General features: G+C 37.4%; 4 protein-coding genes across 8 annotated transcripts; 1 reads left to right on the top strand and 3 right to left on the bottom strand.

The window, feature by feature from the left end:
- Positions 1 to 31,743: 31,743 nt before the first annotated feature.
- On the bottom strand, positions 31,744 to 124,107 carry cep43 (centrosomal protein 43). Of its 4 annotated transcripts, XM_039747683.1 has the most exons (18): positions 123,802 to 124,107; positions 113,825 to 113,878; positions 112,878 to 112,932; positions 102,968 to 103,056; positions 90,612 to 90,746; positions 87,857 to 87,883; positions 79,666 to 79,722; positions 69,158 to 69,228; positions 64,120 to 64,181; positions 49,681 to 49,742; positions 47,959 to 48,054; positions 44,394 to 44,405; positions 40,914 to 41,143; positions 40,053 to 40,168; positions 38,672 to 38,725; positions 36,578 to 36,611; positions 36,300 to 36,402; positions 31,744 to 32,674 (listed from the first exon to the last, which is right to left on the bottom strand). In XM_039747683.1, exons 1-18 carry the CDS (start codon positions 123,883 to 123,885, stop codon positions 32,600 to 32,602), a joined length of 1,416 nt encoding a protein of 471 aa, XP_039603617.1. In that variant the 5' UTR covers positions 123,886 to 124,107; the 3' UTR covers positions 31,744 to 32,599. The 4 variants fall into 4 exon arrangements, with proteins under 4 accessions (XP_039603617.1, XP_039603619.1, XP_039603618.1 ...); XM_039747685.1 differs by lacking the exon at positions 87,857 to 87,883; XM_039747684.1 differs by lacking the exon at positions 44,394 to 44,405 and having other exon boundaries at positions 123,802 to 124,105.
- Positions 124,108 to 129,350: 5,243 nt separating this feature from the next.
- On the bottom strand, positions 129,351 to 167,428 carry LOC120525420 (dihydroxyacetone phosphate acyltransferase-like). Its single transcript, XM_039747679.1, has 16 exons — positions 167,258 to 167,428; positions 161,156 to 161,347; positions 160,235 to 160,411; positions 159,819 to 159,945; positions 157,267 to 157,272; positions 153,958 to 154,085; positions 153,052 to 153,127; positions 148,484 to 148,635; positions 147,862 to 147,992; positions 145,282 to 145,505; positions 142,841 to 143,086; positions 140,897 to 140,976; positions 139,332 to 139,472; positions 133,133 to 133,232; positions 132,927 to 133,020; positions 129,351 to 130,243 (listed from the first exon to the last, which is right to left on the bottom strand). The coding sequence occupies exons 1-16, from the start codon at positions 167,279 to 167,281 to the stop codon at positions 130,138 to 130,140; spliced, it is 2,004 nt and encodes a 667-aa protein (XP_039603613.1). The 5' UTR covers positions 167,282 to 167,428; the 3' UTR covers positions 129,351 to 130,137.
- A 1,994-nt stretch (positions 167,429 to 169,422) lies between these two features.
- Positions 169,423 to 240,146, bottom strand: gnpat (glyceronephosphate O-acyltransferase). 2 transcript variants are annotated; one of them, XM_039747681.1, is made up of 16 exons: positions 239,970 to 240,146; positions 225,569 to 225,760; positions 221,105 to 221,281; positions 207,609 to 207,738; positions 200,814 to 200,941; positions 195,423 to 195,498; positions 193,425 to 193,576; positions 191,956 to 192,086; positions 186,244 to 186,467; positions 179,656 to 179,901; positions 178,772 to 178,848; positions 174,919 to 175,059; positions 173,787 to 173,886; positions 173,601 to 173,694; positions 171,954 to 172,015; positions 169,423 to 170,337 (listed from the first exon to the last, which is right to left on the bottom strand). In XM_039747681.1, exons 1-16 carry the CDS (start codon positions 239,991 to 239,993, stop codon positions 170,294 to 170,296), a joined length of 1,998 nt encoding a protein of 665 aa, XP_039603615.1. In that variant the 5' UTR covers positions 239,994 to 240,146; the 3' UTR covers positions 169,423 to 170,293. The 2 variants fall into 2 exon arrangements, with proteins under 2 accessions (XP_039603615.1, XP_039603614.1); XM_039747680.1 differs by having other exon boundaries at positions 178,772 to 178,851; positions 239,970 to 240,145.
- Positions 240,147 to 240,190: 44 nt separating this feature from the next.
- c3h1orf131 (chromosome 3 C1orf131 homolog) lies at positions 240,191 to 274,502 on the top strand. Its single transcript, XM_039747678.1, has 7 exons — positions 240,191 to 240,398; positions 254,789 to 255,090; positions 258,027 to 258,080; positions 259,737 to 259,832; positions 265,080 to 265,166; positions 268,506 to 268,564; positions 273,649 to 274,502. Exons 1-7 carry the CDS (start codon positions 240,326 to 240,328, stop codon positions 273,770 to 273,772), a joined length of 795 nt encoding a protein of 264 aa, XP_039603612.1. The 5' UTR covers positions 240,191 to 240,325; the 3' UTR covers positions 273,773 to 274,502.
- The last annotated feature ends 13,856 nt before the right edge of the window (positions 274,503 to 288,358 follow it).

Below are 288,358 nucleotides of genomic sequence, written 5' to 3'. Positions count from 1 at the left end.
TGCTAAATGCAATCAGAAATAAAACATGCAAGAGGAATTTTAGTGTTCCTCATTTAAGTTGGTGTACTTAGCCCCTTGTTGGCGTAGTGAGCTGGCATGTACCTGACAATCACATAACCAAATGCAGCACAAGCAACAGCAAAGAAATAAACAGCTGTAGTGGCAGCAGTCGTGGTAGCTGCGGGATTGTCATATATGAAGAGTACAGTGAAGTATGTGCTTGCATATCCAACCAACATGCAGTATGTCACTTGGCCTTTGATGTTACGTTCAGTACATGTTGGGCTGGATGTGCAGTCCACTCAAACAGGATTTTATTTACAACATGGCAAAGGAGAGGAAAGCTTCTCCTAACAGATTTTTTTTTCTCCACAAAATCGTCAGGAACAGGAAAGGGTTGGATACCCAGAGTGCTGTAAGGTCTTTCACCAAAACCAAACTGCTAACCAGAATTGAAAGTCAAAACAAAGCAGGAAATTCAAAACCAAAACATTCTCACCTAGAGGTTTTTGTTTTCTTTCTTTTGTGTAATTAGGTCTCCTGCATATTGTCTCTATTAAATGGTCTTAAAGTTCTGACACTTCTGTGAGCAAGCAGCCCTCTTTTTGAAGTGCAATGCCATGATGTCATGTGCTGAGAGGCATCTGAAACATGGCAATGAATGCGGTTGCTTTAAACATTACAGCAGTGCCCATGGATACTTAAAATGGTGATAAAATGTTTTAAGAATACAATAAAAATTAATATTGAGTATAAAACAAAATGGATCAGACATTCCTAACAAGTGAATATGCTTGCTTGAAATTCTTTATTATTCCCGCATTTTGTAAGGTTTGCATGCTGGACCGGTAGGTTGGTAGATGAGTTGGCACTATAACTACAGCTTGTGCTCCTGCCTCATGGCTCCAAGTTCTCCAGTTTCACACCATCTCTGTCGAGTTCTGTCTTTTTGTTTTGTGGTCCCACATCCCAAAAATGTGAAGATTAGGTCGAATGATCCTTATACATCAGTGTTGTGTGGGGTCTTCAGTGTTCCTTGTAAATGGATTGGCACTGCATTCAGGTCCATAATTGGCTCCTGTATTGTGCCCAGTGCCTCAGGTATATGTTGTCATCCCTAAAAATGACTTCAGAAAATGGAAGGGTAAATCTGAGCGCGATCAAGTGAGGGTTAAATTTATTCTAAAGTAACCAAAAATACCCAGCGTTGGTTGGATGTATTCATATAGCAGTTCAAGGAAAGAAGAAAGATATGTAATTTGTTTTTTAAATGTTTAAATTAGTTTTTTTGTCATTACTGGTTGACATGCAAGTGTCCCATCTGTCATCAACAGCACTTTTCTAATAACTATTGTGGTGGATGGTTGGGGATCCTGTCTAGCCAGGAAGCCTGGAAGGACCAGGAGAGGGACAATACCTCCCTCTGGACCATGAGAGGGCAGCCACCCTGGTCTGCATTGGTGCCACTGCCAGTGGGCACCTGGAGTATTGTGGAGCCCTGGATTGCACACCAGGAAGTGCCGCCAGAAAATCATCGAGAAACACCTGGAACACATCCGGTGCGTTATAAAAGTGGCCGCTTCACTCCATTAGTCGAGTCGGACTCGGCTGTAAAGGACAGAGCTTGTGAGAGGAGGAGATGAGGCAGAAGACTTGGCGGCTGATTGGAGCATTGTGAGGTGCTGTATATTACAGTGAATATAATTAAATGTGTGTGTCTTTGGACAATTGGTGTTTGTCTGTCTGTGTATGGGGGCTGAGTTTCCATACTATCAACTATCTCTGCTTTCACAAGGTTAAGAATTTGTTCTTTTGTGGATGATTGGATTCCATAACTGTGGAAACCCCTTTCTGGTTTGGGACCATGAACGCTACTTCATTTTGGTTCCTCGTTTGTGTAGTTTCATGAAGAGATGCTCAATCCTACTTTTCGAAACTGGATTGGTTGTTAAATAGTTTAATCTATTGACAATTATGGTGTTGTATGGAGTGTAAAGGGTCCATGGCAGGTCAAAGTAGGCTGAAAAAAATAGTGCAGCTCAGATGTTGTGAGTGTAGGTATGCGAGGGAAAAGCCCAGCAATTGTGGAGAACTTGATGGGTCAACTGGCTAACTGCACGTTATGTGCACAAATGCAGTCAGTTTGTTCATCACGCATTAAATCGTTAAGTGCACTTGCATTCACTGGTTATAAAAAAGAGTTGGAGTATTATGGAAGAAAGAACATGGGAGATAAAACCTAGGAAAAAGGAGAGAACAGGATGAGGCTGAAGGTAGTGCAGAGGATAGATGGAAAGGTAGTCAGGGTGCCCCACAGCGGAGAAGGGAACAGCACTCCAGGACGAATCACACTTGCTGAGATGAAAAGCATGAACGATCAGGGCTCGTGAAGACCTGCGGACACTGAAGGGTGGCGGCAGGAAGGTCCCAGCAGGTACTGGCTGAGGTAGCTGAGACGACAGAGAGCCAGGTGGTTGACCGCATTTACTGGCATCTCAGCCCTGCTGTGAGACTCGGAAGGTATGCCAGGGAGAGACGAGTGAGAGTGGAAGCACTGAGGGAAGCAAAAGGGAGAAGATGATCCTGTCTGGGTTTTAACTGTTCAGTGGATCTTTTTATTGACTGGTTTTTATCTTCCCCAAATTATTTTATGGATTATTTATTGGACCTTTGAACTCCACCAAATTTTTGCACGCTGTTTCGATTGTGGTTAATAAACACACAATACACTTTCAAACCAAAACTTTGCACTCGTCCATCTTTAGTTCATGTCTATCAATATCCCGAAAAATGGAAGAAGCCAAGGCTGTTGGCACCCGAGGCATCACATGGCATGTCAGGGGAATCAAGGCTCATAAACATCGATGCAGGTCTTTTTAAAATTATAGGAGTGCGCACCAGTGCCGGTATTTGATTATGTTATAAAGATGATCTAAAATCGATTCAGTGTTGATTTAAAATGGCTACAAATCACGACGCTGTATTGACATCAAGGCCAAAAATTAAAAGACTCATCATAAAATGGACTTGTAGAAGTGTCTACCATCAAAAAACAGTAAAGGTTACTAACAGTCCTCAGCAACTTGGCATATGCTAAAAAATCATTCTGTTTCATTGTCGCTCATCTCCATTTGCACTTAGTAACAACAGCAACTTGACATGTGCAGAAAATAATCACGTTTCATTCTGCTTTATCGTAGCTCATCTTATTCGAACTTAGTAACCATATGCCAGTGTACATTTGTATTGGCTTTTTCAAAAACGTTAGGTTTTGCTTTAATAAAAACATAGTGCCCTCAGTAAATTTCACAAGTACAGTACAGTAAACCCTGGTTTATTGCAGTTAATCCGTTCCAGACTCTACCGCGATAAATGAATTTCCGCAAAGTAGGATTCTTTATTTATAAATCAAATATTTTCGCAGTTAGAACATAGAAAACCTGTATACGACCTTCTAGATAAGTTTTTTAACATTATTAGAGCCCTCTAGACATGAAATAACACCCTTTAGTCAAAAGTTTAAACTGTGCTCCCTGACAAGACAGAGATGATGACAGTTCCGTCTCACAATTAAAAAAATGCAAACATATCTTAGTCTTCAAAGAAGTGCACGTCAGGAGCAGATAATGTCAGAGAGAGAGAGACAGAGAGAGAGAAAAGCAAACAATCAAAAATCAATAGGGCTGTTCGGGCTTTTAAGTATGCGAAGCACCGCCGGACAAAGCAGCTGCAAGGAAGGGAGCAATGTGAAGGTAGTCTTTCAGCATTTTTTAGAGGAGCGTCCGTATCTTCTAAGCAAACAGCCACTGTGCAAACAGCCCCTCTGCTCACACCCCCTCCGTCAGGAGCAGAGAATGTCAGAGAGAGCGAGAGAGACAAAGAAAAGCAAACAATCAAAAATCAATACGTGCTGTTCAGGCTTTCAAGTATGCGAAGCACCGTGCGGGAAGCATATCGTATATCATGGAGGAGTTTTATTTAACGTAATACATGCTCTGATTGGGTAGCTTCTCAGCCATCTGCCAATAGCGTCCCTTGCATGAAATCAACTGGGCAAACCAACTGAGTAATCATGTACCATAAGACCCATTGAAATCTGCGAACCAGCAAAAAATCTGTGATATATATTTATATATGCTTACATTTAAAATCCACGATGGAGTGAAGCCGCGAAAGTCGAAGCGCAATATAGCGAGGGATCACTGTACACAATGCGGTGAAATTGCAATCTTCATGTCTGACCAACAATGACCAGGCTGCCACTGTCCTAATCCGGTGACACGAATCTCACACTACTGATTGTGTATAATATAACATCACAAACTAATAGGTAAGTTGCAAACTGCCAAGCTTCCTTTTGCTAACAGTTTTGTGAAATTGATGCTAAACTTCATTTCATATGTAATTTCACCATCAAGAAATAAACATTGCAGCTTAAAGGTTTGGCAATACCATAGACCATTTTTACACCTGTACATTTCACAGAAAAGGGCGCAGATGAAAATAAACAGGCAAAACCTTTTGGAAATTCAACAAACCTAAACACAATCCACAATGAGAAAAAAATGACAGATGAAAGCTGTAATTCAGTAAGGCAATGAAAAGAAGAAAATGCTGTACCTGCAGTCTTAGATGAGATCCCACATTAGCTGGTACAAAACTTTGTGTGAACTGGTAATGGTATCCTTCCCATCAGCACGAGTGAACTCTTGCTGCCTGATGGGAATTGTAGTCCCCACATCAGCGCTGGCTTTTTTTGTTGCCCCTCTGTTCACCTGAAACATAGCCTAGATTTTACATTGGATCAGCTACAACAGTTCAGTTTCTTTTGTGCAATCGGCAAACAAATAACCAGAAAGTTAATGATTTTATTGATTGAGATTAGCAACGAAAACATTCATTGAAACATACATAATCTCTTCTTATTAAATAATTCTATAGTTAAAATATTTCCTTTTGCTGTGTTTTTATCAGGAAGGCCTTGTTCATTGCTCACTGTTTAAGGCTGATTTCTATGCATCTGTGTCAAGTTTGCTTGCACCAAAAAAAAAATCAGCAAATTGCTCCGATGAACAAAGTGAAAAAAAATCAATCTGCCATTGCATAACGATTCAGTGCAGTGCGACAACAGAAGTGGTCTGCGTTTTTTCACACTTGTCAATACTCACTTCTGAACTGGTGCTCTTGTGGTGTTTGTGGCTTCTCGTCGTCTCGGTAAGCTGCATTCCTCTTTCTGTTTAATATTCTGTATGCAGAACAAATGGGAGCAGTGAACGCGTATTCAACTTACTGCTCGCTGCTGCTGCTTATGTTGTGTGCAAAGTGGCATGTTTAAGAGTAAAAAAAAGAGTATTTAATATATAATATACAGACAATGTGTCTGTATAGAGCACATAAGAGAGTGTACAATATTACGAAGAGATTACAAGATGACCAGATCAGAACAGAGTGTATTAGAAAACTTACAGCACATCAACACAAGACAGTTCAAATGGCTATTGTGAAAGATTTTTATGTTCACTCTTGAATGAGCACTTGCTGCCTAAGGTGGAGTCTTGAAACATCTCATAGCTTTAAAAGCACTGATCCAGTTCCCAGTCCAGCTCGCTGGGTGACCCTGAGCAGATCACTTAACTTGTTGGCACACAGCGCACTGCACAGACAAAAACAGCAGCAAAGCCAAAGAGGTCCACTTTAGCTCACCTCAGGCTTACACAGTGAAAGTATGCTGAAAGTGAAGAGCAGGGGTCTAAAATGCCTCAGATGGTCGGAAGACTTTCAGCTTCCATTTTATTGTAGAAAATTGCTGATCAAATTTTAACAATCGTGGTATGTTCCCAGTATACAGTTACTGGAATTTTAGCACACTGTTAACCTTTTCTGCTAGAAAAGTATTGTAACAATGAGTGGCAAAGTTGCTTCTCACAGATCCTTTGTCCATAATTTGAATTCTATACCCTGTTGCCATCTGTACGTTTGTATGAGCTTTTCTGCTGGTACTCTGTTTTTCTTCTCATTTCCCAAAGATGTGCATTTAAGATTCACTAATCATTCTATACTGACTCAATGTAAGCGTGAATGTGGGGCTGCAATCATCCAGCATTAGGTCCTGCTTTCAGTGGGATGCTGCCAGGATAGGCACCAGCCTCCTGTAGAAATGAATCGGATGTTATGTTATTCTCACTTCGGTGCAGTGGTTAGCAACTCTCAACTCCAGGAGACTGAATATGAGTCTGGCTTGTCTGCCCAGCTTGTCTTTACATTAGCTGGTAATGCAAATTGGCCCAAAATGATTGAGTGTGGTGGGCTCACTGACCACTATAAACCGAGTGTGGTGGGCTAACTGTCAACTCGTATAAACTGACGGTGGGTTCACTGGCCACTATAAACTGACTTCGATGGGCTAACTGTCATCTATAAACCGAGTGTGGTGGGCTAACTGGCAACTATAAACTGAGTGTGATGGGCTCACTGATCACTATAAACTGACGGTGGTGGGTTCACTGGCCACTATAAACTGACTTTAATGGGCTAACTGGCCACTATAAACTGAGCATGTGCCCCACAGTGGACTGGCTCCCCATCCAAGGTGGTCTCTGCCTTGTAGTCACTGATGCTGGAATTTTTTTCTGCATCCCTAGAAGGGATAATAAGTACAGAAAATGGATGAATTGTGTTCTCATGTTGCCTAATGTTATTTCAGTAATTGTGTGAATATTAAAACAAATACAAACTTACCTTTAAAACTTAATTAGTACTGTAACTCACTTGACATCTGATCAACTCCCTTTGACCCTGACAGGAATTAAGTGATTTTGTGCAATGAATGGATATATGCTGACAAGAAGGAAATCAAAGATCTCTTTGTTATGTGTCAAGCTGGGTTTATATGCATTTCTGTTTCATTGTTGTTTTTAATATACATTATATATTCTGTTATGATTTAGCATTTTTGCATTGTCTCTTTAAATGTTCTTATGTTTTGCATTTACTTATCTGGCTGAGTCAACACATATACGTTGTTCCATTTCTTTTGTTTTTTTCCATTTGGTTCACAGGCAGGTGAAATGATTTGCTCAGGTAACACAGTGGCAGTATCAGGATTTGAACCCAAAACCTCAGAGTTTGAAGTCCAAAGTCTTAACCACTATGCCATACTGTCACTGGAGAGTGGTTGGAACCCCAGGAGGCGGGGCCACCCTGACATCACTGCTGCTGGGACCTTCCTCTGGCTATGCATCGAGTCAGAGCAGATCATTGAGTTAGTTAGGTGTCTTTCTGGTAGTATTGTTTGTGGTTCATGAAGTTTTTGTTTCTGTTATTGGGTTTTGCCTGTTTATGGTGTTCTGGGACTTGACTGGTATGGATTGCCATTTTAGGCTAATTCATTTTTTGCTTATTTTTCCACTTTTGACCATTTTGGTATAGTTTTCTATCTATAGACCAGAGCTTTTATGGGTTCTCTCCCTTGTTATGAATTTTTATTAAGTTTGGGACTTTAGGACATATTTTCAACTTCTAAAGCCTGCTTCCCATTTTAGGCCTGTGTGGGCCACAGCCCAAAGGTAGCAGTAGGGAGCTGGCAGACTTCGGATGATCGTATTTGAGGTAAGCCAGTGAGGTTCTAGTGCTCTGTGGGACCTACTCACTCTTTACATGTTACAACACTACCAATAGAGAGCATCTGATTAGGCAGCACACAAGGGATAGTCATGTTACTACATATGCCATTACATTTTACGATAGGCCCTTTGGCCTTAATCTGCAGAACATCAAATGCCTGAGCTACTGAAGACCATGGATCTTCACAGGTTTATTTTCTCCAAGATTTGGGTTCCTGGAGTTTTTGTTTTCCCTTCCTCTCTTATCATTTGGCCATAGCTAGTGTTAAAAAATAAACTAAACCTTATTTCTTACATAATAAATAGGTAATGGTTTTAAGAACTTCTTACATAATGTTATTATTATTACAGTTTCATGAAATTATTATGCTATGGTCAGGGTTTCATCATCCCTTGCTCAAGTGTCTATTCCTTTTATTTCATCTTTTTGTTGTCTCTTAAATATTATTTTGAAACATTTGTTAATGGATATGTATTTGCTTCCTTTCTTTATTGTATAATTTATTTATTTAATGCTATCTTGTATGTAAGCATTTCATATTTTCTTTTACTTTTGTTGTTATTGCTTTTGTGATGCTCCTTGTATTCTGTATATTGGATTTTGGCCACGTCCTCCTTTTTGGGCAGAATTAATAATCTTGAGGATGATGATATGTATTATTTTACGATAAAAAAGACCATTGGCATTTTGTTTACATAACAGTTCAGTTAATTAATTGCCAACTGCTGGGGTAGAACCTTGACCTTAGTTTTAATTGAAAGCTTATGGTGTGATACAAGCTGGTGATGCACAAAATATGGCTAGCAGCAACCTCTGCAAAGTTGTCAGGATTTGTGCCTTTCTTACACTTAACTGCATTGGCAAATTGATTGTGAAGGTTATGTGGTAGAAAGATAAAGAAGAGCACCAACATCTACAAAGAGTGAAGCAAAAAGCCAAATATGTGAAAGAAACAAGAAGAATGATAGCTTCAGCATCCATTGCTCATCAAGCACATATGGCATGGCAACCTACTGGTACTCACAAACTGCTGGGAATGGCAACTTGATTTTAGGAGGACCAGAGATCTACATGTTTTCTAGTGATTTTATTTATATTATCTAGTAATAAATAATGCTAACCAAAGCAAAGATCAAACAATTGCACGCAAGACTCCAATTAAGTCTCCGTTTCTCACACTCAAGACTCCAATGTTTCTTTCTGCCTCCTTTGAACTTATGCAACGTCTCATCTGTTCAACCTCAACAGTCTGCTCATTGAGAGGACATGTCTTCCTGTAAGCACAGTCAACCATTAATTGACTTGTGTCCCCACTGCCGTCCCTCGGTATCCAGGGGAACACTATGAGTTCTACTCTCTTCTCTCCCTGCTATCTCTCAGCATTCCGTGAGATCTCCTAGAGCTTTTGGGTCTCACCTGCTCCATGGCACTCAACAGGAACAACCCTACACAATGAGCTCGGTCAAACTGCCTTACCTTAACCTTTCTTGTTTCTATTTGTCTGTTTTATTTCATTCTGTCTGTTATTAGACGCAACTGAGAAGGCAAATTTCATGTTTTCTTGTGTAAACATCTATATATATAATTCACTAAGGCAAGACGACCATGGAAAGCACGCCGGAAGGGGCGTGGATTCACTAAGCCGCCGACAAGTGAGACACCTATGGCGCACGCAGGAAGGAGCCACGCCCACCAACTCCAAGACCATTGGATACGATGACAACTCGCAGAGCCACGCCCACCAACTCAGACACGATGACACAGAAAAAATGGCGTCATTTATAATTCGTCTGTCGTAGAGGTCACATGCAGCACCGACCCACTCTGACTGTTCATAGAGGCATGTTTCTCGCGGAGGTGAATCACCATATGCAGTGTGTAAAACGGTTTGCGAGGGGTATCCCATGGGATCCTTAAAACATTCCTTTATAACTGAGGTTAGAACACAATGAAGTAAGCAGTCTTTAAAAAACGAGTTTTCGGTTATGACACACGACCGCGTGACCATAGCAAACTGTTTTACACGCTACATACAGCAATTCGCATCCGCAACAAACATGCGTCTTCTTAGATACTCCTGCACTTTGTGCACACCCCCCTCCCACCGTGGTCGGGTGTCTTGGTGGATTATATATAGAAAGGCAGCCAAAACCGCACAGAGCAATGAAAAGTCTACGTGAGTCACAGGTGCATCTGAACTGTACAAAGACGACACATGAGCAGGCAGTGTATACTGAACGAGAAATCAGCAGACTAGCATGACGGAGGGAGCGGAGTGGATGTCCTTCTCCTCTCCTCCCGTTCCACCCTGAGCGCCGCACTGACGATTGTGTGTTGGTTCGTACCGTGCATTGGTTAAAACCCATGAAGGAAGCAGTCTTTAAAAACCAATAAGCCCTGTGCCTCTGTTTCATTACCGTCTCACCTGCTTCACCAATGCAGGCCCCGCAACAGGGCAGCCAACTGGGTAACCAAAGTCTTTGGGTTCAGGGGGAGTATGGTTACAAAGCTGAAACTTAAAGGAATTGACGGAAGGGCACCACCAGGTGTGAAGCCTTTCGCTTCATTTGACTCAACGCAGGAAACCTCACCCGGCCTGGACACGGAGAGGATTGACAGATTGATAGCTCTTTCTCGATTCTGTGGGTGGTGGTGCATGGCAGTTCTTAGTTGGTGGAGCGATTTGGCTGGTTATTTCCGAAAACGAACGAGACTCCCACCTGCCAAATAGTTACACGACTCAACAGCGGTCGGCGTCCAAATTCTTAGATTGACAAGTGGCTTTCAGCCACGTGAGACTGAGCATTAACAGGTCTGTGATGCACTTGTATGTCGGGTACTGCACGCGCGCTACACTGAATGGAGCCGTGCGTAAGCCGTTGAACCCCATTCATGATGGAGACCGTGGCTTGCAATTGTTCCCCATGAACGAGAAATTCCCAGTACGTGCGGGTCATACGCTCGCACTGATTACGTCCCTACCCTTTGTAAACACCCCCAAGGTCGGGTGACTTGGTGGTTTATATATAAAAAAGCAGCCGGAACCGCAACGAACAATGAAAAGTCTACGTGGAAACCGACTGAGGCGGTGTTTGGAAAATTAACAGTCAACGTGACTCACAGGTGCGTGTGGACTGTACACAGATGAAAGCGACTCAGGTAGGGAGTTGGGGGCGGGCACATAAGCAGGCAGTGCGTACTGAACGAGCGCACTTCGCTTTGGAAGGAGAAAGTGCGATGGCGCTCCTCCGGTTTTCAGTCACAGACAATTGTATGTTGGTTCGTAGCGTGCATTGTTGCAATGTTACTTTTCTTGGTGGTTTATTAAATTACGGATCTTTCAAATGTTTATTTTTTCCTCTGTGCTTAAAAATCATTTAAAAAGCGGCCTGATTGTGCGGCGTAGCACGGGTTGGCTAGTGACTAAATAAAGCAACCTTGAACCTTGAACCCCAGACATCATCCCAAACTGCCTGTCTCTTCTGTACAGCATCCGCTCTACCATGAAACAGACTCATCATTTCTCTCCCTTTCCTTTTTCCATCTTTCTCTCTCTTTGTCCGTTCTACTCAAGCTCTTTAGATCCTCTGTAGATGCAGGTGAGCTCCGCTTAATGACCCAAGGAATTTCAATGAGGTTCACCCACTAACCCTGAACCCTCATTTAAAATTCTGGGGCCACTTGGCTTCTCTCCCTCATTTACCTACACCCACCAAAACCGAGCTCACTGTTTTTATTTTAAAAAAATCTGCATACTGCCACGGACCCCCAACATGCATCACCACAGTCTTCCCCAACGGGAAGTGATTTCCTCATCTTGTTTTCCCTAACAGAAAATCATCTTCTCACCTGTGCTATGCTGTGGGACCACATCTGCATATCATTTTAGCAAATCATCAGGATCAGAGTGGGGACGCTGGCCTTTGTTCACGTTTGTTAAGCTCATTGTTGGTTTTCAACTTCTGTATGTGCCCTTGCTTTAATTCAATTTGTTTTTTGAGCTTTTTTACTGTCATTTTTGACTTCAGATATTTGAAATGTGGACTGACTTAGTTAGCTTTTGGTCTGCCTCTTGTAGGCAAACAATTTTCTAGCTATATTTGTTCTTGGTTTGTGTCATAGAAGACATATGTTGACTGGCATACCAGCCACGAAGCCATTATAAAAGTAGGATATGGATGGACTGGGTTGGTTAGTAGTACCTTTCCCAGATAGGAAGGCCATTATGAAGGTAGGACAGAAGGTGACTGCCTCCCAAGGCTTTGTGTTCCCCCAGTATGGCTCCAGTTTGGACATCCGCAGAGCTGCGTGAGAGGACCTGTTAGGGTGCTGCTAGGGGAAGCTTCTGGGAGTAGACTTCCCTATTACGGAGCAGTTCCATCGGACCTGGAAGTGCTTGAAGGTGGCAATCCTGTTGCACCAGAAGTACGTCAGGGTTCATGTTTAAAAGTCAGTGTCCGGAGGAAGACTTGCTTGGAGGAGAGTGGAGCTGGAAAGGAAAGGAACAGAACAGAATTATGACCGATTTATCAGGTGCTAAAAACCTGTAGAAGGTATTTTGTTTGAATAAAAAATCCATTCTTGAACCAATGACTGTATGGTTTGATTGTGTTTGGGTGTCACATTTGTTTATTTTTGAATATTTTGTTAATACATTCTTCAAATATAGTAAGAAACTTTTTGGATTTTTATGGATCAGTCTTGTCCATTGTAGCCCGTGTAGGCCACCAACCCTTCCTCTTGAGCAAGGTTGATTGTTTTTTTTGTTTTTTTTTAGTGACTTTTATGGGATGGTCAGTTCATAACAGAAATGTGTTATATAAATAAATGTATTGTTATTATTGAATTAATGTCTTGCCAACAGCTGGTTCTGGACTTGCATGGAATGCTCTTGAACTAACCTTCTGCTCCATCAATGTAACAAGTGAAAAACAAATTCTGTAGCCCTTTTTGTTCATTAAAGCACAGTTGACTTATTATTGACTTATTGCACACAGATGCAGGCAACATTTGTTCAGGTTGGGCAAGAGAAAGTTATATGACTTGTTCACTTTCTCACAGTGACACGGTGGTTTGTGACTGACCACATAACCTTTAACTCTTTAGCCACTTGACCACATTGCCTGACAGCTTCAAGCTTTGGTTCCACAGTCAGATTTCACTGCCCTTTACAGAACTTTTTTCCTTCTTGAGTTCATTTTGTAGCAGTTACACCTGGCTCCCACACATTTGAATGACTAGATATATTTTGTTGCACTATATCTGCCAACTGATTGTCCCAAGTGAAAACACAGTAGCTTTTGTTGCATGTAATGGTGAGGCAGGCTTAGTACACCTCTTGATTCATAGCAATTTGTTTTTTAGCTTTGTCGTCAGTTTCACTTTTAAGTTTTGTGACAGTATGTCTCTTGATCAACACCTTTCTGTTCACAACTGAGTTTCGTTGTCACTCCTAGCTGCGTTTTCATGAGCAAACAGGCATTTTCTGGACCAGCCACCCGCCATCTTTTCCACTTCTCAGCAGGCATTTCAGAGGGGTTGCATTGGAACTAAAAAAAGTAGGTGGGCTCTACCTGTACTGTGGTCCCAGTAGATTACCCTGGCACATGATGATACTGTGTAGTCCTGAAATCAAAGTTTAGTGTCACTAACGTAACATTTTTTATGTTTTCAGATGCATTCGTGTTAGTGTGGGCTAAGCTTCAGTAGAATTCCTTCAGGTGATGGCAGCATGATAAACAATTGCACCTAAAGGCTCCTGTCTCCTGACTGCCCCAAAATGGAGAAGTCATTAAATTCCATCGGGAGTTTATTGCCATAAATATTCATGTTTTGTTTGGCTCTTTTAAAAGCTACTTGTCAACTTCTAGTCATGTTTGCTTTACATGTGACAAGGTTACTACTACTTCAGACACAGGGGGTGACTCCACAGAATATCATGACCATCAAGCCATTGTGACATCTGTTGTCCTCTGTTGTCCTCCTGAGCCCTGACCTGCCCACCCAGCACACCCATGGCAGCTTCAGAGCAAGTGTATTTGATCCCTTCTGTGCCGTACAAGACTCTCTGGATCAAGACTGTGTGACATTATTAACTGTTCATGGGGTTCTCTCTAACTGTGTTTGCTTTCGAAAACTTTATCTGATGTGACTGGCCAGCACTTGCTTCCCCTAACTGTTATGAAGAAGTACTTTTCCAACAAGCTTTCTCTTTTTGGCTCTCCATGTTTCCCAATTGCATCTTCCTTTGCTATCATTGTGGAAGCTGAGCAACCTCTTACATATCTTTGACAAGTTTTTATAATCCAAAAGAAAGCTTGCCCATATTCTTGTTTGGATAATTTAAGATCTTTAATTTATGGGCAGACTGTGTTACCTGAAATGAGTCATCCTGCTTATGGGTGAGAGTGACATAAGTGACATTGACGGGTAATGTAGGCATAGAGTATTAATAAGAGGAAACAGGTGTTAGGCTTGTAAAGTGAGATCACATGTGCTGAACAGCAAATTATGGACAAGAAATCCATTAGAAGGAAGATGAGTAGGGCTTGTGATAGATAGGGGGCGCTGTCAGACACCAGATAAAAGTCCAAATAATGGATTTATTATAATAATACAGTGCACAAAGCACCCTCCACTCCACAATGCTCATAAACAATCACTAATCAATACAATAATCAATAATCCTCCACACCTCCCAGCAGCTCAGTCACCCTTCGTCACAAATCGGCTCTCTGCTGGGATCTCCCACAGTCCTTTTAAAGTCCATGACCCGGAAGTGCTTCTAATCCCCCCAGTCCATATGATTCTTAGCACTTCCGGGTCAGATCAAAACTCCTCTTTTCTTCAGCCCGGAAGTACTGCATATCATCTCTTCCGTTCCTGTGATTGTGAATTACTTCTGGGCTACATGGAAAGTAAAAGCCCCTGGGCCTCCCTGCAGCATCTCCTGGAGGCTCCCACAGTATCCAGCAGGGCTGTGAAGAAAAACTCCAAGGTCCATGATGCCCTGCTGGAATTCGGGGCACCTCCATGTTGCCGGAAGGGCTCCATCTGGCGGCGTGGGGGTATTAGTCGGGGTGAATGGCCGGCCATATACCACAGGCTAAAAAGACTGAGTTGTTCGAGTACAAAATGGCACAATAGGAATAAGATGAGCTGTTTAGACTTGTTATGACATTGTGCAAGTTTTTAAGATCCTGTGCAGATGAATTTGAGTAATGTGAATTGTAGAAGACTGATACACTGGAGAACATTAAAAGTTAAAGTAGCCATGCTTCCCTTGTAGTTTTACCATTTAGCTTCAGTAGACACCAGTGGTATGTAATGTATAAATGCAAGTATTACTGTATATGTATGTATTCTGTATTAATGTCTTAGATGTTGTAGTGAATGGACAGGTGTTCTGACTGGGCCATAATGGATGAAGTGCAGCCTGGCTGGGATGATTCCCAGTTTTAATTTGGGAGAGGCCATAATAGAAGGATTTGGGGATTGTGTATATCAGGAACAATTTCTCTCCTAACATGAGAGGTGGGAGTGTTCTACCAGTTTGGATACCCACAACACCGTGCGGGTCTTGTAATTAGGAAAATCAGTCCTGTCCAGGAAAAGACCTTGCTGTTTTATGGGACTGCTTGACCTGGACGTACTTCTGTCATCCAACCCAATACTGCTGGAAGTACTCCCAGGTTCTCCATAAAAGAAGCCTCTCCGCCTCGGAAAGGCAGTCAGAGTCGGGAGCTGGTGGACGAAGCTTGCCAGGAGGGGAGTGGAGGAAGGATTGTAACTGGGCTGCTGATTGTAAAGTTCAAGATGAAGCCTGTACAAGGCATTCTGTTTAATTGAAGGTCTTTTGGACCGGGGACTTATGTCTACGTTGTTTGTGTCTGGAGATTGGGGTTCTATCACACTCCCTGATGGACACAATATTTACAATATTGGTACTTTATATGTTTCCGAGGTCAAAGAATGAAAATGTATAAAAGTTAAGACTGCTTCCTGCCTTGAACCTGCTTTAAAATATTGTGAGACTCTTCTGAATTTTCCTTTAGGAAAAGTTATAGCACTGAATTTCACTGCACAAATTCTAAAAAGCTGATTGTTAATATTTGAGAAGTTACCAGTGTATCTTTTTAGCCTTTGTTCATAAGAAAAAAGAGAGCAATTGCTTCTAGATGAGAGTTAATGTGTAGTAGTAAGGAAACACCCGTGTATTAATCACCAACTCCAAGCCATGTTTTGTATGTGGCATTTCTTTGTATCTATGCATGATATTGACCGTTGCTGTCGGCGTCTATTTTTTGGTGTAACCAAACTTCTAAATACTGTATTTTATGGGATTAACACAGTTTTAGTAAAATTGATTTCATCATCAACATTATTACTTTCTCACTTGAGCCTGTTAATCCATTAGAGGCAGCATTTATGAAAGACCTTCCCCACATCGTCAAAGTCTAGTAATACTGTGTGTGCACCATTTATGAAAGCCAAGGGAGTACGCTCCATAAATTCTGTAGTACGTACACAGAGTTGGACATCAACGGGGACCCTTGGTTGTAGAAGACTAATTACTAACTAACTGTTCTGTGCCACATCAGGAGGAGATGTGAAAGCCACGTTGTCCGAGTTTTTGATTTGTTCATCATTAATCGTTGTCTCTTGTGTTTGTTCGAATCATTGTTAAGGTTTTGGGTTGTGGCTGCTGGTGTGCGTTCTGTCACCAAACAGTTAAGCTTAAAAGAGGCAGGTTTCTAAAGACGAGTGTCAGCTTTTATGAGTTGAGACAGTGTTCCGAAGCCATTAAGAAGGCTAACAGAATGTTAGGTTACATAGCGCCTTGATGTGTAAAGTACAAGTCCAAGGAGGTTATGGTCAAGCTTTATAATGCACTGGTGAGGCCTCATCTGGAGTAGTGTGTGCATTTTTGGTCTTCGGGCTACAAAAATGACATAGCAGCACCAGAAAAGGTCCAGAGAAAAGTGACTAGGCTGATTCCAGGGCTACAAGAGATGAATTGTGAGGAAAGATTAAAAGAGCTGAGACTTTTTAGGTTAAGCAAAAGAAAATTAAGAGGAAACATGACAGAAGTGTTTAAATTATGAAGGGAGTTAAATGTACAGTGGATCAAGACTGTTGCTTTAAAATGAGTTCATCAAGAACATGGGGATACAGTTAAAAACTTAAGAGTAAATTTCTCACAAACATTAGGATGTTTTTCTTTACACAGAGAACTATAGACACATGGAAGAAGTTATCAGGTAGTGTGGTAGACAGTAAAACTTTAGGAACCTTCAAAGCTCGACTTGACATTAAGTGGATAAGACTGGTGAGCTCCGTTGGACTGAATGGCCTGTTCTGATCTATATCATTGTTTTTCAACCAGTGTTTTAAAGCCTAGCAGTGCATCAAGAGAGCTACCCAGGTATGCAGTGAAAATAACAGTATAGCACACTTGGGTCTTAACCTGAGAGGGACAGGCTCTGCAGATGGTTGAGACCTGTCTAAGGAGGACAGGACTACCTGGAGAAGCTGGCACAAAAGCAGCTCTGCGATTGCTATGTTAGAGCACTTTGGACACATCTCCTGGCTGCTGGAGTCCACCAGCCTGGGTGTGTGAACCTCAAAGGGCTAGTGATGAGTGGGCATATGAGCTGCTTTTGAGGCAGAGAAGGGCAGGCAAAGAGACTAAGCAGCTGAGAGATGCCACTAAAGTGCTCACTAAATGCTGTGTCTGCCATAAATGTCGAGGTGCTCTGATCTCGGAGCTGCTTTTTTACTGTCTTCTCTGGTAGTCTTACTCCCTTCTGACAGTTCAGTATGTGTATGAGATACAATAATGTGTTTGTAGGTAGTAAAATAATGGTGTGCCTTGGGATGTTTTTGATTACAAAAAGTATGTACTACAGAAAAATAGGTTAGGAAACACTGGTCAAGATTGTTCTAATAGTCTAATGAGGTACTGCTCAGGACTTCATTCATTCTGAAAAGGATACACACTCTGTACTGAAATGAATACACTGTGCACAAATATAAAATGATACACTCATACAGAAAATGCATACATTTAATAGTGGACCTTACACTGGGTGTAACAAACTTGAAATTTGCTTAGAATGACTTCATTCACCTGGAACTGGCGTATAAATATGAGCTAAAAATTCAAACAAGTGAATGTGTTTGTACTGAGCTAGAGGTTTATCCAGAAGAACATCTCCATATAGAATGTACAGTATGCATTTATTTATGTCCTCTTATGATTTTTCCTGATCTTTTTGTGGAACTGCTTGGTGAATGTTAATTGTTCAAATCCGTTTGGAACTACGTTATTTTGCTGTTTGTTTATTCTTCATATCTGATCAAATCAACACCAACTCAGATGTTAAAATTAGTTTTTAGTTGTAGCTGTCTGGTGCTACTAAGATTCACACCGTTGAAGTGATGGTGAGTTACTTATTTTTTTGGTGGAGATTCCAGGGATGCACCCAGCCTTCACCTGACCCACACTCACAAGAAGAGGCAAAGAACAACCAAAAAGAAACAAAAAAATTAAAGAATATATTAAACACTAATAAAGAAAATATAACTACAAGCTAAATAATCCCACCTCAGTCCCTTTACGGCGATGTACAGTACAATAAACACAAACAACCCACAACAATAAACACTCAAGACAATGTCCTTATACCGTCCAATACAGCAAGAGAAGGTGAAATGATATGGCGTGAAGATGAGAATCCCAAGAACATCTTCCGTAAAAAATGAATGAAACAGTCCTACCGGTAGTCCTGTGCGGTGAGGGGTGAGATTTCCAGGAGTGCTCCTTTTGAAGACACACGACAATTAATCCACCACTATAACACGACAGGAAGGCATAAGACAGTCCATTCATCTAACGTGAAACGATCCAGGGCACAATTGACTTTTCAGACAACACGTTGGACAGGATACACAAAACACAGATCTCCTTTTGTTCCGTCAGGCCTTCCACTGGCCTCTTTCGTCCCCAGCAGCCCCTGCTTCTGTTCTCATCATCCTATGTGGGTAATACCCTTGGGCTGCTGGGAAGTGAAGTTCTCCCCACGGTAGCAGTGCTATATTGTTCACATGCTCTGACACTGTGTCACACCCACGTTCTTTGTCAATATCACCAAAGTTCATTTTAAAACCCACCTTTGACATTCAAAGGTATCTCAAGAGCCAGCATCTATCCCAGCTTCATCAGGAACAAGCGGCAATGAGATGCCAATCCAACACAGTCAAATTCAGCTGCTTCTGTTACAGCAAACTAAATCGCCAGTGTCACACATGCACACTGGAGGATCTCCTCAGGGGTCTGAGCGAGGTATGTGATAACCCGCCTGGGGTGAGAGGGGGCACTGTCTCTGACATTCTCCTCTCCTTTGCTCCCTGCAGCACCAAGAAACTACCCAATGAGGGGACTTTAGCCCCGCCCCCTGCATTATAAGAAACTCAGCTGCCTGGAAGAAGGTGTCATTTCCACTAAGTGCATCCCGACAGACGGAGCTCCAGTGAACGACCCTTAATTTGACGGCCAAGAGCCTGTTACTTTGCTATTGTGCCCGAGAGGTGTGATTTTGTTTTGGAGGTGCAGTTATTAAAAAGGATGACTCAGTTGCTGTTCCAACTATTCCTTTGCACTGCAACCTGCAATTTTTGCATATGGCCACATCAGTTATTTTTTCTTAGAAGCATTAAAAGTGTATCTTTTATTTGAAAGACTGCACTGGCATCCCAACTATGTGGAGCTCTTGCTGTAATCGTAAGTTGCCTTGTGCAGCACTGGTGTCCTATGAAGGGCCATTTCTAGCTTTGTACCCACTGCCGACTAAAATGGCTGAAGATTCTCATGCTTTTCTTTGCTTTTCTCCCACATTGTAAGAATGTGTGTTGGTTTAAATGTCCTCTCTAAACTGGATCTTTATACTCCGCTATTCACTGTTGGCTCTGGCTAGTTGATAGAGAAAATGGATGAATGTGTTCAGTTTAAATTTAATTGTAGATTAGGAAAGGCCAACATTATGTGTTGTCTGCAGAAAAAAATGGAAAACTGATAGTCCAGTATTTGAGCGCATCTAGCCTTGACTTTCAAGCAGTAAACTGGCACCTTGATCAATACCCGGTTCCTGCTTTACCTCACGGCGTCGATCAAGATGTGACGAGCTTGTAAGTGGATGACAGAAAAACAAAAAGCCCTCTTAAACGGATCAAACATTTTCACTCTCATTTCCTTTCTTTTCTTATCGTACTCCTAGGGTGGGGAAAGCCCCAGTGTGCTTGAATGTCCTCGAGAGTCCTTTGAAAGTCATAAGGAGTGTGCTATTACTGTAAACCTGGTATATTTTACACCTACTTCTTTTTGTGGTTGATTTGCAGTCTAGATTTTTGCTTTTCCATGCTTAGCTTTTTATTCCTACAGTACACCTGAGAGGGTAGACTACGGATCGTGTGCTTCTGTCACGTGGCAAGGTTTTTACAAAATGGAAGTGTCTATAATAGCGCAAATGATTAAATAATTATAAGATGCTCAAAAATGATTTTTTTTAAGAATGCAGTGAAACGTTTTCCAGCAGAAGGTGTCCTCCCTTGTCTGCAGCATCCTCATTTGTCCTTAATGGCAGAATTAAAAACAATAAATAAATAAATTCATTTCATGTTGTGTTAATACATCCAGCTCTGTTCTGAATATCCAAGTATGATCAAAGTTCAGTCCTGTGTGCATCTGGGGGAGAGATGGCAGCAAGATACATTATGGGAAGAAAACAAACTCGTGGAGGCAGTGTGACACTTGGGGAAGTGTTCGGATGGGAAACTATGGTTCTTGGCATTCATTCATGTGGATGTTACTTCGACACATCCCACCTACCTAAAGATTCGGAGTTGCAGAGCACATACACCCCTTCATGGCAACAGTATTCCCCAATGCCAGCTAACTCTTTTAGCAGGATAATGCATCCTGTGCTCTGCAAAAATTGTTCAAGAATGGTTTGAGGAAAGACTCATCACTAAGAGTTCAAGGTGCTGAGATGTCCTCCAAATTCCCCAGATCTCAATTCAATCGAGCATCTGTGGGATGTGCTGATAAAACAAGTCCATTATATGGAGGTCCAGCCTCGCAACTTACAGGACTTGTAGAATCTGCTACCGATGTTTCATGTATAAAGGAGGAGGAGGAGGTTAGGAGCATGACAAACCTTGCTTAAATTCCATATTATAATTTTTCTTACACTTGAAAGGAAAAAAAGACATTTTGATTTTGGCTTGCTTAACCTGGTTGTAAGTACATTGCTAGTACCTGGGTAGCATCTTAAATATATAATCATATACAGATGATATGACGCAACTCAGGGTTGACTGTGAGATTCCTGACTGCACAGCCATTTCACGCTGAAAATTCCACTTGCCAAATACCCAACGCTTGTTATAAACCTGTGATAGAACAGGGATTGCTTCATTTCTGTGTGATGGTCTCCGTAAGGTGGGCACCAATGCAGAATACAACTCTAAGAGGGCAGACTTAGGAAGTCTAAATTTGCTTTTGCACTAATCATCATAATGAGCGAAAAAATCATTGCAATCCCAGAAAACTTGTTTTAGCTTGTCATTGGTGATATCCTCTAAAATAGATAACACTGCCATTGCAAGTTATGGTGTGACAGTAAGCATATGCATTAGACAGTATTACAGAGAACATGTTGATAAACTGGAAAATAATTTGTTTAAAAACATCAGACTGTGACTGACGTGTCATTGAAACATGCAATGAAAGGAGATTTTCTGTTCACTTAATTGTCCATCTGCCTGGTGTCTCTAAAATGCCAGCACTAGAAAGGTCTGCATTGAACTTGTACATGGTTGAAACTTTCTATAAATTTAAGCCAATTTCCAAGCCAAGTTTGTCTTTTAAAAATGCTGACTTTGGGTAACAAATAGTTTATGCATATTTCCAAGTACAATCAAGTTTTTTTACATGCAGCCCCTGGAACTTACTGGCTAGTTTAAAGAAAGGCCTTACCCCAGGCAGCCTAGCCCCGAACACCACAGACAGGCATTGAACTGCAGAAATGTGTAAATATTAAGAAATATCAATGCAATCATGAAACTTCATGGAAGATTAAGGAAGCATTTGTGCAAATGAAAGAAGGTATTCATATATATTATAATATATATATAATTATAATATAGAAAATCTCAGAAACCACAAGAAATCAAACAATATTTACATTAGAACTCTGCACTTGACAACACTCCATGATGCTCTGAGGAAATCCATTTCATCCACCTGAATCAAAAGGCAGAGGGTGGTCCCCCAGAAGTGATGTCATGGTGACTCCACCTCTCACAGAACCATAGCCAGGAGACAAATACACTCAATACAATATTACTAAATTGTATTCAAATAAAATCATATTAAAACTACATAAAACACTTGAAAGAAAAAGTTTATAAAGTAATAAAATTGAAAATAAATGAAAACTCATCGAGTACAAACCCTGGCTGTTACGTGACATAATTATTACCTCATTCATCTTCTAAGCTAGCTATTAACATTTCAAAGTTACAGAGGCCCAGAAACTATCCTGGTTGCACTGGGATAAAAGCAGGGTCCTCCTCATCCTCTGGACAGGATGCCACACTAATTTGGAATCCCTGAGGTGTGAGAGGTAACAGGTGTGCCTGGAGAAAACAAAGCAAGAACAAGCAAACTACTGGCAGTGTGCTGGTCAAGCACTGAACTCTGGTCTGTGGATTTGTAAGATAACAGCAACAACCGCTGAGCCACCACAATCATTCACAGTTTGCATATTTAACCTCTCAGTTTCCCCTTAATGCCTTGTATGTCAGTGTTACAAAAGTTGTGCTGCACAATCACCTTCCATCTTTACAGAACAACTGTAAGAGGAGTTTGGTAGCACAACAATTAGACCTTTTCAATACCTCTGCCATGATTATTACTCTTATCAGGTCGCTTTATAGCCTACTCTGCAGGAAGAAGTCTGAGTGTCTCTAGAAAAACATGAACATGGTGGGTAGGGCACGTGCTTGAGAGACTGGTAACCATTCAGACTTTAACCATTTTACCTATTATTTACAATAGTTATAATCAATATTGATAATTCAGTATTAATATAAATAATTAAAAAAAATATAAGCAATGTGGCGATGCATAAATATAAGGACAGCTATGGCAGTGGAAAACAACAGCAGAAAAAAAAATAAACCTCTGGGGTTCAAAGCCATTAGAAAGAGGAAGGTCAAAAGCCCAAGGGTCTAATTGGCCAGCGTTCTGAGAGGACATAATATGGATGGCTCTTTACCCGTCCAGGATGCCCTTATAATGGAAGGTCTGGCATTGATGGGCTGTCTGACTGGGTTGGAAAGACAAAGAGAGCCTGTCTTATGCTGACAGAGAAAACCCCAACACACAGGTTGGCAGTATTCCACTGATGGTGCTCCCAGTAGTATACCCACAAGCAACCTGGGAGATGTAATCCTCGTGCAGAACTCTTCTGAAGTACATGGGGACCACCAGGTGGAGTCGTCTCCAATTTAAGGAGGTCATGCAAGATCTAGGTGAGACATTTGAGCATCTCAAGAACCACTGGTCTGACTTCAAAGGAGACACATTTCCTGAGGGAGACTGGATTCAGGAGGATGCAGACAAGGTTTATGGAAAGTGCCAAGGAGAAGGGAGAATAGAAGCACTTTATTGTCATTGGGTGAACTGTGTAAAGAAGCCTGTTAAGAAGCACATAATTATAAAGAAACCATTACTTGAATCCAGAACTTGATTCTGTGCAGATGTGTCAGGGGTTTGGGGTGCTGTTACATGCCCTACACGTCACACCGGCCATTTTGTCTATGCTAATGCTGCTAATGCAGGCTAGTGTTTAATTCAGTCTATCACTTCTGAAGGCATTTTTGGAGGTGGGTGCCAAGTAGAGGTGTGAGCAAAGAACTGTACTGTAGCCTACAAGGATGCTAATTCTACTCCCACCTTTGACCTACTGTATGACTCTGAGCAAACCCCTTAACTTGCTTGTGCATCAGATGTTCTATTATTACTTATAAAATATCTTGGGATCGTACTCACTATAGTAAGATGCAATGTGAAAAAATAAAGGTTGTTTTATAGTAGTGCAGCTTCCTCACAACTCCAGTAATCCAATTTCAGTGTCCATGTATGAAGTGGTCTAAATACTAGCTTACCTTTGTACCACTGCAGAGAAATGTATTTGATGCTAGAAGAGGCAATGACAACATGTAACGGTGTAAACCATGTCTTAACAAGGAAACTGCTGTCTGCCACTGAAACTTCCTTTCCAGTGTGCACTGCCAGTCGCCTCAGGGTTGTTTACAACTGTTCTGTGAAAAAGACTTTGCTTGGCTACCTATGAGGCTTCTACCTCATCCGTTTGAGCAGACCAAACATTTTGGAGGCACTTCCTTAGCTGGAGCTGCGATGAGATCAGCAGTTTCTTCCTCATAATTGTTTGTTTAACAAGACCAACTTGTCTGCTTTATAATATCAGGCCATTGTTGACTAGTTAATCACAGGGAAGTCACCGGGGACAAGCAGCATCACTACAAGCAAATACAGAGAAATAAAGCATTTCAAACTAAATGTGGGCCTAAGTAAAAAGGTTCTTGGAGACCCAAAGAATGGCGACTCGTTTAATGTAAGAGATATGAAAACTGTTTATGATATGTAAGAAAATGTTGAGGGATCTTCGTTTCATATGAGAAGAATTGATGATAATGTCATGTAATTTTCTAACCCACTTAATCCAGACGAGGATCGCAGCAAGGGGCTGGAGTTAATCAATCAGTTAATTATTATTCGGCAATGCCAGTAATAAACAATTTGGTGTGACTCCTACTTTAATTTCCTTATATTTCTCTGTAGGAGTGTGTCTGTTAAACTTATACCACGGTAACTGAAGCACACGTTTTTTAAGAAATAGAATAATACGAGTTATTGATAAACACAATTATAGAAACATAATAACTGCATATATATCTACTCTCTATATACCTGTATAAAATCCTAAGTCTAAAAATGTAACGATTTTATGTGACCTTTTTTGTCACGCTTTAAATCAGGCTTATTTTAAAACCTACAAAAATGTGTTTGGTATCATTCTTTTCAGAATTTATCGAACTTTAATGTGATGTTGTTAGATTTTCAGATTCTATTCCGTTTATAAAATATAAACTAAAAAATATCAAGACCTGACATCCTGTGAGACAAGACTTTTGTGCCAAGATATTTAACTACACCCGGGGCCAAAAATAAAAGACAAAGAGTAGGACAGCTGCTGTACAAGCACCGTGTGAGATGCAGATCAAGCAGCACGGCAGCAGCAGCAACCCAGCAGCTGATCGAGCAAAGAGGAGGTTAAAAAAAAAACTATTTGTTTCCAATTGTATTACCGTTTAAGAGGGGGTTTCAGAGGAGCATCTCCTTTGGGCGCATTCAGCCCCCTTCTTCACAATGCGAGCGGAAGACACGTGAAGTGGCTGGCGTGTAATGCAGGCTGCTGGGGCTGGCAAGCGAAGCAAGCAGGGTGAGAACCCCCTAGTTAACATACAAGACAAGACAAACATATATAAGACAAGACAAACATATAACAGACAGACTAGCTGTTTACTGGCTATTTAGAGTTCTAATTTATTTTAGCACAGATTTTACGATACCAAGTCTTCAATGTTATGTGAAGTTGCGTCTTGTTTCTCCCGGGTTCAAGGGGGGATTCTTCTTGTGGTGGAATGCTCATTGGTTTTTATTGCATGGTTCGTTGTCCATGGTATGGTATGGTATGGTGTGATTTAATGCGATGGGATGTTGTCTTCCTCAGCTTGATGTTAGGCACACCTAGGCTGTGCCTTCTTCAACTTCCTAGGGAAGAGCGTTACTCTTTCTGTGACAATAATGTAGGCACTGAAATTCCCTTCTTGATGTACTGCCTGATTCTCCTTCTTCTAAGACTGGGCTCAGTCACTGGCACATAGTCTGGCTTGACAGATTGGATCTTAGATCTCGTTCAGGGCATCCAACTTCAAAGGTCCAAAGAGAGCAACTTCCAGTGAAAAGAAAGTTTTTCCTCTGCAGAGAGTTCTGTTTTTTTTCTTCTTACCACAAAGATAGCAGATCCCCTGATTTCAGGTCCCCAAAAACAAGCAAGATCATCAGATTTCAGCTCTGCAAAAAAAGAAAGGAATGTGGCTAGTTTTGAAAGAAGGTGCAATCTTTGGTATTCCAGTTACAGGTCCAATGCCTGCTTATAGGTGCCTTATTTTGTCCATCACATCCATCCAGAGTTCAGTTTAGGATTACAAGCCTTAGATAAACCATCATCTGTATGTCTTTTTGTCTGAAAGAGTCTCTGCAGATGTGTCAGCTCAACTCCAATTGACACCTTAGTTATCACATGAAGTACAGAGCCTACCAAAGGGTTAGTTTGAGCTGCAAAATAAAGCACTTACAATAATTAATAATCCAAAGGATGAGATGAACAACAGAAACTTTGAAATAATACCACAGTAGCAAGCTTATAGCCTTAAATCTCTTAAGTGGTCCCACAATTACAATGTTGCCTTAGTTCCACTTCAATATTTATATTCAACCTATATAAACTTCAAGTTTTTAAGTGTTTTTTGAAGGCATGTTACTTATGTATTTGCACATCAAAAAGGTGTTCTAAAGTTTGGAGTGATCTATAAATGTAAAAATAATGTTTTATAATGGAAGTCATGGGGCACGATGCCTAACCAGAGAACAAAAGCCTAAAAACTAACCAAATGCATCCGTTTTTTAATTCCAAAAAAGTTATCAAGCATTGATCTGTCTCTTGAGATTACATGTATGATGCAAAACAGATTATGCATGTCATTTTCAAACAAACAAAAAATAACACCAATATTATGATATACAGCTATTTTAAAAGAAGACTGGCTGTGTGCTCTACCTCAGTGCTTGTCTGCTTCTGCAACAACAGCCTTTCACCCCAGAGGCCTGGTTTCCTTTCAAAACACAAAGTCACACTAAACTTTTCCTGCCACGTGTTTGGCTTTATGTTGATTTACTTTCATGAAGGCCACTGCTATCACACAATTGAACAGTAAATGAACTCTTACCCTAGCAGTACCGGGAATATGAATTAAAATTATTTCCAGATCCCTTTTGTTGTCACAAACATGTGTCTGAAACACAGAAGGCATGTTTGCTTATATTGAAACTTTTGCCAGCTCCAAATGGAGATATTTGGTAATTTTCTAGGCTTTTGTTGTCTAGTCAGGCCTTGTGCCGCATGACTCCCAGACTGGACAACGATCATAATCATATTGGTTTTATTTTTTGTTTGTTTGACAATGACATGCATAAGGTATTTTACAACATTCATGTAATCTCAAGAAACAGATCAATGTTCAATAACGCCCTTGGATCCAAAAATGGATGTGTTTAGTTAGTTTTTAGGGTTTTTTTCCACTGGTTGGGCCTCGTGCCCCATACAGTGCATCCAGAAAGTATTCACAGCGCATCACTTTTTCCACATTTTGTTATGTTACAGCCTTATTCCCAAATGGATTAAATTCATTTTTTTTCTCAGAATTCTACACACAACACCCCATAATGACGTGAAAAAAGTTTACTTGAGATTTTTGCAAATTTATTAAAAATAAAAAAATTGAGAAAGCACATGTACGTAAGTATTCACAGCCTTTGCCATGAAGCTCAAAATTGAGCTCAGGTGCATCCTGTTTCCCCTGATCATCCTTGAGATGTTTCTGCAGCTTAATTGCAGTCCACCTGTGGTAAATTCAGTTGATTGGACATGATTTGGAAAGGCATACACCTGTCTATATAAGGTCCCACAGTTGATAGTTCATGTCACAAACCAAGCATGAAGTCAAAGGAATTGTCTGTAGACCTCCGAGACAGGATTGTCTCGAGGTACAAATCTGGAGAAGGTTACAGAAAAATTTCTGCTGCTTTAAAGGTCCCAATGAGCACAGTGGCCTCCATCATCCGTAAGTGGAAGAAGTTCGAAACCACCAGGACTCTTCCTAGAGCTGGCCGGCCATCTAAACTGAGCGATTGGGGGAGAAGGGCCTTAGTCAGAGAGGTGACCAAGAACCCGATGGTCACTCTGTCAGAGCTCCAGAAGTCCTCTGTGGAGAGAGGAGAACCTTCCAGAAGGACAACCATCTCTGCAGCAATCCACCAATCAGGCCTGTATGGTAGAGTGGCCAGGACGGAAGCCACTCCTTAGTAAAAGGCACATGGCAGCCCGCCTGGAGTTTGCCAAAAGGCACCTGAAGGACTCTCAGACCATAAGAAACAAAATTCTTTGATCTGATGAGACAAAGATTGAACTCTTTGGTGTGAATGCCAGGCGTCACATTTGAAGGAAACCAGGCACTGCTCATCACCAGGCCAATACCATCCCTACAGTGAAGCATGGCGGTGGCAGCATCATGCCGTGGGGAAGTTTTTCAGCGGCAGGAACTGGGAGACTAATCAGGATAAAGGGAAAGATGACTGCAGCAATGTACAGAGACATCCTGGATGAAAACCTGCTCCAGAGCACTCTTGACCTCAGACTGGGGCGACAGTTCATCTTTCAGCAGGACAACGACCCTAAGCACACAGCCAAGATATCAAAGGAGTGGCTTTAGGACAACTCTGTGAATGTCCTTGAGTGGCCCAGCCAGAGCCCAGACTTGAATCCGATTGAACATCTCTGGAGAGATCTTAAAATGGCTGTGCACCGACACTTCCCATCCAATCTGATGGAGCTTGAGAGGTTCTGCAAAGAGGAATGGGCAAAACTGGCTAAGGATAGGTGTGCCAAGCTTGTGGCATCACATTCAAAAAGACTTGAAGCAGTAATTGCTGCCAAAGGTGCATTGACAAAGTATTGAGCAAAGGCTGTGAATACTTATGTACATGTGATTTCTCAGTTTTATTTTTAATAAATTTGCAAAAACCTCAAACTTTTTTTCACATTGTCATTATGGGGTGTTGTGTTTAGAATTCTGAGGAAAAAAATGAATTTAATCCATTTTGGAATAAGGCTGTAACATAACAAAATGTGGAGAAAGTGATGCGCTGTGAATACTTTCCGGATGCATTGTACCCTATCTTTCTTGTACTCTCCAGCTGTTAATGCTGTAACCCTTCCAATTCTGTGGGCACCACCTGTTAATGCTACCTTCCTACTGATTTTGAACACACCACCTATTAATGCTGTATTCCCTTGTATTTTGCATACATCATCTTGTATTTTACATGTGGTACTTGTTCTAGTTTTCTAATTACAACTTGCAATTAGGGGCCACCGTAATTTACATAAAGGAATATGTCAAATGTTGAAAGTTGTATGACTACAAATAAAGTTTGCTGGCAACCTTTTTCTTACTAATTATTTTCAAATACGTTTTTTAAGACTTTATAAATAGGTACACTTGCTTAAAAGAATGGATCTTGGCTGAGATTAAGAAATAACAGACAACAGTTAGTTTTAAGGCCGGGAGACTTCTTTGTAAACAAAGAACATTCATGATCCATTTAGAAAGGATTTAAAAAAAGGTAAGCTTTCAAAAACAATACTCATACTTGCTGAAGTTTTGACTAAAGTTTTTCTTAACAAAAGAAGGCCAATCTTCACAAAAGTTTAAGTTCTTTTAAAATCAGTCAGTGCCTCCAGATGTACCATGTTTTATAACATGAAAATGATGTCACCATGTTTGACATTTGTTTTCCTCTAGGGAGGGCTAGCTCCCTGGTTGGAATAAGTTCTTTTTTAATCGTGGCATCTCAAGTAACCCGAAACTATATAGATATAATATTAAAAGGCGATACCCCTCCCATAGTGATACGGCGGTAAGAAATCACATTAGAGAAAATAACTTAGCCTTCTTTAATGACAATTTACGTGGTATAACAGATGAGGAAGCCATAGCAAGACTATTATAGAAGTGGGATCTCGATGTATACAGTTTATCATTTTTGTTGCTGCACTGGAAGGATTTTCAGGAACGAATGATGCTATCTCCCATCCGTCCATCAGCTTCAAAGGTATGCCAGGCAATGTTTCAAAGCTTTATACTCTTTCTCCATGTGTATGCCCCCTACTTAAGTAAAAGCATGCCATTCCAAACAAGGTAAAGAAAAGATCCAATATCATGCTGACTCTGTCACACATAAATAGTGCATGTTGCCCGTTTGTCTTTGTCTATCCTATCCTATGCTTGGCCTAGCAGTTCTAAATGCTGAGCCACTTTGTACTAAATCTGGCTCAGCTGTGCATGTAGAAAGAAAAAAAAATGGATTTAAAATATTTGTACAGAGCACAGTGACATATTAAACAAACTTATTACATGATTGTGATGTCACACGTGTCATATTATAGCAATACAAAATGTCAGAAAACATAATGGTGATAACCAGTTAATAAAATGGTGGGTGCAAACTGCTGTTGTATGTAATGTGGTATTGGGTGTCAGAAGTTTGATACAGATGATTCTGATCATTTAGTTTGGTTTATCATGGCACCAATGATGATTCAGAAGAATTTTAAAGAGCCCTGTGATGAATGCTAAAAAGTGTCAATACACTGACAATAATGACGAAAAATCTCTTGGACTATATTAATAGCAACTTCAATTTTGAGATGTCATGCAACTTGATAGAGAAGCAGCTGCATGAGCAGAAGTGCTGGTTGCTCTAACATTATTTTTTCTTTTGGAGAAGGGGCAGGTGAGTGAAGAGCTAATACCCTACTGATAGCTGATCAATGTTTTATTTTTATAAACTTCAGTTCTTTAATAATACTGCAAGCCATTCTATGGTATATACTGTATGCTCTGAAAAGAAGGGAGCTACAAGTATTTTCTATTTATTTTTTTTAATTCGGAGCCATGGAAGCTTTCCAAACTATTAAGACATTTTCAAGAGTTTCTCACAAATATCTTTTGATCAGGTCATAATGTATATTCAGAACATATTCAGAACCTGTGTGTTGACACTTTCACCAAAGCAGACTTACACCATACATAATTGGTCTAAACAAGGCCTGAGTGCTAACCAATCAGCTGGTCACACCACCCTTTTAATTAGACTAATTCACAGTCAGACAATAACCCTTAAAGACGGGGATGTTCCGTTAACTTAAACATCAAACAAATCCAAGAAATGACAAACTTTGGTGTCATTTTCTTCTTTCAGAACACTGTATATAATTAAAATATATGAACTTTACATTCTGATAAAAGTCGAAATACCTGGCTGATTTTAAATGTGGAACTATTTTGTGTTACTAGCTCTCAATTCAGTCAACTAAGAGTTGTGCTTTGTATAATCTTTCAACAGATGTGACTATGCACTTATTGTACTAAGGTAAAACCTGAAAACACAGCTTCTTCTGAGATAATTTACCTTGACTTATGTTAAAATTTTAAATACCCACACTCCAGAAAAAAGAAATTCCCATCAGGCACTTTCTGGTGGTAAGGTACTAGATTAGTATATGCCTGCCATTTTGATGGTAATTCAGACAGAACACACTTTGAAGAAGTAAGACAGTGAGAACAATACAGACGACACGTCACAGACACATTATCTACCAGATCAGTATGACGACATACTGGGTAAGCCCCTGTCCAGTTTGATAGTCACAGACAGCAAGTTATTACTTTCAGGGTTTTAACCTATCTTAAAATACTATTTAACCTACATTAAAAAATTTACTGTAGACTTCTTAATGATAGAATGGAGGGGTCACTTAGCACATTTTGGAGTGGAGCTTGATGCAGAAAAATAGCTGAAGTAGAAATTCACACAATTAAAGTAGAATGAGGCTTTGAAAGACAGGATAGGTACTTCAGTATGGCGGGTGTAAATATAATGCTAGAAATGCTCAGGTCAATCACATGAGGCTTTTCAGGACAATATGAGTGTTTTGTAATTTGTGTGAATAGGGTATAAGTGTCAACCACCTACCATAGAGCCAGGAGGTACAAATGATGTTAAGGTCAGCCCTAGTCAAAAAGAACTTCATATCCTCTGTAATCAACAGTCAAACTTCAGTGAAGTGTATTGAGAAAGCAAAAATATTTTTATTTAAATTGTTTTCAGAAAACATATAAATAAAAAAATACCACAGCCAAAACAAAAGAATAGATTAAATCAAAACTGCAATAAAGATAAAAATGGTGACATTTGTAAAAAAATGTGATCTGGAGTATTATCCAAAATGCGGTAACTGTGGCCTAATTGTTTAAAGTTAAATTTACAAGTTTGCATGATGAAACTCAAATATCCCTTATTGTGACACCAACTAAAATGAATTAGCTTGCCTAATGCAAGACTGTGTACTCCTGCAAAATGTAGTACCGTACTGCGCTGCACATGTAAAGTGCTGCCCAGAAGTGTTTACATCACATAAAGACCATTTATAATACTACAGAAGAATGAGGTCACTCAAACTTGTACCAAACCCTTCTCATCTCCCTGGATGGCTACTAGATAATGAGAATTTGTTGGCTGATTTAGAGGGGGAGATATCTAAACTTTTTCCAAATACTTCTGTCTCCTAACATGCCATTTATCAAGGACATATATAGAATCAAGCATTTTAATCACAATTTTAATAAAACCTTTACTTATCCAATGCCTTTCTACAACATTAAAGACACCCAGACAGCTTAACATTTAAACATATCTGTATACTGTATGTCTTAGATTTTTTTCTAGCATTTATCATCTATGCAGTCATGTGCATTTAATGCCTCAAGGACATATTTTCAAGTTTCAGTTCAGTATGTGTTTTTGTAACAAAAGGCACAGGCAGAGGCAGAGTTGCCAACTTCCAGTTCACTGTACAAATAGAAGGATCGTCCTAAAACTGTTTTTACAGGAGCATCCTGTGACTGAATGGATCTGCAACCTGGGCTAAGCAACCTCCTCCATGTAGTCTGCTGCTTCACTCAGCTGAGAAATGCTGCAGTCCACTGTTATGTCATCAAACTAAAAGAAATGCAGAAACTCAAGTCATTTTGGTTAATTCAAACAATACATTTACAAAGTATTTAATTTACAAAATTTTAATAATGATTTAAAATTAAAAAATACAGTTTACATTGTAAATGCATAACATACATTATTCACAACTTCATACATAGTCAGATATCTAAAAGAATAAGATACCTGTGCATCATTCATAGTTGAAAAAAGGAAAATAAGAAATTTATATCTTTACCCATGATACTGACAAACAGATAAATATGTTCAGTGAGATTGATCTGTATACTGAAAATATGAGATTAGTTTTCTCTTGTACACTGTAGCTAAACAACAAAATTTTTATAACTACTTTTGTAATGACTTCTTTTATGAGTGCATTATGTTACTTGGTAGATAGATAGATGGGTGAGGCACCAAGCCAACAGGATGGATGGAGAACACCCAGAACAGCAGCAGATGTCTTGTTTAACAACAACATTTTTATACTTTATGTTCTCCTTGTGTCCTTTATTTATTACAAATAAGTTTTTGGTTGATGATTCTGGTTACCTAATAAAATTCATTGCCCTGAGAGATATTACATCATCTACTTCTGTTACACTGTTAATTTAAATAGATGTATATGCTTATGTATGCTAAAGCTGCATATTTTTTTTTTGTACTACTGCTTTGCACCTACAAATCTGCATAAGCAGTCAGAGCCCAAAACTAAAAACATTCACAGACTTCACAGCTAGCTAGGCCAATTAAAATTTTAGATGTAATGGAATGAATGGTACCTGTTTGTAAAACCCTTTTATTATTACGTATGTTCCATATTTTGAATGGAAGATACTACACTGAAGAAACCACATACATAAACATACAAGGCCAATTTAGAGTTGCCAGTTAACCTAATAGGAGCCTGGAACTGTGAGACAGCAGAGCTAATCACTGTACCACCAGACAACACTTGCTTTTCAATAATCACAATTTTATAAGTATATTCTGCGATGGAGGTGTACAGCAAAAACAAACTCATCAAATGAGATTTTTATTGGCAAGATGAAAGCATATCCACAATACCAATGTTCCTATAGTTTTTTTCTTTTTATAATAGTTTTTATCTTCACCTTATTACTTGGAAATTCAGTTTAGTTTAGTTCTCCTTCTTGAAGTATTTTTAGTTTAGTTTTTATATCACAAAGTGACAGTTCTATTTTTTTATATATAATTAGTTTCAGCTTTAGTTTTAGTAATTATGGTATGGTAAAGGGATATTACGGAATTTAATTTCATGTCACAATCTGAAAGAACTTAACACTCAATGTAATGATATTAGGCAGATCCCACAGTGTGCCCTGATCATAAGAGTTGTGAAAGGTGCATCAGACATGCACAGGGTCGGTGCTGTGTCCTCTACTTTTGTTAATGTAACCACCTCACTGGACACCATCTTCCAATCTCAAGGTTTCTTTTATCAGTGCTGTGCAGATGATATACAGCTATACCTGCCGTTCCCTCCAGAGGAAAATATAGTATCTGCTAGAGTCTCTGCATGTTTTACTGATATCTCAACCTGCATGAAGGACCACTATCAGCAGCTCAACCTGGCAAAAACCGAGCTTCCTGATCCCAGCCAGCCAGTCTGTTCAACTCCTCATCTCTGTACAGCTTGGCTCACTGTCGCTAACACCTGCTAAGTCAGTACGCAACCTCTGGGTGGTGACTGATGAGCAGCTTTATTTTTCTGACCACATTTTTACTTTTTCTCATTTATGCAGGTTCATGCTGTACAACATCTGCAAGATCAGACCTTATCTGACAGAGTATGCAGCAAAACTTCTGTTCCAGGCTTTGGTCTTGTTGCATCTGGACTACTGCAGCACACTTCTGGCAGGAGTACCCGCTGTGTGCTATCAAGCTGATGCAGATGGTCCAGAATGCAGTGGCCCATCTTGTATTTAACCCGTCAAGACGGGCACATGTCACTCATCTCTTTAGGTTTCTACATTGGATCCCTGTAGCAGCACACATTAAGATTAAATCCCTGATACTTGCCTACAGAGTAGTCAATGGGTCAGCACCTGAGTATATGGAGACACTGGTGCAGATCTATACTTATTCTCGCCCAGTCAGTACATTACATAGCCTTGTAGACATGCTAGTTTCAAAGAAAAAAATTAACTTTAGCTTTTTCAGGCTATTTGTGTTTGACTAAGTATGCGCTCAGGCTGCTGCCCTTGCCAAACATGAAATTAATGTATAACAATTTGCATCTTCCATTCATTGGTCAAGAGTCCTGTCTTCAATTCAAAAACACAGTATCGTGGGAATGCCTTTCTTGATTATGTTGTATGTGGATTTTTCTGGAAGAAGCTATTAAAAATAATTTAGGAAAAAAATGCAAGTGGTTTACACATTTTAAGCATGAGGCATGAGAAGTTTGTTTCGCATGGGCATTTTTTACATTGTTTGACATTGTACAGCATTGCACACAACAGGGTTGTTTTTTTACCATACCATTTATCTCTCATTCTGCATGAAAACATGAAATTTGATTTTTTTCTAAATCATCACTTCAAACCACATGGAGTAAGTAACATTAAAAAAAATGTATAATTTTTCGGCGGAAAATTCCTTTAGTTGATGGTCATGGTCACACTCGTAATTGTCCATCTGCTAGAGGATGATAAATTATTTGGCAGCCTTAGGAACCAAAATCATCCAGGCATCTACTGACTGTGTTTAACACTGTAAACTAGACAACACATAATGATTTTGATTCTACCAAATTGTTGTGTTTTCAAACAGATAAACTGAGTTGGCACTTCTCAAATTTAGATATTTATATTCAATTACTACTGATATGCTTTACGTTTCATTACCATTAAAACGCATACAATATTTGTAGCTAGTTTATTTTTCCATAAATATTCCATTCACTCTACTTAAAATTTCAAACAATTCCAGGCCATTAATGATTGAACTAAGAAATGAAAGATGATCAATACATTGGCAGTGTGAAAATCTCACTTAAAGCAAACAAATAATTCTAATTGCAGTTTTGTATGCCTTTACATTGATGGAAACAAATGGAAATTTTAGTTATTAAATGCAAATACTTCAAGTAGTGTAATCTTTTGTAATAGGTAAGAGTAAGGTTTTGAAAACAATAAAAAGTGTCTTGTGGTTTTCCTCCCAATTCTGACATAAAACCAAAGAATTTTCAGATTTCACCCTGTCTTTTCTCTTTGTCAATGGGCAGAAACAGGGCTGCAATTTTAGCCACACCGATTGATTGGATACGAGACTCAACTATCAAAAGCCAGAGCGAACTGGAAGTGTATTCATAATGTTTGCTGTAGAACCAATATCAGTAGTAGTAGTAGTAGTATTGAACTAATATTAAAATGCTAAAATCAATATTTATTAATATTTCCATACTACTGACCCTTTTTGAGCACAGCATCACCTTCAGATTCATGTAAGAGAACTTTTCAAATTGTTAAGTGGAATGACAAAGCCAACAATTGCATATATAGCCTAAAAATCCCTTATCACTTAAATAAGCGATAAAATCAGTTAAACTGCATTGAATACATTTTATACCTTATTTATCTTTAGCAATGCAGACTATAAAACATACCTTGTCACTTCCTATGAAATCACCACCATCAGGAAAAATATCCTCTTCAATCTCTTCTAAAATACTCCCCTCTGCCTCACTTTTACTTTTTTCTGATCGATGGCTGGCAATAAAAAAAAAAAAAAAAAAAAAATTTTCTTTGGAAAAACAGTTGAAATGGTTAAGATTTATATAAAAAAAATTATATATAAAGCATCTATCAGCAACTAACAAAGTGAGGTTTTATTTATTTATTAACATTATCTACTTTTCAATTTTCAAAATCAAACAAAAATTACCTGTGAAAATCTTCATCATCATAATCTTCATCTCCTATACATAAACAAAATTATAATTTTACAAAATACAGGTAGTCCTTTTCAAAATTAAAACAAAATTTTCTCCTTACCATATTTTAAAGACCACTACAAACCCTATTATACACAAGATTAAAAAAATGTCAGACACCGAGACTATTATAGCTTTCTATGATAGCATCAATACATCACAATTTTTTCAACAATAAGACAGATCTTTATTGTACTTTTGGGCTTTATTAAAAGCAACTGTATTTGCCTTCACAAGTAACAAAGTGCTACAAGAAGTACACATTAAAAACAATACAATTCCAAGGCCGAGTGAAGCATACTGTAAACATGTAGAATATTTGGCACTCAGTCCATTACTTCCAGAACTCCATTTTAGTGTAACAGGGAACCAGGGCCTAGCTGGCAGCACTGCACATAAGCAAACACTAACCTTGTCACTGGATTATCTACGGTCCTTAAAAATGGGAGAATATATATATATATGTATGTATATACAGTGCATCTGGAAAGTATTCACAGAGCATCACTTTTTCCACATTTTGTTATGTTACAGCCTTATTCCAAAATGGATTAAATTATTTCCTCAGAATTCTACACACAACACCCCATAATGACAACGTGAAAAAAGTTTACTTCAGGTTTTTGCAAATTTATTAAAAATAAAAAAATACTGAGAAGTCACATGTACATAAGTATTCACAGCCTTTGCTCAATACTTTGTCGATGCACCTTTGGCAGCAATTACAGCCTCAAGTCTTTTTGAATATGATGCCACAAGCTTGGCACACTATCCTTGGCCAGTTTCGCCCATTCCTCTTTGCAGCACCTCTCAAGCTCCATCAGGTTGGATGGGAAGTGTTGGTGCACAGCCATTTTAAGATCTCTCCAGAGATGTTCAATCGGATTCAAGTCTAGGCTCTGGCTGGGCCACTCAAGGACTTTCCCTTTATCCTGACTAGTCTCCCAGTTCTTGCCGCTGAAAAACATCCCCACAGCATGATGCTGCCGTCACCATGCTTCACTGTAGGGATGGTATTGGCCTGGTGATGAACGGTGCCTGGTTTCCTCCAAACATGACGCCTGGCATTACACCAAAGAGTTCAATCTTTGTCTCATCAGAGCAGAGAATTTCATTTCTCATGGTCTGAGAGTCCTTCAGGTGCCTTTTGGCAAACTCCAGGTGGGCAGCCATGTGCTTTTTACTAAGGAGTGGCTTTCGTCTGGCCACTCTACCATACAGGCCTGATTGGTGGATTGCTGCAGAGATGGTTGTCCCTCTGGAAGGTTCTCCACTCTCCACAGAGGACCTCTGGAGCTCTGACAGAGTGACCATTGGGTTCTTGGTCACCTCCCTGACTAAGGCCCTTCTCCCCTAAACGCTCAGTTTAGATGGCCGGCCAGCTCTAGGTAGAGTTCTGGAGGTTTCAAACTTCTTCCACTTACGGATGATGGAGGCTACTATGCTCATTGGGACCTTCAAAGCAGCAGAAATGTTTTGTAACCTTCCCCAGATTTGTGCCTCGAGACAATCCTGTCTCGGAGGTCTACAGACAATTCCTTTGACTTCATGCTTGGTTTGTGCTATGACATGAACTGTCAACTGTGGGACCTTATATAGACATGTTGGTGCCTTTCCAAATCATGTCCAATCAACTGAATTTACCACAAGTGGACTCCAATTAAGTTGTAGAAACATGTCAAGGATGATCAGGGGAAACATGATGCACCTGAGCTCAATTCTGAGCTTCATGGCAAAGGCTGTGAATACTTATGTACATGTGTGGTCTCAATTTATTTTATTTTTAATAAATTTGCAAAAATCTCAAGTAAACTTTTTTCCCGTCATTATGGGGGATTGTGTGTAGAATTCTGAGGAAAAAAATGAATTTAATCCATTTTGGAATAAGGCTGTAACATAACAAAATGTAGAAAAAGTGATGCGCTGTGAATACTTTCCGGATGCACTGTATATGTATGTCTATGATGAGTTTCAATTATATAAATGTTTTACATAAAAAAAAGAAAAAAGCACATTAGCGTGCATACATTTCAAATAAGACATACCTAATTCAAGGGAGGTTATTGTTTCACTCATCTTGAACTCATTTATATTACCACCTGCACAGACATAACATATTTGGTAAACATAACATGAAATCAAAGAAAAAAAAAAAGATATTGTACATATTAACTACAAACTATTCTACTGGCTCAAGTAAGACTACATTATGTTAATCTTTTTTTTGAACCTGCTGTTTACATAAGTGCGCCATGGCAATATATTAACCATTTACAGCATTTGTTGGGAAAAAATACTTTAAAGAGAAGAAAACTAAACTTCAATCAAAATGAGCAGATTCTTAAAGATGATCTTAATAAGAGAAGAAAGAATTCTTTAAGGATCATCTATAATGTCATTAACATTCCCATTGCCTTAAGAATGTATCCAGCCCAAACACTTAAATTCTGAATTGAAATCTCTCTATGTCAAACAAATAGAAAAGTACAAACAACCTGCAACAATAAACACAGTTTTTGAAATTAAAATATGACAAATATTGGGGAGCATTTGAGGGTTTCTGCATAATATCAATGTTCCCAAGACCTTGGCAATGGCTGTTGACAAGATAAGGAATTTAGCAGGAGGCCACTAGAATAAAGTTAGTGCTACTCAGGATAAGATCATCATAAAAACCTAAACTAACACACAGAAAATAATGGTTATAAATTCAATATGATGTACAAAGTTAAAAAAAATCTGCTATGAATTATAGTAGTAGGTCAAATTACACTTATCCATCACTTAAAAACAGACACTAATATATTTACATTTGGAGAAGCAAAAAATAAAGGCTATTAGAAGGGGAGCTGATCACTGAAGAACAACTCAGCCTTTCTTAATTCAAAAGAAATTAGAGGGGCCAAGAATGAAAATCTGAGGTGTGACCAAAACTGTTACAGGTTACACTGTTCTCTAACAAAGTACTGGCCTGAAATGTGGGATGGGAGGGTGAAAATTAAACACAATAAAAACCAGAATGTTTCAAAGGGGCTCTGGAAATAACATGACTCACAAATGAAACAAAATGTTTCCAGTCAAATCAAGGTTTTTGGTTTGAATATTCAGAGGGTATGAAAGTATTGACAACACCTACATGAGATTTGCCTCCCTGGAATAATGCCCCATTAAAAGAGTAAAGCAAATTATTGTGTAGTTTCAGTGCCTAAGTGTTACGTTTCTCTTTGGTAGTACTTTAAATCAAAAAAGAAATATGCCATACACTAGACAAATTCTGAGTATACTGATTTTTTTTAAATTGCTGGATGGACAATTACACAAAAAACACTACCTTTGTTCTGAAGCACTGAAATATCAACTCCATATTGGAATCTCATAATTCTAAATACAATCTGACATTTATTTATGAAATTTTTAAATTCTTACTTTTAGAAAACTTATTTACAGGAAGAACTCCAGTCAATGTTCCATTATCTAAATTAAAACAGGATGCATCAGAAAGTGATGTTAGGTTTCCCAAATGCCTGACTGAATCTGCCCTCCTAAGAAAAATAAAAAAAAAAAAAGGTCAAAATTAGGAATGATGGGAACAAAAGAAAAAAAGTTTAACTTGTTTTCCTTGATGAGGTCACCCATGTGCAATAATAAATAAGATTTTAATAAATAATATTAAAATAACATGTAAATCAAGGGTGTTTCATGTCTGATTGGAGACAGTGGAGAGGCTGATTGAAGGCAAAGAAATGCTGATGTGCTGATGTCATTCTTATGAGTTGAATTGTGCCGAGTGTAATGTGCTACTGCTATGTGAGAATTAATTAAAATAAAAATTTTGCTCCTAAAAACTTTGTTTTTTGGTTGCACTAAGGAGCTAAGCAGGAATTTTTAAAGCTTTATTCCCCCTTTAAAGTTTTTTTTTGCCTGAACAGGAGCGAACATTACCAAGCGTGTGGGGAGGTGTTAAGAAAGTTACTCATTACTTGTACTTGTTCTTGTTACTTATATTCAAAATTAGGGGCAGAAAGGCAAAGCAGGCCAGAAAGCGGTAACTGAAACCAGCAAGTTTATTTATTTCTTCGTTGGAAAATGTTTCAGATAACAGTATTTTATATTTAGAGATATTTACTTAGCTAATCTCAGAGTCCAATGTTCTTGTTCTTAGTTAGGAAAGATGACTATTAGTTAATTTGTGTACAAACTGCAAACACAAACATATCACACACACAAATATGCACATACTTAACACCTAATTGTGTATTTAAATAAATAAATAATTTAACGACATACCGTCCATATATTTTTTCAGGCTTAGGAGAAGGATCATCAAAGAAGGAATCTCTCAAATCACCTTTATCTTCATCATCATCATTATCATCATCATCATCATCATCATGGTTCTTGATTCCAGATTTAAACAGTGGAATTCTGCTGATAGTGCTTTGTTTTATGTCTAGTTTTGGATCATCACTTCCTAGGTCTATATTGTTTAGGCTCTCGATATCCCTTGCTTCAAAAACCTTTAAAACACCCAATAATAAAAGCTAAAATTTAAAATTAATTCATAATCCACACTAAATATTTGTACATCAAGATAATTATAGGAAACTGCATAAACAGAGTTCATAGAATTGAATATTTTGATTGTATTTGCATTTTCCCTACAAAAGCTCCCTTATCCAATGTAATAAACTAGGTGCAAAAATAAAAGGGAAGTTTAATCGCCACACCTTAGCTTCAATGACTGTATCCACTTATAAAAATATGTGTAACGACAGGTAAAAACAGCCAACATTGGAACACTTTGGGACTCTTCTGGATACCAAATTCAATGTCTCTTGAATTGTAATTTAAATCTTCGCCTAAGTAATGATAAGCAGTCAGTTTAAAAAAATTCTATGCACAAAACTGTAAAGTGAACATATTTAAGGTCAAGGACAAAAAGTAATTTTGTAACCTTTTAAGAAAAATAGGAAATGGAATCCAGTGTTCCCATTAAAGGATATGTTTGGTATTTTTCAATCTGAAATAGATTTCTACACAATCATGGTGAATATTATTTTGCCTAATGAAACTACATTTTAAAGTAGAAACATTTTATAAATCCATAAAAATTACCAACCTGCTCTTGCATTTTATAATGAAACTTGTGATCACTGAGATCGCTGAGAGAACTAGGAATTTTTAGTTTTATCAGGTGGTTTTATAGGAGCACACCATTTAATATGAATCTCAAAATAAATAAATAAATAAAATATGGGTCATATCTGAGCCACAATTGAGACCTTATGTCCCACTGACATTCTGTGGCATTATCTGAAAAAGAAATGAAATAGTTCTGAAAAATCCTTTAACTTAAATTTGTTGAGTAAATACATGATAAGGTACAATTTTGAGCATTTGTATCGAGCATTTGCTTAATTAGACTACCTGTTATGACTTAGATGAACTGGTTTTGGGAGGTATTTGCACAAAAATCCAGGAAATTTCAAAAGGACTGTGTACAATAAGCACATTTACATTATTTTCATCGTTGAAACTGTACACTCAAATATATACATAATGCGTGACATACTGTTCCTGTTGATGCCTTAAGGCAGGGGTGCCCACACTTTTTCGGCTTGCGAGTTACTTTTAAAATGACCAAGTCGAAATGATCTACCTATATTTAAAATGCTACATATACATACATACATACATACATACATACATACACACACACACATACATACATACATACATAGCATTTGAAGTCTAAATCACAATCTGATTGTATGGGTGGTTACCTCCCAGGTAACGCATGTGGGTTGGTCTGCAAGTTGGCAAACATCCACCACTGTGCTCTCTCAGTTGGGAGAAGCAGATTATAGAATGTTACATAGTTAAATGTCAAATAATGCGAAGAGTATGCAACACGTGTTTCGCCCTGTTTTGGGCTCATCAGGTGTACACGCTCACTGCGCCCCTCATCGGGGATCGAACCTCGGACGTCCTCTTCCAAGTCCACATTGAGCCCATACTGTGCCCCCCAAATTTTTTTTTTTTTTTTTTAAATCCCTTCTTTAGTCGATATATAAATTGGAAGGCTAACTAGATCACAGCCAGAGTTTTGCATTAGCTCGTGCTTTTGATCATGCATGTGGGATGACCAGTGTGTTAGAAGAAGATCTCAGACTGGCCGCCCTGTATGTCAATCAAGTGGCAAATGCCATAGGAAGGATATATGATAGACTAACATTCAAAAAAATATTTTTTGAATGCAACGCGATCTACCAGCACTACCTTTGCAATCTACCGGTCGATCGCGATCGACGCATTGGGCACCCCTGTGCCTTAAAGATACTATAACAAGATCATTTTCTCTACAACCAGAATAACGACAACTCTCAGAAATGTGAACATATACTTTGGAAGGCATAGTCATGCGAACCATAAATAAAAAAAATAACACCATCTAATCATCCATCTTCCAACACCCTACTTTGGTTCAGTGTACCAGAAAGCTGACACCTTATTGGGCAAGACTGACTGCAAAGTGGAAACCAAAGCGAAATGGGTCACCAGTTTATTGTAAAGCACACTAACTTCACCTCACACCAGGCCAATTTACGACTGCCATTGAGCCTACCTTTGTGATGAGGCAGGGAAACAATAAGAGACAACAAAAAGTAACAAAAGAAATTATCAAAAAACACCTTAGCTGTCCCCTGGACCTTCTTATCACTGGGTTCAATGGTTGGAAATCTAGGGTCACTTACCCACCATCCAAATCCAAAGCAATACCTAGCATAATCTCATTGTTGCACCACTGGTTAATCTTCCTCCCATCACTGAGCCTAGACCCAAACTATCTTCTCAAATCAAAGATCATGGTTTTTAATTTAGCTTCTGGGATACCAGGTTAGTTTTTTTAGTCACTTTCTGGCATTCCTTCAACCTTAAACCTTTCAAACTATAGCACTGAAATGGAAACTAGGTTTTTGCCTAACAAATAATTTCATTTAACAGCAAATAAAAATGAATTTGCCTTTTCAGAATCATATTCACCCTTAAACACTTTCAATTTAGGACAGAAAACAACTCTATATAAAAACAAACTTAAAAAGAGACAGAATTCTTTCGTGTGCTTCACAAAAATATGATTTGTTCAGGAAAACTGTTTTCAAGTTTTTAACTCAAGCGTGTAATCTTATCTGCTTCTTAGAATAGACAAGGTCTCTTTACTGGTGCTACTCAATACCTACCACAGAAAACATGGAAAACCCTTTAGAAGATATGTCATTCTTCTAATAAAGTGTATGTTTATCCATAAATAGAAATTGTATTAAATGTACTATACAGTAAAAAATTTCCACCCCATTATTCAGTACAACAACCTCAAAAGGACATAAAAATTGAAAAAAAGGGGAAAAAAAAAAAAGGTAGCACATCCTGGTTTTTCAAAATACCTCTAAAGCCCCTGTAAGCAGAAATGTTTAATTTCATAACCTTATTTCCAATAATGGACAAAAAATGTAATTAGTAAATCAGTATTTGGTTATCATATATAATATATTTTGTAATTATTATTTAGTATTATTATATAAAAATAATTTGATAAGAATGAAAATAAGGTGTTTAACGAAATGACCTTATTTAATACACACTAACAAATCTCAATACAAAACAAGTTAAAGCACTTTGGTTGTTGATTAGGTTACTTTAGGTTTTAAAATGGCCTTAAAGAAAATTACTTTTTTTGAACAACCAGGGAAATATTTGAATACTAACCTCTTCGTCCTTCTGAGTAAGGCAATAAAAGAAATAAAAAGTTGTCAGTACAATGGAACAATTTTGAGGCGATCAAACTACAAAATTCCACAAGTGCCCAATTTTACCAGCACTGGTTTTAAGGTAGGAACCAACCTTGGATGAGAAGCCACTGCAACAGAGTACATCCACACACACACACACACTTACACCAAGCCAATTAACCTAACATGAACATGTTGAAGGAACCAGAGAGAGTACCTATAGAAAATCTGCACAGTGACTGGGATAATAGGTAAACTCAACAGAAACAATGACCATGATGAAAACTGAACCAAGACACTTTAAACTGTGAAACAGGAACATGAACCAATGAAGCACCATTCTGCCTTCATTTTGTGAAAATGAGTACCACTTATATTTCTAGAAATAAGGGACATCATCACAACATCTAGAAAGTCTAAAAAGCTCCTCATTTAGACACTGCTCTTCGATGCCATACTCATTAGTTCATCACTAGGAAAAAAAACACCTCTACATCTTTATATTTTCATATGTAAATTCTTTCTGCCACCTACCAAAGATGTAAAATCATACAATTAAATTATAAATCTGTTAGAATATAAATGACACAATATAAAAACTGTACTTTGTAGTATTACCTTTCAGAGACTGTTAGTTTTGAGTTTTAGATTGTTAGTTTTGAGGTTTAAATATTCAAGTTGATTTTGCAAAAGATGGGGCATTCTGCTGTGCTGGTAACATGCTGAAAGAAGATGGAGGTGCAGGTTAGGCAGTAGTATTAGATTGAGATATAAAAGTAATCATGTGTAGGAGAGAAAAGATTAAGTGTCTGAGGAATAATATAGAGTGAGATGCAGCTCAGCTGTGCAGAACATGAAACAAAGGTGAGATAGGATTGAAATGAGACTCAGGTGAATATGCAGAAATTCACTGAAAGATAAGACACTAAGTGCAGAACTGTCAGAAAAGATTTACTGGGAAACGGTAAGTTGTGCAGTGTGGTGAGGAGAAACAGGATGAAGTAGTTTAAGGAAGTAAACCCAAATGAACAGTATGACTAAGTGAACAGGTTCAATGAATTTGAGGTGGCATGGTTGATAGCAAAAAGTCTGAAGATTTTAGTGACATCATGCTTTCTTTCATATAGAGACAAGATTTCTCTCCAATTACAAACAGATTCTAGCAATGAGAATTTTTGTGTCTTTTCTTCTGTGAGCCACCTTTAGAAATGCAATAAGTTTGCTCTTGTGCTGGAGCCCAGTGGCAGCTGGTATCTTCATTCAAATGTGTGGGTCTGATGCTATGCTGAACAGGAGCTCATGGAAAAGCAATTGTTTTCTCTAGATGAAATCTTAAGACACACTTGGCACATAAACGTAAATGCTTTTAGAATGTTAATCAGACATCCTAGGCAATTATAACATTGAAAGGTATTGTAGGAGACAATTTTGAAGATGCAAGCTGAATTGAGTACATTCCCCCTAATATTGGCAAAGTATTTGGAAAATCCTGCTTTTATTTACTGCTTTATTAATGCATGCTCAATGCAATGAAAAATATAGATTGCAGATAGATATTGTCCGCTCAACAAAGCTGACTTTTAATGATTGTAGTTAATAAAAAAAACAAAAACTAGCAAAACTACTCCATGGCAAATTCAAATTTACCAATGTTAGCTGGCGAGGGTAAAGTGGAGAAAATGTTGCAACCTTTTCTGAGAGCCATCTAAAAGTAAATTAAGCCTAAGGAAAATAACAGATTAATGTGAGTGATGTTTAAATATACTATTGCCTTTGCAAAGAAAGGCATGTAAAACTTATGAATCATCTGTCAGTAGCAGATAAGGAGGCACTTTACTCAATAGGGGCTATTACAGTATGACCCATAACATTCTGTTAGATTGAATAAGGTATTTAATATGCACAAGAAAACTAAAAGAGCAAAAGAAAACTTTGTGAAAGTATATATATATATATATATATATATATATATATATATATATATATATATATATATATATATATACTAAGCTCATTAAGTAAAACTTTATCTTGAAACAGAAAGTAGTTGTTGTTTAACCAAAATTGCCGACATAATACTGTCAGTAAAGCAACAACATATACAGAGAATCATGAAGAATCATTATAAATTACAACATATCATTGTTCGCATTTTCATTTCATCTGAGTGCTGCTGCCTTGTTACTGCAGACTAGGCAAGTAGAGATATTTGACTTCCTACATCTTTAAGAAAGCTGAAGATACTCCAGCAATGTCTGAAGAGCAAGTAGGCAAGAGAGACAAGCAATATATGCAAAGTACTGTATTTCCTGGTTGCAGATAAAAGGAAGAAGTTTGAGATGCTCGAATAATACATTTTAGTACAAAGACAGGAAAATTGAATGGCCTTGGGCAGTGGCTACAAAATTCAGATCTGGAGGATACCTGTGGCTGAAGGTTTTTATTCTGAACAATTTCACAATCAGTGTTTCATTCTTACTTTTTGAATTCTTAGTGAAAAGTGCTTTTTATTTTCATAGTCTGAGAAATTCTAAAATATTTATACTTTTTCCAAAATGTCAACTGCCCTTCTTTTGCAATCTTTTTAATTCAAACTTTCCCACTTTTAATTGTTTCCAAATGCTGGCAAAGCTTAAAGCTTAATGGATACAGTTCCTTCACTCCAATATTCACTTGCCTGCTCATCTGTAACAGACATTTCTTGATTAGAAGAAAAATTAAAATGTCAGTGGGATAATTCACTGCCATTAACTGTTGTATGTTCCTCTGACTGCACTGCTCATTGTTAATCATCAGCATTTAGATTCAATTAATGGAGCAAACTATACAGAAAAATGTAAATTAGTAAGAAAATGGTAAAAGAAATATAAGCTTTAAAGTACATCAAACACCACAAAATACAACAGCAGTATTTGTAAGGGAGATAACTGAACAATAAGATCAATTAAAAGTATGAATAATGCAGTGATTATGATATTGTTTGGAATAAAAAAACTGCATCCATGGGTTTACCCAAAGAACTGAACTTGAAATGCACTGCACAAAGGGTGTAGGAGGAGGAAACAGGATCATGTTACACAAGTCGTACAAAATGCTCTTCACATCCAAGAGCTGAAAAATACAGTTAGATTTGGCAGAGGCAATTTAAACCTGAATTACTTGCCTTGTTAAAGTGAAAAGTTCAGCACAGTGGATAGAACAGCTACCTCATGGATCCAGAGTCCTGGGTTTGAATCCCATGTTGGTCTGCTGCCCATATGAACATTGCACATTTCTCCCCTGCCTGTAAAGGCCTTTTTCCAGATATTCCATTTTTCAAATAACAAACTAAATATGTACATGTTAGGTTGATTAGTGATTAGATGAGAGTGTGCATGAACCAGGCAGTGGGCTGGCACCCTTTCCAGGTTTGGTTCAAATCAGGATAGATTCTTAAGGTTTCACAACCCCAATTTGGATTAAGTAAGCTTAAGAATATGATGTTACTTAATATCATTCTTTTTCATTTACACCAAGTAAAATATTAAAGGATGAAGCTGTACCTTAGAGTTTGCCTTGCTTGTTGACAATAAAATATTTGGCTTCTCTTCAAGAAATGTATTAGAACTTTGAATTATTTCAGAGATATCTTCTGCAACCTAACAAAAACACATGATTTATAAACTTCTAGTCTTTTACACCTTCAGGTAGGTATTTACAGTTATTTTATTAACAAGCAGTACATTCTAGAAATATATCCTAAACCGATAAAATTAAAAAAATACAACTATTGTACTGTGGTACACATGCAGTAGTACGTCAGAATATAACATTTTAGCTTGGATTAATCAGCCTGCACAATATGTTTTCTTAATGAAACATCCACTCATGACAGCAATGCTACAATTGTATTTATTTTATATATAGTTAAAGCTTTCTTTATAAAACTAAGAAAAACACAACTGCTAGAATATTTCTACAGTTCAAGTACTGGAAGGTAACTCTTTGAGGGTTACAAATATTTTTAAGTTCACAATAATATCCTTGGAGTACCTTTCATATTTAAGAATAACACAAACAAATATACACACATCACAAATTAGTTTAAGGATCTTAAAAGTGGTAATACAAGAAAACAATGACAATATAAAGCAAATAAAGATAAAGAATTTCACAACATACCATTACTATACAGTGATCCCTCGCTATATCGCGCTTCGACTTTCGCGCTTCACTCCATTGTGGATTTTAAATGTAAGCATATCTAAATATATATCACAAATTTTTCGCCGGTTTGCGGATTTCTGTGGACAATGGGTCTTTTAATTTATGGTACATGCTTCCTCAGTTGGTTTGTCCAGTTGATTTCATGCAAGGGGCGCTATTGGCGGATGGCTGAGAAGCTACCCAATCAGAGCACATATTACGTATTAAATAAAACTCCTCAATGATATACGATATGTTTCCCGGGCGGTGCTTCGCATACTTAAAAGCTCTAACAGCACGTATTGATTTTTGATTGTTCGCTTTTCTTTGTCTCTCTCACTCTCTCTGACATTCTCTGCTCCTGACGGAGGGGGTGTGAGCAGAGGGGCTGTTTGCCTAGAGGATACGGACACTCCTCTAAAAAATACTGAAAGACTACCTTCACATTGCTCCCTTCCTTCCGGCTGCTTTATCACGGTGCTTCGCATACTTAAAAGCCCAAAAGCACATGTTGATTTTTGATTGTTTGCTTTTCTCTCTCTCTCTCTGTCCCTCTCTCCCTCGGACATTCTCTGCTCCTGACGTGCACTCCTTTGAAGAGGAAGACATGTTTGCATCCTTTTAATTGTGAGAAAGAACTGTCATCTCAGTCTTGTCATGGAGCACAGTTTAAACTTTTGACTAAAGGGTGTTATTTCATGTCTAGAGGGCTCTAATAATGTTAAAAAACATATTTAGAAGGTCATAAACAGGTTTTCTATGCTCTATCTGCGAAAATATTAGATTTATAAATAAAGAATCCTACTTCACGGAAATTCATTTATCGCGGTAGAGTCTGGAACGGATTAACCCCAATAAACGAGGGTTTACTGTATTCACTTTTTGAATATTTGGTAGCCATTTATCTTGGTCAGTTTCTATTTATATTTTCTATTTATTATTACAATCTACAGTACATTGCATTAGGTGTCTAATGATAGATATTGCACTTTTTTATTAAACCTTTTTAAACATTGAAATAAATTGCAAAAAAACTAACTTTTATTCAAAACACATGAAAATAACTGATATTTACATACCACACTTCGACACTGGATGAAAAATCGTTTATACATTCCAAGAAACTCAATGAAGTCAATTGCTGTATGGAAAACATTAAATAAATGATTTTTAGTAATGCATCTAAAGAGAAAAAAAAGCTCTCTGACATCTTCAAATTTGTTCTTATTTCACCAAATCTAGGAACATTACATTATTATAATTAATATAGAAAGTAGTCAGTAAATAATGTATCAATAGTAACTTATCAGGCACAAGCTATGTTTTATAAAGTAAACAGAAAAAGCCAACATATTCAAATGAAAACAAGCACTTTGGGAATGATTAGGTATTAAATGTTAATAGTACAAGCAGTTGTGAGAGCACTGATTACCTTATCACATGAAAAAAAAAATACAACTAGAAATGTGTGACCATAAAGATTATATATAAAAAAAAAAAAAACCAAAAACACTGCCATAAATCAATGACTGATTTATAATTTATTTTTCACCTTTGACTGCAAAGCCCCATTTTTTAGCTGCCATTACTTCAGTGTCCTCATAGCGAACTCTCTTAGCTCACTCATCCTTACCTAATCTTGTTTTAAGGTTATTAATGAAACTTTGTGTTAGTGCAGCTCAAACCTATTCTCTTTAATAAAGAAAGTAATTTGTCTGTCTTTGAGTTGCAAGATAATATTATTCCTAAAGTTTATTTCAGGCCTCAAAAATTGTCAAAACTGAACAACATTCTCAGAAACACATTAGTCTATTGTTGTTTTGCAAAATGAAGGTTTTGCCAAGCAATAGATTGCCAAGAAGTTAAAGTTTAAATTCAAAGATGTTCAATACACTTTTCACAGAAAACAGCAAACTTGGATCTAATTAGGAGTAAAATAAATGGAAGGCTTAGATGCACAACTGAACAAAATAAGTGTACCAGAGTAGTTTGGTTATTGGGTGCTGCCAGTTAAACACACAACAAATACGAATATATTTGCATGTATGTATGGATATACAGTATAAAGTTCTAAATGTAAGCATACGATTTGTATAGTATACCAGTACTAAAAAAAAAAAAAGTACAGAAAATCTCAAAGTTTCAAACTGTATGGTATTAGCATTTCGGTATTTTCATTATCAGAATTAAAATAGTAGTTTTCAAACATCTTGTGCCCAACTCTTTGTTCTTCTGCTCTTCAATGTGGAGAATTCAAAGATGAAGCTTTGGTTTGTGTGTGAAAATTAGGGATGCACCGAAATTTCGGCCGGCGAAAATTTTCGGCCGAAATAGCATTATCGGTTTCGGCCGAAACGTAAGAAAGCGCCGAAAATAAAAGCCGAAATTGTCGCCACGCCTCTCCCATCCTCCCGTCTCGTTCGCTGTCATTACGCATCAAACACGGAGTATGTCGGCGGTTTGGAAGCACTTCAAAGTTTCAGATGAGGACAGCAAAGTTGCAATATGCAACATTTGCTCTGCAAAAGTTTCAAGAGGGGGTTCAACAGCAAAGACATTTTCGACTACAGGTTTAATACACCACCTTAAGTCAAGACACGCAATTGAATTTGAGGAATACCGTCAAACAACGTTGGTTAAAACTAAGCCAACTAGCACATCAACACCCTCGGTTGCCACATTTTTCAAAAAAATTAAGAAATTTGCAAATGACAGTGCTAAAGCACGTGACATAACAGAGAAAGTAATGGAATTCATTGCTTTAGATGACGAGCCGTTTTCAGTCGTGGAGGACATCGGATTTCGTAGGCTAATACACCACATTGAGCCGCGTTACACACTGCCAAGCAGACAGTATTTTGCAGAGACCTCTCTACCTGAAATGTATGACCGTGTTGCAAAACATGTTCATGAGCTCATGACCACAGATATCTCTGCTCTAAGTTTTACCACAGACATATGGAGCTCTGACGTTAGTCCAACTAGCATGCTCAGTTTGACAGCGCAGTGGATAAACGCGAGTTTAAATTGCAAAACATTCTGCTTCATGCACAGGAGTTTGTCGGCTCACACACTGCAGCAGCAATATCCGATGCTTTGGCTAACATGTTTGAAACTTGGAACATAGACAAGTCTAAAGTGCATGTGATTGTGAGAGATAATGCACGGAACATGATAAAGGCTATGGATGACAGTGGATTAAAGAGCATACCTTGCATGGCACACACGCTGCAGTTGGCTGTGAATGAGGGAGTGCTTAGTCAGCGGAGCATATCAGAAATCACAGCAACTGGGAGAAAAATTGTGGGACATTTTAAGCATTCTCCGCTTGCTTATTCCAGACTACAAGATTTGCAAAAACAGTTTGGGATGCCAACAAACGACTACAGCAAGATGTGGCCACTCGATGGAACAGTACATACTATATGTTGCAAGGATTACTTGAACAGAAGCAGGTTTTAGCTGCATACATGACAGATCACGACCTGCCAGCAACTTTGAGTGCACATCAGTGGATGTTGGTGGAAAACATTGTCTCTCTCTCGCCCGTTCGAACAGTTAACCAAGGAAATAAGCTCAGCTCAAGCGCCTGTTGCTGAAGTTATTCCACTGATCGCAGCACTGAAGCGCCTGCTTGGAAAAGAGGCGGAAACAGATCATGGCGTAAAACAGCTAAAAACTCTACTGGAGGCTGTTAACAAACGCTTCCAAGACATTGAGTCCAACCCTCTTTACGGCATTGCAACAATATTAGATCCACGCTTTAAAGACCATTACTTTGACGATGAGAAAAGGCAGGATGTACGCGAAATGGTGCAAACAGAGCTTACGGCTCTTGAAACCTCTGGTGAAGCACAAGCGCGACGGGAGAACAGAGCAAACTGTGCCTGAGAAACGGTCACGCATACAAGTGATGAGCGCACATTCCTTCGCTTTCTGATATGTTTGAGGAAATTTTACAGGAAAGCGTCCCAACCCACAGCGTGTAAGAGCAAGCGCAGCCTCACAAGAAGTAGCAACCTATCTAGCTGAACTACCCATTGGCAGAAGTGACAATCCACTTGACTACTGGCGCGAACAAAGATCGCTTTCCTTTGCTTGCATGGACTGCGCGCAAGTACTTATCTGCCCCAAGCACCAGCACAGACAGTGAGAGATTATTCAGTGCAGCATCTCATGTTCTTGATGAGAACAGAAATCGTCTCTCCAGCCAGAAAGCTGAACAACTTTTGTTCATAAAGAGAAATCTGCCACTTTTGCTAAAATAAAGGGCAGCCTAATTTGATGTTGTTTACAGTTAAAGGTTTGATTTATTTATTCTGTTATTGCAATGTTGTTTTGCACAGTAATTTAAAATTGAAGTAAAACGTTTAATGCAGGTAATATTTTGCACAATTCGTAAAGGCACTAAAAGCTAACACAGACTGAGTGATTTTATTCAGTGCAGTATGTTCTTCATGAGAAGAGGAACTGTGTCTTCAGCCAGAAAACTGAAAAACTTTTGTTCATAAAGATAAACCTGCTTCTTTTGCTTAAATTAAAAGCAGACCAATTTAGTGTGTATAGTTATGTTGTTTACAGTAAGAGGTTAGATTTATTTATTTTTCTTCTGTTTGTGCACTGTTGTTTGGTACAGTAATTTAAAATTGAAGTAAAAAAGCAGCTAGCATTTTTTTTGCACAATTTTGTTACAGAAAGAAATTTTATCTAGTTTTGTTATTGTTAAACAGCCTTATTACTGTTATTTATTATCAATAAAAGTTTGATTGCTTAATTAATTTGTAGTTTTTTTAATACAAACAAAAAGAAAATATTTTAAACATGTTTTTTAATGAAGCCATTTTCGGTATCAGTTTTCGGCCAAGTGCATCCAAAAATTTCGGTTTCGTTTTCGGCCCAGAATTTTCATTTCGGTGCATCCCTAGTGAAAATATACTTATAGCCCTTTTTGGAGCAATTACAAATGAAACTTCACTCTAAGAACAAAGTATTTCTATATGTGGCACTCCTTTATCAACAACATCTTTTACTAGAACTCATTAAATTAATTGTTGAATCCCTACTACTTTTCTATTAAATCTGTAGGTGCTTCAATAATCTTCTACTATCCAGTAAGTGTACAGTATGTCATCTTTTTCCTTTTAATTTTTGATTATCTTCACTTTCTGAAACCTTTCTGGATGGTCTAGGGAACGTGAGAGGTACAGTAGGTTCTAGGCAGATAATATAGTATTTTACCTACAATAGTTAACATGGAAAGTAATTCTAGCATATCTATCACACTATTATTCTAAAATTAATGCATTTCAGAAAATAGTTTGATTTTGGAGGATATTGCTCTACATGAAATATTAAGTAAAAAGTGTAGCACATTTAACTGCCATTATGAACCCACATACACACACACTCTGCTACATAATCCTAGTACAGCAATGGGTGTCTCCAAAAGATTATTAGTTTGGTGGCCAAAAAAGTGCAGTGAACATTATGTAGTGGAAGCCTACAGCACAGCCAAATTATTATTACAATGTACATCAATTATGAATGAAACAGTAACATTATGCAATAACAATGTTATATTAAAGAAAGCAGAAATCAGATAATTCATTGGCCTATTAAATACTAATTTGCCAAATTCCAGTTTGAATTAACCACTTGTAGTAGCCTACTGCTGATGAATATTGTACTTAATAATTATAAACTGATAAAGATAAGCATGTAACGGCCTGGTGTAACTAAAAGGCACCACAAACCAGATTTAATTATCAATTTATTCCACAGTAAACTAAGCACAGTAAAAACATATAAAACTTTAACAACACAGGAGTAACTGGGTTATACTAATAAATAGACTTGTTTTCACTCTGACAAGATGCCTTGCTACGTGCTTCTCAGGTACAGTAGATAACTCCCTGAAAAAAAAAACCAACAAAAAAAGAAAACAAAAAAAACCAGGAGCTTGCTAACATAGTGGGCATAGAAATGGGTACAGTGCAACCATACTTTAATAAACACATATCTGTTATCTGAAATATCTCTCTGTCGATCAAGTAGACAACCCTTTACACACTCGCACTTTCACTATCTCACTCACTCACACACAGTCACACAGACTCCATGATAGTAAATGGGCTCAAAATAGCTTCACTATGTTACTGTGACTTCTTTCAAATAATTATGTCTAAAAAAAGAGGTTGAATATATAATTAACATTAGATATAGCTGCAGACAGCACAAAATATACGTAATGTAACTAAACTTAGCTTGCCAGTTACACTAACGTATTTAATCTTTATCTTTTTTAGCTGTTGATAGTGTCATAAATAGCCACCACTCAAACAAAATCAATTCAGCACAACCATTTCCCCACAGACCCACCATGCTGCACTTTCGGTAGTAGTTCTCATAGCACTGTCAGATGACTATTCAGAGTTATGCTAAGGGTGGTGGCGAGGGCAAAGTAATGTGCTGCTGAAATGTAACCTATAGAAATTTATAACACATATTACTTTGCAATAATTATTGCATTGTTCTGCAAAAATATTGTATTATTATGCAATAATTACTGTGTTGTTATTGTGTACTGTTGAGTAAGTTTAGTGCAGATGTTTTAACACAGGCAGAATAGCCTCATAGTGCCAGGATCTGCTCAGGGTTTATTCCGGACTGACTGGTATTACTTTCACTGAATGTGTTTAACTGCTTAAGATTGACGGTTTTAAAACTGAATGTTGAAAACATGTAACACTCTTTGGTAACTGCACACGTGTGCCTTGGTCATCTAGTGACAGACATTCGGGGAGAGATTAAGTATGTATGTAGCATGCAATCAAGTGAAAGGAATTGAATCATACAGGGAGAGATTAAGTATGTTATATAGCATGCAATCAAGTGACAAGAATTGAATCACACTGTAGGTAGTGTATACATTTATTCATTTTTGTGCTGAGGGAAAATGCTGATCCACCCACACAAGAATACAGTAATTATCATGGCAACAATGGGTGTACAGCAGGAAGCAAACATGGCGGATAGTACAGCAATCCTTTGCATAACAGAATCACATAGCCACTCAGAAAAGAATGTGCTGTGTGCAATCCAGTAAATTATTCTATTTAATCCATTTATTTGCAAATAGATATTATGAAACAGTGTGATCTGGTGCAGAGTAGCTAGTGTTCATACCTCAAATTCTGAGGGCCTTTGGCTGGGGATGGAAAAATGGGATGGGTGTTATTTGCTTCACAGCACATAGACTAAATACAATTTCTTAATTGAGTAGTACTACTGACAAATTTCCAGTATTCAGTGTTATAACAGGTAACAAGTATTAGCAAATTCACCAATACCCATTCTAAAATTCATGGGGCAAACTTGCAAAACCAATGCAGACTCTGGCTCATTGATGCACAAATGATAGATCAGTGCTATCACTCTTCCAGTGTAAACACATCTGTACCAAACTTTAATGTGATTAAAACTAAAAGTATGCCTACAACATTTGTTCAGTTCTTGCCACTTGATTGCAAGCTACATGAGTGCTTAATCCCTCCATCAACAGCTGTAATTAGATGACTGAAACATACACAATAACTGCAGCACCAAAGATGGTTGTGAAATAATGCAATAGTTATTAAGTAATAACACAATAACACAATAACAGAATCACTTTTTATTTTTTTCCCCCAGTGGTAGGAATAAGTTTCCACATTAACAGGTAATACTAGGACCAATGCCTCAAAAGCTACACCTTCATCAGTATACCTGACTACTTAAAGGGTGGAAACTGTGGTGTCCAGTGGGGTGGGGTGCCCTGTATTTTTGTATGGTATCAAGACCACCATCTACCACCCATTGAAGGCACCATAGAGTACAGCATTAAAGTTGTTAACCTGAACAACAGGAGCTTATTTTAAACCAATGGGGAATAATAAATATTGACAAATACTAGTAACAAAATCAAAGCTGTGGAATTTCTCTTTAAAGTAAAATATAGTTTAAAAAAACTTCACTTTATTAAAGGGAGAAAAAAAACTATGCCTAAAGGTAACAAACACACAGGTAAATAAAATCAAATGCTGCAAAATCTACAGTCATATTTTGGTTACATCCAGTACAACATATTTATTAGGAACACTTTTTTTTATCTGCTCCAATACTTTTCTTCCAACACGCTACATGAAATTGTGATAGACTTGCAATGCTGTGTTAATGAACTACTTAAGGTAAAGCAAAACACTTTTCACAGCATAGCATGGCAATATTTTAAATTTGGCAATTTATGATCAAAAGCTATAAATCTGTTTGTGGCATTTCCTGGAGTATACAGATATAACCTCTTAATTTGAACAAAACCTGTGTGAGCCTTTTCCATATTAGCTGCATTACTGTTAAATGTGAAGAACTCTGCTTTTTGTGAACCTGGATACACTCAGTCATTCATGCTGATGTTTGAAATAAAGGAAATGTATTACTGTATGAACATCATTTTAAGAATATTTATTTCTTTTACAGACTTTAACACCAGTCATTTATACCTTCATGTACAAAGGTTTAGACCAGGGATGCCCAATACGACGATCATGATCGACCGGTAGATCAGAAAGGTAGTGCAGGTAGATCGCGTTGCATTCAAAAAAAATTTTTCAAAACCTTAGTCTATATATCCTCTGCATGGCATTTGCCACTTGATTGACATACAGGGCGGCTAGTCTGAGATCTCTTTTCTTCTAACATACTGGTCATCCTGCATGCACGATCAAACGCGAGAGCTACTGCAAAACTCCGGCTGTGATCTAGTTAGCCTTCCAATTTATATCGACTAAAGAAGGGATTTTTTAAAAAAAAATTGTTTGGGGAGGGTATGGGCTGGATGTGGAGTTGGAAGAGGATTTTTTTTTCTCACAATGTCACAGTCGAAATGCGTTTGTCTGATCTGTCAATCTATCATTGCTATTCCAAAGAAGGAAAATGTGGAAAGGCACTTTTGAACTGTTCATAAAAACTACAAAACTGACTTTTTTCTGAAAAACTATCTCAGAAAGAGAAAGGAGAGGGAACTAAAATTGCAGTTATTCAGACAGCCGTCATTTTTCACTCAGCTGAATTCAAAAGTAAAGGCAGACACACCAAAACATCGTTCCAGGTGAGTCACTCTATCATTAAGCATAAGGAGTCCTTCCAAGATGGAGAGATGATAAAAGATGCCTTTGTTGAGACAGACGGCTAGGGAGAAATTCCTGCTGAGATTTCAAGACCCCTGGCCGGAGAAAAAGGAGTTTCTCCTTGTCATTACAAAAGCAGAATACAAGCAACTTAATAACGATCAATGGGCGCTAGACTTGGCATTTTTCTTCCGATCTGACCAACATATTGAATGAGCCTAATTTACAGCTGCAAGGAAAAGAGAACTCCATGCTCAATATGATTAGCTCAGTTAATGCTTTCAAACAAAAAATGCAACATCTGTCCTCAAAGCTGCAGTGCCTTGATTTGGGGAACATCCAAAACCTTGCATAAGAGCTGGAGACGCAATGGAAGGCATGTGCGCAACTTGACAGCATCCACTACACACAACAGATTGAAAATTGCCTGTCAGACTTTGACAGACGGTTTCAAGACTCAGCTTTACTTGAGGCAATCACTACATTTAAGTGCTATCCATTTGGGGAAGATGTTGAGGGTGATTCACCCGCATCAAAAATTGCAACACTGTTTCACCCAAAACTCCTCTACAGTGGAGGATGAGATTTTAACACTACAGGATGACATTCAGCTGAAGTCTGGGGCTCTTGGACAGTTTTGGAACTTACTCACAGAGGAAAATAATACAGCCATGAGTCTTTTTGGGAAAGATGCAACAAGTTTTTCAAACCAGGATTTGGGGATCCTCTGCCATTCCTCCTTGCAGATACTCTCCAGTTCTGTCAGGTTGGATGGTAAACATTGGTGGACAGCCATTTTTAGGTCTCTCAAGAGCTGCTCAATTGGGATTAAGTCAGGGCTCTGGCTGGACCATTCAAGAACAGTCACAGAGTTGTTGTGAAGCCACTCCTTCGCTATTTTAGCTGTGTGCTTAGGGTCATTGTCTTGTTGGAAGGTAAACCTTTGGCCCAGTCTGAGGTCCTTAGCACTCTGGAGAAGGTTTTTGTCCAGGATATCCCTGTACTTGGCCGCATTCATCTTTCCCTCGATTGCAACCAGTCGTCCTGTCCCTGCAGCTGAAAAACACCCCCACATCATGCATGCTTCACTGTGGGGACTGTATTGGACAAGTGATGAGCAGTGCTTGGTTGTCTCCACACACTGAGGAGAGGCAAGACACGACAGCCCGCATGGAGTTTGCAAAAAGACACCTGAAGGACTCCGAGATGGTGAGAAATAAGATTCTCTGGTCTGATGAGACCAAGATAGAACTTTTTGGCCTTAATTCTAAGCGGTATGTGTGGAGACAACCAGGCACTGCTCATCATTTGTCCAATGCAGTCCCCACAGTGAAGCATGCCGGTGGCATGTTCAATTTCTCATTAATGCAATTATCTAATCAACCAATCACATGGCAGTTGCTTCAATGCATTTAGGGGTGTGATCCTGGTCAAGACAATCTCCTGAACTCCAAACTGAATGTCAGAATGGGAAAGAAAGGTGATTTAAGCAATTTTGAGCGTGGCATGGTTGTGCCAGACGGGCCGGTCTGAGTATTTCACAATCTGCTCAGTTACTGGGATTTTCACACACAACCATTTCTAGGGTTTACAAAGAATGGTGTGAAAAGGGATAAACATCCAGTATGCGGCAGTCCTGTGGGCAAAAATGCCTTGTTGATGCTAGAGGTCAGAGGAGAATGGGCCGACTGATTCAAGCTGACAGAAGAGCAACTTTGACTGAAATAACCACTCGTTACAACCGAGGTATGCAGCAAAGCATTTGTGAAGCACACTTTAGGCCCCTTAGTGCCAATTGGGCATCGTTTAAATGCCACGGGCTATCTGAGCACTGTTTCTGACCATGTCCATCCCTTCATGACCACCATGTACCCATTCTCTGATGGCTACTTCCAGCAGGATAATGCACCATGTCACAAAGCTCGAACCATTTCAAATTGGTTTCTTGAACATGACAATGAGTTCACTGTACTAAAATGGCCCCCACAGTCACCAGATCTCAACCCAATAGAGCATCTTTGGGATGTGGTGGAACGGGAGCTTCGTGCCATCCTATCAATATGGGCCAACATTTCTAAAGAATGCTTTCAGCACCTAGTTGAATCAATGCCACGTAGAATTAAGGCAGTTCTGAAGGCGAAAGGGGGTCAAACACCGTATTAGTATGGTGTTCCTAATAATCCTTATATACTGTATATATACTGTATATATACAGGATATATATATATATATATATATATATATATATACACACACACACTAATAAAAGGCAAAGCCCTCACTGACTGACTGACTGACTCACTCACTCACTGACTCATCACTAATTCTCCAACTTCCCATGAAGGTAGAAAGCTGAAATTTGGCAGGCTTATTCCTTACAGCTTACTTACAAAATATAAGCAGGTTTCATTTCGAAATTCTACACGTGATGGTCATAACGGTCGATAACAGTCGACAACGTCCGCCATGTTGAACTTTCTTATTTATGGCCCCATCTTCATGAAATTTGTTAGGCGGCTTCCCTGCGCTAACCGAAACCGATGTACATACTTATTTCCGTGGTATGACGCTACTGTTGGCCGCCATATTGAACTTTCCAATGTCGCTAATTCTCCAACTTCCTGTGTAGGTAGAAGGCTAAAATATGGCAGGCTCATTCCTTACAGCTTACTTACAAAAGTTAAGCAGGTTTCATTTAGAAATTCTACGCGTAACGGTCATAACGGTTGACAACGTTCGCAATGATGAACTTACTTATTTATGGCCCCATCTTCTTGAAATTTAGTAGGCGGCTTCCCTGCGCTAACCGAAACCAATGTACATACTTATTTCGGTGGTATGATGCCACTGTCAGCCGCCATATGGAACTTTTCAACAGTCTTTGTTACTCATGGGCCCATTTTCCAGAAATTTGGTACGCAGGTTCCCAACGCTAACTGAATCCTACTTACGTACATATATATAGGGTGGCCCACGAAAAAGTGGCCTGCCTCCAATAGATCCCATGACGTTGCAAAGAGTGTGCATGAACATGCTGAAACGGGGACACAGAGATGTATTGACGCATAAGGAGATCACTTTCAGCATCTTCTGTAAATGTTAATACCACATCTGATCATTTTTCTCTTCACCACATAATGCAGCCATCTCGGTTGAGGCGGGCCACTTTTCATGGGCCACCCTGTACATCCATAGCCTGCAGCTCGGTCACCGTGTGAGGCGGCATTGGGTCCCCCATCCCAACGCTTCCCACGTTGTTGGCTGCCTGCCTATATAAGGCTGTCCGTCGCTCTGGTCTCTACATTCCCTTCCTTGCTTCGCCATGGGATTCACGTCTCCCTGCTGATAACTACAGCATTTTCATTTAATCTACGGCTTCTCCGCTGTTTTATTGTTCGTTTATTACGATTATAGTTATTGTGTGGGTATTTTAGACTTACTTTACATTGTTCAGGTACCCATTTCCTTTATCATTCCAACCGCATTCCCCATTAACATGTCTATCGAGGTGATCACCATCGATCAAAGAACTGTCACTTACCGAGTGGTTTCCATGCCCGGAGATGGCACCTACCTTTTCTATTCTCTTTGTTACATATTGCACGGCCATATCAGGCTCACTCTTGATATCCGGAGGAACATTGTGTCTTATGTATTGAATGACTGGGACAGGTTCAAGGTGTGGACTGATGACGGTACAAGAGATAATTATACTACACAGGAGCACTATAAGAGTGAAATGCTTAAGCCCTTCACCTATGGTTCTGCATGTGAGTTGATGGCTTCCGCTGAATTGTTCGGATGTCATTTTCAAGTGTACCGAAATGGCCAAATATTTTACACCTTTCGACAACCGGCAATGCCTCTTAAACATCTTAAGTTCACAGGTGACGATTTGAGTAATGGACACTTTGATGTTTATGAATGTTTAAACTCTCAAAAGCTGGATGTGAAGTTATCGATGAAACCGGTTGTATGCTTACAACGCTTGACAGTTGCCGAATGTCACTTCAACACAAGTCCTGCAAATACTGTCGTAATTGAAGCAAACCATGAAACTCAAACCGATTATGACAGCAGCAATCCAAGCTGTGAGATTTGAAATAAGATTACTGTTCACATGGCCAACTGTATGTTACATGCTCAAGAGTAAGCTCAGTGCAAAGCTTAGTCATATTACAACCGGAAGGCCGAACTCACAATGTGGTATACAAAGAGATAAAATAATAAAATAATTATTGGCATATTTTCCCTCAGTTTAAAAAGGTTTTCTTCTTAATAAAAATTTTAAGGCAGTACTTCGCCGCTGCTAAGCGCGGGTATTTTGCTAGTATATATATATATATATATACACACACACACACACACACACACACACACAGCATTTTTAATGTAGGTAAATCCTTTCGACCTGGTCATTTTAAAAGTAGCTCGCAAGCGAAAAAGTGTGGGCACCCCTGGTTTAGACAAACATCAAATTCTAAGCAAAAGAGAAATTATTTGAACTTGCGGCGGACAGAACTTTGAAAGCAACATGGGACATTTCTGGCACAGTGTGCGTCAAGAATATGAAGACTTGAGTAATGTAGCGTTGTCAGCATTGTTGCCTTTTCCATAGACATATTTACTGTATGTGAAAGTGCTTTCTTGGCTTTAACTGCAATAAAACTAAAGAACGAAACTGGCTCCAGCCTGAAGATGATGTTATACTAGCCGTCAGTAGCATCCATCCTCACATAAAATCTTTGATGGCAAAAAAAACAAGCCCAAGTATTGCTTTAGAAAGGTAAGCACACGCCATTATGAAAATAAGTACTTTAATGCACAAACCTACACGTGAGGGGTACCCGTGGACAAACTTTCACACCATTTGGGGGTACAATCGCAAAAAAAGTTGAGAACCAAGGGCTTACATGGTTGCATATTTCTCAAATTGCAATCTGAGACAAGGTACAGCATATATATACTGCTCAAAAAAAGTAAAGGAACACTTTGAAAACATATCAGATCTCAATGGGGGGAAAAAATCGTGCTGGATATCTATACTGATATGGACTGGGTAATGTGTTAGGAATGAAAGGATGCCACATCGTTTGATGGAAATGACAATGATCAACCTACAGAGGGCTGAATTCAAAAACACCCCGAAAATCAAAGTGAAAAAATGACGAAGCAGAGTAGTCCGTTTTGCCGAAATTTCATTGCAGCAACTCAAAATCGTACTTAGTAGTTTGTATGGCCGATGTTGGGGCATGCCCCTAATGAGAAAAAGGAAGGTGTCCTGGTGGATCTCACAGATGAGGCCGGGCATTGTCGTGCACCAGGAGGAACCCAGGACCTACTGCACCAGCATAGGGTCCGACAATGGGTCTAAAGATTTCATCCCGATACCGAATGGCAGTCAAGGTACCGTTGTCTAGCCTGTAGAGGTCTGTGCAAACTCCATGGATATGCCTACCCAGACCATCACTGACCTGCCACCAAACTGGTCATGCTGAACGATGTTACAGGCAGCATAACATTTTCCATGGCTTCCCCACACCCTTTCATGTCTGTCACATGTGCTTAGGGTGAACCTGCACTCATCTGTGAAAACCACAGGGCACCAGTGGTGGACCTGGCAATTCTGGTATTCTATGGCAAATACCAATCGAGCTCCATGGTGCCGGGCATTAAGCACAGGGTCCACTAGAGGACGTCGGGCCACCATCATGAAGTCCGTTTCAGATTGTTTGGTCAGAGACTTTCACACCAGTGGCCTGCTGGAGGTCATTTTGTAGAGCCCTGGCAGTGCTCATCCAGTTCTTCCTTGCCCAAAGAAGCAAACACTGGTCCCGCTGATGGGTTAAGGACCTTCTATGGCCCTGTCCAGCTATCCAAGAGTAACTGCCTGTCTCCTGGGATCTCCTCTATGCCTTTGAGACTGTGCTGGGAGACACAGCAAATCTTGTGGCAATGGCACGTATTGATGTGCCATCCTGAAGAACCCAAATGCAAAATTAGTGAAAAACAGTCAGAAAAGATGAGGAGGGAAAAATGTCAGTGGCCTCCACCTGTTAAATCATTCCTGTTTTACGGGTTGTTTCATTGTTGCCCCTCTAGTGCACCTGTTAATTTCATTAACACCAAAGCAGCTGAAACTGATTAACAACCCCCTCTGCTACTTAACAGAGCAGATCAATAACGCAAAAGTTTCACTGACTTGATGCTATACTTATTAAAAAGTATGTATATATATATATATATATATATATATATATATATATATATATATATATATATATATATATATATATATATATACATACATACACACACACACACAGTATACAGTGAATCAATTAGAATACTTACAGTTACTAAAGTCTTTGTCAACAGCTCGAAATTCATCTGTAACATACCTCTCCAGCATATTCCTTGAAAACCAACAATACAGACACATTTATACTTTTTAATAACAAAACTACAAATTTGATTTAAAAATATATTAATTTTGTGAATTACTTACTGATATCCTTTCATTTTTATATTTGTTATTATTGCTTTTAAGTAAGAGGTATTTTAATAATGAATGTACTCTAGTTACCCTAATTTTGGAATCCACTTTAATAAAAGGATAAGTAAGTGTGTATCAGTCTGTGCATCTGCTTGCTCAATGCTCTCTGAAAGCTGAAACCTTTTTTTGGGGGGGAAAGCTGTTCTGCACTGGGTCTACTTCAGTAATTCAATCAGTCAGAAGCTAGTTTACAGTCCAGACAAGAGTATAATCTTAATTTTCTGAGCATGAATTAAGCAAAGCCATGCCACAGTTACTGCATTAAACAAGCACATTCTTAGCTGCACCAATCACAGGCCATCTTTCAGCTTCATTGCCTATATTAATGTACTTCAAGGACCATATGAACAAAATGATGCTAATAACACTTCTTTGCTCCTGTATTCAAAACCACTAAAGCGTAGAAGCGCTTCAGGTGTGATGAGGCATGCACTAACTAGACAATGGATGGAGATAGATTCATGCAGTAAGTGCAGGTTATCACAGTGGGAGGATTTGTAAAGACAGATACAACAACTAGGATTTCGTTTATCAATCTATTTGTTAAAGTATGTGAGTGTTCAGCAGCCATTCCGTTTATCTGAGGTACTCATGGTAGCAGTGTAATGTGAATTGTGAAATGTGGTCAAGCTTGAGCAAAATTTGAATTAGTAAAAGTCTACAACTGTGTGCTAGTGCTGCATATCTCCATTTAGCTATTCAAGAACAACAAAATTCAGCAGCTGTAAGGTTCAGTCCAAGATGGTAAGAAATTACGTTAGACAAGAAGAACATGAATGGCATTTGTGCAGAGTTAAGCGTATGATTCTGTGTTTTGGGCATAACATTATATATATCATTTATGTAATCATTTTGCTACCACTACCATATAGCAGATGTTTAGCAACTACAGTGCATCTGGAAAGTATTCACAGCGCATCACTTTTTCTACATTTTGTTATGTTACAGCCTTATTCCAAAATTGATTAAATTCATTTTTTTCCTCAGAATTCTACACACAACACCCCATAACCATAACGTGAAAAAAGTTTACTTGATATTTTTGCTAATTTATTAAAAATAAAAAAATTGAGAAAGCACACGTACATAAGTATTCACAGCCTTTGCCATGAAGCTCAAAATTGAGCTCTGGTGCATCCTGTTTCCTCTGATCATCCTTGAGATGTTTCTGCAGCTTAATTGGAGTCCACCTGTGGTAAATTCAGTTGACTGGACATGATTTGGAAAGGCACTCACCTGTCTATATAAGGTCCCACAGTTTACAGTTCATGTCAGAGTACAAACCAAGTATAAAGTCAAAGGAATTGTCTATAGACCTCCGAGACAGGATTGTCTCAAGGCACAAATCTGGGGAAGGTTACAGAAAAATTTCTGCTGCTTTGAAGGTCCCAATGAGCACAGTGGGAGGTTTTGTAAAGGCTCCATCATCCACAAGTGGAAGAAGTTCGAAACCACCAGGACTCTTCCTAGAGCTGGCCGGCCATCTAAACTGAGCTATCGGGGGAGAAGGGCCTTAGTCAGAGAGGTGACCAAGAACCCGATGGTCACTCTGTCAGAGCTCCAGAGATCCTCTGTGGAGAGAGGAGAACATTCCAGAAGGACAACCATCTCTGCAGCAATCCACCAATCAGGCCTGTATGGTAGAGTGGCCAGATGGAAGCCACTCCTTAGTAAAAGGCACATGGCAGCCCGCCTGGAGTTTCCCAAAAGGCACCTGAAGGACTCTCAGACCATGAGAAACAAAATTCTTTGGTCTGATGAGACAAAGATTGAACTCTTTGGTGTGAATGCCAGGTGTCACGTTTGGAGGAAACCAGGCACCGCTCATCACCAGGCCAATACCATCCCTACAGTGAAGCATGGTGGTGGCAGCATCATGCTGTGGGGATGTTTTTCAGCGGCAGGAACTAGGAAACTACTCAGGATAAAGGGAAAGATGACTGCAGCAATATACAGAGACATCCTGGATGAAAACCTGCTCCAGAGCGCTCTTGACCTCAGACTGGGGCGACAGTTCATCTTTCAGCAGGACAACGACCCTAAATACACAGCCAAGATATCAAAGGAGTGGTTTCAGAACAACTCTGTGAATATCCTTGAGTGGCCCAGCCAGAGCCCAGACTTGAATCCGATTGAACATCTCTGGAGAGATCTTAAAATGGCTGTGCACCGACGCTTTCCATCCAACCTGATGGTGCTTGAGAGGTGCTGCAAAGAGGAATGGGCGAAACTGGCCAAGGATGGGTGTGCCAAGCTTGTGGCATCATATTCAAAAAGACTTGAGGCTGTAATTGCTGCCAAAGGTACATCGACAAAGTATTGAGCAAAGGCTGTGAATACTTTTTATAAAATACATATAAAGTATATATAAAGTACATGTGATTTCTCAATTCTTTTATCTATACTAATAAAAGGCAAAGCACTCACTCACTCACCACTAATTCTCCAACTTCCCGTGTAGGTAGAAGGCTGAAATTTGGCAGGCTCATTCCTTACAGCTTACTTACAAAAGTTGGACAGGTTTCATTTCGAAATTCTACGTGTGATGGTCATAACTGGAAGCTAATTTTCTGCATAAAATGTAATGGAGTTAGAGTTCGATGGCCGTGGGGGACGGAGTCTCGTGTGACATCATCACGCCTCAACGTAATCATGTGAACTGACTGTCAACGCATTACGTAGAAAACCAGGAAGAGCTCCAAAAAGCGCTGAAGAAAACATGCATTATACAATTGAGAAGGAAGCGAAACAATAAGAAGCGAGCGAGTGACACATACTGTACAAGCATATTCATGCCTGCAGCTACTTCAGAAACAAAGCACGGTGTAAACCTAAAGTTTAAATTAAGTTCATAGACAGGCTGCCGCTGGCGTTTGTCATGCCCACGGCTAATGCGGGATACAAGTTTAATGAGAGGATGCAGGGTATAAATGACAGTTTTGATCACTTTCTAACTAAGTTCAAATTGCTGGTCAAAGGCTGTGCTTATGCAAATTCCGAGAAACTGTGTTTGTGGGGGGATTGACAGTTAAGGCGGGTGGAAGAGTGACATCATCATCATCTCCCCTCCCATTCACCTCATTTCGCTCTGAGCTGAGCTCCGCGGCTAACGCCGTCTTCCGAAGCAACTTCGTCACACTGCCACCAAATACTCACAGAAAAATCCACAAGTTAATACACACGTTGTCTCTAGAGTTTCTCCACATTGTATCCTCCAGGCACTACTTACAAAAGGTTACATTGACAATCGTGTTACGTTTTTTTAAAAATGTTTCCTTTTCTTAGCACAAGCACAGCTGAAAAGCTTTGATGCATGTGCTCTATAACGTGTTAAAAAATAATGCATTTAATCACACTTTGCATTACAAGCAAAGGGGAACTTTTGTCAATGCATGATTTCCTGGTACACCGATTACATTGATCAGCGGATCCCGATTCATTTTACCCTCGCACCCCTTGGTTTGAGAAGAAGTATGAAAAAATATGAGGTTAACACAGAAAAACAGATCACCAGTTCAAGCTTTATGAATAATCGATTCGCCATCAATAATTGTTTTGGTAAAGCCATACTCGGTGTAATCCTCCTTCCATTTTATAATTTTTCCCGCCACTAGCCATGATTAAATGAACGGTAAAAAAGTAAGAGCGAAGCGAGGGTGACTTATTCAGGTAGGCATATATATGACAGCAACACTCATGACAATGTCAATCATGTTACGTTATTATTAAATGTTTCCTTTTCTTTTTCATTACTTCTTTAACACACTACTTCTCCGCTGTAGCTGGTATTTTGCTATATATATATATATATATATATATATATATATATATATATATATATATATATACACATATACACACACACACACACACACAGTGGTGTGAAAAACTATTTGCCCCCTTCCTGATTTCTTATTCTTTTGAATGTTTGTCACACAAAATGTTTCTGATCATCAAACACATTTAACCATTAGTCAAATATAACACAAGTAAACACAAAATGTAGTTTTTAAATGATGGTTTTTATTATTTAGGGAGAAAAAAAATCCAAACCTACATGGCCCTGTGTGAAAAAGTAATTGCCCCTGAACCTAATAACTGGTTGGGCCACCCTTAGCAGCAATAACTGCAATCAAGCGTTTGTGATAACTTGCAATGAGTCTTTTACAGCACTCTGTTTTTATTAAAACAGTAAAAAGGAGGCGTGTCAGACGTAGTGGTACATTTTCTGATGCAGCTAGATGAAAACAACTTCGTGACGCTGCCGCCAAATACACAAAACAATTACTTTGACAATCATGTTACGTTATTTTTAAAATGTTTCCTTTTCTTTTTTATAACTTCCTTAACATACGACATCGCTGCGAAGCGCGGGTATTTTGCTATACACATATATATATAGCAACAGCAACAGCAACACTCATAACAGTGACAATACAATTACACTGACAATCATGTTACTTTTTTTTTTTTTAAATGTTTCCTTTTCTTTTTCATAACTTCTTTAACACACTACTTCTCCGCTGTGAAGCGTGGGTATTTTGCTATTTTTAATAAATTTGCAAAAACCTCAAGTAAACATTTTTCACGTTGTCATTATGGGGTGTTATGTGTAGAATTCTGAGGAAAAAAATGAATTTAATCTATTTTGGAATAAGGCTGTAACATAACAAAATGTGTAAAAAGTGATGAGCTGTGAATACTTTCAGGATGCACTGTATTTTAAAAAAAATATAAAACATTCAAATATAAAAAAATAGTTAAGCAAAATAAATAGTAAGGAATAAACAACCAAAGAAATGGTATATAAAATTCACTTTAAAACTTATGACTTACTTGTGAAAGTGCGGGAAGAGATCTGTAAACAATGTTCTTAGCTCTTCTTTATTTATTTTGCCATTCTTATCCTATTGAAGAAAACAATGAAATATACTATTGTTTATTAAAAAATAAATGTTTTAATCCTTCCCTGTTAACCACTGTAGTTAAGATAGGTTGTATACTTTAGCAGATTACTTTGTTTAAAATCCTGCTGCAAGTTCTTCATTTTCTTGTTGCCCCCTTGAAGGCTACTACTAATTTTGTCAAGCTTAAAACTCCAGACAACAAGGAAAGGTAGTAAACTTTCACAATTATTTATAGTTTGTTGTTTCCTTGGGAATTATTACAGATTATACATACACTAGCTGAATACCCGTGCTTCGCTACGGGATAGCAATAGGAAAATTGTTTTCTAAAATATACAGAGTGATAGTATTCGTCCTGTAAAGGTCATAAGGCAAGATTTAGCACATAAACGAAACAAAATAGGTTGCTAATTATTTCTTGAAATGGTTTACTCAAATATAAGCTGTTTAAAGTATAGAAGGTTTAAACAGGGATGATCAAAATTATTTTTTGGACTAAAGCCCCGGTGATCCCATTACCACCCCTGTAATTATTTTAGTAAGCAGACCGTGTAAATTTTATAATATGATCTCTTAACAGCAGCTTTATTCACATTGGGGTTATTTTTAGTATTTTTTTTTTTTTTGATGTTTTTCTTAATTGTTGTTTTCGAATATTGTTGGTGAATCTTTTTCATTTATTAATCTCTATTATATATATATATTAATATATATATATATATATATATATATATACTGTATATAAACACATATATAGAATACATACAGTGGTGTGAAAAACTATTTGCCCCTTCCTGATTTCTTATTCTTTTGCATGTTTGTCACACAAAATGTTTCTGATCATCAAACACATTTAACCATTAGTCAAATATAACACAAGTAAACACAAAATGCAGTTTTTAAATGATGGTTTTTATTATTTAGGGAGAAAAAATCCAAACCTATATGGCCCTGTGTGAAAAAGTAATTGCCCCTGAACCTAATAACTGGTTGGGCCACCCTTAGCAGCAATAACTGCAATCAAGCGCTTGCGATAACTTGCAATGAGACTTTTACAGCTCTGGAGGAATTTTGGCCCACTCATCTTTGCAGAATTGTTGTAATTCAGCTTTATTTGAAGGTTTTCTAGCATGAACCGCCTTTTTAAGGTCATGCCATAGCATCTCAATTGGATTCAGGTCAGGACTTTGACAAGGCCACTCCAAAGTCTTCATTTTGTTTTTCTTCAGCCATTCAGAGGTGGATTTGCTGGTGTGTTTTGGGTCATTGTCCTGTTGCAGCACTCAAGATCGCTTCAGCTTGAGTTGACGAACAGATGGCGGACATTCTCCTTCAGGATTTTTGGTAGACAGTAGAATTCATGGTTCCATCTATCACAGCAAGCCTTCCAGGGCCTGAAGCAGCAAAACAACCCCAGACCATCACACTACCACCACCATATTTTACTGTTGGTATGATGTTCTTTTTCTGAAATGCTGTGTTCCTTTTACGCCAGATGTAACGGGACATTTGCCTTCCAAAAGTTCAACTTTTGTCTCATCAGTCCACAAGGTATTTTCCCAAAAGTCTTGGCAATCATTGAGATGTTTCTTAGCAAAATTGAGACGAGTCCTAATGTTCTTTTTGCTTAACAGTGGTTTGCGTCTTGGAAATCTGCCATGAAGGCCGTTTTTGCCCAGTCTCTTTCTTATGGTGGAGTCGTGAACACTGACCTTAATTGAGGCAAGTGAGGCCTGCAGTTCTTTAGATGTTGACCTGGGGTCTTTGTGACCTCTCGGATGAGTCGTCTCTGCGCTCTTGGGGTAATTTTGGTCGGCCGGCCACTCCTGGGAAGTGTTCCATGTTTTTGCCATTTGTGGATAATGGCTCTCACTGTGGTTCGCTGGAGTCCCAAAGCTTTAGAAATGGCTTTATAACCTTTACCAGACTGATAGATCTCAATTACTTCTGTTCTCATTTGTTCCTGAATTTCTTTGGATCTTGGCATGATGTCTAGCTTTTGAGGTGCTTTTGGTCTACTTCTCTGTGTCAGGCAGCTCCTATTTAAGTGATTTCTTGATTGAAACAGGTATGGCAGTAATCAGGCCTGGGGTGGCTAAATTGAACTGAGGTGTGATACACCACAGTTGGGTTATTTTTTAACAAGGGGGCAATTACTTTTTCACACATGGCCATGTAGGTTTGGATTTTTTCTCCCTAAATAATAAAAGCCATCATTTAAAAACTGCATTTTGTGTTTACTTGTGTTATATTTGACTAATGGTTAAATGTGTTTGATGATCAGAAACATTTTGTGTGACAAACATGCAAAAGAATAAGAAATCAGGAAGGGGGCAAATAGTTTTTCACACCACTGTATATACAGTCAATGTACAGATACATACACAGTTCATAAATGCAGTTAGTTACTTTTTGTATTACATTTGAAACCACAAACTAATTCAGATATATATGTTATGGAGTAAACTGAATAATGATTCAGAGATTTGGTAAAACACAGCAGTTAGTGGGGAAATATTATACAACTACTAGACGTTAAGCCCGTTACAATAACGGGCGCTAGAACAGTAGTGCATAAACATTAGTAGGAACAGTCTATATTAAATGGCAAGGGACCTTGACCTCATTCTGTTTCTTGTCTTAATTTTTTTTTGTCAAAAATATTTTTGCAAGAAGCCTAAAGTAAAAAAAATAATAAAAATAAAATAGAAACATATAACACAATACAGTAAGTATAATTAATATTGCCTTAGTGTAAAACTTTGTAACAATCTGTAATACACAATATCTGAAGAAGATATTTAGGAAAACTTTTCTATTGTTTTTACGTCATGAAATCTTTCTATAAAATTTCATTATAGACAACATTTCTTGTAAATATTCTGAGTTTGCCTTGTTCAGGACCATCAACAACCTTGACAACAACATCTGAAAAACGTCTAACTCTTGATAACGCAACATATAACTGACCGTGGCTGAATACTGGCTCTGGCAAGTAAATGCCAACTTTTCTAAGGTTTGCCCCTGAGCTTTATTAATTGTCATGGCAAAGGCTAATGTAACTGGAAATTGTCACCTTCTGAAGGTAAAGGGTAAATTAGTAGAGGATGGAGCCAAATCAATACAGGGAATAAAGACCATGTCCCCTTCAGCTGAACCTGTTATTACTTGAGCAATGATGAGGTTTCTTTTCAAGTCTTTAAGAAAGAGGTGGGTTCCACTGCACAATTCTCTTTTAGTGTTTATATTCCTAAAGAGCATAATTATTTCTCCCTTTTTAAGGTTCAGTTTATGCTTCGGCATTCCTGTTGGAGTTAGTTCATTAAGAAACTCAATAGGATAGTTCTGCATATCTTCTTAAGCTGAGACATCAATTGAGTTTGAGCGGAGGAATGTCACAGTATCTCCTTCCAAAATGTTGAGCACCTCTTCATTTATGGTATCAACATCAGAGTTCTTTGGGCAAAGAATAGATTTTTTTGCTATCTTTGAGAATTCGGCAACAGGAATTTTTTCTCCAAATAAGTCTTTGACGATATCTCCTGTGCATAAAATTTTTGAAGGGATTTCAATTATGTCTTCAGGCAAACCGTCAATGTGTGGTGTATCACCATTGCCAACTTGGATCAACCAACTGCTGAATTCAGTGTCGACTGAACGGATATTGTTTGTAAGGTTAAGTACTTGGAAGTTTTGCCACAGTTTATTATACTTTATACATGCTTTGTCAATTTTTGTCCGGTCACCATGAGGAACCACGGGGAGTGTTTGCCGAAAATCTCCACCAAATAAGAGAACTTTTCCTCCAAATGGTTTGTGGTTATCCATTATTTCTTTCAGCAGTTTGTCGACCACTGTAATGGCTATAGAGGGGGCCATAGTACACTCATTCCAAATGACTACTGTAGATCTCAAATTTTCAGCCTTAGCAGAATTGAGGCACATATTTGATATTGAGTTCTCAAGTATCAGAACAGGTAATTTGAACTGAGAGTGGTATGTTCTTCCACCCTAAGAAGATTGGCTGCTATACCTGTGGAGGCTACAGGGAGTGCAATGTTACCTTCTCCACAAACTGTGCTGATAAGGGTTTTGTAAAGATAGGTTTTACCACTACCTCCTAGACCATCGAAAAAAAAACAACGGTGGCAAAGGTTGTCATTTTTGCTTGCAGACAATATTTTTTATAAAGCTGATTTTTGTTCTCTGTTTAATGTTTTCTCCATTTCTTCAGCTGTGCGTTTTTGAAATCCCTTGTCATACGTATTCCAAAGTAGATCAGCATTTGGCATTGTGGAAGGCAATCCAAAATCTTCACAGGTTTTGCCATGTAGTACCAGAATGTTGAATATTTCTTTAAGTGCGATGTTACGACACATTGTGCAATCATCATTGTGTTATGTTTGTGAACTAAATCTTCAATGAGGTATTGGTCATATTTTAGGAAAAGGTCATTCATATTTTGTAATGATGCAAAAATGCAGATATATGCAAATAATTCCCTAAGTTGTTTAGGCATTGTGAATTGGACAGCATCTTCCATAGTGTTCTCCCACACTTGATCATCATTAATAAGTCCTTTAGCTTTTGCGTCCTCTCGGAAAGTGGGATAGACATTTCCATGTACTGTCCTCAGATCTTCAAAGGATACTGTGTCCGGAACATGCAGCAATAGTTGACACAGACAGTAGTGCTCTGTATCTGATGTAAAATTGACAGAATACATTCATCCAATAGCTTTTTCTGCACCACGTTGACGTAACTTCCAACTACAATTTTTAGAGTCAAACACATAGTGCAAAGGAATGTCAGAAAATAATATGTTCTTTGCTTCCTCTTTTTGTTGATTTAATTTGAACCAAGCTGTCAATTGAGTATCACGGTTTGAAGCTCTCTATACTGCTGTGGTAATGTCATTTGGGTTGAAAAACACTGATTGTTCTTCAGGCAGATGCACCGCTAATCTATGGATGGTATGTGATTGATAATGCATTTCAAACCTATTCAAATGCCATGTTGCTTCAGGAGCGCTGACATACCTTGAATTAATAAAGGTCTTAATTTCATCGTGATTCAAAGTACCTTGTTCTTGAATGACAACATTAGCACAATCATGACCTTTGTACACATATTTAAAAATGTATTTAATGCTTTCACTGATGCGCAAACTTCAACATTAATGTGGCAATTGTACTTCAAGGCTAGGTAAGGATTATATGGTACAACTGTTATCAATTTTCTTTCCGTTAAGAATTATACTTTGGCCTGTATTTCTTCTCTTGTACTTTAGATTGCCATTGCTGTTAGCAATAGTTTTTTATTTGGAATTCCTTCGGAAAATCCTTCAAGCATTTGTCATAAATGGAGAATTAGGATTGAGTGCTCCACATGATCCATGAATCATGTGTTTTGTTACAATTGCAAGTGAGGAGTGATTTCTATATTAGGTATTTCAGCAGACAATTTTATCTATCAGTTCTTCATTTTTTGGTTTACAGCTTTCTTTAAGAATGAGAAGTATGTGAGCATGTGGTAAACCTCTCTTTTGAAATTCTATCACGTAGACCATTGCTTTTAGGACTCTAAAAATGTGTTTTTTTACAGAAATCATCGATTAGAGCTTTCAGATTTAAGTGGAATACTCTTGCAACTAAATGTGGTTGTCCATCAACAGTTTGACCATGTTGTAGGTTATTTACAATCTGTTCCCATTTAGGACTGCATGTCATTATAATAAAAAGATCAGGTTTTCCATATTTTCTGACAATTGTCATAGCATCTTGATAATTTTGTAGCATGTTTCTGGGGCTACCTGCAAATGAAGAAGGCAAAATATACATTTTCCAGGACTCAGGCCAGCTTCATTAAGTAAATGATCCATTAATCCTTAGTATTTTTCAACACGCAATTGAGGATGATTTTGACATACAGTGGGATGCAAAAGTTTGGGCAACCTTGTTAATTGTCATTATTTTCCTGTATAAATCGTTGGTTGTTACGATAAAAAATGTCAGTTAAATATTTCATATAGGAGTCACACACAGTGATATTTGAGAAGTGAAATGAAGTTTATTGGATTTACAGAAAGTGTGCAATAATTGTTCAAACAAAATCAGGCAGGTGCATAAATTTGGGCACCATTGTCATTTTATTGATTCCAAAACTTTTAGAACTAATTATTGGAACTCAAATTGGCTTGGTAAGCTCAGTGACCCCTGACCTACATACACAGGTGAATCCTATAATGAGAAAGAGTATTTAAGGGGGTCAATTGTAAGTTTCCCTCCTCCTTTAATTTTCTCTGAAGAGTAGCAACATGTGGGTCACAAAACAACTCTCAAATGACCTGAAGACAAAGATTGTTCACCATCATGGTTTAGGGAAGGATACAGAAAGCTGTCCCAGAGATTTAAGCTGTCTGTTTCCACAGTTAGGAACATATTGAGAAAATGGAAGACCACAGGCTCAGTTCAAGTTAAGGCTCGAAGTGGCAGACCAAGAAAGATTTCGGATAGACAGAAGCGACATAATGGTGAGAACAGTCAGAGTCAACCCACAGACCAGCACCAAAGACCTACAACATCATCTTGCAGCAGATGGAGTCACTGTGCATCGCTCAACCATTCGCGACTTTACACAAGGAGATGCTGTATGCGAGAGTGATGCAGAGGAGCCTTTTCTCCCACAGCACAAACAGCCGCTTGAGGTATGCTCAAGCACATTTTGGAATAAGGTGCTGTGGACTGATGAAACTAAAATTGAGTTATTTGGGCATAACAAGGGGCGTTATGCATGGAGGAAAAAGAACACAGCATTCCAAGAAAAACACCTGCTACCTACAGTAAAATATGGTGGTGGTTCCATCATGCTGTGGGCTGTGTGGCCAGTGCAGGGACTGGGAATCTTGTCAAAGTTGAGGGACACATGGATTCCACTCAGTATCAGCAGATTCTGGAGACCAATGTCCAGGAATCAGTGACAAAGCTGAAGCTGCGCCGGGCTGGATCTTTCAACAAGACAACGACCAAACACTGCTCAAAATTCACTAAGGAATTCATGCAGAGGAACAAGTACAACGTTCTGGAATGGCCATCTCAGTCCCCAGACCTGAATATAATTGAAAATCTGTGGTGTGAGTTAAAGAGAGCTGTCCATGCTCGGAAGCCATCAAACCTGAATGAACTAGAGATGTTTTGTAAAGAGGAATGGTCCAAAATACCTTCAACCACAATCCAGACTCTCATTGGAACCTACAGGAAGCGCTTAGAGGCTGTAATTTCTGCAAAAGGCGGATCTACTAAATATTGATTTAATTTATTTTTTGTGGTGCCCAAATTTATGCACCTGCCTGATTTTGTTTGAACAATTATTGCACACTTTCTGTAAATCCAATAAACTTCATTTCACTTCTCAAATATCACTGTGTGTGTCTCCTATATGATATATTTAACTGACATTTTTTATCGTAACAACCAACGATTTATACAGGAAAATAATGACTATTTAGGGCTCATTTATACTTCACGCGACGCGACGCATGCTGCAGCGGACGCTCCTGCTACGCAAGCGTTGAAGTGTTTATACTTGCGCGTACTTTACGTAAATCTGGAGGAGTCCACCAGGTGGCAGTGCGAGATATTATCACGGTGAGAACATGTTTGGCTTCTCTGTGTTGTGAATTGCCTAAAACACCTATTAAATTCTGATGACACCTTACCGCAGTATCTGTGAAAAGGATGTTTATTGATTAAATCCATCAATCCAGGGATATGTCCATTCCAACAAGCATTGGGCACGACTGAGAAACAATCCCTGGACGAGGTCTCCGTTCATCGCAAGGTGAATACAAGCACACATACACTAGCGGCACCAAATCCCCAAATCTGCTTATCTTTGGAAGGAAACTGGAGCACAGTGTGGAATACAAGCAGGAAATACCAGCAACGTAACTCCTGCGAGACAGCAGTGCTATTGCTCCGCCACCGTGACACCCCCATATGTGTAATTATTAACAGTATTCATTATTTAAATGAAATTACATGTAAAATGTAACATACACACTTTAATGCATTTCATCATGAAAGTGATATCAAGTATGAATCTAAAGATTCTAAATGTGCAGAGAGTTGGAATATCATACATTTAATTTGTTCTGTGTGGTGATCTTTTGCTGCTTGCCGCAGCTGTCAGGTTCAAGAAGCTCGTAGCGATTAAAAACTGGGATGACGTTTACGACGGTCTGCTTTAATGATAAAGTAAACTACGAGGTTAAAGTGGACAAATAGAGATTAAAAATTTCCACTTTAATCACAAAATACACGTTTTCACCGTGTCCTTTATTTTTCTCAGTGGTTCAAATATAACGCTATACATTATGTTGCTGTTGTTAAGTTGCAAAAATAAAAAAGTTAAAAAAAGACGACACAAAAGATGGTATGTGAGACTTTTAAAATGTATCGTGTCATTACGATCGGGAATATGCGACGCTTGAATATAAAAGCACCACGAATGCATCTGTATGTCGGCATTTTGCTTCAACACTTTGAACCATTCATCAAACAGCAAGCGCGACATCGATCCCGAAGGATTCCATAGAGGCTTGCTGTCACATGTAGATAGTAAACAGAGACTCTGACGCCACGCTCCGACTTTTAGCACACTGCGCCCGACTTTTGCTGGTACTGCAACTCGCGCACGCTGCAGCTAATTTCTGAGGACCTGCTCAGAGGACGCGTGAAATGAACGCTGGGAACGCTGCGGGCAGCCATGATGCGGACGCGTACGCGTTCTGAGCGTGAAGTATAAATGAGCCCTAACAAGGTTGCCCAAACTTTTGCATCCCTCTGTATATAATGGAGTCTGTTGGCTTCTGTTTTACATATGCATCAACTATATATTGCTGTGTAAGACGGCCAGCATTTAAGAAGGGGTTAAAATCCTCTTTGATGGAAAGACGGCAACCGTAGTATTACATTTGAGTGACTCTAACCTAAGGATTGTGTGACTGGTTTGCTAAAGTTAATAAAGCTTGTGGTCTGTTTTGCAAAGGTATGTCAATTCCCCAGCTTTGATCCCCATAGGGGAATAACAATGGGTAAACCACGGGTTCCAAATTAGGATCAAGGACACTAATTCTTTGTGTTGTTCTTTGGTTGGTATTATCTTCACTTGGTTTGCAGTGTATAAGAAGATCTCTTTCAAGTGGTGGTTCTCCATCATCATTTTGAAAAATAAAAGCAACCTCATTATATTTAGGTGCGTTATAGCACCTTTGGTCATTTTTGCGATCTTGTACTATTGTCATGGACATTTCCTTAATAACATTGCCGGTTTTGGCGGCATCCTCTTCATAGTCTTTTTCAACTTGGTACAACATTTTGCAGGCCTCTGCAAATGGACTGAATTGCGCCATAAATGCACTGTGACAAGACAATGTCTTTGTCTTTCTCTTTGAGAATTTTTTTACGCTCATTTTCCTGTTCTTCTATAGATCTATTTGCTCTTCTGAGTCTCTCTCTTTTAGCGTTTTTCTGATGCTCTTTTTCTTTTTCTTCAATCGATCTTATTGCTCTTATTTTTCTTTGTCTTTCAGCCTTTCTTTCGTTGATGTTTACTTTTTGAGCTGACCAGTCTTCCAGGAGATGTTGCTTATATACGATTTCACTGTCTGTGTCTTTTGTCCTACTTGACGTGTCCTTTGTTTGGGTGGCATGTTGTTAGCAGATAGTCAGTAATATAGGCTTGTATGTCCGTAATACTTTCTCTTACAGTAATACTGGCTTGTATGTGGCTGTAATATGCGTCACTGTATTGTGTGCCTTTAATTTTCTCTCGCAGTAATACTAGTTTATATTTCTGTAAAATGCCTGTAATTTTCTCTGACCGTAATACTGGCTTTGATGTCCGTAATATGCCTTTAATTTTCTGTCAAAACAGTAGGCAATCAGCAGTCTCACCAGCAACTGATGTAATGTGTGGCATGCAGCTGATAATCGTGCCTGTGGCGCGTCTCCCCAGCAAGTAATTTAATGTGTGGCATGCAGCAGCTGATGTAGCCAGTGGCGTCTCCTCAGCAAGTAGTGTTCAGCTCCCCAGCAAAGTATTTGAATCCGTGCTGGCGTGCAGCTGATTACTGTATGCCTTGTCTCCCCAGCAACAGATTTTATGTGCGCGTATTTATTTGCTTATTATGCGTGGCTGCAGGTAGGCCATTCACTGTGTGCCCAGCTTCCAGTGTGTGTACGTCCACGGTGCCGTGCACATTCGCGGGGCACGGTGCGATTTGCAGCGTGGCCCCACGCATGCACACCACCAAAAGACACTCACACATAGACACCCCTGACCCCTGGACGCACACAGGGGTTTTATTAAAGAGGATTACCTCTATATACATCTATTGGGATAAAAACAAAGTGTTAAAAACAATATTCAAAATACCTTATCATACTTTTCAAATATTCTCCTGGCTTCAGTCATCTGCTTTGGTGAGAGCTCCTGTAAAAATAAAACATACTTGAGCCAACATTAACAGATAGGAAAAAAAGTATTTAAAGTGATCTCCAGCAATGTGGTGTACTCATGCATAAATATCAATGATAGCATCTTTCGAAAGTTTGGTGAAAATCAATCAGGTAAAATAACAGCATACAGCACGGCAAAAATCACCTTTCCAATTACACAATATTTTTAGACTTACATTATCAGTTTATTATATACAAATTGAACTGTCAAACAGAAAAATGTAGCTTGACTGTATTACTGCAGAGGTCTCAAACATGGGTCCAAGGAGGCAATTTTGCCCTCTGTATAGCTGTTTGTGGAATCTGTTTATTTACACATTTATTAGTAATCCTTATTCATTCTATTTTATTTATTATATTCTTCCTACTTAAGGTTCTGTTTATTAAGATATATTGTCAATTCCTCTGTTGCCTCAATTATATATCATTTGGTATTAAGGTTCTAAATAGCACTGCTAATGTATGTAATGTACCACCGATTGAAATAAAAAATGCGCAGCATTTAAGTACTACACACATTACAATATATATACACCTTAGGGCTGGGAATAGATTAAAAAAAATTAACTATTAATCATATAAATTTAAGTAATTACTTGTGATTACCATTATACACATATAATTATAAAATGAACACATAAATTGTGAAGTAAATACACACTGAATCACAAAATTAATAAATAAATACCACAAAGGTATTTTTTAAAAAAATGGCATCATTTAAACTTAAAACAATGACCTGAACTTTTAACAAAATGCTACTTGAGCAGGCACCTCCTGAATTTGAAAGTCTTCCTAAAAGGCAAGCTTGAAAAGAAGGCAAAAAGAAAACGAGGCCAATGTATTAATTCTGAAAATGGCATAGCATATGACACACAGATATGTCAAACTAAAAATTAAACGATTGAAACAACTGTTGACTTTGAATGCTTAGCTGAAGACTGATTTAACTAAAAGAATATTTACTTGTGTTAAAACTCTGTAAATAATATCCTCAATTGTTCATCACCATCAACGACTTGATGATTATACTTTACACGTGTTTTTCAACTGGTGCACTGTGGAAATAATAGTGTAGTACCCCTGGGTTCTGACCTGAGAGGGACATGATCCTCCGGTGGTCGTGACCTGTCTGAGGTGGATGGGACAACATGGAGAAGCAGCTCTGTGAACGCCGTTTTGCAGACAGTTTTGCACATGTATAGATTTAGTAGTTTTGTGGTTGATACAATGGTGTCTTGGGGTTTTTTGGATTACAAAAAGTGTGCCATCACAGAAAAACAGTTGGAAAATACCTACTCTACCTACACCTTTGCTCCTGGCATCTTAAAAAATATCTCCGTAGCTGCTATCTTGTTTAAAAACAGACAGCATACATTACTTGGATGGTTATGTTGCATTCTTTGCATAAATTAGTGAAGATACTGCAAACCTGAACATGGGTAGAGATAATTATACTTCTGTTTCACAGAATGTTCTCATTATATTAGGGCAGTCAGCACTGTAAGTTGGCTGGCAGACTGTTGAGTTAAACAGATATATTAAAGACTTATGTTGGCTTTAGTGCCACTCAAAGACAACTTATTTAGCACTTGCGTGACGTGACTTTGATTCGATCTTCTTAAAGAAGGTAATTTTTACCTTTGCATCCTTTCTCTAGCATTGCACCAGGACTGATGCAAATCCCACTCCACATCCCCTTTACTCCTACTCCCTATAACGTGCTACGGACCTATGGTGATCTTTTTTATCGTGCCAGGAGCAAAGATGTAGGTATATTTATATATATATATATATATATATATATATATATATATATATATATATATATAATATATATATATATATATATATATATATATAATATATATATATATATATATATATATATATATATATAATATATATATATATATATATATATATATATATATATATATATATATATATATATATATATATATATATATATATATATATAATATATATATATATATATATATATATATATATATATATATATATATATATATATAATATATATATATATATATATATATATATATATATATATATATATATATAAAAATATAATATATATATATATATATAAAATATATATATATATATATATAAATATATATATATATATATATATATATATATATATATATATATATATATATATATATATATATATATATATATATATATATAAAAATATACACACACACACATATATATGTATCACAGACCTTTGCTTCCATATTTGTAGTTAGAGAGCTACAAAGGGAGAAAACGAATGTTCTTCCAAATAATAAAGACTTTATGATCAACACCTTCCAAACCCCAACTTATTAATCCACCCTTAAATTACAAATACCCTTCACTCACTATACACAGGTTGAATCCAGTTATAGCAAATTCCGAAGTAACAAAATTCTCAGAATAATGAATTCTTTTTGTGGGCCGGGACAAACATTAATACATCATCATGTTAAACAAATCTAATTTTAATGAAATGTCAACCTAAGTATAATGAAAGTTTTTTCGACCACAAATAACCACTGAATATAATAATGTGATGCCAAAAATACTTAATACTGTTGCTACACTTTCTGTGCCAAGTCTTGGGAATCCTGCAACAGGTGGTCTCAAAGAGTTTTAAAATTTTCCAGTCTTGGGCAATCTCGGCAAGCGTGTAGTTGTAAAATCATACACATAGCCAAATTCTGAGTCAATTCTCCACTGAGCATCCATGTGGGTAGCTGTGTTGTGTGTGTATATTGTACTGTTGGAGTTTCATAGCGTTTCTCAAAGTTTTCTTTGACATGAACAAAAAGAAATAAAAAAAAAAAATACCGAGAAACAGTGTCAAGTTTACGCTAAAAGAAAAATTAACAAACCTGGAAAATGTTGATTACAGAATGAAGAAAAATGATGTGGCAAAAGCATTTTGTTATCACAATGTCATCTAAGGTCTCATTTTATTTCTGTGTTCATAACTGTGTTCATGTAATTTCTATTAAAAGAAATTACATACAAAGTCATTTTCATTCTGTGTTCATACCTGTATTTCTATTTTTTTTAATCACATTTAATTTCCTGTTTTCATTCTGTATTTTCATACCTGTATTTATATAAAAAAAAAGGTTACATCTAACATCTTATTTTCAAATAAAATATTTTATGCAGTTTAAGAAGTGCTTTTTTTTTTAATATATATATATACAAGTATTGTGAAGCTTGGGTCACAGAGTTGCATGAGAGATAGGAAGGCGAGTCCAGGGAAAGAAGTACTTTATTGCTGTACAGAGACATCAGTCTCAAGACATTCAGAATAGGAGCTGTGGCACAGGTGATTGTCCTGCTTTTGCTCTCATCTTCAGATTAGAACACCAGCAGTGTGGCAGACACAGTCTGGAGAAGGTAGATCAGAACAGTGTGAGTACAGTAGATCAAAGCCAGGTGTTAAATGTTAAATATTGTGTGACAAGCATGGTAGGCAGTAACCCTGACCCTGCAGAGGACAACCAATTACTATACAGTTTGTTTACTGTACAAAGTACTTCTATGGTCCAATGAGTTTCGTTACAACAGGATTCCATCTGTATGTCCAATCATTTTTTGTATATAGAGACACAGATGGATAAATTTGAAAAGTACTTTGGTGTATTTCATGCTCATAGGTTTTTTGCTAATAGCACTGTGCAACTGACTGTTTCTAGCCCTGTGCCCAGGACTACCAGCAAAGGCATGGTCCATATCCCAATAACCCAGGAATGGAAGGAACTGGTGTGAAAATGTACGAATGTATGTATTTAGTTTATTCCAGATGTGAAATGCAAATAAAAAGCAACAGCAAGGAAAATAAAATAAATAACGCACCAAACTTACGGGGCAACTGCAACAGAAGAAGATAGGTGAATTGCAGCACGAAAAACTCAATCTAGTGTACAAAATTTCTTCTGTGTCTAGTGATAAACAAAATTGTTTCAAGGACTGGCATGAAAAGTAATTTTGAAAGTAAAGGTCTGGACAAATAGATTACATATATAGTTACAAATTGTTTATTAGTTGCTTCAGTGTATCATAAGTGTTTGTGTGTATGTTTTTTTTATAAAAATGAAACTACAACTGCAAAACTAGTTTTAAGAGATTTAGGTGCAAGAGACTAAATGTTTCCCAAAAGGGATGCTAGGTTTCCAAAATGGGGACACCTTGTGCCAAACAGTATATTTTTCCAATGCCATGGGATATGAAATCTAAACCTGGTACGATGATAGCTGACAAAAGAGACTTGATTCTAGGATTGTACATCATAAAATGTCTTAGTTATTTACTTCAAAATCCAGTCTTTTGGAGAGCTCTTCAGCTATTTGCAGCTCCTTTATTACATACAATAAAGGAGTAAGAGCTGTTTATTATTAGGCATGTAATTTAGGTGCAATAATGCCAAAAATCCCTTAGTGCAAAAGGGATTACTTGCCTGGAAGAGAAGCCCAATTATTTTGAATGTACAGTAAGGAAAAAAAACACATACAACAAAAAAGCATTTCTTATCATTTAACCACAAGCGCAAACACCTGGAGCTCGCTACATGCTAGTGAAACTTTGAAGGGAACCGTTCTATGGTCAGACAAAACAAGAATCACGTTTTTTGGCAACAAACATTCAAAGTGGGGTTGGCTTAAAAAGAAGGATGAAAATAACTTGATCCCCACTGTCAAGTATGGTAGATGTTCTGTGATGTTGTGGTTCTGCTTGTCCTCCAATAGGCCCTTAGAAACTTGTTAGGGTACATGAACTCCACAAAAAGCCTGGCTACCTCTACCCAGAAACTAAAACTGGATCATTGTTAGATCTTCTAGAAAGACAAAGGCCCAAAACATATGCCCAAATCAACACAAAAATAGTTAAAGGAACACAAAATCAAGCTTCTACCATGTCTGCTTTAGTCCCCACACCTTAACTTCATTGAAAATCTCTGACAAGAGGATAGGCACAAGAGATTCTGTAAAGTGGAATGGTCTCACTATAAGATGGTTTAAAATAAAAAAAATAGTGAAGGGAGGTTGCGCAAAGTGTCAAATGCTGGGGTACCAATATTCACAGTACATGTGGTTTTATTAAAAATAATTATTTCTTCATGAGGATTTGTTTTTTAATTTGCTTCAGGTATATAATTAGATTTCTATAACTTTTTTTCAGTGTGAGATTAAGGTAATTCACCAAAATATTTTTTTTTTAAAAAGCTTTATTTTACTCATCTTTACCAGGGGTGTGAATTAATTGTGGAGAGTAGTGTATATAAAACAGTAGCAACATTAAAAAAAATATATTAAATGTATCTCTCTGACTTTTTAGTCAAGACTCAATTGACTTATACAATGCACAGCAGTATCTTAAGAGGAGAAGTATAAGGTTTCAGAAAAGTAGGACAAATTTGTTATTGTGCAGAAGCAAATTGAACAGGAAGACAAGAATTGGGATTTCACATTAGGGCATCTTGTACTTTTGTAACCAAGTTTGAACTTTTCTTTCTTTTTAATAGTAACTAGCCAACCCGCGGCGTACCATACGCCGCATAATTAGGCCGGGTTTTTAATGATTTTAAGCACAGGAGAAAATTAACATTTGAAAATTCGGTAATGTAATAAATCAGCAAGAAAAGCAACATTGTAACAATGCACGGAACAAACCAACACACAATCGTCCGTGACTGAAAACTGGCGGACCGCCCTCGCGCCTTCTCCTGCCAGACGGAGGGATGGGGGTGCACGGCGCAGAGTGTGGAACGGGAGGAGAGGAGAAGGACGTCCATTCAGCTCTGTCCGTCATGCTAGTCTGCCGATTTCTCGTTCAGTATGCACTGCCCTCTCATATGCCCACCTTCAACTCGTTACTTGAGTCGTCGTCTTTACACAGTCCAGATGCACCTGTGAGTGACGTAGACATTTCATTGCTCTGTGTGGTTTTGGCTGCTTTTCTATATATAATTCACCAAGACACCCGACCACGGAAATAGCGAGGTAGGAGGGGGGTGTGTACAAAGGGTAGGAACGTAACCAGTGGGAGCATATGAGTCGCACTTAGTGGGAATTCCATGGTTTGCAGCCCGAATGGGATTCAACGGCTTACCTACGCCTCTCTGCGCCAGGTAGATACACGCTCAATGTCATGCATAATTATTTATTGAATGCTAAACACTTCTGGAAAGACAAGGTTGTCTAAAACGGGTTGGTGTGAGAATACAACAGTGTTTAATGAAAAGATGGAACTCTGGAGAGAGCAAAATACAACACAATAGTGAACCCACGGCATAACAAACGCCGCATAATTATTTATTGATGGTTAAAAACTTCTGGAAAGACAATTGTCTAAAAAGGGAGGGTTTGAGGATATAACAGAAAGTGAATGAAAAGATGGAACTGTAGATTTTTCATTGCTCTGTGCGGTTTTGGCTGCCTTTCTATATATAATCCACCAAGACACCCGACCACGGTAGTAGCGAGGTGGGAGGGTGGTGTGAACAAAGTGCAGGAGCATCTAAGAAGACACATGTTTGTCGCGGATGTGAATTGCTGTATGTAGTGTGTAAAACAGTTTGCTATAGTGCACGCGGTCGTGTGTCGTAACCGAAAACTAGGTTTTTAAAGACTGCTTACTTCATTGTGTTTTAACCTCAGTTGTAAAGGAATGTTTTAAGGATCCCATGGGATACCCCTCGGTTTTGGCTGCTTTTCTATATATAATCCACCAAGACACCCGACCACGGTAGTAGCGATGTGGGAGAGGGGTGTATACAAAGGGTAGGGATGTAATGAGTGGGATCATATGAGTCACACTTAGTGGGAATTCCATGGCTTGCAGCCCGAATGGGGTTCAACGGCTTACCCACGCCTCTCTGCGCTGGGTAGACACACGGTAAATCTCATGCATAATTATTTATTGAATGCTAAACACTTCTGGAAAGACAAGGATGTCTAACACAGGTTGGTGTGAGAATACAACAGTAAGTGAATGAAAAGATGGAACTCTGGAGGGAGCAAAATACAACACAATAGTGAACCCGTAACAAACGCCGCGTGGCTCAGACGTGCATGTGGACTCTTACCACAGACGAAAGTGACTAACTGGGTGGTCGGTGATTTTTTGCGTTTGGGCAAATGGGCAGGCAGTGTGAATGCCTAGAGAGCGAGGGTAGACGCCGGCCGGTGAAAAAGGAGTGTTGGTGGGCAAGGAAACGTCTTCCGTGTTCCTGCAGAAGCATCTAAGAAGACGCATGTTTGTCGCGGATGCGAATAGCTGTATGTAGTGTGTAAAACAGTTTGCTATGGTGCACGCAGTCATGCGTCGTAACCGTAAACTCGGTTTTTAAAGACTGCTAACTTCAATATGCTTTAACCTCAGTTGTAAAGGATTGTTTTAAGGATCCCATGGGATACCCCTCGCAAACCGTTTCACACGCTGCATATGGCGAATCACCTCCGCGAGAAACATGCCTCTATGAACATTCAACGTAGCTCGGAGGTGCATGACATGCACTTGACATTAACCTGACCTGCACTGCATGTGGCCTCTACGACAGACGAATATAAATGATGCCATTTTTTCTGATTTGGTGGGCGTGGCCCTGCGAGTTGTTGGCGTATCCAATGGTTTTGGAGTTGGTGGGCATGGCTCCTTACTGCATGCACCATAGGTGTCTCACTTGTCGGCGGCTTAGTAAATCCACGCCCCTTCTGGCGTGCTTTCCATGGTTGTCTTGCCTTAGTGAATTATATATATAGATTCTGGTTTGTGTTCAGACTATAGTGCATATTTGTGTGTGTATACGCATGTATGTGTAACTATTTACTTTTACTTACTTATCAAACGTATTTATTTATTTAAAGAGCTTCTGTAAAATGTTACATTTTCCCTTGGGGACAAATAAAGTTATATCTTTCTTACTACTAGTTCCTAATATGTGACAGCATATTAATGTCTAAATGAACTAAGAACTAAGAAAATTATGCATGCAAGTGATATATTTTCTTAACATCACCCTACAGAGATGGCATACCCATAGATTAATAGAAAAATAAGAAACAGAGATTCAGTACCTTTGGAATATGGACAATGCAATCACCCTATAGCAGAGAGCAAAGAAGAAATCAGCAAAGCATAAAGGGAAACATTGATGATTATCATACTGATTTACAAGAAAGAAAAGCATTTCCCCAATTATTTAAAAGAAAAAAGCAATTAAGTGAAATACACCCTTATACACAGACTTAACATACATTATTCTTTAAATATTCTCAGTGCAGTACGTTAAAGCTGGAGAATGTAGAGATGAAAGGAAACCTTTCATACACAGTTAAAACAGTGAAATCATCTTTTAGTTTACAGATCTTGCTGGAACATGCTAACAAGACAAAACTTCCTGCTTAGTGTTAAAAATCTCAAAAGGGAACAATTAAAATACAGAAGTGTGCAAATGCTTGCTTTAACACCATAAGATGCTGTTGCAAACTTAAAAACCAGCTTTAGCTTGACTTTTTAAAGAATCTCCCTTTATCATGTGTGCAGGTATGGACAAAATTGAATGAATAGCTGGTTATCTAAAAATGGGAATACAAAATATGAAGTAAAAATTGCCACATGACAAACTGTGGCCAAGTTCACTGGTACAGAGAATCAGCAACATAGATACAAAAGTGTCAAAAATCTGATACAGAGAAACTATAAATACAGAGTGATTGATTTACTGTATCTGTATGAACTGACTATTTGCAGATAACTAGTTTACTTTCTTCTTTTGAACTAATTTCTGTGCCAAAGAAAATTATTTAGCTTATGGTATAAACTAGTAATTTTTTGGCAATTAAATATACAGCTTCTGTGGTTCACAGAGTAAAAACAACAATTAACAGATGTACTGTACACTTATTTAAGATTGATTCTGATCACTGCTATTTCAAAATGATTTTGCATAAAAAAAACTACAGATATTGTACAACTCCAACAGATTTAAAACTACAGAACTTAAAAACTTCCTCACTAAACCAAGTCATGTACCACATAATAAGAGTAATTAGTCTTTCTTTCCCCCCATTCCCTTATGAATATGTTGCATATTAAATAAAATAACAAGCAAAACAAAGGGAAATTGAGGTAAAATTCCATTACAGCGAACTCCCAGGGACCTAAAAAATATTTTGTTGTAACGAAAATTTCGTTGTAATGAGAGTCTGTATTTGTTACTATAGTGCTTTCTTTAACTTGAGTCCAGGCGTTTGCAATCATTTCAATAGCTTCTTTCGCATTTATTTTAATTTCCTCCTGCCTACAAGTTATACTGATGAGAATTTTTCTCAGCATTTCCTTGCCATAATACACTTTCAGGGTGCGAATGATGCGCAAATCCAATGGCTGAAGCACTGCTGTGCAATTGGGTGGCAGGAATTCAACACGAACATTATCTAAATGTGGAAGCATGTTGTGTGCAGCACAGTTATCAATCAGAAGCCAAATCAACCTTTTCTTCTTCTTCATATTGTGAGGTTTCTGAACACTTTTGGGATCCCCCCAACTCCCCATCCAATGGGAACGACATGCTGAAGTGCAAACCGAAACGCAACTGTAGCATCTGTGGAAGATTGTTTGTCCGTTGCTGGGCCAGGTCAACAGCAGGCCCACAGCACTTCAGTGAAGCGCCACAGAAGCAAGTCATAAAAGATCAGGGTTGCACTGCAAGTCCCTGTCTTGCACCCCAAAACACGAGGCTTAGTCTTAGTACTTTAGCAAAACCAGCTTTATTCAGCTTGAAACAGGAACAGCACAGTTATTTATTGTAGCGTGATCTGCCACTCTGCTATACACAGACACAGCAGCCAGGTGGGGTAGTTGCCAGGTCAGTGACTAATAAATCCTGTTATCTACATTTACAATGTACCTTGCACCACCCATCCAGATCTTTTCTGTTTGCTTTGCTGGAGAGAAGCAGCATAGCTGTGTGCCTGCTGTTACCCTGGCAACTGATAAACTGTCTTCCACAGACCCACGCTCTTCAGCGTGCTGTCTAGTTGGGTGAGGTCCCAAGAGAGTTTACAAACCTCACATTTTCTTGAACGAGTGCCGCATTAATAGGAATGTTTCTTGAATGATAATCACTGAACCACATAAAAACTGCTTTTTCGACGTCTTCAAATGCAGCAGTTCACATATGTTTGCAACCCGAGATTTTTCTTCTTTTTTTGCTCAGTTTTCAAGAAAGTTGACAGTGTCGATGACGAAATTCCAGATTCACTGGCAACGTCTTTTTTCTTTTTGCCGCAATCAAGAGCTGTAAAATATAAAGTTTTTTTTTCTAATATGAACTGATATTGTTTTTTCATGTCTGCTGTTTCTATAAGAGGGTGACAATGAGTTAAATTCCAATGGATGTTTTTCAAATGTTGACGAGCAAAAAGCAAAGGGTATCACTGAAAAGTGCAGGAAACAAAAAAGTCAAAACAGTACAAGGAAAGTTTGAAGAAAGAAAAAAAAATAAAATCACAGTGTTTCTGTTTGGGGATTGTTATGCACAACTGAGCTGCGTTGTGCACAGAACTAACTGCTCTGTGGATGATTCATTCAGGCATTTCAAGGTCTTTTGTGCACTTCGTTGTAATGAATGTATCTGCTGAATGTACTTCATAGTAACAAGATTTCTACAGACTCGTGTCATATGGGGAAGCTGTCCGGATGATAAAAATACTTTCTTGTAAAGATATTTGTTGTAACGGAATTTTACCTGTACTTGGTTTAATTATATTTTACAACAGCACAAGGGGTGCACCATTTTTCACTTTTTCACTCCTTGATCATACAGACCTGAGCAAAACTGGAGTCTTTGTCTTTGCGCTGGCCCCTCTTCAGTACTTCCAGCAAGAGTGGTGCCTTGGTTCCATCTGTCTCTGAAATACCAAGCTCTCTAGCAACAACTTCTCGGCTCTCCAATCCATTTAGCTACACGAAAAGAAACAAATACAAAACAAATCGTAAACAGTGTTATAATACTGACAAATCTGAACAAAGTCAAGTGGTATATAATATTGCTTTATGCTGTGGTACAAGAAAAGTTCCTGAAATTCAGTGAATATTTTCAATGTTTCAGATTAAGAAAATTGGAAGTTTAATTGAAAACTACCTTAGAGCAGGGGTTTTCAAGCTCTGTCCTCTTGCTCCCTGCAGGTTTTTCTCTCAATCAACTTCCTTTTAATTGAATTCCATTCTTTAATTAAGCAATGTGTTATTACCCAGTTTTTATGTTTTATTATGCTATTCCAGAAATTAAAATGATTACTAGGTGAAGCAAGCACATCTTCGTGTTAAATGAGGATGAATTAATTATCTTGCTGTTTAATATTTCATTCTTTGTTAATATTCAGGTATAAGTGTCACACAGGATGGACAGGCATCGAGAACAGGAGAGGACATGGTTCCTTACTCAGACAGGAGGCCCAAAGTGGAGACAGAGACAGACAGAGGGACAGAGAGCGTGAGCGAGGAGGGTGGGGTGGAGGGCATTCCTTACCCCAAAGAAGACTCCCTAGGTGGATGGATGGAAAACCCTGCCAAAGGAGAGGAAGGTTCTTTACCTTGGCGGGAAGCCCCAGGCAGATGGGCAGGTGCTCCTATCAGATATATTTGTAGTACCTAACCTGACCAGGATAAAAGGAAATGACAGGGTAAGACTGTCTCTGAGGGACGTTTATTCCCCCAGGATGCTAGATGACAGTGGCTTTGGATATCTTTGTCAGTTCAGAAACCATCAGGGAATGCCAGGAATTGGAGTCTGGTAGAGCAGCCCTGCTGGGGTCTGAAGGTGCCGCAAGAGGGTGCTGTAGGAAGGTGCACTCCCTGTTATTTAGGACTTCTGTATGACCCAGAATTGCTTCCAAAGGGCAAAAGTCTTGGAACCTGAAGTACTCCTGGGTCCTCAATAAAGGGAGCCCCACTGCCATGTTCAGGCAAGTAAAAGAGCTGGGAGGAAGGAAGGCAACACTCGACTAGGTAAAAACAATGAGAGAGAGAGTGAGAAAGAGACCCCTGTTATTGCTTGTACAAGGTATTTGTAATAAACACTGCTTTATTTGAACCTGGGACTGTGTTTGTGAGTTCGTGTTTGAGGCTCTTTGGTGCCCCCTTGCATTCACACAGGCTATTAAAAAGATAAGCTTGGTATTTATTAAGCTGAAGATATTTCTTCACAATCAAGGTATATATTAGTTTGCCTCATGAAACCGTAGTGAAGAACATTCAAAAAAATTTTTTTTAAATAACTAGCCCAATTTTGTGTTTTATGAAGCTTATGGATACTGGGAACCCATTATAAACAAAAGCATAAAAACTTAACAAATACATTCATTTTCAAGCAAAAATGTTATTGATTATTGATTCTAGTCTTGAGAGTGCACATATTGTATTGTCTCAAAAGGGATAAAATGCAAAAATCAAACCACTGTTGGGAGATTCAGACATTTTAAAAGCTGACCAGCTGTGCATCTCAGTTTACAAGTTCATCTTACTCAACAGCTTCCTTTTAGCCCCAGGGAGACTGTCCTTGATGCTGCCTGAGTAATGGGGAGGATGTATTAGGCCCTAGTGGCATTGATTCACCTTGGAAAGTCATCACTAAGCATTGTTCTTTATTTAATATTGATGACCAAATGTGTTTTACTGCTTTACTTCTGTTGACAACTAGACAATAACTGAAAAAGTCACAAAAATCACATACTCTTTCACTATAGAGGATTTTCTCTGTATTTAGCATATTGAGCTTGTACGTACCATGTAATCAAGTGAAAAAAACTAAACAGACCATACAGGCATCCATCCACCCATCTTCCTAACCCATCCTTCCAGGGCAGGGTTGCAGGCCTTCTGGAGTTTATCTGAGGAAGAATCACATGCAAGGCGGGAACAACCCCTAAAGGCAGGGCCTTAGTACATTATATGATAAATACCCACAAAAAGGTCACTTTAGCAACACTAATCTGCCTAACCTACATGCATTTGGACTGTGGGAGAAAACTGGAGCACTTGGGGGGTGGGGACGTGGAAAATCCATAGATGAAACATCCAGGACACAAACCCCAGTCTCATTCACTAACAGACTGCAGCATTACTACCGTGCAGCCCATAAGTAATAACAACACCTCGATCCATTCATCTTTCTAACCTTCTAAACTTCTTATTAAATGTAAGGTTGAATAAAAGTAATGTTCTAATAAAACCAACATCTTCGTAATTTTCAGTATCTTCCATCCATTAATGTATTTGTATATTTTTTCACCTGTAAGCTTAACAATAATAAACATAATCCCTCCATCTTAATCCTCATTTCTAGTGCAGGATCACAGGGCAATGGGAGCCTACCCCAGCAAGTATTGGACACAAGGCAGGCACAACACCCAGACAGAGCTGTCATTTCTGCATCATAGGACCAGGTTCTACATGGCATCTGCATGTACTCCCTGTGTATTTACAGACTGCTTGGCATTTGTATTAGTGAATATACTTACTCAAAAACACGGCACTTATCTTTAATTACCATATCTTCAATAACTGTAACTCATCTTGCAATAAAAAAAATGAATTGTTTTTTGTGCCTCAATTTTTTTTTTTGATTGTGCATGTGCAAGGCACCCTACAGAAAGTGGTTTGGCTCATTCCAAAAAAATTGAAGGCTTTGATTTAGTTCTGTGCGGTATACCGGTTCATACCAAAAAACTTTTTTTATTTTTGTTATGATATGGATTTTTCCATATTTCCATATTTAACAGGTAAAATAACCTAAACAATGTTCAGAATGTGGCGCAGCGGGAAACTGTTTAAGGGGGGGACCTTTTTCACTGCTGCAATAATAAACATGCATGCAACAAAGTACATTCGTTAGTGGAGGTATTGAGTGGTAAAAATGGACAGAGAACATTCAGAAACTGAAGCTGTAGCGACGATAAAGTTGAACATGGTGACACAGAAGAACTTTTGCCAAAAAAGGATCCGTGTCTGTTGTCTGGAGATACTTTGGTTTTAAAAGGTCAGATGTGGAGCATTATGTTCAAATGTGTGAATACTATTTCTATACTACTGGATAATACTGCAAGCCAAGTTGTACTTGTTTTATTTTTTTTCAATACTGTGTAATGTACCTGGGTACCGTGTAATAGTGTGACGACATGTTGGCTTTATTCTCAACATCACCACTAATCTCGCCGCTTACGTGCTTCTTAAACTGACTTCCTCTTGCACTGAGGAGGTGCAGGCAGTGATCACCACACAGAATACATTCATTTCATGATATTCCTGCTCCCTGAACATTTAGAATGCTAAGATAAATACTTCTATAATGCTAAGTCTAAATGTCTCTTTGGATGGTTGAAAATATGTTGTCAAACATTTAGCTTAAGGTGTTTGCAAATTTGTTCAATAAAAAGGTTCTATATTTTGACTGCAACTGTCATGCAATGTAGGGCTGCAATTAATGATCATTTTGGTAGTCGACTAATCGTTCAATGCATTTCTCAATTAGTCATGATTATTTCATGCCTGACTATTCTGATGCCTGCAACCTGTGGTTGCACATGCTGTTCTGGGCTCCAGTGCACGTCTTACCTCATCTGCTCACGTATGTCACCTTGATGCCTCTGCATTAACACGATTAAAATTAATAATAATCAAATTCAAATAACCAGAGAAACATATGAATTTGAAAATAATCAGATGTCTTTATATTAGTGTAACCATCACAATAAAAAAGAAATACGTTAAACAATGCAAACTAAAGTGCACGTAGTCTTTAAACAAAAAAACTGCATTTAACTTAACCAAAAAACTACATCATTAAAACTGAAACATTTTTCATATTTTAGTAATAAATGACAAAATGTAGACAAACTATATAATGTGTAAAGCCTGAAGTGCAAAGATCAAATAAACACTTGCACAAAAGGTTCAAGGATGATACGATAGCTTCCGTGGTAAGGTGGTAGGAATTGCGGACTTATAATCAAGAGTACCCCTGGCTCGATCCTGACTGCCTCGTATATTTACCATTTTGAGTAGTGAGTTGCTCTTATTGTTAATATTATACAATAAACACATAAATTTGATTTGCATCTGTAACAGCCACTGTATTAAATGTATAGTACTTGTAAAAGTTACCGTTTTATTTTTCACTTTTATTCTGTCAGTCATGATCACGATACATACTACCGCCCCACCCCCAGGGATCTGACGCTGTTACTTTTTATCTGCAACTGGGAAAAACTGTAGATGTGAGTGGTGTTTTTAGACAATCAAACTGGAAATTCTCTGATCTGGATGGATAAAAGCTGACACACAAACGCTGGCAAATCTGCCTTATGCGTATCTCATTGTCGCTTGATTTTGTTTTATTCAATTTTATTGAGTGTTCCTGCTTACGCTGAATTAGTATGCGCCTTAAGTCCCGTGATGTCAAAGCCACACTGACAAAAAAACAGAGACACAGGTACATATGATATTTGGAATTATTCATTTCATGACCTTATAGTACATTTCAGAAAACATTGTGGCACGGATACAACATTGTTCATATTCATTCACGTACCTTTTTGCGGTTGTAATCAATGGCCGCGTTTTTTTTCCCCCAATCTTGCCGAGTCTGCACAGGACTCATGGACATACAGAGGAAATAATGTTCCTCTGTAAGGTGTGCCATGAACGGCCATCTTTTCTCAGTGGACCGCGTACATGTGCTTTGATCGCCACCAGGTCAACTTGTTATAGCACAAGCAACCGACCACCTGCGTGCTGCTACTAGCACTGAATAAGCTCATGCCTTCTGGTTTCAGCGCACAGCACCGGCAAAAAAAAGACAAATATATGTGACAGTTTGAAGAAATCATTGTATGACCTGAATAGTACCAATCAGAAAACATCATCGCACTAATGTAATATTATTTGAAAACGAACAGATCGGGTGTAAATTTGTTACTTGTAAGTTAGCTTTTTTTACTTTTACTTTCTCAGTCTCGTTCACGCTCTCCCTCACCTTCTGATCTGACCCTAACAGCGCCAGCATACGTTCTCAAGAGACGGCGGCATCACATCTCCAGGATGCTTTCGTTTCAGATGCTCATGCATCGCTTTGCGATGTTGCTGCTGTGAAAAGATAGCTCCGCTTTACATAATCTGCATTCAACATTTTTTTCTTTTTCGGTGAAGTGCTCCCTCACTTTAGAAAGTTTGTCTCAATTGTTTTCCATCTCCTTCCCCCTCCTCTATCCGACTCGCCATTGCAACCACATTTATTTTCCTTTACACTCTTCTTCTCCTCAGATGTTGTTCTTCATTGGCAAGACTGTGTGCAGTCTTGACAAACAATAACAAACGATACTTCCCCCAGACGTTCATGTACTGCATCGCAGTTACAAAGACCAATGTGGTTCTTTGTGACTGGAGCCTCTATTGAAGGTTCCATTCATGACGCGTCCACAATAAAAAATCCGCAGCGACAATTTTTTGTAGTTGACGTCGTCGATTAATCATTGCAGCCATAAATGCAATGCAATTCCTTCTCTTCATTAGTGCCGCCCCCTTGAAAACAATCACTTTATGGGGTCATGCAAAACTGTATTAATACTTAGGTGTACATTAAAATGTTTTTTTGTACAATGCTCATGACAGTGGAATAGGTTATTCTTAGCCAGTCTTCTGCAGTGATTGCAGTGGAAAATGTGATAACATCCACTCATGCATGGGAAAAAAATACCATAGAATACTGAGAAACCGGTATAATTTTGAAAAAATACAGTGATATAGAATTTTGGTCATACTGCCCACCACTACATTGATTAAAAATACACTGCAGTCTAATCACTTCCATTTACATGTATTGTTATGTATACAAAGGACAATTGATTCACCACGCATCTTGTTCTGTATGCTGTGTAAAATAGCAACACAGAATGTAAATGGCTGAGGGAGGTGCATTGACTGTTTGTTGTAACTGCATCTGCAACAACCGCTGCAAGCAGACAAACAGGCAAAAAAACATATCCTTAACCTTGAGAAAGTAGCACGTAGAATCAGTGATAAATTATTTTTAGCTTCTTTCATTATTACAAGAATGCCTCATAAATGTGGAAGGTATGCTTTCTTAAATCAAAACCATTGCCACTTCAAAGGGGACGTATTGGGTAGGTTTTAAGATATTTCTTTATAATGAGACACCAGTACTCGTAAGCTCCATTATAAAACAGAAGAGTGGGCTAGTTATTTTTTAATTTATTAAATATGCTTTACTTCTGAAAGCAATTTCATGTGGTAAACTAATACATACCATGATTGTGAAGAAATGCTGTAATTTTGACTTGAAAAATACAGAACTTATCTTTTAACCATTATTTGCTAAAAAGTACCCAAGTGGATAATACTAAAGTAGCTGTGACCCTTTAGTAATTAGCATCATTTGCTCCTGTCAATTCAGCTATTTATTCCTTGTCAATATTCAGATGCTATTAAGACAGCACACTCCACAGGAAAAACTGAATTTGAAAGAAAATGGTCTGATAATTGGGTAATTAAACAATGAGACAATCACTCACTTATTACGATATAGGCTGGGACAAAAATCTGCAGCCACCATCACAGAACTGAACATGAAAATCCTGCCTTAGAATGTAGCCCTACTTAATATCAACATCAGATTGAAATGAATGAGCTGCCACCTAGTGGCAATAAACAGGGCAAACAGTCTAATAAGTGCTACAAAATGAGCTGTTTGTCTCTTCGAAAAAATGTAAGAAAATAACTTATTTATACACAAATTAACCAAAACCAGAAGTGTATTTAAATTAAACATGCAATCTAGTGGTTTACAATCATCCATTAGATCATACTTTTTAATCCTTGGCATGCAAAAATCAGAAAATATTTTCGCTGACTAGAACACACTTTCCTAGTCATATCACCAGCTTAATTGGATATACAAACTCATGTTCTGGGTAAAAACACAAATGCACATGATGGTGCCAATGATGCACAGGAAATTGTTTTTGAAGTAGTTACGCAAAGCAATATTGGTCTTAGCAATATTGGAGAGTGAAAACACACAGTGATACCAGATTTACCTTAACTGTCAACTTCCTTTCAAGGACAACGTTACCAATGTTTGATTGGAATTTGTCACAGCAAAGTATTTTAAAAAGCTCAGTTTTAAGCACAGCAGAAAAAAAACGAACATTAGAACAAATCTGAAGTGCATGCAAAAACCAACCACAAGCAACCAAAAAAGTACTGTAACAAGATCACTCTATTTTAGCCTTACATTCCAATCGCTGTAAACACTTTTTATAAAATGAGTTTTAAGCACAGAAGAAAAAAAGGAACATTTGAAAAAAGAGAAAAGTAACATTGCACCTAATCGCGCTATGAAAAACTCCATCTGTAAACACTTTCATGAGTTTTAAGCACAGTTTCCCTTATATTTTTACATATTTACATACAGTTTGTACGGTCTGGAACGGATTAACAGATTGGAACGGATTAATTGTATTTACAATCCTATGGGGGAAACTGCTTCGATTCACGACCAACTCGGCTTACGACCAAAGTTCTGGAATGAATTATGGTGGTGAACCGAGGTTCCACTGTACATATATATATAATGTGTATGTATGTATATGTATGTGTGTGTGTATATATATATATATATATATATATATATATATATATATATATATATATATACACACACATTATATATATATTTTATATATATATATATACACACACACACACACAGTATATATACACACATTATATACTGCTCAAAAGAATTAAAGGAACACTTTTTAATCAGAGTATAGCATAAAGTCAATGAAACTTATGGGATATTAATCTGGTAAATTAAGTAGCAGAGGGGGTTGTTAATCAGTTTCAGCTGCTGTGGTGTTAATGAAATTAACAACAGATGCACTAGAGGGGCAACAATGAGATGACCCCGAAAACAGGAATGGTTTAACAGGTGGAGGCCACTGACATTTTTCCCTCCTCATCTTTTCTGACTGTTTCTTCACTAGTTTTGCATTTGGCTACAGTCGGTGTCACTACTGGTAGCATGAGGCGATACCTGGACCCTACATAGGTTGCACAGGTAGTCCAACTTCTCCAGGATGGCACATCAATACGTGTCATTGCCAGAAGGTTTGCTGTGTCTCCCTGCACAGTCTCAAGGGCATGGAGGAGATTCTAGGAGACAAGCAGTTACTCTAGGAGAGCTGAAGAGGGCCATAGAAGGTCCATAACCCATCAGCAGGACCAGTATCTGCTCCTTTGGGCAAGGAGGAACAGGATGAGCACTGCCAGAGCCCTACAAAATGACCTCCAGCAGGCCACTGGTGTGAATGTCTCTGACCAAACAACCAGAAAGACTTCATGAGGGTGACCCAAGGGCCCCATTTCCTCTAATGGGCCCTGAGCTCACTGCCCAGCAGCATGCAGCTCGATTGGCATTCGCCATAGAATACCAGAATAGGCAGATGCACCACTGGTGCCCTGTGCTTTTTACAGATGAGAGCAGGTTCACCATGAGCACGTGACAGAAGTGAAAGGGTCTGGAGAAGCCATGGAGAACATTATGCTGCCTGTAACATCATTCAGCATGAGCAGTTTGGTGGTGGGTTAATGATTGTCTGGGGAGGCATATCCATGGAGGGTCACACAGACCGCTACAGGCTTGACAAAGGCATCTTGGCTGCCATTAGGTATCAGGATGAAATCCTTGGACCCATTGTCAGACCCTATGCTGGTACAGTGGCTCCTGGTGCACGACAATTCCTGGCCTCATGTGGTGAGAGTATGCAGGCAGTTCCTGGAGGATGAAGGAATTGATACAATTGACTCGCCATCACACTTTCCTGACCTAAATCCAATAGAACACCTCTGGGACATTATGTTTTGGTCCATCCAATGCCACGAGGTTGCACCTCAGACTGTCCAGGAGCTCAGTGATGCCCTGGTCCAGATCTGGGAGGAGATCCCCACAACACCATCTGTCATCTCATTAGAAGCATGCACCGATGTTGTCAGGCATGTATACAAGAACACAGGGGCCATACAAAGTGCTGCGTACAATTTTGAGTTGCTGCAATTTAATTTTGGCAAAATGGACTAGCCTGCCCCATAATTTTTTCACTCTGATTTTTGGGGCGTCTTTGAATTCAGGGCTCTGTAGGTTGATCATTTTCATTTCAACGATGGGGCATCCTTTATTATATATATATATATATATATATATATATATATATATATATATATATATATATATATATATATATATATATATATATATATATATATATATACATATATATATATACACACACACATACACACACACCCCCCAGAATCACTAAAACGTAAGAAGATTAAAAAAGAAAAATTGACCGTCACAGTGAGGCATTATAGAGGCATATTGCTATTGGTATAAAGGAGCACCAGCAGTGTTTCCAGACACACTATTGCTGTATGTTGCCTGAAGGTACTTAGTGTGTGTCAGAGATAGAATGTGCAGCATTGTTCAGGGGGTCCAGTTGTGTCCCCATAACTGAGCCTGTCGTTTTAATTAGTTTATCAATTTGGTGGGCCTCTCTAGAAGTGATGTTACCATCATAGCACACCACGATGTTTATATATATATTAAAAAAAAAAATGTAAAATTTAATCACACTGGCCATCACAGAATTGTAGAAGATGTGAAAGATGTCACTACCCACATTAAAGGAACACAGTCTACTAAGAAAAAAAGAGCCTGCTCTGCCTTTTCTTATATAGTTCCTCTATGTTACGAGACCAGTCCAACTTGTCACTGATGTGGAAACTCAAGTACTTGTAGGATTACACCATAGAGACTCTTTGGTGAGGCAAAAGTCAAAAACCAGTCAATACAAGCACGTATTTCAAGTTTGAAATGGGAAGGGCAAAAGGGGGAGTGGGGGGAAGGACCACAAAAGTGTTTTAAAAAAGCAAATATGGATGCTTATACTTGTTCAGCAAGTGTAAAAAAACTACTGTAATCCCTCTAACTTTATATTTGAATTTTTAATTTTAAAAGGGTTTAGGACCCACCCAAACCAATTTTTAGGAATAAAGTCAAAACAATGAAAGTTCTATATGGTGTGCACCTTTTTTATGCTTGGTTTGAGACAGCCTACATATGCAGGAGGTGTAATAGAGGGATGGACAGTAATACAAACATGATAACTGAGATTTCTAGCCAATAGTTAATAAGTGATAATATACTGAGCAATACTTTAAAAAATGTATGCCTTTATGCTGAGAGTATCAAGTAAAACACATATGAAGTTGTGTGTAGATTTACATAGTTATATTATAGAAGTAAAAATATAGGTAAATCCCAAACATGAGGAGTAATATAACAGACATATACAGTACATATTATTTGTGAAAGACATGCAAAAAAAGGTGGTGAAGTTGTCATTAATGTAAAGGAAAATATGAATGTGTGTCTGCTTTGAGTGGATGATGACCCACATCTTAGTGAGAATGTCTGGACTCAATTAGAAAACATTATGCATAGAGGCACTAGAATATGTTCTAGACCAACCCCTAAAAACCCACACTCCCTGTAACACCGTTTCAATATGCATCTTTGTAATGCTGTTAAAAAAACAGGTTTAGACAGATATTATAGTAAAGGTGGAATTTAATTTTCTTGAATTAAATGAAAAAAATATATACATATAAAACCTTTTGTGAACTGCTCAATCTCAGAAACTACTGCTTCCAGCATTATAAGTACACCTTTGAGCCATATCATCTCAACGAATACAACTGCCGGGATAGGTGACACTAAGCAATACCTCAGCAAAATCTCTGCTGAAGGATCAACTGCCAGTTAGTAATATGTTTTCTTTCCAACATTATGCCCTTTCCAACCCTAAAAGGTACTGTGCCATTATCAAAATAGGTTGCTTAAGCATACATATTCATGGTTTGTTTTAAATTATTTGTGCTTTATTATTTAAAGTAGCTATTATGCTCCACCATCATTTTATTAAGTTTGAGGCATCCGTCTAGTAACAAAAAACAATCATTTTTGCGAATTTTCCCCATTTACAGACATTTTCAGAAATGGAACTAACTAGTGATGAGCGAACTCCATAGAATTCATTCTTCAATGACTTCTGCTAAATCACAGAAACGTTCTTGATCTTTGCTGAATTTCGTTAAGTGCTTTGAAGTCAAAGGGGAAGAAAGAATACAACTAGTTTTAAGTGGATTATCATGGTGAAACAGTCTTTCGAGTGCCCCTGAGGGCTGAGGTCATGTCTGCCAACTATGCAAGACCCATTATTGTGGCCAAAAATGTGATTTGAACTGTGAGGCAACAGTGCTAACCACTGCACCACAATGCTTCAAACAGCAATAGACGTAGGAAAAAAAAAAAAATACCAAAAACAAACAAACGGCCACAAACTAGCAAATAAGTAAATAAGATACAGATTACTGTACTCACAGAGCTCCAATGTGGGGCATACATTGGCCAAGCCAAAAGGCAGCAGTGTGGGACTGGCTTGCTCCATTGAAGTTGTAGCTCTGGGTAAAGCTACCAAGTATCTGTGCAGATGCTTCATACTTTTATTATGTATGCATCCTGACAATATGAAAGGAGCAGTGCTATATAATACATAAGGATCGTGCTATATATCCTGTAGAAGTACTCATAATATTCTCACTATGCTCAGCTAATGCTGTGTTTCTCAACCTTCAAAGTCCTGTGACACAGTTTACCCTTTATAAAATGTATTGATGCCCCACTAGCAGCTAATCTGCAAGAAAAAAAAATCCACAAGAAAGGTCACTAATAAACACAGCATATCCGCTGCAAAAAACACTGTGGTGAATTCTGCTGACCAAGACTACTCTTAATCCCAAAAAAAAAATACAAAGAACATAAAATCAAATCTAGTCTACTTCCAGGTGATGTCTATCAAGTAAAATACACATTAAATAAGAATGTGATTAAAATATACCTAAAAATGTAAAGCTTTAATGTACTGTTTAAAAAAAAAAAAAACTTCCAGTAAAAACTGCCTTAATAATTACTCTTCTGACAAATGCTGAAAACTGCCCCAAAACAAAGAATTACCATCTTAACAACATATGTAGAAACTTACCATATTTATTTCAGGCCGAAAAACCGCAAGAGTAAAATCCAGATTAAAAAACTCCAAAAACTCAGTGATAAGACTGGCCACCAAACGCCCTGATAAGAAATTAAACAAACTGCATGTTATAATCAAAGCAAATCTACAACACTGTAGGCTGATATTAGAAGAAAGGATAAAAAGTCCATTAATTTTTAGACAAATATATACTATTTACTGTTAATTCAAAAATCATTAAATGTTACAGGTGACTGCACAACAGAATTGAATATAAAATGGTCAGTTATTTTTTCATAATCATTGTATACATTAGTTTGCCATTGAGAAATTATGTTCTTAATTGAAGCATTTCATCTAAATTAAAAAGCAGAAAAATATTTAGCCTGTCCTTGCCATTTTTAAATGTTGTACAAAGGGCAGTGGTTCAAACATGTGAAAACAAAAGCCTTACCCACTGTGTCCAATGTCAAGCTAGAATGTGCGCAAGCACCGATCTGCTTTCCAAGTCTGAATATGTACTATAAAAGGTGCATCTGTGTCATTGCTACGTTAACTTCTTTTCTTCAATATATTCTTGACTTAGTGCATTTTTCTCAGAGACTTATTATTTTTTAAGGAATTGGAAACTGCAGACCTTTCTGCGGTCATAAAACCTGTTAAAATTTTATTTTGACTTTCCTTTTGCTTTGAGATTTGTTATCTTACCATTAGATTTTTAATTATTGTAATGTCTTTTTTATGGGCACTACCACTTTATGTACCCATTCATATGACAAATGAGTCCATTGCAAAGAATATACCCTTGACAACAGTGTGGGACACAATATCCATGTTTATGGATAACTTTCAAAGCCTTTTGCAAGCACTTTTTGATTTTTTTCTGGTTTGACAAATTCTTGTCTAGGTTATAAAAGATTTGGTCTGAATTTGGAAATGTACTCCTTGTCATGTGATTGATTAATTCAGCCCTAGAAAGCAAATCTACCTGTGCGAATCCACCAATTAAGAACACCGGACAAGACAGCTGACACTCCTACTTAATGCTAGAATCCCTAGAAAGCCTACAAAAAAGTTTAAATTGCCGGGCCACTTTAAATACCTCTGCAGCTCTCCATCAGCATCTCTGTTTTGCAAATGTCTTAATCAGCACACACAGCAAGCAACCTGCTATCTCATCCGTCCCCCTGCCACCGCAGCTATTCTTCCAGCTCAAGTCTGTTTTTCTTGGAGTGAGGTGCCCTGAGTTGTATAGGGTAAATAATACATAAAATGTATGTATTCCTAATAACAATATGTTCTGTTTCTATAACGATCTGAGTAAATGTTGGACGACAGGAAATGTGAGGCAAGAAATGTTGGGCACATAACTAAAACAGTTATAGTAACATTTATAGTAATAATGATGTGAAGTCTGTAGTCCAAATATCACAAACACTTCCACAAAAGGTACAACAAAACAAGCATGCTTTTATTCAAGAATATAACCAAAGAAAAAGAAATAATTTACATGTTGCTGTCAATGAGTGAAAACCCAAGCCCAAATATCAATTGACAGAAAGCCAATCTGTCTGCTTGGCTGGTGCAGATGTAAGAACTGCTACCTCATAATCAAGAGGGTACGGTTCGAGTCCGAGCTCTTTCTATTTTGAGTAGTGAGCTGCTATTATTTTTACTATGATACAATAAAAACATGTTTGATTTTAGTTTGTAACACCTTGTGTAAATTTTGGCTACTATTTAAAGTTAGGGTTTTTTTTATTTTGTCAGTGATGCTCACGTGGTACAACGAGCTGGCCTCTACCTCTCGGAGTTGATGGAGTTTTACCTCAATTCTTTTCACAAGAGCAGGAATGACCACAATTCATTCAGTTGGTCGGTCGGTACTTTATTAATCCCAAGGGGAAATTCACATAATCTAGCAGCAGTATACTAATAGCTGCTGGAATGGCTGCCACTCACGATGGCGCCGGATGTATGCCTGCTTTGAACTATTTGTTGTACTGGCAATCAAAGATACAATGCTCCATGACCGCTATCAGACTATCATGCTCTATTTGCACTTTGACAACAAAGGCACCATAGAGACTATATGAAAAACAACAGATTTGCTCCGATCTCAGACATCTGGCAAACTGTTGTTGAGAACAGTGTTATGAGTTAAAACATATTACTTTTGATGATCAACCGTTTCCAACCAAGATCCGTTGTCCATTCTTGCAATATATCTCAACCAAGCATGACAAATTTGTCTTCTGGATTGTAGCAGATTTGGAGACAAAGTACATGTGCAATGCCACTCCTTATTTAGAAAAAGATCCCAGTCATCCCACAGGAGAAAGACTTTCCGAGAATGCCGCTTCTGGACAAAGGCAGAGCCATAACATCAGACAACTTCTTCACATCGCTTTCCCTGGCTAATAGAAGGCTGCACCGCAACACAACTCTGCTTGGTACCATAAATCAAATGGGACAGGAACTTCCACCTGCAGCAAAAGTCACTTTAGTACGCGAGCAATTCTGTTTAAATCTGGCAGTACCATGCTGACAGTGCATGTGCCCAAAATGAAGAAGCTTGTCTGTATTCTCAGTACCATGCAATATAATGTGGAGTACAGACAAAATCAAAAAAAAAAAAAAAACATGTTCAAATGATAACTCATGTTCATGTATGGATGTGTGTGCATGCATGAGAGAGGCAGAGACAGATTTGATCTCATTCAAGTGGTTAATGGATTATAAAATAAACACTTTCGCAAAGGAATAACAAAACAAGCGTGCTTTCCTTCAAGAATGAAACTGAATAACAAAAAATTCAAGTGACAACAAGTTAGCAAGAAGACGCGATTCACCAGTGTTTGTGTGTCTGTTTAAATTCCTACAGTGATATCTTTTACAGGTAGCAAAAATTTACATCGGGTGTTACAGACTCATATCAAATGTATGTTTTTATTATGTAATAGTAATAATAATAATAATAAATAGCAGATCACTTCTCAAAGCAAGAAACACCCGGACTCGAACCCACAACCTTTTGGTTATAAGGCAGCAGTTCTTACCTTGACACTATCCAAGACGACATGTCAACTTTCTGTCGATTGACATTTGAGCTTGAGTTTTTAACTCATTGACAGCAACAAAGCACACATGTTTACTAGATATTTCGACTAAAGTCTTGACACATTATACACTTCACATCATTGTTACTATAACATGGAAAAAAAATTCTGTTTTAGTTATGTGCTTAACATTTCTTACCTTGCATTTCCTTATCATCCAACATTTACACAGATCGTTTTACAAACGGAACACAAATGAAATGTATGTATTCCAAATAATATACAACTCAAGGCACCTCACTCCAAGATAAACAGACTTCAGTTCCTTAATGGGGAATGGGATAGCAGGCTGCTTGCTGCATGTGCTGATTGACACATTTGCAAAACAAGGACCCCGATGAAGAGATGCAAGGTATTTAAGTTGGCCCGGCATTATGACTTTTTTTATAGGCTTCAGGGACTCTAGTGTTAAATAAAGTAATTTTTTGTTTTCCTGTCACGGCCATTTTCAACATGTGTCAACAATACACTCCTATTATTAACACATGACATTTCTCTTGCCCCCTTTAGCAGGAGTGGAAGAAACCCAGACAACCTTTGTCCACTGCATCAAGCCACTACTTCAGATACTCCCTTCTCCTTTGATTTGCAGAAATGCCAGTATGCAGTCAACAAAGTAGACCTTATTCCAGCTTTCATCATTTAAAGGGGTCTCCAAGTGGTGGCTCCGACAGATACTTGGATTTGACCAGAAAACACGGTAATGCCCACAGCACTTTCCTCTGCTTTCAACATCTCCCATTCCTGCCGCTGTACTGGTAGGGGTGGGGAGAGAGGTATTCTTACATCAAGGAGCTGGAAATTTACTTCTCTTGTGTAACTGATGCAACTTCACTACTTTTGAATACCATGCTATTACTGTCTCCTTTCCAATCAACATGACCACTGTTGTTGTTTATCATGCTCCTGGTTTGTTCAGGATCTTCCTGGATGTGCTGGATGAACCGCTCTCTTCCCTCCCAGTTGATGGCAGCCCACTTCTAATTCTCAGGGACCTGAAAATCCACGTGGACAGCCCTCCCTGCTGACTTTCTCACTCTTCATTCCTCCTTCAACATTAAACAGCTCCACACCCCACAGACACACAAGGCTGGCAATTCGCTTGACCTTATTCTCTCATGCAACTGCACTCCCACAAATGCTACTGTCACTCCTCTATACACATTTCATTCAGCTCTCTATGCTGCTTCCGTCTTCTCACTCTTCTTCCCCTGCTGTATCCTTCCACCAACACCTCCGTTCCCTCTCTCTCACCCATTTATCTTCCATAGTCTCCTCTGCTCTCCCTCCTCCGGACCACTTCTCTTTTCCAGGTCTGCATGCAAAAGACCCTCCTGCCCCTGGCTTTATGAAGCACTCTTTAATCAACGGACCGGGTTCAGAACAGCAGAAAAGAAATGGAGGAAGCCAAAGGCTCAGACAGACCTGGCTAAGTATCAATCCCTGCTTACATTGTTTTCTTCTGTCACCATCAATGCTAAAGTAAAGGTCTATCAGACTAGAATTAACAGCACCACAGACACATGTTCTCTGCTTTTACTCCCTTCTCCACCTCATTCCTCAACCTCCTTGTCTGCTGATGACTTTGACACAGTGTTTTAGAATAGGATGGCCACTATCAGCAGTCAATTTCCACCCTCGCTGCCACCCATTATGCCTCTTTCCAATCACCTAACACTTTCCACCTTCTCTGCCATTGACGTTCCCAACCTCCTCTCCAATCACCGCACTTCCTGTCCACTTGTTCCTATCCGCTCACATTTCCTTCAGGCCATCTCCCCCTTAGGGGTGTTTAATGTTAGCAAAAAATTACCTCTTGATATTTTCTGGGACTTTGATGACAATAATAATTAGACAATATTTTGCATCCTTTTAAAAACGTGTTTGTAGCTTAGTCTTGATAATAGGATATTTACTGTAGCTTACTACGAAGATAGATGGAAACAACAGTTTAGGAAAATAGATCTTATTTATTTACTTAAAATAACACAAAAACAAAATCAACATTCAAACTATTACTGAGATCAAACAGTGTAAGTAAACAATTTCAAAGTGGCCTACAGGATTTACACAAATAATTGCACCTAGACCAACTATTACAATGAGAGCATTTTAAACAGACAGAAAACCCTAATGTAAATAAGATATAAATCCAAAGTTAATAACATAGTAATCATAATTGAAATACAGGACATGAACATTACAGTATGGATAAACAAACTGCTCTGCTGTAAGGTGAATTGTGAAGCATACAAGTAGGAACAAAAATGTAACATACTGTACTATAGTGTAAAAATTGAATGTTCTGGCAAGTACTGCACAGGAAAAAAGCTATAGCATTTGTAAACAAGTTCTGTGATATATTACACATAGATACAAAGATTACATCTTGCCTGAAGAAGGGGCCCGAATTGCTTCAAAAGCTTGCATATTGTAATCTTTTTAGTTAGCCAATAAAAGGTGTCATTTTGCTTGGCTTTTCTCTATATTCATAATGGCTAACACGGTACAACACCCTAGTACTATAGATACAAAAAACCCCACACCTGTAACATTTTTAAATAAATTACTGACTTCAAGTTCTGTCCAATATTGCACAAAGATATACAAAAAAATAAAGCAATTATAAACTTCTACTGAGGAAACTTCAAGTTGTGTGACAGAAACAACAGTCTGTCCATAGCATCTGGCTTCAGAGGAACACGGTTACATGTTACAACATTTCCTCCAGTGCAGGTACTTTTTTGGAAGTTTCCCCAATTTGGAGAAACGTACTTCTTGTGTTTTCCACCACTCAAATGGATTTATATTACTGCCGACCTCAGATATTATCAAGTGGCAGTGTGCCTAGACTCACCTTCTCTGGATTCCTATGGGTTTTTTTTAATAGCAGCTAAAAGACTTTTTTCTTTTTAGCTCCCTCCCTTGTGTCATCACCTGTTCCAACTTCTGCAGCCATAGGGCGGGATAGAGTGGGGCAAGGAGGGAGGGATCTACATGAGTGCTTTAAATAATGAAAGGAAAAAAAAAAAAAAGAAAAAGTGATTTGGAGTCGAGGACTCCCAACTAAGACAGCTAGTGAAATAAAATGGGCCCGTTAGGCATATGCTTCTTACGGAAATAAAAATAATCTGTCCAAATTGATTACGTACTTTGTTCCAATGGAATAATATTTTTTTTTTTTTCCTGCCTGAAACATACAGGGTTAGGGCTTCAGTTTTCTCCGATCTGAGTTCACCTCTGTTATAGCGCGTCTTTATTTGTTATAGCACGTCTTTACAACGTCCAGATCTAAACACTAGCAAGACTCAGTTCTTACCCCGATCTGACACTGTTGGTTTCAAATAAAGACGCGCTATAACAGAGGTGAACTCAGATCGGGGAAAACAGAAGCCCTCCCTGCAAGAAACATCCACTCACATAGAAGAACAATGCAGCTGCTCCAGGCGTAAAGGTGAAAGTCCGGTGTCATCCTGCCAATCACCTGTCCTTGAAAGAAACAGCACAACTTACAGAGCTCGTCAACGCTACACCGTCCAGATCTAAACACTCGTGTGGTGTATGTGCACAAAAAAAGTCTAACTGCATTCTCGTACCATTGCTAACGTACTAAAGTGTCAGCAGATATTTTTCGTGGCATTACACTTGTAATTTGTGAGCATGCCCTTGACAATCAAGGGAGGAAGCTCAGCAGTATATTTGTGACTTTATGCTGTAGGAAGATAAGTAAATAAAGTAAAACTAGTAAAACTAAAAAAAAGGCACTAACTTTGACAAGTACTATACATTTACAGCGGCTGTTACAGACGCAAATCAAATGTATGCTTTTATAATACAATATTAACATTAAGAACAGCTCACTATTCAAATTGTTTATTTTGGGAGACGTTAAGACTTGAACCCACAACCTTCTGAATTGAAGTCGGCAGCTCTAACCTGTATACTATCCAAGAAGTCGAGACAACACGCTATACTAACCTGATTTCTTTTTCTTTGGTTGTAGTCTTGGAAAAAAAGCGCATTTGTTCTGTTATACTTGTATCTTTTGTGAAAGTGTTTCTTTGATATTTGGAAATCAGGCTTCACACATTATACACTTTAGGTCTACATTTTGTCAATTATTACTAAAACATAAAAAACTTTTCTGTTTTAACGATGTGTTTACTATGCATAGATTGTTTTAGACACGGAACACACATGAAATGCAAGTGTTCCAAATAACGATATAGTATTTATAAAAGGTGTCATTTTGGTTCTCACTCTATACAACTGACACGCACGTAAAAAGACGATCTGAGAAAACTGTGCGCCGGTAGGGGATGTGATAGCAGACTGCTTGCTGTTTGCTGCTTATCAACACATTTAAAAGGACAAAAAGACGCTGACTGAGAGGTAGGCGTTTTAAGGTGGGACGGATCTATGATTTTTTTCGTAGGCTCTGGTAATTTTAGTGTTAAGCAACAGCAGTCTTTTGAAAGCCAAACCACTGCCACACAAGTGAGGATGATCCATGTCTTACAATTAAATCTAACAACACAGATTGCAAAGTTGTTTATCCTCTGCTGCTATTTGTTCACTCAATTTCAGGTAGCTACATGCAGTAGTCTAACCTGTTAGGTTACATGAGACAGTGACTGCGTGGACTCTCAAGGCATGTTTTTGATTGTTTTTTTTGCAAAGTTAGTCACGTACTTGATAATATCGGCTCTCGCATCATTAAAACAACAATTAAGATATCATCATAGATGATACATATTGCACACTTCTACTCCCCCTTGCTCATTACTGCAGTTAAACACATAATTAACACCTCAATCAGCTCAGGCACATTTCCTACCATCTTCGAACATGCTCCAATAACCTTACTTCACAAAAAACACTACTTGATCCATCTCACGTTAACAATAAAAGGCTTCTCTCTCTGTCCTTTCCTTTCTTTCCAAAACACTTGAACATGCCGTTTCTAACCAGATCTCTTCCTTGTAGAGAATGGACTGCTTAATACTAGCCAGTCTGGCTTCCAGAGGATCCACTCAACTGAAATGACTCTACTAACGGTGGACAACCAGCTATAACTTGCCAGAGCTACTAATATGTCATCGGTCTTGATGACATCAGGACATCAGGATCAGTGCTGGGTCTTCTACTATTCTCTCTGTACACCATCTCGCTGGCCTCCATCATCCAATACCATGGTTTCTCTTATCAGTGCTAAGCAGATGATACACAGTTGTACCTGTCCTTCTTACCAGATGACAATGCAGTATCAGCTAGAGTCTAAATATCTTACTAATATCTCATCTGGGATGAAAGGACCACCATCAGCAGCTCAACCTGACAAAAACCAAGCTTCTCATGATCCCGGCCAGCTAGTCTGTTCAACTCCCCATCTCTGTACAGCTTGGCTCACTGTTTCTAACAACCGCCAGATCAGTTTGCAATCTTGAGGTGGTGACTGATGAGCAGCTATCTGTTTCTGACCATCTTTCTACTGTTTTTCGTTCATGCAGGTTCACACTGTACAACATCCACAAAATCAGACCTTATCTGACAAAGTATGCTGCATAATTTCTGGTCTAAGCTTTGGTCTTGTTGCACCAAGACCGCTACAACTTACTTCTGGCAGGAGTACCTGCATGTCCTATCAAGCCATTGCAGACAGTCCAGAATGCAGCAACAAATCTTGTATTTAATCTGCAGAGATGGGCACATGTCATTCCTCTCTTCAGGTTACTATAATGGCTCTTGGTATCAGCATGCATGAAGTACAAATTCATGATGCTTGCCTACAGAGTAGTCAATGGGTCAGCAACGGAGTATATGGAGACACTGGCGAAGTGCTATGTTCCTTCTCATCCACTCAGGTAAGCCAGTGAACAGAGTCTGTTAATGTCACCTCTTCATGGTATCAAGTCTAAATCCATAGTCTTTTCCTGTTTAGTTCCTACTTGGTGGAATGGGCTTTCTACCTTCATCCACACTGTGGCCTCCCTCAGTGTATTAAAGAAGCAATTGAAGACCAATCTGTTCTGTGAATATCTGTCTAATTGATAGAAAAAAATCCTTTGCTCTGTGATCCTTTACAATGTTGGTTAATTTGTTGTTCAAGTTTAATTGCTTTATCGATTATAATCTATAATTGTAAATTATTAGTTATCACTTGTGGCAATCAAGTTTTGTTACCTGTCCTGTTATACTTGCTGAACAAACAGGACCTAACCTAATGTCACTTGATTATGTTTGCTTCTTTTGTAAGTCATTTTGTAGGTCACTTTGGATAAAAGAATCTGCCAAGCAAATAAATGTAATTTCTGCTTTTCATCCCTGTTTGTATTAAGATTAAAACTTAATTTCCTGGTCCTTTACCTCCTTTGACTTGAAAAATACTGAACTTTTTGACAATGGTAAAAACTAAAGATTTTTCATTGCAAGTAAAATGCCACTGAATTGAAAGTCAAATATTATGTACATTAGTCAAAAAATGAAACTGCTATCCTAAATGAGTAAATGACAGCCAAATAAAGAAGCTAGAAAGTTTGTTGTATCCAGCAAACAGTTTGCCTTTCCATAATTTTACAAGTAAAATAATTTCTTCTTTATTAAAGCATTTGCATTTTTATGCAAAATATTTTATTAAGATGTGCAAACATTTGGCATTCACAAATCCAAACAATTTAAAAAATTTCAGATGACCGCAAGGACCTTGCCATAATAAATAGAGCACAAACAGAGAGCATTTTAAAATGATACAGCAAGGTCAATTTTAAAAAACAAGCCAAGGTAGGAGAAAATATGAAACTTACCATCTTTAGTATTCAAAAACTTCTTTAAACTTTCATTTATCAAAGGAATTTTATTCTGTAACAAAAAAGGAACTGCAGTCAACAACAATGACGGACAGATTACTCCTTTTAAAGAAATCTATTGTTGAGGATGTAAGCACTTTAAAAACATAAAGAAAGAATAAGTGTACAAAAAACAAAACTTAGCAGTACATTGAAGTTTCCAAAATATATACTTTTTTGAAAGACAAAATAGAAAATACTGAAAATTTCACAGAATTAAATTAGGATTACTATATGCATACACAACTGTGGTATGGGTGAAGGAGTAATCAAGTATGGAGTGCACCATGCCAGTAAGGTTTACCACTAACCTGCAAATTTAATCTATTTCTTAACATGGGTGCAAGAAAAAAGGAATCAAATTTTCAGCGCACATACAAAGTACACTGTACCATAAATTAAAAAAACATACAAAACACATTTAATAGAGATTCTGTTGTTTTTTTGTGTTCAACATCAAATTAAAATGCTACGCTATTACTGAAACATTCACAGAGCTGCTATTCCATGTGCAGGGTCACAAATAGCTAGACTCTGTATCAACAGAAATGGGTGTAAAATTGAAACAATCCTTAGCAGGGCTCCACAGTACAGTGGTCTAGCTGGAACATACACAGAAATAAGAATTTTCCTGCTGTAGTGGACTGAAGTCCTGAAAGACTTTTTTTGGCCTTGTGTCAGAAGAGGTGGGTACAAGCATCTTTGCTCCAGTGTTTACTAGGATTCTTAAAACAATTCTAACAGAAACAGACAAATTTATCACAACAAAAAAACAAAGACTAATGTAATCTGACTTGGCTTAATACTGTATGAACAAATGCAATACTGAAAAATGAAAAAAGAGTGCCGCCATTTTTTACTTTTGTTAAAAGAATGTGTATCTACTAGAACCAGTCACATTTTACCTCGGTCTTGTCTTGCTCTTCCAAAGCTAGAAAAACAGCAGCACGTAGTTCTGCCTGTTCAATAAAACGTAATACAACAGTTTAGTACAATTCCTAATAATAAACATTTTACATACCAAATGCATGGAGCAGTGAAGCATTAAAAGAAGTTCAAAATGAAGACAGATTTTTAAAGACAAATATGTACTGGATGTTTCATCTTTTGCATTTTACTAGGCATACATATACAATTTCAAACTGAATTTAAAAACTGACAGATTTTTAAGTAATCCTTGTGACTCAATGCACAAAGTTTTATGTGGCTGAAGAATCTCATTCATTTATAACATTTTGGAAGCTGTTCTTTGCTGTAAGAAAAAACTGGGTAATTTCTACAACTGGTCTGTTAGAAAGGTTCCATATTCAAATAAACTTTCTACTTTTAATATACCATTTTTGATTCCGTAGACGGTGGAAAACTGGTTTCACAAAATTATGAAAAACATACAAATATTACACGTCAAAATAAAGTTTCATGCTATAACTAATAATCATAAATAATGTCTGTTAACATATTTATTAAGTTCATCTATTTCACTTACACAATTTTCCATATATAGGCGCTATTTATTTAGGGAGAGCCTCAGAGTAGAGTAGATGCTGCTCCTCCAGATCAAGAGGAACTAGAATCTATAGCTGGGGGTAAGGGAAATTTTGGCTGACCTGCTTGGCCTGCTGCCACCACGACCCTCGCCAAGAAAAGCACTTCAGAGGAGACGATAACACTACACTCTGCGGTTTGACAATATTTAAGAATTAAAATATTTAAGAACCATGTCTGTGTTGGTATGGAGTAAACAGAAAAACCTCAATCATAAACCCCAAAATCCCTTAACTGGATTAAGTGTTTTTGTGAATAACGTTACTTATTATAAAGAGCAGCTCAGTCATTAATAATACATTTCTCAGGTGTTCTTCCTATAATCTAATTCTTCAACAAAATGTAGCATGCATGACCAAGTGAATTTCCAATTCATGCATACTAAACTTAAACATGTCTTAAGATGGAAATAACCCTTCTAATTCATCTATTATTATTGGATATTATGTCTACCATTATTCAAGAACGTGCAAAATAAAAATGTTTTTCATGGTCAACAAATATTTCATACTTTAGCATTTTTTCCTTGTGTTAATGTGACTATAGAAAATGCCCAGTACAATATTCTCTAATACTGTATCTGAGCAGCATCTTCAATGTATTGTTTAGGTTCATTGTTGATTAAATGTATTGCTCTACAAAAATCTACACGATGTGAGTTAGGATATACAGTGGGATGCCAAAGTTTGGACAACCTTGTTAATAGTCATTATTTTCCTGTATAAATCGTTGGTTGTTATGATAAAAAATGTCAGTTAAATATATCATATAGGAGACACACAAATGAAGTTTATTGGATTTACAGAAAGTGTGCAATAATTGTTCAAACAAAATCAGGCAGGTGCATAAATTTGGGCACCGTTGTCATTTTATTGATTCCAAAACTTTTAGAACTTGGAACTCAAATTGGCTTGGTAAGCTCAGTGACCCCTGACCTACATACACAGGTGAATCCTATAATGAGAAAGAGTATTTAAGGGGGTCAATTGTAAGTTTCCCTCCTCCTTTAATTTTCTCTGAAGAGTAGCAACATGGGGGTCACAAAACAACTCTCAAATGACCTGAAGACAAAGATTGTTCACCATCATGGTTTAGGGGAAGGATACAGAAAGCTGTCCCAGAGATTTAAGCTGTCTGTTTCCACAGTTAGGACCATATTGAGGAAATGGAAGACCATAGGCTCAGTTCAAGTTAAGGCTCGAAGTGGCAGACCAAGAAAGATTTCGGATAGACAGAAGCGACGAATGGTGAGAACAGTCAGAGTCAACCCACAGACCAGCACCAAAGACCTATATCATCATCTTGCAGCAGATGGAGTAACTGTGCATCGGTCAACCATTCGGCGCACTTTACACAAGGAGATGCTGTATGCGAGAGTGATGCAGAGGAAGCCTTTTCTCCGCCCACAGCACAAACAGAGCCGCTTGAGGTATGCTCAAGCACATTTGGACAAGCCAGCTTCATTTTGGAATAAGGTGCTGTGGACTGATGAAACTAAAATTGAGTTATTTGGGCATAACAAGGGGCTTTATGCATGGAGGAAAAAGAACACAGCATTCCAAAAAAACACCTGCTACCTACAGTAAAATATGGTGGTGGTTCCAACATGCTGTGGGGCTGTGTGGCCAGTGCAGGGACTGGGAATCTTGTCAAAGTTGAGGGACACATGGATTCCACTCAGCATCAGCAGATTCTGGAGACCAATGTCCAGGAATCAGTGACAAAGCTGAAGCTGCGCCGGGGCTGGATCTTTCAACAAGACAACGACCCGAAACACTGCTCAAAATCCACTAAGGCATTCATGCAGAGGAACAAGTACAACGTTCTGGAATGGCCATCTCAGTCCCAAGACCTGCATATAATTGAAAATCTGTGTTGTGAGTTAAAGAGAGCTGTCCATGCTCAGAAGCCATCAAACCCGAATGAACTAGAGATGTTTTGTAAAGATGAATGGTCCAAAATACCTTCAACCACAATCCAGACTCTCATTGGAACCCACAGGAAGCGTTTAGAGGCTGTAATTTCTGCAAAAGGCGGATCTACTAAATATTGATTTCATTTCTTTTTTGTGGTGCCCAAATGTATGCACCTGCCTGATTTTGTTTGAACAATTATTGCACACTTTCTGTAAATCCAATAAACTTCATTTCACTTCTCAAATATCACTGTGTGACATTTTTTATCGTAACTAAACCAATTTAGAATCGCCAATCCACCTAACCTGCATGTCTATGGACTGTGGGAGGAAACCCACGCAGACACGGGGAGAACATGCAAACTCCACGCAGGGAGGACCCGGGAAGCGAACCCGGGTCTCCTAACTGCGAGGCAGCAGCGCTACCACTGCGCCACCGTGCCGCCTCATAAAAATATATCCTTTCTAAATTATAAAAGTTAGAAATAAAGTAAACGTTAAAAGAACAAACATTCAAATTTCTTTACTCTTATGTAATTTTATATAAAAAATAAACTTAAATTTTAAATATCCCAAAAGATTTTGCTCTCCATAAAAATATATCCTGTCAAAATTATACAAATATGAACATGGTGCATAACAAAACCTGGAAATATAAATAAAATTTGTTCTTTTCAGCAATAACAAATCAAATCATTCAGTTGTCTTTGCTCATATGTCATTTTATCAGAGCTGGGCGCCTGGCATCTTTTTTTGGCAACAAGTTCGTTTATGTTTGGTGTGAGGTTCTGTGTTGTGGAGATTCTCAGGATGGACTGCAGGTGCTCATCAGTGAGGCGACTCCTGTGTGCTGTTTTGTTAGTCTTCATGACTGAGAAGAGCTTCTCACACAGATATGTGCTACCAAACATGCACAAGGTTCGAGCCGCATGTAGACGGAGCTGGAGCATTTCTGCGGAATGGAGTGAATAAACTGTGTGGGTCGTGCAGTATCGTACTTTGCCTTCAGTGTGCCATTACACTGCAGCTCAATCACCTCCATCTGAATCTGCACAGGTGCAGTTTCCACAGACAGCAAATGGGCTGCGAAACAACTCAAAATTCTTTTTTTTGTTCTTCAAAGTCACCAAAGCGCATGCGAACTCAGTGTGCTGTGCGCTCAGTTTATCAGCAAAATGCGTATTTGGGAACACCGTTGTGCTGATTTGGTTCAACATTACTTGGCAACAGGGAAAGTGGGGCAAGTTGCACTGGTGCATTTGTGTCTCCCATAAAAGTAGCTTCACTTGAAATCACTTTGTGATTTTACACGGGTAAAACGTCTGCTGAAGTGTCAGATTCTTCTTTAACTCTTCTGCTTTCTGTATCTTGTGCATTGCATTCAGGTCTTTCAGGTTATCTTGATGTTTTGTCTCATAGTGCCGTCTTAGATTAAATTCTGTAATTACAGCCACATTAGCTCCACAAATGAGACACACGGGTTTACCGCCAATGTCAGTAAACACATACTCAGCCTCCCATCGGTTTTTAAAGGCTCTATGTTCAGAATCAACTTTTCTCCTCGACATCATGTGGGTTAGCTTCGCAATAACTTGCAGCATAATAAGCTAGACTTGATTAACGCGGTAAGTGTTCGTCAAGGCAGCTGAAGTGCTGCATTATGGGATCTGTAGTTTATCGTGTTACCAGCGCTTCATATCCCCGGGCCATTAATAACCATAATACAGTATATAAAATGATTTCGCGGGCTGGATATAATTACGCCGGGCGGATGTGGCCCGTGGGCCTTGAGTTTGACACATATGGACTAAATAGAACTTGAAAAGAAATATTTTTTCGAATGTGATCGCGCAATTCAGATCGAGTTGACACGCGCTACAGTACATCGAGCCCGCGTGCTATTGTGGTTTTGCCTGTGTGCCTCAATAAGTTACCCTCCCTCGCTCTTACTTTTTACCGTTCATCTAATGAATACACTGAGTATGGCTTTACCAAAACAATCATTGATCGCGAATAAAGTATCCATTATTCATAAAGATTCAATTGGTGATCTGTCTTTGTGAGTTAACCATATATTTTTTCATACGTCTCAAACCAAGGGGATGCAAGGCTAAAATGAAGCGCGCGTACATACTTAGTGCATCCCCTCTCGGGAATCGAACCTCGGAAGTAAGCGCTAGAGGTGAAGCCTCTACTATTGCGCCATGGCGTGCGGTTTGTCTATTTGAGCGTAGCAGTGTAATTCGGTTTTTGTTCAGCACTCTTTGGAACTGTTGCTTTTTGTCTGCGCACTGCTTCAGTTCACGTGAGCCACTGAATATGGTTTTATATGTCACTCGCTCGCTTCTTATTGTTTCGCTGCCTTCTTAATTATATAATGCATGTTTTCTTCAGCTCTTTTGTAGCTCTTCCTGGTTTTCTACGTAATGCGTGATTACGTGAGAGGCGTGATGATGTCACACGAAACTCCGCCCCCACGGCTTTCGAGCTGAACTCCATTACAGTAAATGGAGAAAAATAGCTTCTAGTTATGACCATTATGCGTAGAATTTCAAAATGAAACCTGCCCAACTTTTGTAAGGAAGCTGTAAGGAATGAGCCTGCCAAATTTCAGCCTTCTACCTACACGGGAAGTTGGAGAATTAGTGATGAGTCAGTCAGTCAGTAAGGGCTTTGCCTTTTATTAGTACAGATAAACGTGTGGTGGAAAACAACATGTCTGCCTGTCTGTGCCCAGGTTCCGTTCACAATATAATATATATATATATATATACACACATACACATATATATCAGCGCTTCCCGATTCATTTTACACTCGCACCCCCTGTGACGGACGATCCCGATATCAAACCCCTTTGGTTTGAGAAGAAGTATGAAAAAATATGAGGTTAACGCAGAAAAACAGATCACCAATTGAAGCTTTATGAATAATGGATACTTTATTTGCCATCAATAATTGTTTTGGTGAAGCCATACTCAGTGTAATCCTCCTTCCATTTTCTAATTTTTTCGCGACTAGCCATGATTAAATGAACAGTAAAAAAGTAAGCGCGAAGCGACGGTGACTTATTGAGGCAGACAGGCGAGAGCACAATAACATGCGGGCTGTAGTGCAAGTTCTATTTGGATATAAGTAGGTTCTATTAGTCGACAGAAATATCTTTGGTAGGAATGTAAGTTGAATTTAGTCTTTAAATTTCTATGGTGAAGAAAAATTTATGCAATGATGACTACATTCCTACCAAACATATTTCTGTCGACTAAATAAAAATTACTTATATTTAAAATTTAAATAGAACTTGAACAGATACAATAGTTCATAATACCCACACAGCACCAAGTGCACATAAGAGCGGGAGTCGTCCGTTTTAACAAGCAGCATATTGCACTGATACGAAGTAGCCTGCCCATTTAACTATTTAAGAATGGATAGATAACTTAAGATTTTGTACAAATAATTTTTTTCATTTTTCTTCCTCGATGGATTCTGGCTCCCCCAGCAACAGCTGCTTGCACCCTAATGGGTGTGTGTATGTATGTATGTATATATATATATATATATATATATATATATATATATATATATTATATATATATATTGACAATCTGGTGTGTGTGTATATATATATATATATATATATATATATATATATATATATATATATATATATATATATATATATATATATATATTGACAATCATGTTCCGTTATTTTCAAAATGTTTCCTTTTCTTTTTCATTACTTCTTTAACACACTACTTCTCCGCTGTGAAGTGAGGGTATTTTGCTATTTATTCATAAATCAACTGATATTCTAATTTTACACACACAGTTAGGTCCATAAATATTTGGACAGAGACAACTTTTTTCTAATTTTGGTTCTGTACATTACCACAATGCATTTAACTGAAACAACTCAGATGCAGTTGAAGTGCAGACTTTCAGCTTTAATTCAGTGGGTTGAACAAAAAGATTGCATAAAAATGTGAGGCAACTAAATCATTTTTTAACACAATCCCTTCATTTCAGGGGCTCAAAAATAATTGGACAATTGACTCAGAGGCTATTTCATGGGCAGGTGTGGGCAAGTCCCTCGTTATGTCATTATCAATTAAGCAGATAAAAGGCCTGGAGTTGATTTGAGGTGTGGTGCTTGCATATGGAAGATTTTGCTGTGAACAGACAACATGCGGTCAAAGGAGCTCTCCATGCAGGTGAAAGAAGCCATCCCTAAGATGCGAAAACAGAAAAAACCCATCTAAGAAATTGCTACAATATTACGAGTGGCAAAATCTACAGTTTGGTACATTCTGAGAAAGAAAGCAAGCACTGGTGAATGCAGCAACACAAAAAGACCTGGACATCCATGGAAGACAACAGTGGTGGATGATCGCAGACTCATTTCCATGGTGAAGAGAAACCCCTTCACAACAGCCAACCAAGTGAACAACACTTTTCAGGGGGTAAGCGTATCGATATCCAAGTTTACCATAAAAAGAAGACTGCATGAAAGTAAATACAGAGGGTGCACTGCAAGGTGCAAGCCACTCACAAGCCTCAAGAACAGAAAGACTAGATTGGACTTTGCTAAAGAACATCTAAAAAAGCCAGCACAGTTCTGGAAAAACATTCTTTGGACAGATGAAACCAAGATCAACCTCTACCAGAATGATGGCAAGAAAAAAGTATGGAGAAGGCGTGGAACAGCTCATTATCCAAAGCATACCACATCATCTGTAAAACACGGCGGAGGCAGTGTGATGGCATGGACGTGCATGGCTGCCAGTGGCACTGGGAAACTAGCCTATAGAAGCTCTGATTTGACCAATAAAAAAATACAGTTGAATTCATACATGTAGAAATCATACATATGAGACATAATTAAGTAGCCCTGAGCCACACGTTGCCGATTTTTTTAAAAATGTAACTTTATGTCATACATATGCAGTAGTGGTTGTTGCCATGCTGTTGAGAGGAGAGAATGTTTTCCTTTAAAAGCATGACAACTGCTAAAGTCAACCTTTTTCATCAACCATATTACAATTAAGGGAATTCAGGTTTACATATTGACCATTACAGAAAGAAATGCATTTAGCTTGTTACTTTCATGCTGGTTTACTTTACAGCATTACATTCTACCTCTGGATATCTTCTCTTTATTGCTTTAGCAAAAAAAAAAAAAAAAAGTCTTGCCCACCATTGAGAGTTTCTCTTTGTCTACAGGCTTCTGACTCCCAATTTTCCAATGTGTGGCAGGTTGTTTATCACTTTGTGTGGTTTTGTTTTCAAAGGCATTTCCAATCAAGTAAACATTCACTCTTATTTGAGAAATGTCATGCAACTATAAACAAACATCAGCTCCTTTATATCCTTCTCGTCTTACTACCTTAGTCAAAATTGCCAGTGGTTTTTTTTTTGGGGAAATTTCTCAGCTTACTTGCATTCTTTTTCCCTCTTTTAATCCTTCAATCATACCGTTATCTTAGGTAAGCAGACTTGTGGTTTGTAGAAATTAAATAAAATAAAGTTATGTACATTGGTTCATTGTTTATCATGGCACCAGACAGTGGTGACATATTTTATGCTGGTTTAAAAATGTAACCGTTTTCTATAAAAGTAGCAATATTACCAGGGCTGAGGAGTCTAAGACAATTTTGGAACCTGGAGTCGGGGTCGGAGATGGCAAAAATGTACCAACTCCTAATAAATTTAAATTGTAATGAAAAACAAATGCAGCAAGTTCAAATGTCCCATTTCACAAACAACAGTCATAATTATGTACTTCTCTGATGTAAGAATAAAGCCCAGTGTATAGATGTGTTACTGCTAGTGTGAAGTTCAGCTGGGCTATTATACAACCTGACATTCACATATTGTAATCTAGATTATGGTAAATTACAAAAAGTGATTTCATTTTATTTCAGATGTGTTTAACAAGTTCATTTGAGTGTAAACAAGTGTAATGATGTAGGTTTAGGTGTATACTATTGCCTAATGTGTGTTCAGGGGTTCTTGTCTTTTGTTTAAACTTGCCAATACGAGTCAGCTTTCTAGCCAGTAGTTCTGTGGTTAAATGATGTGTATGTTGCCTTCCTTCAATCAACATGGAAAATACATTAACATATTAAATACAGAGGAGCTGGAGTCGGGGAGTCGAGTCAGAACTACCAGAAATGTCAGAGTCGAAAGATTTATCAACCGACTCCACAGCCCTAGATATTACTACAATTACCTCTATTCTTGCACTGTGTGTTAGCAAGTTGCATGGACATGCATGTATGTATGTATGTGCGTATGTATGTATGTACACACGCAACAGTATGTTAATAAGCAGTCCTATGCATACATCCATCCAATTTAGCTCACAGATATATCGATCTTTTGGTTGCTCTTCATCTCCTGCTACAGCTCTACAACATTCTATGTTCTGGGTCATATAATCAAAACGTTGTCCATTGCGGGCATTTTGTGGCAGATTAACTAAATAAACAAAATGAAAAACAGACTCGACATTCTGGGAGTAAGACTTGGTGCATTGCAGTAAGAGTTGTATTAACTTCACAATACTGAATCTCTGAACATTCTAGTTCAACTATAAATCTGATAAATTTAAATAATTAGAATTATCAAACCACCTTATGACATTGTAAACTAAAATGTAATATGTAATAACTATTACCATGCACAGAGCACCTTATGATGCTGAAGCGATTTACGCTAGTAACAGCGGCACAGAGACAGTCAAGTTATAGCTGTACTGTACTCCATGTACATAGAAATTGCTAGAAGAGAAAGTAAATGAGAGGAAGGCCCGGTCTTATCGCTTCTTCAATACATTTGTCTCAATGTTAACACCTTACGGGTCATAAGGGGCGAATATGATCCTGGTTCGGCTGCATTCGAAGTTTGAAATAATAGCTATAGTAGAAAATATTAAATTCAGTAGAAACGCAGGTGAATGAGCAACGATGTTCGATACGGTATGTGCATGTCATACACCTTACATTCCAAGCATGTCATCAACCACTTCGATATAAATTATTAATTTCACAAAGTTTCCTTACTGGCATATGTTTAAACACAACTGAAACATTTTTAAGGGATTCACTCCTTAAGATAAACTTAACGTACTTCCAAGAATATTCAATAACTACACCGACTGTTTTTAAAATCACTGTGTATTTACTATGGAGAATGCTAAATGGAACAAAGTCAATCCGAAACATCTCCGTAAATCGCCAACCTAGAAGCAGGATTTTACGCTGCTTACTCCCCGAGAAATTTTAGGAAAGTTCGAGGTTTCTATTTGCGGCCTTACCAAACAAACGGGATTCTCTCAAAGATAAAATAAGGTCAGTCTAAAAAAAATGAGCTACACCACCTTTACCGGTACGAACCCATTTTCTGCATATTACTTACCTTTATTTTGTTTAAGACGCCGCTGTTTTCCAAATTTTGAACCAGTAAGTCCCGCAGTTCGTTGTCTTCTTCCGTGGCTGACATCTTCTCCTAGACAACCACACAAGCTCAGCTATCCTCTTAAACAAAAACGCACATTCGCCACGGCAGGACTGAAGTATAAACCGTCATCGCGCGTAAACGGGCATTAATTTCTCGTGAGAAATAACTGCTTTTGATACATGATATACCTATTCCTACTCAAACTGCTAACATGGTCTCTTGGCCAATCACAATCGCCACTGTTTTCCTGTCACGTTGTATGTCGAATCAGAAGAGCATCCGCGGGAAAAACGAAGCTTTGGGGCGCTCATTCCGTCAGCACGCGTTGCTTGGTTACAAACAAACAGACACGCAATTTGACGATCTCAACGACTTCAAGAAGGTAGTGGAATACGGGCGGTGAATGTAAGCATCCAGATTAATTTTAATAGAATGCCCTGGTTCTACCTTTAAGTCAAATTCAAATAACTGTCACTTAATTGCATTCATCATCTGTCTGACAGACCGAAGTTTGTGAGGCCCAAGGACTGCGTTTCTGATGTTCGGAGCAGTACTGGTGCACCAGACGGAACAGTCCTGTTTCCTTTTCTCCTCACCATTCAGACTATAAATTTAACACCTGGTCATGTTACTTTCAGATGATTCTGCACTTACAGGGTGCATTTTTAAGGAGGATGAGACAGAGTATAGCAGTCATGTGCAGGACGTTGTTTCCTTTTGCAAAGATAATTGTCTGCTTCTTAACATCAACAAAACCAAGGAACTGCTTATTAACGTTTGTCACACCAAACAGCCTCTGTGCCTGGTCACACTTCAGAGAGTAGATGTAGAGGTGTTGCATTGCTACGTGTACCTGGGTGTCCACATTAATGACAGGCTAGACTGGTCTAGTAACATTGTCTTTTCTTAGGAGATTGTGTTCCTTTAATGTGGGTGGTGACATCATTTTCATGTTCTGTAACTCGGTGATAACCAGTGTGATTCTCCTCAAGAGATGCCCACTGAATCAACAAGCTGATTTATAAGGTGAGGCTCGGGATGCACTCTCCATCCATGCTGAAACCAGTGCTGGAAAGAGTACTTAAACGTTCTACGCAAGTAGAAATATTATTGCTTAGACAAGAAATTTAAAGGTAAAAGTTAAAAGTACCTGAAATAAAAACTACTCATGTAAAAGTAAAACAAGTATCACCTGAAGAAATGCCTTAACTACAGTTTAGGTAATTGGGGGAAAAAAATAACCTAAATTAGTATATATAACAACAGTACGCTTGCATAATGCCTCACTCTAACTGTGACAGCCAAGACAGGTTTTTTTTCTTTGTTAATTTTGTTGGTTTTCAGTCATTCGAGTGTGTGCTGAGACCACAGTGTGTGTGTGTGTTTATTTATTTATTTAAAGAGTTTTTGCAAAAAGCCAAATAAAGTTCTATCTAAATATCCACAACTGTACATGCTGTTTAGGAAGAATATACATAGTAATACAATATATTGTATTTATTGAAAGACATATTAATGACATTATATACACATGCATACGCAACTAGTAACAGTGTAATGTACACGACAATTCAATTTTAAAGTGTAATTATTCTGTATACTAGCAAATGCATGGCAATGTACTTATCAATAACAAACCTCATTTTAGACAGCAAAGATTTCAGTAAAAACATCTTACAGCTTTACAAATAAAGTTTTGCAGTAGGAGACACAGGAAATGAAAGTGCTGTTTACATCTCAACTAGAAAAGACTTTTTAAATCATGTTGATATCGGTATGTAAATCCAGCACAGCAACAGCATATAAAAGGAAATTTTAAAAAGTCAAATTCATATTGTTGTGACGCTTTTCCTGAAATAAATGAAAGTATTAAATAAAAAAAATGCATTTGGAGAAGTAAGTTTCTCAAACAGAATGGGTCATTAATTATGGCTAATTGGAAACACAGTGCTAAATGTGTACAGGTCCTGTATGTTACGTCAGTTGTTATTTGAAATATGTTCTTAGATGAAATGTAAGATCCTGGTTATGTGTGGCAGCAAAAAAGGAGAGAATCCATTTTAAACTGGCGTGTTATGGTATTGTAGCTTACCGTTTCAGACACCTGGACACTAATTCAATCACAACAATATTTGGCTACAGTGGCAGATTTACAGGTCATGGGAGCCAGTACACAGATCTTGTTGCAGCATTTTTCTTTTATCAAAACCTTAAAGCCGATTTTAACAAACCTGATATGGGAATTGTACCTAACAATGTTAATGTTACATTTTGAATGAAATGTGCACTTCACATGACGAGAGTAAAAAAAAATTAACAGTTAAATTACTGGCAGATAAGCTGACATTCAGCCTTGAAAAAATGATCAAAAGTACAGACCACTACCACTATATTACCACTACATTACCACTAGATAAAAATATTTAAAACAGAGACCAGTACATTGGCTTAGTAGTTATTAAATTTAAATACAAAGCATCAATCAATATTTTATAACATTTTAATATTTTTTATAGGTCAATTTGTTAAAATATAGAAAAGTGTTTAATGGTAGTTTTCTGTCTTTTAATATAATGCGGGTATGAGAAAAAATAAATGAAGTGGATTAGAATTTTTAGAGAAAAATAGGCACTATGATATTTGCAGTGCAACTCTTTTCCTACACAGCCATAGCAACAATTTACCACTGTCACAGCGTGGTCTACTGAACACTTTTGTTAACTGTTTTAATTGATTACCAGCATTTCTGAATGTAAAACTGATAATTAAGTGATCATACACTCCTTCCTACACTCTACTCTAGGATTTAAAAAATACCAGGATTGATAGTAAATTCTTCACAATTTTTATCTTATAGGCATTTGCTGCAACTAATTTTAAAGTAACTCTGTACAGACCTGGAGCCTCATGTATAAACAGTGCGTACACAGAAAAATGTTGTGTACTCCCGTTTCCACTCTCAAGTCACGATGTATAAAACCAAAACATGGTGTAAAGCCATGCACATTTTCACAACAGATAAATGCTTGGTGTGCGCAAATTCTCCACTCGGTTTTACAAACTGGTGGCACCCATTGTCAAAGCAGTGCTGCTGTTCCAGTGTGGTTTTCCTTTCTTTTTCAGATCCACATCCCTGACGCGGCTTTATCAAATACACTGAAATTAACCGCATATTGTTTAGTAGTTTAAGGCATCTGATTGTAATTAACCTGTAACAATATAATGGTCCACGGAATAGCCAAACTATTCCAAATACCATAGCTGCTTTAGAGTTGTTACTCTCCCTGCACCTTCTTCTTCTTTCAGCTGCTCCTGTTAGGGGTTGCCAATGGAGATCATCTTTTTCCATACTACTCTCACTGCACCAATCAGAGTATTTATATCACTGTATCTGAGTGTGAAATCACAGCTCTACAGCAGCTGATTGGAAAGAGAAACTGGCTATTTGAACTGCTCTCATACAACAAACCCTTCAGAGCCTTTCCTGTATGGACCTCACGGTTCAGAAACAGTTTCATCCCAAGAAATATAAACGCAATCAGTCAAGCCATCAAATGCTCCTTGTAGAATTGTTTGTACTTATAAGTACAATTATCTTACATATGATGGTGATATCATTTTTAAGATGAAATACAGCATTATGTTTATTACATTATACAGATAAAACATTAACTTCATTTAAATAATCTATATTGTTAATAATTAAACATGTGAGGACACAGTGTCGCAGCGCTAGCAAGGAGCTGTGATCCTGTTCACGGATTGTTCCTGCCTCGCGCTGTACTCTTGCTGGGGCTGGTGCGACACTGGAAGGACAGATGGATAGAATAATTAAACATGTACTATGAAGATATTTCAATGTTCCTTAAAAGTTTTGAAGAATCTGCGTTCTCAGCTTACAGATGGCTTAACATTCTATTACAGAGCTGATTGTGTGGTGATTGGTTACTTGGAGAAAGAAAAGGAAGGACAGGAATTGGGGGTTAGTACATTTGAAAGAGACAGTACTCCTGCAAGAAATTATTTCATCGAAGGTCGTGCACGGCACAGCAAGCATCTTGCAGGAGGCAGGAACAATCTCTGGACGGGGCACCAGCTCGTCACTATCACTGCACCACAGTGTTCCCATGTTTAATAACATGCTTTAACTCCCATTATCATGAAAATTATATCAAGTATACATCTCAGTATTTAAATTATTCAGAGAGCTGTAATATCACAAATGTAATGGATTCTGTGTTCTGTCGGAGGAAGGGAAAGCCCGTTTAAGAAGCACGGACTGATTCACACACAAAGAGCACATAGAAGAACACATACAAAATAAAGCATTTAAGGTGCTACTTTAGTTACAATGGGATTTGAGAAACTAGTAAATTAAATGATTTTAAGATGAAGTTTATGATGTTCTACTGTAATGACAAAATAAACTACATGATTAAAGTGGAAATTTCAAGATTAAAGTTGACATTTCAAGTTTTTTTCTCACTGTGTCCCTATTTTTTTTTCTTTTCTCTGTACCCTAATAAGCTTTCATATAACACTCAGACAGTGAGCTACGCCTTTTCACAGCAACTTTAAAATCTAACAACTTCTTTTTTATTTTGGGCACTGTGCAACTTTGTGAACTTGAGCTTTCAAGTTTCTCTGACACTCTATGTCACTCGATCAACTTCCTTTTGTTGTTTATACCACTGTTTAAACTAACAAATAGTACGTTTCTCCTTGCCCCCACCTGGTATTCGTTGAAATTCTTTTATTTCCCTCGTGCTTTTGCCATTGCCTTTTCACAGAACGCTGAGCTTAAGGGCTATTTATATTTATTTGCATATTCAAAGAGGCATAATTCTAGGAGGAGTTGGGGTGGGGCAGCAGGCGCAAGCACATGCATTACTTTTCACGCTGACTGGGATTTATGGAGTGGAAGAACGTGGAAGTTGGCGTATGCACAGATTTATCTGGATTTTTTTGTGCATATGCACATTTCCGCTTTTGTCCATCCGCCATGTTTTAGTGTGAATTCTATACACGGCGTTATGCATTAGGCCCCTGGAGTGGGATTAACTGTTGGAATATCTGCAGTTTTTTCTTTACATAGCAGTGAAAGAATCAAATGAGCTAGTTAAAAAGTAAAATTTCCATAATAGAAAGAAAGGCACCTATGCTATTATGTCTCTTAGCAAGATAACACAAAAATACTGTAAGCAAGTCATTTAGGGATGAGCACAACTCAGATAATAAACTAAAACAACAGTCAATCTGAAGCAAAGCTGTGCAGTTTGCAGGGGTGTGTTGAACAACTGTCTTGCAGGAGGTAAGTGTCAGACAATACGCTCAATAATATGTTCTGCAAAGTTCTCACGTCTGCAGGTTACCAAAAGATCAGAATTATTAGCAAAAACCACTGAAGGCAAAACTTTATGTGTAAGCCAGAACATAGGCATGAAATGTGGAAGCCGAACTAATAATGACAGAGCTTTAAAGAAAAAATAAACACAAACACAAAACAGTAGTATTTTTAGAGATTTATCGAAACGACAGGATATTTTTCATCCATGTGACTATTTTAAATCATCATTGTACAAATCACATAATAAAAACTTTCTTAATAACCAGTCAACAATATGGTTGCAACCTTAAAAAAAAAAGCAATGAAAAATGGCAAAGTGAATGGCAATCACAGTCACAACTATAAAAATAAATAATGTCAAGGTCAAATATAAATTTTTAAAGATACCTACTAAATGTATAAAATATAAAAATAATGAGTTTTACGACATGGAAGAGGAATGGTTGGCAAGGGATGGGGCTAAAAAAGGACCTTGTGCTGTCCTTAGGTGGACGCAGAGACTCTTCACTCATTATTTTCATTTGCATTGTCACTTCTGTTGTATTCCCTGCCCTGTGTTTTTTTTTTGCTATAATAAATTATCTTTATTCATTTACATTTACCTTCATGTTTGTTTTTATGAGTTTAAAATTGCCATAACAGTATAAAAAATAATTAATATGTAACATGTTACTAGGTTATAAAAACTACAAAGAGCACAAAGTTTTACAAAGCTTACAGCAGCATAATTCACAGTAAAAACATAAGTGCATTACAACATACTGAAAGTAAGCCATTTATTGTCACTGCATGAGCAGATTGTTGATCAATCATAACTGAGTCCTTGAATTTTGTCTGTGCACAAATGGCTTTATATTTTATACAGATTATATTTTAAATACAAAGAATAAAAAGTAATATTTCAAGAAAAAATACTATAACTGTATTAATCAAGAAAAACTAATATATTAAAATATTTTTTTATCTTTTGGTAAAATATGAACATAGTTATCTAACTTTTTTTCAATGTCCATAATCACCGCTTTATTTATTTGAAAGGCTTTTTGGTTGTCTCTGAAATAATATAAAAACAAAAAAAGAACAGTTACTGTTTGTCAGCAGAGTTTATAACAGATAAGAATATTTTCTAAAAATGTAAGAAATGTATAGACTGTCTATTATCTTCCAATTTTACAAAACACGGAGAATTTGAGCAAGAATTATTTCTTTGTATTTTTTTTTGCTAGTCTGTTTACTTTTTTACAGTAATTAAGACTTGAACATTAACAAGATGTTCAATACATACTGGCCTGTTAGCAGAAAGTACTCATAAGGTTCAATACAATATAGTTCTGTCACTTCATCCTTTTCACTATAATACAAAGCAGTGGAGAAGGCACTAAAGAGAAATACCCATCACTTTGCCAAAACTTTTCTTCCAAACAATTTCTGTGATCAGCTTACAGTATCAATTGTTTGTTTTAAAGTACAAGTACATATGAATCTAGCCATGAATAAAACCAGGGATTCTCTTCAGGTAAATCACAACCTATCTTTACATCTTCAATTCCTTTGAGTAGTCCACAAAGAGCTCAAATTGTGGCATCAACATTTTGTTACTCGTTTTATAAAACCACATCAGACTAGTTTAAGCTGTCTTATTTGGTAAATTAATTTTTCATCCTCTATCTTTCCTTAGTACGTACTTGCATGTTTTTTAAGCTGACTGGCTATGCATTTAATTAATATATTACTTTTTTGAAGTATAATCACTGTAATTATTTTAGCACTGCAAAATGCACTCCCTATAGATGAAGCATGGATGTTCTATCTGTGTTAGTGAAGCTTTATGTTTGTAGCTCTGGCTTCCTCTCACAATATAAAGTCATTTTACAGTACTAAAATTTGTCCCATTGTAACAAATGCTTGCCATTGTGAAATAAGGTCTTATAATAATAATTACAAAAATAGCTTTACACGGAAAACGCTGCAGACCAGCAAGTAACCCTTTCACCTACCAACACATGGACCTTAGTTCATTTTACAGCATGGGAGTGACCAGTTTTTTTGGAATTGCTACTTTATTTGTTTCCATTTATGTAGGTTTCCTTCCAGATCATAAAGATATGCCATTAGACTGATTGTCAATACTGGCATTGTGTGAGTATGAATGAGTATGAATATGTGTCACTGTGCCCTGCACTAGGCAGGTATCTTTTCAAGGGTTAACTTCTGCACTGGCTTTAGTAATCCTAAAAATTATGAATGAATGCCTACACAAGACTTTGCCCGTGCTATTTCTTAGAGTGCCCTTCCTATAGCTATAGAAATGAGAGTATCATAAGCAAAAAAATCTATAGGATCTGATTCTGATTCACACATTATTTATGTGGAGGTTATATATTATTTCTATGGCCATGTGGGGTCTGTCAGTTTTATCTCAAATAGTGAAGATGTGTGCATTAGCTTAACTGGCAATTCTGAATCAACACAAAATGAACGTGTTTCTCCTCTGGCTCATCTTAAAATCCCTTCTTTATGTCCTTTTTTGCTTCTTTTGTTTATGTTACTAGTGTTAATTTTTTGTATTATTCAGTCTTTCTTATTAGCTGAGTATTATTTAATTTTTGTGTGTCTGTGCTTATTCTATTATGTTCCATGTGTCTTGTGAGAAAAATCCACAGTTCCTTGTAGTTCATTTAATGCACTTGCCATTTTGGTGAGTTTCTTTTGTGATTTTTCTGTACATTGTTATTACTGGATTTTTGTCCCTTGTGCTCTGCTTTTCAACTGTTCTTTTGATTTATTTATTGGGGGATTGTCTTGTTGGATTAATTTGTTATTGTTGTTTCAGGCAATTCCTTCGGCCTTTTGTGCTTTTCAGAGCTTATTTTTGTTTCAGAGCATTTTTGGGAAAATAAATCCTTTTGTTTATAAAGATTCTACATTTGCCCTTTTTATTCCTAGCAGGGTTTTGCCAATCTTCCCACCTCTAGTCAGAAATATTTTGGGACTTTTGTGATTAAGAGCCCTAAGTTCAAAACAGAATGAGTATGTGCCATTTGACACAATTTATGTATCCTCCTATGAGCTGTTTGCTCTGTATGATGTTGTTTTACATTTTAGCTCCCTACAACTATCTGATGGAAAAAGCAGATTTACTAATGGTTGGATAATCAATTCAGCAAATTTTTAACTTATGAGTCTATTATTACTAAATAATGTTTTTTTGCATTTTATTCTTTGCAGAACTACTATTTTAGATGCTTATTATACTGCAGCAATCCCCTTTATCTTCAAATATATAGCAGGTAACATGTACCAAAAAGCTATGAAGGAGTAAGGGAAGTAGAGGTCTGTGATAACTTTGGCTTTAAGGATATGTAAAGGACAGGATGTTAGTTCTATCTCCAGAAAGTAGCTGGAAGAAGTATAATTTGTGATAGATGGTGTAAGCTGGATCAAGTGGAAAAAGTAAAGCATGCTTCACATGTTTCAAGAGTGCACATTGTAAGAGTATCACAAAATAGGAATTTGTTTGTTTCCCGTTCTGACTATTTTCTCCCTTTCTTTTCAGAAAACAATTTCAGTTACACTCCTAATAAATGAAAAAGACTATTCTAGCATCACTTTTTATTGGCAACCAAAAAGACACCCATATATATTACAGTATACGTATGCAAATTGAAATTTCATCTTCTATCAGACTAAGAAGTATAACTCATACCAAAGATAAATTATAACATAATTTGCTTACATCATAATCTTCCTTAAAGCATTCAAATGCAGCAGCGCTGCCAGGACATTTTTATGTAGCTCTCTGGAAAGGAGGTCATACGACTGAAGTCTTCCTATATACACATATAAACATTCATTTTAATCTAATTTGTGAGATCATCATTAAAATAAACACAATAAAACACGGTAAAAAGCAAAAAATAAAAAATAAGACAATCCAGTTACCTGATGAAAGAAGGCTAACAGCATAATTATGAACTTCAGAAAAGTACTGCTTCTCTTCAACATTATCACCGGCCTCCTCAATCAGGTACCTACATACCACCTGTAGAAAAAACAAAATGGTGACATATCTTTTTCATGTAAAAATATGGTGTTGTTTTCAGTAGTAATTGTGTAAAAAGATAAGGTATAAAACATAACCTCTTCTCAAGCATGGCCTAGCAGCTAAATCCACCACTGACCCACTGTGCGACTCTGAGTAAGGTGGTTAACCTGGCAGTGCCACAGTCTTTTTTATGGTCCATATCCCTGTATTCTGAGAACTGCTAATTGTATCATAAATTGGTGTGTTAATAGTACAAATCACAATTTTTTTTCTCTTTGTTATTATTAATCATACCTTGTAATACACTCGTTTCAATAAATATGTGAAACTGTACGTAATTACTGCTGCAGATTTTAGTAATATAGGTATTATGTTTAATAATCTGCATGCTATTATTTATTACAGTAAATACTAGTGAAACTGACCTAAAATAAAATGAAAATAAAAACCAAGTTAAAGATAAAGAGCTGTTGTATCTCTTACATTTTCTAAATAGATACTTTTTTCAGTTCCATCATTTATATCAGTTACATTGTATTTTATTACTTCTGGTGGGTCATCTGGAGTTGACATCAATAATATCACTGGTATAGCTTTGCTAAGTGATGGTCTTCAAAGAAACATCAATGTAAGGAAGTAAAAGCAATGTTTTCATATGGTTGGAAGTTTTGAGTATTTGATAATCTTATAAATTGTCACCGTAAATTTCTGTCTCTGGGGCCTTATTGAAATATGTATCCCAGATTTTATCTTACACACCTATGTGCCATTGGGTTTGTCTACTGCTCAAATGCTCTATATTCAGGATTATGTCTTGCTTGTGAATGTGGTTCACTGTCTTGTCTTAAAATTATTTCTCATTCTTCGTCACTTAATCACTTTCTGCAATTTGTTTGACTCTCACAAGATGTAACTGTGCTTCTTTTTGTTTCTACCATTTTGAAGGTTAGCAGTTGGTTGTGCAATCACTTTGCCATAAACACACAACCACAGGTCACTTTGCTGAACTTTATTTACATTTAATAAAGTCTGATGTTCCAAGATCAATAATTATAATACACTTGATTATGAATTCTGAATACATAGGTACCATGTTGAGAAAATGATCAATAGTTGGGCTTGTGTGTACTGTGCTTGTATTACAATACATTTTTCTGGTCATAAGTAAATTACCCAGCTGACTACTGGGACCTCATTTTTTGAATTTCCAAAACTCTTCAGGCTATATTTAGGATTACTTTTTATTCTGTCTCATTCTTTGACACTTAATCACCTTTTGTGATGTGCTTGACACTCAGCAGATGCCAGTGCCGGACTTTTCTTTGTGCCATCATGGTGATTATAACTTGGTTTCTCAATCACGTAAACACATAACTACCACAGGTCATGGCTACCAGGTTGTTGCTACCTACATTTTTTTTTAATGTCCAGAAGAAATCAGGTCATAAGATTAAGATTAAGGTTTGACCAAGATCAACGATCTAGCTCCAGTACTTCATAAGCAATCGTGTGTCAGATGGACAGACCTTAGCATTTTATATACAGTGTACAGATATCATATATAGATACAATATTAGAGCTATATTATTAGTTTTCACACTGTTCTATATAAATGTTTAAGAGTGAGTATCACTTAGTAATATTGAACTCTTGGCATATTATAGAATTTTACTGTTTCTTATTTATCAGGAAAAAGTAACATATGTTGGGTTAGGGTGGAAGAGGGAGGAGAGAACAGCTATTCTGAACTTCTTTGTATAAAATATACAGGTATGTAAACATTAGAACATAGATAAACATAGATAAGTTGTTATATTTGTGTTTTTTATTGAATAAAATGAAGTTCAGTATTTTAACAAATTCTTGTTTACCGTGACACTATAAAGAGACAATGTGTGGCACATTGATTGGACATGCAAATTAAAATTTCATTGTACTCTTGCATGTATATGCAATACTACTATTACTAATACTTTTTTATATCTGTTTTTATTATTTTCAGATTTTACTGGCTGCAGGTTTCAGCCTCTGAAACTCATTTGTTTTTAAATTGGCGAGTTCAGGAATGACATTAAAGTCACTCAAAGTCAATACCAGAATAATCTGGAAATAGGATACATCAGCACTTGTGACTTATATAAAATGTATAAAGTATGCTGATGCTACATAATCACAATCCAATCCAATTGCACCCATATTATGTTTCTATGGATGATATAATGAGAACTTTTTAAAAAGCTGTTAGAGTACCTGAAATTATTATTAGACACTATGGGATTTGGAAAGAGGAATTTCTAAACCATTGGCATAAATATATCCATGACAATGTGAAGGGAGATACAGGTACAAGCTAAGGAACAATAATGGATTCAGAATGTGTCTACTTAGTGACTAATTATTGTTATGTTATTTAGCTAATCCTGTTACATCTTTCTAATGTGCATATCCATGGCAGGCTAACGGGACAACTGGAGGCTATTCCAGCAAGCATCTGGTGCAGTGCAGAAGCAATTCCTGGACAGACTGCCAATCCACCACAGGCATATGACAGACACAAAAACTAAGGCCAGTTTATACCAGCACCAATCCACCTAACACACATACTTTTGGACTGTGAGAGGAAAACAGAGCGCCCCAAGGAAGCCCTCACAAACACAGGTAGAACATGCAAATGTAGGGATACCTGGCCCATGAACTCTGGTTTCCTTAATGTGAGGCAGCAGTGCAAACACTATTTCTTAATGTTTCCCTCATGTTATAGTCCACACAAACAAAAAATGTCTGTATCACCCCTTATCCCTCTGAAGCTGGCTGGTGTGGTAAGTGCTGTAAGTTTCCCTTATGCAGCAGTAACAAAATCTGACTTTGAACTGCTTTTTGCTTGTCTGAATTAGTTCACTATTACGCAGTGGAGATAAAGGTATTTGTAGTACACTTCAAAGTACCCCAATAGAGTTAACATCCATAAGGCATTTCATCCAGATGAAATTTCACAATGTTTTCTTAAAATCTGTAGCGATCATTTTTCTGGTGTTTTACTGACAATTTTATTTATTTATTTATTTTTTTATTTGGCTTTTTATTAATTTTCTTTACATATTTAATGATTCCCTAATTTATCCATTCTGGATAATTCTTTAGTATTTTTGGGTTTTTTTTCTGAATATATTTATTTATTTGATTTGAAAAAATGAAGATTCCAAAAAATCAAATCAAATTTGTACAATGAAGCAGATAGCATGAAACACAATCAAATCAAACTTAACAAAACAAAATTCATCACACAACCAAGAGAAAGAGAGGAGAGCTGACAGCATTGGCATAAATGATTAATCTTAAATAATATTAATTATTTTATTTATTTATTTATTTATTTATTAATTTTATTACAATCCATACAAAGCAATCGAGTTTTACAAAAGAAAAATTGAGTTAAGAACAGATCGATCCCCACCCCTGAGAGAGAGAGCAAGCCAAGCCGCGTTAAATTTTAAGGCTTGTAAACATACCTAAATTAATAAATTCTCTGTGCTTTATGAACTTATTTTAAAATATTACTGTTTAGATCCTGCCATGTTTTGAAAAAAGTCTGTATGGATCCTACTGACAATTTTAATACCTCTGTGAGTTAATCTACAGTTCCTTTCCCCTTGAAAAAATACAAAAATTATGTCTGTGTCAACAAAATTAAAAGTAGACTGTTTCAAGGACTGCAAATCAATTGCAGTCACTCGTTTTAAGATCAAACGTTTTAAGACACTAGTGCTAAGAAACATTAAATATAGTTTTGGCCACGTCCAGTTTGCATATTGTAACAACCATTCCACAGAGGATCCCACAGCCCGCTCAATTCATACATACTGGCATACCTGCAAAAGTAAAAACTGGAATGTGCTGTACCATTAAAGCTGATTATATACCGTGACTTAGTGCCACGGTTTGCAACAAGATTTCTGACTTATTACCTGGCAGACTCCAGTATGTTCAGATTGGAAGCATTACTTCCTCTAAACTGATCCTCAACACAGATGCCCCTCAAGGTAGTTTGGTGAGTCTCATGCATTACCTATGTTGCCAAACATAACTCCAAGTCCAACAGTGATAAAATTGCTTACATTGAAGAGATTTGTCTTCTGATTTGGTGTCTTCCCTGGACAACAACCAACCACTTAATGTCAGAAAAATCAAAGAGCTGGTTGTAGACATCCAGAATCAGAAGTCTGACCACACTTCAATTTGAATCAGAGATAATGCTTTCAAAAGGGCCAGTAACAATTTTTGAAGGCACTATCATTGAAGACCTGAAATGGACACAATACAACCAGGCTTGTTTGAACAAGGCATGCCAATGCATTTACTTCCTCAAATGTTTGAGGGCAGTCTATATGTTTCCAGTTATGCTGACCAGCTTCTACAGCTGCATAGTTTTGTTCATCCTTACTGACTGTGTAACATTCTGGTACAGCCCTTGTTCGGTTAAGAACCACAAAGCTTTACAGAGAGTGGTGATTTGAGCTCAAAATATTACTGGTAGACAGCTTCCTTCTATTCACAACATATATAACACACACTGCCTTAGAAATGCAAACAGTATTATGACAGACCGTCACCATTCTGTACAGACACTTTTCTCCTTACTCAATTCAGAACCATTAACCCAATTCAGAGTCTGTTTTATCTAATTGTCATAAATCTACTTAACAGCGAATCGTAATGTCAACTGACAAGTTAGATGTTGCATTGAAAAAAATGTTATATTCACTGTCTTAATTTTGATATTGTACTCTAATTACTGTGAGAGGAATAACATACAAAATACCACTTACTGCAGGGGTCCCCAACTCCAGGCCAAGAGGGCCGCAGTGGCTCTAGGTTTTCATTCTAACCCTTTTCTTAATTAGTGATCTGTTTTTGCTGCTAATTAACTTCTTTTAATTCATATTAATTGACTTGCTCTTGAAGACTTAGACCCCTTAATTGTTTCTTTTTTCCTTAATTAGCAGCCAAACAATAATGAGATACAAAATGAGCCAAAACATGAGCAGAAAACTGTGACCATCATATGATATCTGAAAATAAAGAAAAATGAGGGTCTCAGTCATGTTGATCTGCTCAGGTCCACAAACGGTGCTCTTAGAAAAGTAAAGAAAAATATCAACAATTTTAAAAATGTCTTCTATTGCATAATGAGAGCAGCAACAAGCCATGGAATTAAAGAATGGGTTCAGTTAACAACAAGAATTAGTAATAAGCAACTGGTTGGAGTGAAATTGGTTGGAGTTTGAGGGCCTGACATAGGTGGTCTTCTGTTGGCTCACTCACTTTACATTTAATTTCTGTTTAAGGAAAGAAATGAATCAATTCAGAGGAACGATGAAGAAATTCAGGGGAACAAATCTTTAGAAAAACAAGCCAATTAAAATTAATTCAAAAGATGCTAATTAGCAGCAAAAACAGGTCACTAATTAAGAAAAGAGTTAGAAAGAAAACCTGTAGCCACTGCAGCCCTCCAGGACTGGAGTTGGGGACCCCTGACGTACTGTATTTTAATTCATAGTCATAGGGATTATATCCTATCCGAGTAGCACTGGACATAAGTCAAGAATCAACCCTGGAAAGAGGGGCAGTCCATCATTGTAGCTACTAATGTACACACCCACACTAACATTCTCATATGGCTAATTTAGAATGGCCAACTAATTTAACATGCATGTCATTATAGATGAGGGAGAAAAACCAGACTACCTGGACAAAAAAACATGTAGACATGTGTAGAATGTGCAGTTGGACTACAGCTAGATGTGGAATTCTAAACATAGACGCAGGGTCTTTAAAAGCAGCACCGCTGACCTATGTGGTACCAATGCCACCCTACCATGTGCATTTGACACAAAATTTGAACTTAAATGAACTTAACATACTGGGACAACTTAGCTATAAGCTAAGAAAATGAGCCTGATAGACTGAAAGGTGTCATTTCTCAAAATTCTTGTTCAATGTTTTGAAATTGCTTAATACAAATCCTATTGCTCTCGTTTATTTTTATTTGATCATTGAAACATGTTTGCATTACCAGACATATATTGTAGAACATACCTGATAACCCTCCAAGAAAGGCTGAAATATAGAAAGTATAAAGAAGATAACAAGGGGACCTGTTTCCGTCAGCTCAATGTTCTGCTTTGATATTTGAACAGCATCCCACTCACTGAGGTGATGGCATGCTTCTTCAAAATCCTAAGACAAAAATAAACAGACTTTGTGTAAACTAATGACATTTAAAAACATGTTTTAGAGCTATCTAAAAAGTTACAGTACCGAAATCACTTCCCCCCTATCTATTATCTGATCTTGTTTAATTCAAATGTTGGATCAGGGAGCTAGAAGCTATCTGTTTAATTATTCTTAGCTAGTAATTATCATTGTACATCTGGAAATGTTGTAGCTTTGTAATGTTTACAAGTGACATGAGGAAAAATTAAATATATCCATAATGATTAATGTAAATTTTTGCTGGTATAGCATATATTATCATTAATTCTTTATCCCCTTTTTCTTTCTCTACACACATCTACAATAACTCATCTGTAAAAATGCTGAAGTTTGTCAATGACACTGTCTTAATCAGCCTAATTACAGAAGGAATGAAGTGCCATATTAGATTGAGGTGGACCGCCGGGGCAGTAGGTGTGTCCTTAACCATATGGACCTGAATACACTAAAAATGGTGGAAATTGTTGTGGAGACACCACCTAACACCCTAACACTCACATTCCTGGTTATAAATAGTGTCACCATTAAAAGGGGGGAATTACTTAAATTTCTTGCTCCTCACTTTCTGACTTCTATCAAAATCCTTTGATGTATGTATTGTTGTTTTGTTTTATATTGTACATTGCACTGTTGGTTATCATTTTCTCTTTTTTTATATCTGTGGTTGTAACTCCAAGATGCATTTCTTGCAACTATTGTATGTTTACTGGCAATAAAGTTCAGTTCAATTGATCAAAATGGCATTGACTGCTTGTTAAGCACTGTATTTTAAAAATGATTGTGCATTTCTTTGATTCAGGATAATTTAATATTACTTTGTCCTGTGTAGCAAATGAGTTTCATTAAATACATTTAATCAAATTCAGTTTATTTTTTATAGCACGTTTCACTGAGTACAGACTCCAAAGTATTTATTGCTAGCACTGAGAATGTCATTTAACCAGCATCACGTGCAATTATTAAAAAAAAGAAAAATTAAAAATATTGTTCTGTTGATTAGTATTTATAAAACTCTTGGATAATGGTATTGGAAAGGAAATAATACATTAGTGCTTGTGATTTTAATTTAATGTTGCCACTGAAGAAGGTTTTACTTAAGAACTGCAGCAATAACCACTGTTTAGAAGGCTGTTCCCAGTTAAAGGCAGATTTAGTGTATAAGCAGAAAGCCCATTTTTCCTACAAAATAAGGCATAACAGGAATATAGGTTTAGTCCAATCATATACAGAAAGGAACTAAGACTCAACAGCAAGGGGATTTGGCATTTTACAAGCAAAACCAAACTATTCTAAAGAAGTGTGACTAAAAAGCAAATGACGACCTAAGATTATACAGTAGTTGATTTTTATAAAACAAGTTTGGTGAACATCATCTTAAATATTATTACCTGCTTGGTATTTCCTGGTAGAAAGACAAATTCACTGGAAAAAAGATCTTGCAGAAAACTATAGCAGATGAAAATCTCTTCTAGAAAAACATAAAAACTTAATGTGACTAGATCTGTTAATCCACTGGGTTCTGCCTAGCTTTATGGCTTGCTTACTGGCCCAACTGTGACACCTCATAACTTGTACCTTATTTAAAAGCAGAAAATAATCCTGTACTTTACAGGTTGGCATTGGGGGGAATGAACTGTAGTGTTAGTGATGGTCCTCTCTTTGTTTCTGTAGTGTTTTGATTTTTTTTCTTCATAACTCATACTGAACTGAGCCAATGGCGTACAGTATTATTTCTTAACTAGTAATGCCATTAAATATACTTGTTGAATTATCACAAAAGGAAAATTTCTTTCAGAACATGATACTTACGGAACTGGCTCTGGTGCCCAATAACTCTATTATGTTAAAAAGGCTACACAGGAAATGGAGGGATGGATATTTGTGTGAAAACAGCTCCTAACCCTAACCCTAATTCTGATGTCCAATTTAAGTTTAATTTGCTTTGATGAGGTTTTATTTTTATTCCATTGTATTATGTGATTCATGGTGGGTGGGTCCCGTGACCGCAATTGTCATGGTAATTACATCAAGGTAGGGTATACTGTAAATATGATGATAACATCAGCATTTGCTATCCCAATATTCCTATTTTGAATTTCAAAGACATTGTTTATCTTTTGTACAGTAAGATTTATTTTTAAGTAGGCCCATGTGCTAGATTTGGTTATGACTTTTGTTTTTGACTCTTGATTCAAATCTGATCCTTCTATTTTTTGGTTGCCAGTTATTATCACAATCCTTTTTTTGACCCCTGCCAGTCCCAATTTTATTTTTAATCTACTGGGCTTGTTGCTTGCTGAACAAATACTTCTTGGACATTTCATGTACTGTGTATGATCGACGTCATACTTTACTCATATTTACAGGTAACACATAATAACGTCAAAGGTATGACAGCTGCAGTCATGTGATCATAACTAATGTGTTGCATAAACAACGTTCTACCCAAAGTCTGAAGGGATCATTCTCAAAGCCACTGCACTTGTAACTGTACCCCAATGCTTTGAATTACATTCTTGTGTGCTTTTTAAAGCACCTTCTTGTATTAAACTAAGTTTCTTTTTTACAGTCAATATACACTGAAATTTTTAATATTACTTTATAAACATTGTCAAGAACAAAAAAGAAAATCATATTCCTATAATTTAACCAAAAATAATAAGCTCTCCTGCTGAATATATTTACCCACTAAAGGACTTTTTTAATTAGCAATTAATTTGAATATTATTTTGTAATTCAGAAAAAGTGTTCAAATGCATGGTTGTAAGTAAGTTCCAAGGGGTGACATGACAGAGGACATGTCACAGCAATCACATCAATATTATACCATCCACAGTACAATAAAACATAGTGTTTTATACAGATTATGTAACCAAAATCCTGCCTAAAATCATATTCCTATAATTTAACCAAAAATAATAAGCTCTCCTGCTGAATATATTTACCCACTAAAGGACTTTTTTAATTAGCAATTAATTTGAATATTATTTTGTAATTCAGAAAAAGTAGATAAAAATGTGTTCAAATGCATGGTTGTAAGTAAGTTCCAAGGGGTGACATGACAGAGGACATGTCACAGCAATCACATCAATATTATACCATCCACAGTACAATAAAACACAGTGTTTTATACAGATTATGTAACCAAAATCCTGCCTAAAAGATGATAAATATACTAATTTATTCTTATAAAGCATACTACCACTTTCACACTTATTGCACTGTATACTACTGCAAATGCCATATACTATAGTATATAGTAGATACACTAGAGTTAGTATTTTTTAATTTAATAAATTACCAAATATATCTTTGACTTTTGTCTGCATTACCTTTTTGAGTCTTGCTTGTAAAACTTAAAGCCATTGCTGCCAAAGTTGGACGCACCAAGATATGAAGAATTTGGTTTCTGTACATACTGCATGTGAGCACAGTGACAGCATACTGGATCAGACGTTTATCAGTGCTGCTATCAACCTGCTGCTCCTGAACCAGTATAGTTTTTCCATTATCAATTTTGACAATGTTGCGATGTAAAGAAATACTGCTGACTACCACTGCTTCTGGAGACATGTGATCTAAAAATAAAAACAGTTTAAGAATAGGTGTAGGGTTCATAAATATTGAGATTTTTTTTTTATCATTTTTCATGTTGAGTTAACATTCTCTTCCAATGTCTAATTTTGTCAGGCACTCTGGTTCTTTCTACATCTTAAAGTCATGCACAAGAAGCAATTCTATATTGGTCCAATATACATCACTGCATTTGATTGTTTGAACATATATGGACTGCTATTCCATTTTCTATCCAATGCTAAGAGATAGGCTTTAGTGTCCCATGGCACACTAATTGTAAAATTGAGTTTAGAAAATGTAAAGATGAACATGTGACCTTACATTCTATGCTTTCTTTTAAGAAGTAATCTAGTAGGGTGGCACAATGACATAGAAGCATCCTGAGCTTGGATCTCACTCATGTGTGAACTCTTTATTTTCTTTACATGTCCATGTGTTTGTTTTTTTTGCAGGTTCTTGAAACACACGCAGGTTATGCTAATTGGCAATTCCAAACTTATGTTACTTATGTGGGTGTGTGGCACCTGGAATTGACTTGCACCCCTACAAATCTGCTTTATACTTTGTGCCCAAGGCTGCCAGATAGTCTCCAGGCCACACTCTGATAAAGTTGTTTTCTGGTGTATGTCATATACTCTGTATTGTGATGTGGCATGCTTTATATTAACAAGCTACACATTTGCTAAAAGTAATCTCATTTCTAATAATATATTCTTATAGTATTATTTCCAGCAAATTTATTAAATTCATTAGGAAACATATGAACCTCCAGTTGTCAAATAAAGGTGGTTCACATAGAGGAAGCTGAGCTTTACCATTTTGGCAAGACAGTGTTTTGTTTTTACCATGAAAAAACACTTCACCTCTCCGTCTCTCTTGTTCTTATGCTTGCATTCTGTATCCTGTGTTAAGCACCTTCCGTGAGGTGCCTGATGACTAGCTGCTGCTGTTCATTTTCATTCTTCTTATTACAGACTTCTTTTTCAAGGTCAATAATCAATAAACACAATAGTTACACTTGATTGTGAAATAGATCCTGGAGGATTACCAATAGATGGGCTAGCAATGATTGGGATTCTATTTCAATAAACTTTTCTGCCCACAAGTAAAATGCTCCGCAGATGCCGTTGCTTCTCTTTCTGCTATGTCACTTTGTTGATTGTTTGATTTTTCCGAGGCTGCTGTGACCTACATTTTTCTGACCTTCTAAAGAGTATCAGGTCATAAGCTTTCGATTCAGACTAACATCAAGGTTCTATTCTCAGTAGTATGTGAGTACCTGTAGGTTGCGATGCCACATGCGCTTGGTGCACAGCCGATGTCACAGTTGTCATTCTTCTTCCTTCTATAACGTACTCAGCCTCAACAATTTGATTCATGCTCAGTAGATGTCACTGCTCTTCTTTTTTAATGTGCTATGTCACCCTTATTATGGTGTTCTATGTCATGTTACCTGCCTCTGATTTGCTTGATGCTCAGCACATGTCATTGGTCTTCTCTTTCTTTCCACCATGTTATTTTGTTGTCTATCAATCTGCCGTAAGAAACTCATGACTGCAGGTCAGTTTCCCAAGTTTGCCACCTCCTTAATTTTTTTGCAATACCAGTATGTATTAGGTCATAAACTTTCAATCAAGACCAAGATCAAGGCTCTAGCTCAAGTACTTTGCATGACAGACAGACAGAAAGACTTTAGGATTTTAGATAGATACAATTCAAAACTCCAAATTGTATCAGAAGACTCAATATTAAACACCTAACCTCATCTTATAGATCCTTATGTGAAATATGGGTAAAAAAGCAATTCCAAGTTAGTCCTGAATATAATCTGATCAATCTGGAAATAAAATTTTTCTGAATAAATGTAGTAAAGTGTTTCAGTTTAATGCGACACACAACATTTAGGCGGAGTGGTGGCTCTGAGGCTAGGGATCTGCACTGGCAATCGGAAGGTTGCCGGTTTGAATCCCGTAAATGCCAAAAATGGGGCTCTGCTCTGTTGGGTCCTTGAGCAAGGCCCTTAATCTGCAATTGCTGAGTGCTTTGAGTAGTGAGAAAAGTGCTATATAAATGCAAAGAATTATTTTTATTAACATTGAAATGACCAAACTGAACAAGTTCTAGGAGGAAGTGGCTAGCACAGTTTTATATATTGTTAAATCTCTTTGCCTTAAATTTAATTATGCAATTAACTCACCAGGCCAGTCAATACAGGCCCCACAGGACAGTACATAATATCGCAGCCTGAGTGTCTGCTGTATCAGATGTTGTAACTCAATACCAGATAAGTTCTGCATCAGGATGGTGGCAACTAGTACAAAAGGGCTGATGACCATGTTTTCTTCCTGGAGATGTATCATTCGGCATCCTGTATGATGAAGAAAGGCTTTGATTTCCTGACTAGGTCTATGTGGGATATGCCTAGAAAAGAAAGATCCAAGAGACTGCTTTAAAGTGTTAAAAAATACACTGCACTTACAACACATAAACCCTGTGACATTTTTATTGTGACTTGTTCAAGGGTTGCTTACATTTAGAAGATATACATCCATCTGTTTTCTTAACCCACTTATCTAGGATAAGGTCACAGGGAAGCTAGACTCTGGACAGGGTGTATAGCCACACAAACACACACACACACTCACATACACATTGGGACAAATTTAACAATGTCATTTCACCTTAGCTACATGTCTTTGGACTGTGTAAGGAAACCAAGAACCTGGAGGAAACTAATGTGGACACAGAGAGAACATGCATAGTCACTGTATGAAGCATGTGTGACAATAAAATACAAAAAACAGTCCCCAGATCAGAACCACACAACAATAAAATTGCTAAAAAAAATAAATTTACCTCTTCTGCAATATTTTGTTTTTATATTTCTATTCTATGCATTTTATAGCTCACTGGAAAAAATTCACTGTTAGGAAACAATATTCATGTTTCTCTTAGTATTTATCAAAATATCTAAAGAACATTGATATTTTAAGTTATTAAAGAAAATGCATATATTAAAATTATATTTTCAAAAGTCAGTATATCTCTAAAATCTATTTTTACATTGTCATCATTAACTTGTGAAATTTAAACTAATTCAGTGTATTCTACTAGGAAAAGCAGAAGTCAGAACCTAACCCTAAACTCAATTTCAACATGCAAACCTCTACGTGGATAATAACGGGTCACACCATTTAAACATGCAAACACAGAAAACTGCTGTCACTCAATCAGTACTTGTGTTCTTAAACACAAGAGAAGAAACAGAGAAGTTTAGCTAAAGGTTTGGTGAGACAAATGTAGTATTTAGGATTCAGAAGGAATAAGAATCTGTATCCTACTGCATCCATTTAATTGCCAGCTAAGCCACATCTATCTCCAATTTGAATTACTCAACATGTTAGTGTTTGAATATATATTTAATTTTTTTCATTTTGTGTAGACTTGTATATATTTGTGAATTGTTTGGATGTTGTGTCTGAAGTTGCTGTTTATCAATGTTATGTTCATATTAATGCACAATTCATTTGTTCTTGACTTTTTCATGCACCACTGTGCTAGCAGAGAAGAAGAAATTGGGAATCTGTAGAGGTAAATGTTTATATTAAAATATATTTTATTTAAATATAGTGTCTCTAGGTAGAACCAGGAGCTGCATTACAGATAAATGATATTTTCAAATGGTAACCAAAGCCATTTCTTTTGGCACTTCAGCTACTCGTGAAAAGTGTTTACATTTTCCAACATGGATAAAACAGTGAAGAATGAGTGAAAGTAGCAATGAAAAGCACTTAAGTGAAAAGTAAGGTTGACAACAAATAATGCTTGCATTTGGATTATATTTAACTATTATCATTTTTAATTTGTCTGTCATCATTATGTTTGAGCCTAGAATGTGCTTTGTTGATTCACAGACAAAAAATGTATTTGTCTTTAAAAATAATAGTAATTGAAATAATTAATTACTCAATCACTGCTGATCACTATTCAATTTTCCTTTTTAGATCAAGAACAAAACTGATGGTTAAGTCATGGACATGTTACATAACCTTCAGGCTGCCCACCTTTTATATGGGACTGTCATGGGACTGTCATGTGTGTATTATCTTAATAACTTAATAATAACAGATTATTTGTGTAATAATAAATCATATTAAATTTCTGGAATAGATTATCTAGTAATGTCATAGGTTTGGTGTTTAAAATAATGCACTTTCCGGTTATTAGTTATTTGTTGACTCTTTACTTCTTCATTACACTGTAAAAAGTGTGACTAAATTTTTTTTAAATTTTGCAACTTAAAAATCTATCAGATAAACAGTTTCTAATTTATTGTAATGATAAATGTTAGGATGTGGGACCATAAACACGGTATGTGTCTAGGATGGTAAAATAAGCTGTACTGGAGCTTTTCCTACATGTAATTTAAGAGCCACTGGGCATGGCTGTCATGTTGCTTGTCTTCAGTGTGTTCTTAACCTCCCAGTATTGAAACAACCAAGTAGAAATCGAAGTTTTGTAAATACTGTCTGAATCTTCTTCTGTGAAGAATTTATATGTGAACGAACTCTTCATTAATAGTATTGATATCAACCAGAATATTCAGGCACAGATGACCAAAGGTACAGAAAAATGCTATGATAAACAATATTTCCTGAGGAAAAATTGTTCCCAATTAGCTACACGTGTTATGTATAAAATTTAAAATTTAGCAAGTGGTTCATAAGAACAACATCACCACTCTATAATGTTAGTTTTAAAATTCAAATTACAGTACCTGTGATCTAAATTATATTGACTAAGATTTACATCTCCTTGAACCAAAGCCTTGAGGGAAACTGGTTCACCAAGATGGATGGAGGATGTGCCAAAATCTTGTCCAAGTATTTTTCTTGCTTTAAAAAGAGACTGAAAGATAAAAACAAAATTAATCTATGTCTCCTTCTGTGTATATATTTTCAGAATATCCACAAAAATACAACCAAAATTGGATTTACAAGTCATAATAAACAAACACAACACCTTGCTCTCTTAATCAAGTCTTATTAAGTTATAGTTTACCTCTCCCTGTCACATTTACACTTCTCTCTTTATTCTGCTGCTTAGTGTTTGTTTCCTTATATAAGCTGTTGTGCTCATAGCCCATTAAGTTCCACTGTTAGTCTTAAAATAAAATTATGTTGACCACATACAATGGAATAAACAGTTCATACATTACAAGAAAATAAATTATTGCACAGGCCTAAAAGTGGTCTTAAGAGATCATTATGCTATTATTATTATTCTTACTGTTGATATAATTTGTGTTATAATTTGTGTTAAACTACAGTAGATAAATTTGTTAATTATTGTGACATTTCTCTCAGTTTTGTAATGCTTTTAAACATTATGCAACCTACCCACATACTCTCTTTAATTTTTGGAAATCCCAAAAGCTCATGTGCATGCAAGGTTTCATCTACCAGTCTTTCATAGGTGATGCTGATTGGAACTAATGTGACATCAGCAACTTCTTTCTTTAAGAAAGCATCTGTTACAATGTTAAGAAGTCCTGAAAAGTACAAATTGAAAATGCAATCACATAAATGTCCTTAGTAACTTGGATGATTTTTAATGCACTGCAGAATGTATTCTAAAAAAATAACAAACAAGAATACTTTTTAGCAAAATGATGAGACTCTACAGCAAAATGAAAAATTTAAAAAAATAAATAAGTAATGATATAAATATAATATAAGTAATGATATAAATATTCGTTTCTTATTGTTAAAAATAAGCTATGATACTGTCATATTCCTAACAGGTTTACATAATGCAGATGTGATGATATTTTTTTCTCCATATGTAATACAGGAGATTGGATTTCAGTGGGCTTGAAATTTTGAATTTTAGATTTACACATTCCAAGGATCCCTGAACCTGAACTAACCATTTTGGTGTAATGTCTGTGTTTGGATATCAATATGCATAACTTTCAAAAGAATCAACTAATCACAAACAAAACTTGCACTTGTAAGTTACCGGGACCCTGATACTTAACAATACCAGCTCATGGAAACATATTTTTACCAAATACAAAGTTCATTTTTTTTACAGCTCTTTACCTTAAAATTGCACTTTTCCAAAATATATTTCCAATAAAAATGGTTGAAAATGAAAAGGTGTACAAATTTAATTCAAAATATGTTTGATGTTTCTAGTCATTTCTGGCATCATCATTGTATCCTAACCGGGGAGAAAAGGTCTTGCCATCTACGGCACAGTGACTTTATTTTCCTAAAAAGTGTTTCAAATAAGATTGGTCATAAATAAACATGCTGTATCTGTAATTATTAATTGAACTCTTTTGTTGAACTTCTTATTCACCTTTGAGCAATAAAAAAAATAATTTAACTGGTGAGAATACCTGATGAGATACACTGTAGTATCCCATCCATCTTCAGTCTACCATTTTTAACTAAAATTTACAAGCATTTACTATCATCAACTAAGAAATGATGTTGGTTTTGTTAAATATAAATTTGGAAAATGGAAAACAGATGCAATACTAATCAAAGTATTTGTAATTTTTTGGTTGTTTTATTTTAGTATATGGACTCATTAGAATTTCCCTCTATGGAAAGTAAGGCTTTCATTTTAGCTGTCTGGTTGCACACTCAGCTTAATTGAATCTCTTAACTACCAAAAAGACAAGTTTGTAGGTGTAAAACTGCTGAAAACATTCCTCTCAGTATGCAGGAATTTCTAACATTTGCTTCCTTAACAACTGATAAATGAATATTGATCAAAATAGGATAAATCTCTTGCCATTATCTTGCAGAATGTTATACACATGTTCTTAGCCTGATCAGCAAGGAGACTAATCACAAACTAACCTTTGCAAGCTTTTATGAACAGATGTATTACTACCAAAAAGTTTGGATTTATGTGTATTCAGGAAACCAATGGGAAACATCCTCTTCCCCAAAGGGAATTATAGTGTTGAAACATCAGAGACAGCAAATAGCTTATAATCAAGCCCATTCTCACTAAGAAAATTAAGTTGTACAATGAAACATAGCCCGTATATAAAAGCAACACATTCTGTTAGGTAGGGTTAGTTGATCACGGACACTCAGCAGATGTATTTTCAATGAGGATCATAATGTGAGACCTCTTAAGACTGTAACTGCAGTACAAACAGACACTGCAAGGTGCAAGAAAGCCGAAACAGCTAGACAAAAGAACACAACCTGGCTTTCATGAGACAGAAGCCCTTCAGGACAAAACCTCACCTTGAGGTGACAAGAAAAAGACAAATATAAGCGTCATTACTTCTTTGTATGTGTCGCTCTGTGGCTAACACTGTTGTTACTTTGAAAATAGGGTCAAAGCCATTAAATATATACTAGTGCTCAAAAGTATGGAATTGATCATTTTCATGATTTGGATAGGAACTTATACTTTTTTTATCAAGGTACAATTACACAGGTTTAAAAATATAGCCATGACCTTACTAACTATTTGAAAGGACTGATTTATACTTTATTATTTACATGTGTTTGCAAAAACCCATTTTCAGCAGCCATTACACCATTTCAGCAGCCATTACTCCAGTGTTCTAATGGTAAACTCTCTTAGTTCATCCTTAATAAATCAGGTTTAAATTTTACTTATAGTAAACATTTTAATTGTGTTACCACAGCTGAAACCTTTCATTCTGTTAAAAAAGTCATTTTTATTCCTTGGGTTGAAATATACCAGCATTCCTATTGTAAAATTCTAGATTCTAAAATGGCCAAAATGGAACTGCTTTGTCAAGAAACACATCAGTCTCTTGTTGTTTTGTGAAATGAAGGTTATTCCATGCATCAGTTGGCCAAGAATCTGAAGTTTTCATGCAAAGGTGTATTTTACTGTCTTGAGAGAAGACAGCAAAAAGAAAACTGCACAAGTACATCAGAGTCTGTAACTGGCACCTTACAGATCCTCAGTTGGCTGCTTCCTTAAACAGTACATACCAAAGGCAAATGTCACAAATAGAAACATAAAGTGAGAAAACCTTCAGATGAACCCTCTTATAAAGTTGCTTAAGTATAGTTCATTCATCAGCACCATTACCAGTTCTACAGGATACACCAACCATTAGTCACATTAAGTAAATTATTAAAACTCAGCCTCAGCAGCCTTTGTTATGTCATTTATGTCTGATAATTTCATTAGCTAATCACTCTACATGAACATACACATACATTTAGGTCCATAAATATTTGGATAGAGACAACTTTTTTCTAATTTTGGTTCTGTACATTACCACAATGAATTTTAAATGAAACAACTCAGATGCAGTTGAAGTGAAGACTTTCAGCTTTAATTCAGTGGGTTGAACAAAACAATTGCATAAAAATGTGAGGCAACTAAAGCATTTTTTAACACAACCCCTTCATTTCAGGGGCTCAAAAGTAATTGGACAATTGACTCAAAGGCTATTTCATGGGCAGGTGTGGGCAAGTCCGTCATTATGTCATTATCAATTAATCAGATAAAAGGCCTGGAGTTGATTTGAGGTGTGGTGCTTGCATGTAGAAGATTTTGCTGTGAACAGACAACATGCGGTCAAAGGAACTCTCTATGCAGGTGAAAGAAGCCATCCTTAAGCTGCGAAAACAGAAAAAACCCATCCAAGAAATTGCTACAATATTACGAGTGGCAAAATCTACAGTTTGGTACATCCTGAGAAAGAAAGCAAGCACTGGTGAACTCAAAAAAAGACCTGGACATCCACGGAAGACAACAGTGGTGGATGATCGCAGAATCATTTCCATGGTGAAGAGAAACCCCTTCACAACAGCCAACCAAGTGAACAACACTCTCCAGGGGGTAGGCGTATCGATATCCAAGTCTACCATAAAAGAAGACTGCATGAACGTAAATACAGAGGGTGCACTGCAAGGTGCAAGCCACTCATAAGCCTCAAGAATAGAAAGGCTAGATTGGACTTTGCTAAAGAACATCTAAAAAAGCCAGCACAGTTCTGGAAGAACATTCTTTGGACATATGAAACCAAGATCAACCTCTACCAGAATGATGGCAAGAAAAAGTATGGAGAAGGCGTGGAACAGCTCATTATCCAAAGCATACCACATCATCTGTAAAACACGGTGGAGGCAGTGTGATGGCTTGGGCGTGCATGGCTGCCAGTGGCACTGGGACACTAGTGTTTATTGATGATGTGACACAGGACAGAAGCAGCCGAATGAATTCTGAGGTGTTCAGAGACATACTGTCTGCTCAAATCCAGCTAAATGCAGTCAAATTGATTGGGCGGTGTTTCATGATACAGATGGACAATGACCCAAAACATACAGCCAAAGCAACCCAGGGGTTAATTAAAGCAAAGAAGTGGAAAATTCTTGAATGGCCAAGTCAGTCACCTGATCTTAACCCAACTGAGCATGCATTTCACTTGTTGAAGACTAAACTTGGACAGAAAGGCCCACAAACAAACAGCAACTGAAAGCCGCTGCAGTAAAGGCCTGGCAGAGCATTAAAAAGGAGGAAACCCAGCATCTGGTGATGTCCATGAGTTCAAGACTTCAGGCTGTCATTGCCAGCAAAGGGTTTTCAACCAAGTATTAGAAATGAACATTTTATTTCCAGTTATTTAATTTGTCCAGTTACCTTTGAGCCCCAGAAATGAAGAAATTGTGTTAAAAAAATGCTTTAGTTGCCTCACATTTTTATGCAATCTTTTTTTTCAACCCACTGAATTAAAGCTGAAAGTCTGCACTTCAACTGCATCTGAGTTGTTTCCTTTAAAATTCATTGTGGGAATGTATAGAACCAAAATTAGAAAAAAGTTGTCTCTGTCCAAATATTTACGGACAGTTTAAATACATATTAGGATTAAAACTTAAAAAATATCTATCTTAAATGCATATGAGGATTAAACTGTCTTCCTATCATTATTGAGTACTATAATACTCACCTAATTTTGGCAAAAGTGATTTAAAACTGCGGCTTTTCGACCCTTCTACGTAGAACTCAATTGGTGCATATCCCATCTAGAGATAATGAAAAAATATATATATTTCAGTGTCTAAAACAGTCAAAGATGAGCAAAAAAATTCTCAAAGACAAGGAATAGTTAGATCTTCACATTCATCCATCCATTCAGCTTATATCATCTTGGTAAGGAGCCAGGGCCTATCTTAGTAGCATCAGGCACAAGGCAGGAACAAAATTACTTGTATGCCTTGTATGCCACATATATAAACAAAGAGTTTATGAATTCTTAGCTAAAAGTATTTTTCATTATTGAATGCCGAATTATACCCATCCATGTGACCACTGAATGAAACAGGACACTGCTCACTAGTATGTTGAAGAAAGGTGTAGAAAACAAAGGAAGAAAAGGAAATAAGCAACAGAACTAAATTCATAAAAGTGCACAAAAAATATATATTTATGTAAAGTGATTGCCCCTGTTCCCCCCCTTAAAGGATGGTAACATATTTCACTATTTACATCCACGCAAGAGCCCATACAGTACAGCCCACAAATCCTAGAAGAGATGTTTCTGAGGAAGTACTGTACTTGAAATCTCCAATTAAAATAGGTTCCAGGGTTCAACTTCAAGTTGCAGGTTTTGCTTTAAACTGTGCGCTGCTGAAGTATTCCCTTTCTGGAGGGTGAGGGTGGCGGGGGGTCAATAAGGTCATTAGACCCACTAACTTCAGACACATCCTGCCCTTGCACCTGCACACTTTTTCAATAAAGAATCAAATACAAAGGGCCTCTAACCTGTATCCTTGGGGTACAACTTACTTTTACATTCATATTAATTTTTAATGTTTGTCATAGATTTCCATCTCAAAGAGCAAATGATAATTACCCGCAACATTGTTTTAATATATTCTGATAGCACTGCCCAGTATAGCTTGTTGGTTCCAATTTCACGCCGAATGTAGAATGCACCAGACCGTCGTAAGATTGTACTTAGTATTTTTATTCCTAGAAGACCTGGAAATGCAATAATAAAGAATTATTCTAACATGACTACCCCCAGATACAATGATACAAGCTAGGAACATAAGCTTATTAACTTCTTGATCAGGAATCTGACTAAAATTTAACTAATAATAACTAATACCAATTCTAACAATGAAAACACACCCAAAGTGGCAACACAATGAAATCACAGTCATGAAATAAAAGACAAAGAGTACAATGTAGAATGAATCAGAAACAAAAAAAAATAACAACAAAATATTCATAACAAAACCATGCTGCCACACAACTGAAAAACTGACACCATCTTCTTCAATTAATTAATTGATTGGTAACAAATGATATTGTCCCCTAGAAAATGAAAAACTTTTAAGAGATCAAAATTTGTAAAGTATTTCTCAGTTAAGTTGAAGATAATCATCCTCAATTACTGACAAACAAACCACCTTTATTTTATATAGTCCTCTGTATAATAAACACCAACCCATAGTGCTTTACACACACAGCTCTGTATTACAATGGTTTCAATAATATTTTTAAAATTCAAGCACCAACAGAAAACGTGACAAGATAATGCAGTGAATCAGAGATGACAACAGAACCGGTAGTAATTTGCTTTAGAATCTACCCACTTAAAAACTAGACGGTGTTGAGTTTTCTAGCTAAATAATTAGAAGTAAGACAACCATACATTCTAAAAAGAAAATAAAATATGAATATGAAAACAGTGAACGCACACTATGAAAACAAAATGATATCAACGTATTGTTAAAAAAAATGGATAGAGGAAGTAAAACAGACAAGAACATTCTAACCTGCTATTTTCATGCCATGCTTTCTTTATTATTTTTATAATCATTCTGCTAACTGTAATTTGCCATTTTGCAAACATAGTCTCAAAACGTTATACTCTAATAGAGAGATAAGTACACAGATACTTTAGTATAATGACAACACATGTTTTATACTGTATACCTAGAAAATCTGTCTTGCATGATCTCTGTGATATGATGGTGTAGTAGTTACTACTGCTGCTTTACAGCTACTGGGTCTAAGAAGACTTCTTTGTGTTCCCTCTGTGTCGTTCTGTTTTTCTCCAGTTAAATGGATTTTCTTATCTCATCTAAAAGGTTAAATGTTGAAATGTTAAAGATCCAGTGTGAGTCGCATCTATTTGGTACAAGCTGACTGCTGATTTTTTAATTACTTTCTAAACTGGCTTCCAGTGAAAGAGCTTGAGAACATGTGCAATAATGTCTCCTATTCAGGACAGATTACTGCCATATATTCAGTGCTGTAGGGATAGGCACCTGACCCTCATGACCCTGATATGGTTTAAGAATAGTTGTGGCCAAAAGTTTTGAGAATGACACAAATATTGGTTTTCACAATGTTTGCTGCTTAAATGTTTTTAGATCTTTTTGTCAGATGTTTCTATGGTATGCTGAAGTATAATTACAAGCACTTCATAAGTTTCAAAGGCTTTTATTAACAATTACATTAAGTTTATGCAAAGAGTAAATTCTTTGCAGTGTTAGCCCTTCTTTCAAAACCTCTCCAATTTGCTCTGGTATGCTGTCAATCAACTTCTGGGCCAAATCCTGACCAATGGCAGCCCATTCTTGCACAAATCAATCAATCAATCAATCAACATTTATTTATATAGCACATTTACATACAAAAAATGTAGCTCAAAGTGCTTTACAAAAGGAATAGAAAAATAGAAGACACAATAAAAAATAAACATAAGTCAACATTAATTAACATAGAATAAATAAGGTCCGATGGCCAGGGTGGACAGAAAAAACAAAAAAAACTCCAAAAGCTGGATAAAAAAAATAAAATCTGTAGGGGTTCCAGACCACGAGACTGCCCAGTCCCCTCTGGACAATCTACCTAACATAAATAATGCTTGGAGTTCATCAGAATTTGTGGGTTTTTGTTTGTCCACCTTTTGTGGATTGACAACAAGTTCTCAATTGAATTAACGTCTGGGGAGTTTCCTAGCCATGGACCCAAATATTTGATTTTTTGTTCCCCAAGTCACTTAGGTATCACTTTGCCTTATGGGATGGTGCTTCATCATGCTGGAAAAGGCATTGTTCATCACCAAAGTGTTCTTGGATGGTTGAGAAAAGTTGCTCTTGGAGGATGTTTTGGTACCATTCTTTATTCATGGTTGTGTTCTGAGGCAAAATTGTGAGTGAACCCACTCCTTTGGCTGAGAAGCAACCCCACACATGAATGGTCTCAGGATGCTTTGATGACACAGGACTGATGGTAGCGCTCAACTTTTCTTCTATGGACAATCTTTTTTCTGGATGCCCCAAACAATCGGAAAGGTGATTCATCAGAGAAAATGACTCTACCCCAGTCCTCAGCAGTATTATCCCTGTACCTTTTGCAGAATAACAGTCTGTCTGTCCCTGATGTTTTTCTTGGAGAGAAGTGGCTTCTTTGCGGCCCTTCTTGACACCAGGCCATCCTCCAAAAGTCTTCACCTCACTGTGTGTGCAGATGCACTCATACCTGCCTACTGCCATTGCTGAGCAAGCTTTGCACTGATGGTGCCCTACAGATGAATCAACTTTAGAAGATGGTCCTGGCACTTGCTGGACTTTCCTGGGTGCCCTGAAGCCTTCTTCACAACAATTGAACCTCTCTCCTTGAAGTTCTTGATGATCCGATAAATGGTTGAGTTAGGTGCAATCTTACTAGCAGCAATACCCTTGCCTGTGAAGCCCTTTTTGTGCAAAGCAATGATGGTCCTTTTATGGCAGGGCTGAAATGCAGTGGAAATGGTTTTTTTTGGGGGGGATTAAGTTTGTTTTCCTGGCAAAGAGGGACTTTGTAATTAATTGGAATTCATCTGGTCACTCTTCTCTGGAGTATATACAAATTGCCACCATAAAAACTGAGGCAGCAAACTTTGTGAAAATTAATATTTGTGTCATTCTTAAAATTTTGGTCATGACTGTAGGGTGGAAAAATATATGTTTTGACAGCAGTAACTAAAGAGATAACTATGAATTCATTTTAGTATTGAAGGTACTGAAAATTACTTTTTTCTCCTTATTACGTCTTCATTCTTAAACTGCACAGCAGAAACACACTTTCATCATATATAACCTTAGTAATGATTTTACTTACAGTATGTAAAGTATAACACAACAATAACCATGTAAGGACTTACCTTGAGCTACAATTGCAGGTGAGTTAAAAGCAGGTAAATGACAAGATGAGAAAATATGTGTTAATTGAAGTAATCTGGAAGCAGGATATCCATCTTGAACAGACAATCAAGCTACTGCACAAAAATTAATTCAATGAAAACACAGAGAATGTATCAGCCTACTCAAGAAGAAAGAAAAATATCAGAACAGTGAGTACACATTTTTAACATGTTATGATCAACATTTATAACATTTAAAATACTACATAAAAACATTTTGTGGATGTATAATTGAATAACATTACCATGTCTAAAAGAATAAATTATTCAGAAAGGATGATGTTAAATAATAATAGATAAAACAGTAAAATGTATAAACATTTTAATTAAAGTCCACATCATTTCTTTTAATTTTTTCATCACCAAGAGTTCATTGGAATTCTTATTACAAGTTATATGTTCAACTGGTGGTGCTCTGCTACAAGTACTTGGGGTTCTGTCTATATTAATGACAGGAAGGACTAGTCTTGTAACAAAAATGAACTATATAGGAAAGGGCAGAGCAGACTCTTTTTTTCTTAGGAGACTTCCATCCTTTAATGTGGGCAGTGACACCATTTTCAGTACATGTTCAACAACTCTGTGATGACCAGTGAGATATTCTATGCTGCGGCTTTGCCAGTAACATCACTTCAAAAGAGCCATACCAAATCAAAAAGCTAAAAAAGAGGGCAGGTTCAGTTATGGGACACACTCTCACCAATCTGGAGGAATTAGCGAAGGACAAAATGAACACAAAGCTGAATGCCTGGCACCAAAGTAAGTACGTTCAAACACTTTGAATGACACTTCTGTATTTGAAAAAAAATCTATTGATCTTATTCAAATCAACTTCAAATGAATTTACACAGTTCTCTCTGCATTGACATGGGGCAAATCACAGTATGTAGAAGACATGTACCTTATTTTTACTGTTAAATAGTTTATACTCTTTTCCTAAGGGTATAAAGGTGAATAAAAAACACTTTCAAATGTTCTGACTGCTTGTAATTAAACCTTTAATTGCACAATTTATCATACTTTTACCAACTAACTGAACCTACAACAAAATTACTGAACAGTAAGATGAAGCCTTTAATATTTTTGTGGTGTGCAGGCACATGCAACTTGTTCTTCAAGGAGTTTAAAAAGTGTCAGTTTTTTTGTGCCTTGTTCTTCTATTGTTTCTTCACCTCAACATTTGCCTTGCCCTTTTGCCATTGTTTGCTTCAGCTTTATTCTATTTATTTATTTTTTACTTTACTATCTGCACATTTGTTTCTGTTTTTGCCTGGTTGATATCCAAACCTTAGTAGCTGACCTTGTTTCTCCCCATTTAAAGTTACAGGATCTACATTTAATCAGTGTCACCAGCAAATCTCCTCTCACGGCACTGCCACAAAGGCTGTATAATCAGTTAAATCTGGACACTCAACTAATACGATGAGAGGAGACATGAAGCCCCAATGCTACTTGCTGCAGCCTGATTGTATCTATGCTGATTCCTTAATGATTGCTGAATAAAAAATTACTAATAGAAAGGAAATTAAACTAAAGGAAAAAAGTGCATGTCTCAAAAGATAAGAGTTAAATCCAGGTTTTAACAATAATACTAAAAATAAAAGGAGTGAAAAAACTGTAATAGGATTTCTTATTGTGGCTGATGCAGGTGATATACTGGTTGATATAGTATACAGGATGAAATTCTTCTTGTGTTATGGATTTTGAAAAAAAAAACAACATTTCACTAGTATGTCAAAATTAGTCAGTCAGTCGGTCATTTTCCAACCCGCTATATCCTAACACAGGGTCTGCCAGAGCCAATCCCAGCCCGCACAGGGTGCAAGGCAGGAACAAATCCTGGGCATATGCTGACAAATTTAAATTTAAAATAATCTAATCACGAAATGTGCAAAATTGTGCATGTAAATAGAAATGGGAAATGTGATTTTATGCAAGTGAAATAGTATCCTAAGGAAAAGTCTTTGTGTACAGATTTGTATGTGAACTGTGTGTAATAAGTGACCTTGAAGAATATTACCCAGAGTAATTTGTGGATGAACCTGATTGAAATCTCAATGCTTGGATTAAGACAATTTGGCAAAGTAGCCGAAAGAAGAAGACAAAATATGTAAGTTTAAAGCCAGAGATTTGAAAAAGAAAGAGGGATGAGGAAAATGTGCTTCATGTCCTGTTTGTCTTTGGTGGTGGCTTGTGTAAGTGAGTGAATGTTCAAATGTTTTGATGGATAAGAGGCACACCTATGTACATAATGAATCATTTATATATTTATTATTTGCTAGAAAAATATGTTTCAGTTGAAAAGTATATATAAATACAGAATAGTATGCCAGTATTTACCAAAACCATTAGAATTTTAATTATACTGTAATATTGATTTTTGGCCATGCTGTCTACGCTTGTATTTTAGAATCTTTATCAATATATAAGGTGCTTAAACCCATTATTTTCTGAACTATAATGGCTTTAATGAGTTTACATGCCTACATTCCATCAACACTTTAAATACTTACCTCCTGCTGCAATTACTGGTATATTTAAGTCATATGTGTAGAAGACAAATGACAAGATGAGAAAGTCCATATAACTGCGGTGATTGGGAAGAAGGACCACAGGGTTATCGCTCAAGGCCTTTTTTAACTAAAGATATTAATAGAAAACAGAATTACTCCTTATATATTGAGTAAGAAACAAGGCCTGTAAAATCAATTAATCTGTTCTTAGAAATGAGGAAAGAATGCATACTAAATAAAAATAATTTCTCAAAATGAAAAAAATAAAGATGTTACTTTAAAACTTTAAAAAAGATGATGTGGGTCCACTTTTAACTAAAACATTATGCATCAATACTTTAAAGAAACAACAGTGAGCACAATAGAGTGACTGATTTTATAAATCCATTTTAAAATCAGTTGATCATACATCTTACCCTTTCAATGCCTTCCCTATTAACTTTTATTCTCCGGAAGACTCTTTTGAAAACTTTGCTCAGTATAAATGCCAAAAATCTAATGGCACTAAGATGAAGATTGTCAGCCATCTCCTCCAGAATCATTGTGGCCTTTTTCCAAAAGGTCTCTGCCGGCTCACCGCATTCATCCGACAGCTAGAATATGATACACATTAGAGAGATATTAATAAACAGAAGGCAAGCACCATTTTATGTTAATCACATCTGCTGCTACATGCCTGTGCCAGACTATGGGCTGAACAACATAACTTAAAATGTGTTGCATGCCAAAAACAGCCAAGCAACTAGCCATTTACAGTATTTTCACATTTTTAAGCCCATTATTCCAGGGAGGGTCCAAACAAACACAAGCATACAATATGAGGGTATAGTAAGTTTAGCTACAAGGGCTTAAACTCAAATAGGTGCAATTTAGGATTATCACCTTCTGAAGCAAGTAATGCTGAGACAAGTCAGGCAGGGACCACACTTTTCCCTAAGTTAATGCTACAATACTCATGAACAGCTCCACCTTAATAATGACCAGATATATTCAATGCCAAACCAAGACTTAATGTAGATGGATTTTGAAGAAAGGAAATATTTTGCTAGGAGCATTGCATATAAAAAGACATCCACTTGAATGTATTAAGAGGAGTTCAGGTGGCCCTTCAAGAATTTAAACAGAAAATGTGTCTTTATATAAGAAGTAAGGTACTGTTTTTTAAGACCAAGACTTTGCCTCATTTTTACAAGCTTTGTCTGTAGTTTGAAACTATTACCGTCTCAGGAAAACCAGGATGGTTGGTCATCATAAGTGGAACAGCTTCTGGTATTCAAAAGTCTCATTGTAAAATGCTTACACATGCCTAAACAGCCTTCTACAATTGAATCTTGTACCTGACATATAACATGGTTCATGTGGTTAGAGCCCAGCACAATAGATTTCAGCATGCTTGATGTGCAAGGTGATGCTGATTTATAGATCACTGGTGAATAAGTCTTCAGGGCAAACCTCAGGTCGCTTGAGATCCGTCTCTTTTCTAAGACATCATCAGAATCATCTGTTCCTATTAGTAATGGTTCCTGTAGCTAAAAAAATAAATACATCATTGTAGCAAGAAGGTTATTTGTGCCAAATGTAATACAAATCCATGCAATTCAACTAAGAGAGAGAGAGAGACTACCAGGGAGATTGATAAATGACAGCTGTAAGTCAGGTTAGGGAAAGCAGAAAACATATGAAGGACACAATCAGGTTGTTTTGGGAAGTGCTGATGTCTGCTTGATCAACCACAGCAAACAAGAAAGGAACAACCCCTGGATGGGGCACCAGCCCATTGCAGAGTGAACACACCCTAGGGATTTTCCTGAACTTCTTGCAGAATGTATTTTAAGACTTTGGGACTATGGCCTTAATCTCTTTTTTTCACCTTGCAGTGTCTGAAAATAGCAAACCTAAACTGAAATACTTTCTTACCTTTCCCCTTTGGACTCTATGATATTCAGCTAAATTCCTTGTACCTTTTGGTTATCCTCTTGACAAATTTTCATATCTTTTGTGTTCTTCGCATTGGTCTTAATAACATAAATGTAAGCTTACTGAACAGTCAGTCAAATTAACATGTTTTTGTAGATATTGTTTGTATATTGCATAAAACCCTATATATAATCTGCACTCTATTCATTTTTTCTGTTTGACTTTCTGTTGGTATCAAATTACTCTTACAATACTGAGAAGACATGCAAGCAAGAATTTTATTGTACTATGTACAATACACCCGACAAAAAGGCTCAGACACAAGTGTAAAAGCACAAAAGGGTGTTTATTCATGGGAAACCCTTCTTTGTAATTGTTTCCCACAGCACCAAGCACAATACAACCACCAAACAGCAAACACACAGCAATGCTTTGTCTTCTCTCTGTCTTCTCTCTCTCACTCTTTTTCACTGCCTCCACTCCTCCACACAAGTGTTGTCCTCCTTCTTTCCAACTCTGGCTCCTTTAGTTGTAGCAGGCAGCCCCTTTTTATTCCAATCTCTGGGGCGTGCTTTCAGTGATATGAATCTGTGGCTCCAAGGCACTTCTGGGTGAAGTTGGAGCCCTACGATGTAGGGATTCCCAAGTCACACAGCTCCCCCTGGTAGACCCCATGGGAACCAACCGGGCTTTCCCGGGACTGCAATATCCTGCAATCAGTGGCGGCTGCTAGCTTTTGAAACAGGGGAAGCTCATATTAGGCCTTCATCATAAAAATAATTATGTTATTTGTACGTAAATTCTGCCCTCCGTTCCTTTTACAGAAAATGGTCTGTGACCCTGTCGTACCAATTGGCCGTCTTTTCCAGGGACTTAACCAGTTTCCTCTCAATGGCCAGGAGAGCAAGGTTGCTCAAACGATCTTGGCCCATCGTGTTGCAGGTGTATGACTTGACCTGTTTTAAACAGGAGAAGCTCCTCTCTACACCTGCTGATTTCCCTGGATTGACTAATTCTAAGAAGCTCATGCTTGCCAAATTTGAAAAGCACTGAGAAATCTGCTCCATGAGATTGTCTAGGATGGCCATGTACAAATTTCTGTAGCGGTCCTGGGGATCCTGTAATTGTGACAGACGGCGCTTTCTAATAGGTTCATCTCAAGGGTCTGATGTGAGATTTGCTGCTTTTGCATAAACTGCTTGATAAGCCTCCTCTGACCTCTTCTCCTTGACAAAAGCAAAGAGAGACCCAATTCTTTTTTTGCAGTAAAGAACATCCATAGCCCTTTGCTGGACAATATCAAAGACAACATCTTTCTCAGAGAATATTTGTTCATATGTGTACAACATGAACAGAAACTCAAAATCCTCCAGTTTCATGAAGCCTTTGACAGCATCTAATGTGTTATCATCCATGCTCTCATCCTGGGTAATCTTGTCAAAGGTCTGCAGGAGGCCATCATAATTGTTTGCCACAGTGCTCACTGTCCGTGATGTGAAATTCCATCGAGTAGGAGCGTTTCTGGGCAATCTTGAAGACCCTGCAGACTCAAGAAAAGACATCCTTTTTGTGGACTTTGAAAAAAATGTGGTGAACCCAGAGAGAGATGCAAAAAATATTTTTGACTCAGGCAAGCATTTAGCACCCTGGGACAACACCAGGTTCAGTCTGTGTGCATAGCAATGCACAATCACTTCACTTGGGGCTATTACTTTAACTTTGGCCTGTAGGCCATTGAAAGATGAAGCAAAGACAGCAGCCCCATCGTAGGTTTGTGCCACACGTTTTTCTTTAAAACTGTAGCCCTGCATGTTCTCGTTTAAAACTTCAAACACAAACTGAGCATCTCGACCCCCTGACACATCCAAAAATCCAATGAAGCACTCTTGAATTTTACCTGCACTAGCCATATATCTAACAATGACAGACAGTTGGGCATGGCAAGATATGTAAGTTTCTTTATCCACCTGCCATGCAAAAAAAGGAGCAGTCTGAATATCAGCTTTTATATGATCAAAAACAGTGGCTGCAAGAGCAGAGATCAAGTCATTTTGGATTGAGTGGGACATACCAGAAAACACAGCTGATGACTTAAATTGTGTGGCCAAGACAGAGTCATATTTAGCTAATGTTTCTGTAAATTCCCTGTAATTCCCCTTATTTGCTGATTCACTACTCTCATCATGCCCCCTGAATGCCAGCTCCTGACAGCCAAGCAAGGAAGTCACATCAATTAGGCGGTTTAGGAAGGCCCTATTTTTTTTTTTTTACTGTTTCATTATGTTTTGCGACCTGAATGTGAAGACCTTCATTGATTGCATGTTCAACCCTGACCCTGCCCAGACAACTTAACCTTGCACATGAACTCACATGTTCTTTGCACTTTTCATGCCTTTTGTATGCCCTGTCCAAGTTACCCAGATCCCCAAAACCCATGTTTGGCCAAACACATCCCATTCCCTGAGAAGGTTTCGTCAAGAGGCATGGCCCAGTACATTTTCTTTGTCACAGCACTTTCAGTCAGCCAGTTCACCTTGTCATACCAGGAGAGCTGATAAGACCTGTTAATTTTTCCTGATTTTTGCACCAGATCAATCTTAGGCGTTGGTCTGCCCTGCCGTTTAATTCTGAGTCTCTCCTCGTAAGGATGACTACTAAATGGTTTTGCCAAAAGCAGGTCAACAATATTAGCACCGTCTGCCATTATGCACAGCTTGCTAGCTGGCTAGTTTCCCCTTCCACGAGCTACTTTAATTATATAAACGAACTAACTTTACAATGCTGAAACAAGGAGCAAAGTCAAGAACGCTATAATATTTTTTTTATTATTATTTAAAGAATGATTTGTATAAACAAAAATGGTTTATATCACCAGCAAACAATACAGAGTGCAGCTGTTTGTCGTACAACTTCACCTGAAAATCCGCATGGGACTGAACTCGAATCTCTACTGTATAGTGCTGGTGTATATTTAAGACATGCTGTCAATCAAAAAAGGGGTTCCGCCCTTTAAACAGCTCATCCAATCATCATGCAGCAGTCCAGCGTCCTGGCCGCCCACTGCTCCATTCAATCCCAGAGAAGCTCGAAGTGACGATTTTGGTGCATTTATCCAATTACCGTCCAGCTTTTCTGCAGTGAAAAAGCTCCTCTGTGCTTGCCCATAGAGTTCCAGTGAAGCTGGGCTTCAGGAGGGTTTAACGCGCGGTGCTGCACGGAAATGTATGACAAGAAAATCGCGTCAAACAATTTACAATAAATACCTGATTCTGAACGAGCTAGTCATGAAGTTGAACGCGTTCTAGCAATATACATACGATAGTGCATATATGAGCATTTATTTTCTGACATAGTAGAGCAAGCGGAGCTTCCCTTGTAGTCTTAGAGCAGTCGACACTGCTTGCAATGTATTAAAATACTTATTGCAACTTTATTTTATTAAACAGAAAATACAAATTAGCTTGCTTGATGTACTCCGTACTCTCATTTCTGTTGCCTAAACCTTGTGATACAAAATCTGAAACAAATGAAAATATACAGTAGATGTGGAATGTACTTTAATCATTTTGTAGGTTTCATTGTAACTTACCCCAGATTGTGAGTGTGCAGTATCCCAAAAGTGTACTGCATTTTACTGAAAATATTGTCATTCTAGCTTTTGTGGTAATTATTTATGTAGATAAATATACCTGCCCCTAATTTGATTTGTGTAAAGATATATTTTATTCACAGAGATGAACTTGTCACATCGGATGTAATCTAAATATATAGACATAAAATTCACTGTATGTGACTTGGACGGAGTGCACATGCATATTGCTTTGAGTCAATTAAACCCGTCCATCCTTACATTTTTCATATCTACCTGCTGCAATACAGGGTTGTGTGGAGTCAATGTTTATTGTGGCAGCATAAGGGCATAGAGAAGGAACCATCTCTGGACTGGGTGCCATTCCATTGCTTTTCTATCCAGCCAATTTAGAATCACCTGTAACCTTAAGCCGCATGACTTTTTGATGTGGGATGAATCTGGAATTCATCCTGGTTTTCACAGACAGGAAAAGGGCTATAAGCAGAGCTACGTATTCAGTTTTTATGCAGTAATGTATCATATTTATCACTTGATTTTGTTAAATAGGGAATATGAAGATTTGTGCCGCAAGAATGAAAAAATTAAGTGAAGTTTAAAATGTATTATTAATCAATGTTTTGTGCAAATTACATAATGACATTGTATTGACAGATACAACTGAGTTGGGCCATACGTTTATAACTTAATGTTAAAAAGAAAATACAAGATATAAAACTTTTAAACCTATGTAATTATTCCTTTTTGTACTTTATGTTGGCATCAGTAAAGTGCTGAAACTGCTTAGTATTTGCAGGGGACTGGGTTTGGAAACCTGCTAGGGCACTAAATGTGTGGAGTTTGCATGTTCTCTCTGGATTTCTGTGGGATTTTCCTTTTGGGACACCTGTGTTTTGCCTATATTCAGCTCAAATTCAAGTTTATTATTATGTGTACACAAAACATAATGTACACAGTACAATAAAATTCTTACCGGACATGCAGTTTATGTTCATTTGTGATTTTAAATCAACCCAGTGTGAATGAGTGTGTGTGTGTTAGAGAGGCTGTGAGAACATACCCTTGCTTACTTTGCTTATACTAGTATTCTGTCCAAGCTTGGTTTCTGTCACGATGGGGGGCCGATAGTGTACCCGCGGTATCCTGCACTAGATTAAGCAGGTTCAGATGAGTGACTTAATTAACATTGTAACAATCGGGAAGGCAAATTTCCTTTAAAGTTCAAGAACAAAGTGTCCCTCTTCCAAAGCATAAAAAGACAATGGTGACACAATGTAAACTAACCCTCTAAATTTTAGAATGAAGAAGTGTACGGGCAAAATCATGATATTGCTCTTGCCTCACGGCCCTAACTCCAAGATCGTAAGGCGTCTGTGCAGATCTGGCACGTTCTCGTGTTTTTTTTCTCGAAAACCTGCGGTGACACGGTGGTTAAGATACTGGGCAACCCGAAATTGAGCGGCACAATGACCATCTGGCGAGCCCCTGTGTGAATAACCAGCGGTGCCCTGGAACAAGAGGATTCTAAAATAAATTAAATATTTAGCATCCATTTATAACTTATATTTACCTCTAACTCTTTCTTTATATCCACGGAGGTACCGCTTAAAATGTACCTGAAATACATCTGTTGGCGAAATAAGCGAATTACTCAAGTGTATACATGTCGCCTAAGCACGCAGGCTTACGCGGTTTCTTTCACTTTCGTTCTTAATGCTATTTTATTTTCACTTTCGATTACGTTTTGACAAATTATATATTATAATGTACATCTTACAATTTTTAAGCTACCGTGACAGTGGCGTTATTCTGTCTTGTGTCTGTTCGCGCTCCCTGTGGTGCAGTTTACAAAAAATAACGCTCCAGCTGGCATCACCCCTTCGATCAATGGATTTTTTTAAAACTTACTTAGATAATTAATAGCAATACGTACCAACGGCAAGGATTCTGAAATCATATTTCAAATGTCAGGAGTGCAAGACTTTGTCCAAAATATGTTAAAACAACGCAAACCGATTGCGCCTCTCGAGACTAGCAGATCGCAGTGAAGTGGAAGAAGCGCCCGCAGCTTACGTCAAGGTCAGTAACACAGCGGATTGTCTGAAAGGCGCGCGTGGCACATTCGACCTGCGTTTCTTGGCGGAAAACATCGTTTGCAGTTTTTTTTTGTGTTTTTCAAAAAAAACTAAAAATCCATCGTCAATTCTTCTTTTAATTTCTGTATAGCACCTTTACAAAGGGGCCAGCTCGTGGTCGAAATTTAATGTGAATGGTTCAAGGTGCATCTTTCAAGGCATTCGGCGATGCCTTATAAAACACAATAATTGCAATAATCGGAATATAAAATACATTAAAATTTACAGTTATAATAAAAACAGTGTTATTACATTAAAATAAAACATATCAACTAAAATTTACATCAAACAAAATACGCAAGCTTAAAGAGAGATGTGTTTTAAGGTGGGATTTAATGGCAGGAAGAAAGACAGAGGAAGTCAAAGGAAGATCAGGGAGATACAGAAGTGACAAATTGTGAAGGGTCTTGAAAGTTAAAAGCAAAATCATTAAATCAATGCAGTATTTAACATGGAGCCTGTGAAACTGCTGAAGGACATGTATTATATACAGAAAACACCATCATAAATACATTTGTATGAAAAATATAGTGAGAAGTCAAGTAAAATGACACCTTTTATTGGCTAACTAAAAAGATTACAATATGCAAGCTTTCGAGGCAACTCGGGCCCCTTTTGCTTGACTTCTCACTACATTGATAATGGCGAAAACGGCACCCTAGTTCTATGGAAAATATAAAAAACAAAAATTGAATAAAGTAAATTTTAATAAAAAAAGTACATCAAATTGTAATAAAAACAAATACAAGTTGCATTGTAATATTAAAAAAACACTGATCAGTGAACATAATAGGAATTTCAAAAACATGGCTCATAATGGTATTAACTGGGCGGCATGGTGGCGCAGTGGGTAGCGCTGCTGCCTCGCAGTTAGGGGACCCAGGTTTGCTTCCCGGGTCTTCCCTACGTGGAGTTTGCATGTTCTCTACCTGTCTGCGTGTGTTTCCTCCGGGTACTCCGGTTTCCTCCCACAGTCCAAAGACATGCAGGTTAGGTGCACTGGCTATTCTAAATTGTCCCTAGTGTGTGCTTGGTGTGTGGGTGTGTGTGTGTGCGCGCACTGTGGTGGGCTGGCGCCCTGCCCGGGGTTTGTTTCCTGCCTTGTGCCCTGTGTTGGCTGGGACTGGCCAGCAGACCCTCCGTGACCCTGTAGTTAGGATATAGCGGGTTGGATAATGGATGGATGTATTTCAGGATTGTAAAAGTATCTTAGTTTGTACAGGGAAAATTATACACTATAGCTGTAGAACAAGGACTTTTGAAATATAAACAACTGAAGGGAAACTAGAAGAAAAATTACAGTTGTGGGCCAAGAAATGGAAATTGATTTCTCATTACAACGGGAGAGAGACACATATTTGGAGCTGTGTTATTGAGCAATAAAACAGATCTTGAGCCTCAGAAAAAAGTTGCTCTTGCTCCTGCTGTACCATGTTTTTTTTTTTTGTCTGATGATTGGTTCTTGTTCTCCATCATCTTTTTTGAGGTGGGTGTAGACTGGGTGTGTACCACAATTGTAGTTGTCAGTGAGTGTGCAATTTCCTGCAGGATACACAAATATGAAAATGAAAGCTAACAGAGAAGTAATGTACCTTGGGAGAAAAAAATCCTTTGATATTATATACTATTTATTTTTTAGGGACATAAACTAATACAAAGAGTTCCAATCACTTATTTAGAAGTAAAATACCAACAGCAAATCTGATGAATGAATATACTGTAAATATTTCTATACCTTTGGAAGGCAAGTCTGTAGAGCACAGGCACAAAGAAAAAATTAAGAGTGAAAAAAACAACCCTGAATTGAATGTCACAATGCAATAATAGTGCAGAGACCCTAACTACATAACGTGCAGTTTTAAAAGCTACTGTAAGACACCACTACATTTTTATTGAAAGCTATGATTAAACCCTAAACATGTATAACAAAAAAAATAAATAAAAAATAAAAAAAATCAGCCAATACTGGTAAAAGCCACTTTACTTTTAATATTAGAAAACATGAACTTCTTTACATTATGTTTATTGAACAAATGCCTTTATAAAATTAATGAACAATGTAACAAATGGAGTCTAGTACAGTAATGTACCAAAAAAAAGGGATTCTCAGGCGTGGCAACAATGATCTTAATTAAGATGAACACTGACAATTGTCTTAAAAAATGAAAACTTGGAGTAACAGCTATTTCTAGTTGCACAATATGCAAAAACTTAAGCAGTGTTTGAAACAGGGAGTGTTATCACTTAACAGTAAAAGTTCACTGCTAACCACGCAGACTGAAAACTTGCATAGCCTTACAACCCTGTAATTTCTTCTTCTACTAAACATGTAAGCATGTTCTATTTCCAAATTTTCAAATAAATAATATATTAAAAGTTTCTAATTTTCAACAGAGTACCATCAGATTTTTACATCAGGTATATTTACTGTATCAAAATACAAAAATGTGAGGATGAAAACCATTATCTTTTGCCTGATGATGTAACACTGAAAACTAAAAAGTGCAACACGGAAAAGATGTAAAACCAATGGAGGATGCTACATACAAAACAAGTAAGGCTATAACAACATAATTTGTGATTCATAAAACAAATATAACCATACATGATTAAGGATCAGTAAATTAACTCCAAACTGTTTAGTTTATTTGTACAATAACAATAAAGGATGTTATTTAGGAATATCCATTCAGAAGCAGGTTTGCAATTCATCTCAAGTGAATTCGTTGTGAACTTTAGGAGGATATAATGAATGCCGTTTTTTTCATGAATAGTTTGGTCTTCACTAAAGGCATTGGGTTCCCAGTCACTTGCCACATACTGCCAGCTCCACACTAAAGTCTCGCCAATGTAGTTTTTTGAGGTGTCAATTTTCTGCCTTCAGGTAAATAAAAACAGAAAGAAAAATAACATCTCAGAATTAAACAATGACATAGTGCCACTACATACAAAATAACAAAATCACTAATAATCAAGGGTAGCATGAAGAAAGAAGAGCTGAGGGTAAGAGTAAAGAACTTGTGAAAAATTACAGCTTTATTGATTTTATGCTGGCTAGTTTGTACAAAGTTGACAAGGACACTGACAGAAGAAATATAGCTCATGAACAAAAGAACACTAATAATGTCGACTGACAGAACAGGCCTTTTTTCCCGAAATCCACCCACAAATTCACTAAGACAAAATGCATTAACTCACCACTGACACATGCCTTGCTGTGGATAACCTAATAAAATATATCTCAAATGCCCAACATCTAAATCTGAATCTGTTGAGAGCTTTTCCTGTATAGGTTCAAGCCTAAAGGATGCGAGAATGGCAGCCAATAAGGTTAATACACATTTCTGGGTTTGTGTGCTATTTCCTGTCCTATTTTCCAAACCAAAGCAGAATGAAACTCTACTTGCAGATAATTTAGCACTCCATCTATAAAACTGATTAACTCCTTAATTTATGTAGGTTTTGAAATATCCTCCTTTTAATTTGTGCTGTGCTCGTTTGTTTTGCAAAATGCTTTATTAAGGCATTTTGCTTAATAAGCATTCATTCTCATCAATAACTCACAAATTTCCAGTTATAAACATCAAAAAAAGCGTACCATTTGAATGAAAAGACTATACAAAAAAGACCACAGAATTTGAGCAAAATGATTTATAGTTCATCCATTTTTGACCACACTCTATAAAATGGACATGGGGAGAACATGCAGTAGTAATACACAAGAACAAACCGTATTAGAAGTAAAAGGGATCTATTGCTTAGGTTTAAAAAACCTCAAAACATGCTCAGATAAAAACAACAGTATTAGATAAGAAATACCGATATAAATGCTAGTAAAACAATCCAAAGATTTACTCAATGACACACAAGTATGTGACTAGCTAAACAGTCTACACATTTTAGGAAATTGGGTATGCTTAGTTTCACCCAGGGAGGAAATTATTTTATATATATATATATATATATATATATATATATATATATATATAATATTATTATATAACCGGGTTAGGGTACGATGCTGACATGGCACCTTGGGTGGTGCATAATCAACCTCATAATCAAGAGGTTGCGGGTTCAATTCCGGCTGCTTCCCCAAATTACCATTTTGAATAGTGAGCGGCTCTTATTGTTACTACTATACAATAAAAACATACATTTCATTTAAGTCTGTAGCAGCCGGTGTAAATTTATGGTACTTATCTGACTTTTGTTAAAGCTACATAAGAGCTGTAAACATCATGTTATGCACATTGTTACTGTTTTTTCAATTTTGTATTCTTAAAAAACCCTTTTATTTCAAGTACTTTTTTGCATTTTACTATTTAACAGATAAATATGCTTCAGTGTCAATACATCACTAGTTACGAACATTCCACTTTAGCTACAATTGTTCTCATTCCTAAATCTCTTAACTAATTCTGATTGATACATTAGCACTGAGTTTGGTTTCAAACAAAACACAGAATTCTGTTATGTAAAAACAAGATTTACCTAGTGTGTCTTCAACACTGTTAACAGCAGTTCTATTCACTTTTACAACAACTTGCTCCATCCTAGAATTAAATAAAATAAATAAAAAAAGGGAAATAAGATGGATTTGCTGCACAATTCTAAAACAGCTCAGCAAGGATTACTGTCAATATTGTTGATGGGGAAGATACCATTTCAATAAATCATTAAATACCGGCAAATGAAATACTCGATATTCATTTTTAATAATTATTATGGAGATTTAACCAAGTATTTTACAGGAATGTAACATGTTTATATTCCCTAAAATAATGAAAAAGAAACTTAAAAAATACATTGTTTCAGACCGCTTGAAATTTTATCAGAAAACTTAATTTATTGAAAAAACATTAAACATTGCTGAAAATTAAATTTAGAACTTTCTGATCTAATTTTTCTTTTCTAAACTTTATCCTTGCAAAAACATTTACAAGATAGGAAGCAACACTAAATAAAACACTAGTCTGACACTGAACACATATAAACATATTAAAACTGCACATATTACTGCAGAAACACCACTCAACCCAACAGCGCGTTTTACAATGAGCCTAGAAAATCCACATTATTATTTTAGGATTATGCAAACTAGCATTGCCAAAGATATCAATTTATCAATGAATCTGAGATTTTTAATCAGTACAATGCTCATTTTTCTGTAGTACTGATTCTATCCATAGCAAATCGGCATTGCTGCTCACTCATTATTTTCATAAGGTAAATTCTGTCCATCCTGTAGATTTAACATGTGCTCATCTGGCAAATTGCAAGTATAAACTTCTGAAGACTACATTTTTAGTTTACAGTTGTATTGTGCATGACTTTCTTTCGTTAAAAGCTGACAGTATACTGTACTTTATTAAAATGGTGTGAAAAAATGTAATTTCCAAAAATTTCTCAGGTATACCTTTAACCAGACTAGTGTGTTCTGTCTGCAAAAAATTTAATTCCTATGGAGATCAAACATTAAGTATGTAAATGTGAGGTAAGCATAGTAAAATAGCATTAATAATAATAAAGGCATTTAAAACAAAGTATTAAAAGAAATGTAGTAATTTATTTTTTTTCCTTGGTCGCTTCCTCTCAAACATTTACCCTGGTAGTTTCCCAACATATTATATTTGGGGCATCAAGCAGGGTTTTTAAAGCGGGTTATGGTCACCATTGAAAAATTCTGGAAAACACTGCTTTATGCTATCTTCATGTTAACAGAAGATTATATTAATTGCATTTTACTGTCATGTGAATGTGTGACAGTGTCAGTTTTTTTGGCATTTTATGGACTTTTGACCGTGTGACAATTCCTGAGGTTTATGAACGAGAGAGAGAGAGAGATCGATCTACATATATACATTTTTATTACACTCACACTTTTATAAAATGGCATTGTATATCAATCATTTTCTAGGTTGGAATTTCAGAGTTACGATAATCCTAATACAAACCTCGATCCAGGTACTATCAGTTAACTCAAAGAACCACCCCTAAAATAAGAATTTATGTTGTAAACATCTATACTTATAACAGATAGGAAGAACATAAATATAAAAACAGGCTGCACTATTATTTAACTAAATTCAGCATGTTGCCAATTTAGTACATTATTATATTAGGAGACACTTCACTCACTCTTTAGTTTTTCTACATATATTCAGCTTCAACAGTGCTGCCAATGCGTTTTTTTGCAGGTCAGAAGAAAGGACTTCACAAGACTTAATGGCTCCTACAAAACACATAAAAATAATAAAATCCAAATATTTTCATAGCTTCAAGGTCCAAGAGTCAAAAAGTAGCCAATTAATAAATAATAATTACCTGATAAAAGACGCTTTACTGCAAACTTGCGAACAGCAGATACATATTGATTTTCAGTCACCCCTTCAAGGGCTTCTTCTGACAGGTATCTACATACGACCTAAACATGAACAGAAATGAAAACAAACTAGAATGTTTTTAGGAGAACACGAAGACAGAAAATCATTCAATGGTCATAAAAATATAAAGATGTAAAAGTGAGCATCTGCAATATTGTAGGCTCTCATAAACATGTCTTTAACTTTAAATGATCAAACAAAGGAAGGTTTTAATTTTACAATCATTGACAATGAATACCAGAAAGTCAATCTTTAAAGAATATGCATGAAACATAGTCTAATACAATTTAAGGTCAGATATTGTTTTCACCCCTCTTAACTAACAGACTTTAAAATTGATCTAGTAATCAGATCTTTGAAGTTGAAGACGTAAAAGTTGAAGACCTAAAATATTTAGAGTATTAAAAACACACACACACAAAAAGGGGTAAATGCTTTAGGATAAGAGTCTGGGATAAGAATTTGCAGAAAAAGCCCAAATTATATCATTCATAATACAAGTGGCTGATAATTTCATATTTTGCTCATTATCCTTCATGTCAATACCACATACGGCACAAGTCAACTCTACCATTGAATAACATTCGCAATGAACGTTACAACAAATTTACACAACATTTATTTATTTATGGGAAACCTCATATGTAATATACAGTATGTCAAAGTAATCTCCAGCTGCAGAGGATGGAAAGTGATATTATTAAAACAAAACAGGTTTCTTCATTTTAAAATGCTTTTCTTTTAGAGTTCTATTATAAGAAAGCTAGCTCGGCTCAACAAACTGATGCTACTATCAGTTACATTACAGTATTGCTACATTGCCTAACATTTGGATTTTCAAAGAAACAGCAAATTTAAAACCATTTTAAATGCCCTTTCCAAGTGCTATTTTAAATACTGTTCCACAATTTAGTTGTTTGTAGTAAAACCTCAAATATGCTGTTTTCAGTCACGACTAGAACACCTGACATATAATAAACAACATGGAATTAAACCTTAAAAAAAACAAAAAAACAAAACTAACCACACTTTTATATAAAAAAAGATTTCTTTCATTAATCACATTGTTTTACCTGATAGCCCTCCACAAAAGGCTGGAACATAGATATGAAGAAGGAAACAATCTTATGACCTCTCTCTGACAAAAGAATATCAGTCTTGAGTATCTGAATGGCATCAGCTTTCATAAGAAGATAGCATCCCTCTTCAAAATCCTGTTTCAAAAGAATCGTAAGTATTTTCATTATATAGAAGAAATAAAGTCCCATTTTCTAAAATTCAAAAAAATGTATCATTTTGAAAAGCAATCATCAGTACAGAAAATAATACTGTGAAAATACTCAGCTGTTTAGATTATTATTATGTTACATCACATTTGGGCCAAAACACAGTGCATTCAGAAAATATCCAGACCATTTGGATTTGTTCACATTTTGCTATGAATCAGTCTTATGCTTAAATGTTTAAAATTCATATTTCCCTAATTAGCAACAATCAATACTCCAGAATAACAAAACAAAAACAGGAAATCTGAAATGTTTGCAAATGAATAAAAAAAAAAAAAACATCACATCAGCACAAGTATTCAAACCTTGTACAATGACAGAGGTAATCTGGTTGAAGTGTATCCCATTCTTCTGATCACTGGTGAGATGTTTCTATATGGTCACATAGTTAACAATCTGCATCACAGCAAAAACCAGACTATGAGGTCAAAGGAAATGCTTGCACTGTTGAAGAACAACATTGTGTTGAGGCGATGATCTGAGGAAGGCTATAAACATGCCTGCAGTATTCAAGGTTCCTTAGGGCACACTGGCCTCAATACAGTAATTCTAAAATGGAAAAAATGTGAAACAACCACGACAATCCCTAGAGCTGGTCGCCCAGCCAAACTTTAAAAAAAAAAAAAAAAATCAATAAGGAAGGGATTTGGTAATATAGGTGGCCAAGAACCTGATGGTCTCTCCACAGAACTTGCAGAAACTTCCAAAATGACAAACATCACACTGACACTTCACCAATCTGGGCTTTAAGGCAGGGAGGCCAGAAAAGAGATATACGAAAGCCCGCTTTGAAAAAAACGTATCTAAAGAACTCACAAAATATGAGAAATAAATTTCTATAATTTTATGAAACCAAAATTGAACTGTTTGGTTTTAATTCTATACGTCATGTCAAGTGAAAACCCAGGCACCTTTCATCCCTGCACAATGCCATTTCAACGATGAAGCATGGGGATGGCAGCATCACACCGTGTGTTTGTTTTTTAGTGGCATGGATTGAGAGACAAGTGAAAACTGAATGGGGTGAGGTAGTGCTGGGAGGTATATCGGTTCAAACCGAAAACCGTTTATTTTTGTTATGATATGGATTTTTCTTATACCGCAATACCAGTTTAAATAGCCTAAACAACATTCGGAACATGGCGCAGCGGGAAACTGTTTAAGAGGGGATATTTTTGCTACACTGCTAAACACGCATGCAACGGAGTATGTGCATTAGTGGAGGTATTGGGCAGTGAAAATAGACAAGAGAACATTCAGAAACTGAAGCTATAGCAGACGATAAAGTTGAACATGATGACACAGAAGAACTTTTGCCAATAAAAAGAGCAGTGTCTGTTGTCTGGAGATACTTTGGTTTTAAAAGGTCTGATGTGGACCAAACAACTATTTACTGCAAATGCTGTCAAGCTAAAGTTGTCGCCGGCAACACGAGCAATTTGCTGCACCACCTGAGCCGCAAACATGCTTTGGTGTACCATGAATGTATGGAACTAAGATTGACACCCCACGTCCTCAGGTAAAACTGAACAAGATAACCAATGCCATTACAATCCATACTGCTAACATGTCAGTGGACACATACTGTTAACAATAACAGAAAGTGTATTTGGTTTACAAAAAATATTTACTATTTATTCCATTTCTAAGACATGTTCAGTACAATGCAACTTTTAACAAGCACTTCTAGATATTTTAATAAGTCTAAATGCCTCTTTGGATGGTTGAAAATATGTTGTCAAAATTACAGTTTAAGTTGTTTGCAGAATTTGTTCAATGAAAAGATTATATATTTTGACTGCAACTGTCATGCAATGTGATTCCTTCTCTTCATTAGTGCCACTCCCTTGAAAACTATCACTTTATGGGGCCATGCAAACCTGTATTAATATGCGTGTGCACATTAAAATGTTTTTTTGTACAATATAAAATTCTCATGACAGTGAAATAAGTTATTCTTAGCCAGTCTACTGCAGTAATTGCAGTGGAAAATGTGGTTAACTTCCAAACGAAAAAAAATATCGTTGAATACCGTGAAACCGGTATAATTTTGAAAAATACAGTGAAATAGAATTTTGGTCATACCGCCTAGCACTAGGGTGAAGTACAAAGATATCCTTAATGAAAACCTGCCCTAGAGTTCTCTGGACATCAGACTTTGCCAAAGGTTCATGTTCCAACAGGATAATGATATGAAACACAAACCAAAAGAACACAGGAGTGACATAGGGACAACTCTGTGCATGTACTTGAGTGGCCCAGCCAAAGCATGGACTTGAACACAAATGAATATGACTGGAGAGACGGACTTTCTCCATCCAACCTGACAGATCTTGAGAAGATCTGCAAAGAAGAGAGGCAGAAAATCCAAGTCCACGTATGCAAAGCTTGTCACATCAAGACAACTCTGGGCTGTAATTGCAGCTACAGGTGCTTCAATTCAACTAAGTAGTGAGTAAAAGGGTTTGAATACCCATGTCAATGTGATGTTTAAGCTTATTGGTCTGAAATAAATGTGCAAAATTTCCAAAAATCCTATTATTGATTTGTTACTTTGGGGTATTTAATTTTGCTGAATGAAGGAAAAAATAAATTTAAACATCTCTACCATAAGGCTGGAACATTAAAAATGCGTAAAAATTGAAAGGGTCTGAATTCTTTTTGAATGCACTGTATATTATATCCTTAAAATTTAGTAGGTACCATGAATATGTAAATTAAGTCAACCCCCCCAAGAGGTATACATTTGTTAAAAAGAGTATTATTACCAGATGGGCTGAAATATCTGATAATACCTCATTAATCTAATCTTATTTTAAAAATACTTCTCAATACAAACATCTTCTACAATTCTAATATGGTCACATCGAATAGACATATTTAGTTTTTTTAATGTTTAAACAATGTATGAGAGTATTATGTGCAGTTTTTATATAAGATTGCTGTAACACTGCAGTTTCCTGTTAAATCAATAAAGTACATATCCATCTGCAGAACAAAATTAACAAGTAAGCCAAAGAATATAAATTGCCAATAAATACTGAGACCACAGAGAAATTATTCCAAATGTCTAATTTCGATTTCAGAAATTAAATTAAAGCACTTTATAGTGAAGATGAGTAATGGAAAAAAACATGGGAAATCTCATTCCACAGTTGTTGGCCAAAAGATAACTATGAAACAATTAAATAAAGAAATTACCAAAGTAAAATTGAAAAGAGAAGATAAACATGTAGGAACATGGGTCCACAGATTAGGAGATGTACAAGTTAAATGTCTTTTGAGATGTAATGCTGAGTTTATGGATGAGAATAAGGATTATAAAATGTATATTATTTTGTAAATGTATACAGGATTAGTGTTTGTTGAGGAAGTGGAATCTACAAACTCAGCCAACTGAAACTGTGGGTGGCTATACTGTATACAAATGCAAATGAATCTAATGCTGCTTCCTGCATTGTGCTGAGTGGTGCAAAGACAAACTCCTTGGGATAGTGAAATAAAAAATCATTTAAGAAAATACATGAGTGCATACAGTTGTCTTATAGTATAACTGACAGCTTAGAATTTGAAAATCAATCAAAAATCCCATTGTAAACAATTGTAAAGAAATCTAACAAAAATATCTTTAGCACGTTACCTGTATAGCATGTCCTGGTGCAAATATAAATTCATAAGAAAATATGTCTCGAAGAAAGCTGAAATAACTGAAGATTTCTTCTATGAAAAAACAAAAAATAATCATGATGGAAGTAAAAAAGTATTGAAATGTACAATATTGTTGTAAATATCTTAGCCACAAGTTTTCAATTTACTGTCAAAGAGTAATTAAAAAGAAAATAGAAAAAACAGCATTCTTCTTTAACATATTTTTAATGTTTAACACTAATATATTGTGTTTATCCTTTTAAAAGGAATGGGATTCTAGGCCAGCAAATGTCTGTTTTTTTAATTCCAACATAAGAGATGGAATAAATGATTAGTAATGATGTATGTACTCTTGTACTTTTGTTTTTATTTATGACACATATTAAATCTAAAATATGTTAATCCAATTCTGGGTTCAAAGAACAAACTACAATAAAGCGCTTAAAAAAAAACAAAACAAAAAAAAAAAAACAAACACCTGTGCTCCTTGCACAGCTTATACTCAAAATGGCACACCAATTTATGATTTTTCCCGTCCTGTAGAAGTCTATTACTCCTGCAACCATAATTATTTTATGTTTAGACCAGGGCTGACTAATTCAGCAAAAAAGATGACATGAAATACTGCTGTTCTGTGTTCTTTAAAATGCAAGAAAGCAAAAACACCATAATTACAAGGTTATAAAAGAGGTATACTGATTCTGAGATGATCTGTTTAAAAAATGACATAAAATAGGAACATTATCTGTAACATTATTCATGTTGCATCTGACTTTTACTAATCTAGCAATGAGTGTCAAAAATCAAGCGCATTAATGTTTTGTTATTGTTTATAACATCTGAAATTAATAATAAAATCAACAAAAAATTTCATACCTTTTCTAGAACTGCCCACTGAGTGAACTGAAATAGCCACTAATGCAGGTCGAACAAAGATATGTAAAATTTGATTCCTGTATGATGCACACATCAGAACAGTGGCAGCATAATTGAACAGCTGATGTTCCAGGTTGCTAGACTCCTGCTTTTCTTCAATCAGGGTAACTCGACCACCAATGTTTCTTACAATGGAGTGATGCAGAGAAATACTGGAGGCAACCACTTTGCTGACAGATATGTGATCTAAGATAAAATCGTATTTATTCACAAATACAGCCTTAATTTATTTAAATTGCTTTCTTAAATACAAACTAAACTTTTTTTAAGAATTTATATGTTTAACAATAAATCAGCTGCAGCAGTTATATTGCTTTACTTATATCAGAGCAAACATTTTAAATTGGGGGAAAAAAAAAAAAAAAGTTAAGACAGATGCAAATGAAAACAAATACAGTAATCCCTCCTTGATTGCGGGGGTTGTGTTCCAGAACCCCTCGCGATAGATGAAAATCCGCGAAGTAGAAACCATATGTTTGTATGGTTATTCTTACATATTTTAAGCCCTTATAAACTCTCCCACACTGTTAACATTAATAGAGCCCTCTAGACATGAAATAACACCCTTTAGTCAAAAGTTTAAACTGTGCTCCATGACAAGACAGAGATGACATTCTTTCTCACAATTAAAAGAATGCAAACATATCTTCCTCTTCAAAGAATGCATGTCAGGAGCAGTGAATGTCAGAGAGAGAGAGAGAGTGAGAGAAAAGCAAACAATCAAAAAATCAATACGTGCTTTTGGGCTTTTAAGTATGCCGAAGCACCACGATAAAGTGGTATTTTTTTAAAGGAGCGTCCATATCCTCTAGGCAAACAGCCTCTGTGCAAACAGCCTCTCTGCTGACACTCCCTCCGTCAGGTGTAGAGAATGTCAGAGAGAGTGAGAGAGACAGAGAAAAGCAAACAATGAAGCACCACGCGGGAAGCATATCGTTCATCATTGAGGAGTTTTCTTTAATACGTAATACATGCTCTGATTGGGTAGCTTCTAAGCCATCCGCCAATAGCGTCCCTTGTATGAAATCAACTGGGCAAACAAACTGAGGAAGCATGTACCATAAATTAAAAGACCCATTGTCCGCAGAAATCCGAGAATCAGAGAAAAATCCGTGATATATATTTAGATATGCTTACATTTAAAATCTGCGATAGAGTGAAGCCGCGAAAGTCTAAGCGCGATATAGTGAGGGATCACTGTAGTGAAAAAGGGGGATGAAAGCACGAGATGCATTCTTGTGCAGTTAATGCTTATTTCATATACTTTTATATTATACATAAAATTAAAAAAAAACATTACATAGTAAGTATTATTAGACTGAACAGATATTTTGTGAATTAATATTGGGGGCAGACTTCAAACAATTTAAATTCGGTTACAATAACACTCTAATCTCTTTAAACTGGAGTTTAACTCAAAGTCAACCACCCCTTCATCAAAACTTAACACGAACACATACATAACCAAGCCAGCTGGTAAAACAGCAGGTAAGAAAGTAGACAAATAATAACACATCATAGCAGAGCAGTTTCTACTGGGTTTTGTTTGGCTTAAGTGTGCACCTTATCAGACATGACCATTCTCAAAATTTAAAGTTTATAGAATTTGTTTTTGTTGCCAGATTAGTCATAACAAATTTCTCTGTACTTTGCACAAGTGAGAGTAATGTCTCAAATATCAACCATCAAACAAAATAACACTGTCTTTGGATCAATCCTTTAGTTTTGGTTTTATGCAAGTCATAAGAATGGTTACATTTTTCCTGCACTATACACCTGAACCTTAATTAACGAAAGAGATTTTGGCAAAGCATGCATTATTGCCTCATTAGATAAATATTTCCACCGACTATTTATATAAAAACAATGTTATACATGTATACTACCTTAGAATTAATTTTCATCTAAAAAAAGAAAAAGGTCAACTAAAATAGTGAAATTGAAAGTTTAATTAAAAAAAAAAAAAAAGGTTAAATGACAAAGATGAAACTGCTAGTGGGGACATGATATCCAAGTCTATATTTTTCACTTATATATGGATTTTTTTTGTCTTCTTGCCAATTTATCATCGAAAATGCAACTTTCCACAAGTATAAACAGGGCATAAAATATTTAACAGTAGAGATGCTCCGATAGTTCGGCCCCGATTTAAATCAGCCACTTTTCACTAAATATGACTCAATCTGTGATTGGTAAATAGGCCATTCACAAAAAAAAAAAATCTTTTCTGCCTTTGCTTTTCTAGGCTTTACAGTAATTTATTTGTAGTGCTCCTTTATGTGATGTATTACGGTAACGGAGCAAGCCGCATCAATTTTTTTTTTTATTTGCAGCGATCTACCTGTAATGTAAACAAAACAAGTAAACAAATCACGGCTCGTTTTATAAGAAACCAGGAGACAATTGGAATATTAGCCTTTACGCTAAAGAAAGTGGAGTAATAAAAAACTGAGAAAAAGGAATCTGAGGAGTCATCCTATGCAGTTCAAAAAAGAAAAGCTACTTCTACTTTTAGATCTTTTTATTTTGTCCTTTAAAACAGACACCGAGTCTGGACCACAAGCTTGTTTTATGTGCCTCGGCTTTCCAACTGGAAAAAGATAAATACAAATTTAAAATTGCTGCTTAGTTAACAATAGTTTTGTTAGTTTAACAGCAAAATGTCTTTAATTTGTAAACCTATTAAGCATGTTAGTCTTGTATCTTTTTCATAAACAACTTAGGAACATTTGATACATTTGTGGTTATTTTAAAGATTTGTAATATGTTTAATATTTGTTGCTATGTGTCATACTCCCGCCCTACAGGGCGTAGTGGTGGCTCTGAGGCTAGGGATCTGTGCTGGCAATCAAAAGGTTGCTGGTTCAAATCCCATAAAATGTCAAAAGTGACTCCATTGGGCCCTTAAGCAAGGCCCTTAACCTACAATTGTTCCGTCCAAAAATTGTTCAGACCTAATACTTACAGTGCATTCGGAAAGTATTCACAGCGCATCACTTTTTCCACATTTTGTCATGTTACAGCCTTATTCCAAAATGGATTAAATTAATTTTTTCCTCAGAATTCTACACACAACACCCCATAATGACAACGTGAAAAAAGTTTACTTCAGGTTTTTGCAAATTTATTAAAAATAAAAAAAACTGAGAAGTCACATGTACATAAGTATTCACAGCCTTTGCTCAATACTTTGTCGATGGATCTTTGGCAGCAATTACAGCCTCAAGTCCTTTTGAATATGATGCCACAAGCTTGGCACACCTATCCTTGGCCAGTTTCGCCCATTCCTCTTTACAGCACCTCTCAAGTGCCATCAGGTTGGATGGGAAGCGTCGGTGCACAGCCATTTTAAGATCTCTCCAGAGATGTTCAATCGGATTCAAGTCTGGGCTCTGGCTGGGCCACTCAAGGACATTCATAGAGTTGTCCTGAAGCCACTCCTTTGATATCTTGGCTGTGCGCTTAGGGTCATGGTCCTGCTGAAAGATGAACCGTCACCCCAGTCTGAAGTCAAGAGCGCTCTGGAGCAGGTTTTCATCCAGGATGACTCTGTACATTACTACAGTCATCTTTCCCTTTATCCTGACTAGTCTCCCAGTTCCTGCCGCTGAAAAACATCCCCACAGCATGATGCTGCCGCTGCCACCACCATGCTTCACTGTAGGCCTGGTGATGAGCGGTGCCTGGTTTCCTCCAAATGCGACGCCTGGCATTCACACCAAAGAGTTAAATCTTTGTCTCATCAGACCAGAGAATTTTGTTTCTCATGGTCTGAGAGTTCCTCAGGTGCCTTTTGGCAAACTCCAGGCGGGCTGCCATGTGCCTTTTACTAAGGAGTGGCTTCCGTCTGGTCTCTCTACCATACAGGCCTGATTGGTGGATTGCTGCAGAGATGGTTGTCCTTCTGGAAGGTTCTCCTCTCTCCACAGAGGACCTATGGAGCTCTGACAGAGTGCCAATCGGTTTCTTGGTTCCCTCCCTGACTAAGGCCCTTCTCCTCTGATCGCTCAGTTTAGATGGCCAGCCAGCTCTAGGATGAGTCCTGGTGGTTTCAAACTTCTTCCACTTACAGATGATGGAAGCCACTGTGCTCATTGGGACCTTCAAAGCAGCAGAAATTTTTCTGTAACTTTCCCCAGATTTGTGCCCCGAGACAATCCTGTATAGACAATTCCTTTGACTTCATGCTTGGTTTGTGCTCTGACATGAACTGTCAACTGTGAGACCTTCTATAGACAGGTGTGTGCCTTTCCAAATCATGTCCAATCAACTGAATTTACCACAGGTGGACTCCAATTAAGCTGTAGAAACATCTCAAGGATGATCAGGGAAACAGGATGAACCTGAGCTCAATTTTGAGCTTCATGGCAAAGACTGTGAATACTTATGTACATGTGCTTTCTCAATTTTTTATACATTTGCAAAAATCTCAAGTAAACTTTTTTCACGTTGTCATTATGGGGTGTTGTGTGTAGAATTCTGAGGAAAAAATGAATTTAATCCATTTTGGAATAAGGTTTGAACATAACAAAAATGTGGAAAAAGTGATGTGCTGTGAATACTTTCCGGATGCACTGTAACACTTTTATGTGTATTATTTCAGAATGTTAAAAAAATAAACTGTTGTATAAAAATTCTTCCCTTACCACAGTGCTGCTTGAGGTGATCACAAGTCTACGCAATGAATGTTATCACACTGTTAGCAGTTATGGTATGGTACACTGCATTCAACCAGGTGTACACAACTGTACAGTCCATGGTCTCTTCTGAAACTGTGTGTGTGAGCGCACAGCATTGTTTTGTTTTAATGTCTCATTACTTAGAAAAAAAAAATTAAGACCAGAAAGTGGTTAATTTTTTTTTGTCAAATTGTCAATAGAATTTGAACTGTAAATGGTAAGAATCAAGATTCATACGCTGCCCACAGGCCTGCACAAAATGTGTTGATTTTACTTGTTGTTATCAGCTTGAATACTTGGAACAAGTACTTTCGTAAAACCAATCACAGCTTTTGCTCCATCCAACTACCTGCAAATGAGTTACATGATTTGTGCATATTTGCTTCTCGACTTGAATCAAACTCATGACTTTTGGATAGTCTGCAAACTATAAAGTATACAGCAAATAAAGCATCACTCTTAAAACCTTACAGAGCTGAAAGAAAACAGTTGGAGTAACATGGGTTTCAATAAAAAATAGTAATTGATTACTTGATCAAACCTCTGTGGTAAACAGCAGATTACAGTCCGAAAAATATGAAATTTGGAAAGAAAATTGCGACAAGATTGCAACTTTCTTTGTTTGACAAAATACAAGTTGTACAAATAAAAATAGTAACAAAATAGCCCTTTGTTAGTATTCTGCTATGAATCTCTTTTCACTGATGGAGGTTGGAGCTATTTATTCTTCACTTTGAGCATTAAGATCTATGCCAATAAACAGAGATTTGCCACTTACAAAAGATTACATCTCTAAATTATAGAAAATTGAAACTATACCTTGCCCTGATATAACTATAGAACAACTCTAGCAGAATAAAGAATAATGCAGATTTCAAAATATGTCTACTAATATTGGCACCCTTCCATTGGTAAATAAAAGCAAAGTGGACTGTAAAAATGTCTTGTTCATCCTCTCGATTTTTCGTACTTTAAAAACCAAAAACCTTTACTGTAAGTAAGAAAAGGGTAAGATAAAGAAACACTTTTGGCAATGGAAAAGGGTCAGCATGAGCTGTCTGACCAGTCTGCTGCTATGCAGCCTCATATATAGCAAGACACAATATGCTGTGTTCTAACACCTTTACTCTCAAGGCCAGCACCAATTTGTACTTTGGGATCAGACCAGTTGGAACAGCCTTCGCAACTTGCATGCATCAATAAGACTTTGGTACTCATGATCATGTTGCTGGTTCACTGGTTATCCTTCCTTAGGCCATTTTTGGCAGGCATTGCATACTGGGAATACCACACAAGACATGCCATTTTGGAGATGCCCATTGTTCCTGCTTCTAATATCTCACCTCCAAGAACTCGCTTGCCACCTAATTTATCCCACCCCTTGACAGATACCATTGTAATGAGATATTAAATGTTCACTTCACCCGTCAGTGCACAGTCCACAATGTTGTGGCTGAGCAGTGTATGAGTATATAAATGATAAAGACTTTTTTCATGGCCCAATTCACTTTTATTTGCCAAGGGTACCAATATTTTTGAAAAGCAGTGTACTTAATACTACATTTAATGACACCTTACAGCAGAAAGTGTGCTGTAGGAGTGCAACAGTATGCCTAAACATTTGATACCAAAGCAATGTACATTTAGGGAATTCCAGTAAGGCTAAAAAATAAATAAGTAATTTAACACTATTAAATACACAGCATTTTATAGGCTTGCTTCACAAATTCAGTAATTGTAGTAGCAGCATAATGTCAAATCATAATGAAAAAGCAACTATGTAATTTTTGTAAACTCAAAAACAGGGTTTAACCGTTCACAGTTGCATTAAAATTTACTGATACCTTACCTGGCCAGTCCACAGATGCACCAAAGGATTGTGCTAAATTTCGTAGCCAGACTGTTTGTTCTGTGAGATGATTTATATCAATTTGAGGTAAACTCTGAATTAGGATGGATGCAACCAGCACCCATGGACTAATAACCATATTCTCCTGCTGAAGACGGACCATTTTATATCCAATGTCATTCACAAATGTGAAGATGTCTTTAGGGGGCTTTACAGGAATATGCCTAAAATAAAAAGTCATAATGTAGAAGGGTATCATTGTAACTATGATTCTACAGTAGGGGAAAAAAAAACAAAAACACACAACTGCCAATTACAAATTAACAATCAATTAGCAGGTTATAATCAGACTATAACAGACTTCAGCTGAACTATTAGAATGGGCAGTAAAAAGACAAACAAAAAGATAACTTTTACCAAAATTTAGACAAATACATCATAGGTTATGTTCGCATATAGCCAACTTCAGAATGTAAAACAAAAAAAAAAAAATTAATGAAAAGAACACAACATATTCCCATTCAGTAGTTCTTCTTTCAGATTTCTCTGGAAGCCTCTGCATCTTCAACACTGACTCTTTATAAAAAGCATGAATTATACATACATTGTGCCAGCAATGTCCATATGTTCAAAACCAACCTTTCCATATAAAAATCAGAGCAGAAAATACAAGAGATTCCAATAGTTAACCTTTTGTCTCTACAAGATTTACAGTCTAACAGAAAAGCATTACGAAGTGTTCTTTCATAGGAGCATATGAAGTTTGGCAAATGAGATGAGACCATTCAGTCTATCACATTTGTTTGGAAAGCTACAAGTGAATTTGCATAAATATTTCATCCAGATATTTTTTGAAGTTTAAAAAAGTTTCTCCTTCAACTATGTAACTCCTTGGTACATTCAAAATTCTTACAATTCTTTGTGTGAAGCGGTTTTTCCTGGCTTCACTAATACTGACCCCAGACCTGTAATATCTACCGTTGTCTCTGACATGTGATTTGCTGTGTAAAGAATTCTTTTAGATCCTCTTTATTAATATTTTGCAAATTTTGAATACTTGAACTAAGTCACCAGGTAGCCTGTTCTGTTTAACTCCCTGAGCCTATCAGAATAGGACATGCCCTTTAGACATGGGATGTAATAGATTGCTGTCCTCTACATAGTTTCCAGTTACTCTTGCAATATGTCTTTGTGTAGCGTGGTGACCAGAACTGCACAAAATAGGTTTAACAGATTGCAGATCGATCGATCGATAGATAGATACTTTATTAATTCCAAGGGGAAATTCACATAATCCAGCAGCAGTATACGGATACAAAGAAACAATATTAAACAGTAATAAAAATGAAAAAAAAAAAAAAAAAAAAAAAAAAAAAAGCAGACAATAACTTTGAGTAATGTTAGGATTTTACTCCCCCGTGTGGAATTGAAGAGTCGCATAGTGTGGGGGAGGAACGATCTCCTCAGTCTGTCAGTGGAGCAGGACAGTGACAAATTCTGTCACTGAAACTACTCCTCTGCCTGGAGATGACACTGTTCAGTGGATGCAGTGGATTATTCATGATTGACAGGAGTTTGCTTAATGCCCGTCGCTCTGCCACAGATGTTTAACTGTCCAACTTTACTCCTACAATAGAGCCTGCCTTCTTAACAAGTTTGTCCAGGCGTGAGGCGTCTTTCATCTTTATGCTGCCACCCCAGCACACCACTGCGTAGAAAAGGGCACTCGCCACAACTGTCTGGTAGAACATCTGCAGTAAAGGATGCCAACCTTCTCAGAAATAGTCTGCTCTGACCTTTCTTACATAGAGCATCAGTATTGGTAGTCCAGTCCAATTTGTCATCCAGCTGCACTCCCAGATATTTATAGGTCTGCACCCTCTGCGCACTCCCAGATATTTATAGGTCTGCACCCTCTGCACACAGTCACCTCTGATGATCACAGGGTCCATGAGGGGCCTGGGCCTCCTAAAATCCACCACCAGTTCCTTGGTTTTGCTGGTGTTAAGATGTCAGTGGTTTGAATCGCACCATTTAACAAAGTCATAATATAATCTATACTAATAAAAGGCAAAGTCCTCACTGACTGACTGACTCATCACTAATTCTCCAACTTCCCGTGTAGGTAGAAGGCTGTAATTTGGCAGGCTCATTCCTTACAGCTTACTTACAAAAGTTAGGCAGGTTTCATTTCGAAATTCTACGTGTAACGGTCATAACTGGAACCTACTGATGTACATATATATGGCCTTAGCCTGCAGCTCGGTCGCCGTGAGGCGGAGTTGCATCCCTCATCGTCACTCCTCCCACTTAATCGAGTGCCTGCCCATATAAGGACGTCTGTCAGCATTACACAATTGAGAAGACTGCAAAAGAATATGAAGTGAGTGATGCATACAAGCATATTCATAAGTGCAGCTACTGCAGAAACAAAGCACGGTGTAAACCTTAAGTTTAAATTAAGTTCAGAGGCACGTTGCCACTGGCGTTTGTCATGCCTATGACGAATACGATATTCATGAGATACAAGTTTAATGAAAAGACGCAGGGTATATGCGAGACTTTTGATCACTTTGTAACTGAGTTAAAATTGCTGGTGAAGGACTGTGTTTATGTAAATGAAGATGAGATGGTCAGAGATAGAATAGCGTTTGGCACAAACTAAGCAAAAGTGCGAGAGAAACTTTTAAGTGCCGGGTCTGAGCTAACATTAAATAAAGCCGTGGACATTGCAAGATCGCACGAGATAGCACAACCACAGCTGAGAACCTTTGATGCATGTATTCCGAGCGGTTCACGTGAACTGACTGTGAACGCAGTACGCACACAAAAAGCAAGACCTCCAAAGAGCGCTGAAAAAAAAACGCATTATACAATTGAGAAGGCAGCAAAAGAATATGAAGCGTATGACGCATACAAGCATATTCATAAGTGCAGGTACTGCGGAAACAAAGCACACAGTGGAAAAAGTCAATGTCCAGCTAAAGAAAGACAGTGTAAAAAATGTGGTAAATTGAACCACTTTGCTAAAGTTTGCAGGACTGGGAAAGGTAAACCCGTGCATGCAGTGTGTGATGTCTCAGATAAAGAGGAAGACGAGCTGTTTATTGATGCAGTAAGAAAGGAACAACCCTCTGAATCTGAACAAGCCTTTGTAAACATATCAATAGGAATGCAAGGTGTAAAGCTTAAGTTTAAATTAAGTTCATAGACACGCTGCCGCTAAATATTCGCAGGCAAATCCACAATTTAATACCGGGAATGCCCGTTAAACATCTTAGATTCACGAGTACCGATTTGGGTAGTGAACACTTCGATGAATAAAACCGTTTATCTTTACAACGGTTGACAAAGACGGAATATAACTTGAACACAACACATCCTCCAAATACGAACCTGATTGAAAGAAATAATGATAATCAAATCCTTGATGACAGCAACACTCATAACAGTCACAAAACAATTACATTGACAATCATGTTACGTTATTTTTAAAATGTTTCCTTTTCTTTTTCATAACTTCTTTAACACACTACTTCTCCGCTGCGAAGCAGGTATTTTACTAGTTCAATAATATATGGAAAAATTCTTACTCAAAGGCAAACGCTGACATATAAATGAAAAAGAATGTTTTTTTTTTTTTTACACTTAGCACACATTTCTGCATCGTACTTCTGTATTTTGTACAAGTATTAATCTTACATGCATTTCTGACCTGTAAACGGGGGGAAAAAAACCTCTAGTTTAATCTTGTATGATATTACATGACCACTGGACCAGCGTTCCCACACTACAAACTCACTGAATCATGCTGAGCCGCACACTTCATCTTTCTTTCACCAGTTGCTTTTTTTCTTCAAGTAAGATTTTTTTTCAGTTGTTCTACTCAACAAATGTATGCCATGCCAAATCAAAAAAAAAAGAAAAAAAGAAACTGAAAACCTTTCAAGAATTTCCATAAAAGGAAACATCTGAATTGTGAGATTTAAAAAGTATGGGTGCCCCTTATAAAAATAAGGCCAACTTTGCCATGTGACGTTTATTGGCTTATCAACCCATCCTTTTTGTTGAAGAATATTTTTGGTGAGATCAAAAAATTGGTGTCCAACACTGCATTCCAACTAACCTTGCAAAGCTTGAGTAATGTTTATAAGAAGGAATGGTTAAATCCTGCTCCATCACATTGTGCACAAATAGTAAGAGACTTGCCCAAAAACACTGCCTACTGTAATTTCTGCGAGAGGTGAATCAAATAAGTGCCAGCCTTAGAGTTGGGTGAATACAGTGGTACCTTGAGATATTAGTTTAATTCATTCGTAAGTCAAAATGCTCGTATCTCAAATCAATTTTCCCCATTGAAATTAATGTAAATGAGATTAAATCGTGCCAGCCCCCCCAAAAAACACCCCAGTTTTTTGTTAAATGTTTTCAACATAAGAAAAATGTATTTATAATGAAGAAATATTATAAACAAAATAAAACCTAATACATAAAAGAGAATCTAAAGAAATAAACAGATGTTGGCGGAGCCAATTAACATATTGTTTTTTTCTTTCACTTCGCTTTTGCTTAACTTAATTTTCTTCTGCACTAGTTGTTTTTTTCTTTTTTGCCACGCTTTCATCACTTCATTCGCAGGGTGTTTCAATAGAAACCTGTCCAAGGAGCTTTGTTTCTTCTTCCCCTTTAGAATGTTTCTGAAATGAGTCAGGCAAGTGTCATTAAATAGCTCCGCTGCACAACCAGTTGCAACTTTTTCAGGGTATTTCTTTTCAATAATGTCAGAAACTTTTCCCCACGTTGCCAACACTTCCTTTATCTCACTTGAAGAGATAACCTCCTCCGCCTCTGGCTCCTCTGCGATACCAATCTCCTGCAAAAACTCCGTTGCTGCGTCTGTAGTTCTGTCAACTCCTCCGTTGTCAGTTCCTTTGGAATGTGTGGTGAGAAGCTCTTTGATGGCTCGTATTTCAAATTTTGGCTTGTAACTCAAGGCAAAAAATCGACCAAGTGATGGCGCGTATCTCAAAACACTTGTATGTTGAGGCACTCATATCTCAAGGTACCACTGTACTTACAAATTGTTGACATTTCAGTTTTTTGAATTTTAATTTAAATCATTTATAGTTTTCCATTCTTTTTCAGGGAGTGTTTTGCTTACTTAAAAAGAACTTGATTTTGATATTTGCATGTGACCTTGAGCTTGGTGAAAATTAATTAATACCATTTTACAGACACTGTCTCCTTTTTACAGAGAGCCGTGTGAGCACTTAATTTGGACAAGAATCACAAGGTGGAGCAAAGTGTGGATGCCTTTATCCGAGACATTTTTTTCAAAAAGATTTCTCACAGTTCAGTTGGTGCTTTGTTGGAAAAATTGAACATTTAGTTCAGTTGCTTTCTAGCACTTTTTTTTTTTTTACACAAAACTCTGCACAGTTGAAAACATGGACAATTTAATGAAGCGGACTATCTGGACACTTTCCAAGGAGCTTCTTTTTATATTATGATCAAGGATACATAACTTTAACCTAAAGTAAAGAAACCCTCTGAAAGCTGTCACCTGGGACTGGATGAAGACTGGTTGGGTTCATTCAGTCTTCATCCAAAATCATGTACATCATGAAAATTTCAGCAAAATGTCAGAAGAATCAGTAAGGTAGCCTATTAGTAGAATTACTGCATAATTGTAAAGAAATAATCTTCAAGTACCTTGGAATCAAGTTGCAGTAGGACCTACTGATCTTCCCTTGTGCCAAACTCCTTAGAGAAACCGGATGTCCAAAGTAAACATGGATACTGCCAAAATCATCGCTGAGTATTTTTCTAGCTTTTAAAAGACCCTCAAAAATATAAAATCATTCTTTAAAAATATATTTCACATAATGACTGATTAATTGTAATAAAATATATTCATACTGAACAATAACTGTCTTCTTCTCAGTATAGCATTACTTTCACATTACATCATTTTGTTTGGGTGTATCATCAAAACTGTGTTTTTAGAAGTAGTAAAAAAAAAATTCTCTATGGGCCATAACACAGGTGTAGTTCATGCAAAAAACTGTATGATAATAACTGGAGCTTTAATAATGTATGATATTAATGTGACCGGTCCCTGGATTGCTCCAGCCATGCACCAGAGTTTCCTTCATCGTGACCTTATAATGGAACAAAATGGAACTAATAAGTGAAACATAAAATACTAATTAGATAAGATAAAACACCATATGAATCAAAATTATACTTTATAAGACTCTTGGTGAATGAGCAATCTTGTGTGATGCTCATTGGTCTATTAAATAAGGTAATTAATCTTTAATAGTGTTGAGACACACCACTATTAAGAAAGTGAAAGAAATATACAAGTACATATTACTACAGGTGACAATTCACTTAAGGGTTTAAGAAATATTGGTAGAATTTCCTTGTATAAATGTCAGTAACTATAACAGAAATCCCTGTAATGTAAATTAATGTAAAATGTCAGTGCCAAGAATGCAAACTTATCTCCTTATATTATGGTGTTTAATTTTCTGAAAACCTTATGCCCAGCAATAGGTACACACAAGAATGCAGACTACACTACTTCAATCTGCATTTGTTTACAGTTCAATAAATTATTAGCCCCACTGCAACAGAAGCTAAAGTTTGATCTAACTTTAAGTCCCACGTAGAAATTTGTATCCATGTTTCAAATGCAAGTCCACTAGGGGGAAAAAACACATTTTTAAAGTGCAGTTGGACTCTCTTTTTTAAATTATGTAACACTAGGCTTTCATCATTCGATACACAAGACTTGATGTAAAAAAGTAAATGATTACATATTAACTTGAAAATCTCTATAGGGTTCCTTTACCATTTGTATTACAAAGACATGTACTAAAATCAATTAACTTACTGAAATAGTAAGGGTAAATTAATTGCAATCAACCCCAATATATAAATGTAGGTTAATAATTTATTTCTCTATTGAACAATTTATTCTCTGTTTAAAATGTGACACTGACATTTACCAAATCTCTTAATGATGTTCAAAGTAACATTCTGTTTCAAGAAACTATTTTAACAATTAACTTTACTAATTGTTCTAACACCTCATACTATTGGCTAAATGGCCAAATCAAACATGTTTTTCAGTTCTTAGAGGATTACATATACACAAAAATGATGAGACTTACTGAAGTGGATTCTTTTGGTTTAGGAACACCCAGAAGCTCATATGCATAAAGAGATTCCTCAAGTATCCTTTCGTAACTAATACTGATTGGCACCAAGCTCACATCAAAAACCTCACCCTTAAAAAATGGTTCCATCACAATGTTCAGAAGACCTAGAAAAAGACAAAACCATGAGGTAAAAATACTGATTTTAACATATTTCGTTCTAGGGAAGGAAACATACACTGTACAGGGTGAACAACTGGAAAAAGAAAAAAAAAAGTTAATATTTAGCAACAAGAAAACTGAATGAAACAAAATGCTTGATTGCTTTCCTTTAAAGCTGATTCTACTTTTTCTGTGCCATTGAGCAACACAGCTTTCTAAATACTTTCTTGGTCTATTTTATCTGTAAAAATCTGATAAACAGACACTTTTTTGGAATACACTGGAAATATGTACAGTACTGTGCAAAAGTTTTAGGCAGGTGTGAAAAAATGCTGTAAACAAAGAATGCTTTCAAAAATGGAAGTGTTAATCAATTATTTTCATCATTCAACAAAATGCAGTGAATGAACAAAAGAGAAATCTAAATCAAATCAATAATTGGTGTGACCACCCTTTGCCTTCAAAACAGCATCAATTCTTCTAGGTACACTTGCACACAGTTTTTGAAGGAACTTGGCTGGTAGGTTGTTCCTAACATCTTGGAGAACTAACCATAGATCTTCTGTGGATGCAGGCTTCATCACATCCTTCTGTCTCTTCATGTAATCCCAGACACACTCGATGATGTGGAGATCAGGGCTTTGTGGGGGGCATACCATCACTTCCAGGACTTCTTGTTCTTCTTTACGCTGAAGAAAGTTCTTAATGACTTTGGCTGTATGTTTGGGGTCATTGTCCTGCTGCAGAATAAATTTGGGGCCAATCATACGCCTCCCTGATGGTATTGCATAATGGATAAGTATCTGCCTGTATTTCTCAGCATTGAGAACACCATTAATCCTGACCAAATCTCCAACTCCATTTGCAGAAATGCAGCCCCAAACGTTCAAGGAACCTCCACCATGCTTCACTGTTGCCTGCAGACATTCATTATTGTACCGCTCTCCAGCCCTTCGACGAACAAATTGCCTTCTGCTACAGCCAAATATTTCAAATTTTGACTCATCAGTCCAGAGCACCTGCTGCCATTTTTCTGCACCCCAGTTGCTATGTTTTCATGCATACTTGAGTCGCTTGGCCTTGTTTCCACGTCAGATGTATGGCTTTTTGGCTGCAACTCTTCCATGAAGACCACTTCTGGCCAGACTTCTCCGGACAGTAGATGGGTGTACCTGGGTCCCACTGGTTTCTGCCAGTTCTGAGGTAATGGCACTGCTGGACATCTTCCGATTTCGAAGGGTAATAAGCTTGATGTGTCTTTCATCTGCTGCACCAAGTTTCCTTGGCTGACCACTTCGTCTATGATCCTCAGTGTTGCCCGTTTCTTTGTGCTTCTTCAAAAGAGCTTGAACAGCACATCTTGAAACCCCAGTCTGCTTTGAAATCTTTGTCTGGGAGAGACCTTGCTGATGTAGTATAACTACCTTGTGTCTTGTTGCTGTGCTCAATCTTGCCATGACATGAAACTGTCTTCCACAACCTCACCTTGGTAGCAGAGTTTGGCTGTTCCTCATCCAGTTTTAAGACTCCTACCCAGCTGTTTCTGTTTCAGTTAATGACTGTGTTTCAACCTACGTGTGACAATGATGATCATTAGCACCTGTTTGGTATAATTGGTTGATCATACACCTGACTATAATCCCACAAAATCCCTGACTTTGTGCAAGTGTACCTATAAGAATTGATGCTGGTTTGAAGGCAAAATATTTGATTTACATTTTTCTTTTGTTCGCTCATTTTGCATTTTGTAAATTGATAAAAAATAAATAATCATTATTATATTTCTGAAAGCATTCTTTGTTTACAGCATTTTTTCACACCTGCACCATACTATATGTTGTTGAAACTCACCCAATTTTGGAACTAGTGATTTACAAGTGCGGCTTCGGGTTCCTTCTAAGAAGAACTCAATAGGTGCATATCCTTTCTGATAAAGACAAAAGAAAAAAAAATGGGCTTAAGAATTGTGAATATACAACAACCTTTATAAGAAATAATCAAGAGGAAATTCTTATTTACTGTATTAATGGGACACAGAAAAAATATTTCATTTTTGTCCAGGATTAGTAGATTTCAAATTTATAAATTTAAATGTATATAGATGGTCTTAAAAACTCCCTGCTAAACGCAACCAAGAGTCCAAGTTGTGAAACAGGAGATTAAGGTAAAAACAATGCAAATTCATGTTGATAATTGGACTGAGATCACTGTTCAGAACAGTTGGAGTCATGAAAATGGCAGTGAAAATCATCACCGAACACTAACATCCAGGCCACAACTTCTGCCATCTGCCAGGCAATACAGATTAAAATAGGCCAAAATGAGCACATAGATATAAGAATAGTTTCTTTCCACAGGACATTAAGCTCATAAATTGTTAATGGTCCTTATTTAATACCTTGATACATTCTTGCATATAGCTACTGTTTAACTCATTATTCATTCTCTATTTCTTACACTGCCTTACACTGTACAGCCATATGTTTATACCATCTGTTTTGTAGGTGTGTACTCATTAATTGTGTTTGTCATGCAACTAATTTTGCAGATTTAAAAAAAAAAAAAGTCAAACTCCTTTAATGTATGCATACTTGGCCAATAAATGTGATCCTCTGATTATTATTACAATTAAGATAATTGCAACCACATGAACAGAAGTAAAAATTTCCAAATTAAATGTAGACCAAACAAAAAATTACTCCCAGAACTGAGAATTATTCAACTATACATAGTATATAATTCAGAATACATTTTTACTTGTTAGAAATAAAAGAAAATACTAGAAATTACTACATACAGATTAATCCTTAACATGTCTGATAATATTTTTTCTCTGACATGCATAGAAGGGGGCTACAAGGGCTAAAGGAAAAAAGTCCAGCCAGTCATCAATTGACCTATTGATCTAACCACCACTTCTGCTTAATTTCTTAATAAGGAAGTCTCATTAGTATTAACAGATCTCTTCCAAAAGCAAAAACCCATCTCCTCATTGTTGTAAAAAGTGAACAAAAAAGCAGTATAAGTAAGGTAAGCTACTATAACTGCAAGCTGTGATAAGCATTGCTAAATGGATACAATAAGAAAATACACAGAAGTTTTGGAAGGACCACACAAAAAAGTAACACACCAAAAGGTATCATATAAAGCACTCTGTATTAAAGAAAGGCTACTTTCATTCATCTGCTCTAAGCATTTAACTTTACTGTCTACATGACATCTTGGCTCACTAGATTTAGATTTACACTACCTGAGCTTGACAGAGTCAGAAAAAACATTGGATTTTGGGATGGGTTTGGACTGCTTTTCCTTTTACACCTCTAAGCACCATCTGGATTTGGAGTTATTTTCTAATTACGTGAAAATGTATTATGATTATCTTATGTTTTTTAATTTATTTTTATTAGAACTTTATCTCATTTTGTGTGCTCAATCACTCTTATATGTGTTTAACAGAAACAAGTTCTAGACCATAAAAGTATTATTTTTTGATGCTGAAAGTCTAATGAACAAGCAATAATGGAGACATAAGCAAACAACTGGTACTTTAGAAAGCCACTAGAAATTATCATAAATATTGGTTGCTTAATAGAAACATGTAGAGCAAAAAATCTGTGATATGTTGTCATGAGAATTATTGCTGTTTAAACTGAAAGATTTATAATTCTATTTGTTATTTGTTGTGCTCTTTTGTTAAGATGTGTTGGGGGGTGTAATATCATCTGTTAATTAAATTATTAGTAATTATGGACAATCACTTTTTCTAAGGTTGAGAATATTAGATTGGTTTTAAGGTTAAATCAAAATTTCCTGTTAATTAACACAGAGATTCAAACAGGCATTCACTTGTACATGATATCATAAAATACTAAATGCTGTCCCAGAAAACACACTACAGTACAGTACTTTCGCGGCTTCACTCTATCGCGGATTTTATATGAAAGCATAACTAAATATATAACGCGGATTTTTCGCTGCTTCGCGGGTTCTGCGGACAATGAGTCTTTTTACTTCCTGTACATGCTTCCTCAGTTGGTTTGGCCAGTTGATTTCATACAAGGGACGCTATTGGCAGATGACTGAGAAGCTAACCAATCAGAGCACGCAGTTAAGTTCTCCTGACTGAGAAGCTAACCAATCAGAGCATGCAATTAAGTTCCTGCGTGCTGAATGCAGTGTTAACCAGGAAGTCTCGTCTCGCTCATTCAGCATCAACGTGTTTCGCTGTGTAAAGAGTTGTGCTCTTTTGTGTTTATCTTTGTGCATAGTCAAGCCCTTCATTATGGCTCCAAAATGATCTGCTACTGCTTCAGGGGCCGTGCCCAAGCGCAAACGGAAGATGTTAACGATTGCCGAAAAGGTAAACGTTTTGGATTTGTTGAAGGCTACGATTCTTTTTTTTTTAAAAAGTAGGAAAGGAATATAAGATCTACGGCCGCAGTGTCCTTTTAACCAGGGTGCAAAACGAGTTGTAAGTGGATGTAATAAGGCAGTAGTCTGGATGGAATCTGCTTTAGGGATTTGGCTTGAAGACTGCCAGAAGAAGAACAGCAGCAGTGCTACACAATCGCCTGAAGTGGCTCCTTTAGAAGGGCTGTAACGCTCTCCTTTGTTGTGCAGTAAAATTAAACTCATTGTTATCGGACAAGTCATCGTGTCATTGTTAGTGAATAACCATAATTAATTTTCTACTTACAGTACTTAGTACATGTACGTACGTTTAGTGTCACTGTACACACATTTACTGTATACTATTTTTCTTGCATTGTACGTATTTATATGCGATATCGGAGACACTCAATATCTTTAAAATAATATTTAGGTTTTACTGTATATAAACAGTGTGTTTATATACATAATTTCAATGAATCTTACCTAATATCTACGAGAATACAAAGGGATTATGCTGTATAACTCTGCAGGGAATATTTATAAACAGTGTGGGAGAGTTTATAAGGGCTTAAAATATATAAAAATAACCATACAAACATATGGTTTCTACTTCGCGGATTTTCACCTATTGCTTTGGGGTCCGCAATCCCCGCGATCGAGGAGGGATTACTGTATTTCTTTTTGTTGAGCCACTGCACACCAAAAAGATCTCTGCAGATCTGTACGGTGATGGAAAATATAATAAAGACTTCCTTACCCTCCTTGCTGTTAACCCAAATCGTGACTTGGGCTCAGAATTCATACGGTATTAATGGTGAACCCTTAGTCAGACTCAGGGTGACATTTAATGATGCACTTTATATTGTAAAGCCTGAATAACTCTTGGGACAGTATTCTGCTGCCATCTAGTGGATGAAATAAAAGCATGTAGCAAAAAATCGTGAATATTTCCCTGCCTTTTGCCACTGTAAGGTAATTAATCAATATTTAGGGATGGGGCATGCCCTTCAAGCAATACACAATGGTGTGTAAACAAGAAGCAGTAAAGCCAGTTTTAGAACAAACCAGAATATAATTTGAATCAATCTGACAATGTTCGTTTCAGGGGAAATGTGCAAGTCACTAAAGCTTGAGCTGTGGTAGCCTACAATAATACAAGGAATGCATCAACTGAGCAGATCAGGCACTGAAATGCTACCCTCTCATGTATAAACAACAGAAAAAATATAACAGTGCAAAAAACATGCATCTGCTCTCCCGACTGAGACGGCGGGCTGTGTGTTGGTGACTATTTCATAACATGTCACGTACTAAATCTGTGTCAATATGGCAGTACAGTATTCCTACGTGGTCCCCCAATGTCCCATGGGGATATGTGATGTTCCCCCTACACAGGCTAGGCTTTCTTAAAAAAAGGTGAATGTTTTAAATTAAAATTAAACTACACATACCTTTCCTACTCTTGATGTCTTTCCTTTCCTACCTGCTTTTGTTACACATAAAAGATTACTTTTTAGTTAAGACAATGTTTTGAATCATTTCTCTAGAGGTAAACCTTTCCCTAAGGTTAATAAAAAGTTCCAACTCACAATAATGAACACTGAATTAAATAACAAAATAAAAACCAGCACTGCAAATATTTAATACAAATATAAATCCAAACTGAATTGTACTTCTCAGATGGAATGCCACAAAATGCAACACTGATTAGCCAGCAATCAAGACACTTAGACTAACTAAATCTATTAAAACTGATAGCAGTGCAAACTTCTAGGTACTGAGTTAAACTCTTGTAGATGTATTGATCTGAACCATGTATACCACGTGTCAGTGGTTTTTCACGTTTATTCCTCCAAAGTCCCCCAGTGTCCCATAGGGATATGTGATGCTCCCCCTACACAGGATATGATAATAACCCCCTTGTACCTTTGATGCAAACTTAAAAAATGGTTCTTGTTTTGAACTCAAATTAATTAACAAAAGCACATCTGCAGCGATTGCTGTTATACTTCCATTTCTTAAAGCATTATACAAAATTAACAGGCCATTTCAAAAACGGCCTGCATCTATTTATGAACTAAAAATTATACTAGTGCCTAAATTTCTTAATCATAAAAAGTTATGGAATTTTTTTTTTTAAGGATAAAAAAATACCAATGATTACTAAAATACAGATACTGCAGATATTTTTGATAACAAAAATAGTTGCTTACTGCTCATTTGGCTCAAAGGAAAACTCTACCAAAAATGATTTTTTTTTAATGTTACATATCCCAAGTGCTTTGTAGTGATAGTCAAGAAATATTTTTACTCTCATGTTTTTATGCAGAAATCAAAATTTTTATGATATAATAGAGTTAATGGTGACCAGTTCTATACGACTACAAAGAACGTCAAAATGCAAATGGAATTTTTTTTTTTTTTTAATTCTCATGTAACTTGTGTCGGATAATACACATATATCCGTTATCCATTTGTATGGTCAAAATTTGCAAAAATGTGCGCATTTTTGGCCATATTATTAACGCATCCTGAAAACTAGGTTTTGAAAATCAACAAGAAAGACATTTCCACAATACCATCTCTTTGAATTGAAGACCAATAAATGAGGGAAAGAGGTAGATCTGCAATTAAAACACAAAGTTTTGTGGTAAAATATGTCTTTACTGTTGAGATCCATAGTTCATCTAAGATACTTGTTGAAAGATTTCCAGGACAATAAAGTATCGACATAGTTAAAATTTAACTATGTATTTCTGAGAATACATTTCCATTTCATCTTTTACAAATTAAATTTTTAAAAAGACAGTTAATAAAAGGATCTTTTTTTTTTTTTTTGCAAATATTTACCCGTAACATTGTTTTCACATATTCTGAAAATAAAGCCCAGTACAGCTTGTCACCTCCAAATGAACGACGAATGAAAAAGGCACCAGACATGCGCAACATCTCACCAACAATTTTCATTCCCAAAAAGTCTGCAGAGGAAAACAATTCACAACCAGGTTAATAAAATGACGCCTGATGAATTGCAAACATAACATAGCAATATTTTACTGCTGCCACATGAGTTATCTAAAAATTAACAAATTTTGGTTGGACAGTGTATAAAGAATAATGTATCCAGCATACTGTGTGTGTGTGAATATATTTTTTTTAATCACACATGTGAATCGGAGGATTTCCTCAGAGGCTCGATTGAGGTATGGGATAACCCGCTGGGAAAGAAGGCGGGGCCGTTACAAACGTTCTCTTCTCCTTCTCTTTCTGCAGCACCGACAGACCGACCAGTGACGGAGCTTAGCCCCGCCTGTTCTGGTACATGCACTATAAGGAAGCATCATTCTTCACTAAAAGCAAACCACTGGACGGAACTCCAGAGAACCACCATTTCCTTAAAAGCCGAACAGCTTGACTCTGTCTGTGCATGAGCGGCATTTTCTCTTCTTTTCGCCTTGATACGTCATTTTTGGCTAACAAACGCTGACATTAAATGGGACGACCCAGTTGGTGTCCCAACATTTCACTGTTGTCTGTCTTGTCTGCACCTGGCATGTATGTATGTATTTTGTGTGTGTGTGTGTGTGTGTGTGTGTGTGTGTGTGTTTGTGTGTGTGTATATATATATATATATATATATATATATATATATAAATAATAAGGCGCTATATAGCACCCGACCTGACACAGATAAAATAACACAACTATTTATTGTTCTTCACCTGGGGGCAGGTCTTCCCTGTGAACACCACAGGCATTACACAGTGCCAATCACAGCACCAACACCAAGCAAAAACACTCTCTTTTCCACCACTCCTCCTCCCGATTCTGGCTCCTAGAGTGGTGGCTGCTGACCCCTTTTATAGTTCACCCGTAAGTGCTCCAGGTGCTTGACTGCCGTTTTACGGCTGCACTCCCGGGTGTGCTGAATATGTTGCCTATAGGGGCTCAGGAGTCCCAGCTGCAGCACCCCCTGGTAGTGCCTATGGGACCCAACAGGGCTGCACCTAACTCCGACTCCCGTGGAGCCCTGCGGGAACCCGAGGCTCCTCTCCAACCCAGGGCGGGGGCAGCCATCTAGCTTCTAGGGGGAGGTATTGCACCGTCCAGGGCTGCTCCCCCTGAAGATAGTGGAGGGGTGTCCTGGCTGGGCATGGACCCCGGCCGTCTGCCATTATATATAAAATACACATACACACACATATATACACAGTTGAGCTCATAAGTTTACATACCCTGGCAGAATTTGTAATATGTGTACCATACTTCAAAGAAAAGAGAACTGATCAGGAAAAACACACTTCATTTACTTTTAATGAAATCCAAATTAAACTGTAAGGTATCACAGAATAACACAATCATTAAACAACACATAAGGAAAATAATGAGATAGCCCTGTTCAAAAGTTTGCATACCCTTTGTTCTTACTACTGTTTATTGTCCCCTTTAGCTTCAATGATGGCCTGCAGACTTGTGATAGCTGCGTATATGGTCCTTCATTTTCTCAGGTGGCAGAGCTGCCCATTCTTTTGGGAGAAAAGCCTCTACGTCCTGCAAATTCTTGGGTTGTCTTCCATGAGATGCATGTTTGAAATCTCCAAAGTGGCTCAATGAAATTGAGGTCAGGTGTTTGTGATGGCTACTCCAACATATTTACTTGTTTTCTGCTGTAGCCACTGAAGGGTCAATTTGGTCTTGTGTTTTGGATCTTTGTCATGTTGAAAGATCGAAGTGCACCCTATGTGCAGCTTCCAGTCTGATGAATGCAAGTTGTCCACCAATGCTTTCCAGTAACATGCTTCATTCATCTTGTGCCGCTGTAGCTCACACATCCCATCCCCCCAAACATCAGAGATCCACCTCCATGTTTCACAGTGGGGATGGAGTACTTATCGTCATGGGCCTTATTGTATCCTCTCCAAACACAGCATTTATGGTTGTGAAAGTAAAGTTCAATTTTGGTCTCATCACTCCAAAAAACTTTGTTCCCGAAGTTCTAAGGCTTGTCTAGATGCTGTCTGACATATTGTGAATGGGCCGTACTGTGGCATTGGTCCAGTAAAGGCCTTTTTTCTTGCAGCTCGACTGCACAGCCAAGTTTTGTTCCAAGTACCTCCTTTTTGTGGTGAAACAGTAACACCACTTGTTTGCCAAGACTATCTCATCTAAAGTGGCTTGTGGGTTTTTCTTGGCAGCTCGACAAATAATTTTAGCAGTTGTGGCTGAAATCTGGGTTGGTTTACCAGACCAAGGCTTGGTAACAACAGTACTTTCCTCCATTTTTTTTAAATCGGAGTCTGAACAATACTGACAGGCATTTTCAAATCTCTGAATATCTTTGTATATAATTTTAATGATTAATACACATCAACAACCTTTTCTCTCCGGTCATTTGTCAGTTCTTATTATCCAGCAAAGTCAGTGCAGCTCTGCATGAATTTAAATTGACTATGTATAAACAGACTCTGATTACAATCAAAGAGGTTTCAAAAGTGTGGACACTCTCCCTTAATTACCCTTCTTTTGAACCTGTCAACTTGTGTGGATATTATCAGCTGTGTAAACTTTTGATGTGGCTCATTTGGTTGCTTTCAGTTATCATATGATTTAAAAAGGGCACACACAATTATGTAATAACTAGCAAAATACCCGCGCTTCACAGCGGCAAAGTACAGTCTTAAAATTTTTATTAAGAAGAAAATGAAACCTTTTTAAACGGAGGGAAAATATACCAATAATTATTTGTTAAGGATCTCTTTGTATACCACATTGTGAGTTCGGCCCTCCGGTTGTAGTATGACCAACCACTCAGGAAGTGACAGTTCTTTGATCGATGGTGATCACCTCAATAGACATGTTAATGGGGGTACGGTTGGAATGATAAAGGAAATGGGAACCTGAACAATGTAAAGTAAGTCTAAAATACCTACACAATAACTATAATCGTAATAAACGAACAATAAAACACCGGAGAAGCCGTGGATTAAATAAAAAGACTGTAGTTATCAGCAAGGAGACGTGAATCCCGTGGCGAAGCAAGGAAGGGAATGTAGAGACCAGAGTGACAGATGGCCTTATGTAGGCTGGCAGCCAACAATGTGGGAGGCGTTGGGATGGGGGACCCAACGCCACCTCACATGGTGACCGAGCTGCAGGCTATGGATATATATATGTATGTAAGTAGGATTCAGTTATCGTTGGGAACCCGCGTACCAAATTTCTTGAAGATGGGCCCATAAGTAACAAAGGCCATTGAAAAGTTCAATATGGAGGCCGACAATGGCATCATACCACTGAAATAAGTACATACATTGGTTTCGGTTAGCGCAGGGAAGCCACCTACCAAATTTCGTGAAGATGGGGCCATAAATAAAGTTCAACATGGCGGACGTTATCGACCGTTATGATCTTTACGTGTAGAATTTCGAAATGAAACCTGCTTAAATTTTGTAAGTAAGCTGTAAGGAATAAGCCTGCCAAATTTCAGCCTTCTACCTACACGGAAAGTTGGAGAATTAGTGATGAGTGAGTGAGTGAGTGAGTGAGGGCTTTGCCTTTTATTAGTATAGATATAGATAATTAAAAGGAAAGCTTTCTGCATGATTACTTATATTTTCCAAACAACGGCCAATATTTCACAAATTTTGGAGGGGTATATAAACATATGAGCTCAACTGCATACATACACACACACACACACACTTTATATAAAAAAAAAAAAAAGATAATCATGCAAAAGAGAAATCATCTCTTTTAAATAAGAATGCATTTTTTCCATTCATTTTGTTGAAGTGACCTGAAAATAAACACACAAAATTTATATATGCAATATATATGCACTGGCATATTTACCAACATATATATGGAAGCCCTGCCGGTACACTGTTTTGCTAATACTGCTTGAAACCCTCTGTTGCATTGTGGCATCACACCCTAGTCCGTTCCTGTTTAGACATTTACATTTTGGTGAAAGTGGCCAGTGAATCTGAGACATCTGGATTATAAAAGCCCTCAGAAGCAACTCCTTTACAGTATAAACCAACAAGAGAACTCCTACGCTTGAGCATGCAGGGATTGCCTCTTTTTTTTGAGTATTATACCTTTTAATGATTGTAGCAGGCTCTTATTAATCCATAGTTACTACTGTAAGGTTCAACACTCTTTCATTCTGTGCATACCTACACTCTACAAGTTCCCAGAACTAAGCTTAGCAGTATGGGTGATAGGGCCTTTTCTTTGGTGGCGCCGAGGCTGTGGAATTCCCTCCCTGACTACTTGAGAGCCCCATAGTCGACCAATGCCTTCAAACGAAACCTAAAACCTGATCTTTTTAGAAAGGCATTTTGTTAAAATATTTCTATAGATTTCTTGTTTGTTAATTTATTCTTATTTTGTAGCACTTTGAGATTGTTAAATATAAAGCGCAATATAAATATAATCTATTATTATTATTAATTTTTTATTATTATTCATTACAGGAATTAAACCAGCTCACCAGATGAAGGATACCTAAATACATGCTGTTTTACAGGAGTGACCTTAGACAAACTTCAGAAAGTGGGTGAAAAGAGGACGATGGCAAAATTAGATGCCATCATGACTAATGCTTCCCACCCTCTCCATGAAACATGGTCCTGGAATACACATATATATATATATATATATATATATATATATATATATATATATATATATATATACACATACACACACACATATACATAATATATATATATATATATATATAAACTTAGGCTAACTCCACTATGGGAGTGTTAGGACTTAACGCTGGGCCTCTCTTTCCTGCACAGCCATCAGACCGTATAATGTCTTCTAACTGCATCTATCCTTATTCATGCAAGCTGAAACAAAAACTCACACTGATATACATTAATATTCTTTAGGAACACTAAATAATAAATGTGCTCTAATCAAGTTGGGTCCATAAGTATTTGGACAGTGACACAATTTTCTTAATTTGGGCTCTGAACACCAACACAGTGCTAGAGTAAAAGAATTTCAGATAAATATATGGATAGAATGTTACATCTATGCCTAAAACAAGTCAAACAATTCCATCTTTGTATGCTCTGCTAGTTTAGCAAAGAGATTTTTTTGCCTGCAGATCTAGCTACTGATGTTTTGAAACAGCAAACGAGGTGAGCATTCTTACTAAAAAAGGTACCACCAAAAATTTGACTGCCACCCCTAATACTGTAGTAAGAATTATGTTTCTCAACTATCACAATTGCATTCTATTCTCAAGTAACAAACAATACCAGGTCATGTCCATTGCAGAAATTCTGAGATTATTCAATACTTGTGAGGTGTATTGATAAAGGGGATGAGACAGTGCATAGGAGTCCGTTGTTTCTTGGTTCAAAGAGAATTGTCTGCATCTTAACATCAGCAAATCCAAGGAACTTTTTATGGACTTTCACCGCACCAAAAAGCCTGTATGTCGGGTTACTATTCAAGGAGTGGATGTAGAGGTGGTCCACTCGTACAAGTACTTGGGGGTTCACACTAGTCCATCAGGTTGGCTGGTCTCAGAACACAGTGGAACTATACAAGAAAGAGAAAAGCAAGCTCTTTTTCCTTAGGAGGCTGCATACCTTTAATGTGGGAAGTGACATCCATCACCAGTGGAATTTTCTATGCTGTGGTGTGCTGGGCTGGAAATATCACTTCAGGAGAGGACAACTGAATCAACAAGCTAATTAAAATGGCAAGCTCAGTTATAGAGAGCACTCTATACCACATGGAGGTAGTATTGAAGGAGAGAATTAAAACAAAACTGAGTGTCATTATGAACAATGCTGCACATCCTCTGACACACTAACACATTACTTTCAGCCAAGGAATTATTCAGCAGAAATGTGTGAAGTAGTGCAACTGGGACTCCTTTATACCAAAAGCCTAGGAGCAGGCATAGAAGGTGGGCTGAACTGCCAATTAGTTGTCTCACTGGCTGCACGGACCCGCTATGGGTTAAGCTGAGGAGATGTCCATTTTAAGGAGTGGCACCAGGGATTGCATTGCAAAGGATAGATTCCTACCGTGTTTTAACCTCTTTTCAAAGGATTATTTATTTGATTGTTTTAACCTCCACCATCACTTTGTTTAATTGGATTATTTATTTATTGAAATTTTGGCACTGCATGCCTTAACACTGTTTTGACCTGTGTTTGAATAAAAGCACTTTTGCACTTTATGCACCTACTCCTTGCTTTGAGTGGTGTTCTCATCTGCCAGCTCATCTGGTTACAATATCGATGTCAGGTTCAAGAGACTCCCAAAAACAGGTGTGGGAGCATGGTGCTGACCTGCACCGTCACAGTGACATATACCCTTGCAATACTATCATTTATTTACCCTGACCCAGGATAACATTTGTAATTGTTTCTGTAGTCTAGAATTTTTTTCTTATATGCAAGGATCAAGTTAAAAGCATCATGACAGTTCTTTTAAACTTATCTTACTCATTTTAAAAAATCTATATAGTTCTTTTTAAAGATTGCTATTTCTATGTACAGTACATCACTTGAAGAAAGAATGAGACAACTTAGAAGAGGATTATTTGAGTTAACCAAATATTCTATATTATCCTAGAATTCAAAACACAAATGCAGGCACAGTACTTGCCCATTCCAGAAGCAATTACAGGCAGTGATAGGTCGTAGGTATACAGAACATAGGACAGCATTAGGAAGTCTATATAGCTGCGGTGACTGGGAAGTAGGACAACTGGATACTGCTGGATAGCTTGCTGCAACTGCAGGAAAAAGAAAAGCAAAAATTAAATATATTTACTTTTATGTTATTCAATGCTTGATATGCTGTGAAAGCTCTTGATCGCCTTCTACATTTTAGATGCTACCTGTAACTTATTAAATTTTAATATATCTGGCATTAAAAGATTTCAGTACTAAACAGGTGCAACACATAATATGTTAGTTATTTAAACATATTCAGCTTTGTTGAGTTAAGCTTACTTTGTGCTTAAAAGGCCTACTAGGAGGTAAATGCAGAGCCAATGGCAATTCTCATACATCACACTGAGTAACATACTTTATAATGAAAACATACTATTTCTTTCTGACACTTATTTACAATAACAATACCAAGATCAGTGATGCGGGGCTCTGCATCGGTCTGTCATGGTGAAAAAGGAGCTGAACCATAAGGCAAAGTTCTCAATTTACCAGTCGACCTATGTTCCTACCCTCTCCTATGGTCGTGAGCTATAGGTAGTGACTGAAAGAACGAGATCGCGAATACAAGCGGCTGAAATGAGTTTCCTCCGCAGGGTGTCTGGTCTTTGCCTTAAAGATAGAGTAAGAAGCTCTGTCATCCGGGAGGGGCTCAGAGTACAGCCGCTGCTCTTCCGCATCAAGAGGAGTCAGATGAGCAGGCTCGGGCATCTGATCAGGATGCCTCCTGGACTCCTCCCTGGTGAGGTGTTCCGGGCACGTCTAACCAGGATTAAGGCCCCGGGGAAGACCCAGGACACGCTGGAGGGACTGTGTCTACCAGCTGGCCTGGAAATGCCTCGGGATTCCCCCGGAAGGGCTAGAAGAAGTGGTAAGGAAGAGGGAAGTCTGGGCATGTCTGCTCCAGCTGCTGCCCCCGCGACCCGATCTTGGATAAGCGGAAGAGGATAGATGAATGGATACCAAGATCTTAATTTTAAATTTATGTAAATAAATCTAACAGAATGTGATCAAACTATTAAGAAATGTCATTCCCCCATATAAACTGCACTATCAAAATCATTTTTATTTCTAGATGATTGTTTAATGACAGATTTTCTTCTAGAAAGACATGCACTACAAGTACTGACCACCTTATGCCTTAATATTAAATTGTGCCAGATTTTTATTTTATTCTTATGATGTGTTTAAATCAATGAAATAGATCATCATACATGTTCGAAACTTGGAAAAATAAAACGTGATTTAGACTTTGTACTGTTTTACATATAATCAGGAAACAAAGACTAAGCACTATCCTGTACACACTACAGTGTTACGGTACTTGGACTAGGGCTAGAACCAGCTGTTTTTCTAAAATGTGCTGGTTGGCCTTTTGGAAGATCAATGAGATCAGATCAAGATTTTAGGTCCACCATCATTCTCCTCCCACAGTAAATCAAAAAACTACTTGGTCCTTTAAAATGTATTGGACAGGATGACGTTCAACATTTTGCTGTAAACATTTTTTTTCTGGCTACCAGATCAGTGAATCTAAATTTTCCTCCAGATTATAGTCAAGGCCTCTTCGTCAAGTTTCACAAGGAAGACACAAAGCAAGTTTTCATATTCTTCCAAACGAAGTAACAATTAAATAATTGAAGTCTGTGTTGCTTTAAAAAAAGTTTTGTATTCTAGTGGTTATGTGTTAGAATCTTTGATTATCTCCAACCAATATGTGCCAATCATCTAATACAGGGGTCCCCAAATCGCCCTGGAGGACCACAGTGGCTACAGGTTTTCATTCTAACCCTTTCCTTAATTAATGATGTGTCTTTGCAGCTAATTAACTTCTTTTGACTTAATTTTAGTTGACTTTTTTTATTTTTTATTTGTTCCCCTGAATTGCTTCATTTCTTTCATTAAATGGCATCCAAACAGAAATGAAATGTGAAATGAGTGAGCCAACAGAAGTTCAACTCAGTCAGGGCCTCAAACTTCCACCAATTTTACTCCATCTAGTTGATTAATTAGGCACCAAGTCTTGTCATTAATTAGACCCGTTCTTTAATTCCATGGATCAAGGTCCCCAAGTCCAGTCCTGGAGGACCACAGTGATTGGGGGTTTTCATTCAAACCTCGTCTTAATTAGTGTATTGTTTTTGCTGCTAATTAACTTCTTTTGAATTCATTTTAGTTGACTTTTTTTTTTTTAAATGTTCCCCTAAATTTTTTCATACTTCCTCTCAACTGCTTCATTTCTTTCCTTAAATGGCACCAAAACAGAAATGAAATGTGATGTGAGTGAGCCAATAGAAGACCAAGTCAGAGCGTGAAACTCCAACCAACTTCACTCCAACCAGTTGCTTAATTAGGCTTGGATTCTTGATGTTAATTAAACCTGTTCTTTAATTCCATGGCTTGTTGCTGTCATTGTGCAATAGCATACAATTCCTAAATTATTGATTTTCTCTTTTCTAACAACACTGTTAAAATGTCTTGGAGACCTTCGCCTTTCTTAATTTTCAGATATTGTATGATGGACACAGTTTGCTGGTCATGTTTTGGCTCATTTCGTATTTCACTATTGTTTGGTATCTAACTAAGGAAACAGAAACAATTAAGGGGGCCAAGTCTTCAAGAGCAAGTCAATTAAAAAGAATTCAAAAGCAGTAAATTAGCAACAAACACAAGTATTTAGTTAAGAAAGAGGTTAGAATGAAAACCTGCAGCTACTGCGGTCCTCCAGGATCAGAGATGGGGACTCCTGATCTAATACATGGTTTACAGACTGAGTATATAGTTACCGCACCTAAACTAGCAAAAAATCAATAAATGGTAGATCCACCATCAAATTACTTTGACTGTATATAACTACTGATAAACTCCAATATTATCTTTGAGAGCCACAAAGTTTTTCATGAATCTTATTTTGGGAAGGCCAGAGTATGGTCATAAATACAAAAACAGTATGACCCCACTTATTTTATTTGCTCTGCTGATGCCTTACCATTTCAAAAGTGTTATTAAAACAATGGTTGAACAAAGTAAAAAAAAAGAGGAAGTTTCCTTAATTTTCAATTGAAAATGGAGAAGACACAGCAATACCAATCACAAGAAAACAGTTGGAAAAAGATGGGTTACTTAGTAAAGTGTTACAAGAATATACTATAGTCCTGTCAAACCACACAGCATCATAGTTCACAGGTGCAACTATAACAATTAAGAAAATCCCACTGCTTCATTAAAAATGTAAGCAAAAAATCTAAAAATGTCACAGGTTATATAAAGAAGACACAAGTACAGTAGTGGCATTGTCTCCGACCCTTTAGCTGCAAACAGAGACAAAAGTTTCAGTAAAGCTCCTATTTTACTTTTGTTTACTCTTCTCCATGGTCCAGTGTTCCTTGCTATAAGACTTCAAGCAAGGCAAATTACCCACAATTGTTTCATGAAAAAGGAATGTTTTATTAATAAAACAGAACAAGAACAGCAATGTGAACATTGCTCCTATGTAAATAGAAAGACTGGACACAGGATCAATAAAACTCAACGGAATCAGGTGTTCCATGCTTATTTAGTGTTTTCTCATTTCCAAAAGTGTTTTTTCAATTTGATTTTACAAGTTTTTTTTTTTCTTTGTTAACTTCACTTCATAAGTTCTTGTATGCTCTATTGCTCAAACTGCACGAGAAAGAGTTAACTAGTTAGTGAGCTGGAGAAATAAAAATGGAGACTACTAGCAAATAGGTTATTTTTAATTTAATATCTGCTAACATTTAAAGCAACAAAACCCACATGTATAAATCTCTTTGGAAAAAAAGAAAAAAAAAAAGACCTTCGCAAAAAGAACAGCTGCAAGCTATCTAACAGCACAACCTATAAAGGTTACAGGAAAAAAGGCTTATTTGTCATGAAACATTTTATGAACATAAATAAAATAATGTAATAAATATAATTTAGATGCCATTAATAATGGTACAATTAGCTGGGAGCTTTGGAAATGTGAAACACTCAACTTACATTTAAAAATAATACTGAACATTATATTTTCTTTTTTATGTTTTTAGATACAGTGAAATACAATGTGGCTGTTTACTGACATTATACATTTCTATTTTGTGAGTTACAGTCATAAGAAAAAAGTTTGGGAAGCCCTTTCAGCTTGCATAATAATGTACTCTACTTTCAACAAAAAGATAACAGTGGTATGTCTTTCATTTCTTAGGAGCATCCGAGTACTGGGGTGTTTTCCGAACAAAGATTTTTAGTGAAGCAGTATTGAGTTGTATGAAATTAAATCAAATATGAAAAACTGGCTGTGTCAAAATGTGGGTCCCACTTGTAATTTTGCTGATTTGAATGCATGTAACTGCTCAATACTGATTACTTGCAACACCAAATTCATTGAAGTTAAAGGGTTGATGAGCTAATTCATAGACAGGTGTGTCCAAATCATGAGAAAAGATATTTAAGGTGGTCAATTGCAAGTTGTGCTTCCCTTTGACTCTCCTCTGAAGAGTGACAGCATGGGATCCTCAAAGCAACTCTCAAAAGATCTGAAAACAAAGATTGTTCAGTAGCATGGTTTAGGGGAAGGCTACAAAAAGCTATCCCAGAGGTTTAAACTGTCAGTTTCAACTGTATGGAATGGAATCAGGAAATGGAAGGCCATAGGCACAAGAAAAATACAGGAGCGGCATATGCGCAAGATTGTGAGAATAGTTACAAAAAACCCACAGATCGCCTCCAAAGACCTGCAAGACCACCTTGCTGTAGATCGTGTATCTGTACATTGTTCTACAATTCAGCGCAATTTGCGCAACGAACATCTGTATAGCAGGGTGATGAGAAAGAAGCCTTTTCTGCATTCACGCCACAAAAAGAGTCGCTTGTTGTATGCAAATGTTCATTTAGACAAGATTCATTTTGGAACAAAGTGCTTTGGACTAATGAAACAAAAATTGAGTTATTTGGTCATAACAAACAGCGCTTTGCATGGAGGAAGAAGAACACCGCATTCCAAGAAAAACACCTGCTACCTACTGTCAAATTTGGTTGAGGGTCCATCATGCTGTGGGGCTATGTGGCTAGTTCAGGGACTGGGGCCCTTGTTAAACTCGAGGGTAAGATGAATTCAACCCAATATCAACAAATTCTTCAGGATAATGTTCAAGCATCAGTCACAAAGTTGAAGTTACGTAGGGGTTAGATATTTCAACAAGACAATGACCCAAAACAAAGTTAGAAATCTACAAAGGCATTCATGCAGAGCAAGAAGTACAATGTTCTGGAACGGCCGTCACAGTCCCCCGACTTGAATATCATCGAAAATCTATAGGATGATTTGAAGCAGGCTGTCCATGCTCGGCAATCACCAAATTTAACTGAACTGGAGAGATTTTGTACGGAAGAATGGTGAAAAATACCTCCATCCAGAATCCAGACACTCATCAAAGGCTATAGGAAGTGTCTAGAGGCTGTTCTATTTGCAAAAGGAGGCTCAGCTAAGTATTGATGTAATATCTGTTGGGGTGCTCAAATTTATGCACCTGTCTAATTTTGTTGTGATGCATATTGCATATTTTCTTTTAATCCAATAAACTTAATGTCTCTGCTGAAATAGTACCGTTTCGATAAGGCATGTGTGGCACACGGCTGGGGGTGGTACCCAGCCAGGACGCCCAGGAGGACCAGAGGAGGGCTTGCACCTCCTCCAGACCACGAGGGGGCGACCGTCCTTGTTGCACTGAGGACCAAGGGTGCAGAGCTTGGAAGCTCAACCCTGTAAGGGCCCATGATCACCACCAGGGGGCGCTCCGGTGCCTGGAGAGCCCTGGACCTCAGCACTCCCACCACACCAGGAAGTGCTGGGGGGAAGAAGACTGGGGACAACTGGAGGGTTTCCGGGTGCGCAGCCGGCACTTCCACCACACAGGGGAGTGTCCGTGGAGGAGGGTCGGGAAGCACCTGGAGCCCATTTGGGCTTGTATAAAAGGGGCCACCTCCCTTCATTCGATGACAGGAGTTGGGCGAGGAGTGGACGAAATCTTGCAAGAGAGGAGTGGAGGCGGCCTGAAGAAAGACACTGGAGAGAGAGAGGCCTGGACTTTTGGGGATCAGTGCTGGAAGCACTGGGTTGTGCACGAACTTTGTACATAGAACTGTAAATAAATGTGTGTGTTGGGTGAGAAAACGTTGTCCGTCTGTCTGTGTCCGGGGCTCGTACCACACATGTCATATATTAAAAGTAACTTGCTACTTTGAAAGCTCAGCCAATGATAGACTAAAATCTAAAGAATTAAGAGGGGTTCCCAAACTTTTTCATATGACTGTATTTTTAACACGACTCAAAATCAATTATATTTTTAAAAAGTTAATACACATTCAAAAATGCACAAAATCCTGTTCCATGGGGTCTCATTCTACTATAGATTACTATGCATGTTTAAATTTTTAGGATTTCAGGGTAATGACAATATAATTTGCTCTGCAAGAAAAAAAATCCAGTATGGAAGCAACAGATTAGGGATTCTCCCGATTTCATCACACATACTATATAAAAACTGACTGAATAAATAATTGTTCAAATGTAATTTGGAATGAAAAAATGAAAATGTTTCAATTTATACAGTGTATGGATGTCACAAAAGAACCTATGCTTCAGTACTATTTTGGTGCCAAAGTTCCAAAATGTAACTGTACCAGCTTTTTTTTACAGTATGGGTAGTACCGAGAAAAAGCAGTACAGCCCTCATGCATGACTGCAAGTAGACACATTTTTTTGGAAAGGCACAATAATACATGAGAAAAGCAGGAGTCAAAACTACACATAAAAATAGGACTACATCACCACTCGTCAAAAACAAAAATAGCAGAGGTCAAATCTGGAATATTTTGGACTTGTGCAGGAGAATTTTGGCACAGGAATTTTCATTTATGTATTCATTTTTTAAAAGCAAAAACACACACCCTCAAGCTTGAGTCATTGACAATTTTATCTCATATGAAATTACTTTGAGAATGACATCACGTTACTCTTCAAATAAGGTGTAATCATTTAACTTCTGTTGTCACACATTTGTAAGAGACAAAAGGATAACAAGATTATTCACTTTTACATAGTGTCTTACACAGCCTTTCTAAGCAACACAAGCAGTTCAATACCATGGATCAAGGAGGAGGAGGAGGAGGAGGAGGAGGAGGACGACCTCACATGCATCCACAGTTACGCATACAAGACTGTGGGATGTTAGAGGAATGCTAGCGCAAACAACAGTTCTAGCAAGGACAGATTTAAACAAAGCGGCTATTTGGTATATTTACACCGGTGATTAAATCTGTTGCTCCATTTGGTTAATACTAAAATAAAATGTACTTAGTGTTTCAATGCTTCGAAGGACAAGGATCATCGCCACTTTAATACAGTGTGTACAAAATCGGTTATTGTCAAAACATACAGTAGCAGGACAAGCAAAACAGTAAACGTGGCTAAATATAAATCTGCAAACACTGAATTTGTATCATTTGTTTAGGTTTTGAAGACAAACTACTGTTAATTAATATAACCTATAAGTGAAAACACATGTCATATATCTGAATGGTACACTGAAGAATATAATGTTGCCTCTCAGTTATGTATTTTTTTAACACAGGTAATGACAGCCCAAGTAATTTTCTAATTCTGGATTTATATACAGGAATAAGCAATAACAAAGTGTGACCACACACACACATAAGAAAACAATGAAAACATCCAAACAAAAGCTGTTCAACAGAAGTTCAGAAATAATGGATTAATGTAAAACTGACAAGTTTGATTTCACACAGGAAGGTTTAAAGTTAGAAAAAAAAAAAGAAAGAGGAGGGACAGAAGAATATTAAAGCACCACATGTTTCTGTGGAAGTTGTATGGATCTGTTAAATATTACTGTTCAGTAATAATATTTTAACCAGCTAATAATGCAAATCTAAATTCTTAAATAAGATAATGTTACAAACGCAATGGTTCATTGACCAACCAGACTTTAAAAGCACATTAGCAAAACAGCTTTAAAGTGTTTGTTTAAATGGAAATATACAGAATTATCTTGAAATTCACCAATTCAATAGTATATATGCAAAAAGTTTGAATTGTTATACTTTTTCTGGATTTTAAGCAGCATTTTTCAGTTACTGGAGACAAAATTTCAGGAAAAATTTAGAACATGCACATGCTAAAATATATCAGGTGGTTTATGATGACAGCATTCTTTATAAACTCTGTGTTAAAATCCCACCAAGATTATAGCCCCCCTCCCCAATATATTTGCTATTACACTGGGGGGAATATTAATCTTTGCCACTAATTAAAATTGAAAGCCTAACTTTTAATTTTGACATTAAAGAATGCCAATACTTGTTTACTTAAATGATAGCTGGGTAACTACTTGAGAGTAATCTGAATTTTAAATCACATATTAATCAGATCATTAGGACAGCATTTTTTCACTTAAGAAACATAAGTAAAGTTAGACCGCTTATATCACTGAAAGATGCTGAGAAATTAGTTCACGCGTTTGTTTTCAGTCGACTAGATTACTGTAACGCACTCCTCTCAGGACTACCCAAAAAAGATATAAATCGTTTGCAAATAGTGCAGAATGCAGCTGCTAGAATCCTAACTAGGAAAAGAAAATCCGAACACATTTCTCCAGTTTTAATGTCATTACACTGGTTACCTGTGTCATTCAGAATTGACTTTAAAATTCTGCTTATGGTTTATAAAGCCTTAAATAATCTCGCTCCATCTTATATATCGGAATGTCTGACACCTTATATTCCAAATCGTAACCTCAGATCCTCAAATGAGTGTCTCCTTAGAATTCCAAGAACAAAACTTAAAAGAAGTGGTGAGGCGGCCTTCTGCTGCTATGCACCTAAAATCTGGAATAGCCTGCCAATAGGAATTTGCCAGGCTGATACAGTAGAGCACTTTAAAACACTGCTGAAAACATATTACTTTAACATGGCCTTTTTATAACTTCATTTTAATCTTAATTTAACTTAATCCTGATACTCTATATGTTCAATTTCCTCAAAATAACTATTCATGGTGGCTCTAAAATCGGTACTGACCCCTACTCTCTTTTCTGTTTCTTTTTCCGGTTACTCAAAGCTTCATGATGCTCCAACAATGATGGAGGGATTAAAAGGCAGAAGTCTACGTGACCATCATCATCATCAAGCCCTTCCGTCAGAATCCTAAATCCAAAGAGGACTGTTTCATTTATGTTAGGTAGAATGCCCAGAGGGGACTGGGCGGCCTCATGGTCTGGAATCCCTACAGATTTTATTTTTTCTCTAGCCGTCTGGAGTTTTTTTTGTTTTTTCTGTCCCCCCTGGCCATTGAACCTTACTCTTATTCGATGTTAATTAATGTTGATTTATTTTGTTTTATAATTGTGTCTTTCATTTTTCTATTCTTTAATATGTAAAGCAGTTTGAGCTACTGTTTGTATGAAAATGTGCTATATAAATAAATGTTGTTGTTAATACCAGAATTTTAAAACTGTTGTTACTTTACATTTTCATATTTTATTACAGAAAATGCACGATATTGTTCACTTCAATAATGGTACTTTAAATGGGATTTCGGTTCATGCCATTTTACAGAAAGGCATGGAGTATTGTAAAATTTCACAGGTATATGAATTGAATAGAAAAATTATGCTATTGTAATATCACTAATGCAGCATGTAATTATTTTTAACACTAGAATTACCAGAGCCTACGAAAAACCTCGTAGATCCGTCCCACCTTAAATCGCTTCTTAAAACCGTTCTCACCTCTCTGCCAGCGTCTTTTGTAATCTAAATGTGCTGATAAAGAAAACTGCAAGTAGCAGGCTATTCCATCCTCCACCGACTTAGAATGTGCACAAACTTCTCCCAGCTCATGCCTTGATTGATTATCTGGCAGTGAAGTGGAGTTTTAGAGTGGAAATGATCTATCAAATAGATCATTATTTGGAATACACACATTTCACGTGTGTTCCGTTTCTACAGTAATCCGTGTAAACACATTTTTAAAACAGAAACATTTTTCATATTGTAGTAGTAAATGACAAAATGTAGGCATGAACTATATAATGTATGATGCCTGAAGTCCAAATATCAAAGAAACACTTTCACAAAAGGTACAAATATAACAGAACAAGTATGCTTTTATTCAAAAATATAACTGCAGAAAAAAAGCCACCTTAGCATGACACATTGACACACACTTACTACTAATGTCTTGGTAGTGTAATGGTATCAGTAACTGACTGATAATCAAAAGGTCACGAGTTCAATCCCGCACGACTCAATTTGGAGAAGTAAACTGCTCTTATTCTTACTATTTTAGAATAAAAACATACATTTGATTTCAGTGTGTAACAGCCGGTGTAATTTATGATACTTGTAAAGGTTACCTTTGTTTTTTTTTATTCACTTTTCATTCTCTCAGTCGTGTTCAGGATCCTTCCCCACCCATCTGACACTGCTGTTTTCACATAAAGATGCTCTATAGCTCTGCAGCGAACTTGTGACATTGGCATTCTCGTATCAATGCTTGTGAACTGAAGTGCCTGCGTGCACTTTTAGTGGCATCACACGTCTATTTTTTGAGCATGCCCGTGTCGCTCAAACACATGAACATATGTTGGTGTACAAGTATAACAAAACAAGTGCACTTTTATTCTAGACTATAAGTGAAGAAAAAATAAAGCAAGTTACAGTAGGCGGTTGATACGACAGCTTGCGTGGTGCAATGCTAAGAACTTCTGATTTCCGATCCGTGCTATATAAAATCATCACATTCAAATATTAACAATTCCCACACACCCTTCCTACATTCACGACATGTGTACTTGTTGCAGTGTACACATCTCTCTGTGCTATGGTTCCTATTACAATGAATGAGCACCTGACACTGTACTTTCTTCCCTATTTAAATAACACTCGAGCTATAGCACGTCTCCAAATAAATCACATTTGAGCTATAGTGCGTCTTTATGTGAAAACAGCAGTGTCAGATGGGGAGGGGGAGATCGTGAAAGCGACTGAGAGAATGGAACTAAAAAAAAAAAAAAAAGCTAACCTTTACAATTATCATGCATTTACACTGGCTCAAATAATATTGCATTAGTGCGATGATGTTTTTACATATATTGTCTCTTTCATTCATCTTGCGGTTTGTAATCAATGACCGCGTGTTTTTTTCCCCGGTGGTGTTTCTTTTGTACTCCAGGACACGCAGGAGGACAGAATAGTACAGAGCAGTAAGTTCAGCGCTATATGCAATCAGACAGACAGACAGACAGGCAGAGTAGGCACTAGATATATAAATAAACAGGGAAGGCACTGTATAACAGATATATAAAAAAAGCAGCCAAGGGGATAGATATATAGATAAATAGGAAGGAAAGGCACTATATGATAGGCAGACAGGGAAGCTCCTATATAATAATAAAATTACTGTTATTACTATATAGATAGACAGGGAGTTCATGCAGAACGGCGAAGGTTAAAAATAAATAAATTTTCTCCCCAGCGGGGAATCTAACTCAGATCTCTTGAAGCACAGCAAGTCCACTGCGCTCTAAGTGACAAAATCTTACCACTACGCCACAGAAGGAGCACTTAAATGCTTGAACCTCTCATTATTATTCTAATAATTAATCTAATTAATCTATTATTTCCACTCTAAAACTCCACTTCACTCCCAGATAATCGAGGCATGAGCTAGGAGAAGTTCGTGCACGTCCTAAGTCGGTGGGGGGATGGAATAGCCGGCTGCTTGCAGTTTGTTTTTATTGGCACATTTACAGGACAAAGGAGGCTGGCGGAGAGGTGAGAACGATTTAAGAAGCGATTTAAGGTGGGATGGATCTACAAGTTTTTTCGTAGAGTCTGGTAATTCTAGTGTTAAGTTAGGGATGACTTTATTTCAGTCAGTACTACAGAATATTAATACAAACTTTAATTATCCATAAAGTTTGATGGATAATTAAACTAAATGGTTCCAAAATTACTTCTTTTGGTACCATCCAACATTAAACATTAGGATGATTATGGTTTGTTTCTCTGTGTTTTTTCTCTCTCTCTCAACTACCATCAACTCATTGCAAACTCAAGGCAGCTCAATGGATAGTTGTTCTGAATTGTGTCTGGTCGTCTACTATTTGGCTAAAACTTTGCAAAGGGAACCCATGGCTTCAGTCACTGTATCAATCCATAACATTGTAAGTCTTCCTGTTTTGCACTGACCTGCTAAGGTTGGTGTCCTTCTCCGATGACCTTTCTCAGTGCATAATATGTCTGAAATAGGACATCCAGAGTATAACATATATTTGAGCTCCCAAGGATAATTCTGGCTTTTCTAATACCAATGCATTTGCTCACTAGGTTGTCCAGGGTAGGCATAGGATTCTTTGCCAAAATCATAAAACACTCTTTGTTTTGTAGCTTGCAAAATACTATTGTTGTCACAGTCCAATAAATGTGTTAAATCAGTGAAGCTGTAAAAATCTTATGTTACATTCCATTTCTCATTAGGAAAATTGTAAATTTATTAAATTGTATTAATATTCTCCAAGAGCCTCTTTTTCTGTGGAAAGTTGTATAATCTTTTAATTACTCATGTACATTATTGGCATTAGTAATATTAGAGTTAATAAACTAGTTGATGATAAATGTAATTGCTATAGTACAATGCTAATACTGTACATTATTACTTTTAGTACCATTCCATATTAATGTGTCAAACATCTGCGATTCATGATATCAGCTGCTATTAGAATCTCATGATATGTATGGAGACCTGAAGAAACAGAGGGTATAGATTATCTGTGTTAACTTTTGGCAGCCAAGCTCAGCGAAATATTCTCTGTGATTACAGTACCCAAAGGTACTTGCAGTACCTCTTAAACATGTAAGCAAGCCGTCACTGACAATCATGTTTAAAATTTCCACTACATAAAGTACATAATGAACAAAATAATTTTCCATGCATTTTGCAGGCAAAAATTATTTATATCCGACAGGCCGTTTTAGCTGGTTTCTCTTCAGTAAGACAATTACTTAATTTTTATCACTTATTTAAAGGAAAACACAGGGAATAGGAAAAAAAAACTCTATTAAAGACATCTTATGGATATTATTACTTAGTGGAAATACCAACTAAATACATTAAGCCAATCCATAGTACTGTCTTGTGCTTACTACTGGTTGCACTGAAAGTTTTAGCACAAATCTGCAAATGTACAATACTCACTGCAATATAAGAAAACTAATAATAAATTATGACTATAAATGCTTACAAAAATTATATTTATTTTGTAGAGAACAATAGTTTGAAATAAGAACAACTTGACAATTTTATCAAAAATGGAAATGCTTGAGAGAGAAAAATTAGAGCATTACATACCCTCTGAATGCCTTCTTCATTGACTCTTACTCTTTGGAAAAGAGTTTTAAAGGCTTTGCTCAACATGAATGCAAAAAATCTAACAACGCTGAGCTTCAGATTCTGGGCCATCTCATCTAAGATCTCTACAGCCTCTTCATGAATAATTTCTGGGGACTCTCCAGACTCCTTTGATAACTACAAGAAAATTAAATTAAAAAATGCTTGCTCAGGGATTCTTAATATTCAGAGGTATTCTTCCTCAGACATACAGTATATTCCATTCAAATGTAATATGCTTAATGAATAATGGCAAAATAGCAACAAACACCTCAACAGTTTGTTAAGAATGAAAGTGGAAATAAATCATTTATATACTACTAAATTACTTTAGTTATTTCTAGCAGAAAGGTTTTTTTTTTCATTTTATTGAATTTATTAAAAGCAAATAACATTCCATACAAGCAAGTCAAATTTTACAGAACTAAGTTCAAGTAAAATCAGCTCCCACACAAGAGAAAGAGAGCTAGGGATACAGAGTAAAACTTTAACAGTAGGAAATAGAAATAAATAAAATAAACCAAGGGAAGAGAATCCACTTCCTCAATTTAAATGCTTATTCTGAATTGTTATTGATTAGACCTTGCCAGGTTTTAAAAAAGTTTTGAATAGAGCCTCTAAGTCAGAATTTGATTTTTTTTCAATTTCAAATAGTATATAACATCAGTTACCCACTGACTTAAAAGAGGAGAGTTAGGATTCTTCCAGTTGGCAAGATAAGTCTAGATGTCAAAAGTGAAGTAAAGGCAATTACAGATAATTGTTCAAATGTAATTTGGAATGAACAATTTAAATTTTACAATTGTTAAGCTATACCCATACAACTTCAATGAATAAAAGTGGTCCCTTTTTGATTCTTGTTATTGATTCTTTTTGAAGAAGGAACATAACATTTGGCATGGTTGTCACAATACTGAAATTCCTCTATTTGATACAATATTCTGGAAGTACTGATATTTAATATTTTCAGCACCATATGAATTTGAAACAATGGATACATGCAAATTACACATAACTAGATTTCTCTTAACTAAGTGCATTTGTTCAAAAGCTTCAGAGATTGTGAAACATTCAAAAGTCTATAAAATGGCAAAGAACAACGCTGGTCAAGTCTTCTGTAAACATTAACAGCTAAATTTTACATTAATGAAAATACTGTTTTTGAAGTAGTGTACTCATTCAAAAGCCTCCAACACTATCACACATTCACAAGTCAGTAAAATGCAAATACCGAAATCTCCTGTTAGCATTACGGTGGCCTACAGTGCTTTAAGCAGGACTTTAAAAATTAGGCTCAATGCCCCAACATAATATGTTGGGAAACTATCAGAGTAAATTTTTTGGGAGCAAGGAAACAAGTATGGAAAGTGGAGGAGTACATTTCTTTTAATAGTTTGTCTCTTAAATGTTTTTGTACAGAGTTTTTGAATGTCAAGAAAAAATTGTTATTAATATTGTTTTAGTATGTGTACCTCGAATGTCTTTGCTGATAAGATCTTGCAGAAATTTTTTGCTAAGAGAACAGTTTCTGAAAAATGGCAATTTTCAACAATTTTAATAAAGCATATTATCAGCTGCCAAACAGACAGCACCTGCTAAAAAGCAGGTAACACGTAGAGTACTACAGTCCAAGAGCTAAAAGCAGAAAAAAAAAAAAATGCAGGCTGCACATGTAGTTACTGACAAAGAACACGTTGACAGGTTAGTCTTTCATGCAAAAAACTTGGAAATTACAAAAAAATTGTGGTTTATTTCCAAAAAAGTGTCATATGCACAGTTTGCATTCAAATCTGATACATGTGTTAGTGGTCAGTTAGTGTTAGATTTCTAAACAATTATTCACGAAAGACGACATTAAGGTTCTTTATACTAGAATGTTTATTTAACATTTATAATTTCTATACATACGGTTTACAAAATATTACAATAAATATTGCAATACGTATTCAATCATACTTATATTACAGTCCACTACAAGCAACCTTCGTCTTGCAAATACCTATCACCTTTGCCCCCCAATGACCAAACTTTGCACAATGGGTGACCGAGCTTTTGCAGTTGCTGCTACACAGCTCTGGAATGCCCTACCAAAGAACCTGAGAACACAGCAGGTTGTGGGCTGTTTTAAAAAACAGACTTAGGTAAGCATATTAACAAAGTTGCCTCTAATTAGTGTTTTATCTTTGTTTTTATCAAGTTGTGTCTTTGTTTATATTTTTTATGTAGTACTTTGAGGTTTACTACAAATGTAAAGTGCTTTATAAATAAAATGGATTATTATTTTTATTATTATTCATTGACATTTGTAATATTTAATTGTACTTCCTCAGTAACAGTATTTGTTTTCATCAAGGTAAATAACTTTTTAACCAGATTTAAACTTCCCTACATTTTGTTTACAGAACTTTACTCTTACATTTTACAAAACATTACACTACTTAAAGTACTTGCATTTAATGTCTAGAATGTCTATTACTTTCTCACATCAATGTAAAAATTTGAATGCATACAGAAATGCAATCTATATGCTTGTTTTATTGAGTTACATTATGCACTGTATTTGGAATCAAAATGGTATCAGATTTCAATATTTTTTTTAGTATCATTTCAAATTATGAAGTTTTGGTATTGTGACAACCCTAGTATACAGGCAAAACAAACAAAACATTTCTTTTTAAAACTTTTTAGAAAAATATAATCTTAATGCATAGAATCATGTGCAACAATGGATATTTACTTTTAGAAAAACAGTAAAGCTGAAAAAATTGTTATTCATAATTCTATATTGGAGGTAATAAGCTCCTTATAATGAGGTTGCAGTTTTTCAAAATAACAAACAAAACATAAATCAATTTCTAATACTAAGGCAAAGTTGTGCCTCACTGAACTGATTTCTAATTCAGTTCAGTCGGGTGAGATGACTCAGTACATTTTATTTTTAATAAAGACATTAATATCCTTGTTAAGAGTTCTGCATATACATTATTCTGAAAACATTTCAGCTGTAAGAAAGAAATACATATTGCAAAACAGTTCTGAAGAGTACAAGCTACCCTACTCTTCTTAAGTGTTACTGGAAAAAAAATGAAAATACAAGCAAAATTCCTTTACAACGAACTCCCAGGGACCTAAAAAACATTTCGTTATAACAAAAATTTCATTGTAATGAGATTCTGTATTTGTTACTATAGTGCTTTCTTTAACTTGTGCCCAGATGTTTGCAATCATTTTAATAGCTTCGTCGTGTTAATTTTAATCTCCTCCTGTCTACAAGTTATGCTGACGAGAATTTTTCTCGGCATTTCCTTGCCATAATACACTTTCAGGGTGCAAATGATGCCCAAATCCAATGGCTGAAGCACTGCTGTGCAATTGGGTGGGAAGAATTCAGCGCGAACATTATCTAAATGTGGAAGCATGTTGTGGGCAGCACAGTTATCAATCAGGAGCCGAATCATCCTTTTCTTCTTAATATTGTAAGGTTTCTGAACTCTTTTGAAACCCCCCATCCCCAACTCCCCACCCAATGGGAACGACACGCTGACGTGCGTCCTGAAGCATCTGTGGAAGCTTGTTTGTCTGTTGCCGGAGCAGGGCAACAACAAGATCATTGCGCTGCAGTGAAGCAACACAGAAGCAAATCATAAAAGATCGGGGTCGCGCTATAAGTTCCTGTCTTGCACCCCAAAACACGAGGCTTAGTCTCAGTACTTTAGCAAAACCAGCTTTATTCAGCTTTAAACAGGAACGGCACACTTATTTATTGTAGCGTGATCTGCCACTCTGCAATACACAGACACAGCCAGATCAGTGATCAAGTAATCCTGTTATCTGCATTTACAATGTTCCTTGCATCACCATCGATATCTTTTCTGTTTGCTTTTAGCAGAAGAAAGAAAAAAAAATGACAATGTTTCTGTTTGGAGGATCGTTGTGCACAACTGAGCTGCAGCTACAGAACTAGCTGCTCTGTGGATGATTCATTCAGGCATTTGAAGGTCTTTTGGGCACTTCGTTGTAATGAAAGGATCTGCTGAATGTACTTCATAGTAACAAGATTTCTATAGACTCGTGTCATATGAGGAAACTGTACGGACCATAAAAATACTTTGTTGTAATGAAAATTTTGTTGTAATGGAGTTTTACCTGTACTATAATTGACCAAAGTTTAAAGCACAGGTTAGGATAGATGCACATAAACTTTTATATTACGAAGTGATGCAGAAACAATAAGTGGTATAATAAAGCACAGTCTGCCTCTTATTTAAAATATGGCTTACTTAAAACCTACTCACTGTGTCTCTCTAGGACTGAAAAAAATGATACCATTTCATATGAAGATCAATTAAATACAACAGTGTCCATAACAGTGAAAAACTAGCATGAAATCAACCAGGTAAAAACAAGTCAACAACAAAGGCTTACCTGTTGAATAACAAAAAGCACATGGTCTGACTTAAGGACCGTGTGTTTTAGTAAGCTTGCTTTACATGGGGGAACTCCATTATAAAGAACAGGAGTGTAGCATCTCAATGCATATTTTACATCACTGGAATTCCGCCGTTCTTCCAGGATATCTTCAAAATCATCTCGCTTTTTCAGTGTTGGATCCTGGGGCTAATAAAAAAAAAAAAACATAAAAAATGAAAACAAATAAACCAAAGGTTAGGTGTACTAAGGAATAAATCCAAATGGAAATGATAAAATATATGAGCTGTCAACTACAAAAAAAAACCTAAAAAAAAAAAAAATTAAGAATAACTGTTTACTAAATATTCAACAGAAAGCAAATACAGTAGCATGATCAGAACCATTACGCACATAACTACACAAATGTGTGCGAGGAAGAAGAGGTTAGGAGCATGAACTGATACAGCACATTGCCGCAACCACCACATGACGAACCACCTCAGGATTAGTTAGGCAGAATAAGGTGAAGGATGATGGAACAATGAAAACACAGAAAAGTCAAAAAGACAATCTCAATAAAAGAAAACTGCAAAAAATGTTGCTTTTTAAGTCTAAACACACCTTATTGTGTCTTCTCTCCTTAACTAGCTACTTAATACAATGGTTAATACAATGGTGAATTCATTAAAGGTTAACTCTGTGACAACATAGTGGTAAGTCCCTTAATCAGAAAAACAAACCATAATGCTTCCACCACCATACTTTACTGCTGATATGGGGCACTTCTGGTCATAGACAATTTGTTTATCACTTTACATGACATTAAGCATTTGTGGCAAAAGATCTCCACTTTAATCGGTCCAGAAGTCCTGCTCTTCACCTAGTTGTTGTCTTAAAAAATGAAGTCATCTATACTAATAAAAGGCAAAGCCCTCACTGACTCACTCACTCACTCATCACTAATTCTCCAACTTCCCATGTAGGTAGAAGGCTGAAATTTGGCAGGCTCATTCCTTACAGCTTACTTACAAAAGACGGGCAGGTTTCATTTCGAAATTCTGCGCATAATGGTCATAACTGGAAGCTATTTTTCTACATACAGTGGTGTGAAAAACTATTTGCCCCCTTCCTGATTTCTTATTCTTTTGCATGTTTGTCACACAAAATGTTTCTGATCATCAAACACATTTAACCATTAGTCAAATATAACACAAGTAAACACAAAATGCAGTTTTTAAATGATGGTTTTTATTATTTAGGGAGAAAAAAATCCAAACCTACATGGCCCTGTGTGAAAAAGTAATTGCCCCCTTGTTAAAAAATAACCTAACTGTGGTGTATCACACCCAAGTTCAATTTCCGTAGCCACCCCCAGGCCTGATTACTGCCACACCTGTTTCAATCAAGAAATCACTTCAATAGGAGCTGCCTGACACAGAGAAGTAGACCAAAAGCACCTCAAAAGCTAGACATCATGCCAAGATCCAAAGAAATTCAGGAACAAATGAGAACAGAAGTAATTGAGATCTATCAGTCTGGTAAAGGTTATAAAGCCATTTCTAAAGCTTTGGGACTCCAGCGAACCACAGTGAGAGCCATTATCCACAAATGGCAAAAACATGGAACAGTGGTGAACCTTCCCAGGAGTGGCCGGCCGACCAAAATTACCCCAAGAGCGCAGAGACGACTCATCCGAGAGGTCACAAAAGACCCCAGGTCAACGTCTAAAGAACTGCAGGCCTCACTTGCCTCAATTAAGGTCAGTGTTCACGACTCCACCATAAGAAAGAGACTGGGCAAAAAAGGCCTGCATGGCAGATTTCCAAGACGCAAACCATTGTTAAACAAAAAGAACATTAGGGCTCGTCTCAATTTTGCTAAGAAACATCTCAATGATTGCCAAGACTTTTGGGGAAATACCTTGTGGACTGATTAACAAAAGTTGAACTTGGCAAATGTCCTGTTACATCTGGTGTAAAAGGAACACAGCATTTCAGAAAAAGAACATCATACCAACAGTAAAATATGGTGGTGGTAGTGTGATGGTCTGGGGTTGTTTTGCTGCTTCAGGACCTGGAAGGCTTGCTGTGATAGATGGAAGCATGAATTCTACTGTCTACCAAAAAATCCTGAAGGAGAATGTCCAGCCATCTGTTCGTCAACTCAAGCTGAAGCGATCTTGGGTGCTGCAACAGGACAATGACCCAAAACACACCAGCAAATCCACCTCTGAATGGCTGAAGAAAAACAAAATGAAGACTTTGGAGTGGCCTAGTCAAAGTCCTGACCTGAATCCAATTGAGATGCTATGGCATGACCTTAAAAAGGCGGTTCATGCTAGAAAACCCTCAAATAAAGCTGAATTACAACAATTCTGCAAAGATGAGTGGGGGCAGAGTTTCGTGTGACATCATCATGCCTCCCACGTAATCACGTGAACTGACTGTCAACGCAGTACGTAGAAAACCACGAAGAGCTCCATAAAGGGCTGAAGAAAACATGCATTATATAATTGAGAAGGTAGCGAAACAATAAGAAGCGAGCGAGTGACATATACAACCATATTCATGAGTGCTGCTACTTCGGAAACAAAGCACGGTGTAAACCTAAAGTTTAAATTAAGTTCATAGACAGGCTGCCGCTGGCATTTGTCATGCCCACGGGTAATGCAGGATACAAGTTTAGTGAGAGGACGCAGGATATAAACGAGGGTTTTGATCACTTTGTAACTAAGTTAAAATTGCAGGTGAGGGGCTGTGCTTATGCAAATTCCGAGAGACTGTGTTTGTTGGGGATTGAAAGTTAAGGCGGGTGGGGCAGTCACGTCATCATCTCCCCTCCCATTCACCTCATTTCGCTCTGAGCTGCGCTCCGCAGCTAACGCAGTGTTACGACTTTGTGACGCTGCCACCAAATACTCACAGAAAAATCCACAAGTTAATACACATGCTGTGTCTAGAGTTTCTCCACACTGAATCCTCCAGGCACTACTTACAAAAGGTTACATTGACAATCGTGTTATTTTTAAAATGTTTCCTTTTCTTAGCACAAGCACAGCTGAGAAGCTTTGATGCATGTGCTCCATAACGCGTTAAAAACTCAAACATTTAATCACAAGCAAAGGGGAACTTCTGTCAATGCATGATTTCTTGGTACACCGATTACATTGATCATTGGTTGCCGATTCATTTTACCCTCACACCCCCTTGGTTTGAGAAGAAATATGAAAAAATATGAGGTTAACACAGAAAAACAGATCACCAATTCAAGCTTTATGAATAATCGATTCGCCATCAATAATTGTTTTGGTAAAGCCATACTCAGTGTAATCCTCCTTCCATTTTATAATTTTTCCGCCACTAGCCATAATTAAATGAACGGTAAAAAATAAGAGAGCGAGGTGATTTATTCAGGCAGGCAGGCGACGGCTCAATAGCTCGAATTTGGATATAAGTAGCTTCTATTTAGTCGCCAGAAATATCTTTGTTAGGAATGGAAGTTGAATTAAGTTTTTTAAATTTCTATGGTAAAGAAAAAGTTATGCAATGATGACTACATTTAACTATATAAAGTCAAAACTTGTATATATAAAGTCATTCGCGAATGTATAAAGTCAAAACTTGATTATATAAAGTCACTGTCGGAATAAATAAAGCCAAAACTTTAATATATAAAGTCAGCGTCGGATTATACAAAGTCAGCGCTGGAATATCCATCCATTTCCCAACACGTTGAATCCGACCACAGGGTCACGGGGGTCTGCTGGAAACAATCCCCGCCAACACTGGGCGCAAGGCAGGAACCAATCCTGGGCAGGGCACATGCATCATTTTCAAAACATTAACTGAACAATGTTTTTTTAATTTATTTTTCTGAATACGTTTTGGTTAACTTAGTTCAGTTCAGAGTCGTTTCAATCAATAGATTTTGACCTTCACTTTATATATTCAGGAGTGAGTTTATATACTCCGATGTTGACTTTATATCATCAGGAATGACTTTATAAATTCCGACGCTGACTTTATATATTCAGGTTTTGACTTTATATATTCCAGCGATGACTTTATATATTCAACTTTTGACTTTATATATTCAAGTTTTGACTTTATATATTCACAAAATCAATTTATTTGCCTGTTTGGCACCCCATAGTATATGTGTGTGTATATATTATACTAGCCAACTCGCGGTGTACCATACGCCACATAATCAGGCCGGTTTTTTAATAATGTTTAAGCACAGGGAGAAAATTTAACATTTGCAAAATCGGTAATGTAATAAATCAGCAAGAAAAGCAACATTGTAACAATGCACGGAACGAACCAACACACAATCGTCCGCGCGCGAGCGAGGTGGGAGGGGGGTGTGTAAAAAGTGCAGGAGCATCTAAGAAGACGCATGTTTGTCGCGGGTGCGAATTGCTGTATGTAGCATGTACAACACTTTGCTATGCTGCACGCGGTCGTGCGTCGTAACCGAAAACTCGTTTTTTAAAGACTGCTCACTTCATTATGTTTTAACCTCAGTTGTAAAGAAATATTGTAATGATCCCATGGGATACCCCTCGCAAACTGTTTTACACGCTGCATATGGCGATTCACCTCCGCGAGAAACATGCCTCTATTAACAGTCAACGTGTGGGAGGGGGGTGTGTACAAAGGGTAGGGACGAAAACAGTGGAAGTGTATGAGTCGCACTTAGTGGCAATTCCATGGTTTGAAGCCCGAATGGGGTTCAACGGCTTACCCACGCCTAGACACACGTTCAATCTCATGCATAATTATTTATTGAATGCTAAACACTTCTGGAAAGACAAGGTTGTCTAAAACAGGTTAGTGTGAGAATACAACAGTAAGTGAATGAAAAGATGGAACTCTGGAGAGAGCAAAATACAACACAATAGTGAACCCGCGGCATAACAAATGCCGCCTAATTATTTATTGATGGTTGAACACTTCTGGAAAGACACAGGGACACCCCTCGCAAACTGTTCTACACGGCGCATACAGCTAATCACATCCGCGACATGATTTTTCCTAGATGGTCCTGTTGCGTCCACCCTCGCACTCGAAGCATACACACTGCCTGCTCATGTGCCCGGTCGCAAGTCGTGTCCAGCCTCGTTCTCGAAGCACACACACCGCCTGGTCATGTGTCCGCTCGCAAGAGAAACTCACGGAGAGCCGCCCACCAGCTGCCTATGTGTGTGCCTCTGTCTGTCTCTGGCGCGGCTTTCTCTTGCGCTGCCTCTGTGTGAACCGGTCAGGCACAGAGAAGGTCAGCTGCTGACAGAGCATCTCGACTGTTGCAGGGCCTGCATTGGTGAAGTAGGTGAGACGGTAATGAAACAGAGGCACAGGGCTTATTGGTTTTTAAAGACTGATTCCTTCATTGTGCTTTAACCTCAGTTTTAAAGGATTGTTTTAAGAATCCCATGGGATACCCCTCGCAAACCGTTTCACACGCTGCATATGGCGATTCACCTCCGCGAGAAACATGCCTCTATGAACAGTCAACGTAGCTCGGAGGTACATGACATTAACCTGACCTGCACTGCATGTGGCCTCTACAACAGACAAACATAAATGACGCAATTTTTTCTGTGTCGTCGCGTCCGAGTTGGTGGGCGTGGCCCTGCGAGTTGTCATCGTATCCAATGGTCTTGGAGTTGGTGGGCGTGGCTCCTTCCTGTGTGCGCCATAGGTGTCTCACTTGTTGGCGGTTTAGTGAATCCACGCCCCATCCGGCATGCTTTTCATGGTTGTCTTGCCTTAGTGAATTATATATATAGATGTGTGTGTGTGTGTGTATATATATATATATATATATATATATATATATATATATATATATATATATATATACTAATAAAAGGCAAAGCCCTCACTCACTCACTCACTGACTAACTGACTCACTCACTGACTCATCACTAATTCTCCAACTTCCCGTGTGGGTGGAAGGCTGAAATTTGGCAGGTTCATTCCTTACAGCTTCCTTACAAAAGTTGGGCAGGTTTTATATCGAAATTCTACGCGTAATGGTCATAACTGGAAGCAGTTTTTCTCCATTTACTGTAATGGAGATGAGCTTCAACGCCGTGGGGGAGTTTCGTGTGACATCATCACGCCTCCCACGTAATCACGCAGTACATAGAAAACCAGGAAGACCTCAAAAAGCGCTCAAGAAAACATGCATTATATAATTGAGAAGGCAGCGAAACAATAAGAAGCGGAAAGTGACAACCATATTCATGAGTTCTGCTACTTCGGAAACAAAGCACGATGTAAACCTACACTTTAATTTAAGTTCATAGACAGGCTGCCGCTGGCGTATGTAATTTACTGCCTGCCCATATAAGGCCGTCCGTCAGCGGCAATCCAATAGCAAACTGCCACGGGTAAATAAGGACTGTGCTTATGGAGAGGAAGATGAGATGGTCAGGGTGGTGTTTGACACAAACTCAGCGAAACTGCGAGAGAAAGTTTTAAGTGCCAGGACTAAGGTAACATTAAATAAGGCTATGGACATAGCACGAGATGGCACCAGCACAGCTGGGAACCTTCGATGCAAGTACACCGAGTGGCTCACGTGAACTGACGCAGTGCACAGATAAAAAGCAACAGTTCCAAAGAGCTGAACAAAACCGAATTACACAATTGAAAAGGCAGCAAAAATATGAAGCGCCTGATAAGCATATTCATAAATGCAGCTACTGTGGAAACAAAGCACACGGTGGAAAAGTCAATGTCCCGCTAAAGGAAGACAGTGTAAAAACCCGTGCATGCAGTGTGTCAGGTCTCAGATAAAGAAGAAGACGAGCTGTTTATTGATGCAGTAAGAAACGAATCGATGAATGAAACCTGTCATCTTTACAACGATTGACAAACACGGAATGTAACTTGAACACAACACATCCTACAAATACGAACCTGATTGAAAGAAATAATGATAATCAAATCCTTGATGACAGCAACACTCAGTAACACTCACAAAACAAATACTGTATATTGACAGTCATGTTACGTTATTTTTAAAATGTTCCCTTTTCTTTTCTACCTTTTTAACACACTACTTCTCTATGATACGCGGGTATATATATATATGTATATATATATATCCCGCTCTACATACTCGAATAATGGATACTTTATTCGCCATCAATGATTGTTTTGGTAAAGCCATACTCAGTGTATTCATTAGATGAACGGTAAAAAGTAAGAGCGAGGGAGGATGACTCATTGAGGCATGCAGGCTGTAGTCTTGCGTCAACTCTATCTGAATTGCTGATCACATTTGAAAAATATATCTTTTCAAGTTCTATTTAGTCCATATGTGTCAAACTCAAGGGCGCGGGCCACATCCGCCCGGCGTAATTATATCCGCCCGAGATCATTTTATATACTGTATTATTGTTATTAAAGCCCGGTATATGAAGCGCTGGTAACACAATAAACTACAGATCCCATAATGCAGCGCTTCAGCTGCCTTGCCGAACTCTTACCGCTTACTAGAGTTATTGCGCACTGAGTTTGCACGGCGCTTTGGTGACTTTGAAGAACAAAAAAAATCCGTCTACATGCGGCTCGAACCTTGTGCATGTTTGGTAGCACATATCTGTGTGAGAAGCTCTTCTCAGTGATAAAGACTAACAAAACAGCACACAGGAGTCGCCTCACTGATGAGCACCTGCAATCCATCCGAGAATCTCCACAACACAGAACCTCACACCAAACAGAAACGAACTTGTGGCCAAAAAGATGCCAGGCGTCCAGCTCTAAAATGACATATGAGCAAAGACAACTGAATGATTTGATTTGTTATTGCACGTAAGAGCGGAGTCAACGTTTTAACAAACAGCGTATTGCACTGATCTGAAATAGCTGTGTGTGTATATATGTAGATATGTATGTATATGTATATATATGTTTATATATGTGTGTGTGTGTATGTATGTATATATATATGTATTTGTGTGTATATATGTGAGTGTATGTATGTATATGTGTGTATATATGTGTATATATGTAGATATATATGTATGTATATATGTGTATATGTATAGATATATGTTTATATAACAACAACAGTGACAAAACAATTACATTGACAATCAGGTTACGTTATTTTCAAAATGTTTCCTTTTCTTTTCATTGCTTCTTTAACACACTACTTCTCCCTAAGCTGGTATTTTGCTAGTGTATATATATATATATATATATAGCGGAAACCGTACCCCCAACACAGACAGACCGACACCAGGATGTATGAAACACGCTCCTTTATTTACTGCACCACAATGCCTTCTCTCATTAACTCTTTCCTTTCTTCTTCTTTCTCTTCTTCTTCTTCTCTCTCTCTCTCTTTCTCTTTCTCTTTCTCTTGGACCTCCTCCTCCTCCTCACAAGCTTCGTCTCCTTCCTCCCAACTCTGGCTCGCTCTCCGGAAGGAGGCGGCTCCTTTTATCAGGACCCGGATGAGTCCCAGGTGCTCCCCTTGACGTCACTTCCTGGTGTGGCGGAAGTGTCAGGAAAGCCCCTGGAAGCACTCCGGGTCGTCTTCGAACTGTTTCCGGGAGCACTTCCTGGTGTGGCAGAAATGCTGCCATCCAGGACTCCCAACTGACCGGCGCCCCTGGCGTGGCCACGTCCTCTCACGGGCATCCCAGCTCTGTCTCCGTGGCCCCAAATAGACCCGGGCGGCTGCCCTCTCGTGGCCGAGGAGAAGTATTGTCCCCATTGGGGACTGTCCAGGCGTCCCGGCCGGGCAGTGTCCCCGTACATCTCTGACACTGCCCCCTCACCAGCTGAAGCCCATCCGGCAAAGCGGCCCGTCCCGCGAGGGTCAACAGTTTCCCATTTCGGGGTCCCGGCGTACCATCTTCCAGGGTCTGGACCTGAAAAAGAAGACACAGGTGCGGAGACGTCGTCCCGACGCCGCCTAATGGCATTTCTGCTCGGGGCATATGGACAACGCCTCCACAAATGCCCAGCTCCATGGCACCTGTAACACCGGCGCACCCCTTGTATTTCAGGTGTTCTCCGGGCCTGAAAACAGGACGGAACGCCCGTGCGGTATCCGCTCAGGTTGGCTCGGGCAGCCCTCCATTGCCTCGAGAGATCTCTCGCCGCACACGAGCTCTTGCTCACTCTTTTGCCCTGTCCGGAGACCCTCCATTTTTCTCCGGGGCCTCCCGTTGCTCTGGGGTGCCGCAACAGCTTGGATCCCCTTATGAATTAAAGCGGGACCCCTTGCCGTTTGCACCCCTCGATCGGGCTCCGAGCACCGCCGCTTGGCGCGGGTGGTCTGGGTGCCGACACATACAAGCCGGCACCGCCCCCCCGACTCCGCTTGTACTGCGGTCTCAGTACTCGTCCCCCGATCTACTGTCGGAACCCTTGCTACTTGAATCCCTTCCGTTACATCCAGGTTCTTTTCGCTAAGGATTCCATAATCCTGTTCGGTACCGTGTCACTTACCTGTACCGGCGCATCAGACTTACTGGAGAATCCCACGTCGCGCGTTAACCACCCCAGTACGGCTCTCAGGGGCGTCCGTAGTCTCCTCCAGCGTCTTGAGCACACTCGTCAGGTTCTGTAATACCTGCAAGAGAGGCTGTACAGGACGAAAGACTTTCTCTAACTCCTGTACAGCCAATAACAAGTCACTTAAGCCAGCCGGCACTGAAGTCGTACATTTCTCTGACTCACCTGCCGGCTGGGAGCCGTGGAGCTCCTGCGCATGGCTCCGTTGGGTCTTCGGGTGTCCCAGGATTGACGTTCGCTGGTCCCGCCTTCTTGTACTCACCGGCGGGACACAACACACACCGCCCAATCCGTACTTGTTTTGGGGAGGAACTTCCGGTCTTCCAACGCTCCCTCCACCCTATGAGCAGACGTCTTCAGGGAAGAGACTTCCGGGCAGCTTCCGCCCCGCAGCCATTCTGCAGTCGAGCGGCTCCTCTTCGCCTCCGTCGTCGCCTCGTTGTCAGACCACGGGTCGGCATGCCGCCACAGACGCTGATTCGGGCAGTCCCCTGCTAAAAACATGACCAGGCGACGCAGGGTAAGTCCCGCCAAGCGTATCACCCTCCGGCGTGAGACTTACCTCCCGAATCCGTCTTCGAATCCGCTGTCGCTGGCGGCTTCTTCCGCCGCCCGCCGCCGCAGATGCAACGACGACGCCGGTAGAGGCATCGCTACCTTCAGGGCCGGTTGCCCTTTTTCTTCCCCATAACAGAGACGTCCGTCTGGCGTGGTTTACAGGCGCGTTTCCAGAGGCGCCAGCGCAGGCTTGCGTGTCGCGGCGGTAGTGCGCCGTCTGTTGTGCGGGTTGGCTCCACAAAATATTTATAAAGACGGGTCCCCCCCTTTTAGCAGGGGGTTGGCCCCACGTTGGGCGCCATTGCGGAAACCGTACCCCCAACACAGACAGACCGATACCAGGATGTATGAAACACGCTCCTTTATTTACTGCACCACAATGCCTTCTCTCATTAACTCTTTCCTTTCTTCTTCTTTCTCTTCTTCTTTCGCTCTTTCTCTCTCTCTCTCTCTCTCTTTCTCTTTCTCTTGGACCTCCTCCTCCTCCTCACAAGCTTCGTCTCCTTCCTCCCAACTCTGGCTCGCTCCGGAAGGAGGCGGCTCCTTTATCAGGACCGGATGAGTCCCAGGTGCTCCCCTTGACGCCACTTCCTGGTGTGGCGGAAGTGTCAGGAAAGCCCCTGGAAGCACTCCGGTCGTCTTCGAACTGTTTCCGGGAGCACTTCCTGGTGTGGCAGAAATGCTGCCATCCAGGACTCCCCAACTGACCGGCGCCTGGCGGTGGCCACGCCCTCTCACGGGCATCCCAGCTCTGTCTCCGTGGCCCCAAATAGACCCGGCGGCTGCCCTCTCGTGGCCGAGGAGAAGTATTGTCCCCATTGGGGACTGTCCAGGCGTCCGGCCGGCAGTGTCCCATACATCTCTGACAATATATATATATATATATATATATATATATATATGACAGCAACACCCATAATAGTGACAAAACAATTACATTGACAATCAGGTTACGTTATTTTCAAAATGTTTCCTTTTCTTTTTCATAACTTCTTTAACACACTACTTCTCCGCTGCGAAGTGTGGGTATTTTGCTAGTTCATCTATATTTTTGTTTTGAACACTGAGAACAGAAGAAATATGACAAACTAGCCAAAGCCCGCCGTAGCATACGGCGGTGCAAGAATAGGAACGGAAAATGGTGAGAAAGGAATTCAGCATAACAAAGGTTTAGGAAACCACCGTCACAATATAACGAAAATAGCAAGGAGCGAAACCAATGCCAATAGTCGAGAGAGTACCTTCCTGTAGCAGGCTGCGGAAAACATAAGACATGTATAGGTAGACACTGCATTCATTGTGTTGCCCAGTCGACACGATAAGTCAGCGCGTCCACCCTATTGCGAGTGGTAAAAGAGCCATTTAAACTAATACAGGTAGACATGGAAACCGGGTTTTCTGATGAAAAAACAAGAACGTTTTAAACAGCATCGTTTACATACAACAGATTTTGGCAAATCATTTACATGCAATTATTTATATCCATTTATACACTAATAGTGGCAATTAAGTAATAATTATTATTATTAAAAAATTCCTCCTGTATAAGTAACATTTCTCGGACTGTTTTTTTCCATTTCCAAAACATTTCTAGACTTCGTCCTGTTCTTACGCAACATAGTACTAAAGTATTGGTTAATGCTCAAGTCACCTCACGTATATATTACTGTAATTTTATTCTATCTGTTTTCCCACAAAACGCATCCATCGCTTACAATTTATTCAAAATTCTGTTGCCAGGATATTAACGTGCTGTCCTAAATCCACTGAACATTCTACACCTATTCTCTCTTAACTTCACTGGCTTCCTGTTAACTACAGAATACAATACTAAATACCGCTCTTAACATTTAAAGCTCTCCACAACCTCACTGATCTCCTATAGACTGACACTCGTCTCGCTCACTCGGATTCTCATCTGCAGCTGTACTTTCTGTACCACACATCAAACTCTGTGCTATGGGAGCTCGAGCATCTCTCATAGTGCTCCTCAATTCGGGAATTCTCTTCTCTCTCATATACATCAACTAGATTCAATAACACATTTTAAAACTATTCTCAAAACTTATCTTTTCAAACGGGCATACCAATTGTGAATTTTGCACTGTTATAGCCAGTTATCTTTGTTTGTTTGCTAATTACTGCTGTTTGATCGAGAGCGACAGTGGACGCGGAAGTAGGATTAGAAATGGCGGGCGGGGCTCTGTGAGTTAGCGCACGTGGCTCTCTGTCTTACTTGCCCTTAGTTAGAGTTGGCGGGCAGGCTTTGGCTGGCGTGGCTCTCTGTCTTGCGTGCACTCTGTCTTGCTTGCCCTTAGTTAGAGTTGGCGGGTGGGGCTCTGTTGAGCGTATCTCATGGTCCTAGAGTTGGCAGGCGGGGCTCTGTCTTGCGTGCCCTTAGTGAATCTATACTAATAAAAGGCAAAGCCCTTACTGACTGACTCATCACTAATTCTCCAACTTCCCGTGTACGTAGAAGGCTGAAATTTGGCAGGCTCATTCCTTCCAGCTTGCTTACAAAAGTTAAGCAGGTTTCATTTTGAAATTCTACGCGTAACGGTCATAACAGTCAACAACGTCGGCCATGTTAAACTTTCTTATTTATGGCCCAATCTTCACGAAATTCGGTACGCGGCTTCTCTGCACTAACCGAAACCGATGTACGTACTTATTTTGGTGGTATGACGCCACTGTCGGCCGCCATATTGAACTTTCCAATGGTCTTTATTTACTTAGTCGTTACTTATGGGCCCATCTTCAAGAAATTTGGTACGCGGGTTCCTAACGCTAACTGAATCCTACTTGCGTACATATATACGTCCATAACCTGCAGCCTCTTAAACATCTTAGATTCACAGGTGACGATATCAGTAGTGCACACTTGATGTTTATGAATGTTTAAACTCTCAAAAGCTGGATGTGAAGTTATCGATGAAACCGGTTGTATGCTGACAACGCTTGACAGATGCCGAATGTCACTTCAACACAACAAGTCCTGCAAATACTGTCGTAATTGAAACAAACCATGAAACTCAAACCGATTATGACAACAGCAATCCAAGCTGTGAGATTTCAGACAAGATTGCTTTTCACATGGCCAACTGAACGTTGCATGCTCAAGAGTAAGCTCAGCGCACAGCTTGGTCATATTACAACCGGAGGGCCTGAGAACGTGGTATACAAAGAGATCCTTAAATAATTATTGGTATATTTTTCCTCAGTTTAAAAAGGTTTACTTTTCTTCTTAATAAAACTTTTAAGGCAGTATTTTGCCGCTGCGAAGCACAGGTATTTTGCTAGTTATATATATATATATCTATCTATCTATCTATCGAGAAGATGAGACCTTTCAGTCCATCAAGCTTTATAGTTTAGCTAATAAAAAGACATGGCAGTATCTCATCCAGATACTTGTTGCCAGTTGTCAACGTTTCTGCTTCAACTACACGTCTCAGTATTTTCTTTCAGATTCCCATAACTCTTTGCTTGAGGCAGGGCTTCCTGGCTTTAGTCTTGCATGAAATTTCCCCCTATGTACTAGTAGTACAGAGTACAGTACATAATTCTGCCTTATTCTGAAAGAATACTGCAGGATCAAGTTTATCAAAGCCTTTGAGGACATAGGCTTCTTCCTTTCCGACCTTGCAAGCATTTCAACATTTTCCAAAGAAAGACTTCCCTGTCATTCTTGGAGAAGACTACCATCATAGTCTTTTGGTTGACTCCTGGAATGAATTTGACATGATGACCTGGCCTTGAAAAGATGATCAGTGATGACTGTACAACAGTTCTGTGCAACAAGGGGGCAAATATTGTGCCTTAGCCCACTGCCCTGTGTAGTGTATGCAGTGCAACAACTGAATGCTGTAACCTTCTTTCTTGCTTGGGTAAAGACTTTAGCTAAAAATTGGGAAAAAATTAAACGCACAGGCTATAATCCAATAATGTTGTGGAGCAAACGTGGAGGTAAAGCACCATTCATTTTAACAATATGTTATTTAGTTTAAAGCTGACACTTTAATGTGCTTACATGTAAAGCATTAATGGCTTTGGTATTATCCTGTGTATGCCACTTACAAGTGTGACTCAGTTAGATACTAAAAAAAAGAAAAGAAAAAAAAAACGTGCAGCAGGACTCGATGGAGTCACAGCTTATTTTAGACACCGACAAAAATAAAAGCATGCAGGCGAAGGAAATGCTAAGCTGCTGCGGCCAAAACGAATAAAGTCAAGTTTACTATCATGTGTACTCAGTACAAGGAAATTTGTAGTTGCAAATTAAAATTCATTAAACTTCCGAGTCGACGAGTACGTACCGAATACGCGTTTTCGGATGCCATGCTTCAGCTTTGAAGGTTCCTGGAAGTATGGCATGAAGATGCAGGCGTGGTATTATTGGTGTAAACCGAGTCCGCAACACCGTGACAGACGAATTACAACCGCCTTTCCCCGTCACACCACTACTACTGTTCACTTTCTATCAAAAGGGACGGTGCGCATGCGCACGCGCACACCCTCCAGTCAACCGCTACGTCAATTTCCTGTGAGGTCAAGACAAACGCTTCCAGGTCGCAAGTGTAACTACCACGTGAATTTCCAACAAAATATTAAACAACGTGTAATGCAAGACTGACTGGACCAAATTGGTGTTGCTCTTTAAAAAAAATCAGTAATGAGCAGCGAATCGGATGCTTCTGAAGAAGGCATGTTGTTGGATCATGTTTTAAACAAGTTGTATGACTTCGGTAAGAATTTCCTGGTTGACTCCATCCATCTCCCGTCTCCCACCTCCGTTATACAGTCCTTAGAAAAAGACTAGAGGATGTGGGGAGAGGTTATGTTTTAGAGTTTGTAAGGTCAATTCCTCTGTTGTGTGTGTACGTTCTTAACGTGTCCCCGTATTACTTGCTGGTTAGGTTGATGGACAAATGTAAAACCATGAAAAGCAAGAATTACTGTGGTTGTGAGCATTGCCTGCCGTGAAACGACGATCTGTTCAAACCTGGGAGTCGTCTTAAATCTGGTACTGCCGGTGTTCTACCGCTGTGTCGAATTCTACTACCGTATAAACGCATCGTTAGTTATTTGTCGGCATCCTATTAAAAATACAACCGCAACCGTTTCTGCAGCTATAATGGCTAAAAAGAAATGGATAGTCATTTAATCTATATAATAATATTTCTAAATAAAGGATATTTTGTTTTCATTAATCAAAATAACGGACTTGAATTTTTTCAAGTAGCCCACATTAATAGAACTATTTCCGAAAAATGCTGTCACATAAATTTTGACAAAGGTATACTTAAAAGTGCTCCATAAACATCAGCTGCTGGCAAACATTTCTTGATAGTATCAAAAGCCTTATTGACACATGTTACCAGAGTTATGTGCTGGCATCCAGTATCAGGTCTGGCACACTGTAGGATATAAATTAATGGGTAGCCTTACATGTTAGTGTAAAATGTCTCATCGAGAATTGCAGCCAGGCTGGTACAAATAAGTGGTGACACCCAAGGCAAATTCTGGCATGCTGTACAACACAATGTAAATCAAATTGTAGCATACCTTGATACTGTAAAATGCCTTATTGAGAAATGCTACCAGAAGTATGTTACGCCACAGAAAGGACACCAAAGGAATAAAGCACCTCCACCCCCAACCCCAATATATAGAACACTAGATACAAACTAATATAAAAAAATTAAACAACAAATACTGGAATAGAGTAATACACTAAGCATAAATTTCTGTATTAGAAGGATGAAAAAATTACCAGGAATAAAATATAATTTATGTAACCTTAAGTATAGTAATATCAATTTAGATAGTAAAACCACCCACAACAATAACAGTCTGCAAAAGAGAAATTAACTGGGTTAGTCATTAAGTTGGGTGACTTAACAAATAAAAATGTGCTTTGGAAAACTGTAAATAACGATGAGTAGTAAATGACATGTTTCAGCTAGGCCCACTCCAGGTGCGGTTCAAATGTCAATTTTATAACTGTTTTTGTTCATTTTTTAAAATAACATTGTTTGACCATTTAGTTTCTTTATGTCTAAGTATCTTTTCCTATGTGCTATGTTTTTATGGGTGGTTCTGAAAGAGGCTCATCACCATCACTCATTTGTATAAAGACTGAGGAAAATCCATAGGCCCTTTTAGCTTGTTGAATGTCATAGTGTTGGTGAGATTCTGTGGTGTTTATTGCTTCTTTTTTGATTATTGTTTTTTCTGCTTTTTTGACTTTGTACTCTGTCATTTGACCATTCTTAGGATTTGTGTGTTGGGTCTTATTTACCTATTGGATTGCCTTGTTGTTTTAGGCAATTCTTTTTGTTGTTGTTCTTTGTAGAGCATATTTGTGTGCAACTGATCATTTTTGTAAAAAGGGAATATTTATAAAGATTTAACATTTGCCCGTTTTGATGACGGTTCCTCCCTCTAGCAGCCATTTCAAATTATTGTTTGTCTTTTGTGCTTAGAAACCCCAAGGTCATGACAATAAACAACCACATTTTCTTAGCAGTTTTAAATCCAAACACTCAAAGGGCCATTCAATGGGTATTCATTGGACATTCAGTTTTGATCTAACAATTTCAGGCAAACTGCTGCTCTAACCTGAGCTATGACCCTTTTTTTGGTGAGCCATAAAATTACTGTACTGAGACTGTAATCTATAAAAGTTCAAAGTAACTTCCCTTTTAGCATTCACTGTTCCTGCCTTGCGCCCTGTGTTGGCTGAGATTGGCTCCAGCAGACCCCCATGACTCTGTGTTAGGATATAGTGGGTTGGAAATGACTGTTCGTTGTCTTTGTTTTACATATTGACAATATTCAGAATTAATATATTGTGAAAACACCATTTAGAAGTGAATTAAATATAACAAATGTAACTAAAAAAGTGCTAAAAGTTCAACCATTCCAGTTTAATGTTCAAATACTTGATCAAAAAATCTGGCAGCATGACTTTATAGACCTGTTGCTAAGCACAGGTAAACATGACAGAACTGGGATGTGAGCGTGCACAGTAATCATTAACACTACAGTTTGATGGATGGAATATTTTGACAGAACACCTTGATTGATTCAGTCCTCACTAGACTCTGAAATGGAATGCTGTTAGTTCAATCAATGTATGGACAAGCAAGTGACTTAAACTAAAGTGTAGTGTATAGCAGTTCAGAGAAAAGCACATTCTAAAGACATGTTTTGGGTTAAAAGGCAGTCATAAATTGACCCAGTTTGGGTATGGGCAAGTGTGGGCCCTGCCATACACATTGAATTATATTAAATTGGGTCAAAATAGTTTTGTCTTTCTCTACTCTTGAGAAAAAATCAATTTTAAAAGAATGCACTTTTTGTGGAGCCATGTCGTTAACTTTAGTCATATCTATGTATAGCGCTGTGTAACATAAGTAAGTGTGTGTATGTCCAAGAACCAGTTTGCTGCCTAACCAGTGCTTCTTGACTTGTTACATTCCTCAGACATTATAATGCCCTTTAGGAAAAAAAACAGTTTATCATTTTTACAGTGCAGCCAGCCAATCGCATTATATGCGGTACAGTGTAATTAACAACAGTAGTTTTTCAAGAAGAGGAAGCAGAGGTTTGCTTTCCTCTGATATTAGGTAAAGGTATAATCTAGTATCTGTTGCCTGTAAATGTCGTGTTTTTGGATTCTAATGTTATTGTTCCAAGCACAGCAAACTTCATATATTAATATGCAGAATTGTCTGTGACTCTAGCAAACTGAGTCTCCATCCAGTACTGGCTGAACTATTTATGAGATATACAAAGCTTTTTCTGTATTGACATTGTATGAAAAATATGTGTCCTTGCTTCGGAAAAAAAAAATCCATCCTTCCAGCGTGCCTTTGAGCGTTCCCTACATTGCACTGGAGTCTCATCCAGGGTTTAATTTCTGATTTGCTCTCAATACAGACTCAGTATACTCTGGCTTCACTTTCACTCAGCAATAGAGGAAACAGGTTCAAAACCTGGACTTTTGAATTTGGCATACAATTAATTATAAATCATATAATTTTCACACCTGTAGTGCTATTAAGGAACATTCTGAATGAAACTGTAATAAAGTAATTTTTGTTCAAATTTTTTTGATAGTTGCTATCATTATCCATGTTCAAATACGTATATTTGAATATTAAATGTATTTTTGCATCACATATCATACATACATACATAAGCTTAGAGTGCTTATACAGTATATATGTACAACCATAAAGTACTAAAAGTAATTTATTAAATCATGCAACATTTATATACATAAATGCAAAATATATTTAACACACAACAAAAAAATAAATAATCTCAATGAGCAAAATAAACAAGTCATGCAATATAAAGTTCATGTGTTAAAATATGCCTTGTAATTGAAAGGGGAAAGGAAAGCAAAAAAGAAGTAATTTAACATTTGTGGTGAAAATAAGTCCCTGAGTGGGTCCATGTTCAGTTATAACACACAAATTCTGTATTCATGTGCTATGTGACAGACCTGAAATACATGCTTCTCAGTTGGAAGTTTTCAAGTGGACGTCCCCAGTGGAGTAAGTTAGAGAAAATAATGGTGTCTGAATTATCCAAATTATAATGTAATTTTGAAAGCACACCCATTTCATTTAAAAATAACATATTCAGCCAAAAATACGGTAGTATTTATGTAGTCCCTTTGAATTTGAAAAAATGCAAATGCATTTAGGTTTTTTTTTTCCACAATTATTATGGTTAATTCTTCACTGATTAAAAAATCAATAGAGATCTTGCATTTTTTTTCTAACATTTAGAACAGAAATTCATGTGAACCAACAAAGTTTAAAGGTGAGATGTCACAAGTGGTGAATCTTAAATTCTCATAGCTTTTGAACATCGCAAACATTGTTCTGATGACTTAAACTAGGCCAACGGTTACCCTTCCCTTCTGGGTATTCTGTAGTTCTACAGAGTGAATGTTTAAAATAAAAGGCTGAATTCTTTTAAGGCTCCTAGTATTTGTCATTTCAGTTTAAATGGACATGAGTAGTAGCTTTGCAGTGTAGAGTAAGATCAGGTTTAATGAGAAGAGAAACTGCATAGAAGGGGGTGATTAAAAGTTCATATGGTCTCACAGGGCTAGACATATATAATATATACAGTATTATATGTGTAGAGACAACAGTACAGTATATGTGTTTAGCAGAAATATGGGAGGGAATAATTAAATGGCTCACTGAGTGTGACATTTTAAAAACCAGTCTTAACACATCATGAAGGTGAAGATCAACGTGGAGTGAAGATTTAAAAGACAAAGATCAGTGTTGCACATGTAAATAATTTTTGCACGTGTGATAATTTTTGCTTTTTTTTTTTTTGTATGTTTTGTTTTTTATTGAATGGCATATACATACTACTCGGCAATTTCAAAGGCACTGGCTGTGATCACCTACAATAGGCTTGTGTTGTTTATGGTTATGAAGAAAGTGGTCTTCCATATGCTTTGATCTAACTGGGAAGCATCTATGCTTCACCCATCCTGATCCTAAAAAATACTCTAACCATGTTCCGAATATTGATTTGTACTGATTGGTGAATTATTGTCTCCACCTTTTGTTGCACTTGAGATATTGCAGTGACAATATGTTTGGTTGTATCTGCATATGTTGCTCTAAATTTTTTGCTGCCATAACAGGTGGCTTAAAAAATCATTGACTTGCTACTTTTAGATTTCCAAGTCATAGTAATTTTGTTGAAGTGAATTTTCCAATGTGTGGCTATGTTCCTCTGCCAGAGCTTGCCTAACAGTAACAATGAAGTGAACACTGAAGAAGTGTAGAATGATTTATATTTTATTAATTATTTTATGAAATTTTGATTTTTTTTGGTGAAGTGTGTGTGATGGAAGTTATGTTATTTCAAGCTATTATATAAATTACGTTATGTTTAAATGATTTACTGAGTGCTAGTCTAAGAATGACTGCAGTAGTTTTTGTGACATACAGTGGTGTGAAAAACTATTTGCCCCCTTCCTGATTTCTTCTTCTTTTGCATGTTTGTCACACAAAATGTTTCTGATCATCAAACACATTTAACCATTAGTCAAATATAACACAAGTAAACACAAGATGCAGTTTTTAAATGATGGTTTTTATTATTTAGGGAGAAATAAAATCCAAACCTACATGGTCCTGTGTGAAAAAGTAATTGCCCCCTGAACCTAATAACTGGTTGGGCCACCCTTAGCAGCAATAACTGCAATCAAGGGTTTGCGATAACTTGCAATGAGTCTTTTACAGCGCTCTGGAGGAATTTTGGCCCACTCATCTTTGCAGAATTGTTGTAATTCAGCTTTATTTGAGGGTTTTCTAGCATGAACCGCCTTTTTAAGGTCATGCCATATCATCTCAATTGGATTCAGGTCAGGACTTTGACTAGGCCACTCCAAAGTCTTCATTTTGTTTTTCTTCAGCCATTCAGAGGTGGATTTGCTGGTGTGTTTTGGGTCATTGTCCTGTTGCAGCACCCAAGATCGCTTCAGCTTGAGTTGACGAACAGATGGCCGGACATTCTCCTTCAGGATTTTTTGTAGACAGTAGAATTCATGGTTCCATCTATCACAGCAAGCCTTCCAGGTCCTGAAGCAGCAAAACAACCCCAGACCATCACACTACCACCACCATATTTTACTGTTGGTATGATGTTCTTTTTCTGAAATGCTGTGTTCCTTTTACACCAGATGTAACGGGACATTTGCCTTCCAAACAGTTCAACTTTTGTCTCATCAGTCCACAAGGTATTTTCCTAAAAGTCTTGGCAATCATTGAGATGTTTCTTAGCAAAATTGAGACAAGCCCTAATGTTCTTTTGCTTAACAGTGGTTTTGCGTCTTGGAAATCTGCCATGCAGGCCGTTTTGCCCAGTCTCTTTCTTATGGTGGAGTCATGAACACTGACCTTAATTGAGGCAAGTGAGGCCTGCAGTTCTTTAGACGTTGTCCTGGGGTATTTTGTGACCTCTCGGATGAGTCGTCTCTACGCTCTTGGGGTAATTTTGGTCGGCCGGCCACTCCTGGGAAGGTTCACCACTGTTCCATGTTTTTGCCATTTGTGGATAATGGCTCTCACTGTGGTTCGCTGGAGTCCCAAAGCTTTAGAAATGGCTTTATAACCTTTACCAGACTGATAGATCTCAATTACTTCTGTTCTCATTTGTTCCTGAATTTCTTTGGATCTTGGCATGATGTCTAGCTTTTGAGGTGCTTTTGGTCTACTTCTCTGTGTCAGGCAGCTCCTATTTAAGTGATTTTTTGATTGAAACAGGTGTGGCAGTAATCAGGCCTGGGGTGGCTACGGAAATTGAACTTGGGTGTGATACACCACAGTTAGGTTATTTTTAACAAGGGGCAATTACTTTTTCACACAGGGCCATGTAGGTTTGGATTTTTTCTCCTAAATAATAAAAACCATCATTTAAAAACTGCATTTTGTGTTTACTTGTGTTATATTTGACTAATGGTTAAATGTGTTTGATGACCAGAAACATTTTGTGTGACAAACATGCAAAAGAATAAGAAATCAGGAAGGAGGCAAATAGTTTTTCACACCACTGTATGCCAGTAAAACAGCTAACTAACTAGTCAGTGGTACTAGAAAGAAATATATATATTGATTCTCTTTTTCCTACATATTTAGTATATCTACTTAACTTTGCTATATTGTATGCTTGGAAAGCATATTTTAGGTAAAACAGTAATGAGTGTATTAAAATATAGATTGGTCATGCATAAAGGTGATGCGTAAAGCCCCTGTCACACTGTAAGCCATACATATCCAGTGACCTGTGAGTGATAATGGAGAGCAGGTGTTGACACAGCACTTGCAGTGGCAGGGCAAGCTAAACGCAGGCACATGAAGAAAAAAGCAATTTACTGTGTTTATTATAGTGACAGTTCTTCAGATGTTGACAGTGATAGCAAGATAGATTCTAGTTCTAGTGTTAGTGAAGCATACCAAAGTGGTAATTTTGCTCAACCGGTAACTTATGATGCAACTTCTGAATTTGCATGGTATCCCAAAAGTGCTGGGTGACTTTTTTGTATGTTTTTATTTATTTTTTATATATTTAATTGTTTTTGTACAGCAGAAAATACCTGATATTGTGAAAACTTTTTGAAGGCAAATTAATGATTTAAAATGTTTGTCCCTCCCTTTTACTTCTTTCTGTCTCAAACTAGATATTTGAAAAATTATACTCTGTGACAGATAGGGGGCGCTGTCGTCCCCTTGAACCCTCAGATCAGACACCAGATAAAAGTCCAATAATAATTTTTATTTGGACAATAACGTGCACAAAGAACCCTCCACTCCACAATACTCATATAAATCCAATAAACACAATAATAACTCAATAATCACAATCCTCCTCTCCCAGATGCGTTGCCACCCTTCCTCCTGACTCAGCTCAACCCTGGGATCTCCCACAGTCCTTTTTATATTCCTTGACCCAGAAGTATTTCCCTCTCTGTCCATGTGACTGGTAACACTTCCACATTTCTATCCATGTGACTAGGACGCAATTCCAGGTTGTAGGGAAAACAATAGTCGTTCCTCCCTGCAGCGCCTTCTAGCGGCCCCCGTGGTATCCAGCAGGGCTGTGGATAAAAACTCCATTGTCCATAATTCCCTGCTGGCATCCGGGGCACCTCCATGCTGCAGGGAGGGCTCCACCTGGCGGCCTGGGGGTATTGGCCCGGGATGACTAGCCGGCCATATATCACAACTCTTTGTTTTTAACATTTGATATGCATGCATACTGGTGAAGATACAATATATAAATATATGTGTGTATATATACACTTACCGACCTACTTTATTAGGTACACCTGTTCAACTGCTTAATGCAAATATCTATTCAGACGATCACATGGCAGCAACTCAATACATTTAGGCATATAAACATTGTCAAGACAGCTTGCAGAAATTCAAACTAAGCATCAGGATAGGGAAGAAAATTGATTTAAGTGACTTTGAATGTGGCATGCTTGTTGGAGCCAGATGGGCTAGTTTGAGTATTTCAGAAACTGCTAATCTACTGGGATTTTCACACACAGCCATCTCTAGGGTTTACAGAGAATGGTCTGAAAAAGAAAAAATATCCAGTGAGTAGCAGTTCTCTGGGAGAAAATGCCTTGTTGATGCCAGAAGTCAGAGGAGAATGGCCAGAGTGGTTTGAATTTGGGTCAGAATTTGGTGTCAACAACATGAAAGCGTCAATCAATCTTGCATTGTATCAACAGTTCAGGCTGGTGGTGGTGATGTAATGGTGTGGGAGATATTTTAACACATGTTGGGCCCTTTAGTACCAATTGGGTATCATTTAAATGCCATGGCCTACCTGAGTATTGTTGCAGACCATGTCCATCCCTTTATGACTGCAGTATACCCATCTTCTGATGGTTACTTCCAGCAGGATAACGCACAATGTCACAAAGCTCAAATCATCTCAAACTCATTTCTTGAACATGACAGCAAGTTTGCTGTACTCAAATGACCTCCACAATCACCAGAACTCAACCTAATAGAGCATATTTGGGATGTGGTAGAATAAGAGATTCGAATCATGGATGTGCAGCTGACAAATCTGTACCAAAATCCATAAGGAACGTTTCCAGCACCTTGTTGAATCTATGCCTCGAAGAATTATGGCAGTTCTGAAGAAAAAAATGGTGTCCAACCTGTTTCTAACATGGTGAACCTAATAAAGTGGCCGGTGTGTGTAGAGTAACCATAAGGGGGTGCCACTGAGAATTAAACTACAGACACAGTAACACCCAACACAATTCCAGGTTCAAATTAATGATTTTATTTGACAAAAGTAACACCGTCTTTATATGAACATCAACAAAATACACAAGACACAATTGTTTTGCGTTTAAGTGAGGCGGCAGGCTCTCTCTTAAAGCTGACCGAGGAAGTGCTTCCGGTGTCCTGGCCAAGTCGTCTGGAGCACTTCTGTGTTGTGTGGAAATCAGGGTAGTCCTCTCCCAGCAGTGGTCTCTGGCAGTCCCCAAAGAGTCTGACAGGGCTGTGTTTCTGGACTCCAACTCTGTCATGTCAGGGGCTGACCTTCTGCTTCCATTATGGCCTTCTGGCCAGGTATGGATCTTTCCTTTATCCCAGCCAGAATGATTGTTCTTCCTTCCTGGCACCTATAATATATGTGTGTGTATTTGCATTGATAATTTGCATACAAAAGTGCAGTTTTGTCAGCACAATTTATCAAAAAATATATATGATATATATAATATACAGTAATCCCTCCTCAATCGCGGGGGTTGCGTTCCAGAACCCCCCGCGATAGGTGAAAATCCGCGAAGTAGAAACCATATGTTTGTTTGATTATTTTATATATTTTAAGCCCTTAGAAACTCTCCCACACTGTTTATAAATATTCTCCGCACAGTTATACAGTAAACCCTTGTTTATCGCGGTTAATCCGCTCCAGACAGATAAATGAATTTCCACGAAGTAGGATTCTTTATTTATAAATCTAATATTTTCGCAGTTAGAGCATAGAAAACCTGTTTACGACCTTCTAAATACGTTTTTTAACATTATTAGAGCCCTCTAGACACGAAATAACACCCTTTAGTCAAAAGTTTAAACTGTGCTCCATGACAAGACAGAGATGACAGTTCTTTCTCACAATTAAAAGAATGCAAACATATCTTCCTCTTCAAAGTGCGCGTAAGGAGCGGAGAATGTCAGAGAGAGAGTAAAGTAAACAATGAAAAATCAATAGGGCTGTTGCGCTTTTAAGTATGCAAGCACCGCGATAAAGCAGCGGCAATGAAGGGATCAATGCGAAGGTAGCCTTTCAGCATTTTTACAGGAGCGCCCATATCTTCTAAGCAAACAGCCTCTGTGCAAAGCCCTCTGCTCACATCTCCTCCGTCAAGCAGAGAACGTCAGAGAGAGAGCCGAGATTAAAGCAAACAATCAAAAAATCAATAAGTGTGCTTTTGGACGCACCTCAATAAAGCCGCATTTCTTAGAGGAGCGTCCGTATCCACTAGGCAAACAGCTTCTGTGCAAACAGCACCTCTGCTCACACCCCCTCCGTCAGGCGCAGAGAATGTCAGAGAGGGTGAGATAGAGGCAGAGACAAGCAAACAATCGAGCACCGCACAGGAGGCATATCTTATAGCATTGAGGAGTTTTAGTTAATATGTAATACATGCTCTGATTGGGTAGCTTCTAAGCCATCCGCCAATAGCGTCCCTTGTATGAAATCAACTGGGCAAACAAACTGAGGAAGCATGTACCATAGATTAAAAGACCCATTGTCCGCAGAAATCCGCAAATCAGCGAAAAAATCCGCAATATACATTTACATATGCTTACATATAAAATCCGATAGAGCAAAACCCGAAAGTCAAAGCGCGATACAGCAAGGGATCACTGTATATATATATATATATATATATATATATATATATATATATATATATATATATATATATATATATATATATATATATATATATATATATATATATATATATATATATATAATCCAATATATCTGTCTGTCTGTCTGTCTTTCATGAGAGAACTACTTAACGGATTTAGATCAGGTTTTTTTCTATATGTTCCTTGAACTTTCTGGCTGATTTTGTGACTCTCATCGTGCTATGTATCATTGATCGCTTCCGATACCGATTTATTTGTGCAAATCCTAGAGACACCCAGCGGGCCAAGGGGAGGGGGACGGGTCCTTACCTCCACATTGCTAGCTTATCTAGCAATTAACGGATTTAGATTGGGTTTTTCTTCTATAATTTGCTTGAACATTTGGGTTGATTTTGCGACTTTTCTCATCCTGCCAAGAATCATAGTTCGCTTGCAGGAGCAATACATTTGCGCTAATCTGAGACAGAGGCTCTCCAAAGCTAAATGTGTAGTGTGGTGTGACCATTACTAGCGTCATTGGGCCCTACTTTTTTGACACCCCAACAGTGACGTCAGACGTCTACTTACAGATAGTGCAGCAGTACACCATTAATGAACTTACACGACAGATCCGATTGGCGAGGTATCTCCAACAAGATAGCACACTGCTTAATTTTACCCGCACTGTTCATACTTATCTCGACCACACCTTTCCAGATTGATGGCAAGGTCATGGTGAACCATTACCATGGCCTCCACACTCCCCTGATTTGACACCTTGTGATTTCTGGTTATGGGGTATGGTGAAGGAAAGTTTGTGATATCAGTGACCCGAAGGACATAATACAGACTGTGGTATCATCTATTCCTTGCGAAATGTGTGTCCGGGCTTTAAACGGTACTGTTGCTTGTTTGTTTTTGTGTGTTGAACATGATGGCGAATGGGTTGAGACATTCTTGTAAAACATCAAAACATCTTGCACATATGAAGTATGTTTTGTGAATAAATTGTTTCCACCATTCAAATGTTAACATAATTTTACATTATATATATATATAATATATATTTATATATATATATATATAATCTTCATTTGGATCTTGATCTTTGTTTGTCCATGAATGAATTAGAAGAAGAAGCACTAGATGGCAGTAGAGAGACAGCTAAAGCATAGGCATTGCATGAAGAATCTCCTCTTATAGCTTATACTACTGAAGACTGTAGTACTCCAGTCACACCTCAAAACACAGACATTCAAACTAAACAAATTGTTGTGCTTTAAATTAACTGAAGACATCTTCATTTAGATCTTGATCTTTATTTGTCTGCAATTCCACGCATGCGGTTTAGTACGTTGTTGGTACTCACGGATGTCAGCAATGTGCCGGAATAACGAAAGGGGTGGTGGACAGTGTTACGCTGGTTTGCTCCTGAGGCCTGGTTAGAGAATAAGATTGCCCAAGATAAAAGGTACGTGCCTATGTAACATATGAATGAAAGAAAGACAGTGGGTAAAATGAATGACAACGTAACAGCACGTTCCGGAAATTATTGTTACGTTGTAGCCGGCGAGTGCTGCGCGTCTCACATTTGTACCGTGGCTTGCTCACGTGTCAGTGAAGTGATCCCTATTTAAGCTTTAAAGAGCCTGGATACCTATGTGTCCCCTTTTTATAACCATTGCTCCGCGTATATTGCCTTACTCTTTGGATTGCCACAAAGCAACCTGCAAGATTGGAGAAAAGTTGAGAAGAGATTGTGAGAGGAAGCGACAGCGTCGTGAAAACGAGATGGACAGTGAACGGACAGAAGCAGAAATGCTCCTACACCACCACATAATTACGATTCGGACAGTGATTCCAAGTAGGCCATTCCTGTCGAATCAATAACCAAGGGTTTTCTTTTGTAATTTTGTTTCCCTTATAAAAAAATCATAATGCTGTGCGACGAAGGGCCCAGTTTATAACTGGCAGCCGCATTTAAACAGGGAGCCCTTCACAGACAACTTTAACATACGCAACGTAGTTGGGCGCACATGGCTAGTGTATATATATATATATATATATATATATATATATATATAGAATATGTTATATATAGTTTTACTGTCAAATAATGCAAAAAGTACGCAACAAGTGTTTCGCCCTTATTTGGGCTCATCAGGCCTGATTGTATGGCCGACTTGCAGACCAGCCACCTGTGTTACCTGGTAGGTAACCACACATGCAATCAGATCGTGTTTCAGACTACAAATGCTATGAATGTAATTGCCCCAATCTCCAGGCTCTCAAGTAAACAAACCGCACACCATGGCGCAGCGTAAAGGGGCTTTACCTCCGACACTGACATCCGAGGTTTGATCCCCGCTAGGGGATGCAGTGGAGTGTGTACGTCCGATGAGCCCAAATAAGGGCGAAACACATGTCGCGTTGCTTGGTAGGTAACCACCCATACAATCAGATCATGTTTCAGACTATGAATGCTATATATATATATATATATATATATATATATATATATATATATATATATATATATATATATATATATATATATATATATATAGTGGACGCTAGGCTGTTGCCCTGTTGAACCCACCAGACAGACGTCCCTGACACACGTATAAAACGCCAAGAAGATTTTATTAATAATTTTCTTCTATAAAGTGCCCAAAGCACCGCACTTTCAACAATTATCAATAATAATCAATAATATAATAAACACCGCACCTCCAACTCCCAGCAGCTCCGTCACACTTCCACCCAACTCCAGCTCGGTCTGCTGGGGTTTCCCACAATCCTTTTAAAGTCTATGACCCGGAAGTATTTCTTCTCCGGGTCAACTCCACATCTTCCTTCATCAGGTGCCGTACTTCCGTCCTTGTGACCCCGAAGTACTTCCGGGGTGGCGTAATCATAAAAGTCCCCGTGTTCTTGGTGAGCTCCCCCTGGCGGTACCCAACAGTGCTGAAGAGACGGACTCCATGGCCCATGATGCCCTGCGGGAATCCGAGGAGCCATTTCTATCCAGGGCAGCTGCCATTTATATATACAGTACACATATATATATATATATATATATATACACACACAGACAATAAGGAATAAAAAACTATTTTATGGCATGTGTCTCATTTTCTCCCTTTGTGGATCTCTATGTATCACAGTCTTTCGCTTCTATATATATATATATATATATATATATATATATATATATACACTGTATATTATGCAGTAAAAGTGCATATTATGTTTTCTAATTTTATCTCAATGAAGTAGCACTTGACGTTCTTTGTGCTGAGCTCATAGAGACCTCATATCTAACTATGTGGCAAGCCTACATCATGTGCTCACTATACACAAATCTAACTTCCACCATCACATAGTAGTAATATACTTGTAAGTTATATATGTTTTTTTTTTTTCTATTAGGCACTAAAGGAAGGAACCATAATGTTAAAAACTTTACAAAATGTCACATATCAAACTTGTTTGTTATGTTCCTTTTTTGTCCAAAGAAGAAACTAAAAAATAAAGCCATGCTTTCAAAATTTCATATGAGCTTTAAATAATTTTCATTTTAATGGCAAGCTGTAGAAAATGAATGTAGAAAAAATAATTATCATTTAAGGATCTTGTATATTTTGTAAAAATGCTGTTTTTAGTTAAATGTTTTTATTTATCTTATCAAGGTGACAGCTCTGAAAGAAAAAAGAAATGGAAATCCGTCAAGAAGAAAAGAAGCCAGTGTCAGAGCAATGAGCTTGAGGACATTCAAGTGGCCAGTGATGATAACATCAAGACAGATCATGTAACAGAAATCAAAGAGTCATGCATCGAGAACTCAAAATGTTTCAACTCCACTGCAGAGAAAACATTTCAGACAGCCAAAGTCCTTCCTGAGAAACAGCAAAGTGAGGTGCAGATAATCACCTTTCAGGACCCTTCCAAGAAGAGGACCATTACTGTCAAAGAGCCCAGTACCCTTGATAAGGTAACAGAAATCTTAAAATAGAAAACCAAAATTTGGATTATTTTGCCTTACGAATTTGTAAATATATGAAAAGTCAACAACATAAAAGCAACAGAACCTCAGACAGTGGTTAAACTTTGTGGAGTTTTGTGCATTCTCCTGTGTTTATTCAGGTTTAATTTCCTGAAATGTAAAGCTGGCAATTCCAAATTGGCCATTTTGTGAGTGCACAGTGACGTTTGTGGATGAGTAAGTCCTGTAGTCGACTGGTGGCCTCTCTGGCTTACTGCTGCTGGGGTAAGCTGAAGCACTTTGAGATCCTGAATTATGTGGGCAAGGTACAGTACAGATATGTGCAGCAGGCAATTTAAGTGTCTTTATGGCAAAGTGGAAGAGTGGGTACCACTGCTGCCTCTCAGCTTGAGAGCTTTATCTCAGCTTTATCTGTGTGGAGTCTGCATGCTGTTTTTGTGTCTGCATGTGTTTTTTTTTTACCAGCATCCCAAAGACGCGTTAACTTTTATGGTAACCCTGAACTAGCCAAGTACAGTGGTGTGAAAAACTATTTGCCCCCTTCCTGATTTCTTATTCTTTTGCATGTTTGTCACACAAAATGTTTCTGATCATCAAACACATTTAATCATTAGTCAAATATAACACAAGTAAACACAAAATGCAGTTTTTAAATGATGGTTTTTATTATTTAGGGAGAAAAAATCCAAACCTACATGGCCCTGTGTGAAAAAGTAATTGCCCCTTGTTAAAAAATAACCTAACTGTGGTGTATCACACCTGAGTTCAATTTCCGTAGCCACCCCCAGGCCTGATTACTGCCACACCTGTTTCAATCAAGAAATCACTTCAATAGGAGCTGCCTGACACAGAGAAGTAGACCAAAAGCACCTCAAAAGCTAGACATCATGCCAAGATCCAAAGAAATTCAGGAACAAATGAGAACAGAAGTAACTGAGATCTATCAGTCTGGTAAAGGTTATAAAGCCATTTCTAAAGCTTTGAGACTCCAGCGAACCACAGTGAGAGCCATTATCCACAAATGGCAAAAACATGGAACAGTGGTGAACCTTCCCAGGAGTGGCTGGCCGACCAAAATTACCCCAAGAGCGCAGAGACGACTCATCCGAGAGGTCACAAAAGACCCCAGGACAACGTCTAAAGAACTGCAGGCCTCACTTGCCTCAATTAAGGTCAGTGTTCACGACTCCACCATAAGAAAGAGACTGGGCAAAAACGGCCTGCATGGCAGTTTTCCAAGACGCAAACCACTGTTAAGCAAAAAGAACATTAGGGCTCGTCTCAATTTTGCTAAGAAACATCTCAATGATTTCCAAGACTTTTGGGAAAATACCATTGCAAGTTATCACAAACGCTTGATTACAGGTATTGCTGCTAAGGGTGGCCCAACCAGTTATTAGGTTCAGGGGGCAATTACTTTTTCACACAGGGCCATGTAGGTTTGGATTTTTTTTCTCCCTAAATAATAAAAACCATCATTTAAAAACTGCATTTTGTGTTTACTTGTGTTAGATTTGAATAATGGTTAAATGTGTCTGATGATCAGAAACATTTTGTGTGACAAACATACAAAAGAATAAGAAATCAGGAAGGGGGCAAATAGTTTTTCACACCACTGTATAAGTGGATGAATGTAGTTAGGCAATTGTATCCAATGATGGAATGTCGTACCATCTTTGTAAGAATCTTGGATTGTACCCAGCTCTGCTGATAGACTGCATTATGTAGGTTTGAAAATTGCCAGGTGTTCTTAACTTTGTGTCTGTGAAACCTTGTGATTAACCATATGTTTTAAAATGTCATTGTACAAAGAGCTTATTTACAAATAAGTAGGCATAGTATGTGTGAAGCTTTTTCAGATTAGGCTCCCTCCAACACATCAAGTACAAATAACTGGAAGGTAATCGGTTTCTTTTGTTTCTTTGCATAGCTTATTTCTGACCGCTGGGTTGTGTTTGTAAGTACTTCGTGCATAGTGTCAGGGAAATAAAGTCACAAAAATAAATGATTTTGTAAAACTGCCAAAAAAGAACAGAAAATTATGCAACACTTGAATTCTGTATTTTGCATGCAGGGAAAATGGATTTATTCCTCCTTATATCGCAGTCCATGTTCCTCTAGGGTGTGCCTCCTTCTTCCACCACAGTCGATGTGAATTAAAAGGATAAAGCTTATACAACTCCTTGTCTAGTTCAAGGGTACATTTGTACTTCATATTTTAATATAATTTTTGAGGAACCCAAAAACTAAATTGAAGTGAAATTTTAATTTTTTATGCACATCAAGCACCTCAATTACTGTATGTCGGTTTTCATATTAGCTAACTCACTTCAGGTCCTTGTTTTTCTTCATTTTCATAGGAGTTTCTTGGATTAATGTCTAGGTCTGTTTACTGACAATTGGCTTTAGCAAGCCTAAAAAGGTTGAGATATTATGCTTATTGTAATCACCATTCATTATTGAGGTCATACTGTTTTGTATCAAATTTTGCAACAGACTCCATTAGATCTCTGATGGTGGTGATGGTATGAAATGAAGTGCTAACGTGAGGTCAATGATTCATTTCATCTACCTGTCTGTATGTGTATGTTTGTGTGTGGGTGTGTGTGTATGTGTGGAAACTCCAGATTGGACCATTATGTGTGAATGTATGAATACTATACTGGTGACCTCCCCAGAGTTGACTGCTTATTGCTGTGGCTCCCCACAAAGCCCTTGAATTAGATTAAGTGGGTTCAGATATCAGGTGGACTTCCGATTTAAAAGCTTAGACCACAGTTCTTAAAAACATTTTTTCTTGTGCAATGTCATCATTTTTTGTAGTCAGCTATGCTGCAGGAACCGACCTGTATTTTAGAGAAATATAAATAGTAACATAAAATTATTAAAGTAATACTTGAATTTTAATTTTTTATGTCTTTTAGAAAGTTGCAAATACCAAGACGAAGCCAGAAACCAGTACTGTCAGCTTGGAGAAGGTAGAGTACAGCTACTTCAGTTAACTGTCAGCTAAAGGCAGTTTAAAGCACATGTTTGGATTTTCTTTTTAATTTGTTTAAGCATTCAGTAATGTGTATTATAAAAATAAATTATAATATAGCTGCTTGCTGGTTTTATTTGTACTGATCTCCTACTCATGTCAACAAAATTTATATGCCATATTTTACAAAAGGCTTGGGGTCTGTCAGGCAGTTAAATGAAGCAAAACAAAAATTAGTTACATATTGCCAACAGATGGCTTATGTTGTGATGGCATAATAAGCAGCTATAATGACTACTGTTGTCTGTTGTGGTTTTCTTAAGCTTCATGATATTTAATTTTTTTTTTTCATACTGGTTCTATGGAGTCAAACTTACTATAAATTATTAGACATATCACTTTCATCCCTAAATTGCAGATAACTGCTTGATAACATTTCATAGTTTGGAGGTGAAAGAGCATTCAAATTATAGCCATAGCTTACACAGAAGAAAATAAGAAATTTGACTAATGAGAGTAGAATATTCAGTTGTTCATTAAGGTTATTTAGTTTGCTAATACCTAAGTTGTACCAGTTTCTGATCCCGATAATTTAAAAAGTTGTCAAGTTTTCTGCATTAGCTTAATGACATTTTAAATGCACATCCATTACTTTTCACTTGCATCCTGGAGTGCATGATTTACTGTGACTGAAAAAACTGTCCTGGACCAACCATATCATGGCTTTTAAAACTATTGAAGTAGGCCTTCGTATAACCATTTTTGTTTAGGTCTAAGGAAGTTTATTACCTTTATAGTGTCAGAGTAAGATGTGCTCTTCAGTACAGGGATTTACTTGTTTGCTCTTTCTTTCTTTACTGTCGTGACCAGAACTGCACACAGCATACACGATGTTAATCTCATTAGCACAATGTAGAGCACAAGCATAAAATCCTTTGATTGATTTTCAACAGTTTAACAGTATAACCTGAATTGTATTTACCTTTTTATTAGTTTCTATATTTGGTCTTGTCAATGAGAATGTTGCATCAACATAAACTCCTAAATTCTTTTCAGAAGTTGCTTGTATGTCCCATCATCATTGTGGTTAATGTTGATTCACTGGCCTGAAGCACTTTATATTTTTCAAAATTAAAATGCATTTACCTAGTGTTTGCCAGTTGTTCATTTTTTTGAAGTGTTTTTGCTACCTCCTTCATTTTTGTTAATTTTTGGCAGTTTGTTACAGTATTTATTATAATGTTACTGCTGCCAACAATTCTTAACATGACAGAGACACCACAGACATCTGTATGTCTTATTTCAGTGATATAAATTTCCAGTCTTATAAAGATCTAGTAGATTTATTTGGATTGAGTGCGTTTTACAAAAAAATCTCTTGAAGTTGCAGTAATCCTCAATTGAAAGGTGCAGTGTGATGAACAAGTGATAATTGACAGGAAGCACACCTTTGTCAGAAAGCTGCCTTTATGTGTTTTGCACAAGGGAGAATTTTGAAATGAATTATGTACCATATTTTATAAAGTAAGTGGATGAGCCTACATAACTGCTTCCTAAACATTTGAATTAGTTGAAATGAAAGGGGTTCTCTTCTCAAATTATGTAAACCGTGTGTTTTGAATGTATCTAAAATACACAAGGTTTTTTTTTTCAGGCCAGATTAGAGGTTCACAGGTTTGGCATCACAGGATATAAAAAAGATCAGCAGAGAATGCTTGAACAAGAACGGGCTGTCATGCTAGGTGCAAAGGTATGAATTTGATGTATACTTAAAATGTATAATTGATTCAGTACTAGTAGGGAATGCATTTATTCACTGTAAATGTATTGCAAATAAAAGTCTTTATGATGAGATTTTGTCATGAGTAGAACAATCCATGGAGTAGTAAACAACTTGTTTTGTATGTCCTCTGAATGTAACTGTTCTTTTGACAAATATTTTTGCTGTGCATCTTAACAATATCACTGCACCTGATTGTCTCAACTGTGTCTTTCTTTAACATCATTCAGAATTCTACTGGAGGACGATAGTTTGGTCATTATTTACAGATAATGTGAGCTCCTAAGCAGCAAGCCAACATTTTAAAAATCTTGACCTTTCTTCTAACAACTCTATAAGCAGTTATCGGTTTGCTGGTTTTTAGACCGAACATATATAAGATTAATTGTGTCACTAATGTCAGAAAGAATCTGGAAATTTGAAATCTTTTATATTCTTGAATAGAGAATCAGTAAAAGCATTTTGTGCCTTTGTTTTGTGTTATTGGTTTATTGTCCTTTAAATTTGTAGTCTGCTTCAGTTATCCTTGGATTCATAAATATACTTGATTATTTTCCATCATCTGTTGTCAGTGTAACTGAGCTGTTAATAGAAATAACCTAAAAGTACTTTCATGATTTCACTTTCACTGTGCCATTTGGTGACTTTACTCTTTAGTTTAAGGTGTTTAAATATCAGACGATTTGTCTCCCATATAAAAGTGTTTATAAAATTCTGAAAAAAACATTAACTGGGCTGAAAAATGTGGAGCTTTGTCAACCACATACATTTTTGGTAGTAGTACTGTTTCATGTGTGTTCCATGACAAGATCAATCTATGTAAAAATGTCGTTAACACAGAAATTTTTTTCATGTTTTAGTAATAATTGACAAAATGTAGACATGAAATGTATAATGTGTGAAGCCTGAAATACAAATATGAAATAAACACTTTTAATAAAGGTACAAGTATAACAAAACAAGTGCGGTGAGATGGGATACCAGGCTGCTTGTCTTTATCAGCACATTTACAGGACAAAAGACACTGACAGGTACGAAGGGAATTAAGGTGGGCCGGTTTTACAAGTTTTTTAGTAGGCTTTGGTAATTCTAGTGTTAAGAAACAAGCCGAGGAAATTCTAAAATTTAGACAGATTGTTCATTTAACACTAGAATTATCAAAGCCTTCGAAAAAACTTGTAAAATCTCTCCGTTAGCTTCTTTTGTCCTGTAAATGTGCCAATAAAGGCAAGCAGCATGCTATTCCATCCCCCCACCAAGACAAGCAGCAAGTAGTGTACAAAGTAAACAAATTGTTAAAACAGAAACGTTTTTCATATTTTAGTAGTAAATTACAAAATGTAGGCATAAACTATATAATGTGTGAAGTCCAAAGATCAGATAAACACTTTCACAAAAGGTTCAAGGACGATACAACAGCTTCCGTGGCGTAGCGGTAAGATTTGCTGACTTGTAATCAAGAGTCCCCAGTTCAATCCCGACTGCCTCCTATATTTACCATTTTCAGTAGTAAGCTGCTCTTATTGTTAATATTATACAGTAAACGCATATACTGTATTTGGTTTGTGTCTGTAACAGCCAGTGTACATTTATAGGACTTTTTACTACTTTTATTCTCTCAGTCACGATCACGATACATACTACCGCCCCCCCATCACACACAGGGATCTGACATCTTACTTTTTATCTGAAACTGGGAATAACTGCAGATGTGAGTGGTGTTTTGAGGCAATGGACCTGGACATTCTCAGATCTGGAGGGATAACAGCTGACACACAAACGCTGGTGAATCTGCCTTCTTCGTATCTCACCGTCACTTTTTTTTTTTATTCAGTTTTATTGAGTATTCCTGCTCATGCTGAATTATTATGCACCTTATGGTCCATGATGTCAAAGCCGTACTGACAAAAAAAAAAAAAACATAGGCGTAGGTATATATGATATTTGGAATTATTAATTTTATGACCTGTATAGTACATTTCGGAAAACACTGTGGCACGGATGCAACATTATTCATATTATTCATATTCATTCGCATAACATGTTGCGGTTGTAATCAGTGACCGCATCTTTTTTTCTTTTTTTTTCCCCTGATCTTGCCAGTCTCCACGTTGCTATATGGTGCTGTTTCTTTTGTACTTCAGGACATGCAGAGGAAAGAATAGTACATAGAGGTCATCAAATTGAAATGTTAACAGTTCACTCACACGCATGGACTTTACTTCCTCCATTTATGACATGTGTACCTGTTGCAATGTACACACTTCTCTCTATGCTTTAGTTCCTATTACATTGAAGGGGCACCTAACACTGACTCAGTTTACTTTCCTGGTGAAAGTGGCTGTCTGGAACAGAAGCTTGTTGATGTTGCATCCTCCTTTTCTTTTTCCATTGCCTTTTCTAGTAAGATGCGACGGCGAAGTTCTCTGTAAGGTGAGCCATGAACACTCTTCTTTTCTCAGTGGACCCCATACATGCCTTGCACAGTACATGTGCGTTGATCGCCACCAGGTCAAGCTTGTTATAGCACAAACAACCGGCTACCCGCATGAACCACGGAGAAAAAAGAGAGACAACTATATGGGACCTTGGGTATAAATTTATGGTACTTGTAAAAGTTAACTTTTTTCAGTTTTCACAGAGAAGTGTGTACATTGCAACAGGTACACATGTCGTAAATGTAGGAAGAACGCTCCTTGCGTGTGTGTGAACTGTTAATGTTTGAATTTGATGATTGCATATAGCGCTGAACTGAACTCTCTGTACTATTCTTTCTTCTGCATGTTCTGGAGTACAAAAGAAACAGTACTGTGCACCCAAAAGTGGACACTGGCAAGATTGGGGGGAGAGGGAAACATGCGGTCACTGATTACAACCACAAGATATTATGCGAATGAGTATGAATTTTATGAATTATGTTGCATCCATGCCACAATGTTTTCCGAAATGTACTATACAGGTCATAAAATGAATAATTCCAAATATCATATATACCTTGTGATAATCAGCCTGACCACACACAGACAGACACCGGATGTCAAATGCCACACGTTTATTAAAACTATTTACTCGTTCCAAATAGTCCTGCACCACACACAGTGCTCCAGCACCAAACATCCTTACGTACGGGCCTTTAAATGTCCGTTGGCTGCCTTTCCTCCTCCTGTCCTGGGAGCTTTGTCCTGCTCCCGACTCTAGCTCTCCGACTGTAGGAACGAACTCCCTTTTATTTCCACCTGGATGCGCTCCAGGTGCTTGATGACATTCTTCCGGCAGCACTTCCTGGTGTGTCAGAAGTGCTGCCTTTGCACTCGGAAGCACTCCAAGCATCCCTGGAAGGTCCTTCCTGCACCTTCCCAGGTGTGGCAGAAGTGTTGATCTCCCGGGCTCCACGACACTCATGGCACCCCCTGGCGGTGGCCACAGGCCCCAGTGGGTTTGAGCCTCCTTGCTCTGTCCCTGTGATCCCCTCATCATCCACGGTGGTTGCCCCCTTGTGGCCCGGGGGACACATAGACCACCTCCCGGTCCTTCTAGGCATCCAGGCTGGGTCTGACCCACAGCCTCCTGTGACAACCTATGTCTCTGTTTTTTCTTTTTTTTTTTGTCAGTGCGGCTTTGACATCATGGACCATAAGGTGTTTACTAATTCAGCGTGAGCAGGAATACTCAATAAAACTTAATAAAAAAAATCAAGTGACAGTGGGATACGAAGAAGGCACATTCACCAGTGTTTGTGTGTCAGCTTTTATCCCTCCAGATCAGAGAATGTCCAGTTCCATTGCCTCAAAACACCACTCACATCTACAGTGATTCCCAGTTTCAGATAAAAAGTAACAGCATCAGATCCCTGTGTAGGAGGTGGTAGTGTGTATCGTGGTCGTGACTGAGAGAATAAAAGTGAAAAAAAAGTTAACTTTTACAAGTCCTATAAATGTACACCGGCTGTTACAGATGCAAACCAAATGTATGTGTGTACTGTATAATATTAACAATAAGAGCAGCTCACTAGTGAAAATGGTAAATATAGGAGGCAGTTGGGATTGAACCGGGGACTCTTGACTACAAGTCAGCAAATCTTACCGCTATGCCGCGGATGCTGTTGTATCGTCCTTGAACCTTTTGTGAAAGTGTTTATTTGATCTTTGGACTTCAGGCTTATCACATTATATAGTTTATGCCTACATTTTGTCATTTACCACTACAATATTAAAAACGTTTCTGTTTTAACAATGTGTTTACACAGATTATTGTAGAAATGGAACACACATGAAATTCATGTATTCCAAATAACAATCTATTATTTCCACTCTAAAACTCCAGCACTTCATTCCCAGATAATCAAGGCATGAACTGGGAGAACTTTGTGCACGTTCTGCGGCGGTGGGGGGATGGAATAGCAAGCTGCTTGCTGCTTGTCTTGTCTTAGATGGAATAGCAGACTGCTTGTCTTTATCAGCACATTTACAGGACAAAAGACACTGACAGGTACGAAGGGATTTAAGGTGGACCAGTTTTACAAGTTTTTTCATAGGCTTTGGTAATTCTAGTGTTAAAAAGTTTGTACCTGATTATTCTGCATTTACTCCCACATGTTAAAGATGGGTGTTGGGTTAACTGACAATTCTAATTGATCGGGTGTGGGTGTGTGCATGAATAGGCACTGACATGGAATGGTATAGATTTAATTCTTGCTTTGTACTCCAATGATCCTGGAGTAAGTGAGTTGGAGAATGTAATTTTATTCTTCTAAATAAAATAAACTTAGAGTATTAACAGCTAAAATGCATAATGGAACACTTTTGTCTTTCTAGCTAAAACCACTACTATTAAAGCAAGATAAATGAAGATTGTTTAGGTTATGATTATTTAAATCTTGACTTGCTGTAAGTCTTCAGTTTCAGAATTTATCTGGGAATAGTATTATTCATCAGAGCTAAAGTTAACAAAGAATATATTTTTATAATTTCTCTAATTATAATACTGTACTAATTTTGAAGTAAAGTAATTATTTCAGATAAAGAAGACAGAAGTAAAGAAATAATATTCACTGATCATGGTGACATGTTGCATGTTGATTAGCACATGTGAGTAAGAATTACACTGTACTCTATATATGTCACAATAATGACCCCTAAGAATATAGAAAGTCAATCTGCAGCATGAATTCCATACTCTAATACCATTTATAATTAATTTTTCCCTTTGTTATTCTAGCCACTAAAGCGGGAATACGTTAATTACAAGATTTACCAGGAAAGTATTAAGGAGAAAAAAAAGAAGGAAAGAGAAGAGATGATGATGGTAAATATGTTTTGGCATAGAGTGAAAATACGTTTATTCTTCCTATTCTATAAAGAAGCTCTGGAGCATTATACACAATTACTGATATACATAATTGAAAATGCATAACATGCATTCAAAAACTTAAAATTAATTGCTCAATTATATCATAACTCTATACAACAAACCCACATGTAAAACATTGAAGTGTCCACTGACCAGCCACAATATTAAAATCACTGACAGGAGAAGTGAATAACGATGATTATTTCATTACGTTGGCACCTGTCAATGGGTGAAATATATTAGGCAGCAAGGTATCAGTCAGTTCTTGAAGTTGATGTCATAGAAGCAGGAAAAATGGTCAAGTATAAGCATCTGAGTGACTTTGACGAGAGCCAAATTATGATGGCTAGAAACTTGGTCAATAACACCAATGCTTCTTTTTCCTGGTATGCACGTTTAGTACCTACAAAAAGTGTTCCAAGGAAGGAAAACCAGTGAATCGGCAACAGGGTCACGGATGCCCAAGGCTCATTGATATGCATGGGCAGTAAAGACTAGTCTGCTGTAGCATAAACTGATGAAAAACTTAATACTTCCATGAGAGAAATGTGTCAGAACACAAAGTGTATCACAGCTTTTTGTGTGTGTCCAGACCTTCCAACCACCTAAAGCACCTACGTTGTGAACATCAGAACTGGACAATGGAGCAATGAAAGAATGCAGTATCATGCATTTGGCAGTGTCATGCTGGGAGACCTTGTGCCCTGGCATTCATGTGGATGCTACTTAGACACATATCACCTACCTAAAGATTGATGCAGATCATGTATACCCCTTCATGGCAGTGGTTTTACGTAATTTCAGTGGCCTCTTTCAGCAGGATAATTCACAATGCCACACTGCAAAAATTGTTCAGAAATGGTTTGAGGAACTTGAAAATATGTTCAAGGTTTTGGCCTTCAAATTCCCCAGATCTCAGTCGATTGAGCATCAGTGGGATGTGCTAGATAAACATTTCCAATCCATGGAGGCCTATCTTGTAACCTACATGATTTAAAGTATCTGCTGGTAATGTCTTCGTGCCAGATCCCACAGGACAACTTCAGATTTCTTGTGGAGCCCATGCCTTGACATTGACCTGCACAATATTAGGCAGGGTGTTTTTTATATTGTGGCCAATTGGTGTATAGTAAAATATGGAATATAGTTGTTTGCAGAATTTATTTATACTAATTTCCATTTTCAGAGCAAGTAACCTCGGGTGCAAGGCAAGAGTAAACACTAGACATGATCTTAGGCTATCACAAAATTTAACCTAGCTTTTTAATGCATCTATTTATGTTAAGTATAAAATATGACTATATATATATATATACTGTATATATTAAGCTTAAGGACACCGTAAAACAGGTTTCTTTCAGAGGGAAAAAAAAACTTCATTTTAGTTTACAAAGACTAGTCTATGATCTCGTTTTAATATCACAAGTAATAACATGGTCAAAGCGGTAGCGATCACTACAGATAACAAAGAAGACAATGTGAAAAATTCAGAAGAAACCCATTGTAAAGATGGAAACAATTACTGTAAAGTAATATGTAAATCCTTGTTAACGAACACTGACAAGAGTGAATACAAGTTCTAAGGCTTCTCTAATATTGGCAGGTAGAACATTCTAGTGGCAGTAGTTTTATTTATTCATGTAATTTTAGGTAGTCCTGCATCTTATAATCTCACAGTAGAAATCTTTTGCCATAAATCTTTAGAGACATTTCAGTGCCTTTCTCACACAAGTCTCCTTTTCAGAAATTACAATTTCTGCTCAGGTAGATTTAAATCAGAAAATCTGGCCAGGCTGACGTTTTCCACTTTGTCTTGCTGTGTGGTTTTGTTAAGATATTCATGTTTGTGTACACTTCTAACGTTTTTCTGCTGTTCCAGTGATTACTTAAATTGCAGCATGACCTTTATGGGTCTGTGGTTAGCAGAATTTATCTCCTGCATTTTAGAAGGTGTTGCTGATTTCAGCAAGAGTTTTTTTTTTTTCTCTCTTTTTTTCCTCCCTGCCCTGATAATTTCTCAGTTATCAGCTGAAGTTTTTTTTGCTGTCTTGGACATTGCTTATTGCTAAATACACCAACAATGTCTTTCTTTTTCTTGATATTTCAGTTTACTAATTTTGTAATTTCAGTTTCTATGCCATAGCTCTTGAACAGTTCTCTAGTCTTAATTCTGGTTTACACATCCTAATTCCAAAAGTAAAAAGTGAATGAAAAAACTTAGTGTAAATCTCATGCTACCGATTCATAGTTCTTTATATGTGAGAAGCAAGTGCAAGAAGAAATTTTCCTAACACTTACAGGAGGACATAACATTATTCAAAGGATTAAAGCATGTACAAAAAATACCCTAAAGTAAAGTGACATTCTGCACTTTTGTCTTTTCATCTCAAAGTCTCAGGTACTTGCAATACCATATTAATATTGAATACAATATTAATGTCAGTTTAATAAAATGGAGAAGCTTTTTTAGAAAAAAAAAGTAAGTTTTGGATAGCATTTAACATAAACAATGCCATGTGACATAGACTTATATTATAAGATTAATTACGTTGTGGACATCTGATATGCAGTACATTCAAACAAATGACTGAGGAAAAATTATATGAAATTTCAAAGGAAAAACACTGCAAAATAATTTAGAGAAATGGTTGAGTATACTAATTATTAACTGTGCAGAAATCATATCCTGTATCTTTGTTTCATTTGTTGAGTTTGCTTTATTCTACTTGAGAAATGGTGTTGTTCCATTTATTACAATTAAACTGGTGTACTAAAAGCAGTGAAATTTGTAATATTATGAAGAAAGTCGCCTTAGTACTTTTATAAAAGTTTATCATTACATTCTGTTTTCTAAAATTATAAATTCCATGCCACACATCTCATATTCCAAAATAGTAACAAAAGTGTCAGTTTTTTTTTCCTCCAGTTCTGTGACCCAGCTCATACCTTACATGTAACTGTTATGTAATTGTAATTCATTCATTTTAACATAACATAAAATATTGTATCAACTATATAAACATTTAAAACCTTTTACTAATTACCACTGTTTAACAGTCGTTAATTTGTTTGCCTTGTTCACGCATTAATCCTACAGTAGCTTAGACATTACAGTCATTATTAAATGTGCCCATCCATTTGCCAACCTACTTATCCAGTTCAGGATCGTGTGGACTTTCTTCCTGACTCATCAATACTGGGATGCTCCCAATGGAGGACCAATCCATTACAAGGCACAAACATGAACATTGTTGACTGACAAACTGAGGCCTGTTTTATTGGATTTGTCTTTAGGATAAAGAAGAAGCCAAAGATGAACCATTGAAGAAAAAGAAGAGAAGAGGACAGAACAGGTATATTATGTTATAAAATTTGTAAAGTCAATATTTGTTATACAGTTTACAAATTCAAATCTGCTTTTTTTGTTAATATTACAATGCCAACACTACAGTATATGGTTGTATGACTGCCAGTAGAAGCCAATTTAAATTGAGCCTCACAGTGTTTGAATCACACATTTATAATACAGTTGCATTAACTCCTGTATGGTTGGGTTAAAATGAAATATTTGCTTTCTGCTCATAGCCATAAATAAGTCATTGTGGTGAATGGTTATTTTTTATTTTTTCTCCAGCCGTCTGGAGTTTTTTTGTTTTTTCTGTCCCCTGGCCATTGAACCTTACTCTTATTCGATGTTAATGTTGATTTATTTTGTTTTATAATTGTGTCTTTCATTTTTCTATTCTTTAATATGTAAAGCACTTTGAGCTACTGTTTGTATGAAAATGTGCTATATAAATAAATGTTGTTGTTGATGGTGAAAGCCAACAAGCACATCATTAACATACATATTGTTTGTGTGCTACCTAGATTTTGTACCTTCAAATATAATATTTTGTGCAACCCAAGGCAACAACCATCAGTAACTGATGGAGGAGTGAGAGACATGTTCAACTTTTTTTAAACTAATATCTGTTTTGCAATGGCTTTGTCATTCAATAATATTAATATGAATTGATTTGTCATGTATTGTATATATTAAACCTTTATGCAGCAAATGTCCTTTGTAGTAATACGTCTTCAGTGTAGTTTTACTCACCTTGCTTGCTTTAATATTCAACAGTTTCAACTGTTTATCCTGACCATCGGGTAGTGTTGAAAATATGTAAATATAAATGCAGTCAGAAGCTAGCATTATCCTCAAAAGAAATTTAACCTAGAGTATGGTAGCATCAGGGCAGCAGTAGAAATAAAACTACTCTTTGTGTGAAGTGCATCGTAAATATTGTGTTGCAACCTGCATGACTTATACCGCACCTTATATTCATCAACTCCTTGTATCTCTTGTTAAATCCCTGTTGGATGCCGAGTTGTTCCCTAATACAGAAAAAACAGGTCAAATGTGAAAAACAAAACATAAGTTGCCCATTTTGTTTAAATAAGGTTGCAAATGTGCCAAAGGGGAAAATAGAGAATACTGAGAAATATTTAATGTATATAAACTGGAACACAAGAACAGCCAATGATGCTTCACTAACAACATGTGAAGCATAGTCAAATTTTGCATTAAAAATTTTAATCACAGAAATTTTTAATACATTAATTGCACATGTTAACAGTTATACATATGCAAAATAACACTATATCTTCAATATTTTTTTTTCAATTGCCACCCTTTCTGCTGGCAGCCATTTAATGGCATAGTTCTTCTTGAAGCAATAGTAATGGTGTAATTTTATTTGGATAATAAAATTAATTTGGCTTCTTAAATTAATTTAAAGTGATCACATGCCTCATTTGTTCTATTATTTTTACATAGTGTTCTTGAATTATAAGAATGCTATTTAAGAATAAACAAGAGTATAGATAAGGTAAATAATAGCAAAGCCAATATTAAGTTTGTTATAGTTGAATGGTGCATAAAGCGCTGTTTCTATTAGATAAACACTACAGCAGGGGTGCCCAATGCGTCGATCGTGATCGAGCGATAGATTGCAAAGGTGGTGCAGGTAGATCGCGTTGCATTCAAAAAAATTTTTTTTTTAAACGTTAGCCTATCATATATCCTCCCATATGGCATTTGCCACTTGATTGACATACAGGGCGGCCATTCTGAGATCTCTTTTCTTCTAACACACTGGTCATCCTGCACTTACGATCAAACGCGCAAGCTACTGCAAAACTCCGACTGTGATCTAGTTAGCTTTCCAATTTATGTCGACTAAAGAAGGGATTTAAAAAAAAAACTGGGGAGGGTATGGGCTGGATGTGGAATTGGAAGAGGATTTTTTTCTCACAATGTCACAATCGAAGTGTGTTTGTCTGATCTGTCAATCTATCAATGCTATTCCAAAGAAGGAAAATGTGGAAAGGCATTTTCAAACTGTTCATAAAAACTACGAAACTGACGTTCTTCCAAAAAAGCGATCTGAGAAAGTGAAAAGAAAGGGAACTAAAATCGCAGTTAATCGGACAGCCGTCATTCCTAGTCTAGCTGTGAAAGCCAGTTGAGCTAGTTGGAGAATTAAATATATCATCCCACCTGTCCTACTGTCTTACTAGTAGTCCATCAGCTTGTTTGTGTGAAATTTATGCTTAATAAGTTTCCAACTATGTCCCTGTGTGCTTGTTCAACTCATTTGAAAGTATACACTATACTAATTCCCTTCATAATTTTAAACACTTCAGTCATGTCACCTCTTAACCTTTCCTCATAATTCATTTCCTATAGCCCTGGAATGAGCCTAGTCCCTCTTCTCTAGACTTTTTCCAGCACTGCTATTTCTTTTTGTAGCCTGGAGACCAAAACTGCACACAGTACTCTAGATGAGGCCTCACCAGTGTGTTATAAAGCTTGAGCATAACCTCCTTGGACTTGTACTCAACGTATCATGCTATATAACCTAACATTCTGTTTTCCTTCTTAATGGCTTCTGAAAATTGTCAGTAAGTTCATAGTGTCAAGTCCACTACAACTCCTAAATGCATCTCATAAGGTATACTGTTGATTTTCAGACCACCACCCCAATCATGTATTCAAACCTAACATTTTTACTTCCTACATGTGATTCTTTACATTTACTGACATTAAGTTTCATCTGCTATAAATCTGCCCAAGCCTGTATGCTGTCCAGATCCCTCTGTAATGATTCAGCAGACTCTAAATTGTCTGCCAATCCACCTATCTTGGTATCATCTGCAAACTTAACCATCTTGTTACTTACATTCCTCTCCAAATCATTTATTTATACTTACTGTTAACTCTTAACATCAGCCAATTCTAATAGGGTTCCTCGCACCATAACACTTTACTTCCAGTGTCTGAGACAATTTTACACCCATCTACAAACAACATACTGAACTCCCACATCTTTTAATTTGATGCCCAGTCTGTCTTCGGCACCTTATCAAATGCTTTCTGAAAGCCAAGATAAATAATATCATTTGCTCTACTTGTACCATATGCTTTTGTTTCATCCTCATAGAATTCCAGCATGTTAGTAAACATGACCTCCCTCTTCCGAACCCATGCTGACTGTTCACAAAAACTCCTGTTCTTGCCATGTATTGCTCAATCTTATCCTTAACAACTTCTTCCACTAATTGCCTGTGATGCACATTAAGATTACTGGTCAGTAGTTGCCTGGATCTGCGCGGTTACCCTTTTTATATAACGGGATAATATTTCCAGTCCTTTGGAATTACACCTAATGACTTCCTAAAAATGTTTGTCAAGGATTTATATAGTATATGTACACACTAACCTCCAAAAGAACTGAAGGTGAATATTATCTGGTCCTGGTGATTTGTTTGATTTCAGCCAATTTAATCTAAGTAGTACTTCTCCTTCTACAATTTCCAAATCACTCAGTACTTCATTTGTAGTCCCTGTTACCACTGATAGGTAATCCACTTCCTCACACGTGAAGACCTCAGAAAAATGAAAGTTTAGAGCATCTGCTATTTCACCGTCTGTATTTTTTAATTTTCCTTTACTATTCCTGATTCATTGCACCTCCTCCTTGACCGTTCTTTTACTGCTAAAATACTGAAGTAATCTCTTTGGGTAATCTTTCACCTTATCTGCTATATTCCTCTCCGGCTGTCTTTTAGCCTCCCTAATATTCTTCTTAATGGTTGCCCTCATGTTCTCATATACCTTACGAATGGAGTTCTTCCTCCACTAAGGAATCATTGTTTCTATTACTTACTACAGCGCCGGTGTTTTACTTACAGAGATGCCGGTGTCTGCGACTGCTGTTTACTGCCCTGCCTCACCAACACTACAAACAACAAGTAACTTTTTCAAACACTTCCCCAAACACTTGGCTGCTTTTGCTCCTGTGTGGTTAAAAAGAAAAAAGCAAAAAATACTTCTAAATGGAAAAAAGCTTTACAAATTCCTACATGGCTCCTTAGCAGCAACCAAAACACCAATTTTTTAGGAGCAAAATGTGTTGTCAGAGTTAATTAAAAATGCAAGAGCTTGTGCAAATAAGGCCAATGTAGTGTTAACTTCATAGCCTTCAACAATCTAATCCCAGTAGCATTAGGTGCAAATAAAAAATAACAGGATAGGACCCCAGTTCATCACAGGACACATACATCTCTTTGGGATGTTTGTGGAAACCTGTGTATTCAAAGCAGAATGAATAGACAAGTTATTTTTGCAGATTATAAATCATATTATTAAATTATACTGTTTCGTATAGTGTATTACGTTTATGAAAAATAATGTGTAGGTTCATTATCTTGTACTAAGGCCAGTGAAATTCTTTCTTGTATGTGCACATCGCCACTCCCCAGCACTGTGATTAGTGTGCTTAATAACCTTGTCTCGAAACTGGTCTTCCTCATGTGAAAATTTCTAGTACACAGTTTACAGCACTATATACCTTTATGAGACATATGTTTTATTCAATTTTATTAAATACATAAAGGTTATAGCATAAATCCTTAAAAGTAGATGGCAAGTGGGATGTGTTTAATCAGAAATCATTTTAAGTTTCACAGAGTGTCTTTTAAATTGCTGTAGAAGTAAAATGGTAAACGTGTCAGATACTAAGGCTTTGGAAAGGATGGCGTTCTAATTAATTTGAGTATACTGATCTTTCAGTTATTTTTGGAACTGTGCAAGCTGATGTGAAGCAGTACAACCAACCTGAATTAGTATATTAAGGACTCTAAAATGTACTGTAAAAGTGGGGCTGAAGGAATAGAAACTAAGTTCAAAAGTGACACCTGTAAGACCTGCTCATGTCTAAATGTTCTTGCAATTTTGATATACTATATTACATCATTTTCACTATATGGTATCTGTCCTGTGCAAATATTTGCAAGAATAACTGTGATAGATGTATTGGTCAAGAATTTCAATTTTAAATTTATTTTGCAATATTTTTGGTTTATACTAATATTATTTCCCTTCTTTTCACAGATCAAAGAAAAAGACAAAGTCTGGCATACTGCCCACTGGACAAGTTGGAACGTTCAGGAATGGGACCCTAATTTTAAGTCCAAGTGAAATAAGCAAAATAAAGTCATCCAGAGTAATAAAGTAGAAAAAACTAAAGAACCGCCTTGTTTAGTTCTGATTGTAAACTTGGTTTATTACATCCCTGTGGTAAATTCTGTGAATTTTTTTTTTTTTATGTAGACCCACAATTGTTCTTTTTTCTGTGCCAAGTGCCAGGAATAACGAAAAGAGCCTTTAGCAACATCTGTGGGCTGAAATGTTAAATAATTGAACAACAAGTATAATATTCATCCATCTATTTTTCTAAAGCTGTTTAGTGCAATTCAGGGTCACGAGGGGCCAAAATCTGTCTGAGCAGTATCAGACTCGAGGCCTGAAGCAGCTCCACCTTTAACATTTCACGTTGACTGTAAGAGCTGTGCACACCTTAGAGGTCAGGGACTTGAGGGGTTGCTTGGAGGAACTGTAACCTGGTGTCTTTGTTGCCACACCTAGCCCCAAAAGGGTTCTGCGATGAGGCTGAAAGTAAATCCTTTTGGGGTTTGAAGGGCCATTCCCTAAAGTGGCTCTTGACTCTGCAGTCATGCTGGGGAGTTTAATTGAAGGCTCATTCATTAAGACTAAGAGAGTCCAGAGAGATAGAAGGTGAGAAGGTGGCCTATTTTCTGCAGTGTCAAATGGTGGGATGGGGTGGCAACCTTTAAAGGTAGGCCCAAAGGGATAGCGGTGTTTTGAATGTGTTTTGTTTGATATAGTTTAATTTGCGTTGGTTTATTCTCACGAATGTACTGGTGTAATAAAGACATATTTTTTTATTTTCTAGAGTTTTTGGCATTATTCTGAACATGAAGAGATGTTAGGCAGGGCTCTCTCCTGTCATATTTATTAATAACAACAATTTCTACAGCATGTTTTCCTACAAAGGATGTAGCTCATAATCTTTTACAAGATATCAAAGAAAAGGTTGCAAGAAGAAAACAAACCAATTATAAAAAGATAAAACTAAGAATGAGTCTCCTTGGAGTTAACCTCAAGTGTCTCACGAGCTCGGAATTCTACATAAAAACAGTAAATCCTGAGTAGTACTAAGTTTAACCAATTTTTATGAGATTGTTTGCTAAGTCCAGATAACTCTGGACAGTATTCTGCTAGCATCTTGTAGACGAAATAACATCATACTGCAAAAACAATCATGAATTTTACTATTCATTTGGCCAGTCTATGGTAACTCATCAATATTCATGAATGGGACAGAGCAGTTAAAAAAAAAAAACATACGAAGGCATATAAATGAGAAGATCTCTAGTTTTTTTTTTTTTAAGAAAGAGCTGGAACTGAATCATTAGTTAAATCAAGTAATAGTGAGGAAGTGTGAATTGGTCATCAAATGTTGACACAGATACAGAAACTGATGTATTACGCCACTATACAACCAAACTGCTATGATATGCATGGCGAATTTGGTCCTGTGAAGGTTCACCGTGGTGCAAGCAGCTTTGTGGAAGAAAAGTCAAAATAATTGTGATCAAGAAAGAGCTTCTTAAAGCCCCCCCCAAGCACTGTTGACAATGCAGCATCTTTCAGTGTTTTGGGGGAAATGTGGAAGTCAGTAAGCCTTGTGCTGTGGTAGCCTACAATAACACAACTGGCATGTTGATCGGGCAGTAAAGGCACTGAATATTACAAGAAGATCGCAACATCAGGCTGTGCGTTGGTGACTGTTTCAAAACGTGTCAATTGAAGGACGTGTACTAAATCTTCATATATGCAGTAGTCATCTCTAGACATGCTTTTCCTAGTGTATTTATGTTGATGTTTTGTTATTTACATGTTTCTGTTATACAGGTGTACATGTGTGGCCGCTAGGCGTCACTGTTGCCCCTTTTAACCCCAACAGACATGTGCAGAACACAGGCTAAAAACACCAAGACGTTATTTAATTCTTTTTTCTTGTTTAAAGTGTCCATAGGCACCATAGCTACAAATAAACAGGCAAGTAATTACTAAATATAACAATACAATTCTTTCTTTCCTCGTCCACACCTTCTGACTCCGTCTCGCTTGCTGGGTCTTCAGCAGTCCTTTATATAGTTCTTCACCCAAGTCAGACGGAGAATTCAAGTTTTTTGTCAGCCTGGAAGTACTTCTGGATTTCCGTCCTCGAGACTCGACAGTACTTCCGGGCTATAAGTGAAGCACAACTCCCTCAGTCTTTCCATAGCACCTCCTGGTGGCACCCAACAGGGCTCAGATAGTGAACTCCAAGTCCCAGGATGCCCTGTGGGAATCTGGGGCACTGCTATACTCCAAGGGAGCTGCCATCTAGTTTCCTGGGTTAGGCAGTGTCCAAAGGTGGCTGCCTTCCCCCATCCTTTCATTCTCAGGGCGTCCCAGCCGTCCATCACACAGGACATAATTTTTTTTCTAGTTGAAAACAAATCTGTTTTTGATTTGTTTTTCTGGGAGTAAACATAATGCTAAGAATGTTAAAAAGACATACTTGAAATAATAAGATTAAATCAATACACACTTAAAGTACAGTCCTTATATTAGCATCACTTTTTAAGTCTCTGAAGATAAGTCTGATGCTATGGTCAGATGGCCAGGGAGGACAGAAAAAAATAAAAACTCCAGAGGTGAGATGTTGGAGAAATAAATAAAATCTACAGGGCTTCCAAGGCCAAAAGACTGCTCAGTCCCCCCCTTTGGTATTCCACCTAATATAAATGTTTGGTTTTTTTTTAAGGCTTTTTCTTACAGGATTCGACGCAGCGGGTCTCCTGAACAGTTGGAGCATCTGCTATTATTTCAACATCACAGGAGGCTGCACATTACATTGATCAGGTGGTAGTGGAGCAAAATGCCACCAGAAAAAAATGAGAAAAGTAGAGATTAATAATGATTTCAAATTCATTAAGAATATGATCAGTCTATGCATGTATAATCTTAAAAGTAGCACTAAAATGCAACTATGAAAACGCCAAAATAGAAAACTGGGTTTTTAGAATTTTTTTAAAATGTTCCATTGTGTTAGCCTGGTCTATTACTATCGGCAAAGTACTTTGTATTTTTGGTGCATAACAGCAAGAGCCCATCTCATCACTTCTTTAATGTTTAGCTCTTGGAATGCTAGTAGACTGCTATTAGAAGATCTAAGGTTATGGCTGGGAATGTAAGGGGAAAGACATTCCCAAATATAGGAAGGACAAGATTATTTAAAGCTTTATATACATTTAGTAGTACAGTCAAATACCGATTTACAGCTCTATTTGGGATTAGCTGAATGTCCGGACGTCGGTTACAAAGTGTGCAGCTCATTGCAATTGAGGCTTTGTGACTCTGGTGTTATTCACCAGTACGCATACATTAACAGCTGGTATGGAGTAGCACACATCGATATTCAAGTCTCTCTGGCGTTTTTTCAGGGGGCCGTGCAGCTGTCATCATGCCGCTCACTCCCAGTCTAGTGCAGCAGTTTAGAAGTGTCATGCAGCTGTGCGCTCAAAGCTCCATGGGATATTATGCTCAGCATTCATGTGTCAGTGCTTCACTATGATCGCTTGATACTTCATGGGGGGCAGCTTGTGCAGTGTAGTGGGATTGAAGAAATCGATTGTAAATGAAAAGTACCTGCTCATCAGAAAAGAAAAAAAATAAATAAATATTTGAAGGAGTATTGGCCATGAGTACAAATGGTTTCAACTCTGTCTGTTGTAAATCAGTGCACGACTGTATTTTAAAGTCAGATCTAATGGACACGAGTAACCAATATAACAATGCTAATACTGGCGAGATACGTTCAAATTTTCTATTTCTGGCTGAGATTCTTGCGGTTGCATTTTGAACTAACTGCATTCGATTGATGTCTTTATTAGGTATTCCAGTTATGAATGCATTACAGTAATCTAGTCTGCTAAATACAAAAGTGTGAATTTATTTCTCAGCATCTTGCAATGTTCTACAATAAGAACCTTTTCAGTGTTTCATAAATAAAAAGATAAGAGTCCTGGTAATCTGGTAAATGTGTGATTTAAAGTTTAGGTCAGAGTCCAAGATTACACCTAAATTCTTTACTTCTGCCTTGACTTTTATTGCTGAGGGATTAAGATTATTTCTAATTTTTATTTATTTATTTATTTTTGCTATCCACTAAGATATGTTTTTTTCCTTGTTTAGCATGAAGAAATTACTACTCGTCCATTTAGAAATAGAAGTGAGACTCTGGATCAGAAAGCCCAGAGCATCAAGGTCACCAGGTACTATAAATAAGTAAAGCTGCGTGTCATCCCCATAGCTGTGTCTCAATATAGTTTGGCCTGATGGGAGCAACATTTTAAATTATTCCTTACTAGCATAGCTGAAATACAACTTTAAAAATTAAAATAAATTAACAAACAATGAAGACTCAGTAATGTGTTTGTCTTGCGGTCTTGTATGTTTGTTATCATCCAGTTGACGCTCGGAACTGGCTAACTATTTAATTTCAAAAGCAACCGGGGCGTGGTGCTGCGCAAACATAAAGAATGCAGGCAGTCACCTCCAGTTCGCCCTCTGGTGGTCATTCGGAGTGTCAACTGGATGATAACATCCATACAAGACTGCAAGATAATGCCCAGAAGGGGGTGGGTTAGGGTTGATTTCACTCTACAGTATTTTTAATCAACGAATAAGAAACATGTAACAAGTTTCATGAAAATCGCTCCAGCCGTTAGGAAGTGATGCTGGAACATACATACTGTACATACACACATTGACTTTTATATTATATATATATATATATATATATATATATATATATATATATATATATTCTAAAGTTCTTCCACATTTAACATTTTGCAGCTCACACTCTTTCTTGTCCTAGAAAATATTGCAGCATGTCTTACCTGTTATTTAAATTATAGCTCTGAAAAAGAAAAAATAGTTGTTGCTTCACAAATTGTAATAATAATAATAATATGTAGCTATGTATCCTGTAGTAGCCATAGTATTGCAACTGAATTGTAACAGGGACATTTTAGTATAAATTGGCTAGAGTACTGGATATTTTGCCCAAAAAAAAGCACAACTAGAATAAAAAAGAGAGACAAGGAATCACACAAGACTTTTCTGGGTCTTGTTAAGTTGCAGTTCAATTGACTCTCAAGTGTTTTTTTTTTGCAGCTAGTTTATGAAACAGCCAGCTTTGCAAGGTATTTGTTCAACTATAAATTAATATATTTATTTACTTACCTTAAACTTGTCCGAAGTGACTTAACTAATGCCATGTTGTCTTCTTCCTATATTGCTACGACAGGATTGCCATCATCTCTTCCACTGCATAAAGTTTAGTGAATTCATACCTTCTTCCAGGCTTAATTCCCTGTCTGTAAATGTGACTTGCAAGCATCTCTCAACAATTTGTATTCACATATTTCCAATGAAAGTTTGGGTGTTTGTGTGAGTGCACTCTGCAGTGGACTGGTGGCTTATCTAGAGTTGGCTCTTACCTTGAACAGGGTGCAAAAGTCAGGCTCTCCATGACACTGAAATTGGGCTCATTAAATGGTTACTACACATTGAGCACTGGTGGGTTGTGGGCACTGAATGTTGAAGTTTACAGTTCCAACCTTTTTTTTTTGCTACTGGGTTCAAATGGCTTCCTGTAGAATGATATTTTGTTACATTCAATTTATGGAAGCCCTTGTAGCCCCTGAAATCCGCACCTCAACATATGGCGATGACATGCCTTACCATTTTACCATCAATGCAAAGTGTTAATTACTGTTCCCCAATTTTAATTCTTATTTATTTTGTCTTTTTTCTCTTTCTTCATCATGTAAAGCAGCATTTGTCAAGTATTTGCGACCCGAGTTTTCATAACAGTTTTAATCGTGCTCCCCCCCTAACATTTTTTTGAAATGTCGATGCATATTTTATTATACCTACTTAATTTTTATCGACATTTATCTAACTCTATATTTATTGTTGTAGTATCAGAATGTAGTTTAAGTTAATTTGTTTTGATTTCAACAGATTTTTTTTTCATATTTGTGATTCTTGTTTTCTTTTTTTCACATCTTCACGCCCCCCTTTTTGTTACTTCGCGCCCCCTTAGGGGTGCCCACCCCACAGGTTGAGAACCACTGATGTAAAGCACTTTGAGCTACATCATTTGTATGAAAATGTGCTATATAAATAAATGTTGTTGTTGTCCATTTAAGAGATTCATATTATTTCAATTAAATGAGTCTTTAGCAGTGCATTCAAAGTCAATAGTCATTTGATGTTTGATGTCTGTGCTTCATATGCTAAGTCAATTTGACAATTAATACATTGACCTCGTTTTCTTATCACCTTCTTTTCAATTTGCCTTTTAGAAAGGCTTTCAAATTCAGGTTGTAGTTTCTCAAGTAGTATTTTGGAAAAAGTTCAGGTTTTAGGTCATTGTTTAAGTTTAAACTATGCCATTAATGTTTTTCATTCCTTTGATTGTTGAGGGCAGCATGGTGGCACAGTGGTAGCGCTGCTGTCGTTAGGAGACCTGGGTTCACTTCCCGGGTCCTCCCTGTGTGGAGTTTGCATGTTCTCTCCGTGTGCTCCGGTTTCCTCCCACAGTCCAAAGACATGCAGGTTAGGTGCATTGGCAATCCTAAATTGTTCCTAGTGTGTGCTTGGTGTGTGTGTGTGCGTGTGTTTGCCCTGCGGTGGGCTTGCATCCGGCCTAGAGTCTGTTGCTGCTTTGCGCCCTGTGCTGGCCGGGATTGGTTCCAGCAGACCCCTGTGTTAGGATATAGCGGGTTGGCTAATGACTTAACTGATTGTTGATTCTACATTAATTTTGTGATTCAGTGTGTCTTTACTTCATGATTTAGGTATTGATTATATAATGTTTTAATGTTAGATGCGTTTAATCAAGATTAATTACATGCATGTATGCAATTACGGTAATTTGTTTTTTTTTTAATCGATTCCCAGCCCTAGTTTTTTTTATTAATAGTTTTTCTTTTTGACTTAGTTTTCATCCTTGATGATAGTTACAGCCATTGTTGAAGACATGATACGCTGTGCCTCCATTGTGATAAAGGTCTATCTGAAAAGATCCTCAAAAAGGCCGATAGGGAGTCATGTGATCAGTCATCCCCCAGTGATTTCTAGTGTTATAATCAGGTTGACACCTTCACAGTCAATGAAATTCAGTAACTGACATGCTCACTGACTCAAAGTCATGCAGTGTGACACTGGCCTAACAGGGCTAAGTAAAAGCCAGCAATGCTAACTGATACATGAATGGACAGAGGTTCACAAAACAGTGGGAAAGTTGAGAAGCAATATAGTTAATACTTTTACATTTAATAGCCATGATAATTCCAACCCAATTCCTTTGACATAGACAGGAGTGTTGAAAAGAAATTCATAACTTGGTTTTCCAGGAAGAGACACTGTCCGCAACATGCACCTCAGCAGGCGTCCAAATTTACAACACAACGTCTGAGTCACTTAACAGCAGTGCTTGGACCACAATCTAAAAAAAAGAGCCATGGTTTAATCTTAATATTTATACCATCACAGTTTAATAGTTGAAAAAGGAAAAAGGATGTTATTTTTTTTAACACCAATTGTTATGAAATCAACAGCAGTACAGTGTCATTTTTTTGTACAAATCACTAAAAAGACATTAAATACAAAACAAGGTTACATATTAGGAAAGAGATACACGTATTGATAATAAAAAGTACTTTTATCAAGACACGCAAAAAATGAAGATCTGACAATTTTCATGCTACATTGTCCTAAAGGACTATTTTACACACTGCCATAGACTTTGTAAACTCTAAATGCCCTGGTCTTTTCATGTTATGTAAACTTAGTCGAGAGTTAATTATTTGCCAGTGGTGTGCTATAATCGTTTGGAGACCCAATATCAATTGAGTTAATATAAAACATCAAGCAATATATTAATAAAGTAAAAAAATAAACTAGCTGTGCAGTAGACCAGCATCAAACGGCAGTCAGCTCCGGAGACTGTGCCCTGATTTGTAAACAGCCTGTGCTGTTCTAGCACCATCAGTTCACATTCAGATTGGGGGGTGCGGGTGGGTTACGTGACTAATGAGTCCATGCTTATACAATATACAGTATGTAACGTTACATTTAAGAAAGAGGATTACAATGGACTTCACATTTACATTGTATGAATGCCATTTTCTTTTATGTTACATCTACAGTATACAAGTGGAACATTCTATGTTGCCTTTTCAAGCCTATATCTCACATTATTCCTCATACATTTCCTATAATTCTCAGGTCGTTGATGCTATTTTAATACAAGCTATCATATATACAAATTAGCCTACATGTGTTCTTCATACAACATACGCATTTCACTGCAAAGTTCTTAATTAAAAAAAAAAAACAAGTAAATTATATCTCTTTAGCTTATAATTTGTTTTTTTTGAGAACTGTCTGCTTTACTAAAGTAAATAAAGTATATGCAGAAAACCACAAAGCTTTTTCTTTTTTAATAGAACACTTGATTTGTAAAACACAGATGTGTTATTTCCAAAGGTTTAGTATATATAATAATAGAAAAAAGAAATTAACATACTTTTGTACCTTTGGTACTCTGTGTATTCTCGGAGACATGACGGCAAATACAGATCACAGTGCAGAATTCAGCTGAGAGGCACCTTACGTTGTCCCCTGTTGGGACAGGCTGATATTTAACATCTGAAATGGTAAAAACAGCTGGCAAGAAACATTGTACTTTGTAAGCCAGAGGTACTTAATTAATATCTTATATGAATGGCTACACTAAGATACATTTATAATTTCAATGAATGAGCATTTTCCATAATTTAATCTTTAAGAGGTCTGAACAACTCAAATGGAAATAAACTCCGTACGGTGCGGATGGTGCTATAGATTGTGCCTTTGCCTAAAAGGTCTAGGAACATGGCCTTGTGATTGTCTGGTGGCGTGGAGTTTCAGTGGTCTCCCTTCACCTAAGTGTGTTTTCTATAATATCCCAAAGGTGTGCATTACCAGGTTGACTTGCGACTCTAAACTGGCCCAAGGTGAAGGATTGTGGGTGTGTGATTGTGCCCTGCAGTGGACGGCTGTTTCAGCCAAGTATGCCTCCTGCCCTACCCCAGCACAGGCTCCAACGCGGTGCAGTCCTGTAACATATGAAACAGGATCAGAAACTGAATGGATGGGAAAGGCTTCTTAGCAAAAGTTGATAGCATGCTTAGATGAGTGAGACTGCTAATCTTGCTTTGGTGCTTTAAAGGAGGAAAGATGCATAAAATGCTAATAGAACAGAAGAGAAGAGAAGATGGGTTGTTGGGATTTTTGTGTTGACTGATAATATAAATTTTCTTTCTTTTTCACTCTTTCCTATGAGAAAATGTGCTGAAGTTCTCCATGTATGACTTCAGTCACCAGGCTGTAGTACTGAAAAACTGATTTATGATAGATATGTCTAATGCACTTAACTCATGATATCCTCCATGATGTGTAGTCGTGTGTGATGAATTCAGGGAATCGTGGCGAAGCACCAAAGTTTGTGTGCCCCCCTCCACAAGACAGGAAGACAAATTCCCTTATAGCATATCCTAAAACTAAAAAATGTGGCAAATTGTCAACAAAGCCAATCATCAGTATTGCTAATCTAATGTTTCTGTCTATTAAAATGCCTAACTGAAGTACAACACTTTAAAATGTAAACACCAGAAAATGAGATGCTGTTTAATGCATACATGCTTTATGATTAGGAGAAGCAGCAGCAGCACATATGTGAATCTGCTGAACTTATACTGGTGAGTGGGTTTCAAGTTATCTTCCTGCAAAATATGCATAGCAGCATACTTAATAAATAAAAGGATATTTCTGAATGAACAGGTTCCATGAAAATGTGATACATTATTTCAGATCGCATATATTTAAAATGCAATTCAATGCACATAGGAAAAATGGTTTAGTTTCACATTCACTGTAGCACATTTCCCGATACTGTAATCATTACAAGTTCCTTTTCATTCCACCATCAAAAACTTCAAGATGGCCACATAAGATTAATAATGAATGCAAGAACCAATTAGTTCTAATATGTCCGGTATTGTCCTAACAAATGAAGTATCTAACTGGAACGTCGGAAGGCGTCAAAGACAATTCTAACATGCATTCCTGTTTGACACATACTGTAAGGTTCTTGCACAGACCCATCACTTGACTTGAACTGATGAAGGTGCTTAGGTACAGCAAGTGCTTACTGAATTATCTGACCAAAGTTATTCATTTTTGCAATACCTGTCCATGAATGTGATGAAAGATCAGCTGTTCTGCAGTGTACCCCCTCATATACAGTGTAAAGCTATGGCTAAAATCCATGATATCTGACTACAAAGTAGTCTGTGGTTCAGGAACTGATATATATATATATGGAGGCCCTTGTGAGGTCCTATGGTCCTTCTCACCCATTTAGGTCTACTAATAAACGTCTGCTTATTTAGACTTCAGGTTTCTCAAGTTTCTGAGTTCTGGCTGTGGATTTTCAGTCTGATTGCAGTATGGGCTTCAGTTTTATACAACATTCTGTATCCATTAGTTCTACACAAGAATTTCACTTCATTCTGGGCTACTTCCCATCCCCAGAAGATGGTGCTGAAATTCCAGCCCAGTCACTATCTGTGGGTAGTTTGTATATATCCCTGTGGGCTCCAAAGTTTACAAGACATACCAAAGAGGTGTGTGTTAAACTAACTAGTGACTGTAATTGTCAAGTGGGGTACATGTGTGAGTGTGTATTGTGATGGCCTGGCACCCCAACTAGGGCTGGTTGTTACCTTGCAGCTAGTGCTGTAGGTAAGTCTGCAGTGGATTAGGAGAATGAGAAAATGGATGGATAGAGTAATATATTCTGGCTCTTTGAAATGCATGATATTCCCTGTATCTAAACAATTTGAAAACAAGGTGGTGACCTCCAGTTTCAGGTCTTGCAGATGCACCCAAATACTCATTATTGCTCACACTTGAGTAAATGAATTTCCAGCAGTTTAGAAAAATTTAAAGGAAAATGTTTGGTAAACTGCTAGAAACAACCTTTCGCAAAACTAATTGCACTTCCTTTGTAAGACGTTAATTCGAAAACCACTCACTGAGTAGACAAATAGAAGAGCAAGAACTTGTCCAGTGCAGTCCAGTATATAATTAAAAAATAGCTTCTGATTGCACCTCTACTTTCCACAGTCACAAACTAGATAAAGAAGAACAACTTCTCAAGGGTCATTTTTGTCTAGCCTTTTCCCATCCTGTACACTTCCACGATCTGATTACATGTTTTGTAGGTTTTGATGATTACTTCAAACTGCCCAACAATGACAAGTGGACTCCACTTCACTAATTATGTTCTTTGTGTATTGATGTGACAAAGAGTGTAGATAATCCTGTGATGGACTGACATCCCATCTTCAGTTAGTTCATGCTTTGCACAAGTGCGTTGGGAGAGGCTGTAATGGAGAATGTGATGTCATTTTCTACTTCCCTTAATCCAGACCAGGGTCACAAGGAGTGCTGGAACCTATCTCAGCTAGCATAGGGCACAAGGCAGAAACAACCCTTGACAGGGTGCCAGTCAATCGCAGGAGAAACACACATATACCAGACTGACGTTTGGGCCAATTTAGCATCACCAGTTTACCTAACTTGCATGTTTTTGGACAGTGGGAGGAAACCAACACAGACGCAGGAAGAACATGCAAACTCCATGCAGGGAGGACCCAAGGACACAAATCCTGGTCTCCTTACTGCGAGGCAGCAGCACTACTACTGTGCCACCATGCCACCCTAATGAAGAATGTAATTACTGAAAATAAAGTATCTGAATGAAAGAGTGGTAGTAATGTAATTATTAGTTATAGCACCCTAGAAAGCTCTGTAACTAAAATGTCAAATTAAACGTGTAAAATGTCACTGAAACAAGCAAATTAGTTATGTTTTTAAAGAGCCAAACATGAACAATCTAAAGGCAATGTAAATTTAACTAAAAAATAATCTGTTGGAAGAAATATACAGTGCTGTGAAAAAGTATTTGCCCCTTTGTGATTTCCTCTGTTATTGCTAATTAAATGTTTCTTGGTCTTCAACCAAAATCTAATATTAGACAAAGCACCCCTGAGTGAATAAATAACAGTTTTCTTTCACTGAAATCATGTGTTGAATTGAATAAAGGAATCCAATAACAAATGGCATTGAGTGAAAAGTAATTACCTCCTTAGAGTTAATAACTTATTGTTCACCCTAACGCTGCAATGGCCACAACCAAACACTTCCTACAATTACATTTTCAGTCTCACATGTGACTTTGGTTAAACTTGATCCCAATTTTCCATGCAGACCTGCTTTAATTCAGAGTCTTTAGTATGTTCTTGAGCACTAACTTCTCATTTCATTTCCTGCCAACATCTCTATACTTGGTTTAGGGTTGGACGGTTTAAGACGTAAATTATTGCTTTTTTTCAGGCACAGTGGAGTTACTTCAAAGTTCTGGATCATTGTCTTACTACTTAACTACACTTCAAGTTTTAGACATTCTCCTTAAAAAGTTTCTGATACAGAGCAGAATTTGTGTTTTTTTGTATTAGATCAAGTCATCCTTGTTCAAAGGCAGCAAAACCTCCCCACACCATTATGATTCCATCCCATGCTTTTTTGTAGGTGTTATTGTTATTACAGCAGAATGATGAGTTTGCTTTACAATAGAGATAATGGGACTAATCCAAATAGTTCCACTTTTGTTTAATTTGACCATAGAATACCAATTAAAAATGGTTCCAGATCATCCTGATACTTCCTGGAAAATTGGATATAAACATTTATGTTCTTCTTGGTTAGCAATTGTTTCCACTTTGCTACTCTCAAACGAAGCCCATTTTCTGTCCAGTGTATTTATTATTGTGGAGACATGAACACTGACATTGACAGAGACAAGAGAAGCCTGCGGTTCTTTGGGTGTTTTTAAGGACCCATTGTGACTTCCTCAATGATTTTACATTGTAACTCTTCAAGTAAATTTAGGCAAGCTGGTCAACCCTGGGAAAACTCACTACGCTACACTATTCCAGTCAGAGAGTGTTATCTCTCACTGTGGTTTAGTGATGTCCTTGAGCCTGTGAAATGGCTTTATAGACCTTTACAGACTGAAAGATATCAAATACTAATTTCTGATCTCTTCTGGAATTTCCTTTGATTATAGCATTTTATGCTTGTTAGATTCATTCATATAAAATTAAAAAAGCATCTACTTTCATCATCTTATTTGTCTGTCCGTCTGTCTGCATGAAGCAACTCAGCTCACAGTGGACTGATTTTCTTTTTTTTTAGTTGTATGCACTTACTCTTTAAGGACGTTTGTCAGGAAAGTTCAGTTTTACATAGAGGTGTCTAGAATTGAGACTGCAGTATACAATTTTGAAATTTTAACATCATCCATCTTAAAACAGAGAAACATTTTGTGTGACCTCAGTTACTGATTAATGTTCTCATGATGATTATTTTTAATTATTTTCATATCTTCCTTGGTACTTTCTTTTATTTTCAATGTAAAGGTTTTTCTGTGTACAAAACCTAATTCTAATATCATTTTTTACTTTGCTTTTCATTTGAAATAACTCACTATTATTTCATGTCTTGTTTTGCTTTTCTATTATGCCATTTTATTTTTCACAGGTGCCTCCCTTTTGTGGACATTTTTTATTCAATTTTCAAAGAGTCATCATGTTAGGATGACCAGATGTGCAAACTTCCATGTGGAGAGTATAGCAGAAATCTTTCCATGTACTTTTGTCACATCTCTTGATTCATCCTTTTCACACTTCAGTTTGGCGCTTTGATTTTTCAATCTCCCAGTATTGAATTTTAGATTGCATTTTCAATAATGTTTTTATCTCTTCCCTCATTATCCTACTGTTCTTTTGGCTATGCATATTTTTCATCATTTGGCAGACCAATTAATATACTGTTTCAAATTTACCTTCACAGAGGTTCTTTCAACTTGAATATTTACTATACTAGGGGGCTTTGCCCTCTGCTTGCTTCGCTCACCAATCCCCCATCTCTGCCACTCGAGTTGTGAAGAGGGGGGCTGAACACACCCCAAGGCGACGTGGTCACTCCTCCGAAACCCCCGGTGATACAATAGGAAACATTTTTTACCTCCTCTTTGCTTGATCAGCAGCTGGCTTGCTGCCGTGCCGCATGATCTGCATCTCATCTGTCATATCACCTATGTCCATATATTTGATCTCTTTTTGCTTTTACCTTTTCATCAATATCGCATTGAATTTTGATTCCGTGTTTGGAATTACATTGTCACAACGCAATGTATAACTGCCCGTGAGTGAATATCGTTTCTTTCTCTCTACAAGAAATGTGTCTGACAATAGCATTCACACAAATGAGAAATGATTTCTCTTGTGAGATGTCACTTTCACCAAACAACAAATCTTTTGATTCTCGCGGATATACCACTTCCTGGGAAGAAACACTACTTTTTTTTTCCCTGATGGCAACACGAATTATACGATCTACAAGTCTCTGACTTAAAGTTTAAATCTGAACAATATATTTGATCTCTTTTCGCTGTTCCGTTATTTCACCGAGTAATAATTTCCGTTTGTTTGCGCTAATGCGA

Source organism: Polypterus senegalus, chromosome 3, assembly GCF_016835505.1.
Source record: "Polypterus senegalus isolate Bchr_013 chromosome 3, ASM1683550v1, whole genome shotgun sequence".
NCBI classification, from domain to species: Eukaryota; Metazoa; Chordata; class Cladistia; order Polypteriformes; family Polypteridae; genus Polypterus; species Polypterus senegalus.
Note: the sequence above shows the minus strand (reverse complement) of the source record. Positions and strands in the feature narration are given on the sequence as shown.

Bases quoted from the DNA above. Each gene is read 5' to 3' on its own strand.
- cep43 (XM_039747683.1), bottom strand. From the start codon at position 123,885: ATGTCAGCCACGGAAGAAGACAACGAACTGCGGGACTTACTGGTTCAA. The intron at 79,723-87,856 runs GTACTGAATCTC...TTATTTTTACAG, and splicing joins GCATTGTCCATATTCCAAAG to GAGCTCTCACCAAAGCAGAT. The intron at 48,055-49,680 runs GTATGTAAATAT...TGTTTTTGTTAG, and splicing joins TCATCCAGTGTCGAAGTGTG to GTTGCAGAAGATATCTCTGA.
- gnpat (XM_039747680.1), bottom strand. From the start codon at position 239,993: ATGGCATCCGAAAACGCGTATTCG. The intron at 221,282-225,568 runs GTAAGCCTTTGT...ATTTTCTTGTAG, and splicing joins TGCTTTTTGTTATTCAACAG to TTATCAAAGGAGTCTGGAGA. The intron at 186,468-191,955 runs GTACTTGAAGAT...TTTTTATTTTAG, and splicing joins TACTGCAACTTGATTCCAAG to GCATATTCCTGTAAAGCCCC.
- c3h1orf131 (XM_039747678.1), top strand. From the start codon at position 240,326: ATGAGCAGCGAATCGGATGCTTCTGAAGAAGGCATGTTGTTGGATCAT. The intron at 258,081-259,736 runs GTAGAGTACAGC...TTTTTTTTTCAG, and splicing joins GTACTGTCAGCTTGGAGAAG to GCCAGATTAGAGGTTCACAG. The intron at 268,565-273,648 runs GTATATTATGTT...TTCTTTTCACAG, and splicing joins AAGAGAAGAGGACAGAACAG to ATCAAAGAAAAAGACAAAGT.
- LOC120525420 (XM_039747679.1), bottom strand. From the start codon at position 167,281: ATGATTTCAGAATCCTTGCCGTTG. The intron at 140,977-142,840 runs GTAATGCAGACA...ATGTTTTTCTAG, and splicing joins TACAAGCAAGACTCAAAAAG to AAGAGATTTTCATCTGCTAT. The intron at 133,233-139,331 runs GTATGTTCTACA...TTTTTTCTACAG, and splicing joins CTTTCTTGGAGGGTTATCAG to GTGGTATGTAGGTACCTGAT.